The following is a 283228-nucleotide window of genomic DNA, read 5'->3' on the forward strand; positions in this document are numbered from 1 at the left end:
CGGCCCGCACCAGCACCACACCCCAGGGTCGTCCCTCAGCTGCCCCCACAGCGGGTGCCCCTGCTGGGGGCTCTGGAGAAGGCTCCCATGGGGCATCAGTGAGCAGGAACGGAGGACTGGGGTCCCTCCCCACTGCACAGTGTCTCGAGAAGGATGGAGAGAACGAGTCTCCCTTTAGGAACCTTTATGAGTCTATGAAGGAAGAGTTAGATGTGAAGTCAGAGAAAAAGAATCGTAGACGATCAGGGTCACGGGGTCCTCGCGCAGCAGAAGCGGGTCGTGCTGGTGGTTCACAGGGCGAGACACAGCTGTGGGTCTCACCCACGCCTGGGTGCAGATCCGGGTGGGGCAGTCAAACCAAGGCCTCCCCAGCCCCGGGACAGCGAGGGAGCCGCCAGGCGGAGGAAGAGGGAGCAGGAGAGGGACCTGGTCCGATTGCCAAAGCCACCAGGAGTCCCAGCATCCCCCTCACAGAGACGACGAAAGCCAGGACCCCTGCCCAACATCCACACCCAAGTTCCTCCCGGAAACGCCTGAGCGGTGCGCTAAGGGCCATGGGGGGGTGCGAGTCTGTGAGTCCGGGTAAGAGCAAAGGCCTCTGGGCGGACAGAATGGCGCTGACCCCGCAGAAGCCCTTCGCTAGTCCAACGCCCACCAAAGCTGCACATGCTGGCGACTTCGGAAGCACACCAGAAAAAGTCTTTTCCAGAAAGCGGCGGATCAGCCTGCCCCTGAATGTCGACAGTCTTGTTACAGAAGCAGAAGTTCGGAAGCAGTCCATGCTGGCTCCCCTGACTGTCCACCCGGAGAAGAAGGTCAGAGGCGGTGCCCACGGCTCACCGGAGCGGCTGGGCACCTCGGCTGCGGCGCCTGGCCTCCTTTCGGTCGATGTCAGCAACTTCGGTAAGTTTACTGAACTTGATTTTCTCCAGAAGTCCACATGTCCCTCTCGGCATGAGTTCCCGAGACCTCCTTACCGATGTTTCTGTGCGGAGAGCCTGTCCCGCAGACCCGGGACATGGGCGGGGGTGACATCCGCAGGCGCAGGTGGTTCGGAGGGACAGATGTGGTGCAGGCTGAGGCTGCCGACGCCTCGTCCAGCTGCCACCGCCTAGGAAGGGGCACACTCGCACTGCATGGGGGTGCCATCGGAGCGACCAGGCAGCTGTCCCGTGAGTTTGATCCTCTCAGCCAGCGGAAGTCCCTTGGAAATCTGGTATTCCAGGGTGGCCCTCGGGGTCTCCGCCAAGCGGGTTCTCAGGAAACAGCAGGAGCGCCCACAGGAACAGGGAGTGCTATGTCCACTTGGCAAAGAGGGAAGCTGATGACCTCACTTCCCGCAGTGAGTGGCAGAGGTGGGGCCTCTGCGGCCGGCTGGTGGCTCCAGGGCAGCTGCACTTTGCGGGGCTCTCCAGTCCGCTCCTGAGGGGCGCCTAGTGCAGAGGCGTGCAGCTCCCTGACATGAGGTCCGCACTCCTCGGTCATAGTGTCCCTGCCCGTCTCGTGAAGGGCGCGGCACCGGGACAAGGACCGATGGTGACCAGCGCTTTGTAAAGCCATGTCATCGGGGTGGGGTCGCATGACTGACCCGTGAGAATCCCCTGCAGAAGTTTCCCAGGTCATTCTGCTCACCGGGCCGGTCCAGGTGAGACCCAAGTGTGCGTCTTCCGGGGGAAGTTTTCTTAGGTCAAGGTTGAAGCATCCACCTCCTGTCCCCCTCGGTCCCCAGCGCCCCAGGGAGAGCCAGTGCGCCAGGCCGACTCCTTTATGAGTCTGTCCACAGAGGTCTTCCCACATTTTAAAGGACACCTTGGTGCTGTCACGTAGCGACAGACATTTTGGTGGTGTGACCCCAATCCTTCCTGAGCCCCACGAGAGACTTGAAGCTGTGGAGTCGGGGTCAGGGGCTAGTGACTCCAGTACTTTGAGACAAGTCCCAAGTCCTGGAGTGGCTTTCTCATCCCCGTTCCCATCTGTGCTCATTACTTTAGAAGAAGTTGAGGGGGTGCCCATGAAGAGGAGACGCGTGTCCTTTGGGGGCCACCTGAGACCCGAGTTGTTTGACGAAAACTTACCTCCTAACACGCCTCTCAAAAGAGGGGAAACACCGGTGACGGGGCGGTCCCTCGGAACGCACACCCCTACCTCCCTGAAGAGGATCATCAAGGTATGTCCGGCCGCTGGCTCTCCTGCCCGCTGGGGGACCCGCAGCCTGGGTCCACGCCCTTCCCAAGCTCCTCCCACGAGGGGATGACAGTGGAGACCTTTAGCTTTCTAATACAAAGTAAAAACAAGGTCTCGGTGACTTCATCCACCTGGGTGTTGGGAAGCGAACCCCTGGGTTTCTGACCACGGTTGGCAGGTATCCGAGCACATGTGGGCCTTTCCCTGCCATCCGCGCCCAGGGTTACCATGAAAGCTACCCGCTGAACAGAGTCTGAGCATGAAGTGGTTGTTTCTTTTAGAATTACAAGCCGAAAGGGAAATGCTCAGCCCTGAGCCGGCTTAGACTGTGCCGTCCTGGTGCTAGGCCTCTAGACAGGTCTAGCCTCGCAGCTGACCCTCATCAGAGGCGGGGCCATCTTGAATTGCTTTTTATCCCGAAAGGCACAGTAAGGTGCCTCTGAGCCCTGGAAGTAAGCAGCCCACCTTTCATGCAGAGACAGCGGATGTGGTCACACCCCACCACCGTGTTTGCTGGGGCTCGGGTCAGGGCCCACGCCTCTTCTCGTGGCTCCCTGCACCTTTCCTCCCGGAAGACCCCAGCGAAGGCTCGTTTGCTGCCTTTGCTCTCTTTTCCCTTAAATGATGGGGACAGGCCCCTACCTCTGCCTTGCCTTTGACAGACAGGTTGAAATGTTTTGGTGCTTCAAGATTTAAACAGCTACAATTTTTTATGTGTGTTCAACACCAGGCTGATGCAAATTATTTGAGAATTTGGGAGCGGTACAAAGTGGTTCACGGTGACGGTGGGGCACACTGGACATGAGTTTGTGTGTTGTGTTTGGTTGCGGGTTTTTCATACGTTAGAACACCTAGAATTTTTTTTTTTAAGTTTTTTTTTTTTTAAGTTTTTATTTATTCATTTTAGAGAGGAGAGAGAAAGGGAGAGAGAGAGACAGAGAGGGAGAGAGAGAGGAGAGAGAGACAGAGAGAGAAGGTGGGGAGGAGCTGGAAGCATCAACTCCCATATGTGCCTTGAGCAGGCAAGCCCAGGGTTTCGAACCAGCGACCTCAGCATTTCCAGGTCAACGCTTTATCCACTACACCACCACAGGTCAGGCACACCTAGAATTCTTAATGGGGTGGAGCTTCGGGGGTCATTGCAGGGGTGTGCTATCTGGTCAGCTTTCCTGAGAACCTTTCAATCACATCAGAAGCAGCCCCAGCCAGCAGGAAACGAGGATTCTTCAGAAATCCCTTTGGAAGTGACCCCCTGGAATACATTGGCGAGTTCCCCTGCTCGCAAGCCTGTGAAAATGCTTCCAGTTGCCAACGATGGGGGCCGGAGGTCGTCCAAGCCCCCCGCCTCCAGTGGCAGTGGGTCTCCGCCTCAGACAGACGTCCCTAAGCGGACCAGGAGGCGGAGCAGTGGTGGGCCTTCCAGGAGGGCGTCCCTGGGTCGCAGCCCACACGGCCTGCAGATGACTCAGGCCCGGAGGAGGAGCAGGGCCTCGGAAGCCCGTTTAACAGGTGAGTGTCGCACTGAGGAGCGGGCTTCGCCGTGACTCCGCCCCCTGCGGAGGGCGCGGGTTAGGGGAAGCCTTTGTTTACACCGTCTGCTCCTCTTGGCAGTGGCAAAGTCGTGGGCAGACGTTGTGAAGCTGAGTGCCAAACCCGCACCGACCAAAGTCCGGAAGCACGGACCCCCAAGGCCGCCGCTCAAAAGGCCGCGGAGGATGAGCACTCCCAAGGTGCGTGTTCTGCCGCAGCCCGCCGCTGCCCGTCACTGCCCGTCACACCGTTCGGGGTTACCGTAAGCGGGGGTCGGTGCCCTGACCTTCTGTGATCTCCTGCCCTTTTGTCCAGAGCCCTCTGGACAGTGTGCGCAACGAGTTCAGCACGGGCCACGCCAACTCTCCCTGCACCATCGTGATCGGGAAAGCCCACGTCGAAAAGGTCGCCATGCCCGCTCGGCCCTACCGGATGCTCAACAGCTTCGTGCTCAGCAGGAAAATGGACTTCAGTGAAGACCTTTCAGGTAAACACATCGGGCTGGGTTCTTCCCAGCCATGGCCTTTAGACCCGCGACAGTGTGGGCTGCTGTTGACCTGCTCTGAGGGGGACAGGGGACCAGACATCCCAGTCAGTGTCCTGGGGTCCTGACCGTCCAAGAAGGGAAGCAAAGCAACATCAAGGAGCCAGGCTGGACCTGTGGCATTTGGGGACAGTGTGTCCTGTGGGAAGCGGGTGGGAAAGGTAGATGCAACACCTTTGCCTCAGAGAGCCACGCAGGGGGGAGGCTGGAAGCTGCCCCGTGGGACCCTGGCAGACCTGCCCTTAAAACTGCTCCTTCCCTGCCCTTAGATGAGTCGATTGCCCCGAAGCTAGAGGAAAAGGTTGGAGCAATATTTTGCTTCAAGATTTCCTTTCCTTCCATGGAGCAGAAATGTTTCATGAACCCAAGGCTGTGGAGAGGTCTCCTCCGAGCGGTCATAATGTCCAGCCAGTGCTACCGTTCTCATTAGAAGAACACTTAGAGTTGTAGCGGATTGGAACAAGGCAAGACCCAGGGTTAGGGCTTCACGCCACCCAGCTGGACTGGTGGTTCCCACTTTGCACATTTGTGGAGAGAAGGGAGCCTCGAATCTCTTAGGTGGAATCTTGTATTTATTTTGGGGCAGATTTTAACAGGAGAGTTGTTGTATAAGCCATCTAATGTACCCTCCGGTTAGAGTCACGTTGGATCTCAATGCATTTAGCTTAAAAAAAGAAAAGAGAGGCCCTGGCCGGTTGGCTCAGCAGTAGAGCGTCGGCCTGGCGTGCGGGGGACCCAGGTTCGATTCCCGGCCAGGGCACATAGTAGTAAGCGCCCATTTGCTCTTCTCCACCCCCTTCCCCTCCTTCCTCTCTGTCTCTCTCTTCCCCTCCCGCAGCCAAGGCTCCATTGGAGCAAAGATGGCCCGGGCGCTGGGGATGGCTCCTTGGCCTCTGCCCCAGGTGCTAGAGTGGCTCTGGTCGCGGCAGAGCGATGCCCCGGAGGGGCAGAGCATCGCCCCCTGGTGGGCAGAGCGTCGCCCCTGGTGGGCATGCCGGGTGGATCCCGGTCGGGCGCATGCGGGAGTTTGTCTGTCTCTCCCCGTTTCCAGCTTCAGAAAAATACAAAAAAAAAAAAAAAAGAGAAACTCAACAGGGTGGAACAGCGCAAACCAGTCTCCACGGAAGCTCCATGAGTGAAAGTGTGCCGCGCCTGCCCCACCCAGTACACAGGCATGTGTACCTGTGTGTCCTTGTAAACACGAGCACGTGTGTGCGCCGATACATGTCAGGCAGCACTGACGGCAAAGCTTCAAAAAGAATTTTAAGATAAAATAAGTGGGATTAACATACTCAGATACTTCCCTAGAGTCACCAACACCCACCCCCTGGTGTGGGCGACTTCATGGTCAGACACCAGCGTGTGCTGAAGGCTGAAGCCGGGGTGTTTGAGATCAACGCTGGCCGAGGGGTGCTCACCTGAGCTTGCTGGTTAGGGGACTCTGAACTGACACCCAGCACAGTCTGTAGACAGACTGGACAGTGCTCCGATCCACTGATCCAGAAGGAGGACCGTGAGGAGACTGGGCTGGCATGAGTTTCCATAGAGCTAGATTTCCATTTAAAGGTCTGTGTCCTTTTGTTTCCCCTAAGATTATAGTAATACTACTATTTGGTGCTAAAATGAAAAGATGGTGATATTATTACCTGACTACTAAAAATGGGTAGCCCTGTGTCACTTAAAATTTAGGGGTATTTCACTTATACAGAAAATTCAGAGCCGGGTAACCTCAAACTTTTTGACGTCATCCCGAGCTCGCTGGGTCTCTGGGTGCCTGGAGGGCAGGGCAGGCCCTGGGGCCTCGTGTCTTCTGGCCGGGGCGGAGTCTGGGACAGCGTCCTCCGCAGGGCAGGCCCTGGGGCCTTGTGTCTTCCGGCCCGCGGAGTGAGACAGCGTCCTCCGCAGGGCAGGCCCTGGGGCCTCGTGTCTTCCAGCCGGTGGAGTCTGGGACAGCGCCCTCCGTGTTTTCTTCCCCAATAGAAAGGTGGGGGGAGGACCTAAAAGATTGGGACGTCCCATTGCCTGCTTTTAAAACAATGGGTTCATTATCAGTGCCCCCTCTCTCTGGGACCCTCTTCTCCCAGGAGTTCTAGGGGGTGCGCCCTCGGGGGCGTCGGGACCCACAGAGTTGTTTGTGTAAGGAGCAGTGTTCTCATCGCTCTTCTGTTGTCCTCATGGAACAGGGCTCAGAGAAATGTTCAAGACCCCAGCGAAAGAGAAGTCACAGACAGTGAGCGGGTGTCCCACCTCTTCCTCAGATTCAGAGGATTTGCTTGGAAAAAAGTTGCAAGTACCTCGTTCAGAAGAGAAACGCCTGCCAGGCACCCCCAAAACTTCTGGTTGGTTTACTTTTCTTCCCCCCTAACACTTTGATGTGCTGATGGTGGGTTTTGTTTTTGTTTGTTTGTTTTTATAATAGATATTGTATTATTTCTCTACAATAGTTACTCCTGGCAAAATGCTGTTTGCATATTCTCTGTTTTATTATATTTTAGGGAAATTCCTATTGGCAGTTCAGTGATTGGGTTAAAAGAAATCCCTTTAATAATCACGCTACCTGTGTACTTTATTTACTGTAAGAGGGTGATAAGCAGAAAAGTGTAATGATCTCATGTCATACTTATATGCAAAGGACTCAAAGTCAAAATGACTGCAAATTACCAGAGAGAAGGATGACAGTGGACACAGTGGTTACTCTTGCGGCTCCTCTGGAGGGAGCGTGGCGCAGTGTGGGGGGGCGGTGCGAGACGGGGCTGTCTTGCTCTCCCATTTGGTGCTGAGTTTATGCTGTAGAGTGGACACCTCGCTACCCTGAAGATACTTCCTCAAGTTGAAAAGCAGGCGTGTCCAGTGTAACGTGGACACGGAGTTTCCTACCTGTAAGCCATATTGCATGGGTGGTTCAAAAGAAGAAAGAGCTGTTTCTCATGTTTGAAGAAAAAGAATGTCTATGTTCAGGTCCCTAAGACATGGTGTGGTAGCCTTTAGGAGAGCCTTCTCTTTTTCAAAATTATTTATTTGAGAAAGAGAGAGAGAGAGAGAGGGGCATGGGCTTGCTGCTCCACCCGTGTATGCATTCATCAGTTGATTCTTGTGTGTGTGCCCCAACCGGGGAGTGCACCTGCTACCTTGTGGAATCAGGGCAGTGCTCCAAACAAGGGAGCTACTCAGCTGGGTCAGGAGACCCTTGTGGAGGAAGTTTTTCCTTTAATGCCTGTGGATTCTAACCACCAGCTGTGTAGGACCCTACTCTAAAAGACCAAATAACATTCTTCTTGAGTGTGCATAGTTCATATGTCAGACAGATTTATAACCACGTAAGCAAACTTACATTGTTAGTAAGGTGGAGAGGAGGGTGAATTATTGTGTCTTACACAATATTTTATGAGGATAAAATAGCAAATTGACACGATACAGTGAAGGGAATGTACTCACTGTGTGTGTTTTCTTTTCTCATAGGCCAGAGGGTGTTCCCCCGCGCTCAGAATGCACCAGAGGACACATCGGACAAAAGGTCTGCCAGCCCTGCCTCAAGACGACAGTGTGTTCCAGTGAACAGACGTTTGGAGACCCCGCCACCCAGGGCAGAGCCTCCAATGGCAGCGTCCAGGGCAAAGAAGTTCCGGAGGTCCGTGGGGCTCAGAAACACACAGGCACCTGGGCCAGAGCTTGGAAAGGAAGACACAGACGTGGACACTGTTGGGAACGTCTCAGGAAGATGTCTGAGGAGCCCACCCGCACCACACCTAGAGGAGAGAGAGATGTGGGGGAGTGAAGGATCCTTTGAAGCATGTACGAAAAACATCGAATCAAAAGAAAATTCTGCCAAGACGATAGCTGTGAGGAGATCAAAAAGGTCCTCAGAGCTGAAATGTACACCGAGAGCAGACCTGGTCGCCATGCAGAGGTGGCAAGAGGCCGCGTGCAAGGAAGAGCCGCTGGGCTTCCATGGTTTCCTCCAAATCCCGGGTCCTGCCGGGGAAGCAGTGGACGTGCAGAAGAAAGCCATAGTGACGCACTGTGAGGCTCCCAGATCCGGGCCAGTTGGTACGCCAACCACGGTGAACACACGGCTCAAGACGCCACCCCAGGCTGCGAGTGTAGACGCTCTCTCAGCACTCAGGAAGCCCACACACACCCCAGGGGTCACAACACACACACACAGAGAACCAGTGGCTGGTGCCAAAAGCGCTAGCGCACTTCAGAAAACTCCAGAACAGAAAAAGAACTCAGCAGAACCTGTAACTACAAGCAGGAGGAGGTCACGAACTCCCAAGAGGAAGGTCCAACCCATGGAAGACCTGGCTGGCTTCAAAGAGCTCTTCCAAACACCCAGTCACATAAGAGAACCAGCGACTGAGGAGGAAGTCACTAAAATACTGTTCCAGTCTCTGCAACCAGAACCAGTCAGCACACCCACCAGCATGTCCAGACGGCTCAAGAGGCCTCTGGGGAAACTGGACATGAAGGAAGAGCCCTCAGCACTCAGGAAGCCAACACCAACACCCAGGAAAACCATGTGCTCAGCCAGAGAATCAGTAGGTGATGGAGATACCAGAGCGTTTCACGAAACTCCCAAACAGAAACTGGACTCGGCAGAACCTGTAACAGGAAGCAGGAGGAGGTCAAGAACTCCCAAGAGGAAAGTCCAACTCATAGAAGACCTGGCTGGTATCAAAGAGCTCTTCCAAACACCCAATCACGCAGGAGAGCCAATGACTGAGGAGGAAGTCACTAAACTACTGTCCCAGTCTCCACAACCAGAACCCGTCAGCACACGAACCAGCACAAAGAGAGGCATCAGGACACCTCTGGGCAAAGTAGACGTGGAGGAAAAGCTGTCAGCACCAGGGAAGCTCAGACTAGCCCCAGGGGCATCCACCTGCTCACACAGAGAACCAGACATGGCTGATGAAGATGTCAAAGCATTTCAGGAAACTCCCAAACAGAAACTGGACTCCGCAGAACCTGTAACTGCAAGCAGGAGGAGGTCAAGAACTCCTAAGAGGAAGGTCCAACCCATAGAAGACCTGGTTGGCATCAGAGAGCTCTTCCAAACACCCAGTCACATAAGAGAACCAGCGACTGAGGAGGAAGTCACTAAAATACTGTTCCAGTCTCTGCAACCAGAACCAGTCAGCACACCCACCAGCATGTCCAAACGGCTCAAGAGGCCTCTGGGGAAACTGGACATGGAGGAAGAGCCCTCAGCACTCAGGAAGCCAACACCAACACCCAAGAAAACCATGTGCTCAGCCAGAGAATCAGTAGGTGATAGAGATACCAGAGCGTTTCACGAAACTCCCAAACAGAAACTGGACTCGGCAGAACCTGTAACTGCTGTCACTGCAAGCAGGAGGAGGTCGAGAACTCCCAAGAGGAAGCTCCAACCCATGGAAGACCTGGTTGGCATCAAAGAGCTCTTCCAAACACCAACTCACATTGTGGAAACAGTGACTGATGGTGAAACTCAAACACCTTGCAAATCTCCACAAGCAAAACCAATTGTTACGCCAACTAGTATAAAGAACTATCTCAAGACATCTCTGTGGAAAGTGGATATAGAGGAAGAGTTCTCAGCACTGCGGACGCCTACACATTCACCAGGAAAAACACCCCGCTCACTCAGAGAACCAGTAGGGGATGATAAAAGCATTGAATTCTTTCAGGAAACTTCAGCACAGAAACTGGACTCAGCAGAACCTGTAACAGGAAGCAGGAGGAGGTCGAGAACTCCCAAGGGGAAGGTCCAACCCATAGAAGACCTGACTGGCCTCAGAGAGCTCTTCCAAACACCCAATCATACAGGAGAGCCAATGACTTATGAGGAAGTCACTAAAATACTGTCCCAGTCTCCACAGCCAGAACCAGTCAGCACACCCACCAGCACAAAGAGACGCTTCAGGACACCTCTGGGCAAAGTGGACGTGGAGGGAGAGCTCACAGCACTCAGGAAGCTCAGACCAACACCAAGGGAATCCACCTGCTCACACAGAGAACCGGACATGGCTGATGAAGATGTCAAAGCATTTCAGGAAACTCCCAAACAGAAACTGGACTCCGCAGAACCTGTAACAGGAAGCAGGAGGAGGTCAAGAACTCCCAAGAGGAAGGTCCAACCCATAGAAGACCTGGCTAGCCTCAGAGAGCTCTTCCAAACACCAACTCACACAGGAGAGCCAATGACTTATGAGGAAGTCATTAAAATACTGTCCCGGTCTCCACAACCAGAACCAGTCAGCACACCCACCAGCACAAAGAGACGCATCAGGACACCTCTGGGCAAAGTGGACGTGGAGGAAAAGCTGTCAGCACCAGGGAAGCTCAGACCAACACCAGGGGCATCCACCTGCTCACACAGAGAACCAGACATGGCTGATGAAGATGTCAAAGCATTTCAGGAAACTCCCAAACAGAAACTGGACTCAGCAGAACCTGTAACTGCAAGCAGGAGGAGGTCGAGAACTCCCAAGAGGAAGGTCCAACCCATAGAAGACCTGGTTGGCATCAGAGAGCTCTTCCAAACACCCAATCACGCAGGAGAGCCAATGACTGAGGAGGAAGTCACTAAAATACTGTTCCAGTCTCTGCAACCAGAACCAGTCAGCACACCCACCAGCATGTCCAGACGGCTCAAGAGGCCTCTGGGGAAACTGGACATGGAGGAAGAGCCCTCAGCACTCAGGAAGCCAACACCAACACCCAAGAAAACCATGTGCTCAGCCAGAGAATCAGTAGGTGATAGAGATACCAGAGCGTTTCACGAAACTCCCAAACAGAAACTGGACTCAGCAGAACCTGTAACTGCTGTCACTGCAAGCAGGAGGAGGTTGAGAACTCCCAAGGGGAAGGTCCAACCCATGGAAGACCTGGTTGGCATCAAAGAGCTCTTCCAAACACCCAATCACGCAGGAGAGCCAATGACTTATGAGGAAGTCACTAAAATACTGTCCCAACCTCCACAACCAGAACCAGTCAGCACACTAACCAGCAGAAAGAGAAACTTAAGGACATCTCTGGGCAAAGTGGACGTGGAGCAAGAACTCTCAGCACCGAGGAAGCTCAGACCAGCCCCCAGGGCATCCACCTGCTCACACAGAGAACCAGACATGGCTGATGAAGAAGTCAAAGCATTTCAGGAAACTCCCAAACAGAAACTGGACTCAGCAGAACCTGTAACAGGAAGCAGGAGGAGGTCGAGAACTCCCAAGAGGAAGGTCCAACCCATAGAAGACCTGACTGGCCTCAGAGAGCTCTTCCAAACACCAACTCACACAGGAGAATCAGCAACTGATGGCCAAACTGAAATACCCTGGGAATCTACACAAGCAAAACCATTTGCCATGCCTACGGGTAGAAACCGACGTCTCAGGGCGGCTACGAGGAAAGTGGCCGTAGAAGTTGTGCTCTCGGCACCTGGGCAGCCCACACAGACATCAGGGAAAACCACGCGGTCCCACAGACAACGAGAGGGTAGTGATAAAGATGTCAGATTATTTAAGGGAACTCCAGAACAGAAGTCGGACCCTGCAGAAAACCTCTCTGCAAACAGGAGGAGGCCAAGAACGCGTAAGGAAAAGACCCAGCCCCTGGAGGACCCGGCCAACCTCCAAGAGCTCTCCCAAAACCCAAGTCACACAGATGAGCCAGTGACCATCGTCAAAACCACTAAAATTCACTCCAGATCTCTGCAGTCAGAAGCCATGGTCCTTCCAGCACGCACAAGGAGACGACTCAAGGCCCCTCCAGGAGGGGTGGATAAGCAGGAAGAGCCGTCGGCCCTCAGGAAGCCCACCCGGACGTCAGGGAAAACCACGCGGTCCCACAGGCAACCAGTAGACCGTGAGAAAGACATCAAAGTGTGCGAGGGTTCTCCAGCGCAGGAACTGGGGCCTGCGGAGAGCACCATAGGCCGCCACGGTCAGCTAAGGTCACGGAAGGGAAAGGCTCAGCCCCCGGAAGGCCCGGCCCACTGTGAACAGCCCTTCCAAAGCTCAGATCAAGGCCAGGCACCGGGCCGAGGTGCCGCGCGCCTGACAAGAAGTCCACCACGAACACCAGAACAGAGCAAATCCGTGAAACCATCCAGAAGAGTCCTCAGGGCCCTGACCATAAAGCCCATGGGCGACCTGGTGGGCGGCACAGACCCGGTGCAGCCAGAAAGCGAAAGCCACGTGTCCCTGTCCCTCAAGAAGAACCGTGAGGACAGCAGTGTCTCCGGCGCGAGGAGGAGGCTGTGCACCAGGGCCTGTGTAGCGGACCCTGCAGAGGAGAAACTGCCTCAGAAGAGACAGCGGACAGCCCCCTCAGAGAGCCACGAGCCCCCCGAGGTCCCCGTCCTGAGGAAGAGGCAGAGAGCCTTGGCAGAAAGCTTGGAACCTGTGGTGGACCCGCCCCGCAAGACCATGACAGCTAAAGATAAGGGCTGCCCAGTGGAAGCTGTGACCTCTGCAGACAAGGTGAAGGGGGGCCCCGGGGGACGGTGCCCACTCCGAGCTGTGCTGGGGGTAGATTGCTGGGACTCGAGGTGCCTCGCAGGGGTCCTTCCCCCAGGGGCCCGCTGCCCCTGCTGAGGAACTGCGGAGCCCAGAGCAGGGTCCTCGGGAGATTTCGAGAGGGCATTTGGGAGAATACCCAGCCGGAGTTACCACCCCAGATCCTGGCAGGGTTTTTGCAGGAGGTGCATGAGTTGTGCTCATCCTCAAAGATGCAGGGAAAAGGGGGCCATGCAGCCGGGGTGGCGGGTGGGGGTGTGTGTGTACCTGGTTAAACACCGTCAGCAGAGGGACTTCCCGACAGGGACATAACTGTCCACTGTCCAGGCTGCTGGGTAGAGCGGCTACTGCTGTGTGCAGAGAGGTCTGCACACTTCCAGGAACTGATCTTTTCCTGTTTGCTCTAGTGACCGTTCCAGCAGCAGGAGTTCACTTACTGCCCGAACGAGGGGCATGTTTCTAGAATGCCCTCCAATGCCGCTTATGACCAGATGTAACGCCTGTGACACTGACATTTATACCAGATTCCTTGTTTATATGTATACTTTTTTTTTTTAATTTTTAACTGATTCTGTGGCTTTATTTACGGTCTGTCGGCAGAGGAGGCAACCTCTCCACAGGGACAGTGACCGTCTTAGGTTACTCTGGCATCTTAGAAAATGAACCCCATGAAATGTGCCCATGTGTTGTTCCCTCGAGTTGGCTTCTGACTTGGGTGGCCTGCTGGGCTCTCAGATGCACGGTGCTCACTGTCGGTGCTTCCGGGTGTCTTTTGGATATTTTAGGGGCTGTCCCTGCGTTCCAGACGCCCAAGTAAAACAGAGGGGGCGGAGCCACGGCCCGAGATCCCAGTACCAGCAGAAAAGGTGAAGACCCGGAGGAACGGAAGGAAGCCCCTGAACACCTCCCGGGAGGCGCTGACCCCCCGCCCCGGAGGTGAGGCCGCGACGTCTGCGTCGTCCGGGCACGAGGGCCAGGGCAGACAGATGTCCCTGAGGTCCCGTGCGCGGAGGAAGACGCCCCCGCCTAGCGGGGCTGGGGACAAAGCCCGGGCGAGGGGCGCAGAGACCCCCGTGAAGACTCAGGACCAGACGGAAGGAGCCCCGTGTTCAGGCATCACGCGCCTGCGGTCCAGAAAGGCGACGGTCCCTCCGCCAGGCAACACTGCGGAGGAGGAGAGGAGGCCCGAACCGAGAGAACCGAGAGTGACTCGGAACACCAAGAGGTCCACCGGGCCCAGGGAAAAGGCAAGTCGTTGACCGCTCTGCTTTTTAACTGGTCCTGCTCTAAGCGTTTTTGTGGATTTTCTTTTCTTTTTTTAAAATTAGGTATCAATTTAAAAGTAAGTTACAGACTTTTCCATCAGGAGACAAAATAAGTTTAAAAAAACTGAAGAGTCAACACAGTCAGAGGAACAAAAAGTGCCTCTCTCAGGAGGGACAGGGCGGGGCCAATGGAGGTTGACAGCTGTTCGCATGGAAAATAGTACAGTCGTGAATAAATAGTCTTACAAGCATGCACTCTGTTCTGCGCCCTCCCCACTGCAAAGCTGCTTTTGCCCCAGCCTATGTTTTAAAACTTGTCCCCAACCTCAAAATTAATTATCAGAAAGCATTGCCCCTAGGAAGGATTTGGGTGTTTGTAGAGTTGGTTACAAAAATCGCTGTTTTAAATGACTGAGGAGGTGTGCTTTTCTTCCCAAACAGGAGCAGGAGGATGTGGGCATCCAGAGAGCGAGAACCAGAAGTCGGCGTTAGCGACGGAGCTGGGGAGGGAGAGGGAGCAGTGGGTCTGGTTCAGCTTTACGTTCCGGGGTGACATTGGCTGTAAATGTAGGAGTGAATCCTGTAAATAATTCTATTGGAGTGTTTTAAGGGACCAAAGCTTTTAAACATTAGTGGCTCTGCGTGCTCCATTCAGGAGCCCCACACGGAGGTCATGAGGGGGGGTCCGGGGGCTCCCGAAATGATAAGAACTGGGGCTGGGAAGGGGGGTGGCAGTTTGAGCCAGGCCGTGGCCTTCGGCCTCGCCACACACAGTGCTGAGTCAGTCCCGGGGCTCAGCCCCAGGCTCGAGCACTTGCATTGTAAATACGTCTTCGTTTGTCCCTCATCAGGACCCCAAAGGCAGGGGCCGCAGTCCTCAGGAAACGTTAGGGGTAGATGAGTGAGTAGGTTCACGTCTTCCCAGTGGTGGACACGTGTGGCCTGTGCACGAGGGCTCTAGGTGACCTGCACAGGACAGTCCCACTCAGTGTCCTGACCACTGAAGGGAAGAGAAGTGATTTAGAGGGTGGCTTGTGACCCCCTCTTCCGGGACAGGGGTCGCTACACAGGAGGGCTAACTGGCCTTGTGCCTCTTTCAGGCGAAGTGAATTTGCAGCAGCTGGGACGGCTCTCCTCTGAGGAGCCCCCGGCCCGGCCAGAGTGGGCTCGGCTCCGAGCGGAGACACTCCTGCTTGTGCTGTGGTGTTGTTTACACGTGCGTCCAGGCTCTCCTCGGGCCCTGCCCCCACTTGGGCGCTTTCTGTGGGTGCCTGTCAGCCCTCCTGGCACCCAGCGCCCACTGCGCACAGGAAGCAACACCAGGGCCGTTTCTGACGGCCGCACACGGCGGGGCCCTGCCCCCAGAGGCCCACACTCACCGGCAAGCCCGTACCTTCTGGTCTCGCTAAGCCCAGCTTCTTCCTTCTGCATCAGGCTAAGATGCTCCTCCAGCTACAGGGCATCTGTTACAGTCCACTGTGTCCTCCTGTCCCTCTGTGTCCCCTAAGGGCACACGTTTCATCCTGTCTGTCCTCCTCTTGTCTCTGTCTGGCATAAAGCAGGTTCAAATAAAAATAAACATTTTTGTTTATGAATTTAGTTGTCTGTCTCTGCTAGAAGCTGCTGTGGGCGTTCTGACTGCCACTGTGTGGTTCTGGATGGCGTTGTCTAAGCCCTAAGGGTTGGCAGGTTGAGGGAGGTGGATGGGCAGGGCGTCAGGGTCGGTGTCTGGAGCTGGGCTGGTGACCGAGCTGCGGAGAGGAGTGGGACCCCGGTGAGCAGATGGGACAGGGTTTCAGGAAGCGCAGCCTCACCAGAAAGGCACTTCATTGGAAGGTGCATGGCGTGTCCCCAGGGAGGCCAGGTTCAAGGAAAGGAGAAACAAGAACAGGGCTTTTCTCTGAAGGAGTTGCCCGTGATGAAGCCCACAGGCAGAAGCATGTCAGTGAGCCGCCCGCCTGGAGCACGGCAGAGGCCGGTTAGTGAACGACCCCTGACCAAAACCTTGGAACTCGAGGGGCACGTCCCGGCCTGTGCTGCTGCCGACAGCGTTTCCAGAGCAGAGAGCAGACGGGGGTGGTCTGGGGGGAGAACACTCCAGGGCCACCCGAGTAGGAAGCAGCCGCAGGATGCACCCTTCACTGTGCATTTTTGGGGGTGCAGGGGAAAATCAGACCAATGCTAACCAACAGGCTGACTGAGAACAGACTCGCTGTGGGGTCGTGTAAGGGCTCAGAGTCAGACGTTGCTCAGAGGGACTCTGATGGACGGTTCTCAGTAAGCAGAGCCAGTTTCACGTTCAAGCCTTCAGGGTTCTGACTGGCCTGTCTGGTCCAGCCTTTGCTCTAGGTACCAGCCCACTCGCACCTCAAGTAAGACCCACCCCCACCCAACACGCGTGCACATACACTCACACATGTACACAACACAGCCTCCTGAGGCTGTGGCTCGCTCGGGCTGGTTGAGTCCATTGGTCCCTGACTGAACTGATGTCCTCTGTGCCCTTGAGGTCCGCCTCCTCGGGGTGTGGCTATGCCTCCACCTCTGCAGCAGGACGGCCAGGGGGAGGATGTCCACACCTCGAGTAGCAGCGAGGGGCCACTGATCTAAGGGACGTGCAGGCAGACCCCCGAGGGACAACCAATAACTAAGGGCCCACAGGAACAAACGGCATTTCCTTGCAGGTGACTTTTTTTTTTTTAGTCAGAGGAGGGGAGGCAGCGAGATGACCAGCACATGCCCTGACCGGGACCCACCTGGCAAGCCCACTAAGGGGTGATGCTCTGCTGCCCATCTAGGACTCTTGCTCTGTTGCAACTTGAGCCATTTTTTAGAGCTTGAGGTCCATGGAGCCGTCCTCAGTGCCCTGGGCCAACTTGCTCTAATTGAGCCATGGCTGCAGGAGGGGAAGAAAGAGAGAGAGAGAGGAGAGAGAGAGAGAGAGAAGCGAGAGGGGGAGGGGTGGAGAAGCAGATGGGCACTTCTGTGTGCCCTGCTTGGGAATCGAACCCGGGACTCCTGCACGCCAGGCCAATGCTCTACCACTAACCCAACTGACCAGGGCACATATTATTATTATTATTATTATTTTAAAACATAAGAAGGCTCACAAACTTTATTAATCAATGCAGCGAATAATAAAAGCATGTTTCAATCCCACAGTAGGTCTAGGGTACCTGACAAGAAGCTGGTAGGGGGCAAGGAGGGAGGTGGAGGTGGACTGGACCAGGTGGAGAGAGCCGGGCGCTGCTGGAACCACCAGGTGTATGAAGGGCGGCCTGACGCGGCTTCAGCCCTCAGGAGGGAAAGCAACACGCAAGGACGTCCAGCTCCCCCTGGCTGCGGACGGCAAGCGGGGCTGTTGTCCTTACAGATCTGAGACACCACTGCTCAGAGCTCCGATTCCTGCCTGGACGCCGGCAAAACACGGCTCCCTGAATGGCGAGCTGTGGCCCGGGGCTTCCTGTCTGCGCGCTCAGGTCCCTGGACCCGCCGAGCGCTGGGGCCACCGTGCCCTCCCACACCCCGGGGGCGGTTCCTCTGCCAGCTCTGAGCTATCCTGTAGAAGTCCTCAAATGAATTGTCTGTATACATCAATGCCGATGTCCACGTGGTCTTGTCGGAAAGGACTTAAGGCAACAAGAATGACAGGAAGGGGTTTCCTCCAAGAATGAGACACAGGCTAGGAGTCAAAGGAAAGCTTTATCCTTGCATCAGAATGTTTTCGACCTTGCAGCTTGCATTTACACAGGATTCAGCAACATTCATGGGCATGGGCATTGCCATCATCAGAGCAAGATCAAAGGATCAAAGTCGTCCAAGAAAGTGTGACAGCTGGATCTGGAGTGCATACATAGTGAGATTGCACACAAATTAAATGCAACGTAGTTAAACAAAAGTATCAGTAATCAGACATTTAAAAAAACATTAATGTGGTCATGTCTCCAAACGCTGAAACAGGTCAGGCTCATTTTTTAAAAGTTTTCTGTGTTTTTTTTAAACAAAACATAAAAATACTTTTAAAACACTGCTATGCATTCTTCATTAGCACGTGGAGAGAGTAAAAGTGAGTCACACAGTGACTGAGAAAGCACGCTGATCGGAACCGTAGTCTCCTGATCACGATTTGGCATTTGAATTCAACTGCATGCAACATAGAAAAACGCGTGGGGGGGAGGGGAGACTGAGGTCAGCGGGGCGCCGTTTTATGTCCAGTGGACTTTCTCTGACTGAAGGGGAAGCCGAGCTTGGTGTCCGGGCTGCAGAGATAGGCAGCGAATCTCCGCAGTGCTCGCTGGGGCTGGACGGGGACCTAGAGCAGACAGTCCTCCCAGGAAGGCCGGCGCTGCCCTCCTGCCTGGGGGAGGGGTCCTGTGTCCACAGGGCCGTGGCTTCTGCTTGGTTTCTGAAACCGGAAGGGCCCAATGGGGTGCCAGTACGCCGGCCGGCCGTGGACAGCAGCGATGGCCCAAGGGGGACCAGAGAACATGCCGATGGGGCCGCTCCCCTAGGCACCCTGAGCAGTACTCCCTTCCCCCAGGAGATGCCCGGCAGACCCGGAGAGGGCGTGGGGGACTCTGAGGAAGCCTCCAAAATTTGGACCCCAATCCGTGCCCTTCCTTCCTCTTGGACCCCTCAGATAAATGCCTCGTCGCCTTCATGGCCACCAGCCAGCTGTTTCTAGGGTGGGAGCAGGACCACAGCTCTGCTGTCTCCCCTCCTTCTGTCAGAGGAAGGCGCTGGGCTTGGACATGAGCAGCGGAAACCCAAGGGGCTCACAGTCCTGTCTCGCAGAGCGCCCCGCCTTTTCCTTGGGCCGAGGTCCCTCTTGTAGTGGAGAAAGGGGCAGGGATGGCTCGGCCCAGGGCTTCGCTGGCTGGCGGAGGGCGGCCTTCACCAAGTTGTGCTTTTTCTTTCCCGCTGGGGCGGCTGCTGGGGCCCTTGGGTGGGGCTCAGGGGACAGGCAGAAGCCTGGTGACCTGGGAGCCTGTCTAGAGCCCAGCCAGGCCCGGGGAAGGTGAGCGCTCACCGGCAGAGAGCCCAGGAAGAAGAGTGCCCTCTGTCCCGTGGAAATATCCAGTAAGGCCTTTGTATGTCCCTTAAAATCAAGCTGCATGTGTGCCGTCTTCCGTCAGCGAGACCAGGTGCTTTTTATTACATTGTGCTCATCTGCTGGGTACCGCACGGCCATAGAAAGATCACTGTTACTAAATTCAACTTTTCTACATTCATTCTCCCGCCTTATTTTATTTACTTTTTTATTTTTACCCCATCAGCCAACTCTATGTGGCAGTATGACCACTATCATCCAGTGTCCAAGGACTCAGTAGCATTTCCATCCAAAAATAAGTTCATCTTTCGATTAAGGACGTCTCTTTCTTTTCTCTTAATTAAATATCGAGGAGTGGGACTTTTAAAAAAAACAACAACTGTATAAATCTAGATTTTAAGATTTCTTTTTTTTTCTTTCTTTTTTTTTTTTATTATAAACAGTCTTAAGCTCTTTTACAAGGAGGTTCTTGAAGTACCAAAATGCTTCTCGGGAAGTAGAAAAGCATAATTGCCTAGTCGCTACCAAGAGAGAGAGAGAGAGAGAGAGAGTGTGTGTGTGCGTGTGTGTGTGTGTGTGCGCGCGCGCGCTCTCCTGGCTTCTGCGGTGTCGGACTCTGGATGGGAAGTGCTTGGAGGCCACCACCTGCTGGGGTGGGAGGGGGGAGGATACCTCCGGACCCCCCAGCGCTGGCAGCTGTGGCCACTGCAGGGGAGGGGAGTCAGAATGTCAGAGGGTTTCTTCTGAGTCAAACAGGCGGAGGACAGACAGCAGGTGGCGCTGTGGGAGTGCAGCTCCGATGGCTGTTTCGGCTGCAGCCAAAACCAGGGGAGGAAACAGGACCACCTGCCCTGGTCTGCTCCTGTGCCCTAGCCATGGAGGCACGGACACAGCCTTGGATAAGATGCTTATTCTAGTCTCGCTACACAGTCACCCGCTGTGCTGATGTGTTTCATACCCGGATGCGGGTTGTGAAGTCCTCCATCTTTAAAGGGTCAAAGGTAAAAAAACAAACAAACCACGTGGCCTGAGCCGAGGAAGTTGTCACAAAACGCCCTCTTTTCTTTATCTTGCGTCCTCTGGGGCCGCTGGGCTTCCAACACAGGCTGCCGCTCGGGCCATACAACCAGCGTTAGGAAACTGAATTTTCAACTGGTTTCTGCGACCCAGACGGACTGCTTTCTCCTAACTGTTGTGTTTCGGATTTTGCATGAAGCGCACTTGGCATATTAACGGTTTATAACATTTAGAGGTGCTGACTTGTGAGAAATTAAACAACAGGAACCTAATGAGAAATTAAAATATTGACTGATGTTAGCAGAAATATATCTATACATATAGATATAGATCTTTATGGGATATTATTTGACCTTAATACATTATTCCAGTTTTTAGGGGGGGGTGGCGATATTCGAGACATAATAACTTTATAGCAGGCGGCCCTTCAAGCATAACAAAATATATACAAAGAAATTAGAAAGGATATTAAGGTCAACTATGAAATAAATTAACATGGTTTTTACAAAATATACTGACCATTAAATTAAAAAATATTTTAAGGCAGGAGTTTTCATTTGAAATTAGCATAATCAGAAAATATATCAATAAAATCTTGTACCACTTTGTAGCAGAATTCATACTGTTCCTGAAAAAGAAAACCAAGAATACATTAAAAATGGCATGCAAAGAATGGTTTGAATAATGTAATTAGGAGGAGCATTCAAAAAAGAAGACATAAAAAAGTATTTATTAGAATACTACGTTCCCTTCTGCACATCTGCCTCTGTTACATAATTCAGTTTTCAGGCACGTGAGAATTTCCAAATAAATCCCCCACCCCCAGCACCCACGCGCCCGCACGTAGACAATGCCAATGGTTAGTTTTAACTTAGCGTATTTTTCCGGAACCTTCCCTGTCCGGTCTCTTACCAGGGTTTGCACCATGTGTGGCCTCTGCAGCCGCAAGCTCTTCACGGCCTGGAACACATCCAGGAGGCCCTCTGCTTTCACTCTCTCCAGAATGTTGCTGAGCGCTATGAACGTCCCTGTCCGCCCGGCGCCCGCACTGCGGGGAGAGAGTGCTTCATGCAGGTGACCGCAGCCACCACCTACGGCGGTGAAGGTGGGACAAGGCCACCCTGCATACGTCCCCTGCGGAGGCCCCTCGTGAAGGTGGTGGTGGGGCGTGTGGTCCTTCAACGATCATTTATTGATATGCAGCTCAGCTTTTCAACAGCAGCAGCATATCACGGACCTTGTCACATGCCCGTCTGATCACAGCAGACGATACCTCGCGAGTGGGGTCAGGGCCAGTCACAGGAGTTTACGCTGCTGTAACCATGTCCCTCTTCCTGGTTTGGGCGAGGTCCTTGGATCTCCAACAGCATCGCAGGCCCAGGGGGAGGGGCGGGGGGGGGGTGACTTGTTAGAAACGCAAACCTTCCCTGTTGGGGTCCCAGGGGAGGTAAGGGGCGGGCTGACTCAGACTCCTGAGCCCCTGCAGGGACCTGTCCCCGCGGCTGCCCTGTGGACTTCTTCACCTCTGTATCCCTGGTGCCCACCTTGTTCTGAAACTCAGACTGGGCTCTGGGACGCAGCTCACGAAGGAACTCAATCCTAGTTTATTCTATTTAAGAGACGTCTATAGACACCTGGGGTTGAAAACAGAGGCTGTGCTCCCCCTTATGGGCAGGTGGGCAGTGTGCCCAGGTGCTCCCCAGGTGCGAGCCTTCCTGGGGTGGTGAGGTCACGGCCCAGGAGGAAAGCATGCAGACGTGAGCCATCGCCCTGAACCAGAACAATCTTTCAAAATGAAGACAAATGCCTTTAAGTTCAGGACTGTGTCTGTCTGAGTTGTGCTTGGGGACTTTTTCTTTGTTTTTTAGTTTTTGATGGCTTAAAAAGCAGAAGGAAATGTGCGTTTGAATCATTTCCTAACGCCTCCCACTAAATGCATTCCCCACGTAGGATAAGGCGGCATGTATGTACAGTTGGGTGTGGAAGAGGAGGTGGAAACCGTCTAGGGACACTGCTGTCTGCGGTCGCCGGGAGCCAGGCGCGGTGCGCGCCGGCCCCAGCAGGGGGCTCACCTGCAGTGCACGGTGATGGGGTGGTTGCCCGTCTGCTGCTGCTGCTTCTGCACAGCTGCGATGAGGTCGATCATGCCCTTGCCCTCCGCGGGGATCCCGATCTCGGGCCAGCCGTGGAAGTGGAACTGGCGAACCACGCGGGTCTGCTCCTCCTGGCGGGCCAGGGGCTGTAGCAGGACAGGGCATGTCAGGCGTGCTGGGTCACCCGCCCGCCTCTGCCGGTCCTCCTGGGGACTCGGGACAAGACTTGGGGCTCGGAGGGGGCCTTTGGCACCACCTGGCCGGCCTGAGGGTCCTGGTCAGGCTGCTGTAGACAGTGGGCACCCTAAGGAGAGGCAGCAGTGTCTCCCCTGAGCGGGAAGGGTGCCCCAGGAGCCCCCTGTACAATGTATCCCTGGCAGGCCATCTTTCTTAAGAAGCCAGGACCCCATGTGACAAGACTGGACAGGAGTGGTTTGTGAGTCTGGTTTCTGGGTCGTTCTGTGACTGGCGTGGAGGGGACAGGTTTTGGGGTGAGCCGGGTCTCTGCTGTGGTGACCGTCCTGAGCTCTGAACCAAGTCCTCTGGCCGAACCAAGTCCCCTTCCTCACGACTGACCCACAGCAGTTCCCATTCTTGCTCAGGAAGCAGAGCCCAGGACCCAGTGGGGACCGGGACAATCGGGGGCTCCTAGGAGGCCCCTGGCAGAGAGCCCTGGAGAGGCTTGGTGGCTTCGTCTGTCCCCTTTATTCCTCCTGCCCTTGGTCACCATCATGTCTCCTAAGTGGGGAGAGAGGCAGTGGCCTTTCTGCCCCATCATCCTTGTGCCCCAGAAGGAGGCAGGTGACCTCAGAGGTCTGGATAACGCAGCTCCCTAGACCCCACCCTGAGCTCCGGTACCAACATGGGGTCCAGGAAGGGCCGGAGGAACAAAGACAGGCAGGGCCCGAGGGGCGGCCTCAGTGCGCCCTGGCCGCGGTGCGAATCACCATGGCAGCAATACCTGACTGAAAGTGACCAGGAAGTCTCGTATACTGATGGCATCCAGAAGAGTGTCGCTCTTGATTTCAATCTTTATGTCCCCGTGCGTCACTGCGCCCTCTGCTGGCCAATACTGGTAGCATTTATCCTGGGGGGTTGTGGGGGGCAGAATAAAATTTTAAGTCTCGTCATAAGTCATTGGCTGCCCGCTGTTCTAACTCTATGATGCAGAGGTGCTCTCGAACCATTTTGACACATTGTGTCTGACCAAGGAAATGACACGGATACGTGTATCAATGGCCATGAATGCCTGCTGACTGGGGAAATGGAACAGATGTGGGTATTTGGAACTCTGACCAAGGACAGAAGGGAACCTCCCAGGAAGCAGAGATGATACCACACATGAAGCTGGAAGGCTGGGTTTCCATGGATCTGGGTTCTTAACTCACTCACTAGAAGGGCTGGTACGAATGCCCAGCCTCTCCTGGCATCAGGCAGAGTATGACCTGCATGACCCTGTGCGGTTGCCTTAAATTAAAACAAACAAACAAAAAAACCCAAACAGGTTAGGACTTAAAAGTCAAAATCAAAATTGTGAAAGCCTTAGAAGCATTTTCATTTTGGGGAACAGAAGGATTTAAACAATAAGACTCCAAAAGAGTTAGCCAATCACAACAGAAAAGACTGCAACGTCAAATTACAATAAAATTCACGTCACTTTGTCAATAAGCATCATTGAGAGAGTGAAAAGGCCACCAGCCCTGGTAATACATCAAAGCAACCGAGGATTAGGATGAAGACTAGGGAAAGAAAACCCAGAAAACAGGAAAGGGCAGACACTCAACTAGAAAGACGGGCATAAGGCACAAAGGGGCCGCCTTGTGTGGAGGACACGGGCCGTCTCTAACCACGTGAGGTGACGCCTGGCCTCACAGGACACAGAGAAGCACACCAAAGCCACAGAGAGGGAACGTCTCCACCCGCCCGACGATCAGGAATGAGGCTGGCTGACCCCACGGGCACGTGGACGAAGGGAGCCTCCCAGAATCGCCGATGTCGGCTTGGGGAACCGCAGCCACCCAAGAGAGCGAGTGGGAACTACCCTCCAAGCGCACACTCGCTGACACTCTCCAATGTGGCCGGCTGCCCCTTTGGGACACAATGCCTCGTGCAGCATGAATCATGGACATGGATGTCCCCGTAGCCCTGCTTGTAAAACAACGAAACGAACCCACCCTGTGCCCACGACAGGAGAAGGGACAGTGAACGGGCCGGGTGTATGGACTGTGTAGCCGAGCACGGTGAAACGGTGATGAATGAAAGCCGTAGGCGTCGGCACAGAAAAATATCACAGTGCAATTCTGAGCCAGAAAAGCAAGTCCCAGAAGAGCCCATACTGAAAGGATACCCTGTAAATACGGCAAAATAAAACAAGCAGGATTGATCGGTAGTTTCTCTCCACATACACACATACATGGTATAAAAGATACTTTTAAAAGCAAAGAACGCTTCCACTTGGATGGTTTGCGTGTGTGTGCGTGTGCGTGTGTGTGTGTGTGCGTGTGTGTGCATGCATGTTTATTGTCCACTAGGATGTCTTTAACCAAAAAAGACAATAATCAGTGTTGGCGAGGGTAGGGAGATCGGACCCCTTGCACGTCGCTGGTGGGAACATGAAACGAGGCGGCTGCTTTGGACAGCGGCCCGGCAGTCTCCAAACATGGTCAGTAATGGCAATTGCCGTGAATGGAGAGTGAGCATAGGGCCCAGCAACGCCACCCAGGCAGCCAGCCACTCCGGAGACATGAAAACCGGTGCTCAGGTAGAAACCTCTGAACATGAAATGCTCACACCAGGATGCGTAATAGCTCCAGAGCGGGGACAACTCAAGTGTCCATGGGCAGGGGAATGGGCAGGCCGAGTGTGGCCCAGCTGTACCACAGAAGAGGATCTGTCCGTAAAAAACACATCTGAGGGCTCACTCATGCCACCACATGGCAGAACCCTGAACACATCATGCCAAGGCAAAGAACTCAGCCACAAAGACACACCATGTGATTTCATCTGTCTGAAGTGTCCAGAACAGGCCGATGCAGAGACAGAAAGTAGATCAGTGGTGGCCGGGCTCCAGGGGGAATGGGAGCGACTGGCTGCTCATGGGCCCGGGCGGGGTTTCTTTCCAGGGTGACAAGAATGCTGTGGAATCTATTAGAGATTGGTGACGCAGGCACAACTCTGTGAACAGGCTAACAGCCACTGAACTGTGTATCCTTTAGAAAAGATGAGTTGAGGCCCTGGCCAGTTTCTTAGTAGTAGAGCATCAGCCTGGCGTGTGGATGCCCTGGGTTCGATTCCTGGTCAGGGCACACAGGAGAAGCGACCATCTGCTTCTCTACCCCTCCCCCTGTTGCTTCTCTCTCTCCCCTCCTGCAGCCATGGCTGGATTGGAACAAGTTGGCCCCTGGCACTGAAGATGGCTTCATGGCCTCTGCCTCAGGCACTAAGAAGAGCTCGATTGCTGAGCAATGGAGCAATGCCCCAGATGGTCAGAGAATCACCCCCTCCTGGGCTTGCTGGGTAGATCCGGTCAGGGCACATGCAGGAGTCTGTCTCTCTGCCTCCATGCTTCTCACTGAATTAAATATATATATATATTTAAATATACATATATATGTTGAATTAAATTTCAATAAGGCTGTTTCTTTTTAAAGCAAAGAAATCAAAACACTGGTTCAGGGTCACGGTCACAACTCAGGGAAGCACCTAGACAGAAGCGTGTTGCTGGCAACAAGTCTGGGTTGGCAGCTGCATGGTGGGTTCACAAATACTTACTGAGGTGTTAAAGAAACACAGAATACAGGAAGGCTGCAGGTGGAGCTCCAGGAAAGCGAAAGATCTCATTCCCTCCACTTGACTAGGACAATGTCAACTAGGCACATATACCAACACCTATGTCTTTATGTCAAAAAAAGTGAAAATGAGTCTTGTGTGTGTGTGTGTGTGTGTGTCTGTGTGTGTTTGTGTCTGTGGCAAGTGCAAAATAGTGGAATTCCAAGGCAGGTTAAATAAAATCTAGCTGGGTAGTTATCGTGTAAGGAGGGAGGGAGGGAGGTAAAGAAGGAGGGAGGGAGAGAGGGAAGGAGGAAAGAAAGAAGGAAGAAATAAGGAAGGAAGAAGGAAAGAAAAGTGACATGAGACCTTCTGCAGCTCAGACCTCGCTCAGTATTTAATGCTGGACCACCTCACGGGACAGCAGGTGGGACGTTGGCCATGAATCACTTGCCCATCACAGTGGGTGGGCGGGACCTCAGCGCAGACTGACCACCCCTGGAGCCCGGACCGGGCAGCCCCTGACCTGCTCTCTCTCCTGCAGCTCGGTCAGCATCACGACAGTGTGGCACTTCCACTCCCAGATCATCCGCCAGAAGTCCTCCACCGTGTGTGCCAGGGGCCCCTGCGTGGCGATGAAGTAGTCCTTCTGCCGGTAGCCCTGCGGGCAGAGCCGAGGGGACAGGCTCACTTTCTCCATCCGTCCCACCCCCGGCTGGGGCTGCAGGGCCGCTGGGACCACACGAGGGAAAGCACTCTCCCTGGGGACTCGGCCTGGGCTCAGCCCCCGCACGCCGTGCACACATGCACCTGCTCGGGGAACAGGTCAGGACGCCCACGTCCTCTGCCCACGGATGCCTCAACCTCAGCGCCTCTGAAAGGAGACTGGGAACCCCCAGGAGGCCAGGCGTGCCTCTGATTCTAACGCATTTTCTAAGTGTCCCAGCGGAGCTGGCGTCCTGCTTGTGCAAAGGAGCCTGGGTGCAGAGTTAGAAAAAGTGGGTTCAAATCCCAGTCCCTCCGCTCGGGCCCAGGACACCTCCGGCCCAGTTTTCTCTTCCGTAAACTCTAACGGGGACGTGGCTCTGCGCCCGTCACACTGTCCTGCAGGAATGCACTGTGGACACCGCAGGAGGGAAAGCCATATACAACCAGTGGCGACAGAGGCCCAAGAAAAATCACTATCTATGAAAAGCAAAATGAAAACAAAAACAGCAAATTGGCTGGCAGTGTGTCTGTCTCCTCTGTTTCCAAAGTTCATTATTCATTTTTTTTTGTTTTCTTTTTTTTTTTTTTTTTAATTTTTTTTTTTTTTTTTTCATTTTTTTTCTGAAGCTGGAAACGGGGAGAGACAGTCAGACAGACTCCCGCATGCGCCCGACCGGGATCCACCCGGCACGCCCACCAGGGGGCGACGCTCTGCCCACCAGGGGGTGATGCTCTGCCCATCCTGGGCGTCGCCATGTTGCGACCAGAGCCACTCTAGCGCCTGGGGCAGAGGCCACAGAGCCATCCCCAGCGCCCGGGCCATCTTTGCTCCAATGGAGCCTTGGCTGCGGGAGGGGAAGAGAGAGACAGAGAGGAAAGTGCGGCGGAGGGGTGGAGAAGCAAATGGGCGCTTCTCCTATGTGCCCTGGCCGGGAATCGAACCCGGGTCCTCCGCACGCTAGGCCGACGCTCTACCGCTGAGCCAACCGGCCAGGGCCTGTTTTCGTTTTTAAAAGCAAGTCACTCTAACGAAAGCATTAGGATTTCTGGGGGCATGACAAACCGGTCTGAGGGTCACACGGTCACCACGGGCCTGTGAGGCGGGGTCTCCCTCGCACACAGCGCCTCGGGGGCCCCGGACTTACGTCGATGAAGGACGCGTTGATGTAGTCCGTGTACTCCTGGCCCCTCTTCATGGACAGGATCACCCGGTTGAAATCGTCTGCAAGGGCAGTTTGTGCCTGTCGTTAGCGAAGCGCCACCCTGCCCGGCACACTGAACCCGGTGGCCGCCAGCCTCCAGACCACGGCACGTCAAAAAAGTCACTCAGCAAGGCCAACTCCTCGGAAGGCTGACCGCACAGAACAGGCGAAGTCAAGCAGCCAGGGGAGGTTTGTGCTGTTTGTTAGTCAGTTTGTTTTTGCCAGGAAGCTCTGAAAAGAGCCCTGCGATGGTTTTCACATTGTCAGGAAGTGAGATCATTCACACCAACCCGTGAGCTGAGTGTGACAAATACTGTGTTTCAGGGGTAAAAGGAATGTGGTCTGGCAAGCAAGGCAGAGTGGTCAGAGGGGGACCTCGCGGCCCCCGAGGCCGAGGAAGTCTGCACACGGACAGTCCCTGCACACATTGTGTGCCCAGTGTGGCCTCTGGGACAAGTCTGTCTACAACCCTGTGGGCATCACAGGCTGTGTGGGTCCTTCGGGGAGGGGTCTGCTTGAGGCACCCCCTTGTCTCAAGGCCAGCCCCTCCTCCCATGGTTCCTTGGATCCCTGGGGTCCACTCTTTGGCCCTCCCTCACTCGAGACCCCGTGCGGGCCAGTGTGCCCAGCTCCACTCCTGCCCATGTGTTGCTACCCCCAGGCCTTTTCCCAGAAGGTCTCAGCTGAGTTTCTTTGGGTCTTGCCACACAGCCTGGGCCTGGACTTCTGCTCTGTGTAAAGGGGATGCCAGGCGTCCACCCAACCTTGGGGGAGGAGTCAAGAGAATGCAGAATCGGGCAGTCCCCTGAGTCATGCCTGAAGCAACTCTCCGCTTCCAGGAGGTCCTCCCTCTCCACCTCTGAGCCTGTCACAAGCTGCCCGCCGGACACACAGGAGGACAGTCAGGGTCCCTCGTGGCTTCACGGGTGGGCGTTTGCTTCCTGACACTTGACGGAGCCCCCAGGAGCCTGGCCCTTGGCCCTGGTGCAAGGAAGGAAGCAGCCTGCCCTGTCCTCCCCCCTCCCCTGCCCCGCCCGCCGGGGGTTAACCTGAGGCCCAGGGATGCCTTACACGGGATGATCTGGATGACCCGGGCCTTCTTCATGTTTGCCGGCAGGTTGCCTGTCCTCATGTTCTCCTTCATGATCCGGACATTGGTCAGTTTCTGCCGCCGAACAAGGACACCGCCACGCAGTTAGAATCTGGCATTCCCGAGCTCATCCTCAGCTTCCTACCACAGGGAAGCCGCGTCCTCCTCCATCCCACACACTTGCTGGGTCCTGGGATGTTGACACGTATGACGGCACTGTCCCCAGCCCGGCTGGTGGCTGGGCTGCTGGGCTCCAAGAGCCCCGGTCACTCCTCCCTGGACAGTCACACAGGACCAGCTCCCCTGCCGTCTCTGGGCTCAGTCAGCGGGGCAGCGACAGAAAGCAGCTTCATTTTTACATGGTTGCCTCCCGCCTCCGGGGCCGGGGGCCACTCACCCTGAACTCTTCCTCCAGCCCGACCTTGTCGAAGTGGGTGGTGGTCCCCTGCAGCGTCTGCAGGTGCTTCTCCAGGGAGGACACGTCCAGTTCGGTGTCCCCGTAGAGGTAGTACTCCAGTAAGGCTTGGTAGATGAACGTGTACTGCATCTGCGGAGACCACAGCAGGGGGCCCTGGAGTGTGCCTGGCAGCCCCGGGGGACACAGGGAGGTTTGGGGGCAAATCAGTGACCACGTAGAGTGACCTCGAGTCAGGGTCACAGAACAGCCACATCACTGAGGATGGCCTCCTCCAGGGTTTCCCCAGGATGCTGTCCCCCATGCAGCACTGGGGGTGGGGGGGGTAGCCTACATCGGGGCCCCTAAGGCGTCTGGCTTTGCTTTGTGAAGGAGCTCAGACCGGATGGGGGGGGACTCACATCCGTCTGAACCATCTGAGGGCGCTGACTGCGGATTCTCGCTACGAACTCGAAGACGTCCACCTTCTGCTCCGCGTGCATCATGTCCATCATGGCGTCGATGACGATGAAGGTGCCCGTCCGGCCCACGCCCGCGCTTCAGGGACAAAAAAAATGATGCCACGCTGTGAGTGACATCCCCTCCCCCACCCACCCCCACCCGTCACCGCACCCCGGAGCGAACAACAGGGCCTGGGAACAGGCCCGCACTCCAGGACGCAGGGACAAGCCTGCCCTTCCTGGGGAGACTGACACCTCTTCCCTCAGCCCCACCACGTTCGGGTGGTTACAGCGCACGGCTACGGCAAGGCCACCAGAGGGCGCCGCAATCCCAGTAAAGACGATCTAGAAACTATTCAGAAACCTTGCCTGTTCAACTCGGTGCTGTCTTCTCGTTACAACTCATGAAATTCCCTTTTTAAAAACATTGTCACCCTAGAGATGGCTTTTCCAGTCTCTTCATGAGAAAAGAGGCCTCCCAGACCAGGGTCTGCTGGCCCATGAGCCAAGGTCACACCCATGGGGGGTCCCAGCCAGCTCTCTGGCGTCCTCCCCCTCCCCCCGGACCCAGCCTAGGGTGCCCGCTCAGCCGTCTCCTCCCTGGGAAGCCACCCGACTTGATTCTAGGGTTCGGACTCCCCCCCCCCCCCCGCCAGCATCGTGCCTGCTCCCCTGCCCTCCCCTCCCCACCTTGGTCTCATCTGGCTTTCCAGCGGACGGCGTGGACCGGCCACGTTGGCCTCCCCTCACCCAGGCCACGGCGGCGGGCCTTCCGGAAGCTAAGGAACTATCCCAGCAGCAGACGGCGCTTACGGGGGTGAAAGCCCACACCCAGACGCCAGCCCAGGCCCCTCCAAGGCTGTCCTTCCCAATACGGACGAGGGAGCCAGGGAAACTGAGGCTGGGCGGGGGGAAGTCCCACGGCGCGGGCAGCCTGGGTGCAGACCCGGGTCCCAGGTCACTGGCCTGGCCCTCCAGGCTATCAGCTCCCTGTGCCTGGGGCCGCCGCAGCCCCTCTGAAAGACTTGGGGGGCTCCTCGTGGCCGTGTGGCCCCATTTCTGTTCCTGGGGTGACTCGAGGGCCTCATGGACGGGAGGCCAAGGGGACCTGCCAGTCGATCTCCCACCATCAGCCAGCCTCTCGGCTCGTCTGTTCTGGACATCGGGGTCCCCCTCACGGCCACAGAAGACAGGGCTCTGCAACCACGGGACGTGTGAGGCGGGGTTCTCTGGGCTGCTGCCCAGTGACTGCGGGCCGGTGTGTCCCATCACCCGCCCGCCCCTCTGCCCACCCCGCTGTCGGCGCACGGGGCCCGAGTCTGCCCACACAGCGGGCCCGGGGGCTCTGGACGCACCTGCAGTGGACCACGATGGGCCCGGAGTGTGCGAGGTTGAGCGCCTTCACTTTCTTCAGGAACTTGAGCATCCCGATGGGGGTGAACGGCACCCCGAAGTCGGGCCAGCTGGTGAAGTGTAGCTGGGACACGAGGCGGGGGGCTTTGCAGCCGTCGGGGAGCTGCTGCAGGGACACGGAGAGGTGAGTGGGAACAGCTGTCCCTCCCCCTGCTCCCGACACCGTGGCTGTGGCAGCTGTGGGCACACAGGCAGGGAGGCCCCTCAGTGGTGGCAGGACACACGAGCGGGCAAGCCCAATGGTTACCGCCTGCTCCGGACACCCACTGCGGCTGCGTGCGGGCCCCCGGGGGCAGCACACAGGCACCTGCCCCACAACCAGGTAAGCAGGTCCCCAGGGCAGCCAGGTGCAGCCCTAAAGCCGGCGCAGGCATCGGGGACCCCACGGGTAAGCAGGGTGACTGCCCTCTTTGCCTGGGATCCGGCATAGTTACCCACGGTGCACCCGTCCACCCTCACGTGACCTACTCTGGGGGGAAAGATGACGCTGGGGCCCCTCTTATAGGAAAGGCCACTTCAGAGCCCCTCAGACGTTGTTACCCAGAGCCCGTGAGATGGCTCTGGACCACGACGGATCTGTGCGTGCGTGTGCGTGTGTCTAAGTGTGCACGCGAGCGTCTGGGCGCAGGTAAGCAGGGCGCAGCAAGAATGACCAGGCTGTGGCTTCCGGGGACCTCAGACTCAAGGCTGTGCGCTCTGACTACACCAATCCTCCACTTTCCATTCCTGATGACCTTCTGTTTTTGCTGAAGTCTTTTTTTCTTTTCTCCCCTATCTCTCACATCTCTGCTCCATATGCCTTGGAGACACACACGCATCTTTGCGGAAACTGCCTTAAAACCTCCTGGGGGAGAACCAGCCAGCGGGAAATATCAAGTGTGAGCAACAATGAGGAAGTGTCAGGCATAATTCTGAAACTGTAAACAAAGACCCTGACTCATGATGCCAGTGTGTAAAGTGGCAGCTGTCACTAAGGGGAACCCACCCCTACGCCCCTCTGACTGACCCCCTTCCTCCGTCCAGCGTGGTCCGTGGGAGCCAGGAGCATCCCACACTGTCTGGGGCTCGTGGGCACCTGCCTCTGGTCCTCCGCTGTAGATGGCACACTTGGCGCACATTCCCCTGTCCTGTCCCCACCTGGCACCTTGTCCGGCCTCACCCCTGCTCAACGAGAGCCACCACAATGCGGGGAACGGGGAGCAGAGCTGGAGGGAAGCAGGGAGAAGCCCTTTAAGTCACAAGCCGCAGACCCGTTTACTCCCGCCCCCCCCGGGAGAAGTGCCGCTCGAGGACGCGGTACCTTTGCGCGCTTACCGACTGGATGCAGAACTTGCGGACGGTGTAGTCCACCAGGATCACGCAGTCCTCCACGCACACCCGGATGTGTCCGTAGGTCCAGCAGCCCTGGTCCGGCCAGTATTGATAGCACTTCTCCTGCACGGGGCAAGTGAATAGAACAGGGGGCCTGTGGGCGCCTTTCATGGCCCCGGGGCCTGTCCCCTGCCATGTTCACAGGTCGCATGCCCATTAGGCTCCAATCAAACTGTGCTCAGAGCTGGGAGGGAGCGCGAGGAGGTGTCTGCTTACAAATGGGGAAACTGAGGCCACGCGGCTGCCGCGGGGCATCCCCGCGCCTCTACCAGAGGGCCTTTCGGATTCCGACGCCTGATGTCTCATGCATTCATCCGCTCACCCCGCTGAGCCCACCCTGCAGGGCCGGGAACTTGGCCAGAAGGGGTCGGTCCCCAGGCCCCTGGTCTGTGTGTTCCCCGAACACTCCCACTGGGCTTAGCAGGGGGTCCTGTTCAGCTCGGCTTGCTAGGGACCCCTGCCGTCCACTGTGAGGGTGGGGAGCTGTGGCTACTCCACGAGCCTCGTTTCTCCAGCGGGAACAGGGCTGGTACAGCACGCGCAGGGCCTGGCCACGTTACTACGGAGAGGCCACTTACTGTCCCTCCCCTCCCTCCAAACTCCCAAGGGCCCCAACGCAAGCTCCCAGAGGGTGTGACCCGGGCCACCCCAGCACCTAGCCAGCGGTCAGCCCTCTGGAACCTGAGGGCCCACGAAGAGGGGAGAGGGGTGCTCAACTCCAGTCTGGTCGTCCACAAGCCTCCTCAACAGTGAACAGTTCATCCTGAAGTGGTCAAGTCACGAGAGCTAATCATCTCGGGCCCCAGAAGGCCTCTGGGTGTTTCCAAGGGCCCCGTGTTTGTGTTCTGACACCCACGGGACAACTGCCCTCCCTACGCCCTGGCCCTGGGCGTCTCCGAAGTGGCCTCAGGAGAAGCAAACCCCCCGAGGCTTGGTTAGGGGCTGTCTCAGACTCCAAGGGGCCCCTCAAGACCCTCCTGAGCCTCTCGCTTTGTAAGGCCCCCCCGGGCCCCCCACCCACAGGGCTTGGTGTGTAAGGTCTGCACGCTGCGGGCCTCCCGGCCTGCCGATCCCACCAGGGACGCCGCCCCTCCCTCTGCACCCGCGGGCGGTGACAGGGCAGCTGGCAACCTTTCACAATAGGCGGCCAGGAGGCGGAAGCTGTGGGGCAACCGCAGCAGAGGGCGAGCCACGCGGAGAAGGGGCCTGGACTGAGACACGAGTTCACGGGAGCTGTGGGGCAAGCACAGCAGAGGGCGAGCCACGCGGAGAAGGGGCCTGGACTGAGACACTAGTTCGCGGGAATCAGGAAGCGAGCACCCCGCTCTGAGTCACAGATATGGAAAAATCCAGAGGGAGGCTTCCAAGTGACTTCAGAGGGAAAACATCAAGTGACAGTCACGAATGACTGGCGGGGGAGGTGGAGGCGTGCTCCGGGCCCCTGCTTCTGCGCTGGCCTCCGGCCTCCGCCTCTGCGCTCCGTGTTGGGAAACAAGTCCCCCCCCCCCCCAGCAAGGCTGGTCAAAGCCACACGGCTGCTCCCAGGGGGTCCCACGCTTCTACCCCCCTTCTTCCAGGGCTCTGCTCAGAGCGCGGGGCCCCTCTGGTGAATCCCCTCTGGGGATCCCCGGCCTCCTCTTGTCACTCTCCAGGGAGAGAGGACCTGGCCTGGGCAGGACCTCCCCCCGCCCCCGAGAAGGGCAGCTTCCCAGGCCCTGTCCCAACTCCTTCAAACACACAACAGAAAACCTCCCTCTACCCAACAGGAAATGGTGGTTGGAGGCTATTTCCTGCACCTGCAGTGGTGGCAGTAGCTCTGGGGCCTCTTGGTGCCTCTGGGCTGGTCCTGCCTGTGGGCCTGGCCTGCTGCCCCCAAACCCAGCGGAGCTACCCAGCGCCTGTCATTTCCACTTCAAAGCCCCCCCCCCCCTTAGCCAAGCAGCCTGGGCTTGGCTGGGGACAGGCCAGCTTGTCCCATGACAGTGAGGGACAGAGGAGAAGCAGAGGCAGAGATCAGCCCCTCTGAGGTCCCATGTCTGAACCCTGGGACAGATGGCTGGGGCCAAGCTGGGCCTTCCTCTCAGCCTGCTCCTGGGCTCTGACCCTCGGGCTAGAATGTCTAGAACAGTCTCCTAGCCTCTAACAAGTTTGCTTCCAGCTCCCAATGAGCTCACTTCCTAAGAGACAGAGCCCCGGAAGGCCCCCCTGCTCACCCTGTCTCAGCCCACCACTTGAGCCCCAGGCCTGGCTCCTTGCTGCCTTTCTAGCCCCTGCCCTGACGTGGCCCCCTGACATGGCGCCACCGCTCCCTGACGTGGCTCCCGGACGTGGCCCCTGACGTGGCGCCACCGCTCCCTGACATGGCTCCCTGACGTGGCCCCTGACGTGGCGCCACCGCTCCCTGACGTGGCTCCCGGACGTGGCCCCCTGACATGGCGCCACCGCTCCCTGACATGGCTCCCGGACGTGGCCCCCTGACATGGCTCCCTGACGTGGCCCCCTGACGTGGCGCCACCGCTCCCTGACGTGGCTCCCGGACGTGGCCCCCTGACATGGCGCCACCGCTCCCTGACGTGGCTCCCGGATGTGGCCCCCTGACATGGCGCCACCGCTCCCTGACATGGCCCCCTGACGTGGCCCCCTGACATGGCGCCACCACTCCCTGACGTGCCCCTGACGTGGCCCACTGACGTGGCACCACCGCTCCCTGACGTGGCTCCCGGACGTGGCCCCCTGACGTGCCCCCTGACGTGGCCCCCTGACGTGGCGCCACCGCTCCCTGACGTGCCCCCTGACGTGGCCCCCTGACGTGGCGCCACCGCTCCCTGACGTGCCCCCTGACGTGGTCCCCTGACATGGCGCCACCGCTCCCTGACATGGCTCCCTGACGTGGCCCCTGACGTGGCGCCCTGACGTGGTGCCCTGCGGTGGGGGGGAGCCAGGCAGCTGCTCCTGGCTTCGCCAGCACACCGCCCTGCCCCTCCACGCTTCTCTCCAGCTGCAGTTGTTAAAACTCCCTCCAGTCTCTAAGTCCGGTCACCAGCATCACCCCCCTAGGTAAGCATTGGTGCTGGCGTCCGGCCATGACCCCAGTGGGGCTGTCCCGCCCTGACCCGCCCTCCTTCACACCTCAGCGGTTCCATGGCACTGGGTTCCGGGTGACTGCACAGGGTCCCTGTCCCTCGGGCTACAGTGAAGGCTCGCAGCCCCGACCATGCCTCTGTGCCTCTGCCCCAGGGCTGTGTCCGGAGCAGACAGATGCAGCCTCAGCCTGGCCATGTCCTCCCCGTCCCTAACACCCCCACCCCCTTCACTCTCCATTACTGTTAATGTTACCTCCCTCCTGACAGGCGGACAGGCCACGTGTGTTTGCCTCTGCTGGGTGCCAGCCCCTCCCAGTGCAGTGGGCGCTGCCTGGAGCAGGTTTGCGGCTGGGTCATGGCACCCCCGCCCCCGACAGGACACGGGACAGTGCCTGCCCGCGAGGCAGAGGCTGTATGGGTCACAGGCAGGGGACGAATGAGAAACTGCTAAGTACGTGGGAGGATGAGTCAGCATTTGCTCCACGTATTGTTTTTCAAAGGCATTTCTCAGGTCTGGAGAAGAAGCAGGAAGCCGTTTCTATGGATTGTCTGAGGTCCCACCACCTCACAGCCTCAACGTACAGGAACATTCACAATGCTACACCCACTGCCCCCGTCATGGAGTCGGGGCTGCCCAGCCAGCCGGGGTGGTGGGACCCTGGGCTGGACAGAGGGAAACCCCTCCCTCTCGGTCCTGACGTCCAGAACAGTGAGCTGGGTGGACGGAAAGGGGAAAAACGTCCTAACCCTGGCGAGCTCCCGAGAGGCCAGACTGGTGGACCTTACAAACTCAGAGACAAAACTGAATGGCATGGGGTGAACGTGTCAATTCCTAACGAAAAGCGAGGAATGATGGGGCTGTCCCATCCCGGGCCTGTAGCGTCCTGGACGAAGGCCATCTTTCCCGAAAGTGAGCCTGCCTGCTGTCTTCCTGCGTCTAGCACAGCAGCCGAGCTCCCGAAAGTGAGCCTGCCGACTGTCTTCCTGCGTCTAGCACAGCAGCCGGGCTCCCGAAAGTGAGCCTGCCCGCTGTCTTCCTGCGTCTAGCACAGCAGCCGGGCGGAGCGGCAGGGCAAGCCTCTCTTTGCAGACGTCCCCTCGGGGCACCGAGGGACCAGGGAACACCCCCCCCCTTGTGGTCGGGTCCCCTGAGGACCAGCTCTGGGTACTGTCAGTGTTCAGCATGAACTCCCCTGCTTCCCCCGGTGTCAAGAAAGTGTGTGTCTCCCCGCTCCACCTTCTATCTAATTCCAGACACCTGCCCCCTTGTTGACTCCACCGCTGGGTTCACGGCCCGCCCCCGCGGCGCCTCCGTAGATCCTAACGTATGAAATAAGCGGCAACACTGCCCCCTTTCCGAGCGCCTTCTCAGTCTGTCATCTCTCAACCCGGCAATTGCTGTTTGGCTCAAATCAGCTCTTAAACCTTCTCTCCAGGCCTGGGTGTTTCTTAAGTGTACAGCTACTTGGAGCACAGAGAGTGGATTTCAAGGTAAAAACGCTGTGAGCCGGGGGGTGTTCCCCCCCTTCTGCAGCGATAAGGGAGAGAAACAGGGAAAGGAAGTGGTACCCCCCCACACCCCGCCAGCACCCATGCAGAAAGTACTACCTAGTCCAGGGGCGGGCTCACCTCCTTCCTCTCTTTCAGGTTGGTCAGCATGACAATGGTCGAAGACTTCTGCTCCCAGACCATCCTCCAGAAGTCATTGACGGTTTCCTGCTTGGGGCCTGTGCGGAGGGGACCCCAGAGTCAGGCGCAGGGAGAGGTCGCTGCCAGACCCAGCCCAGGCCACCTGGCCCTTGGGGGCCCTGGAGGGCTGCTCCCCCCACTTCTCTGAAGCCAAAAGGACCGGTCAGTCCAGCTCACACCCTATAGAATTCCAGAACCGGTAGGGCATAGCCCCCCACCCCATCCCGCCATGCTCCCTGCGACCCCTGCGGCAGGGAAACACTCAGGGGCCTGAATGACCAGCCCCCAGGGGGCTACAGTCACAGACAGGAACAGGTATTCACGTGAGAGTCGGGTCCGTGACTGTGTGTCCCAGTGGGGTGTGGCCACTCTGTGTTGGCTGGTCCAGGACCAGACCCCGCTTGCGAAGCAGAGTCAGAAAGAATGTGGTGTGTGTGTGTGTGTGTGAGTGAGTGTGTGTGTGCACAGTGAGAAAGTAACAACAACAAGCTTACCTTGAGCTGCAATGAATTTATTCTTCTCCTTGTAACCCTAGAAAAACAAAATCAGATTCATAATTTTTCCAAGATATTCCAGCTAAAGACAGTTGTTAGGAAAGCAATATGTACTCGTCATGAAACATCTGGAACACAGAAAAAAAGTAGAGAGAAAATTTACCAGTGACTGCAGAAGCAACAAATGCTACTTTTGTATCTCCCTCTCTAATCTTTTTCTTTTTTTCTGTGAATACCGAGACGCACACACAGGGGCAGAGACGGAGATGCTGGCTGATGTATTATTTTTTTTTTTTTGTATTTTTCTGAAGCTGGAAACGGGGAGAGACAGTCAGACAGACTCTCGCATGCGCCCGACCAAGACCCACCCGGCACGCCCACCAGGGGCGACGCTCTGCCCACCAGGGGGCGATGCTCTGCCCCTCCGGGGCGTCGCTCCATCACAACCAGAGCCACTCCAGCGCCTGGGGCAGAGGCCAAGGAGCCATCCCCAGCGCCCAGGCCATCTCTGCTCCAATGGAGCCTTGGCTGCGGGAGGGGAAGAGAGAGACAGAGAGGAAGGAAGGGGGGGGGGGTGGAGAAGCAAATGGGCGCTTCTCCTATGTGCCCCGGCCGGGAATCGAACCCGGGTCCCCCCACGCCAGGCCGACGCTCTACCGCTGAGCCAACCGGCCAGGGCCGATGCTGATGTATTTTTAAGTGGCTTGTAGGTACAAATTCTCTCACACTGTACTTTCATGATAATTTTGTAATTTATAGTTAATACTCCTTTAAGGTTCAATTAAAATGGATGCGTGATGATCCACTGTGTGCAGTTTATCCACAATTTATGTAACTGGTCCCCTCCCCTTCTATATTGCCAGTAAGCTAAACAATGCTGTGATGGATATCCCGGGTACTTCTGTGTCTCAAACACAAATCCCAAAACACAGATCCTAATTCCAAAGGTGTGGATCCTCTCTGCTGTCTGTGCTGAGGACCCACCTCCCGGGAAGGCTGTGACCATTTACATTCCTGGACCCAGAGAGGAAAGCCCGCACGGGTCACGATTCACACTCATCCCCCAGAGGGTCCAGATGTGCACATCCCGCTGGGCTGGGGGACGGGATTCACACTCATCCCCCAGAGGGTCCAGATGTGCACATCCCGCTGGGCTGGGGGACGGGACTCACACTCATCCCCCAGAGGGTCCAGATGTGCACATCCCGCTGGGCTGGGGGACGGGATTCACACTCATCCCCCAGAGGGTCCAGATGTGCACATCCCGCTGGGCTGGGGGACGGGAGAAGGATGAGGACTTACATCTATGTATGAAGCATTAATGTAGTCTGAACAGGGGGCTCCATCTATTGGGCTCAAAATCACCCTGGAATGGTCATCTGTTTAAAAAACAAAATGGTATCAGGATAAGGAAGTCATGCCTGCCACCAGTTTCTACTCTCTACAGCATTAACATGTTACAAAGGACATTACAGGGTCTCCCACGGCGATCGGGGGCGAGGTCAGAGGTAAGGCTCTCATCGTCCAGAGTGGGCCTGCCCACCGCCACACGGAACCAGACAGTGGCGCGTGCGGCCCTACTGTGTGCTGGCCGTATTCTCCAAACCCCAACAGGGCCTCGGCATCGACAAGAACAGGTGCGCTCGGGAGAACTTTTGGGGTGCACTCTCCCAGGCTTCCCGGAGGGAGGAATGTATACCTCTGTGGACAAGTGGACATCTGGGTCTGGGGTTTGGGGGCACTGCAGACCCCAATTCTCATATTTCAGGTCTGCCCCAGAGACGAAGGTGAGATTCTGGCCTGGGGGACAAGCAGCTTTTGAGTGGGAGGGCTGGCCAGGAGTGCTCTGTGTGAGTGTGAGTGGGAGGGCTGGCCAGGAGTGCTCTGTGTGAGTGTGAGTGGGAGGGCTGGCCAGGAGTGCTCTGTGTGAGTGTGAGTGGGAGGGCTGGCCAGGAGTGCTCTGTGTGAGTGTGAGTGGGAGGGCTGGCCAGGAGTGCTCTGCGTGAGTGTGAGTGGGAGAGCTGGCCAGGAGTGCTCTGCGTGAGCGTGAGTGTGAGTGGGAGGGCAGGAGTGCTCTGCGTGAGTGTGAGTGTGAGTGGGAGGGCAGGAGTGCTCTGCGTGAGTGTGAGTGTGGGTGGGAGGGCAGGAGTGCTCTGCGTGAGTGTGAGTGTGGGTGGGAGGGCAGGAGTGCTCTGCGTGAGTGTGAGTGTGAGTGGGAGGGCTGGCCAGGAGTGCTCTGCGTGAGCGTGAGTGTGAGTGGGAGGCCAGGAGTGCTCTGCGTGAGCGTGAGTGTGAGTGGGAGGGCAGGAGTGCTCTGCGTGAGTGTGAGTGTGGGTGGGAGGGCAGGAGTGCTCTGCGTGAGTGTGAGTGTGAGTGGGAGGGCTGGCCAGGAGTGCTCTGCGTGAGTGTGAGTGTGAGTGGGAGGGCTGGCCAGGAGTGCTCTGCGTGAGTGTGAGTGTGAGTGGAGGGCTGGCCAGGGGTGCTCTGCGTGAGTGTGAGTGTGAGTGTGAGGGCTGGCCAGGAGTGCTCTGCGTGAGTGTGAGTGTGAGTGGGAGGGCTGGCCAGGAGTGCTCTGCGTGAGTGTGAGTGGGAGTGGGAGGGCTGGCCAGGAGTGCTCTGCGTGAGTGGGAGTGGGAGTGGGAGGGCAGGAGTGCTCTGCGTGAGTGTGAGTGTGAGTGGGAGGGCTGACTGCGTGAGTGTGAGTGGGAGGGCTGGCCAGGAGTGCTCTGCGTGAGTGTGAGTGTGAGTGGAGGGCTGGCCAGGAGTGCTCTGCGTGAGTGTGAGTGGGAGTGGGAGGGCTGGCCAGGAGTGCTCTGCGTGAGTGGGAGTGGGAGTGGGAGGGCAGGAGTGCTCTGCGTGAGTGTGAGTGGGAGGGCTGGCCGGGAGTGCTCTGCGTGAGTGTGAGTGTGAGTGGGAGGGCTGGCCCGGAGTGCTCTGCGTGAGTGTGGCATGTGTGGCTGTGAGCAGTGTGTGTTTCTGGGTTCTGCATGGGTGGACGCACCTGCCGGGGAGTCTCCACCAGCTCTATATGACTTCGGTGGGTCTGTGTGACCTCTCCTGCATGGGCCCCGCCCTTCATGAAGAACACGCAGCACTGACAAGTGGGTCGGCAGCTGCTAGGAAGCTGGCTGTGAGCCAGGCTGCATCCTGATCATGTGTATTTTCTGATTTTACAGGAGTGCAGCTATTGCACGGGCCACTGCCAGTGCTGTGTCCCGCCCTGGGCCTGGGCCAGGGTGCCTGCAGCAGTGCGCCCAGGAGGAGAAAGTGAAGGGTGTCCGGGCCTGGCCCAGCGCCCAGAGCGAGCCGCCCTGAGTGACTCACGCCGCACGGGCACAGAGCTTGGTACCCGCTGGGTACTGCGTATCCATGTACCAGGTTGATTACTGAATGATTCCGTGTCTGTGTCCCCGCTCTATCCCCTCGTCGCCATCACAGGACCGAGACTGACCGAGGGGGGATCAGACACAGAGCCCCCAGGTCCTGGCTGCTGCGGCCCATCCCCCTGAAAGGTGGCTGGTGGCTGGTGGCCTCAGACATCCGTTGTCTGGGCATTGTTGGGCCAGATCAGTCCTGCTGCTTGCCCAGAACGGGCCAGTGCAGCCCTCAGGGACAGTCACAGCCCAGAGTGGTCAGGGTGTGAAACCCCAGACTCACAGCCGCGCGGACTTGGCCGTGAGACCCTCGTGCTCAGGGGCCGGCAGCCCCGAAGCAGAGCGTGGGCACGCAGCCGGTGGAAAATGATGAGAAGCGTCCGCACTTTGAGGACAGCTACGGAAAGCAGAGGTAAAAAATAGACCTCTGGTTAGATTTAGAATCTTGCCGTGCCTAAGCTCTTCCTGTCTCTCTAGTCTCAGAAGTCACACTTCACTTTCCAAACATTATTTCCTGAATCTATCAGCTATAAGCGGCATTTTCCCAGAAAATGCGATGCTTCCAGCACCGGCCAACGAGCCTTTCCGTAGCCCAGCCCCCGGGACACCCCTGGCATTTTGATCTCTGTCCTCAGAGCTTAGGAGAGCCACATCCATGGCTGTACTCCCCCCGCCCCTTTCTGGTGCTGCAAGTCTGGGATTGGGGGATGAGGGCGGAGTCAGGGAAGGTGACCAGAGCTGTGGGAGTGCACCTGGCCCCTCCCCCAGCCTGCTGACCTCACCCCACCCTGATCCAGCCCACTCCAGTCCTGGCCCCCAGCTAGACCTAGGGGGTCTCTGTCCAACTTCAAATACATTGGACAGCCTTTTCACTCAACCTTTGTTGGCACACGTGGGCATCTCTGTAAAAGCAATGTCCCACTAATGTAAAATATGTCATAGGTGGCAGGATCCCCTGGCCCCTGATGACCGCTAGCACCCTCAATTTTCTCTGGGGGCTCCCGGGCTGGGAGGGGCTGAGGCAGGACCCCCACCCTGGGTGGGGAGAGAGAACTGATGGGGGACGTTAGAAATGCCTGCTCTGGACTGTCACACGATACTCCACCGTCAAGGTCAGCCTCCCTCCACAGGGCAAGCTGGGGACACAGCTTGGGGACAACGTGCAGGAGGCAGGCCCCGCCCTTCCCCCTGCTGACCCTCGGGGCAGATGGTGCCCAGCACGTCTGGGCCGAGGAGGGAGTGATAGGCACAGGGCCTCCCCACACCTGGCCGTTCGTTCCTCAGCCATTCAAGTCCGACCGAAAATACCGTTAGCAAAGTGAACATTGCCTTGAAAGGAGAAAGGGTTTAGTGAGGAGAGATGCAGGTCAAGGGCCCAGACAGTCCGCGGCCCCAAGTAGGTCCCCGACACACACGTCTATTCCGCAGACCGAGGTAGGAACTAAACCAATTTAATTGAGCTCATTATACTAATGATAGTGACTAATTTCCAAATATCTCGGTTTTTACGTAACACGATTGCTCCAAAGACCCCAGACCGCCTGCCGGTTGTCCTCTGCTTGAGCTGCTCCGCCCCTCTCACTTCCCCGTTTCCTCCGTGACCCACACCCAGGCGAGCTGCCACTCACACAGTATGTCCAGAAGCTAACCCTGGTCCCCCCCCTCACACACACAGCTCAGCCTAGGGACCACAGCGGCCACCTGCCTCCTGTCCCTGCGGCTCCCCAGCCTCCTCCACAAATCCATGTGGGAAGGAAGACATTTGGCCAACGTCCCTAATTGGAGCTGGAAGGCAGGGTCGGGGGTGGGGGGTGGCTATGCAAAACCATAGATCGAATGCATGCGAAATGGGAAAGAATTCTCTCTACCAAGAGCTGAAAATGCAGCTGCCACACCGATCAGGTGACCACAGAACAGGTGGACTCACTTCTAACCCCCAAAAATGCGACCAAGGGCCCACTGACTGGAGCCCTTACCTGTCTAGTTCCTCAATCCCGCGGAGAGACTGCCCGAGAAGGGAGGGTCCTGCTAGCAGGGGTGAGGGGGAGACCTTGGGTTCAGGGTACAAACTGGAACTCAGTGGGGCCCCGGAGGCTGCTATACTGCTACTTGATGGGCAGAGCCATCAGGGCGGGTCTAGGCTACACGAAGGACATCGCAACCCTCCTGGGCCTGCGTCTGCAAAGGCAGCTGGGGTTTGTCTGGGTGGCGAGGTTGGCAGCGAGGCCCCGGGAAAGGTTCATCTCACCTCCTCGGCCCGCACTCTCCCGCCCATGCCGAACTCTAGCGGCTCCGGTTAAAATCCGGTTTACTGGAAGCCTTCCCGCAATGTTGCCAAAGCCCTATAGGATTCTGATTTCTCATTCCCACCGTTGGTCCCGGGGACCTGCTGCTGGTGGCCAAGAGCACTGAGTCCCAGGGCCAGCAGCTACCCCGGCCGAGGCTCAGGACTGGACCCAGGAGCAGGGCACTGCGGCCAGTGCGGGTGGCCCCTGGGCAGCCCAGGTCAACGTTAAGCACAGGCTTAACAGCCAGACCCTCGCCAACCAAGGTGGCCCGAGTCCGTGTGGCCGACAGGGGCCTAGAGGCCAGGCGCAGACACCGGGTGGCCGTGCCGACATGGGCACTGACCTCCGGGCACCAGGTCCTCATGCCACTCGGACAGGCACCGTCACCGGGAGCTGCAAGGGAATTTGGTGTTTAGTCAAAATGCCACCAACCATGCAAAAAAAAAGTGAAATCTTACTGGGAAGGATGTTGGGGTATCTGTTTTTTTCTCTGTTTTCTTCTTTATTGGCCTGTTCGAAACTTCCTTGTATGTGTCCCGACGGCAACGACTGGAAGAAAGTGCAGAGTTAGCACTACACGTGACCCACCCTCGTGCCGCGTCATGTCCCGGTCCCTTGGAAACAGTCTCTGACCCCACCACCTCCTGTCACCTCCTGCCCACCAGTTCCTCTGTCCTCCTGTCCGTCCCCCCGTCCCCGAGGCTGTGCCAGGCGCTGAGCAAGGACACGAAGGAGTCACAGTCCTGTCTTCCCTCGGGTGCTCTGTCTGGCGTTGAGGGCGACTGAAGAGTGGACAGGAGGATGGCCCCGTAGCTGGACCCTAAGCTGCAGAAAGGCAGGGACTGGCCGTGTATTGCCACCAAATTCCCGGGACCCCCAGCTCCTGACCCAGAGCAGGTGCTGCACAAACGCACGCGGACTGACCACGGCTGAGCTTGGGACCAGGGGAGGGAGGGGCAGAGACACGCGCGCGGAGGGTCAGAAACGGCCCCGACGCTGGGGCTGGGCAGCAGGACGCAGGTGGATGCTGGGGAGAGAGTCCCCTCTAGGCCTCAGCGTGCTTAAGACTCTGGACCAGAGGTGTAGGCTCAGCGGGGCATGTGGAAACAGACCCCTGGCCCCACACAAAGACCCCTGGGGGACCGGTACTGGTGAGGCACCCGGTCCTCCCTTCGTCTTCGATGAGGAAACTGAGACGTGAGCAGGAGGTTCTGCTGGAACCTGGGACCTGGGGTGCAGCAGGTGTGAACCCAGGGTCCTGACTTCTGGCTCCTTCCACCACGTGGAGCCCCTCTGATTCCTGCTGGCTTCAGCTGCCCTGCGTTTGCCGGCTGCTGGACTCCCCTCTGCTCAGGGGAGCTCCTCCCCCCGCACCCAATGGGAAAGAGCTTCTAAACCCCAAATCACATCCTTCAACATTCCACCTGACCGCTGGCTGGACCCGGAGCCCCAGGAACCCCAGTCGTTAACGTTCATGTTTATCAAGCATGTGTGACCTTCCAGGCACAGCGGGAGGGGCTGGGTCACCTGTTCCGGCCTTCGCAGCTCACCTATCATTAGATGACACCTGGAACGAAAGCCCAAGGAAGCTATGGCTTTGTCCAGAGTCAAATGGCAGACACTGGGTGGGGACCTGCAGTCTGGCCACAGCTCTAGTGCCCAGGAGAGGGGGAGGCCTCACAGCACAGCCCCGGCTCCAAGCCTGGGTCCTGAGTTAGACCTGCCCTCTGGGGTACCCGGAATTTCCCTCTCCCAAGTCCACCAGTTTCTCCATCACACACTGTAGGCCAGTGTGCTCTTTCTCCTGTTTCGGGGCCACCAAACCCTGTGTCCAGAGGCAGAGGCACTGCCAGGGCCAGTGTGGGGGGCAGCTCTGCCCCAGACCAGCCCCTCCTCTGCCTGGAGCACCGGGTGCTTCATCAGAGCTGTCTTCACATTGACCTTGACCCAACCTAGACACGAAACTTGTGGTAACATTGCAGAGCCTTCTCTTTCTCTACGCCCCAACACTTTTTTTGAAAATAAACACGAGGCGTGGTCACAGTGATGCGTGATGGCATGTACTTTTCCAAACCCACAGAATGTACAACACTGGAATCCTAACTCCGACATGACATGGGTTAACATCCGCTCATGGATCATAACAAATCCGTATCAGCTCGTCAACTGTAACAAGCCGACGGTAACAAATCCATACTGGCTCATTCATTGTAACAAATGTAGCAATGGGTTACTCATCAGGGGACTGTGGGCAAGAACTTGATACTTTCTGACCAATTTTTCTATAAACCCCAAACTGCTCTAAAAAACAGTCTATTAAAAATAATAAATCAAAGAGAGAGAGAAGAAAAAAACAAAACGGCTCCGCAAAGCCTCCATCCTCCTCAGAACGTGAGGCGGCTGCCGGGGGGTGGGGGGGGGGGGCTGGCCGGAGTGGCCGGGAGGGGCCTGGCCCGGCAGCCCGGCGGCGTGGCCTGGCATCTGCCCCAGATGGAGACGGAGTGACGACACCAGCTCTGTGGGCGGCACAGAGTGTCACTCGAGGTGACAGAAACAATGTGCTCTGGGCTCCTCACATGCATCCGGGTTCCAAGCCCGGGGAGCGACCGGCCCAGAGCAGCCTGGCGCTCTGTCCTGCCGTCCGCCTGCCCAGCCGCCCGTCGCCAGCGCCTCAGCTGTCTAGGACCTGGGGTGCAGCGGGGCACCTGGGGGCCTGGGCTGGGGCTGGGTTGCCTGCAGCGCCAAGCGTGAGCCAAGCACGCAGCAATTAGTCAATAATACCGTGCGATGAATTATCCGATTAGGTGCCTGGCTGAAGGGGTTTGTCTGTTTGTCTGAGGTGGGACTGCACGTCCATGACTGTGCACATAAGCCAGTGTGTGTTTGTCCTGTTGGGCAGATGGCAGCTAACTGAGCCGGGTGTGGGCTGTCCCAGCAAGCCCAGGGGCGGGTCTGGCTTGTGTGCTGTGCTGGGACCTCTCCTGGTGGCACTTCCCCTGTGCCTCTCTACAATATTATGACTGGGCCAGGCTCAGGCACCTGCTGGACAGAGGCTCTCGGAAGAGCCTGTCTGCAGAGGGGCCTTCCCTGGCCCCCAGGTCACTCATCTACAGTGACTTCCTCTGAGGGCCTGCCCGGACTTTGCTAGGACAGTGTTCCACCATTGCGAGGCAGACACCGCAAGACTGGAGGTCACAGAGGTCGCCCTAAAAAGGATGGCAGTCCCACACACCTTGTGGGCACACGGGCAGAGCTGGGCACACAGCTCACCTCCTTAGCAGGTGACGTACGAAAACCCTGCGGGGGCAGGGAGCACCCTCACTCTCACAGTAAGGAAACTGAGGCTGAGGGTCAGTAAGTTGCCCCAGCCTCCAGTCTGGCAAGAGGCAGACCTGGGCAGGTGCTCGAGCAGCTGCCGCCAGCCCCCACACCTCTGTCAGCCCACGGCCATGGCACTGACCCCAGTGCTGGACCCTCGCTGTCCCCCCCTGGCTCCGCTCGGCTCTGGTCAGCAGTACACGAACACCTGAACTCACTGGGATCCGCTCCTTGGAGACCCAGCTGTCTCCCTGTCCCAGCTGTCTCCCTGTCCCAGCTGTCTCCCTGTCCCAGCTGCGGGGAGAGGGAAGGAAGAGGGTGCAAGTCCACGCCAAGCGTGTTTCTCTGCGGAGCCGGGGCAGGGGGGGGAGCAGCTGGCCCTGGAGGACCCAGACCTCTCAGCAGAGGGATGGGGCACAGACGTGGCTTAGGACGCGGCCACCCCTCACTCGAGAGGAGAGCAAACGGGGGTCCGCAGAGTGACGGCCCCTGGAGCCAGGACCAGGTTCCACAGAGCTGGACTCCAGTCTAGCACCCTGTCCCCTCTGTCATGTATCCACCTGCCCTTCGCTGGGACGAGGGACTCCAGTGAGGACAGCAGACCGATGGCGGGAGTGGGGCAGAGGCCTGGAGAGAGAGACACCTGACTGGGGTGAAAAATGGGAAGGGGGACCCCAAAACCTTGAGATTCCACATAAAATAAGATGCCAATGCAAGATTTCAATAAAAAAAAAAAAAAAGAGTCTACATGAATGCAGACAAATTCCATCACAACCAAAATATCAAACTTTGAAGCCAGGACGATCAGTCAAGGGGTGGGGACACACCTCACGGGAACAACAGGAAAAATGAGTCAGAACCATCCAGTCATCCCTGAGGGGTGGGCTCATACCATGCCGCACGGACCCCCACTCACAATCACTTTGATATTTTTAAATGCTGCATTAAAACATTATTTATCCGGCTGGCCGAGCGGTTGTGGTGCCTCCTTCAATTCTGTAGGCGGGGCTCGGGCCTCCCCTGCCTGACCCTCTCCCTGCCCCCCCACGGGATTCAGCAAGCTGCCCCAGCCCCCAGGCAGGTAAGAGGCGGACTTGGGCAGGTGCTCGGGAGGGGTCCACACGGGGCGGGCCGCCCTGGCAGGGAACCGAGACCAGAAGGCAGGGGAAGTCTTGTCCTAGAAACTTGGAGAGTTATTTTAAGAATGTGGAATTCACTTCTCTTATCAGTCTGAGAGATTGCAAAAAACAATATTGCTCAGAGCTGTTTTTCACCATGACCTAATTTCTCCAAAAAAATGAGGGGCGGGGGTGGGGGGAGACACACATTTGAAAACAATGAAAAGGAAGCAAGATAAAGGCAGATGAGACTTGTGCTAAAAAACAGTAAGCCGAGTGCACTGCAGCGCCATGTCCTCCTCCCCGGCCTCACAGCAGACTGGGTGAGGAGTCAGGAGCCCGCGGGCATTCACGCACGCCGCCTCCAGACGCAACTGCGACGGAGGCCCGTCTCAGCCTGGCGCTCGCGCTGGGAGGTCACTAAGGCGGGCCCCTGCTCCACAGGAGACAGAAGCTGGCTTCCCTGATGGGCCAGGGCCCAACCGGCAGAGCCAGGGCGAGTCAGCGCCCGGCTGGGAACCCGTCCTACTCCACGCTCACCCCGCCGCCCGCGGCCACGGATGAAACGTGGATGAGGCAGAACAGAACACACAAGGGACCAACCCAGAGGAGCAAACTCCAAGTCACTTCCCAGTGTCTGTCTGTCTCCCTTCCTCTCGCTCGCTCTCTCTGATTCACAATTCATAGGATATCAAATAAAAAACCAACAGTGCGTGGGGAGGTGTCCCTGGCGTGTTTGTTATTTCTGGTGGAGGGTGAGTGGAATCAGTTTGCTACCACGGGGACCGTACCAGCTGGTTCAATGCAGCGCAGTTAGCAGCCGCCACGGCTAAGTTCACGGAAGTCATTCATCCGAGAAGCAGCCGCAGGACAAAGCGAGCTGAGACTCAGGTCACCCCGACTGGGACGGGCACCACAGAGCGGGCAGGGGTAGAGCTCCTGTCCCGGTAAGGCGGTCCCCACGCCTCAGGGACCTCGTGACGCTAGACCAGGGGGACAGTGCCAGCTCTCATCAGACGCCGCAGTGCCCGGATGCCTGGGGAAGGATGGTGTGGGGGCTCTGGGCTTCCCACGAGAAACCGCCATCCTGGGGCCTCTCAGGCCTACTCATCCCTGTCCTCGAGACCCCAGCATCTCGGCCCCACGTGGTCTCAGGGCACGGCACTCAGAGTGTCTGAGCCGGAAGGAGACTTCATGGATGTCTCCCTCTGCCGTCTCACTGCAACAGCGAGGAAGGGGCGTGTCCCCGAGGGGCGCCGCGGCGGGAACGTGGTTTCCCAGGGCCCCCAACTTGGGACCGTGTCATAATGGACACAGGAGCTCTGAGCCTTTGGGATCTTAACCTAAAGGAGAACACAGTAGTTCCCAAGCCTCCGCTCCCAACCACGTGACGGACTGGAAGTCAGGGGCCGCCCCCACTCACGTTGAACTCCTCCCGGAACTGTTTGCAGTCATCTGCCGAGCGCACGCGGGTCTCCTCCTCCAGGTGGGCCACCGGGATGGGGAAGTACTTCTTGGGCCCAGAGGGGGACCTGCTGAGAAGCATCACTCTCTGCTGCTCTGTGGGGACAAAAGAGACAACAGGGGACACTCAGCCGTACTCCTGGGCGGGTGACTCATAAACCGGAGGGACCTACACCATCCTGGAGAAATGGCGGCTGGAGGGGGTCATCTCCTCTCGGATCCTGTAGCCTGAGCCCAGCGGGGCCCCCAGCACCTAAGGCTGGGCCTAGAACACACCCACATCACTTGTCAGGGGCGGGCGTCCCAATGGCCGGTGTTAGCTGCTCTCACCAACCACAGATGACTTAATTTCCCACCCCCAGCCCCTTCTCCCCCACCTCTCCTCCCCTCCAGGCCTGGCTCCTTCCACCGAGGTTCAGGCAGCCTCCCCCTCTGGCTGGCTTCCAGGGCAGGGAAGAGAGGGATAATCCTAGGTCTCCGGGCGCGAGCGCAGAGCAGACTGGGAACCGGGCCTCTCTGTCCTGTCTTCTTTGTAGCAAACAGCCCTGGTTACTCAAACCCCAGGAGCCCCTACAGAGAACCGTCCTCCTTTCTGGTTTCATGACGTTTTTTGGCGGGAGGTGGCAGACGAGGAGGGAGGCATTGGAACGGAGATGGGCGATGGGCCGTGCCTGGGGCTCCAGGACAAAGTGCGCCCTCAGCTCAGAGCGAGACAGAGAAATGGCTGGGGTGCCCCGTGGCCCCGGGGAGCCATCCTCGACAGGGTCACCCTGACAACTTGCCTGTCCCTACTCGCAGCAGAACTGCTCTGCAGCCCAGACAAGAACTCCCCCCAGGGCTTGCTCTTCCAACGCGGCCTCGGCCTCCCTCGGAATGAGGCTTGCTGCTGCCAGAGCCACACCCTCCTCCCCTGGTTCAGGCTGTGGGGCCCTGCAGGGGCGGGCAGGGCAGGAAGGTGGCACTGGAGGCCACAGCAGCAGCTGCCACTGGCCGGGGCCCCTCGGGGGCACGGCACCTCCTGCACGCAGGCCAGGGCCCTCGCTCTGAGCTTTTCTGTTCCTGCCTCGGGTGGCTTTAGCAATCTCTTCTGAAGCCCAGCAGTGGGCCTGCTCCCCAGACCACAGCACCGTCCACGGCCGGGCGACTGCAGGAAGCTGTCGTCAGGAGGGGAACTGGGCAGTGTAGAGTCTCTGCCTTAGAGTCTTTCTCAGCCACCGTCTGAAGGTGGGAGAAGTAAAGCAATGGGCCTCTACGGAGCCTCTACCAGTAGTAACTGAACTCAGAGCCTAGAGGAGGTTTGGAATGCCCCCCAGCTGACACGCGGGGGAACCTCCCTGGTGAAACCCCTGCGCTCGGTCCTAAACCAGTGTGGTTTCTGGGAGCCCCCTGGGGCACGCGGACTCCCTGAAGGCACAGTCTCACTCAGGAGGATTTCAGAGGACTTAGAAAAACAATGCCTGTTAGAGCCCTATAAAAAAACGACAGGATGTGAGCAGCTTCTCCAAAGAAGCCACAAACCGGCAATTTTCGAGGGTCTGCTTCACACCAGAGAGAGAAACGAGAAAGGTTTGAAACGGTGAAACTCTCGGGTGGGAAGGGCCGGCATTTTCACAAGTAAAAGCAGAAGTGAGGCCTCAGCGTCAGGCAGGTCGCCCGCTGTGCCGGGAGGGCGCCCCAGACGGACGGACAGACGGACGGAGGGCTGGCAGTCCTACCTTGCTCCTCCAGGATCCCATTGGGCATCTTCTTATCGTTGGCGCTGACCGTGGCCTTCCTCTGCTTCCTGAACCTGAGAGACACGTGCGTGAGCGTCCGGCACTGGGCGGTCCCCGGTCCCCAGGTCCCCGGAGCCCGGGCGGAGGGCGACACTCACCAGGTCAGCCTGGAGAAGCTCTTCCTGCTCATGGCTGAGCGCCCGGGGCCCGCCGCCCTCTGCCCCAGCGCCCGCCGCCCTCTGCCGCCCGCCCGGCCCCACACCCTGCGGCCGCCGCCGCCCCGTGGGCGCGCATTTCCTCATCAGAGCAGACGGGGCAAGTCCGCGCGGGACACTCCTACCTGAAGAAGTAGGCGGCCGCCAGCAGGAAGAGGAGGAGCAGCAGCAGGGGGAGCAGCAGCCAGGCCAGCAGGGGCTGGGGGCCGGGGACCGGGGGCTCTGGGGGCGGGAGACAGGGTCCCCATGGTGACCTGAGCCACGGGCAAGGACGGGGTAGGGGGTCTGGGCGAGAAAGGTTCCCAGCACAGGATGGCTCCTACAGTTTGCAAAGTGCAGCCCTCAGCCCTGCTCCCTGGACTTCAGAACCGTGCTTGACAGTTTACAGAGCCAAATGCTTCCCTGAGCATCAGCGCGTCACTGTACAGTGTGCAAGGCAGCCCACGGTCCTTGTCCAGCGGAGCCACAAAGGTCAGCGCTTAACAAGTGGCCGTGTTGACATCGAGAAGAAAACTTCAGCTGAGGAGCCAGTGACTTGACTCTGCCAAGGTCCCCTGAGGCAGGGAAGTGAAGGCACAACCCTGAGTCTCCCCCACCCTCCTGTGGCCTGTTCCTCAGGGGGCCCAGGGGGCCCACCTCTCCCCCTAACAGGGAAGTAGAGGAGAGGGACGGTGCAGACGCCCCACTGCTCTGTCCCAGGTCACGCTGGGAGCTCAGGGCCTCTGGAGGGAGCAGCCTGGCCTTCGGGCTGGTCAGAGGCTACAGCCACACCTCAACCCGACCACCCAGGGCTGTGAGTCTTGACCCCCCTGCCAGAGGAAAGCGGGCCTCCAGGCGTCACCCTCGCTCTTCCTTGTCCATCCTCCACATCTGCCAGGTGGACCCCCTCAACTAGAAGGTCCCCCATCTCCGGACCCAGAGCCCCGTGGCTGCCCATGACCTGCCCCGTACGCCCAAATTCCAAGGGCTGCCGGCTTCAGTCCCCACCCCGCCCCCATGTTCTGGCTCAGCTCCTGCCTTTCCAGCCTGTCATACTGTCCCTTTCCCACCAAAACGTCCTTGCTCCCCAAGGAACACCACAAAGGCCCCCTCCTCCAGGAAGCCCACTGGGTTTTTCTCCTGTGGGTCCCAGGGGGGTTCTGCGTACCTCCAAGCATAGATGCCCCCCCCTGCAATGATCAGATCTGTGGGTGACAGCCTTCACTTGCATTTCAGGGGAAGCCCTCTCAGGTGACACTGGGCAGCTCTCTCCCAGTTCACAGAAGCACCGAGCATACCCCTGAGCCCAGTAGGGGCTTTCCATGCCTACAGTCTCCCCTTGCTTTGCGCCCCTCCCTGCGTATCCTAAAGGTGTGACGTACATGTCACCCCCCAGGCTGTAAGCTCCTGGGAGCAGGGCATCTCACCCTCTATCATCCTGGCACCATGCAAGTACCCAACGCATATATTTCTAATAAAGAACAAAATTGTACTGACTTGAGTGACTACTAGATTGCAGTACACTGGAGACAGCGGTCTGTGCTGAGGAGGTGGCCCCAGCCACCGTAAGCCATAAGCCGGGTCAAGACGTGCCAGTACCTCCCTCCCCCTCCCCTTCAGGCTGGGCATGCTCACAGGCCGTGTGGCAGCTCCAGGCCAGGGTAATGCCAAGATGAGAGCCGCTGCCCGGTCCAATCCCCTCCTGGGGCCTCACCTGCTGCAGAGCTTCCCCGGGAAGCCCACCTGGCCCGAGGCTGCCACACCTGCAGCTCCACGAGCCCCCTCCCCACCTGCCAGGGCCCAGGCTGCCGGGGAGAGGCCTGATGCCCAGGGTCGGAGCTGGGCCCGCCCCGGAGAGGAGAGAACGCGGCTGCCCTGCTCCCATGCCTGGCCCCTCTCTGCCCAGCACTGCGGCCTCAGCGCCGGGAGAATGCCGTCGCCCGTGGCTGCTGTGGAGGCACCTGCTTCCGCACTGCATCGGCTGCCAGCTCAGCCTCCGCCCGACAGGGACTCACTGGCCAGGTCTCGGGCCCAAGGGCCGGGCGGCCCTGGCTGAGGAGACAGGCCTGCCCGGGCACTTCAGTGGGCACCTGGACCCCAGCCCATTGGGGCCACACGGGGGGGGGCAGTGTTCACTTCTTCCAATTTTGCCAAAGAAGGCACCTACATTTTTATGTAAAGTTACCTGATTTTTATTTTTATTTATTTTTTATTTTTATTTATTTACTTTTTTTATTTTCCCGAAGTTAGAAGCAGGGAGGCAGAGAGACAGACTCCCACATGTGCTGGACCAGGATCCACCTGGCACGCCCACCAGGGGGCGATGCTCTGCCCATCTGGACCGTTGCTCCATTGTAATTGGAGCCATTCTAGTGCCTGAGGCAGAGGCCATGGAGCCATCCTCAGGGCCTGGGCCAACTTTGCTCCAATGGAGCCTTGGCTGCGGGAGGGGAAGAGAGAGACAGAGAGGAAGGAGAGGGGGAGAGGTGGAGAAGCAGATGGGCGCTTCTCCTGTGTGCCCTGGCCGGGAATCGAACTCGGGACTCCCACATGCCAGGCCAACACTCTACTGCTGAGCCAACCTGCCAGGACCGAGCTACCTGATTTTTTAATATTGATAAGTAATTCACCCTAAATCCAATGTCAAAACACCACATGGGCCAGAGGAAACAGGCCCTGAAGGCCAGGCTGTGGCTGGGGACGCCCATCTGCTGCAGCGGGGAAGCTGGTGTGCTGCCTAAAAGGGAACCCCAAGTCCCTTTCTGTTTCGTTTCACGTTCCTGTGGCTCAGACTGCAGGCAGAGGTGGCGGGTGGGCACCCAGATGGCCACCCTGGAGCAGCCGTCCGCCCAGCGCTACCCAGCAGATGCTCCCAGTCAAGTGTGTGTGTGATGTTCAGGCAAACGGTATGCATAGGTACACCTGCAAAGTGTGTGAGTGTGTGTGCGCGCGCACGTGTGCGTGTGTGTCTGGCATAGACTGTACGCCTGGAAACTGAACATTATGGGCTTGAGTGTGAGTTGCACACCTAAACGTGAGCTGCGCCCTGGGCTGTGCAGGAAGGCCCTGGGGGAGGGGCTGTGGGCGGAGGGACCACCCTCTGGCTCCCGCCTCGGCTCTGAAGAGCTCCATGTGCAGCCTGGCCGGTGTAAGGGGCTCCATCCCCCGTCTCCTTCTCTGTGCTTGTATCTCTGTGCTCAGGGCAGCCTGGCCGGTGTAAGGGGCTCCATCCCCCGTCTCCTTCTCTGTGCTTGTATCTCTGTGCTCAGGGCAGCCTGGCCGGTGTAAGGGGCTCCATCCTCCGTCTCCTTCTCTGTGCTTGTATCTCTGTGCTTAGTGCAGCCTGGCCGGTGTAAGGGGCTCCATCCTCCGTCTCCTTCTCTGTGCTTGTATCTCTGTGCTCAGGGCAGCCTGGCCGGTGTAAGGGGCTCCATCCTCCGTCTCCTTCTCTGTGCTTGTATCTCTGTGCTTAGTGCAGCCTGGCCGGTGTAAGGGGCTCCATCCTCCGTCTCCTTCTCTGTGCTTGTATCTCTGTGCTCAGGGCAGCCTGGCCGGTGTAAGGGGCTCCATCCTCCGTCTCCTTCTCTGTGCTTGTATCTCTGTGCTTAGTGCAGCCTGGCCGGTGTAAGGGGCTCCATCCTCCATCTCCTTCTCTGTGCTTGTATCTCTGTGCTTAGGGCAGCCTGGCCGGTGTAAGGGGCTCCATCCTCCGTCTCCTTCTCTGTGCTTGTATCTCTGTGCTTAGTGCAGCCTGGCCGGTGTAAGGGGCTCCATCCTCTGTCTCCTTCTCTGTGCTTGTATCTCTGTGCTCAGGGCAGCCTGGCCGGTGTAAGGGGCTCCATCCTCCGTCTCCTTCTCTGTGCTTGTATCTCTGTGCTCAGGGCAGCCTGGCCGGTGTAAGGGGCTCCATCCTCCGTCTCCTTCTCTGTGCTTGTATCTCTGTGCTTAGGGCAGCCTGGCCGGTGTAAGGGGCTCCATCCTCCGTCTCCTTCTCTGTGCTTGTATCTCTGTGCTTAGGGCAGCCTGGCCGGTGTAAGGGGCTCCATCCTCCGTCTCCTTCTCTGTGCTTGTATCTCTGTGCTTAGTGCAGCCTGGCCGGTGTAAGGGGCTCCATCCTCCGTCTCCTTCTCTGTGCTTGTATCTCTGTGCTTAGTGCAGCCTGGCCGGTGTAAGGGGCTCCATCCTCCATCTCCTTCTCTGTGCTTGTATCTCTGTGCTTAGGGCAGCCCGGCCGGTGTAAGGGGCTCCATCCTCCGTCTCCTTCTCTGTGCTTGTATCTCTGTGCTTAGTGCAGCCTGGCCGGTGTAAGGGGCTCCATCCTCTGTCTCCTTCTCTGTGCTTGTATCTCTGTGCTCAGGGCAGCCTGGCCGGTGTAAGGGGCTCCATCCTCCGTCTCCTTCTCTGTGCTTGTATCTCTGTGCTCAGGGCAGCCTGGCCGGTGTAAGGGGCTCCATCCTCCGTCTCCTTCTCTGTGCTTGTATCTCTGTGCTCAGGGCAGCCTGGCCGGTGTAAGGGGCTCCATCCCCCGTCTCCTTCTCTGTGCTTGTATCTCTGTGCTCAGGGCAGCCTGGCCGGTGTAAGGGGCTCCATCCCCCGTCTCCTTCTCTGTGCTTGTATCTCTGTGCTTAGTGCAGCCTGGCCAGTGTAAGGGGCTCCATCCCCCGTCTCCTTCTCTGTGCTTGTATCTCTGTGCTTAGTGCAGCCTGGCCAGTGTAAGGGGCTCCATCCCCCGTCTCCTTCTCTGTGCTTGTATCTCTGTGCTTAGGGCAGCCTGGCCGGTGTAAGGGGCTCCATCCCCCGTCTCCTTCTCTGTGCTTGTATCTCTGTGCTCAGGGCAGCCTGGCCGGTGTAAGGGGCTCCATCCTCCGTCTCCTTCTCTGTGCTTGTATCTCTGTGCTTAGTGCAGCCTGGCCGGTGTAAGGGGCTCCATCCTCCGTCTCCTTCTCTGTGCTTGTATCTCTGTGCTCAGGGCAGCCTGGCCGGTGTAAGGGGCTCCATCCTCCGTCTCCTTCTCTGTGCTTGTATCTCTGTGCTTAGTGCAGCCTGGCCGGTGTAAGGGGCTCCATCCTCCGTCTCCTTCTCTGTGCTTGTATCTCTGTGCTCAGGGCAGCCTGGCCGGTGTAAGGGGCTCCATCCTCCGTCTCCTTCTCTGTGCTTGTATCTCTGTGCTCAGGGCAGCCTGGCCGGTGTAAGGGGCTCCATCCCCCGTCTCCTTCTCTGTGCTTGTATCTCTGTGCTCAGGGCAGCCTGGCCGGTGTAAGGGGCTCCATCCTCCGTCTCCTTCTCTGGGCTTGTATCTCTGTGCTTAGGGCAGCCTGGCCGGTGTAAGGGGCTCCATCCTCCGTCTCCTTCTCTGTGCTTGTATCTCTGTGCTCAGGGCAGCCTGGCCGGTGTAAGGGGCTCCATCCTCCGTCTCCTTCTCTGTGCTTGTATCTCTGTGTTTAGTGCAGCCTGGCCGGTGTAAGGGGCTCCATCCTCCGTCTCCTTCTCTGTGCTTGTATCTCTGTGTTTAGTGCAGCCTGGCCGGTGTAAGGGGCTCCATCCTCCGTCTCCTTCTCTGTGCTTGTATCTCTGTGCTTAGGGCAGCCTGGCCGGTGTAAGGGGCTCCATCCTCCGTCTCCTTCTCTGTGCTTGTATCTCTGTGCTTAGGGCGAGCCAGGTCAGTGTAAGGGGCTCCATCCTCCGTCTCCTTCTCTGTGCTTGTATCTCTGTGCTTAGGGCAGCCTGGCCGGTGTAAGGGGCTCCATCCTCCGTCTCCTTCTCTGTGCTTGTATCTCTGTGCTCAGGGCAGCCTGGCCGGTGTAAGGGGCTCCATCCTCCGTCTCCTTCTCTGTGCTTGTATCTCTGTGCTCAGGGCAGCCTGGCCGGTGTAAGGGGCTCCATCCCCCGTCTCCTTCTCTGTGCTTGTATCTCTGTGCTCAGGGCAGCCTGGCCGGTGCAAGGGGCTCCATCCTCCGTCTCCTTCTCTGTGCTTGTATCTCTGTGCTCAGGGCAGCCTGGCCGGTGCAAGGGGCTCCATCCTCCGTCTCCTTCTCTGTGCTTGTATCTCTGTGCTCAGGGCAGCCTGGCCGGTGTAAGGGGCTCCATCCTCCGTCTCCTTCTCTGTGCTTGTATCTCTGTGTTTAGTGCAGCCTGGCCGGTGTAAGGGGCTCCATCCTCCGTCTCCTTCTCTGTGCTTGTATCTCTGTGTTTAGTGCAGCCTGGCCGGTGTAAGGGGCTCCATCCTCCGTCTCCTTCTCTGTGCTTGTATCTCTGTGCTTAGGGCAGCCTGGCCGGTGTAAGGGGCTCCATCCTCCGTCTCCTTCTCTGTGCTTGTATCTCTGTGCTTAGGGCGAGCCAGGTCAGTGTAAGGGGCTCCATCCTCCGTCTCCTTCTCTGTGCTTGTATCTCTGTGCTTAGGGCAGCCTGGCCGGTGTAAGGGGCTCCATCCTCCGTCTCCTTCTCTGTGCTTGTATCTCTGTGCTCAGGGCAGCCTGGCCGGTGTAAGGGGCTCCATCCTCCGTCTCCTTCTCTGTGCTTGTATCTCTGTGCTCAGGGCAGCCTGGCCGGTGTAAGGGGCTCCATCCCCCGTCTCCTTCTCTGTGCTTGTATCTCTGTGCTCAGGGCAGCCTGGCCGGTGCAAGGGGCTCCATCCTCCGTCTCCTTCTCTGTGCTTGTATCTCTGTGCTCAGGGCAGCCTGGCCGGTGCAAGGGGCTCCATCCTCCGTCTCCTTCTCTGTGCTTGTATCTCTGTGCTTAGGGCAGCCTGGCCGGTGTAAGGGGCTCCATCCTCCGTCTCCTTCTCTGTGCTTGTATCTCTGTGTTTAGTGCAGCCTGGCCGGTGTAAGGGGCTCCATCCTCCGTCTCCTTCTCTGTGCTTGTATCTCTGTGCTCAGGGCAGCCTGGCCGGTGTAAGGGGCTCCATCCTCCGTCTCCTTCTCTGTGCTTGTATCTCTGTGCTCAGGGCAGCCTGGCCGGTGCAAGGGGCTCCATCCTCCGTCTCCTTCTCTGTGCTTGTATCTCTGTGCTCAGGGCAGCCTGGCCGGTGTAAGGGGCTCCATCCTCCGTCTCCTTCTCTGTGCTTGTATCTCTGTGCTCAGGGCAGCCTGGCCGGTGTAAGGGGCTCCATCCCCCGTCTCCTTCTCTGTGCTTGTATCTCTGTGCTCAGGGCAGCCTGGCCGGTGTAAGGGGCTCCATCCCCCGTCTCCTTCTCTGTGCTTGTATCTCTGTGCTCAGGGCAGCCTGGCCGGTGTAAGGGGCTCCATCCTCCGTCTCCTTCTCTGTGCTTGTATCTCTGTGCTCAGGGCGAGCCAGGTCAGTCTTCTCACTGCTGCTGCTAACCTGGAGAGTCCTGACCTGTCAGGGAAGCCTCTGAACTGTACGTTTGCGGGTCTCAGGGGATGGAGGAGAAGAGGATGGAGCGGGCGCAGGGGGGCTGTCCACAGGCCCTGGTGCAGAGCGAGGTGACCCCCCTCACCGCTCACAGGCCCCTGGGAACCCTGCACGGGGAAGAAGCAACCACAGAGGGGCCCCGGGCCCACCCGGGACACACATGCTGCCCGGGAAACCTGAGTCCACTCCCTGGAGAACCCTGAGCTCACCCTGCTGGGCCTCTCTCTGCATCAGGCACGTGTCTCAGAAGGAGATATTTCAAGGGGCACTGAAGAGGCAACTCTCTGGGCCACGAGGGACCAGCCATGACAGACCACCTATGGTGACCTCTCCCACAGACAGAAGTGACGGCTGACGCTGGTGAGCCTTCTGGTTCCCAGCGTCCTGACCTCTCCATTCCCACAGTACTACCAAGGGGCCAGGGCTGTGATGGTCCCCATCTACCAATGGGGGTACTGAGGCACAGAGAGGTTCACCCCCAAGGTCGCTGGGCCAGCGGGCAGTGAAGCCGGAACTGCACACTCACCTTCCTCCTCTCTTCCTTTAACACATGTCTCCGAGAGGTCAGGGTTCTTATTCTTTAAAACAAACCTAACGTCTATACCAACATCTTATCTAAAAGTATTAACAACACTTTCTGAGCTGGTAACAACCAACCGCTCTGTCTGCATTTAAACATTCTGGGTTGGCGGTGAATGCTCGTCCATGGGGAGGGCTGGCTGGGACAGGTTCCCCAGGGGGGCCTCCCGCCCCCACGGCAGCTGACACGGACTCTCAGTACGGGGTGGGGCCTGCCGCCTCCCTCCCAGACTCTGAGCTTTGCTCCAGCCGATGGCCGAGTCCCTGGCTCTTCTCACCGGCCTGCTTTTCACAGGTGTCAGACGGGCAAAGCGCACAGACCACAGAAGCCACACCTCTCTCCTTCTCCTCCTCCCTCAGCCAGGCAGTCACCTTGCGAGGCCCTGGGACCTCGTGGGTGGCGGGAGGGGGAGGGGCGAGGGGCGGCGAGGGCAGCGGGAAGAGGCAGCGAGTCCTCACCTGAGGTCGCGGACGTCCAGTTGCTGTCCACTGGGGTGGTCTCGTTGCCCGTGAAAGCCTGGGCGAGCGGCCAGCTACAACCTGCCAGCAGCAGCGGGCGGAAGGGCTCCATGGTGGCCCTGGAAGAAGCAGGGACAGGCTCAGAGGACTGGCCCTCTTCTCAGGTGGACACACATGGGAGACACAGGCCGGACCGATGGGGTGACCGAGGGGAGCAGTCTGGGAGCGCTGACCTGCCCACCCGAGTCAGGGACAGAGGTCTCTGGGCAGTGGGCACAGCTTGAACCTTCACCTGGGAAATAACATCACCTTAGGGCGAGCCAGGTCAGTAAGCCCAGGAACCTTCCTCAAGGTCTGAAAGCTCCTGGTGCTCTGTGTGTCTGTCTGTGTTTCCTGTTGTGTCTGTGTGTCTGTCTGCTCAGGGCCAGAGGGGCGGCAAATGAGGTGCCCGGGGAGGAGAGATTCCAAAAACACCACGAGACCCTGGGTTCCGCGAGGCAGCGTCTCAGACCCCCAGAGGCCCGGGCCCTCCTCACTTCCGCGTGACAGTCATCTGCTGACAGCTCAGGAGCAGGCTCAGCACAGCAGTGCTCACTGTGACAAGGGGCTAGGGTTTCGGCTCGGCATCACGACAGCCAGGGAAGGGTCAGTCCCCTCGGGAAGAATCACAGGCTCAGGGAGGAGATGGGTCAGTTAGCCTGTGGTCACTAGGCTGGGAGCCGGGTCCTTCTCTGCTGTCCCCCCCCCCCCCCCCGGCCACACCGCAGCCCATGCCACCGGTTCTCATTCCCAGCGCTGGCCTGGCCTCCTTCTCTCCTGAGCTGTGCCAGCAGGCCCCGGACTGTCAGGGCCCCAGGCCCCCACAAGCCTGAGACCAATTCATCATCTGAGAAGCCCAGCCCAGTTCTCTCACAGCATGGAACAAAACTGCTAATGAATGCGGCCACTAGAACGCTTGCTTCTGATGTGTTTGACTCAAGTAACTGATTAGGTAGGAAGTATTCACTGACTTATTACAACTCAGAGATGCGGAATTCCTAGTGGAAACATTTCCCCCGCCCGCCCCCATCACATCATCCCATGCCCTCCATTTGAAAATGCCCCTCTCCAAATGCTGACCAATCTAAGAGGAGGCCGACTCTCTTGAACTTTCAAAGGTCATCTCATCCTGCATCCAAAGCGCCGGGTGACCTGCCCCATTCGACCAGCAGAGGGCACTACACTTTGCAGGATTCAAACCCGTCCCACCACCACCAGAATACCTTGACAGGAGCAATCATGTTAGGAGGCAGTGACAAGGTGCCAGTCCCTGGAGACCCAGCCTCAAAGGGCTGGTACTTGCTCCCTGACAAGTACAGAGAGGAATCAGCACAGAAATACAGCTTGAAGGAGTAATTGGTTCCACGCTGAATTTTTAACGCTTTTATTTACTGGGGTTACTGCGCGCTTTACAAGGCCTGCGTCCTCTGCGGCACAGCCTACGTCGGATCTCTGGGACGGAGGTGCTCAAAATAGATTATTTCCAACAAAGCCGCTTTTCCGTTCATGCCCAGCAAACATCAGCCAGCGACCGTTCTGCCTGGAGTGGTCCCTTGACTCCATCTGAAGCCTTTTCAACACTCCTTGTTGGGCAGCCCCTCTGGGGCCAGCCGGGCGTGTGGCCTGACCCCAGATGGCCCATGGGCCCAGCGAGTCCTCCCATCTCCGGTGCCAATGCTCACGCTGGGCTGGCTGACTGCAGGGGCTCCGTCAATGCTGGTGGACAGTGACGGTCCCCAAGCACCCCAGAGAGAGCATGAGGGATACGATCTTCCCGCTCAGTCCCACCCGCGAGCAGCTGCGGTTGGTCTCGGGTCCTCAGGACGCGGCTCCTGGGCACTCTCCCACAAGGACGCAAAGTCACCTGGTGGCTTGCTTCCACACCGAGCATCTGGCGACAGTTCAGAGCGAGTGCCGCCCAGCCGGCCGTGAGGAGCCCGGGGAACAGGGTCTTATTTCTGCTCCCTCGGAATTTGTCTTCAAGAGGTGGACGGCTCCGAAGGTCAACAGCCACCGGACAGGTCATATAAGACAAAGAGGGGGACGCACATCCCGAGGGGTAATTGTGACCAGGGCGGGGCACCCCCCTCCTGGGGGACAGCGAGGTGACCTGAGGACACGTGATCAGGGAGGGCATCCCAGGAGAGGCCGCAGGGGCAGGGAGGAGAAAAGCTCAGGGGTGGGCAGCGGTCAGGGCCCGGGGTGGGGCGGGAAGGGTGTGAGTGGTGGCAGGCACAGCAGGCCAGGTCAAAGAGGGCTGCCGGGTCTCTTAGGGTGGAGGCTTCTTCCCTATCCCATCTCTCCCCTCCTGGCCTGGGGCTCCGGCTCTGGGAATAAAGGCCCCAGAAGCTGACGGAGCAGCAACCCTGCCTTTCCGGCCCCTGAGCTCTGGCGGGTCACCCAGCCGTGCTGGGAACCAGGCCCCTCCTGGAGCAGAACACGCTGTCCTGTCCCCGCCTCCCAGTGGACTCTGGGGTGTGTGTGTGTGCATGTGTGTGTGTGTGCACGCGCGCGCGTGTGTGTGTCCTCCAGCTGGGCAGCGGCCAGCAGTCTCTGAAACCTGTCCACACGTGGGGGCAGAGGCAGGCCCAGCACATCCTGTCCCTTGTTCCCACAGCCTCTCATGGGAAACGCCGGTCACAGTGACCTTCAGTGGCGGCTGGAGAAACGGCTGAGGGTGAGGGTTTCAATTCCTGTGTGTCCAGAAGACAGGCCACCTGCTGTCACAGAAACACGCACAGTCCTTACTTGCCTGCAGGTGGGGACAGCTCCTCACGGCGGCCCCCGAGTCTGAAACAGTGGCTAAGAACGTCCACTTCTCCTTTCTGGAAGGTTCTGCGATAATGTACGTGACCGCTGGCTAGTGCGCCTCAGCGCTCCCTAGGAGTTCAGGAGTCACCTGCAATGTCCAAGGCCCACTGTCCGCAGTCTCCAGGCCAGGGGGAGTGGCCAGGCCCCGGACACAGGCGGAAGCACCAAGGCCATGGCCTCGGCTGTCCCGACTCTCTCTGCGGGGCCGGGGAAGGCGCTGGGTGCACGCAGCCTCTTGGCCTTTTGGCTTCTGCTGGAAGCGCAGGCTCCTGGGTGGCCTCCCACACGGGTCCCCTGCTGTCCTCGCCGCTTTCTAGGCCACGGTGGAGCACAGACACTGTCCCTGAGCTTCTAGTGTGGGGGCAGAGAGCGGGCCGGAGGTAGAGCCAAGCCCTGTTGACTGCGGACAAGTCCCCCAAACCACAGAATTCCCTTGACACCTGTGGGGTGTGGGTCTGTGAGGAGTGAGCTCTGGGGTACACAGTGTCCCCCCACCCTACAGGCTGCAGAGAATGAACAGTGGTTAGAAGACAGTCATCGTAGGCTCTGACACATGCCTCAAAACAGACGGGGAAGGACGGCACCCGTTCTCTGAAATTGTTACTGAAACACAAGTCCAGCTCCCTCCAGGACTCTCCGGGACCCTCCGGGACTCTCCGGGACCCTCCGGGACTCTCCGGGACCCTCCAGGGCCCTCCGGGACCCTCCAGGACCATTCTCCACTACACTCCTCTCAGCCCCCACCCATATCCTCCCGCCAAACCCTCCAGGCAGAGGGGTGCCGGGGCCTGGCCTGGCTCTCCACGTGCTGACCCCTCACACCACTCGCTGTGATCTTTCCCACGACATCTGGACATGGTCATGCAGAGGGCAGGATGATTTCTTTCTCACGCGTTAGGGAAGACCAGAAACTCAAAGAACCAAGATGCGTTTTCCCTGTGAGGGAGAAACAAACCCAGACCGTGGTCCCTCCACCTTCAGCTGTGAGCACACGTCTACGCGGGTGCGAGATCGAACGGGAACGAACACTCCCGCAGCGCAGCCACGGGCAGAGCCCGCACGCTGCCCGAACGCCCCCGCGGCGCAGCCACGGGCAGAGCCCGCACGCTGCCCGAACGCCCCCGCGGCGCAGCCACGGGCAGAGCCCGCATTCCCGGCGCTCCCACCGCCAGCCCGCCAATCTGGAGACGGCTTCGCGCGTTCAAGGGGAAAAGGTGCCCAGAAGGTGCTTGGGGTCTGGGCTGGTGAAGGTCGGAACTTAGCTGCTCTTGAACAAAGGTAACTGCAACGTCTGATGAAAAACCACGGAGACGCCATTAAAAATGAGGCTGGCAGAGACGTCCCTGTGATAGCAGGGGGGGCAGATGGAGAGAAATGACCGTGTCCTGGCCTGACAGACTGTCACAGGGCAGGGCCTGCCGCGGTCCATGACGTCCTCCAGGGGGCCCTCGTCTGACCTGGAGAAGACAGAGAGGTGACCGTCCACTGCCCCAGGCTGTCAGGGCAGACAGTCTTGGGAGAAGAATGGGGGACAGTCTTTCTGTAGCCGGGGCACCTGGCACCTCCTGGGCTCCGCGGGGGTCAGGCCACAGGGCTGTCCACTGTGCACACACACCGTCCACACGGAGAATCCAGTCTGGGGTTCCTGGACACACAGAACACTCAGGGTTCTGGAAACTGAACTCCGGGCACTCCCTGGATGGTTGTAGCCATGAGAAGTACCAGGGTGTGGGGAGACAGATGCCTCCCCATCTGTACACACCTGTTCCCCACCACCCACACAGGCACAGACCAGGTGTGTCCCGAGATGCCACTGGTCCCTGGAGACTACACAGATGCCCAGGGGACGGGTACCCCAGGGTGGGGGGGGGGAGCTGGGAACGGGTGCCCCAGGGCGGGGGGGGGGAGCTGGGAACGGGTGCCCCAGGGCGGGGGGGGGGGGAGCTGGGAACGGGTGCCCCAGGGTGTGTGTGAGCCCCGGCACTGGTGGGCTGAGCCCCTGGCTCAGGTGGGCTGAGCCCCGGCACTGGTGGGCTGAGCCCCGGCACAGGTGGGCGGAGCCCCCGGCACAGGTGGGCGGAGCCCCCGGCACTGGTGGGCGGAGCCCCGGCACTGGTGGGCTGAGCCCCGGCACTGGTGGGCTGAGCCCTGGGCTGAGCCCCGGCACTGGTGGGCTGAGCCCTGGGCTGAGCCCCGGCACTGGTGGGCTGAGCCCTGGGCTGAGCCCCGGCACTGGTGGGCTGAGCCCCTGGCTCAGGTGGGCTGAGCCCCTGGCACTGGTGGGCTGAGCCCCCGCGCAGGTGGGCTGAGCCCCGGCACAGGTGGGCGGAGCCCCGGCGCAGGTGGGCGGAGCCCTGGCACTGGTGGGCGGAGCCCCGGCACTGGTGGGCTGAGCCCCGGCGCAGGTGGGCGGAGCCCCTGGCACTGGTGGGCTGAGCCCCGGCACAGGTGGGCGGAGCCCCGGCTCAGGTGGGCGGAGCCCCTGGCACAGGTGGGCGGAGCCCCGGCTCAGGTGGGCGGAGCCCCTGGCACAGGTGGGCGGAGCCCCGACACTGGTGGGCTGAGCCCTGGCACAGGTGAGCAGCTCCTCCTCAGGGGACTGCAGGCTCGGTCAGGTCAGTCTAGGTGAGCGGTAGCTCTGTGCCCAGGGCGCTGCTGGCCCAGCAGAGAAAGGCGGAGTCAGGGGGTCTCCTGCATGAGCAGGTAGCTCTGGAAGCGGAATTATTGGGCTCTCCTCTCCAAGTTCATCGTGGACCCGCTGGACCCCCTTCCTGCCATCCTCAAGTGTCCCCAGGACCAGCCGGCCACCTGGAGGACCTTCGGAATGATGGATGAGACAGTATTTAAAAAATAATTCGAGGCCGCCAGTTCTCCGCTCCTTAGGAAAAGCGGCTCCTCGGCAATGCTCATTAACCTTCCTTCTAATTGGGAGGAATTAAACGGAGCAGCACCAGCTCATGACGCAGCACTGACGATGTGTTTCACCAGTTGGACAAGGCGGGCATATTTCAGGATGCTGCCTGCTTCTTGGCGCGGAAGGGGCTCATCTGTCTTCACGAGCAGAGACGGTTCTGGGCTCACCAGGGACCATGGGCCTCCCTCGAGACGTGGCTCTGAGAACCTGGGGGCACACAGCTCAGTCTGGGAGCAAGGGTGCGGGAGTCCAGTCTGCAGGAGGGATCCCTGCTGCTTAGTAAGGTCAGCAGAATCTGACACTGCGACGGAGTCGTTATCCACTCAGGTGTCCCCCCCTCCCCAGCAGGCAGTCTGCCCTCTGTGACAAGGCAGGGCTACATGACGCTCCACCTTACTCTCTCCTGTCCGTGTGTCGCGTGAGTCTTCTCTCTTGTTTGAGGTTTGGGGGGGATAGAAGGAGAGGAGGAGAAGGATGCCGTGTGTAAGCGGTCACGAGGCCGTGTGGAGAAGCGTCTGGGTCTGCAGGCCATGCGTAGGATGGGGGGGGTCTGGCTGCTCCCCCACCCCGTCCACTTCCGTCCCTGACTCATCGCTTTTACTGCCGTGGGCCGAGCTTTCCATGCCTGAGTCCTCTCACGCAAGACCAAGAATGCGTGGCAGAGTAAACCGGCCGCATCTCGGAAGAAGGAGGGCGTGCTCTCTGGGAGACACGAGGCCCGGTGGTCCGCCCGGTGCCAGAGTGTGCCGGGTCCCTTGGAAATGCCAGGTATCCGCCTGGGGAAGAGGAGTGTTTGGCTGTGGGCATCCTGTCCTGGCTCCCTCACACTAAAGTGGGGGTGATCACCTCTTAACGGCACTCCACCCTCCGCTGCCCACCTGGTGCCAGGCTCAGAATCTGGAGACTGCTTCCTGGAGCAAAGGAGAAGGAGGTCCGTCCAAAGGCAGGACGGCGTCCGAGCTGAGCGTTCTCCCCGGAGCGCCGCCGACTCCGGTCCCCGATGCTGACGTGGTCACGGGAGCGGGCACCAGTCTTCAGAGAATCTGGGGAATTCGTTCTGTGCAGGGGGAAAGGTCCCGATGACTAATTTCAGGGCTTTTTACATTCACACTGGTGTAGACCCATGTGCACACCTGTGGCTTATCCTCTGAGACTGATTTCATCAAAGAACTTTTAAAAACACAAGGACGATGTAAAGCTTCAATGCACACCAGCCATCGATGTCCTGGTCCACACGGGGCTTCCCGCCTGCCACCACTGAGCTGACCAGGTGCTTGAGGTCCGGGCCAGCACAGGCAAGGGGTCCTCCCAGGGACAGGGCAACACTCTTCCCGGGCCAGCAGCAAGGACCCGTACGGATACTGGTGGGTCGGTCGGTATGTTAAGGGGTCATTTCCATTACCCAAGGGCCATGCACTAATTTGCACAGTTCCAATTATGCACCTTCCCCTTTTCAAGATGTAGAAAGAGTGAAGAGCTGATTCTGTAAGAGTCCAGTCTTTCTCCATTGCAACAGAGACAGCAGAACCACAGGTCGCTACAGACACAAGGAGGAGGCGTCTCCAAAGCTCATTTTCGGCACCAGAAGCCATAACACAGTCCGTATAATCACCAGCAAGCCCACTGTCTGGTCACCCCTGAGAGAACATGACACGTACCACGTTCCTGGAGCAGGGGCCAAGTAAGACAGAAAGGAATTGTAGCTAGATTTGAATTGGCTACTTTTCCCTCCTGTATCGAAGAAAACCATCCTTCTTACCTCAAAAGCAAAGAAAGCAACACCCTCTACGTGTAACTGTCCGTTCCTGAAAAGGGGGTCGCATAGAACTGAAGATGACGATGAAGGTGGGTGGCCTCATCTCAAATGACTGTGAACAACAGACAACACCTCCGTTCTTCACGGGCTTCCAAAATCACCACTGGATCTCACCGAAACCGAACTATTACCACAGAATAGATTATTTGTGTTCCAGAGGAAAAATAAAAATGCCCGGAGATCACACATTAACCCAGGGGTCCCCAAACTTTTTACACAGGGGGCCAGTTCACTGTCCCTCAGACCATTGGAGGGCCGGACTATAAAAAAAAACTATGAACAAATCCCTACATACACTGCACATATCTTATTTTAAAGTAAAAAAACAAAACAGGAACAAATACAATATTTAAAATAAAGAACAAGTAAATTTAATCAACAAACTGACCAGTATTTCAATGGGAACTATGCTCCTCTCACTGACCACCAATGAAAGAGGTGCCCCTTCCAGAAGTGCAGCGGGGGCCGGATAAATGGCCTCGGGGGGCCGCATGCGGCCTGCGGGCCGTAGTTTGGGGACCCCTGCATTAACCCTTACAGATGACAAGTGAGAGACCCGACGACCTTGATACTTTTAAAAAAGATGTCATTACATAGAGTTAAATGCACAGACACTGAGCCTCTGGTTTGATGAGTTCTGCCAAGTGCAGTTCGCACCTCAACCAAGACGAAAGGCGTCTGACGTGTCTCCAGAGATCTCCTTCTTCTCCCTCTTCCGTCTCGTCTTCCCTGCCCCAAGAAGCACGCACTATTCTGATTTCTGTCCCCGGAGAATGGTTAGCTTTGTGTGCCCTTGACCTTCATAGAAATGAAACCATACGGGCTGGAGTCCTGTATGTTGAGTTTCTTGGCCTCAGCAGGGCTGGAAGCGTACAGCTGTGGCTTCGGCATGGAGTTCACGCCTCTCAGAGCTGAAGAGTGTCCTTCTGTGTAGCCACCACGGTGTGTTCATCCATCCTCTCCTCTTGGTATGCATTTGGGTGATTTCTCTTTTCTTTCCTTCTTTCTCTCTTTTTATATATTTTTCGGCTATTATACGCAACGCTGCCATGAACTTGGGTAATGGTCTTTCTGCGGACAAATGTTTTTCATTTCTTAGAGGTGAATGCCTATTGAGTGTCGTTGCTGGGTTTGAGGAGTAGGTCAGTGTGTGGTTACAATTTAAAAAGGCTTTTAATTAGCCTGAAGTATTTAAAGAGGGGGTGAGGCCACATACAGAGTGGAGGTGTGGCTTCTCTGGGGACAGTCCTGGCCAGCCTGCATTCTTTTTTTTGTTTGTTTTTTTCTGAAGCTGGAAATGGGGAGAGATAGTCAGACAGACTCCGTCCGGCATGCGCCCGACTGGGATCCACCCGGCACGCCCACCAGGGGGCGATGCTCTGCCCCTCCGGGGCATCACTCTGTTGCGACCAGAGCCACTCTAGCGCCTGGGGCAGAGGCCAAGGAGCCATCCCCAGCGCCCAGGCCATCTTTGCTCCAATGGAGCCTTGCTGCGGGAGGGGAAGAGAGAGACAGAGAGGAAGGAGAGTGGGAGGGGTGGAGAAGCAGAGGGGCGCTTCTCCTGTGTGCCCTGGCCGGGAATCGAACCCGGGACTTCTGCATGCCAGGCCGACGCTCTACCACTGAGCCAACCGGCCCGGGCCCGGCCTGCATTCTTGCATGGCTGGGGGGTGGGCCCCTCAGCTGGAACCTGAGATTGCCGAGGGCCACGTGGCCCCTACTCTGCCCATTCCTGGCTGGGTCACCCCTACTGCCTCCTTTGTCACACAGCTGGGGGCTGCCCCTCCAGAAGTGGACAGACACTTGGTCCAGCATCTGGAGGAAGGTGGCTCTCCAGCCCCAGAACCCTCCCTGGGGACTCCAGCAAACAGAATATGAGACTGCAGGGGTAGGGGTGCGGGAGGTCTGATTTTCTTCCCGACTCAGAGCAAGAAGCTTTAGTAATTCCAAGGGAAGCACTTCCCTTTCAGGCCGTGGAGACCCGACCTGCAGTTGGGGGGGGGGGGTAATTTGGTCCCGTCTCCCCGAATATGCTGCAGACACACAGGTTTTAATCTTCTTTTATTAAAAATAGATCCACCCTTCTCGCTCGGGTCTCTGGTGTACATAATCTAATTAGGCCAGCCTATCAGGGGTGTGTCACTGTCCCTCAAGAAGGAAAGAACTGCCCCCGCCTTTGGGAAAAAAAAAAAGGTTAATTGGGACAAACAATGAGCATGAATTATTTACAATTCATGCACCTCTGCTTCTGTGGAAGAACATCTGCCTCCAAACCACAACTGAGGAAAGAAGTCTCCGTAGCCTGTTACCCAAAGGGCTGCTTTCAGAACTTCCCAGACCCCTCAACCACCGGGGGTACACAACCCTATTCCTGCTTAGAGGGGCCACAGAGGAGGGACAGGGTCCCTTCTGAAGCCATGACCCACTTCATGCCTGAAGCAGGGACGCTCTTAGGTCTAAGATATCTAAGTCCATGGAAGACTCATTCATTCAACTACTTACTGGTATTTCCTGCATAACTGTGAACAAAAGTCACCAGAGCCCTGCCCTCGGGCACCTCCCTTCCCGCACCTCTTCTAACCACCCCGGGGCTGTTTGTTTATACAATTGCTCTTCTCAACAGGCTCTACCTTGTAATGCAGTGGTTATCAAAGCGTGTGCCAGGGCCTAGAAGATTTCCAGGTGTGCCCTATGGTATTCCAGAGAAATATGTGCCCATTGGGGACTAAAAAGACCAACAGGATTTTTGGAATTTAGATTTGGGGGGGACAGAGCTGTGGGGAATTGGCTGTAAGCTAACAGTCTGCCCAACCCCCCACCTCACCTGCCTGATTAGGTTGCAAAAGGCTGTTAAGCTGTGGTGCTGGATTGTTTACACTACCCCCCCATGTTTCCTGGAAAGACTGGAGGCAAGTTTCTTCTATCCTTTGTTTGGTGTAAAGTTAGATGATATGTATGGTGGGGGTTTTCTGCACTCAACATAATTAAGAGCAAAAAGAGAGGAATTCTTCAATGTATTGACGAGAAAATGAGAGTTTGCCTTTCAAATATATGCCCAAACTCTGAAGAAATCGCTAGGACACATCAGGCTCATGTTTCTCATAAACACAAGAATGAAAAAACTTAACACATTTGTGCCAGGACCTGCCGAATTTACTAAATCTTACTCAGAATGTATCTATATATATAAAAAGATAACTTTTTGTCTTTTTTTTTAACCCTTTTTTTACGAACTCTAAAAAGCATAACTCAAAAAATGTAACATAAAAATGTTTTTTAATGTCAGAATAAATTTAATGTTGTCGTACTTATTTTGTTTAATTACCATAAAAGCATGCTTGGACTTCATATTTCTTTTTCTTTCATATTTGACTTAATTATTATAACATATTTCTCAGAAATTTGTATATAACACACCTACAATTATTTGTAGGATTTTAAATGTGCCCCGACTTCAAAAAGTCTGAGAACCACTGCAGTTGTGTCTAAGTCTTTTCTCTCACCAGCTCCCGGGGGACACTCAGAAGTGGAATTCTCCCTCCCCTTCCACATTCTCCCCACAGAGACCCGCCCCTCTATTTATTATGACCCCCCCCCCCATGTCATATCAGCAGGGCCACTCCGCGTGTTCTCTACCCACAGTCTCAGGGGGAGGACAGTCCCTTTGCCCCCGCTGACCCAGCTGATCAGTGGGCCCCCATCCGCGACGTGGCACCGGCCTGCGGTTACCGGGTCCTTCTCGATGCCCGCGCGGTAAACTGCACCCACGCCACCTACTGGTGGAAGGTGGTAACATCAGCGCAGCAGTCAACCAAAGACATTGCCTTTTGGGGAGTTATGTATATTAATAAATAGGCGCTCTTTCATAGGAAATTCACACCCAGTGCATAAAACGGTTTGCTCTCACGCTGGGAAACATTATGACACTCACGATTTTTTTTTTAAAGAAAACGCTGATGATGTTCGCAGGACCAGGAGCCAGTCTTGGAGATGTGTTTGTTCATTCATTCGACAAACGTCTGCCCAGTGACTTCTGGACACAGAGCATGACAGGAGGGCTGGCGGAGGCAACAAGGCTTGACACGGATGCGGCTGCCTCCTGTGGATTTCTACATGAACGAGGAGACCAGCTCTCCCCTGTAAAAATGACTTCAATGGGTCAAGGTGTAGAGGGTGCGGTGGGCAGGTGCCAAACCACTTGAAAGTTTGTTCTATGCCTTGCTTTCAACATAGGCTCTGCTGGGTGCGGGAGAGTCCACAGGGCCCAGACCCCACTCGTGCCTTGGGGAAGCACCCACAGGCAGGAAGTGGTGCCTCTCCTGTGTCCAGTACGCAGTGAGCGAGCACGACGACCCCTGAGGTGAGCAGAAACCCAGACGTCAGCCGCGTGGCTGTTGGAGGGAGGCTGACTGCCGGCCTCCTTCCTGAGTGCCAGTCCCCGCTGTGCCCGTCTTGGTGCGGAGGCCTCACAGGGGTATTCGGCCCCACGAGGGTAGAAGTTGTCTGTGCATGTTTAACTGCTTGGGCTCCTGGGTCCCTGAGGGAGCATGACCTCAGAGCTATCCTTGGGGCACTCACTGTCCTGGAATAGCCCTTGTATCTCAAGGGGAGACCCCAGGAAGCAGCCCACCTAGAGACAAGAGCCCTGACAGGAGAGACTGATGGCTCTGGGTGCACACCTGGGCCCCTCCACCTTCCAGGCAAGTGTCTTGCCTCTCAGAGGAGACTCTTTCCTCCTCGGTGACCTGCGGGCACAGTGCCTGCTTATGGGGGTCCGTGGGGACACAGGCAGATTCTCTGGCCCAGGTTCCGCTCTGAGCTGGTGGGAGCCACATCTCTGATGTCCAGGGCATGGCCTGTGCACTGGCACGTCCGTCCGATGCATCCACAGTTACTGAGCCCCTCTTTGGACCGGAAGGCAACGGCGGTACCCTGGGTGGGTGCAGGGAGCCCCCAGGATGCTCAGAGCCCAAAGGAGCAGACGGATACATAATAACAAGCGTGGTGTAAGAAAGAGGACGCCTAGAGGGACAGGATCATCCAAGTAGAGGGGGGTTTAAGTGATAAAAAGCATTATAATTTCATGTTTTGCTTTATGAGCTCTAACTTTCACCCGAATTTGGAAGCATCAAGGATGCAGGCTCTGCCGGGTGAAGAGGGGAGGGGAGGGGAGGGGCGGGGCGGGGCAAGGCGGGCTCCTGTCTCCACGCATGCGCCGTCCTAGCTGGACCTCCGGGTGAGATTACAGAGAAGACCAGCAGGTGGCGCCGTCGGGGAGGCCATGGAACCGTCCGCTAGCACCTGCCTGGGCTCCCAAACCCTAAACCAGAAGGTTCCTAACTCCCACCTCCCACGTCAGGGTCTCACCGCCACCCAGCATCTTTCCAGGGCCCCTGCACTCCCTCCAGGGAACGACCCCTCCCACACCAGGACAAATGGGTCCTGTTGTAGTAATATAAGGTTATAATAATTAAATATCATATATAGAAATATAAAAATATGGAAGATATATAAAAGTAATTAAAATATTAAAAATAATTATTAAAATTAAATAAAGTTATGCCATTTGAATAGGAATTAATATAGTGAGTGCAAGTGTGATAAATAGACTCTGACTTTCAAGCAAGGCCCAGTTAGTATGTGTGTGAAGTTATACATAGATAAGAAACCACATCTTAAAAAGTGGTTTGATGTACACATTTCAGTTGATTAACATAAAAGGGGATTCCCTGCGAGGAATTCCCCAAAAGGTGGTTTGAGGTGATAGTTCTGTAGATTGACACCTGTTAGAAGGCGTTGGCCAGAAAAGGTACTAAAGCTGAGGAGCCCTCTGCTGCAGTAGTCGCCCAGACTCCAACGTTGATGTGAACTGTCTCCACGCCGCTCTGAGCTCTGACCAGAGAAAGCCGAGAGGAGCATGCCGACAGGGCCCCCTTAAGCTGTATCCGGGCACGCCAAAAGGATTTGTGAGTAATAAATTGCCTGTGTGATTATTGCAACTAACTTGTGTGTGGTCGTGTCTTTCCTCTGGTGGCAGTTAGTGTTAGCACTGATTAATAGCATCCTCATAGCTGCCTCAAGAGTAGTCTCGAAGAGGCTGCCAGCCCTGCTGATAAGCATGAGTGTCCCACTGCACAGGGAAGTCGAATTAGGGACCCCTGATGGACCTAGAGCTTGGGCTCTACTGGGACAGGCCCATTATCAGTTACTTAATAAACCAGCTGATGTGCACCACCAGGTTTGACGTTTGCATTGGGGGAGCCTAAGTTGGGGACAAAGAAGGAGAGAGACGAGGCCAGGGGACCAGGGAAGAGCAGAGGGCAGGAACTGGATGGGGTGGGGAGACAGCACAGCCCTTTCCTGCTATGGGGACCACACCTGTCGCCCAGGGAGGGAGAGCAAGTTTTTTTTTTATTCCTCCCAGGGAAAACGTTAGTTCCTCAGACCAAGCTGTGCTTGGGGCTATCCGGGCAGGGTGGGGTGTGCAGCAAGAGCCTGCCTCAGGGTCCCTGGGCTCAGGCGCTTCCTCTGTGTAAGAGCTCTGCAGGTCACCTCGCCTGCAAAATGGGGAGAAATCTCCAGTTTGGGGATGAAATGAGGCCATGGATGGGCAAGGCCAGGTGTGCAGAATGCTATGCACTGCCAGGTCATCCCGGCCAGGACAGGTGGACCTGGTCCACGGCCGGCAGAGAGCTTGGAGTCTGGGGGCTGCCCAGAGAGAGCGCTCCCCAGATGAATGACCAAGTGGATGGAGGACGACTCGCATTCCTGCGCATGTGCTGTGAGCTGAGTGACCACGAGCCCTGGTGGCCCTGGGCAGTCAGTTCATGCCTGCTGCCCAGTGTAATTGTCAATAGCATCCTCTCTCTCTCTCTCTCTCTCTCTTTCTCTCAACACTGTGAGGGATGATCAGCTATATGTCTTCCAGACTAGGAGAGACGGAGGGAGGCGAGGTCATCATTCTTAAACAACAGAGAAGTGCGGTTGTCTTAGTCTGAGACCTCAGCAAACAGACGTGTACTAAATTAAATCCCATTCAACCTAATGAACGGCGTTGAAACAACGAAGATATCAGAGAATCCTGTTTATAACCCCAAATTACTGGATTGTTTCCAGCATCCTTCAGACCACAGCTGCTCTCTGGGCAACACGGACATTGGAAAGAGGCTGGGCCACCAGGACGAGCAGAGCTCTATAGTCCATGGCTGTGTGACCTCGGGCCTGCCTGTTCTTTCCCTCTCTAGTCTGTAAAGTGAACAACAGGGTGACCTCACCCTGCCTCTGGGGCAGATAAGAAGAAAGCCCTTCATACCCTTTCTGGATCGTGACTAAACTCTTCAAACAATGTCCAACTCAAAGGCCAACACACGAGAAGCAATGGAACCAGTTTCATTCTCCTAACTGGTGCTCGGAGTTGGGGAGGAAGCCCCAGGAAGGCCCTCCTTTACAGTCTCGGGGACATGAGGCCCAGAACTACCCGGAACGGTTCTGAGACAGTGAGAGGTCTCAGGTCCGTACACCCAATGGCACGGACAGGAGTCCTGGCTGCGTCCTTGCTCTCCTCTGGCCGCCCGAGAGCCTGCCTGGACACCACACCTCCCGGACGTTAGGAGGGGTGCTTCCATCATCCTGTAATGGGGGTACAGTGTGGGGGCGACACTGTAGCAGGGCCTCCGACAGTGACTTCCAAAGCTGTCCCAGACCTAGAAGGTACTCCCTGGGAAGATCTGCAGAGGACACAGGAAGTGTGCCAGCACCAGCCAGACCAGAGACCTATGTCTCTGTCATCACCTCAGGGGCCAGCGCTGTGCGTGGAACTCCCGTAGGGCTTGCTGGCTGGTTTGCCGGCTGTGCAGGCCCCCAGGGACCTGTGCTTTTGGATGCTTCTGAGAAAGAGCCAGAAATTTCTAGCCCAGGGGTAGTCAACCTTTTTATACTTTTGTATCTCTGTTAGTAGTAAAATTTTCTAACTGCCCATCGGTTCCACAGTCATGGTGATTTATAAAGTAGGGAAGTAACTTGACTTTATAAAATTTATAGAGCAGAGTTACAGCAAGTTAAAGCATATAATAATAATTACTTACCAAGTACTTTATGTCAGATTTTCACTAAGTTAGGCAGAATAAATCTTTATAAAACAGCTTACTATAGTTACATCTATCTTTTTATTTATACTGTGGCTGCTCCACTACCGCCCACCGTGAAAGCTGGAACGCCCCCTCATGGGCGGTAGGGACCAGGTTGACCAGCACTGTTCTAGCCTCTGCTCCCTCGTCTCCTGCTCCCTGTCCTCCCTCATTGCTGGTCCGTGGCAGGTGTGGGAGCAGAAAGCCTGATGAAGATGTGACTTCAGCCTGCACAGGCTGAGAAGGACCAGGCGGACCCATCCCCAAGCCGAGACCACAGGGGAGCCCCTCGCATCCCGTTACCCCTGGCTGGTTGTCCCTGAGGGTCACTACCTCCACCCCCACTCCAGACACCCCAGGCTGCTGGGGAGAAGGACATTGGTCAACTTGATTCAGAGATGGAAGGACTGGGTTTCGAGGCCGTAACATCGTTGACATCATCCCGGGCCCTTGAAACTTTCACTGAGAGTCACTAGCTTTTCTCACTCCTGAAGTGATGCTGTTTCAGGCCCCCAGGCCTTCTGGCCCCACTGGCCCGGCCTTCCAGCAGCTCTAGGGGGACACCAGCGGCTGCGAGGCTCCGAGAGGGGGCGCAGGCACGTAGCAGGAGAGCAGCGGTTTCTGAGTCCCGCCCCTAAGTCAGCTCCAGGAGTCAGGAAAGTTCCTCTAGGGAAGAATGAGGGGCCCAAGGCAGAGCATGCGCCATTTTACTAGAAGCCAGCTGAGCTGTGCCAATGAGTGACAAGAAACAATGCTGATGGCAGGGACACTTACAGGGCACCAGCTTTGGCCAGGGACACGGGCCCACGCACTTGACTCATACACACGCTTGACCCTCGCCTCACGGCAGCCCTCTAAGACTGTCTCAGGCCCTCATCATGCCTGTTCTACAGCGAGGGGGCTCTGAGGATCAGAGAGGCTGAGTCACTTGCCCAACGCCACACAGCTGGTACTAGGGCACAGCCTGAACCCAGACCTGAGCAGCCTGCAAACAACCAGACTTCAGAAAACCGCATCTCCATGGTCCTCATGTGCCCGTCAGACCCGGGAATTATTCTGGAAATTCCGTGTGCTTTTTACCGGGAACATGGGGACTCTATCTAAACTGAAGAACATTTTGTTTCAAAACAAATGGACAGCCTGACCAGGCAGTGGCGCAGTGGATAGAGCGTCGAACTGGGATGTGAAGGACCCAGGTTTGAGACCCCGAGGTTGCCAGCTTGAGCACGGGCTCATCTGGTTTGAGCAAAGCTCACCAGCTTGGACCCAAGGTCGCTGGCTTGAGCAAGGGGTCACTCTGTCTGCTGTAGCCCCATGGTCAAGACACATATGAGAAAGCAATCAATGATCAACTAAGGTGTCGCAACAAAAAACTAATGACTGATGCTTCTCATCTCTCTTCGTTCCTGTCTGTCTGTCCCTATCTATCCCTCTCTCTGACTCTCTGTCTCTGTAAAAAAAAAAAAAGAAAGAAAAAAATGGACTCACACTTCGTAAACTCAAAAAAAATTATTGAAAATATTTACTTTACTCCCCCCTTGCTCTCCCCCACCCCCCAAATTCACGAATTGTTTTTGGCCCTAACAGATGTGAGCATGTTGTGGGTTCGGGACTCCAAATATCTCTCTTCAGAACTTCACTTGAATCGGTTATACCTGAGAGACGCCCCCGCATCATACAATGCATGTTTAATAAATATTTGCTCGGCGTGTGAACGAAATGGCCAGAGAGAGCCTGAGTTGGGCTTTTCCTTTCCCCCAACCATGGAACTCTCTATAAACACCAGCTGCAGCTCCTTAAATATTTACCCATATAGAATCACAGACTCTTATGTCCTTGAATTCCTCGTTCTGTTACAAAAAGAAAAAAAACAGAGAGAGAGAGAGAGAGACAGAGAGAAAGGAAGGAAAGAAATCTCAAAGGAAATGACTGTCACGGTCTGCTAGAACGTCAGGCAATGAGAACACAGGACCTAGGCCGCCGTGAGCACGGGAGTTTATCGATTCTGTTTAGAATGTTCAGGGCAAATAAGGGCTGAGCGCTTTAAGAACAGAGACGCTGCCGCGAGCTGTGTTCGACTTTGAAGTCCCTTTCAGCAAAGAGCCTCCTTTTATGTGAGAGACCTCCACAGTGAGGAGGAGGAGGAGGAGGAGGAGGAAGGAGCAGAGAGCAGAACTCTTCTTCTGGTGAAAGAGTCTTTCATGATCCGCAGCCGAGTCTCAGGGGCTCTGGAAGGTCCCTTCCATTGTCCCCCTGTAGCCGTTCTCCATTCTTTCATCCTCCCCAAATGCCCGTTGACCTCCCCTCTGCTGTATCTCAGATCGGGCGGGGTCAAGCAAACAGAAGGGGCGGGATCCCTGCACCGGGGTCCTCCAGGTCCCCGCAGGGACGTTTCCACTGATGACACAACTCTGTGCTGACACACAAGCATGGCGGACCATAGACCTCTACGTGCCTCAGACAGGAGGGCACAGGCTCGAAGAGAGCAGTGATTTTCATGTCAAAGTGAGTTAAGTCCCCAGGAGGCGCCTAGAAATGAATGATGTGGCAAGTAAGTCCTCGTGCCCTGATCTGTCCTTTAAGTCAGCTTTCTCCTTGGTCTGGGACATCGTGACCAGGGACCCTGGCGACAAAGGATCCCGCTGAGGTCAGGACTCCAGAGAGAAGGTGGATGGTTGAGGTCTAGTCTTAGGAAACCCAATGATATTGTCCTGACCCCTAAGGCCTTCCGTAGAAAAGGACAAACAGAACAAAGGGCCACCCTGCAGCAGATGCTGTGCCGCCCGCCCCAGATGGACGCGCCCCTGCAACCTCAGAGGTGACCTGCCCACACACAGGGTCTTTGCACGTGGAGTTGACATGAGGTCATAATGAGTTCGGGTGTCCTTCTGAGAAGAGGAGACTGCACAGAGACACACAGAGGAGGCCGTACAGGGAGGTGACCTTGACAATCGTCTCAGCGAAGACGCAGAGATGAGTTTTGAAATCCTTGCCAAACACTGGCCGCCGGGCTCAAGCTTGCTCTCTTTCTGTGGCAAAGGCAGGTGAGCAAGTGTCACAGAGATGGCGAGGACACATGAGACCCAAGCGGGCGTCCCTCCTTGAGAGTGAGGAAGACCGGACGAACGGGAGGGAAGAAGGGAGGGCTTTCTCCCTTTGTGATTCAAGTATCTTCCCTGCTTTGCTCAGGTTCCACCGGAAGGACCTACGTGCCTCAAAGGACACCATCAAGAGAGCAAAGAGGTGTCGTGGCGGATGTGTTCTTCCCCTCAGTGGGTTGGGGTCTTCATTTAGCTGTTGGTTTTCTTCGGTGTGCCAAAGCTTTTCAGTTTGATGGAGTTCCGTTTGGTTATTTTTTTTTTCTTCTTGTTTCCCTTGCCTGAGGTGATATGTCAGAAAAAAAAACCACTGTGACGAGAGATGTCTGAGATTTTAACTGCCTACGTTTTTTTCCAGGATTTTTATCGTGTTGTAACTTACATTTAAGTCTTTAATCCATTTTGAGTTTACTCTTGTGTATGGTGTAAGATGATGGTCTAGTTTCATTTTTTTCTTTTGCATGTATCTGTCCAATTTCCCCAACACTATTTACCGAATTGACTGTCTTTACCCCATTGTATGCTCTTGCCTCCTTTGTCAAATATTAAGTGACCATAAAGGTGTGGATTTATTTCTGGGCTCTCTACTGTGTCCCATTGATCAATATGTCTGTTTTTATGCTAATGCCATGCTGTTTTGACTACGATGGCCTTGTAGTATAATTTAATATCAGGTAGCATGATTCCTCCAACCTTGTTCTTCTTACTCAAGAGTGTTGAGGCTATTTGGGGTCTTTCGTGATTTTATAACAATTTTTGAAATATTTGTTTTGGTTCTGTGAAATACACCATTGGTATCTTGATAAGGATTGCACTGAATCTATAGATTGCTTTGGGTAGTATGGAAATTTTAATAATGTTATTTCTTCCTGTCCATGAACATCATGTATGCTTCTACTCATCTGTGTCTTCTTCTGTATCCCATAATTTTCCCAGCATCTGTTTTTTACATCCTTGGTTAAATTTATTCCTACGTACCTTATTTTGTTGTTGTTGTTGTTGTTGTTGCAACTGTAAATGAAATTGTCTTCTTAATTTTTCTTTCTGATAGGTCATTGCTGGTGTATAAAAATGCCGCTGGTTTCTGAATATTAATTTTGTATCCCACTATTTTACTCAATTCATTTACGAGTTTTAGTCGTTATTTGGTAAAGTCTTTAGGATCCTCTACATACAGCATCATGTCATCTGCAAAGAATGACAGTTTTATTTCCTCCTTTCCAATGTGGATGCCTTTTATTTCTTCTTCTTGTCTGACTGCTGTGGCTTGGACTTCCAGTACTCTGTTGAATAAGAGTAGTGATAGTAAATATCACTATTGTTCTTGATCTTAAGGAAAACTCTTAGTTTTTGCCCATTGAGTATGATGTTGGCAGTGAGTATGTCATAGATGGCTTTTATTATGTTGAGGTATATTCTTACCTTCTGGGAGTTTTATTCATAAGTGGTGCTGGATTTTATCAAAAGCTTTTCCTACATCTATCGATATGATCATGTGATTTTTAGCCTTTATGTTGTTTATGTGATGTATCACACCTGTTGATTTGCAAATATTGTACCCCAAACGTCTAAAGAACGTATACAACTCAACACCAAGAAGACAAATAACCCAATTAAAAAATAAATGGGCACAGGACCCAAATAGACGCTTCTCCAAAAAGGACACACAGATGGCCTAACAGACATATAAAAAGATGATCAACGTCACTAATCATCAAAGAAATGCAAATTAAAACCACAATGAGATATCACCTTACTCTTAGGGATAGACCCAAAAGAACTAAGTCAGGCGCATGAAAACTCACACACGGGTGTTCACAGCAGCACAAGTCATAGGAGCCCAAAGGCAGAAAACCGCTGAAATGTCCATCAGCCGATGAATGGATAAACAGTGAAAACGAGGTCTACCCCTACAATGGGATATTGCTCAGCCATGAAAGAGAATGAAGCAGGGACAGGTGCCACAGCAGGGACCACCTGCAGAGGTGACAGAGGCCAGATGCCATGTGCACATTTCGCATGGTCTCACTGATACAGAACACCCAGACTCCGTGAGTCAGCAGAGACAGAAAGCAGGCCAGCGGTCGCCAGGAGCTCGATGGGGACGGGCACTGGGGACTGACTGCTTCGTGGGTACAGGGAGTGAGTTCCTTTGGGGGTGACGAGAATGTCGGCCGAATGGTCTCGCACCGTGGTGAGTGGACTCAAGGCCACTACACGGTCCTCTGTAAACGTGGCTCGTGCTGTGTGCTGTGAATTTCACCTCAATCAAGAGGAAGCCCCTCAGGACCACCGTGTCCTGGGCTTTGGGATAAAAGGCACCATTCCCAGCAGGGCCTTGTCCATGGACAAGAACGCTCATGGAACACAGTGGTTGGGGTTTGCGGGCTCAGCGCTGTGTGCTCAGTGCTAGCGACTCACTTCATCTCCCCAACGAGAGATGGGGACCGTCACCACCCTCACCTCACAGGTTAGGGACCTGTGGCACAGAGACGTGGAGTCCCTTGCCGAAGTCACACAGCTTGGCAGACGACAGCGCGTCCTCTGGTGGACCAGGCAGACACTCTGGCACGGGGGCCAATGCTACAGACAGAATATTCTAGCCGGCATATGGGGGCCCTATGCGGGCATCCGATGTCTACACCCCGCCCCCTTCCTGATTAACTATTTCTCTGATGAAACCCTGGTCCTGCATTCTGTGGGCCCATCGTGCTAAAACTATACAGTGAGTGTGCGTTGCAAATTATGCTCATTATAAGCAGTCACAGGGCAACCTTTAGACCAGGGGTCCCCAAACTACAGCCCAGGGGCCGCATGCGGCCCCCTGAGGCCATTTATCCGGCCCCCGCCTCACTTCTGGAAGGGGCACCTCTTTCATTGATGGTCAGTGAGAGGAGCATAGTTCCCATTGAAATACTGGTCAGTTTGTTGATTTAAATTTACTTGTTCTTTATTTTAAATATTGTATTTGTTCCCGTTTTGTTTTTTTACTTTAAAATAAGATATGTGCAGTGTGCATAGAGATTTGTTCATAGGTTTTTTTATAGTCTGGCCCCTCCAACGGTCTGAGGTTACAGTGAACTGGCCCCCTGTGTAAAAAGTTTGGGGAGCCCTGATTTAGACTAATGAAGGTGTGTCTCATCCCTCTCGCTCTTAGTTTAAAGCCTGGTGGCCCTCCGGCGCCTTCAGCCACCGGTGAATGGAGTACAATGTACACTGAACTTTCTAGCTCTGCAAGATCACTCTACGCCTAAAAGCCACTTACTGACAGACGTGTGCCGCATTCTTGCGGTTTTTTTTCTTCTTTTTTTACACTATCATCCAGATGAATGTAACAGAGGATAGTTTTAAAATACAAACCATGCCTTTAACAACAATAGTGCCAGGATTTTTCAATGCGCTAGAAAATGTCCCGGCAAGTTTGTTATCCCAGAGCATGGCTGACTTTTTGACTTTGTTTCCCAAAGAAACCCAGAATGGCCACTCTCCTGTGGAACCAGGAGGCCACACGGAGAAATAACGAGAACCGCAAAGCCACGCCGTCTGGGCCCCGGGCACAGGGAGGCATGTGTCGAGTGCGTAACAAGAATCGCCTTATCTAGGTGCCTCCGGCACCCCGGAGGGACGTTCTAATTTACAGAGGTCAATCATCTCCTGAAGTCTCAAGGCAAGAAAAGTGCCGGGTCAGCACTGGAACCTGATGTCCACTCCAAAGCCCACGCCGCTTTTCAACACTTAAAACGATACAGCTCTGCACACGCGTTTGCAGAGGGACAGAGCGCCATGCGCGGGGCATGCTGACTACAAGTGCTACAGAGTGAGTTCATGTCATGTTGTTCACTGGTTGGCTTCACTTACTCAGAAGTGACAGCACACACAGTACACGTGGTCTACACACAGCACATGCACAGCACACACGGTACACGTGGTCTACACACAGCACATGCAGTACATGTGGACTACACACAGCACACACAGCACACACAGTACATGCAGTACATGTGGACTACACACAGCACATGCACAGCACACACAGTACACGTGGACTACACACAGCACACACACAGCACAAACAGTACACGTGGTCTATGCAGAGCATACACACAGTACATGTGGTCTATACACAGCACATGCACAGCACACACACAGTACATGTAGTCTACACATAGCACATGCACAGCACACACACAGTACACGTGGTCTACACACAGCACACGCACAGCATACACATAGTACATGTGGACTACACACAGCACACACACAGCACACACACAGCACATACACAGTACACATGGTCTACGCACAGCACACGCACAGCACACACAGTACACGTGGTCTATACACAGCACACACACAGTACCCATGGTCTACACACAGCACACACACAGTACCCATGGTCTACACACAGCACACGCACACTCCCCTTCCACAAAGGACAATGGGAGCCCATAAGCTGACTGGAAGGTGATAGAAGCCCTTTTTCACACTGTAGGTAAAATACAATCAAGTTTTCTCCTGTTGCCTCCCTAACAGGAGCCAACAGGAATGTCGTCTTTTAGTGAAAACACAACAAAGCCAACATTTAAAGTGAACCCCAGATCTTGTTTGGGATGTCATGTGCAGCTCCAATGCACAGGCTTCCCTTCTAGCTGGGTGTGGGTGACGACGAGAGTGCCAGGCCTGGGGTGGCAGCTTCCTGCTCCTGGGCACCGTCTCCGCCTGAGGCATGAGCTGTCTCAACATTGCTGAGCATTCTGGGGGAAGCGACCCAAGTGATCTGGGGGAGTCCTGGGAACACAGGGATGCCTGGCCGTCCCTGAGCAGAGTGTGAGGCTTGTGGGACCCTCCACATCCCAGGGAAAGACGGACACTCTGGGAGAAAGCTGACTTAAATGAGCTATGCATTATGAGCTATGCAGTGAGCTATGCTCACTGTTACCTCTGTGAGCCCTGCTGCCCGGACCAGCAGGTGCAGGTCCTCAGAAGCCGCCACACACACGACAGCTGGCATGCAGCAGGTGAAAGTGTTGGGAGAGACCATTCACCTCTATATAATAATTCGCCTCGAAAGTAAATTTATGCTTCAATCCCTGGCCGGCTAGTTCAGCAGTAGAGCGTCAGCCCAGGGGTGTGGAAGTCTCAGGTTCGATTCCCAGCCAGGGCACACAGGAGAAGTGCCCTTCTGCTCCTCCACCCTTCCCCCTCTCCTTTCTTTCTGTCTCTCTTTCTTCCCCTCCTGCTCCATTGGAGCAAAGATGGCCCGGGAACCGGGGATGGCTCCATGGCCTCTGCCTCAGGTGCTAGAATGGCTCCAGTTGCAATGGAGCAATGCCCCAGATGGGCAGAGCATCACCCCCTGGTGGGCATGCCGGGTGGATCCCGGTTGTGCGCATGCGGGAGTCTGTCTGCCTCCTTACTTCTCACTTCAGAAAAATTAAAAAAAAAATGCTTTGCAAAGGTGGAGTGACATGTATTAGGCTTCAAATAAATCAGTGAGAGAGGAGGCGTAACATCCAGGCTGGCGGCTGGGAACCATACAAGCTGGTGCCCAGCTGCTGCAGTGGGCATCCCGCTGGGGCAGTCAGAGCCCAGGTGCTCTGTGCCTAGGAAGGAGGAGGACAAGAAGGGAGCCTACCCAGCACCCGCAAGGGCAACCCCGACCCCACCTCCCCCACCCTCTGGGTTTCACTTCGAATAGAAGCGACTGCCAGCGTTAGGCTCCTAAAGGGTGCCCTCAGGGCAAAGCCGGATTGAAATGCAACCTAAGTGGAAGGACATGTGCAGGACACCTATTCGTGGTGCCCGTCCCCTAGCTGGGTTTCAGGATGAAGTTCTTTCCGTCTACCGTTTTCCACTCGGCAGAAGGAACAATTCTATTTCTGGCCTGAAGCTGCTTTGAAGAGTGAGCATCTCCCATCAAAAATATCTGTGTGCGCGCGCGTGTATGTGACTGCGCTTCCTAAAATAAAAGGGACACACACCCTCACGTGTTATGCTTGTGCAAGTCTGCCGTCCAAAAACTGAGGCTCTGTCACTGCTGGCTCTTAACCAAGTTCTCCTTCAATTGTGACAAAGAGGAAGATTCTGGACAGCTTCTTTATTTCACATCCTGTGGGTCAAACCACGTCCCGGCTATGTGGCAGTTTTATAAAAAAGTGCCGTTCCGGTGGACATGATTCGCGGGCCCGCGGTCTGGAGTTTCCCAGCAGGAACCCCGGCACCAACGCAGGTCCCAGGACCGGCCCCGGGCTGCGCTCACTCTCATGCTGTCCTGGGAACTGGACGCTCGGTTTTCCCGAGTCCATTCTCGGAGCCCGGGACTGTGTTCGGGACTTGGGGACTCTCTACCATCGCCTTCCCAATGATGTCTGCCTCCGAGGAAGAAAACACCAGTGTCCGTGCCAGAGACGTGTGTTCTGTGCAGCAGGACCGTGGCGACCAGGCGGTGAGCAGCTCCTGGACCCCATGCCCCGAGGCGGCCCTCGGCCCGCTGCTTCTCCAGCCGCTGCTGCCACCCGCCTGCCGTCCCTTCCTGGGCAACTTGGAGGATCCTCACCTCAGCTGTCTGCACATCCATCTGTTTCCTGACCACGCCTCTCCTCATTCACTTCCCGCTGATGAGGCGCTGCTGAAGCAATTGCTGAAAACCATCTCGGCTGCAGACAGCCAATGCGCGGGTGCACCCGCCTGCAGCAGGACCTGAGATCCTCTGATTCCCGAAGGGGGCCCTTAGGTCCGCCGGTCGCCATGGCGACGCTACAGTATTGCTGTGTTCCACGGCAATCCACAGCCGCCCCAGCACCCGCCCGCCAACACCGAAACCATTTCTTTGCGGGGAAACAAACACCTGGCCACGTGAAACTTAAGTTATTGACTCTTTGCTTCATCCCGCCCCCCCCCCCCCGTGGTGACAGTCGGGGACAGCCGGAGACGTGATGCAGGCCAGAGGGAACACACAGAGGGTTTGGGAACAAGAGGCATCTTAAAAGGCCTTCCTTCACTCCCCTTCGTGAATTGAAGGGGAGATTTTCTTACCACCTCCAGTGGCTGGAGGAACGGTGTTAACAAGAGGTAGAAGTAAAACAGGGAAGGAGGAACTCCACGTTTTGATGGTTGGGAGGTTCCTCTAACTGACCCTCGTTTTTGAAGCTCTTATCTCGCTTTTTATTTGTAAGTAACGTCCACAGATGTGCGCGCACGCACACACACCCACACACACGAAGGGGGAATAAATTAATATTTTCAGTAACTCTTTTTGGGATTTATGAAGTGTGTGTCCATTTGTCCTGAAACGAAATGTTCTTCAGTTTAGATAGAGTCCCCATGTTCCCGGTGAAAAGCGCACGGCGTTTCAAAACAATTCCCGGGTCTGGCGGGCGCATGAGGACCATGGAGATGAGGTTCTCTGAAGACTGGTTGTTTGCAGGCTGCTCAGGTCTGGGTTCAGGCTGTGCCCTAGTACCAGCTGTGTGGCGTTGGGCAAGTGACTCAGCCTCTCTGATCCTCAAAGCCCCCTCCTCCCCGCCCCCATGGAGTACACACACATGCTTATATAAATTCCTGAGGTCTCTAACTTGTGAAGCCTAGCTTAAAAAAAAAAAGAGGAAGACCGATAGTGTTTCACTGGGACTCTTCAGTCTTCATCCTCTGGTTTCCTCAGTGATGGATCAGTCAAGTGCTGAGCTCGCCTGGAACTCCAAGCCTCTGAGGTTGGAGTCCTTGAATCCAGGCTGCGGGGACTAGTGTCCATCTCTGAATGGACCCACATCAGAAGAGGGACATGGAAGATTGCCTTGAAGTGGCCTGGGAAGGAGCCTCCTATTGGAGCAGGTGGGCTTCGACCTTCAGAGCAAACACGAGTTGATCTGGACGGGCGGGGCCAGCCTGTCAGCTCTCCTCCCCTCTCACCCCAAACGGTGTTGAGAGCTCCTGGCTTAGACTCCTGATAACATGGTATCAAACAAAAGGGGACTAATCACCCATATTGAACTGCAGAGGCCGCTCTTTGGAAAAATGAGGGTAACTGACTCATGCCAAACTTCAGGGAAAGTGTTAAATCTAAGTTTGGTCCAAATCTGTTCAGTGAACCTGAGTTTGAGGCACGTTAGTTATCTCTACACTCTGGTCTTTTCCTCTGTCCCGTATTTTTTGGGTTTTGCTTTGTTTTTCTTTTTCTTCTTCTTTTTTTTTTTTTTTTTTTTTTTTTTTTTTTTTTTTTTTTTTTTTAGCTACAACACTATGAAGATTGGTCAGGCTCGAAGATGAGAAGGTTTGTTGTTTTAGGAGCAGAGAGAGAACTTGCTCTGAGTAGGAAATAATGCCGTAGGGGCGGGGAGGGGAGGGCTCAGACACAGGGCAGCCACGATGAATAGGCACAGTTCCTGGGACACCACTTCTTAAAGAAAGGAGGCTGCGACGTTTACAGAAACTCCCCGTGGCTGGACGCACCAGCCCCCAGTGTGAGTCTGAGTGCAGAGACTGCTCAGGTGGGCGGGGCGGCCTCTGCTCCTCTCTGCCTCCTCCTTCCCCAGGGGCAGGGATGGGGGTGGGGTGGGGCTGAATGGAACCTGCCTCAGAGTGCAGGCCAGGACCTGTGCAGGGTGGACGGATGGAAATGTGCCGGCACGGGTCCCAGACTCCAGTGCCATGCTTAGAAAAACTGGGGATGCCTCCGGTGGAGGGAGACTCTTATGCTGGAGACTGCACAGTTGAGTCCTGCGCCATCTCATTAACGACGACCCAAAGTTGGTGTATCACGCAGGACAAGTGGGGGCTACCATGGTCTCCTCTCACACTCCACCCACTGGTGTGCCCCAAGAAGCCGCCAATGGCTGCCCAAACCCTCTCTTAGCTGTTGGCTTTCTATTGGGGAAGAAGTTATTTTAACAGGGCAGGTTTTAAGAATGCCCCCTCTCTGTCCTACCACAGGAATGGGAGGTTTCAGCCCGCTGAACTGCCTTCGGTGAAATGTAGGTGAGGTTCTACGTTGCCGAGCAACGGACACTTCCGGCACTGCCTGTCCTTCTTAGAGGACCGTCTCCCTTCCAGACAATCCACCATCATTCACGGCTCCACATCCACACTGGCAAAAACACAGGAGACGCACATCACCCTGAAACAGACGGTGGCCCCGCGGGGTCCCGGTGATGAGATGTCCATGACTGGAGTTGTCCTGGAGACATAAGGCTCTTCAGCACCCGGGCTGGTGGTGGACTGGGGCCCATGGAGTGGGGTGGGCTCGCCGAACTCGCCAAGGAAGCGCCCGTTTTTAGAAATTTTGGAAACCAGAGGTCAAATCCACTCCGTTCAAGGTGGTCGGTCTGGGGTGGTCTTCAGTGTGTGTGGCGGGAGTGTGGACGTGGACTGAATGCCAGACGAGGCCGAGGGAATGACTATGTGCCCCGCCTGACAACTCTGCTTGAACGCTCAGCCAATCCGTCGCGACCCCTTTGGCGACGACGCCTGCCCCAGGCTCCCCGTCATGCCATCCAGGAGAATTAATCAAATATCGCAGTGCTGCTGACAAACAAGGTTTCCACGTAGGTGTCTGTAAGCAGCTATCGCACGCGGCCAGTTATGAAACCACAGGAAGCCTTGGGTTCCGTCCAGTTTCGAACCCCCGCCTGCAGGCTCTGGGCCATCAGCAAAGCGCCAGCTGCGTGATGTTGTGTTGCTACTCCGAGTCCAAGGACCCTGAGAATTTAGAGGTCCTCTGGGACCCATCGATGTCCTTTAAATAGGGGCCTAGCAGGCACATGACTTGTTTTTATTGTCAGGCAGCCCATTAAAAGGCAAAGCAGGTGTTTGACCTTGGTCTCCTGGCTGCCACCCCCACGTTCCAGCAACCCCCTGCTTGCAGCCTGGGTCCTCCTGGTGGTGGCCACCATGGACGGACGCCCTTTCCCGCAGAAGGGAGAAAAACGAATGACCTCCATCCAGTTCCGACAGAGTCCCAAAAGCTAAGGGCTACGCCCACCCACCACCCACCAACTACTTGCATCGAATTTCCGTGTTGAGAGAAGAGGAAGGTCTTGAATCAATCAGGTAAAGACAGAGTACAAGAGGATGACTTGTGACCAACTTGTAGGACTTACGCACCGAAGAGAATGACCAAGGTTCAAGTCCAGCACCTGAGCACGTGAACTCGCTGCGTGGCCCCGGGCACAGCACGAGACTGGACAGTGTGTGCGCGGTGGACAGGGTGGTAAGAGACAGACCAGCCCGCAGGGCGGCCCCAGGACCCACTGAGAGAGGCTGGGGGAGGGCTGGACATGCACCTGGGCCCGGCGAGCTCTCCGCGCCTGGAGCTCCGTCTCACCTTCGTACATCCAGCTGCAGGGACCGCTGCTCTCTTACCCTCCACGTCCTGGGAAACGGGCCTGCGGTGACCGAGGAAGAGACACAAGTGAGGTGGAAGAGACCTGAGTACGCGAAGGAAGCCGGGCTGGCCTGAGCTGACCCTGTGTGGTGGCAGCGTGGGACCTCGGCATTCACACCTGTGATTGTTGTCATCTGTGAGTTGGATCAGAACCCCCTGGATTTCAGCCAGGCAAGCTGCTGACCTTTGGGCAGCCTGTCATTGCAGAAAGCTCCACCTTCAGAAGCTGAGGGTCACCGTGTCACTCACTGGTCTCCCAGCAACACTGAGAGCACCGTCACCCCCACAGCTCACAACTCATTAACCCTGTGTCCCGGATGGCCTTGACTCTGCTCTGCCACCTCTCCGAAGTTTCCAGCGGCAGAGGTTGTTCTAGTGGGAACCGTCCACGCCTCCTCCTCAGTGCCTGGGCTTCAGACAGGTTTCCCAAGAGACAAAGTGCAGTGTGCTCTCCAAAGATGTGACAGAGGAGAAACAAGAGGACCAGGCTGCGTGGTCCAGAGGACGCATGGGCCATCTGTCACCCTCGTTAACCAGGCGTGAACGGGGGTGTGGGGGCAGGCTGGACTTGGCCCTTTCTGTCATTCCCTTATCCTCAGAAGTCACGGCACTGTCAACCGGGAGACAGACTTTGGGCTTCCCTCCCTGGGAAGGTCTCAGAGACAGAACACGGGGAACAGTCACTCTCCCGGGGAAGGGGGTGGAGAGGTCTCCTGCCACTGTCCTTGCTCTGCTCTGATGGAATAAGGGGCCATGGGATTGGGGCTGAGGTCAGATCCTTGGTGAACAGCCCAACAGTGAATAACAGGTCCTCGTCTTGGGCCCCATCTTTAATTGACTTCAAACATACCCCTTTCAGTGCTAGTAGGTGGCTTTAAGTGGTGGGTGGTCCCTTAGCTCTTAGTAACTCTTGGGGGTGGGGAACTGGAAAAAGAACCACCATCAGAAACCCAGACTGAGCTGAGACAGGCAGGTCTGGCCCGGTTTGGGGACCAGTGCTGACCCGGAATGTACTGCTCCCCCTTCTCCCCCAATCCAGGCAGAGAGTGAGTCAGAAGTAGCCACGTGCCATCTGCAGTCTGCCTCTACAGCCACAGAGGGACACAGAACTTGGCCCTATCTGGGAAAGAAATCAGGAAACCCAGTCTGGCGCTGGACGGAGACAGTGCCCGGGGATTTACGGAGACCCCGGGGGTGCTGGCTGACAGTACTGTCCGCACCATCTCGCTCCAAAAGCAGAGCACGCAGTTTCCAGTCAGGACCCCGCCCCCAAACACACGCACCGCCCGCCAGCACTGCGTGCGGGGACAGGAGACCCCTGGCCGCACGAGGGCCTGTTCCCGTGAGTGGGGGTGCGGACACTATGACCACTGTCCGTAAAGAGGACAGAAGACCCCTCTGGAAAGTAATGACGGAATCAGGAGGCACTGAAGCTCTAGCCCACGACAGACCAGGTAGGTTCCCGCAGAAAAGAAACCCCTGGTTGCGAAACCACAGGTTTACCAGTCCGGAGCTCTGACCATCGCTTCTCAGGCTGGGGGTGGCTTCCCACTGAGCCGTGAGCCACCCAGTGCCCCCCCACCCCCACACAAGTGGCTCCGTGCGTGGGGCTAATGCTCGCCAGCCGCCCTCTGGAAGTTCTAAGTCATCTTATCTCCGAGTTTCCGTTTTGTAAACGCCATCTGAGGGGACAACGGCCCGCTATGCCATGGGCTTGGAGCCTTGATTCACACTTAGTGTGCCTCCTGTCACCTCCCCAGGGCAGGGTCTGGGCTGTCCGCCTCCTGGTCCCTGATAGCACACTCCACCTACAGGGTGGGGGTCCTGGCCTCACTGTCTGAGTGTCCCAGACCCCAGGAAGCACAACATTAAATAGGAGGTCAAAAAAAAAAAAAAAAAAGAAAAGAAAAAGGAAAAAACCCACCATGGTAATGACAGGTCTGGCGAGAGACTACAGAAGCAAGGAAAATGCTTTTTTCCTGCTGTTTTGAACCAGAAATCCAGGCTTTTATGCAGCCAGTGCAGTTCGTGCTAAGTGCCGCCCCAGGCGCCACAGACGGCAAAGGCGGAGCGTTCCCCTCCGCGCACTGCCTTCCCCTCCCTCCTCCACGCTCCGCGGTCCATTCACGCGTTCGCTCACTCCCTCATCAGACACAGGCGTCCTGAGGTCGGCTAGGTGCGGGCAGCCCCCCGGGGCTTCAAAGACAACGGGACACTGCTGTCCTCTAAGGAGGTGACAGCCCCCGCAAGTCACAGGCAGGCAGGGAGCCAAACCAAATCGATTGTGCTCCCTCTGCGCGACTCAAACCACGCGTTCACAGCGTTCATTTCAAGTGACGTGCTGCACTTTGTATCAGTCACGGATAAAGTAGCAAAGAGGAATTAAATATATATATATATATATGCCTTTCTACAGCTGAGCAGACAGCTCGAGGTCAGCAGGCCACACTTTGAATTTGCCTTTTCATTTCCCAAGATCAGTGTTTAATTTTCTTTTAACCACATCCCTGAAGAAAGCCGTTCACTGTGGGTTTAAGAGACTCAGACAGAATCACAACCCGGATTGCTGAGGCCCCGTGGAGACCCTGTGGAGACGGGGAGTCCGTCTCCCACAGGACCTGTGATTAGGTCAGGAATTTCTGTGCGTCCCTCTTCCCAGCGGTCGGCTCCTCTAGGGGCATCTGGCCACTAGGTCCTCCGGCTAGGGGCAATTTCATGTCCACCCCCCCCCAAATTTCTCAGAGACACTGTTGTTGCACTTGGACATGTTGTTCTACGTAAAACAGACAAAGTTTTATGAAATGCGTTGTTGCCTCGATGAAATAAAATTTGCTTTTTGTTTTTTAATCTTTAAGATGCATTTAAGAAAAGACGTCCACACTGGTGAACAATGAAGACTCCCCTCTGTGCTATTACTGTACACACCCAGACTTGGGACGTGGGTTTCTGATCAGGTACTGGCCTTTGGACTCGGTCCCTGGTTTCCGGGGGTGGCCCATCAGCAGACAAAGCAGTCCAGGCTGCTGGTCCAGGCTGGTGCTTGGCCCCCTCAGAGCAGCCAGATCGCGCCCACACTCCTTCCCCTAGGCCTGGAGCATGGTGAACAGCGCCCTGGCACAGAGGGTGTCTCAGTGGGGACACCCAGTTCAAGAAAGCCCTGACCCCGGGCCTCAGATGTCATTTAAAGCAGATCATCCTGAAAGAAAAGCATCCCTCCCCCTGCCACCTCCAACACGTCTGCCTCCCGCCCCTGTACTTTCTAGCGTCCTCGCCTTGCACACGGGTGACGTTTTGTGCTGTTCTTCTTGCACTAGAACCCTTCTGTGTCCCCTGAGGTCCCATCTTGGACAGACGTAATTCTAGAGCCTGGCCAGGGTGGGCGACTCAGGAGAGGGGGGACCTTAGGAAGCGGGTGGCTTGATTAAAGCCACACAGCCAAGGAGGATAGAGGTCAGGCCTCCTGACCCTCCCCCTGCTCCCACCCCCGCCCGGGTCCGCCACCCTCCTCCTTTCCTGGTCCCCTTGTTTCCACCACTGACTCTACTAAGCAGTCTGCCTCCCTACCACCCCCCCCAAACTGTCCTCTGTTTTCCTCTGATGCGGACCCTCTCCTGCCCTCTGGCCCTTCTCGGTCTCTGCAGTGACGCCCCTCTTCCCGAGGCAGCACGTGCACGCCCAACACTGGCTCCCTGGTGCGGGGTGGAGGGCACAAGGTGCCATGGCATGTCCCCCCAGCTCACTGGCCTCTGTGCTCAGGCCGGGCAGCATGTGTCACTGAACAGACAGATGGCCACACCCTTCCTTCCTCTGCAGGAATGGGGATGAGGGGAGCAGAAACAGAAGGGAGCCTGAGACAAGCCAACAACTCCGGTAACCAAGACAACCTCCCCCCACCCCACCCCGAGCCACTGTCAAATAAAGTGACGGACCAGAAGGGGTGACCAGGTCCCAGCTGGGCAGACAGAGGCCACTTGGAGTAAACAGAGTGGACAGGCAGGAAGCATGACAAACACTGTGGAAATGGATTATGTCCCTACGTTTCCGTTAGGGAAAACCTACCACGTGGCTTCCCGAGTGGAGTGGGTTTGTCATAACACAGGAAAAAAACAAAACAAAAAAAACCCTGGTTTAAAAAGTTACACAATTCTCAAAAACATCTTTATAGACAGAGACATGCTAGAGTGTTTAATGAGGCGCCATCTCCTCTACGGGAGAACCCCAGGGTCACAGGGTGACATCATCACTGCCATTGACCAAGAGCCTGGGGACGTTACCAGGCTAGTCCCACATGCCCAGAGGACCACAGCGCTCAGGTTAGCATCAAAAACAATATTTTAAAAGGAAACATGACTTAATCCTCAGCTCCAGAGAAGAAAAACACTCAGCTTCTGACTAGTGAATCAGTCATTAAGAATTAAATAAATCCACCCACAACGGGAAACAGCCTGCAGTACGTCAGGGCTGGCTTCGCAGGGGGAGGAAGCCTTGGAAACAGCACTGCACTCACAGGGAATCACAACGCACTGGGGCTGCAGAGACCCCACGGAGACCCCGCGCCTCCCACTGTGCGCCTTCCGGATCTCCCCACATCTCAGCCACACGCACTCCCAGCCTGTCTTTCCCTGAGAGCGCTCGGAAGAGGGGGTGGCGGTGGCCCTGGGGGTTTCCATGGTTTCCGACAAGATGAAGCGATCTTCCTTCCCAGGGAATCACTTCTTCATGTCGAATAAGCCATGACACCCCCCCTCCCCAGAACCACCTGCCCCAGTGGACGTCAGAACAGCGGGCAGAGTCCCGTGTCGTGGTGTGATTCACTGACGTTTCGGCTTGTGTGTCGGGACCGGAGCCCACGGGCCCCCAGCCCTGACTCCCTGCACACCAGCGACACCCTGGAAAGACCAAGGCTGCTTGTGAACCTCGTTTCTCCCCCGTTAGTAAAGTCCCCCCTTTCTGTGCTCCCGCTTCTTCCGGGAGGCAGTGGGGGCGGCTGCCCGAGGGAGAGACGGCAGCAGGAAAGAGGAGAATGCCCAGGGCAGCTTTCAGAGGGGAGCTCGTTACAGCATCACATCCGATGGACAAACTGCGTCCCGATGGGAAGGCGACAGAGGCACATGGCCCCAGACACGCGTGACACGCAGCAATGGCCGCGTCAGGGGCACGGCTGCTGTTAGCTCAACACCCAGAGAGGCGTCGCCCGGGATCACAGACCTTCACGCCCTGAAGAGAACTTTAAAAATATCTCTCCCTATGTAGCCTCTCACTATGTAGACAAAGGAGGCGTGGCTTGGGACCTGTCCAGGTCATTCCGCGTTCGAGAAGGACACTCTCTTGCTGCCTGTTCTTTTTCTAAGCTCCCTGTGCAGAAAGACACAATCAGCACTGGTATCTCCGACCTTGGTTTTTGTTTGTTTGTTTGTTTTTCAAGAGCTCGCACAACCGTGAGCCCGCAGGGGAGGAACGTCAGGTGGGCAAAGGGACCAACCACTGGCCGCATCTGCCGTCGAAAAGGAAGCCTTGCCTGACCAGGCGGTGGCGCAGTAGATAGAGCGTCAGACTGGGATGTGGAGGACCCAGGTTCGAGACCCCGAGGCCGCCAGCTTGAGCACAGGCTCATCTGGTTTGAGCAAAAAACTCACCAGCTTGGACCCAAGGTCACTAGCTCCAGCAAGGGGCTACTCGGTCTGCTGAAGGCCGGTGGTCAAGGCACATATGAGAAAGCAATCAATGAACAACTAAGGTGTCGCAACGCACAATGAAAAACTAATGATTGATGCTTCTCATCTCTCTCTGTTCCTGTCTGTCTGTTCCTGTCTATCCCTCTCTCTGACTCACTCTCTGTCTCTGTAAAAAAAAAAAAAAGAAAGAAAAGAAAAGGAGGCCTGGCGAGTGTGTGGACGGAGATTAGAGACTTGATCTGGTCAGCAGATAATGTGTGGAAATCGTTGGAAACCCTGAGACAAGATCCACTCGAGGGTTTGGGAAATTGTTCCAAACTATCACGATCTCCTGGCAAATTGTGGGCAGAACCGGCGGGAAGGGGGTCTTCTGTAGTCACGTGCTCCGTCCAGTCCTGGAATCACTTGCAACATGATTATTTTTTCATAATGGAAAGCTCTGTTTCCTGTTGGCTGGCGGGTACCTCCCAGTCTGGTGGAGGTGATGAGAGGGCCTGGCACAGCGTGGGGGACACCTGTCCCCTGTGACCGCAGCCGCTGACCTGCGCTCTGCTCCCTCTGCGCCCTTTCTAAGGCGGAGGTGAGAGCGCCCCCTTACACTGCCTCCAGGTGCCCCCGAGCCACAAGGGAGATAACAAACCTGGGCATCTTCCTCTGCCGGCTGCCACCTGCTCTCCCAGCATGGGGGGGGGGGTTACCAGGAACCCAGGGGCTATCAGCAGGAGGCACTCCAGTTATCAGTTATCCGGCAAAACAGGAAATAGATCATCAGGTCCTGTTCTGCTGACTAAAAATCTCCACCAACATGACGTCTTTTTAAAAGAATGAATTTCTCTGCCCGCCACAGGGTACCCACCATGCACGGCAGCTTTTAGGAGGAACTGAGCAGACAGTGGGACCGTATCTGAGAGCAAATCCATCTTGGTGGATGAAGTTGTTTGAAATCAGTGAAGTACCGTCAACATGTTTTGTGTGTTTTTTTTAAAGTTAAGTTCAATCAGGTCTTATCATAAAATAACACAAATGCCTATTTTGTTCTTGTGGGGCTCTTTTTTGTTTGTTTGTTTTTTGGGTTTTTTTTCTTTGCTTATTCTCACTTCCATTGAAAACAAAGGGAAGAAGAGCCACTTAGAGGCTCCGTTCTGTGACCACAGCTTTGCTCAGCAGCTGGGATCTTCCCTTGTCCCACATTTGAAATACTTTACACTGAACTCTGCATCATAATAAGCAGTTTTTTGGAAACCACTTCACAATCGGCAATTTTTTAAGCTGAAGGCATCGAACCCGGTGCGCACGGGGATGTCCCCCAGCAGAAAAGCACAGAGGTGGGGGAGGGGGAGTTCCCATAGCAAATGGGGACTGTCGCTGGCCATGAGAATGGACTCCTGACTCCGAGGCTCGGTGGGTCTGAGAACCCTCCCCGTAACACGCACAGCAAAGGTTCTATCCGCCCTGTCTTCTTCACCCGGCGTGACTGATGCCGTTCCTCGGGCAGACCAGGGGACCTAAGGTGGGCCGCACCATCTGCCCCTACGAGGTGAGGACAGCCTCGCACACAGATCGTCGGCCCCGCCTCGTGGCCATGGACACAAGCTCCTCGAAGGTCAGCTCACTGACCCGGCTGCCCGGGGACCTCCCCCTTTCTCAGCACGTCACTATGGACTGAACTTCCACGTCCTGTCACATCTTGCTGTTCGGGAAAATGAGGAGTGAGGTTTGGATAAAAATAGGAAATGGCCCGCTCAAAATGAGTGGGATTTTAGCACGTCGTCCAGCCAGCCCAGGGCCCCGACAATGGCCGGGGCTGGTTCTTCCTCTGAGGAGGGCCTCACCTTGGGTTCCTGGCAGCCCGACAGCCTGGCAGGCCCAGGGCAGAGGGCAGCTCCCCACCCCACCCTGGGGCCCCGCCTGGCTGAGCCGTGGTGGGCAGGAAGGGCCTCCTGGACGGAGCGCGCCCCGACTTCCTGCTGGGGCTGGACGGGTGAACTGAGCCGGCCTGCCAGATTTTCACTGCACGGCGCTGCCTCACAGCGTTCTGCATTTAAATACCTCAGGCACCTTATTACCACAGCAACCACAACACAATCCCCACGCGGGAGCCTTTCCCTTTACCTGGGGTCCTCCCAGAACGATGCCGGGGAGCCATCCCGGTCGGCGGGGATCCATGCTTTCAACCTCCTGCCTGTCGGCCACCGGGATTTCTAGGAGAACTCCAGCTCGGGACCGGGGTCTCTGCCGGGCGCCCGGGGACAGGACGGGAGTTTATATAGGAGAGCCGAGTTCCCGTCCCTGCCGAGTGGAAACTGTGACCACTCACATCCAGGTCTTTGCGACATGACAAACGGTTCCTCAGTGGACGCCGTGAGGAGGCACTTCCTGGAAGAATGTTGAAATTTTCCTGGCTGGAGGAGGTGGCGGGGGTGGGGGTGGAAATGGAAAATAAGGAGGGATGAATCGGTCATCGTCAGATCTGAAGGCGTTCTTCCACTGGGTCGTCGGCTCCTCGTTCAGTCTCTGGGCGACTAACTTCTCCGTTGGGAGAAACACTTTGTGCTCAGAAAGGAAAGCTGTGGGGATCAGGGGTGCTGAGAAAAAACCCCGTAACACAGCAGAGGAAGGAAACAGGGATTGGGCCTCGCAGGACGTGCTCAAAGGAAGGAAACAGAGATCGGACCTCGCAGGACGTGCTCAAAGGAAGGAAAGAGGGATCGGACCTCGCAGGACGTGCTCAAAGGAAGGAAACAGGGATCGGGCCTCGCAGGACGTGCTCAAAGGAAGGAAACAGAGATCGGACCTCGCAGGACGTGCTCAAAGGAAGGAAACAGGGATCGGACCTCGCAGGACGTGCTCAAAGGAAGGAAAGAGGGATCAGACCTCGCAGGACGTGCTCAAAGGAAGGAAAGAGGGATCGGACCTCGCAGGACGTGCTCAAAGGAAGGAAACAGGGATCGGACCTCGCAGGACGTGCTCAGGGCTTCGGTGCCGTGCGCATCTCCCGCGCGTCTTGCTGCGCGCTCAGAACGGGCGCAGGACACGCAGCGCTGTGCGCGGGCGCGCGCGGAACCCCAGCCGGGGCGGGCGGAGAGCATGACAAGGGCGGCTCGCGGCCCGGGCAGCACACACTTTACTGAAAAGTCCTTCAGGCCCTTTTCTTTTGTCCTGCCACGGTGGCCCTTCAGAACGGCACCAGGGATGATAAATGACGTGGGGGACAAAACACACACAGATCGAAACCGTCGGGGGGAGGAAGCACGAATCGTTCCCAAGGGCAAGGCCGGTAAACGGATATTCTAGGTGAAATTTCAATTTAAATCCACTGTTACTTAATAGCTGTGCTCAGTTTGTTTTTCTTTTATATTCCCTGGCTATTCCCATGAAACCAAAGTGAAACAGTCAAGTTACAAGTATCATTTAATCTTACTTACTGGGGATACCCTTTGGTAGAACAACAGAAGACCTCAAAGGGCCTGAAGAGAAAATATTTAAACCTTAATTCCGTGCCTTCCATAAATTCTTAATTCTGAAATTCCATTGCATTATTTGAGAACTATGCAGTGGAGACCCACAGAGTTGCAAGCATGCTCTACGGGGGGAGACTTTGGTCATATCCAACAAGCGATATGAACTACAGTATTACTTCCCAGGTTTGTTTTTAAATAAGAGAAAATAAAAATATGAAAATGGGTGAATGTGCTAACAAACACTCCTCTTAATCCAGTTTAATCCAGAAAATATTTACTTTTTCTTTTTTTAAAACTCAGGCCCTGGCTAGTGGGCTCAATGGTAGACCGGGTTCGGTTCCCAGTCAAGGCACACAGGAGAAGTGCCCGTCTACTTCTCCTCCTCTCCTCTCTCTTTTTTTCTCTCTCTCTTCTCTTCCCACAGCCATGGCTTGGTTGAAGCGAGTTGGCCCCGGGCACTGAGGATGGCTCCGGGCACTGAGGATGGCTCCATAGCCTCCACCTCAGGAGCAAAGAACTCAGTTGCTGAGCAACAGCACAACACCCCAGACGGGCAGAGTATCGTCCCCTGGTGGGCATGCCGGGTGGATCCCGGATGGGGCGCATGTGGGAGTCTGTCTCTCTGCCTCCTGTCCTTTCATTGAATTAAAAAAAAAAGAATTGAAATGTTAACATAGCATTGGTTTATTGAATGAAAAGTCAGGGATTGTTGCCAGAAAGGAAAAGTTCTCCTGAGAGCTGTGATAGTGCCAGCAGACACACTGCTACCCAGGTAAATTTTCTCTCGAAACATTGAAAATGATTGCCATCCTTGTGTGATGACGTTAATAACAATTTCAAGTGCTTCCTCTGGGTCACCTCACTACAATGTCACGGTCGTCCTAGGGCTCCACCGACTGACGGGGAGGAAGGAGGCATTGTGCCCACTCAGCAGGTTGCTACTGGATTCCTCTGCAGCCAGCTGACCACATGTGGACGGAGGTCTGGGGACAGTCTCCAACCTCAGGACACCTCCTCTCTCCCACACTGCCCAGGGGTGAGCCACTTATGCAGTTCTGACTGACTCAAAAGCCAAGTTTCCAATTCCACACGTTAGAAATAAGTTCTTTTCTGTCGGTGGAAATCCTGACTCTCAGGGACAAGGCACAAATGTTTCACAACGAAATGGCCACGAGCTATAAAGACCAGTCTGAGGTTCTAGCCGGACGCCCAGCTGTGGGTCCCAGCGGTCAGGCAGCCAGGACTGTTAGGGGTTCATGCATCCAACCCCACTGGTTTCCCCACCTCCGAGAGAACGAGTCCCAGAATCAGAAGCCTGTTTACCCCAAGAACACGCACAGCTTCCTAGCACGGAGCTTTGCTTCCCCACTGACGCGGAAGCTAAGGGTGGGTAGGCCGGGCCAAGGACAGGGAGATGCTGCCCAAAGCAGCTCCGGTGGAAACGGAGGAGAGAAGGCAACACCCGGAGGAGTGCTCAGCGACCTCTGGGTGGTGGACGCACTTCTGAGAGTCGGTCACCGGCTCTGAGATCACGCAGGGAGGTGGGGAGCCCCGGAAGCCCAGGCCGCGGGATCGCAGCTGAGAGAGCTGCTGACCACTCACGGTAGCAGGTCACCTAACCAACAGTCCAGGCGCTCCTAAGGCCGGCGGGCGGGCGGCAAGACTGGGTGTGGGGGGGCTGGCGCTGAGCCGAGAGCCGAGGAAGAAGCCATGGTCAGACCCTTTGCACGAATCAGGACCGGCTGCCTACACTGCGGAAGGAGACAAGTCCAGGGGCCCGACCTGAGATACTTCATCCTGGCACCACAGGACCCGCTGCTTCTGCCAAGCAGGTGATGCGTCCATTCACAGCGGCGTGAATGAGCCAGTACTCCTCGCTGAGGGTTCGCTGGCAATGGGGTCTGCTGATCTCTTGTGACTGAATCTCTATCCCATTAACATCATTCCACTAACAACCGTTCTCTGCGATCTCATAGCTGACAGTTGCTGTAGATCAGGGGTAGTCAACCTTTTTATACCTACTGCCCACTTCTGTATCTCTGTTAGCAGTAAACTTCTCTAACCGCCCACTGGTTCCACAGTCATGGTGATTTATAAAGTAGGGCAGTAACTTTACTTTGTAACATTCATAAAGCAGAGTTACAGCAAGTTAAAGCATATAATAATAATTACTGACCAAGGACTTTATTTTGGATTTTTCACTAAGTTTGGCAGAATAAATCTTTATAAAACAACTTACTATAGTTAAATCTATCTTTTTATTTACACTTTGGTTGCTCTGCTACCACCCACCATGAAAGCTGGAACGCCTACTCGTGGGCGGTAGGGACCAGGTTGACCAGCACTGCTCTAGAGTCTAGGACAGCATGGCGTTGAGAAAGGACAGCATCCGATGATGGAGTGACACAGAAGGCGGATGACACAACAGGCTTAGCAGGCAGCAGATGGGGACTGTCCCCTTCCCATCCTGATTAAGTTGCTGCTGATGTTTGGCGTTCCTGCGAGACAGCGGCGTGGCAGGCAACCAGAGCTCACTTACTCCAGGAGCACCCACAGCATTTAGGCCTGGATGAAATAGGGCCACAAAGGGTGCACCTCCCCCCCCACACTACTACCAAAAGAGAAGGCCCACCAGGGCACCAGAATTGGCCTATTGATTTCAGGATAGTTCAGAGCAAAGTCCAAGTATTTCAGACAAGGTGACGCATTTAAGAAATGCAGCTTCCTAGGCGGCCCGCGCCCAGGTCCCCTTCCCGAAAAGGTGAGCCTCCAGACCCACGGCAGGTCAGGGCCAGGTGCTACCTGCCCACAGGTGGCTGCCGCTCCAAAAGCTCTTCGATTTTTCTCCCCTCAGTGTCATTAGGGAACTGACCCCAGGACGTTGGTTGTTAAGTAGTACACAAAAAGGGTATGGTGTTTTCTTTGTCTCAATACTAGGATATCAAGACCAAAGGCAATGGTGGCCTGGATCTCAAAAGGCATAAAATTAGGTGACGACAACACTTTTCTTTCTTCCCCCCCCCCCTTTTAAAACAAAAGGGCCATCCAGAAAAACTCCCCTTCAGTAGCAGATCATTTAAGAAGCAATTACCATCCATGCAGTTTGGTGCCACGGAGCTCCCGAATAGTGATCGGAGGTGCACCGCTGAGATAAGGCAAGGCCCTTTCGAAGGCAGGACAGCTCAGTGAAAGGGAAGGAAGCCCGTGGAAACTGTTCTCAACACGGCACTTCAGGACACTGGGCCGCTGAGCCAGATTTTAAACTCACTCTCCCTCTCTCTCTCTCCCTCTCTCTCTCTCTCCCTCTCTCTCTCTCTCTCTCTCTCCCTCTCTCTCTCTCTCTCTCTCTCTCCCTCTCTCTCTCTCTCTCTCTCTCTCTCTCCCTCTCTCTCTCTCTCTCTCTCTCTCTCTCTCTCACACACACACAGATGAACAAGGGGTGATACAAGCCTGTTCAAGCAAGTTAAGGCATAAAATTCAAATAGAACACGCTGACCACATGGCCTTCTTTCTCAAGAAGATAATGTTTCTCTAACCGTGAAACCCACCCATGGTTTGTTTTTTTTTTTGGGGGGGGGGGGGTCATTGATGACACAGCGGAAATAATTTTTTTTTAAAAAAAAATGTTGTACTCACCCAGGGAAAATGCTGGCTATAGTCTGAAAAAAAGAAAGAGAAAGAGAATGTTAGCCTCCTGGGTCATAGGGTTAGTTGCTAATTCTAGCCACTTCTGTCTCTATGTCACCATTGAAAGGTGTCCACTTTTTCCCTCATTGTTGGGGTCTCCCAGAGAGCCTTTTTTTATCTACAGGACCATAAATGGTTTTTTGCTGAAATCAGCGGTTTTCACAAGTGTCCCACCCCCAACGCTCCTATAATCTCTGGCAGTCAGTTGATGGTGGAGGGTTAGTGGCTGACCTTGATCTAAAATGTGTTCCCCCAAAATGCCCCACCAGTCAGCGGCTCCTCCTTGTAGGCCTCCAATGTCCCCCCCAGGCAGTCCCCTCTGCCCAACTTCTCCAGAGAGAGCTGCTTAAGACACGCTCCATTTAACCTTTATTCACCTTACTCACTCCCCACGAATTTAAACTCTTAACAGTTTTTTTTCCCAAAAGTTTTATTGAGATATAACTCACACATCATAAACCAGTTCACCTGTTTCAAAGTGTATATGATTCAATGGGCTGTAGCCCATTCATCAGTTTTGCAAACATCACCGTAATCTCATTCTAGAACACCGTCATCATTCCGAAAGAAACCCCAGGCCCATGTATCAGCTCATGAACTCCCCAGCCCTGCTCCACGTTCCAGCCTGCCCTCTCTCCACACCCCATGACCCCAGGGGCCACTGACCTACTGGCTGTCTATGGGTTGACCTACTCTGGACACTTCGGATAAACAGGACCCTACAATACATGACACGTGCAGCTGGCTGTTTCCACGTAGTACAATGTTTGCGAGGTTTGTCCACGTTGGCACCAGGACCAGTAATTCGATCCTTTTTATGGACGAGTACGGCTCCCCTGTATGGCTGGGTCACATTTTGTTGTCTATTCACTCCTCAGCGGACCAACCCGGCTCCCCTGTTCTCGTGCAAGTGGCCAGCAGGCAGCCTCACAGGGAGGGCTCTGAGCCAGCACTGACCTCCAGCATGGCTGGAGACAGGCTCAGCGGTCATCTCGCACTTGCACAGCAGAGAACGGACTTGGTCGTCACTATGTGTAAACAGCTAACGCAGAACACAGTGTTTTCCACCCCGATGCACGACCTCTCTCATTAGGCATGGCCGGGCCAGATACCATAAAGCAAAGATGATCAGGACTCTATCTACACTCTGCAATTGTAACAAGTCGTACTAACTATATAAACAGCTGGTTGTGGGGTCGGTTTGGAGGGAAAGAAGCAACAGCAGCAGTTCTGGCTGCTAAGGAATTTTAAATCCACGTGGGGGAATCCACAGCTAACATGAATCTTAATGGTGGAAGATTTCATGTCTAACCCTTCCCCCCCCCACACTGGGAACAGGTAAGGATGTCCACACTCACCACTCACACGTAACATCGTACTGGAAGTCCTAGTCAACGCAAAATAGACAAGAAGAAGAAATAAAACAAAGAAATTGGAAAGAAAAAATATTAATACTTTCTTAATTCTCCAAAGACATGATTGTCTACAAGAAAAATCCCAAAGAATCTACAAAAACAGTAACTGGGGACTCTCTGTGGAATGACGTCAACAATCATAGGGTTTGCAGAGAGCCACGGAGCACAGTGTGGGATAGCAAACAGCGGCAGGTGAGGGGCACCGAGGCGGTCGTGGGAGGATGGGGAACTTGGCGTCTCTGTGGGAATAACTTATTATAAGAGGCTACCCAGGCCAACCCCCAGAAAGTACCTGGGAAGATGTGGGAGAGGACACCTTGTGGTGTCTGCCTGGGACCCAGCACGGGGACAAGCCAGGAGCAATGGCACCCTTGATATTTCAGGGGGGTTGACAGTGAAAACTACCTCCCACGCAATGCTGAGTCATGCTAACGTAAAGTAAGGCCCAGGGACAGGCCGGAGCAGGGCTGCAGGCTCGAGTCAAACCGAGCCACAAACCACCAGGAACATGGCAGCCCCGTGAGAGCCAGGTAGGCACTCTGTCAGCGGCTGCTTCAATAAATGAACAAAGCATGACGACTGCTTCCCAAACCCAAATGATACTTTTAAACTAAGCTCTGAATGAATGCTGTTTTATTTTCATTTTTTTTTAAACAAAGCAAGAACACCCAGGATGGCGGACTCTACAAAACAGATCACACAGTGTCCCGGTTTGGGGCCTCACACTTGTCAGCGTGAAACCACAAGGGGCAGCTTCTCTAATACACAAGTACAGTAAAAACCAAGCAACCAGCATGTCCCCTAAGGCTAACCTTGACCACGTGGACACTTCCTGCAAGTGGGAAGTGGGACTATGGGACCGAGCAAGACGCTGGACAAGGTGAAAGGAGCCCGTTAGGAAACGGGGGAGGGAGGCTGGACCCACGGACACATCTGCTCCACTGGGGGTGCAGGGGGAGGGTGGGCATTGGGGTGCTTGCACAGTGTCCCCTCCACAACTGAAAGGGTCCCCGGTCTCATCTAGAGTATCACTGTCCTCCTAAAAACAGGAAGGAAAGGGGCTGTCAGATTTACGGTCAAGTGCCTCGGCGGGCGGCCGGGGATGCTGTCTCTCCCACAGCCCACAGCTCACGCTAGGAGGCAGGCTGAGCACCATTTCAAGGATGAGAAGATTGAGACTTGACCGCTGTCACACACAGAGCAGGGCCGCGGGCAGCCGGGATCCAGAGACAGGCCACGCAGGGGAACCCAGCCTCCGTGATAGTGACATTCATCTCTCTTGTTTTTCTGTCTCCTTTCCCCTGAGTGAAGCTAGAATTTCTTTTCTTTACATTCTTACTGTCCGGGGCCCAGCCTACCAGTTGAGGGTGTGGGGTGGGCATGAAGGATGTCCTATTCAGGGCGACATGGATCCTGGAGAAGCCCTCACCCTAGAAACGGCTCTGCCGTGGTCTGAGCCCCAGAGAGACCTGGAAAGGCCCCGGCGGCCACACACTTCCTGTGGGGGGCGGTGCGTCTGCAGGCATGGCTCAGCTCACAGAGGTCTGGACCAGCTGACCACGGAGGTCCGTGCGGCCACGCAGGCATAGCCACTCGCTTCCCGAGACCAGGGGCGGGGAGGAAGCCCAGCGAGACCCTGGGGGAGAGGTGGTGTGAGGACACGGAACAGGGGAAGTCCACCCTGGGGGTGGGGGAGGCCAGGTCAGGCTGGCGGCTGGCGGGCAGGCGCTCCCGCAGGAAGTGGGCTCACTGCAGGGTTTGGCCCAGATGGCTCACGAGATAGAGAGAGAGCCAGCCACACGATTGTGCACCCCGACCTTGCAAGACGGAAGATGACAGCATTGAGAATCAACCCATTGGAGCCGTTCCGATCCGAAGGGGAAATTTAAATTATTTCCAATTTGTCAAGTGGTGAGGTGGACAGAACCGGGCATTCTTCCCAGATTCAGACTGAAGAATCCAGCCTCCTCCCTGCCCGCCCCTGGCCTGCGGCACCGTGAACATCGCAGCGAGCGGGACATCTGTGGCTCAGGCTGTATCTACAGCTTCTCCTTTCCAACAGGCAGCAGCATTTAGAACATTTTGCAGAGAACATTTACATCTAAAACAAAAAATGTTTGCACACCTAGTTCTACCTGTGGAGCATATCCAGAATGTAACCTTATAACAGGTTAACATGTTACAGAGCCGAGGGCACCTAGGGAAGAGTCCAGCTAGTGCAATTAAACACCACGGACTGTGGCCTGGAAGGAAACGTCACCGGGATCGGTCAGAACAACGCTGTCCTGACCGCATTCTCCCGGGCTCCCCCGTCACTGCCCAAAAGGCACGGCATTGTCCTGATCCACTGGTCAGGGCACTTGAAATAGTGAGAGGTGTCACTCATTACCAATTATGTCAACAACGGCTGGGATGACTCACTTGGACAGGAAAAGCGGTCAGTACCCGTGAGAACACAGCAGTGACCCTGTCCCAGGCACTCTGTGCCTGGCACGGGGGGCGTGCCACCTCAGGGGGTCACGTTCACTGCCCGCGGGGTGGAAAGTCAGGAGGTGGGCAGGCGGGGGAGTGTGCGCAGGGCGCCCGGACTCACCTGGGCGCAGGTGCGCACTGATGCCGCTCCGCCAAGTCTCGCTGTTTCCTGGTTTACCTTCCAGGCCTCAGCAAAGCTGTTCATTCCTGTCCTTCCCACCGCATGGAAAGGTCTGGAAGGAGCTGCTGAGCCCCGCTGGGGGAGGGAACCCTCCCGAGTGGCCGGAGAGGGCAGGGTCTTCCTCTGCCCACCCTGCAGCCAGCACGCCGCCCTGAGCAGGTCGAAGGGCGGGGGCAGTGGTCCTCACGACAACGTTGCTAACACCGGGGAAAGAGCCCTTTCCTCAAGCAGCCAGCCCGTCAGCCTAAGAGCAACAGGCAGCTTTTCAGAATCCTTCAGGGGCAGCTGCTCCGCAGAGACCTGTGTGCATCCCTCAGAAGCCGGCATGAGGGAAGGTAGACACGGTCGGGATGGTCCTAGAACTGTCCGACACGGGTAATCGCCGCTCTGTGAGTGATGGTCCTATCCACACGGCAATAGCACACAAACGCAAACATCAAACGGGCGAGAAAACCGAGCCCTCTGGCCGGCCTGCAGGGGACTTTCCTGAAGCATGCCACCCCCTGCAGGGCCGCCCCTTCACAAGGGGCCGTCTGTGAGCCTGCCTCCCTCACTTCTTGTTTTTAGTTACACACCTGGGACCAAGCCCGCTCCTTCACTCAGCAACACTCTTCTTCCAAATGGGGTCCCACCCAGAGCCCCACTGATCTGTTCTCTTCCTTCCTGGGTGCTGGCTCTTGTCCACCCCTTCCCAACCTCACCCCTCTGGCCGCAGTAAACTGAGTCAACTCAGCCGAGGCCCGAGACCATGTCGGCCAGTGCCCTCCCAGCCTGGAGGCCCCATGCCCAGGGCGGCCCAGGCTCCTCACGTTGCATCGAGCCTTTCTCCATACCAACTCCACACCTCAACCTCTTTCCCCCAGTTAGCAGAAAAGTGAGACCAGTAGTATCCTGTGACCCCGTGACCTCTTTCCTTTCTCTCCACCACTGCTTGCTGGCCAGGAAGCACAGCCTGGAATAAAAAGACTGGACGACAAACTGCCCACTGATGGAAAACATGGGGACCGGCTGACCACAGATGGTTTCTGAGCCTGTTTCTCTGGACCCCCCTTGTTGGGAGATGTAATTTTATAATCTATACACAGGGCCATGGCTTTCTAGAGAAACCAGAGAGAAATAGCCAAGTACTGAGAAGCATGCGTGGCCTGGGGGGCCGTTCTCAACCCTGTGATGAATAGGTGGATGAATGTCATGTTCTGTGATGGAGTAACAGAAATGTTGTGATCCCAGCCTGCTGTGGCCCAGACACATCCGAGGACTGTTGTCACCTGGCAGGTGATTCTGTAACATTCAGTTACCCTCGAGCTTGGCGCTGGGGGCCAGGTCTGACACCGCCCCAGTATGAAGGGTCCCCCGTGACCACGCCTGAAACTGAACACGCCTACATGTCTCCACTGACCGGTGAGGCGGCAGAGAAGGTGGGGCAGATGGCCAGCTCATGGTGGCAGTGACCTCACCCAAGAACTGCTTCGTCTGCAGGCCCTGGGCCTCCTTGCTGACCTGTGCCAGACCCTTGATCACACTTTACCTGATACTGTCATCTCCTCACCCCAGCGGGGTGAATTGGGCAGAGAGGGGAGCATTTCTGGAGAGCAAGGCCTGCTTTACTCCTCTCACTGGGGTCACGTTGTACAAGGGACTCAGGATGGGCTTGCTGGGTGTGTGGTGCTCATGGTAACTGGCTGCTAACTCTGATGCCAAAGGCGTTTTTCTTTTCCTAGTAATGCGAGTTCACTGAACTGCAGAGAAAATGATTTATCTCTTATACTCAGATGGTAAATGGATGCCTGCAGATGTTATTTAATATAGTGCCAATCTGAAATGCCCCACCGCTCACCAGGAGGCCCTCGGCCCATGACCAGGCTGCTAACTGTGCGTACACAGGGCTATACCAGTGACTGTCCTCACACTCAGCTGGACACAGCAGCAGCTGCAGGGGCCCAGGGCGAAGTGACGGTCCCCAAGGCCACCTAACGGATGAGCCGAGCACTAAGCAATGATCCAGGAGGCGCACCATCCCCGTGGGCTCAGAAGGAAGGGAAAGTTAAGTCGTGCTTCTTAATTTAAAACTAAGCATTGTTGCTGTTAATTAAAATGCTCGTTACCACCAATCCCGTACAAGTGGCAAAGGGACAGGTCAGATGGTCTCCTGCACCCGGGTTAATCGAAGCAACTTTATTAGCCCACAATAGTGACGGCAGTCAGTGAACAAAGGACATGGTGGAGTTGCTGATTGAGTTGGCATGGACAGGCAGAGCAGAGAATGGTGGTGGACGGCTCTCTGGATAGCTTAACAGAGCCTGGCCGTTCAGGGAGAAAGCCTCAGGTGAGGCCACAAGTGACCGACACCAGGTTCACGACCCCCTCTGACTCTGGGGGTCCCCCCTCCTACTTCTAGCACCCACTTCCCTTCCAGTGTCCCTCCGAAACTCGCAGTGTGCTTGTTGACCGTGGTGTCCAGGGAGGGAACTTCCTGGAGTCCCCGGGCCCACACGAATGGTCTTTCGCCGTCTTCCAGACGCACCAGTCTTCCCTGCCTCACGCCTTTGCTCACGCTGTCCCCAATCAAGAGCTACCCAAAGTCACAAGGCGGGCTCAGGCCCACCCTCCTGTCCTGACCCTCCAGGCTTGTCCAAGCCTTGCAGGCTTCCCTGACCGTCCCTCCTGGGGCTCTGGAACCAGAACGCTGGCCTTGCTGCCCTGTCCCCCGCCTGCCTGCTCCCTCCAGCCGCCCCGGCCGAGAGGCACAAGACGGCAGGACTCAGGCGACGACCCGTTTGCCACCGTCTCAGCTGCCCCCTCCCCATGTGGGCGGGTTCAGTCCACATTGGACAGACAGCCAAAGCAAGGTAGACCATCCACCAAGGACACAGGCTCGGAAGCCAGTTTGGTCCTTTCTGGACAGAAGCCCCGTCATCTCCAGGGTTCCTGTCCCCACCATGTGAGCCGTTCTGCGCATGCGCCACACATCAGCAACCACCAACACTGCGTGGATGAGTGAGATGGACACGCCCACCCGGCCGCACGCTCACTGAGGGTCTGCTTCGGGCAGGGCCGTGCCAGGTACGGAGAACTGAGAGATTCCAAAACGAAGGTCATGGACGGGAGTTGGAAGGTATTTCCCCTGAAGGACGTCCACACGGCAGGTGTCTACACAGACCCCTCACACGCAGGGGCGGGCACTCCGGTCAGGGCGAGCCCGGGACAATGACCGACGGAGGCAGCAGAGCCTAACCCTGCGTCCCAGGCCCGCATCAGGGCTCCCGTCTCGAGAATGAGATTCCCAGATAAACGACACCAACAGCGGCGAGGAAGCCAGGGAGTGCGGGGGGTGGGGGTGGGGGTGGGGGGTGGGAGTCTGGAAGTGGCAGAGGATCGGAATCCTGGCTTTGACCTTGGGACACGTCACTTAGCTTTGATGAGCCTCAGCTTAGTTACGGGGGGTTACAGTCCTTACTGGGCTGGGTGAGCAAGTGAGATCACCCTCACCAAAGACTCGGGACCGAGCTCGGGAGTCCGCACGCCCGGACGGAGACCTGGACAGGATGCCTGGAGAGAGGACGGGAGGGGCTGAATGTGGACAGCGCATCTGGGAGCAGTCACGAGGCCGCTCCGACAGTCCAGCTGAGGGCGGGAGGTGCACCCCCCACCCAAGGGTGGGCGCAGCAGGGAAGCAGCTGAGATCGGCGGCTATTTCAAGATCCAGGGGCAGTGCCCACCATATGGGAGGGGGGCGGTGTAAGTGAAGGAGAAGGAAGGGGAGGGAAGAAATCAAGGTGACCTCCAGCCTGACCTGGGGGCCTGGGGAGAAGGCTGGCTACCCACCAAGGTGGGTTCTAGACTCAGAGTGCCCAGGGAGTGGCTCGTGTGGGCATCCGTCACGGACGCCCCGAGCAGGTCCCTGAGAGACTGAGGAAACATACGAGCATCACAAGAAACGGCGAAAAGCTTTCTGGAAAAGGCACAACTCTTTTTCAGGAACGCAGTGCCTGGAGCAGAGACACTGGTTAATGACTTCTAGGAAAGACTCTGAAAAGGAGGAAACCAGATAAGTAAAAGATCTGCCAATTACCAGTTATTTTGTAAAAATAAAATACATTTTTGTTTAATGATTCCCGCCCTCCCTATCCCCCCACCACCTAACTGGCCAACCTGACCCATCAGCTCACTACTAGGGATCTGTGTGGAATGCAGAAAGAAGAGGCTAGCTCTAAAGGGGGCAGGGACAGGGACAGGGGCTGCCCCAAGCATCACCAGTGTCATCTGAAAGAGAAAGAGCCAGGTGCTCCCACTGAACACGGAGCTCACAATGGGAGGTAAGCCCAGGGTGCACACACCACTGAGCTGTGGTCAGAAATGTCCCCAGGCTTGAGGACAAGCACCTATTTTTCCTCCGGCTGCCACTGGTCAAGTTCTGCGGCCTTGTCGTGAGTCCTCCAGAGGGAAGAACACTGAGGCATTCACTGGAAACAAAACCGCATTATCGCTCAAGTAAGCCGCTCCGGGGTAGCCGCGGCAACAGACGTGTAACGTCTGACCGGCGTTCTGTTTGTCCGCCTACGAAGGTCAGCCCTCCTCTTCCCGGGAAGGCCGCACGCCCATCATTCTCAAAGAAAACTGTTTTCCTTCTTTACAACGCGAGGCATCCTCTTAGAATGCGTGGATTTGAGCGGCTTCCACGGTCTGGATAATCCCAGGCGTTCAGGTCAACGTGGAGACGTCAACAGGGGCAGGCACCCCAGGCACGACCGCGGCCAGCCCGTGATCCAAGTCCGAGGGAGGGAGGGAGACGAGTGGGTGCTCCCCCAGCCACAGCCCTGCCCACTGCCCCGGTGGAAGGCTGGGTGACCTCGCCAGCTGGGTGACCTCGCCAGCTGGTGACCTTGGGCAGGTCCAGCGTGGTCTCTAGACTTCAATGGCCTCTACACATGAGGTCATGGGTAGCTTCAGATGTTGGTCCACGGACGCAGTGCTGTGTGAATGAGCTTGTGACCGTGAGGTCCAGGGGCTGTGGGTGGCAGTGAGGTGGAGCCACGTGTCCAGGGGTCAGAGTGCCTTGGATGGTCTGTCCGGCACCATGCTGGGCTCTCTCAGTCCAGGGGCCCATCTAATTCCCACAATAAACTTTTTTTTCCTTTACGGGAATGTATGAGATAACAGAAGCTGAGCCCTGTCACATGCCATCGTGGAAGTCAAGTACAGGACATGCAATTATAGGAGAGTAGAAAGACTATTAGGAAATTATGATACCAAAGAAATCAATCCAGGGACATGCCCACGGCAGCTGTGAAGCAAACTGCAGGTGGTCAGTAAGAGGCAGAGCTGGAAGCCACATCCCACCAGATCCACCTCCCAGCCTCTGGACATCAAGGCCCCTCAAGGCTAGGGGCTCCTTATGCTTCAGTCAAGTACTTCCTGGAAGACAGGCTGCGTATGGAGCAATCCCCAGGGCCATACAAGAGGAGGTGTCAGGACCCAGCATTCAGAGGGAGGACACTGGCAGGGATGCTCTCTCACCCACAATGCTCTGGGGGTCACGAAGCACCATTTCCTGAAGAAGTCAGAAGATTGCCTAACATGTGGTGGCTGGGGACACAAAAGCATCCTCTTCCTGCCTATGCCCAGACTCAGCCCTAAGAGTCATGAGCAAATTCAAAGTGGAAAGGCTCACTGAAATCAGGGCTGGGTCACCGAAAAGAGCCACGCTCCGGAAGCTGAATCTGGGAAAGCCGCGTGGAGCTCAGGGCCACACCTGGACTCGGAGGTCACCAATGAATCTTCTCCAGCTCCCATGGCCGTTCCAGCGGGAACTCCCGCCTGGCCTTGCACGGGCCACCACCCTCCTGGCCTGTATCTCTGGGGAGAATTGGGAGTCTTGATCAAAAGCAGCCAAGTTTCTAACGAACTCCCTTCCATGTAAACTAAACTAGAAGTCACCTGTTCTAGAGAGTTTCCCAAGAACCACCTTGAGAAGCAGCAGCAACCACTACAGGACTGCATGGGAACCTTTTATCAAAGAGCTGAAATGCCCCGTAACCCTGACGACAGCGAGGCCAGGACTGCCATGCACGGGACCTGTGCGTCAAACCTCAGGCAGGTGTCATGTCACCAAACTCCCACCACAGAGTGAAGCGCTGAGAATGACCCCCTCACCTGATGGAGGAGAGAACAGAAGCTCCAAGGATGTGAGTGATGTGTCTATATCTCGTGTCAAACCTCGTCCTGAACTGAAGTCTGCTCCCTCCCGCTGTTGCTGGTCCTTTGTCCTGGGCTGGACATGCTGTGCCCAGGGGGGTCCTTCTGCACAGAGGACCTCTGTGGGATTTGAGTGGGTTGCCAGTGGGTCAACCTCCACCACGATTTTGAAAAACATTCAGCTTGAAGTCACAAACTCATCCAGATTCTGGAGTTCCGGGCAGGGGGAGCGGAGACAGCATGCCCGTCTCACGCAGGCATTCCAGAGGGCTCCTGGCTCTGGGTCCCAGTGCCCACGAGCCCTTGGGCCATGCTCAGGAACCAGAGGACTTTGGGGACACGTGTCCCCAGCTCACTCAGCTCCTGGCCGGCCAGAGCTGACACTCCCTCTGCTTCTGCAGACGTGCAGAGGGGGCACCTCCGCGCCCCATCCTTCCCCCCTTCCTAGAGGCCGACACCAAGAATGCACCCACCACGAGGACATGTTACCTTCCTCATCCTCACAGAGACCCCACGAAGGCACACGAGCATCGCTGCGTCCCTAACACACACGGCAGCATGGAGCGCTGAGGGAGTGAACAGACCCCATCAGATTACTCCAGACCAGGGGTCGGGAACCTACGGCTCGTGAGCCAGATGTAGCTCTTTTGGTGGCTGCATCTGTCTCACAGACAAATCTTTAATAAAGAAAATAATAACGTTAAAAATATAAAACATTCTCATGTATTACAATCCATTCATTTCCTACCGCTCATGTTCATGGTTGCAGGTGGCTGGAGCCAATCACAGCTGTCCTCCGGGACAACACCAAATTTTTACTGGATAATGCTTAACGTACATGGGTTGTAGTATGGCTCTCATGGAATTACATTTTAAAATATGTGGCGTTCATGGCTCTCTCAGCCTAAAAGGCTGCCGACTCCTGCTCCAGACTGTATGCCCCTCCAGTTCAAGATGTGAGGTGTGCGTGCGAATCAGACGGCGAGGCAGAGACAGGGGAACCGAACCCGGACGCCAAGGTGCCAGCTTCCCACGTTCAATTTACCACGACGTCCTCAGGCTGCTGTTTTCTAAGTAAGGGAGCAATGCATGCTGTGGAGAAGGAGAGTTGTCTACGGCCACACCACCCTGAACGCGCCCGATCTCGTCGGATCTCGGAAGCTAAGCAGGGTCAGGCCTGGTTAGTACTTGGAGGGGAGAAAGAGAGATGACTCCTCCATCTTGGGGCACGGGGTGGGGGCGTGAGGGGGGAATAATCATTGTGGCACTCCTCCTGATCAACTGAATAGCTCAGGCTTTTCCAAATAAAGTTGTCCTGCAATCCAGCACCAGGAAAGTGTTTTGATTTCCTGAAAAACTGGGGACATTCTTTTCATCACAATGCGAGCATTGTGTTCTCATTTTCGCCTTGTCAGCCAGGAAGCTGAGGACCGAATTTAAGGAACGATGGCAATCACATCTTATCTCCAGGGAAACGGACTGGCCCTTATCGAGTGCCTACGTGTGTGTGCAAGGTGCTGCCACAACGTAGCTTTCACTGAAGGCTGGCCGTCATCCGGTGGTTATTATTCTTCCACCCTCACAGCGTAGAAAACCAGAGTCCAAGCAGAGGAAGCTGGGAGCTCCCTGACTCAGCGAGCACGGGTGACAGCGGCGCCCAGACCCGAACCCACCTGCATTACCAACCATCCTGATACAGGGCGGCCTCTCCTTCCTCTAACCTGTCCCAGGGGTACAGGGCACAGGCTACCAAGATGTCACTAGGGGCACATCTACCTGCAGGACCGAAATGGTGGACGCTTCCCGCCCGGAGCACTAGTTGTGGCAGGCAGGACTCCTGGATGCTAGGACACATCTGCGAGCATTTTGTTGGGACAGAGCCAGGGGCTGGAAGGGCATGCTGAGACGGCCGTGCCTTCACCCAACGTCAGGTGACCGCTGGTGGCTGCCACAGAAGATGTCGTCTGGGTACCACCTTCCCCTCTGTCCCCCAAACTAAGAGCAGCTTCCTCCGCTCACGGTCCAGAGCGCAGATGACGTCAGCATTCAGGAACCTTCCCGACAACACAGAAACCAAAGTGCCCTGTTGAGTTCATCGTGATAACGGAGTCCAGACGACTGATTTCCACGGGGTGATGCCTTCCCAAACACACAGCGTATGAGCCGGCTCATCGGCTGAGGATGGCCCTTGGGACTGACCACTGAGAAGACTCTGTACAGGGAGCACCGAAAGCCAGGGCAGCGAGGCCCACAGACCACTGGCCACGTCCACAGCGCCTTGCACGTCGTCAGTGGGCAATACACACTCAAAAAGGACTTAACACACTCTGTGATCTTGCTCATTTATATAACTTCAAAAGCAGGCAAGGTGAGTGTGTGATGTCAGGGGAGGAAGAGTGGTTCCCCCCAGGAGGGAGGGTGGCGGGTCTGGGGCAGACCCGCAGAAGGCTTGGCTGTGGGGGTCACGCTGCACTCCCGCACCTGGGAGCTGGTGCCCAGCTCAGTGGGTAAAGACCAGGGTCCCCTGTGCTCATGAACTGTGTGCCGCCAAGCCTGTTCCAATGTGATCACTACTTTGGATCATTGCTGGTACGCCTTCTTAGCCTGTCAAAAATCATCAAAAAAAATTCACTAGCTGCTTCTTCTTCTTCTTCTTCTTCTTTTAAATCAGTTTACAACTGTGGTCACCTGAGAAACGTTCCTGTAGCACCCACACTGCACCCTGTCAGGCGACGCTGACCGCCGGCCCCCCGAGAGAGGTACCGATCGGGGGACTGTGCCCTGGACTGGGACTTTGCCACCCAAAGCCTGGTTTCTCTCAGAGAATAACCTCATTTGCCTTTCGATATAAACTTTATTTGAAAATGATTTTCAGAGTTTTACCTTTTTCTTTTTGCAAAAGGAATGAGGAATCTCCCACTTGTTCATAAACCTGAAGGGTGCTAGTCCTACAGGTGACCCTGAGCCTTCAGTTGCGAGAGGGATGGCACCTCGAGGCCCTGCCTGGGCGGAGGATTACTGTGGTCAGAGCTTGTGGATGTGGGGTCGGACATGCACCGGTCCACCTGCCCCCAGGGAGCCCGGGCAGGTGACCTCACCCCCCAGAGACAGCGTTTCCACCTGCAAAATAAGGAACTCCCACTTACTCTGGGGTGGTAGGTCGGTGGGTGACCGACGTGTCCTGCTTGACCCCAAACTTCCCGGTTTCACACTGGAAGTCCTGTCTGCTGCCATACCCTCATCCCGGGCAGGTTAGTGGCTGGTTCCCTGTGGAGCGGGACGTGCCAGGTAGCGTCCGTGATCATGCACCTGCTGTGGTGTGTCTGGCACACGTCACGTGCTCAGTAATGACTGACCTTGTATCGTCACCAGGAACACAACTTCTCCGAGAAGTATCCTTCTGTGTGCCCTGGCAGTGATGCACATCAACACATCACGCCTGAGATCCCTCCGTCTTCCCTTCTGCTTCCTGTCCCACTTCAGAACATAAAGGACCGGTAACCTTTCAGTAGTTGTCATCAGACACGAGGTCTCCTCACCCCTGCTGAGGCAGGGGACCCCGCTGACCCACGATGCGGTGTCTGTCCGCCTGGGCTCCCACTCCTCAGAAGAAATGCCTGCCCACTTGTGAGGGCAGTGATGCCGGGTGGGGGTGCCCCGTGCCTGAGCTTGCTGCGTTCATGCCCCTGCTCACTGGGGTCACCTGCAGCCCACCCAGGGAACCAGTGACCCAGTGGAGGTGTCCAGGGGTGGCCAAGAAAAGCAGTGCAGAGAAAGGGACCGGTGCAGAAAGAGAGGAGAGCCCAGTGTTCAGGGGTGTGCCCACTGCCAGCGCAGGCAGTGTCCCCTGTCCTGTATGGGACAAGGTGAGAGATGGCCAGACCCTGAGCCTGCCAGGGTCTGAGCGCTCTGCAGGGGCTGCCGGGCAGAGACAGGGTGTCGGGGCTGAGACCCTCTGTACCGGGGGTGGGGTCCATCTCCTTAGCTCCTACCGGGCCAGCTTTATCAGGAATGTGGCCACCAAAGGTCATGTACAGATATGCTTCATATCACTGTAAGAGGGCTACAGCATGAAACCACTTGTGTGTTTGTGTTTTAATATAAACTATAAGCAGAATGCAGCAGGAAGTCGTGACCCCCTCCTGCTGTAAGGATATGTGAACACTCCTGCCGGCCTCAGCACCACTGCAGACACCTGGAAGGGAATCAGAGAACAGGCCCGGAACAGAAAAACCCCACACCCCCCGCGGAGAGAACGGCCCCGGGGTGCGCCTTGTGCACATTTCCATGGGGATGTGAACCAATTTAAGGACTTAAAACAGCCGCAGAAATGGGGGGGGGGAGATTGCACCCTGTTCGTTACCATGAGAATTACTAATTGAAGCACTTCCTCTGTCTTTTAAAGATCTTTGCCACGCGCATGACATTTAGAGTGATAAAATTTAAGGGAGGCAGTGCTTCTTTCCTGCCACTCGATGATTATATAAAATACAAATACCAACGTGGAGGGTCCCATTAAAGAAGCTTCGTAAGAAGGAACACCCGCTTCTTGTGGTAGCGGCATACTTAATATCAACACGTTCCACCGTGGACGCACGTTCAGAAGTCAAGTGCACGATCATCAAAGGGTTCTGGCAAGAGACGCATAAGGACCACCTGTGTTCACAGTATCCCCAGGAGAGAACACACCAGAGGCGGGCTGAACGGTTGCTGTCACCCACCCAGACGCAAGGGGCTCCCTGTGACCCAGAGAACTCGCTCACCTCCCCGGGAAACAGTGAAGAAATCGCCAGGGGAGCCTGCGCTCTGAAAACCGCACGCCAGACGGTGAGAGCTCACGGAGGGGACACTCTGCGGTGTTCACGTGGCAGAGAGGGGACACTCTGCGGTGTTCACGTGGCAGAGAGGGGACACTCTGCGGTGTTCGTGTAGCAGAGAGGGGACACTCTGCGGTGTTCACGTGGCAGAGAGGGGACACTCTGCGGTGTTCGTGTAGCAGAGAGGGGACACTCTGCGGTGTTCACGTGGCAGAGAGGGGACACTCTGCGGTGTTCACGTGGCAGAGAGGGGACACTCTGCGGTGTTCACGTGGCAGAGAGGGGACACTCTGCGGTGTTCAGGTGGCAGAGAGGGGACACTCTGCGGTGTTCACGTGGCAGAGAGGGGACACTCTGCGGTGTTCGTGTAGCAGAGAGGGGACACTCTGCGGTGTTCACGTGGCAGAGAGGGGACACTCTGCGGTGTTCACGTGGCAGAGAGGGGACACTCTGCGGTGTTCACGTGGCAGAGAGGGGACACTGCGGTGTTCAGGTGGCAGAGAGGGGACACTCTGCGGTGTTCACGTGGCAGAGAGGGGACACTCTGCGGTGTTCAGGTGGCAGAGAGGGGACACTCTGCAGTGTTCACGTGGCAGAGAGGGGACACTCTGCGGTGTTCAGGTGGCAGAGAGCTCTTTGTTTCGTGCGTTTGTTTTTATCATGACTTAAACCGAGTCTGCAATCCCCAAAGAACCGGTCTGTACCCGAGAATGCCTTGTTGCGTAAGGCGGGCGCCCTGGGGTAAGAAAGACTGGCGCAGGCATTCGGGTTTGTTAGCAGAGATGTAAGTCTTTCCCTGGAAGTTGAGACTCTCCCACTATTAGCCGAGGGCTGAAGAAATGACATGAAGAACTCCATCAATTCATAGAGACGGCTAGAAACATCATCTACATAAAAAAAAAATAGATTCCCAAACGTTTAACTTGAATGAAGGCAGAGAGTCACCCCTGCTGGCGGGGCGTGGGCAACAGACTGCGATGAGACCAGGATCAAGTGCGTGTACAATGATCTGGGCAAGGTGTGGTCCCCACAGGGCAGAGGCCAGGAGGAAGAGATGAAAACCCAGGGCCAGCACTCCCCTGACCCTTGCTTGCTTTAAGACAGGAGAGCGAGGCAGTTTGCCGAACGATGGAACGTAGAGAGACTGAGGCACGGAGTCTCGCTGCTCCTCCAGGAGGGAGAAACCTGCCTTCTGTCACGGGCACAAGGGCCAGGCGACTCTGCAGACGGACACAGGGGCTCTGCTCGGACCGGCCGGCTGTCCTCGCAGCCACAGCACAGACCTCCTTCCTGTCCCAGGACCCTGGGTCTTCCCAGAAGTGGAGCATGAGCGGTGCTTAGCACCGGGCTGGTGAGCGGGTGACCTCAGGTGCCGGCGACCACCGGCAGCCCACCTGCAGGTAAACACATGCACGCACGTACAGACACACGCACACGCACACGCTGCCTCCTGGGTGAGGCTGGAGGAGGCCCCCCTGGCACGCCTCCTGTCCCCTGCAGGACGGCAAACACTGTCCCTGCCCACTCGGACCTGTCGGCTCAGTTTGGCCACACGAGCTGTGCAAAGAGGACTCTTCCCTAGTTACCAACAACCAAGTATACGCGTCCCTAAAGCGTGTCCTGAACGCCGACCATGTGCCGGGCTCTGAAGATACCATGATGGGCCGTCTCAGAGCCCCCGTGGCTCTCGGGCAGCTCCCAGGATGCCAGGGGAGACACACCAACCCTGCGTCCACACCAGCATGTGTCCACATTGAGAGGATGCAACCCGACCCCCACTGGCAGTCCGGGAGGGCTTCCCACAGGAAGTGGCCTTGGCTGAAAGCCGAAGGAGTGGAAGTGATTAGACGTAGGGCGCTGGCGAGTGTTCCTGACGCTCCTGCCGGCCAGTGTGTGTGCAGCGTGGGGAGGGGCCCAGGCCTCAGGAGGCCTTCTGCTGTGTCTGCCCGCCCACCCCCTTGCACAGGAGGACGCTCCAGCACTGTGGGTCAGCCACACTGTGGTGTGTGTCACCTGGCGCGGTCCACCCAGCCGCCACCTCATGGGCTGTCATCCCCAGACCCCGTTCCCCTGCCGCCCAGCCTCACCCAGTCCTTAGCCCCTGACACCCCCAACTGACGTCCCCAGACACACCTTTTCACTTCCTCATAGGAATCTGAGGACACCCCAATTTATATCCAATGACCCCAACCTCGTTTTGCTCCCGGGCCCTGGTGTCCGTGGACAGCAAGAGCGCTCCTCCCTCCTCGGCGTGACCTCAGCCTGGGGTTCTGGGCTTCAGCGCGTTTGACATTTTGAACCAGAGAACCCTTTGTCATTGGGTGGGGCGGTTTGTCCTGCACTCCTGGCCTCTCCTCACTGAATACCAGTATCTCCGCCTCCCCCCTCCCCCCTGCATGACAATCGAGCCTGTCTCCAGGTTGTGCAAGTGTTATCTGAGGCCAAATGTCCCGGTTCAGCTCTGATTACATCTGCCTGGATTCAATCAAAGGTGTCACCATTTCCTAGTCACCCTTCCAGCCCTCGGAGCGGCCCTGGTGCGTCACCGTGTGTAATAAACGCTTGCCTGCATGATGAGTGGACCCCTGGAGCGCGTCCCAGATAATCTGCAAGCTTCCTCCTGCTGCTGGCCCACAGCTGTCTTCTGAAGAAGCAGATGGGATCAGGCCGCGACCTTGCTCGAGGGCCGGCTGTCTGTGGCTCCCCGGTGACGTCTCAAGTCCTCGCAAACTCCTTCTCCAAGCCACCTCTGACTCAGCCCCACGTTCACCTGGCACTGACCTCACACCAACATGCATGCCAGCTTTCTTCACAAACACATCTGGGCCCTCCCCCACGATAAACGCGTAAGCCCCAGGGAGAGCCCGGCAGTGGTCTGGGACACGTTTACAGAGAGGAGGGACGGCAGGGAGGGAGAGGGGTCTGCGCCAGGGCCCACCCTGGACGACCCGGCGGGGCGGCAGGGAGGGAGAGGGGTCTGCACCAGGGCGCACCCTGGACGACCCGGCGGGGCGGCAGAGGGGGAGAGAGGGGTCTGCGCCAGGGCACAGCCTGGATGACCCGGCGGGGCAGCAGAGAGGGAGAGAGGGGTCTGCGCCAGGGGTCGGCAGGGAGGGAGAGAGGGGTCTGCGCCAGGGGTCGGCAGGGAGGGAGAGAGGGGTCTGCGCCAGGGGTCGGCAGAGAGGGAGAGAGGGGTCTGCGCCAGGGCGCAGCCTGGACGACCCGGCGGGAAGTGAAGATCAGCCTCAGCACGTGAGACAGCCCAGAGACGACACCCGTTCCGAGCAGCCAGGTAAGGAAGCCTTTGTGGACAGCGAGTCCTAGGACTGTCTGGACCTGTGAGGGGCTCCAGCCCAGCCTCTCACAGAGGCCTGACCCCGGAGGCCAGCTCGCAGGGTTCCTCTCTCAGAGTCAGTGACGAGAGCCATCAGAGGCTTCTCGGGAACAGGGCTTTGCTTCCCTGGCCACACCAGAGGAGCCTGCACCCGGGCAGAGCCCCACACCCTACGGGCACTGGGACAGGCGGGGTCCTAGCATGGAGCCTGCTCTGTCGCCTCTAGGGCACCCTGTGCTGCGACATGAGGGGGCCGGGGGCCCTAAAAACACCGAGAGTTGTCGTTTGGCTGAGGCTGGTGGGAAATGCTTGGGTCTAGTTTCTACAGCTGACTGACAAGCTCCCAGGCAGGGCAGGGGAATTGGGGGTGCAGGCCCAGGACTGGGGGCCACCTGGGGCCGCCCCCCGATGCAGGGTGGCCTCTGTCTCACCGGCAGAGGGTCTGTGCCCAGCGCAGGTCCTGAGCCCTAGAGGCAGGAGGGCCACCAGGAAGGAGGTTCTTCACCTTGGTCTGCCCCCTCGCCTGCCTCATGGCGCTGGAGGGTTATCAGAAAGGACACGAGTGACCAGGCAGGGTCCACACCCCACTGCTGTCAGCCGCCCGGCAGGTGCGGGGAGCTGTCCCTGGGGCTTCCTTCCCTTCTACGGCCGGAGCCAAAAGCCCTGGACAGCCAGACTTCTCTCCACCCCGGCCCCGTGCAAGCAGGAAGGACGGCACTTTACTGTGTTTCCCTGTTGGTGCTGAAAGTTTTTTTTAAAAAGGTAATAAATGCTGATTGTTCAATGAAATTAAAACGACCCAGTAACACATGGAGGAGGACTCAGAGTGCCTCTCCCATCCCCAGAACGAGCATCTGCTGTAGCCTTGGCACTGAGCCAGGGCCACTGTGAACCCCCTTCCTCTCTCTCACGCCCTCACTCATTCCACGGGCACCTGCCAAGTACCCACAACTCGCCAGGACCAGCTCCGCCTGGGGGCAGAGTGTGAGCAGGACAGTTCAGGCCCTGCTCAGGATGGTTTACAATGTCAGGAAGACAGGAATGATGCTATCAACACACAGACGTACACGACTAGCCAAGCACAGGGACAGCTCAGAAGGGACAGCCAGATGCTGGGGAGAGAGAGTCACACAGCTGTGCGGCCGCAAGTGTGCCAGCCGGTCCCCGGGGCCGTGCTTTCTCCTGCCGTGCCTGGCGCACGGACGGCACGGGTGTCACGGAGCAGGTGTCACGGAGCAGGTGTCACGGAGCAGGTGTCACGGAGCTGGTGTCACGGAGCAGGTGAAGGGGCGTCTCACCAAGTCAAGACGTCCACCCTGCGTGTGCTGGCCTTGATTCACTCTCAGGTTCCGGGCCACCCCAGAGCCTCCCGGGGGGCCCCACGCCCCCTCCAGGCCACTGTCGTGTTTGCAGAGTCCCCAGTCCTGGGCAGAAGGAGAGGTCCCTTCCTGGAGAGAAACACCAAGCCCCCCCCCCCCCCCCCGCTCCTCGTCACACGCTCCCCCGGCCACGCCGCCCAGAGAGTGGCCTCTAAGGGAGCCGTGTTCTCAGTTCTCCACGCCGGGCGCCTCACACGCAGCTCCTAACAAGCCCGCTGTGTTCTCAACTCACCTCCCACCAAAGGGGGGCTGTCACCGCAGACGCCGCGAAATAATTAGGCTGCAGCTGGGATACTTTGCTGAATGTCTAATCATCCTCGTTTTGTGCGAGCTGAAAAAAGGACTTATGTGCCCCGAAGAAGGCCACATACACGCCGGACACGTGGGGGGTGAGCGAGACCCCCCTTCACACACACAGGCTCCCACAGCTCTGCTTGGGAGAGCCAACGCATTGGCACCGTCTGAATGCACACTCACAGCAAAGACGGGGGGGGGCACGTGTTTCTGTATCAAAAAAAGTCCCCCATTTGGGGCCAATGGAGCGCAATGATCACGAATTCAGGCAAGGTCTGGGCGATGGCAGCTTCACACATTGATTGAACCGACTGTTGCAGGACCAGGTGAAGGAGGGGGTAAGCCCGACCCCAAGGAGTCACGACAGGACGGGGAAGCATGCAGCGGGAACCCTGAGGGGAGCTACCCCAGAGCCCAGTGCCAGGAGGCGCCCACAGAGGACCTTCTAACAGAAGAGACAAGAGACCTTGACCCCTGGGTCACATGGTTGCGGGCTCTTGACTGTCATGCAAAGAAACATGGTCATAACCTGAACGGAGTATGGGGGGGGGGCAGGGCCATGGGGGGACCCCCTAACAGGTTAGAAAATGGAACTGGAAGCGGTAGGACAACAACCTTCAGCTGACTTCCTCCTGGCCACTGCTAGCCTGGTTACAAACATTCAAGACGCAGCGTCAGTCACAGAGAGGGACAAAGAACAAAAGCAAGAAGAAAAAGAAAAGAAAGAAGGGAAGAAAGAAAGAAAGAAAGAAAGAAAGAAAGAAAGAGGGAGAGAGAGAGAGAGAGAGAGAGAGAGAGAAATAAAAATAAATAATCTCAGCAACCGCACACGGTGGCGTATTTTTCACCATTCCCCATCCGGACTGTGGCTTGGGCACTGGCTTGCTAAGAGTCTGCTCACCACGGAGCACACTGTGGGCCTGTGGCCTGCAGGGGTCCCACGGCCACCCCACCCTGCCCTTCACAGTCCACGGCAGGTGCACCATCGACCACCCAGCGGCGGGCACCCTCTGTCCCTGGAGCTGGCGCACCAGCCCGCCTGCCCGAGCAGGGCAATCAGCCTCCGCTCCCACCTGCGCTGCTCCCTCCATTCCCCACCTGCGCTGCTCCCTCCATTCCCCACCTGCGCTGCTCCCTCCATTCTCCACCTGCGCTGCTCCCTCCATTCTCCCACCTGCGCTGCTCCCTCCATTCTCCCACCTGCGCTGCTCCCTCCATTCCCCACCTGCGCTGCTCCCTCCATTCCCCACCTGCGCTGCTCCCTCCATTCCCCACCTGCGCTGCTCCCTCCATTCCCCACCTGCGCTGCTCCCTCCATTCCCCACCTGCGCTGCTCCCTCCATTCCCCACCTGCGCTGCTCCCTCCATTCCCCACCTGCGCTGCTCCCTCCATTCTCCCACCTGCGCTGCTCCCTCCATTCTCCCACCTGCGCTGCTCCCTCCATTCCCCACCTGCGCTGCTCCCTCCATTCTCCCACCTGCGCTGCTCCCTCCATTCCCCACCTGCGCTGCTCCCTCCATTCCCCACCTGCGCTGCTCCCTCCTTTCTCCCACCTGCGCTGCTCCCTCCATTCCCCACCTGCGCTGCTCCCTCCATTCTCCCACCTGCGCTGCTCCCTCCATTCCCCACCTGCGCTGCTCCCTCCTTTCTCCCACCTGCGCTGCTCCCTCCATTCCCCACCTGCGCTGCTCCCTCCTTTCTCCCACCTGCGCTGCTCCCTCCATTCCCCCACCTGCGCTGCTCCCTCCATTCCCCACCTGCGCTGCTCCCTCCATTCTCCCACCTGCGCTGCTCCCTCCATTCCCCACCTGCGCTGCTCCCTCCATTCCCCACCTGCGCTGCTCCCTCCTTTCTCCCACCTGCGCTGCTCCCTCCATTCCCCACCTGCGCTGCTCCCTCCATTCCCCACCTGCGCTGCTCCCTCCTTTCTCCCACCTGCGCTGCTCCCTCCATTCCCCACCTGCGCTGCTCCCTCCATTCCCCACCTGTGCTGCTCCCTCCACTCCCCACCTGCGCTGCTCCCTCCATTCTCCCCACCTTTGATTGCTCTGCCTCTCCTCTAGCAACAGTCGGCAACCTTTCCAGCCTCCCAGGCAGGCTGGATGCTCCCCCGACTTCTGTATCTCCGTGTCCCCTGCAGCACCAAGGGGCTCCCCGCTCATCTCCTTTTGAACCAGTTAGTAAGTGTAAGAGCCACAACTGAGGCCCTGCCCAACCTCAGGCTAGACACATTGTGACATTGTCACATTTAGCCTTAACCTCACAGGCGGTCTCCAAGGTGGGCATCGTTATTTGCCCATCACAAGCGAGAGAGAGAGAGAGAGAGAGAGAAGAACTGAAGAGGCAAGGAGACCAGGATGGCCATCTGCCTTGGGCCACCTGCACCTCAAGGTGAAGCCTCGCCACAGAGCCCGGCCCCTTGCAGACACCTGCCCAGCCCTCTTCAGGGGATATTCACAGAGTCACACTGGGTCTGGGCAGGTGTTCTGCACAGGTGACCGACTTCTTTCTCTTCTTCTACTACAGCGTTGAAGTAGCCAGGAGAGAACCCAACAATGGCGACTATCCTCCCCCCACAGGGATCAGGAAGGGTTACAAACACCGTGGAGAGTGCACGTCTGTGTCTGTTTACCTCGGAGGGGCAGGTGAGGAGGGAGAGGTAGCACACCTGGTGGGAGGAAATGCATCATACAGCCTGGCCCACGCCCTTTGGAGTTTTGAGAAAAAGAAAACTCAATCTTGGGCCAAACACCTCACTCCTGTGGGCCTCAGTGACTGTCCCAGGGATACACGAGCCAGCTCCCTGAGGACGTGCTGTGACAGTGAGTCTTTGGTTTACTGACAAACCCTGTTCCTGTGGAGGAAGGCCAGGCACACTCTGTCCATACCAGTGTCCTTTGCATTCTGTGTTCGTGACACTTGTCCTGGTACAGCGGCCCCTCACACAGGAGCCCCGAGCAGAGAGGGGAGCTCAGGGTGCCCAGGGGCCGGGAGCTGGAAGTCTGCTGGGCACGCTGCCCACAGCCAGGCACGAACAGCTCCCCCCACTGCCCGCGCTCTGGGAGCCCCCCGCCCACATCCACCTCCAGCCCTCGGCCCTGCTCTGCCCCGCCCACGTGTCTGCGGTGGCACAGAGGAGGTTGCCGGAGTCCAGCTCCAACAGCAGCATGTACCAGCACTGAGCTGAGCCCTGGGGACAGGGACGGAGCGGGGGCCACGGGCCCACCCTCAAGGTCCAGCGACAGAGCCGGTTTCCGGGCAGATCCACGCTGCCAAGCGTGACAGGTGCTGCGGCGGTCAGGACAGTCCGCCCCTCTGCACAGTCCACACCCCGAGCCTCCCCTGCCCTGAAGGAAGGGGCTGCCATCCCACCACCTGCTGACTCAGGTGGGGGCCATCCTGACGCGCCCTCCCTTGACCCTGTCAGTGTCATCGAAGTCACCGTTTCCTACAGCAGCGCCTCCTGACAACCTGACAACACACAGAACCAGCCCACTCTCTCCCTCGCCCCGCTCTCTCCCTCGCCCCGCTCTCTCCCTCGCCCCGCTCTCTCCCTCGCCCCGCTCTCCCTCGCCCCGCTCTCTCCCTCGCCCCGCTCTCTCCCTCGCCCCGCTCTCTCCCTCGCCCCGCTCTCTCCCTCGCCCCGCTCTCCCTCGCCCCGCTCTCTCCCTCGCCCCGCTCTCTCCCTCGCCCCGCTCTCTCCCTCGCCCCGCTCTCTCCCTCGCCCTGCTCTCTCCATCTTTTTACTCGCAGAGTTCCAGGGCGATTTCCTCTCACTGAGACAACCTTCCAACTACCCCTTGTTTCCAGTCTTGTGTCTCCACCTGGAGCTGAACGGATCGTGAACACACACAGATGCACTCGTCACTCTCCTGCTTAGATGCCGGATGGCTTTCCACACTCTGTTCACACTCCTCACAAGGTCTCTTCATGGTTGGATCTTTGCCTACTTTTCTAGATCATCAACCTCTCCATCCACAGGGGATCATCCACCTACTTCCATCTACCCATTCCTCCCTCCATCCATCCTCCCATCCATCCATCCATCCATCCATCCATCCATCGTCCATCCATTCATCATCCATCCATCCATCCATCCATCCACCTGTCCATCCATCCATCCATTCATCTATCATATATCCAGCCAGCCAGCCAGCCTCCCACCCATCGTCCATCCATTCATCATCCATCCAACCACCCATCCATCCATTCATCCATTTGGTCAATATTGCATCCCTCCCAGAGCTGCTCCTCTGGCCCCGATCACCATGCTGTCGTTATGACATGGCATCTAAGGTCCTCTGTTACCCCCCCCCCCAGCCCCAGTCCTGCTTTATATGTTAGTCTGGTTTCCGCATCCTCATTAGGTCCTTTGTGCAGAAACCCTGGACCCCATCCCCTGGGGTGGTAGGGGCCTGACTGCTGCCCTCAACCCCGTTCTCCGGCTGACACTCCTCCTTGACGGGAGCCCCTTCACCTGCTCTTGGGTTCCCAGCACTGAGGTCCCCAACTTGTTGGGACAGCACCCCTACTTTTTATTGTACAGTACCAATGAAACCACTTCTTCTTCCTCCCCCAAGGTCTGCAGCCAGATCAACACCCTGACACACACACACACATCCCAGCCAACACTCAGCTCCGGGCATGGTCACTCCAGACCACCTATCAACTGGCAAGTGTGAGGGCCAAGGAAACCTGGGACTAAATGTCAAGGTGGGGTGGGAAGGGAACAGACAAAATCCCTGTGGGAAGTGCTGACCCACCACAGAATAATGTGGTCCCGAGCCCTCCAATTCCATGGGCCTGAGAACGTGAAATCCGGGCACCTGCCACAAGGGCTCCACACCATTCCAGGTGGCACGCCTTTGGGGCCACAGCCTTGGAGGGCGGGTCCCTTCACCTTCACCTTCACCTGTTAGCCTCTAAACTGAGACTCTGAGGCCACAGGAGGCAGCGGGAGGCCGTGGGCTGCTCCCATTCCCCCCCCCCCCCCATCCTCCCAGAAGGGATAAGTTGTGACAAGCTTCAGGAATCACCAGAGTGCGGGAAGCCCTTCAGGCTAGAGGGAGAGACATCAAGATAGGCCCAGCAATGCGTCACTCAAGGTCATTTACAGAGCAGCAGAGCCTGGCGGTCAGACCTGGGCGGGGCCCTCGTACAGACAGGTGAGGGGGAGAAATCAAATCATCGTGCTATCCCTGCTATGGACCAGAGTTTTAGAGATGAGCGCATCCCACTGAGGAATTCAGAGAAACGCAAATCTGTGCAAAGCTGATACAGACAGGCGCCCATGCTGCTCTGAAAGACAGGCATCCGGATGGGTTTCCTTGAATGACCTCTCTGGAGTTGACGAGTTTATGAGAGCTCACTGTTTTCGTTAGGACAGGATGCCGTGGGGCCTGGCAGGTCTACAGGAGGAGGATCATGTTCTGAAAAAGTTGTTGTTGGGTTTCTGTTAGACCGAAGAGAGAAGAAAGTCACGTGGTCCAAGATGCAGCCTTCAAGTGCCTGCGCTGGCAACATTTTCTTGTAATTGGGGTAAAATCCACAGAACATAAAATTGGCCATTTTAACCATTTTTAAGTGTGCAGTTTAGTGGCATTAAATACATTCACATTTTAAAAATAATTAAAATAAATAAATATCTTCCCGTTGTTGTGCAACTATCACCACCATCCTCTCCGGAACTTCTCATCGTCCCCAAACTGAAACTGTCCCCATCACACAGTAACTCCCCTTCCCCTCCCCCACCCCGGCAGACACCACACAAATTTCTGTCTCTCTGAATGTAACTTATTTCTAGGAGCCTCAGATAAGTGGAATCACACAGCATCTGACCGACACTGAACGTCCCCAAGGGTCATCGCCCTCTAGCGTGTGTCAGAACTGCACGCCTTCTCGACTGTGAATCAGTGAATCACACTCCACCATGCGGTTGGTCAGAGCTCACCTGGCTACCCAGCCGTCCGCTGACGGGCGGTGCACGACCCCGCTTTTCGCTCTGAACATCAAGGGTCAAACCGGGTACCCTCAAAGGCGCAGGTCTGCCAGGTGACTTTTATTTTTTTCAAAGTCAAGAATTTTGTCCACCTTAAAGAAACATTTTTATACTTAATGAAACGTCCTTTTAGACAGGTGGCTGGACAGTGCCCACGTCCACACCCGACCTCCTCATTTCCTCGCCAGCCTGCCATCCCCAGTGACAGCTCCAGCCCCCGACGGCCAGCGGTGCAGCGACAGTCCTCAGTTCCCTGGGCCCACGATACCCTCCTGGAACGTCAGGCTCTTTTCACTGTCACCTCCTCACTGCTTCTGACAGGGTGACCTCAAGCTCCCGGGCGCATGGGCACGCCCGCAGACTGCAGCAGAACCGGCCCGCATCGGGTGCGCTGACCTATTTATTTTTTCCCTGCGAGATATAAAAAGACACTCAGCTTTGCTGAGAAGCGTCAACACGGTGCCTGTTTTCTTTGCCTTTTTTTTGTCCCTCCACTGGTGACACAGCCCGGGTGGCGCAGATGAGATCAGAGGGTTCCGCTCTCACTGTGGCTCTGAACTGGGGCCCGCAGGGAGCGCTGGCTGCCCCCCAGCCCCGGCCACCTGGGCTGGATGTAGGTAAGGGCTCCAGGGCCCGTGGCCACAATGAAGGGAGCCTGGACTTCGAGGCGGAGCCTTTGGGAGGCCCGTGGGGATGTAGCTCCTGTAGCTTTAGCGAGACGGAGGGGTGGACGTGGACTGCTCAGCAATGCATAGAGAGGACAGGGGAACGGAAGTGAAGAAATGAACCAGAAGTTCATTAATTAAGCTGACTTCCCAGACAGCCATGCAGCCAGGGAGCCAGGAAACATCCTGCTCGACTCACCTGGTACAAAACATAAACATTAAAATAAAAGTGTGTGTATTGAAAATACACACACACACACACACACACATAATTTTCTACCTTTTAAAACGGTAGCATTTCACAAAAAAAACGGATGTCCAGCTTCTCTAAAAAAATCAGAAGGTACGCCTCCTGGGGCTGCATTCCCTGCGTCCGCCTGGGCTGACCCCGAGCAGGTTGCCCCTTGTGGCCAGGACAGGTGCTGCTCCTCCCTGCTCGGGTCCACCCAGCTCTTCTGGCCCAAGGACCACGCCCGGCCGGCACCTGTGTTTGTGACCTCTCCTGGGCTGCTGCGTGCGGCATGGAACAGACTGGGCACTCAGCAAGGAGGTGCTGCCCTAGGACAGCTGGCTGGCCGTTGTCCGGGAATCCAGGATGGGGACAAGGGCTGCGGAGGGTTTTCCTCGGAAGGAACGTTTCATCAGCAGTTCATCCAAGCAGCCTCCGCTCTAGGGCCAGCTCACGTCTTCAGTGGTACTGGCCTTGACCTCCCAGCCGCAGCTGGGCTTCCTCCCTCCCCAGCCCCTCCCTCCACGTGGCTCGCTCCTGTTCTGCCCCCTCCTGGGCTTTGCTGGCACATGGCTCCCTGTTCCGAGAGCCTCTGCCAGCTCAGCGCTCCCCCGGCCCGACGTTCTCTCTGCTCGGGCTCAGGTGGGAAGCCCTGGGTTTGTCCATTCCCCAAGCATGTGCTGAGCCCCTTCTGAGTGCAGGCTCTGCCTGGCACAGGGGAGAGTGCACAGCCTCTGGGGAACACAGACAAGTGAACTGGGGGTCACACACGGCAGGACAGGCAGGCGCCATGACACACAACACCCTGTGCACTGGGCGCTGGCTTATTCTGTGTCTTCACATGACGTCCATCTGGGCCATGGCCTCGTGCCTATCACCTAGAACCACAGCTGACGCACAGCAGGAGCCACAGCAACACCCAGTGAGGAGGGACGGTCCTGGGTGCAGGGGCAGCAGAAGGCCCCTTCCCCGGGGGAAAGAAGTCCCTGGGTTTCTCAGAGGAAGGCCGCGGCCATCCTTGAGCAGACTCGGCTGAGGGGTGCGTGCAGTGGGGGCATCAGGCTGTGTGAGCACCAATGGTGAGAATGTGCCGTTCACCATAAGGGGCGTGAGCTGCCTGCCTGTGGGTGGGAGGGGGGGTCGGAGGTCAGCAGGGGTCCCAGAGGGACCTTGTTCTCTGGCTGAGCAGACAGGATTCTCCCAGGAAGATGCTGACGGGCGTTTAGTCAAGACAGCACTGGTGTCGGGGCTGGGTTTCCAGAAAGACGTTCTGGGAGTGTGAGTGCAGGACAGACCAGAACTGTCTCCACCTGCCACTCCTTGGGGTCCATCTCTTCCCCGCAGGCCCGGCCACTGGGCTCAGCGTGGGGCTCACCATAGAAGCCGTTTCTGCAGTTGTGGCCCGCCCCGGCCGGCAGGCCGTGTGGACTACGTCTTCCAGGGAACTGCCTGGAACCCGTGAGGTCCCCTCTCTGTGTTCCCCCTGCACATGGAGATACAGGGATCTGCACCCCACTGACCGTTCAAAAATGTGCATGACAGCTGCTACTGATCACAAAGAAGCCTGTGTTGGGGCTGCTGGCTTGTTTTTTGTTGGGGTTTTTTCCTATACTAATGAGATCTAAAATGTCAGACTCTGTGTTCATTGTCCAAAGACAAAGGTTAACAAGTTCCACAGGTCTGCTCTGCAGAATGGAAGTGTTAAAAACAGAGGACGAGGAAGAACCACAAGAAGGGTCCCAAGGCGTTCACTGACGGAAAGATCCCCCTCGGGGTGTGAAAGGGAAAGTTCTGAAGTCCTGTTTTACTGGGAGAGCCACCGTGAGACCGGCACACACGATCTCATCACTTGCTGAGATGCCTGGATGGGCGGTTTCCCTGGACAGCGTGCTCTTTTGGGCTAGCGAATGATGGGTTAGTGTACGGCCTTCGTTCAGAAAGGCATTCATAAAACTTTGTTCCAAAGGGAGGGAACCCTTTCCCAGTGGTAGCAGGCTCTGGCGTGTTGGCTTCCTCAAGTTCTTTGGAGAAGATCTGATAACACAACATCCTCATTCACTCCACCTGGAGCGCCCCGGGGCGGTCAGGTTCGAGCAGGATCAGAGAGCAGGGACTCGGTGTCAAGACAGCTGTACTGCCTCCCAGCAACATCTGCCCTGATAAAAGCAACTGGCTCCACTTCTGTTTCTCCATTTCCAAATCGTTACAGTAGCAACCATACAATTCTATAAGTTGACACAAGTCCCACCAGTAGCAAAAAAAGAGAAGGTAACATCAATGTATCTTCAAAAGTAACATTGTTCCTGCAATTCTACTTCTGGGTAACAATCCAAAGGAAATGAAATCAATACGCCTAAGAGATACCTGCACCCCCACAGGCATTGCTCACAATAGGCAAGATATGGAAACAACCTGAGTGTCCTTCAATGAACATGTGATTACACACACACACACACAATGTTATTAAGTGGCTTATTTTTTAAAAACTTAGGCAAGGAATCCCCCCTCCTTTTTTCCCTACTGAGATATTGACTCTACCCAGATGAGAAATGACCCTGGGACTCCTGTCCCCTCATTTGCAAAACAGCATCCCTGGTTCAAACAATTGCTACAACCTCCTTTCAGCTCGGGAGGGGGGGGGAGCCCCAGATTCCAATTATAAATCACACTGGGTTTAATCTGGGCGAGGGGGTGGAGCTGGGAACCTCCTGGTTTTCAGCATTTATGATCCGAGTGACCTGCATTGGGTGATGGTGGGGAATTTTAATCAAGGGATGGAGGAGGGGGCGCATTGCATTTCCTGGGAGGGCGTAGACTCCTTACAGGGCATCAACATGCATATAAAAACAACTTAGGCCACACGTTTTAAATCCTTAATCCTGTGAATAGAACATTCATTGGCAGCAGCAGGTCAGGTCCCTGGTAGCAGCCCCTTTGGTTTCTGGTTTTGCGGACTGTTCCTGCTCCTGCAGGGCTGAGAACGCCTGAGTCATGTCTGCAGGAGGGTGTGTATGTGTGTGTGTGTAGGTCCAGGCCGGGGAGGAAGGGGCTGGGGGCCTCGATCTCAGTACGCCGCTGGTTCTCAGACAGGCTGGCTTCCTTGGACCAGGGGTCATTACTCATGGCCTTTCAAGGACACAACAGCAGCGAACACTTGGTCATTGTTACACTGAACCGGAATTAGACATTATCAGCGCATTTATTACCAGCAGATCAGCTGCGGGAACAGTGCTAGGCGTCCCGTGAGCTGGGACGAGGGACCCGTGGGGGGTTACGACACCCACGGCCTAGACTTCAGATTGGCTCTCCGGTGGGGTTACTGATCCAGGAAACCGAGGTGTGCGGGCGAGCATGCGCACGTGCACACACACACACACACACACTGGCCACTAGTAATTCAGTACCACAAACATCGACTGTACAGCTCAAGTTATCTTAACAGACAAACCCCAAGCCCATACCCATTTATGAAAACAGTCTTGATACAAACTTCACTACTGCCTCTCCTGTGCTGTGATCGGTGAGGTTTGTCATTTTATTTTATTTTTTTAAGAACAAGGCAGAGAGGCCTGACCTGTGATGGTGCAGTGAATAAAGCATCGACCTGGAGTGGTGAGGTCACCGGTTCAAAACCCTGGGCTTGCCCTGTCAAGGCACATATGGGAGTTGATGCTTCCTGCTCCTCCTCCCTGTTCCCTCTCTCTCTCTCTCTCTCTCTTTCTCTCTCTCTCTCTCTCTCTCTCTCTCACACACACACACACACACACACACACACACACTTCTTTCTGTCTAAAATGAATCAAGTCTTTAAAACATTAAATAAAAAAAAGGAGAACGAGGTAGAGGACAGCGCTGTCACCATTCATCAGATGACACACAGCCCCAGGGAGGTCTTTAGGAACAGAGAGTAATGTGCAGCTTTAGGACAGACACAGGAGGTGTACGTGCTCCGTGGATGGAGAAGGGTCAGCAGCCGGGAGCCTCAGGGGAGCGTGTGCCCCACACAGTGTGTCCTTGCCTCAGGGGGGCGTGTGTGCCCCGCACAGTGTGTCCTTGCCTCAGAGAGAGCGTGTGCCCCGCACAGTGTGTCCTTGCCTCAGGGGGGCGTGTGCCCCGCACAGTGTGTCCTTGCCTCAGAGAGAGCGTGTGCCCCGCACAGTGTGTCCTTGCCTCAGAGAGAGCGTGTGCCCCGCACAGTGTGTCCTTGCCTCAGAGAGAGCGTGTGCCCCGCACAGTGTGTCCTTGCCTCAGAGAGAGCGTGTGCCCCGCACAGTGTGTCCTTGCCTCAGAGAGAGCGTGTGCCCCGCACAGTGTGTCCTTGCCTCAGAGAGAGCGTGTGCCCCGCACAGTGTGTCCTTGCCTCAGAGAGAGCGTGTGCCCCGCACAGTGTGTCCTTGCCTCAGAGAGAGCGTGTGCCCCGCACAGTGTGTCCTTGCCTCAGGGGAGCGTGTGCCCCGCACAGTGTGTCCTTGCCTCAGAGAGAGCGTGTGTCCCGCACAGTGTGTCCTTGCCTCAGGGGAGCGTGTGCCCCGCACAGTGTGTCCTTGCCTCAGAGAGAGCGTGTGTCCCGCACAGTGTGTCCTTGCCTCAGAGAGAGCGTGTGCCCCGCACAGTGTGTCCTTGCCTCAGAGAGAGCGTGTGCCCCGCACAGTGTGTCCTTGCCTCAGGGGAGCGTGTGCCCCGCACAGTGTGTCCTTGCCTCAGAGAGAGCGTGTGCCCCGCACAGTGTGTCCTTGCCTCAGGGGAGCGTGTGCCCCGCACAGTGTGTCCTTGCCTCAGAGAGAGCGTGTGTCCTGCACAGTGTGTCCTTGCCTCAGGGGAGCGTGTGCCCCGCACAGTGTGTCCTTGCCTCAGAGAGAGCGTGTGCCCCGCACAGTGTGTCCTTGCCTCAGGGGAGCGTGTGCCCCGCACAGTGTGTCCTTGCCTCAGAGAGAGCGTGTGCCCCGCACAGTGTGTCCTTGCCTCAGAGAGAGCGTGTGCCCCGCACAGTGTGTCCTTGCCTCAGAGAGAGCGTGTGTCCCGCACAGTGTGTCCTTGCCTCAGGGGAGCGTGTGCCCCGCACAGTGTGTCCTTGCCTCAGAGAGAGCGTGTGTCCCGCACAGTGTGTCCTTGCCTCAGGGGGGCGTGTGCCCCGCACAGTGTGTCCTTGCCTCAGAGAGAGCGTGTGCCCCGCACAGTGTGTCCTTGCCTCAGAGAGAGCGTGTGCCCCGCACAGTGTGTCCTTGCCTCAGAGAGAGCGTGTGTCCCGCACAGTGTGTCCTTGCCTCAGGGGAGCGTGTGTCCCGCACAGTGTGTCCTTGCCTCAGGGGAGCGTGTGCCCCGCACAGTGTGTCCTTGCCTCAGAGAGAGCGTGTGTCCCGCACAGTGTGTCCTTGCCTCAGGGGAGCATGTCCCAGAGTGAGGCCCAGAGGCCCCTGCCACCTGCACAGAGGAAGGTGACCAGGACAGCCCTTGATGTTAGACCAAACAATCTGTATTTATTTGCCTCTGTCATGTGGTTTGGAAGCTCAATTTAAATGAGCAACAGGAGCTCCTTCCAGGCGCTTTGACCTTAGCGGGATCCCCGTGCATGGCCCCTGTGACTGCCTGAGCTCTTAGTAGGGACCTGTGTTGGGCACTGGGGGCGGCCACGGTCTCCCTGACGTGTCCAGCATGACCCTGCAAGGGTGGTGCTGGACGTGTCTCCAAGCCAGGGCGCTCGCAAATCAGGTGAGAAGGGGTGTCCTTGGAGGGAGATGGGGCCCCGCCGGGAAACAGGGGCTCCCAGGGATGGGGTGGGGCGCGTGGAAGGAGCTGCAGGGCCCAGACGCCAGCTCAGGCCAGAAGGGCCACACTGTGTCATTAACAGCTTCCCACAGAGCAGTCGGCTGTGTCTGGACACCGTAGGAAAGGACGAGGAGGAAGGCTGGGATGCCCTGAGATAACCTCACACTCCCCGCCAGACACGGCCTGAGGTGCCCCGGGTTGATTTTTGTCACAAAGCTCTGCTTTACTCAGGGCCAAGCAGCAGCCCGCCTGGTGGCAGGGCCACCTCTCTACTACAGGGACAGGAAACCTCAGCTGCCTGAGCATGGGAGGGGCGGTGAGGAGCCCACACCCAACTGCAGAGGAGGGAGCCGCACCTGCAGTCACGTGGCCCAGCGCCAGCCTCCCCATGGAGACGGGCGGGCGGACACAAAGGTAGGCGGAGCCAGCACTGTGGTGGGCGGGAACACCCTCCCCATGGAGACGGGCGGGCGGACACAGAGGTAGGCGGAGCCAGCACTGTGGTGGGCGGGAACACCCTCCCCATGGAGACGGGCGGGCGGACACAAGGGTAGGCGGAGCCAGCACTGTGGTGGGCGGGAACACCCTCCCCATGGAGACGGGCGGGCGGACACAAGGGTAGGCGGAGCCAGCACTGTGGTGAGCGGGAACACCCTCAGGAGGAACAGTCCGTGCTGCCAGCGACAGGTAGAGAGGTCCCCTTCACCTGGTCTGAAGGAGGGGGCCTCCCAGCCGGTACTGTCCCAGGGACCAGAGCCTTAAGGACCCTTGGCTCCCTCCTGAGTCTGTGTCTTATGGATGGGCCACCATCCCACAGCTGAGCCAACAGTTCCCCCACATGGTGCTGAGCCCCTTGTGCAGCAGGCATGCAGACATCTGCTCCCCAAAACCCCAGAACCTCTGCAGAGCACCGGCTGGGGACTAGGGGTCAGTTCCCCTTCCTTCCCCATAAAGGCAACACGGGACCAAGGACGTCTTGTCCAAGCTGGGTCACATCAGCTCCACTTTCCTGAACCAGGGCTGAGCTCAGGACCTGACGAAAGCCCCGTGTCCATCAATTCCTACCCTGAGGGAAGAACGCAGCATTCTGGGAAACTCGACCCCGCGCCCAGCTATCTACCAAGTAAATGAGGTTTCCCAGTTTGGAGAGATAGCCAAGCTCAATTTGCAGATAGCATCTTCCTTCCTGAAGGGCGGATTTCAAAGGCACACACCAAAAGGCAAATGTGTGTGTGTGGCTCTCTCCCCAGAGCAAATAAGTACTCTTGCACATTCAAGGACAAGAACATCATCTTTTTCTTTCAATCGAAGTTATTGGGGTGACACTGGCAAACATAATTATATGGGTTTCAGGTGCCCCATTCTACAGCACGTCTCCGTCCACTGTTGTGGTTCACCACCCCAAGTCAAGTCCTCGTCCACTGCCATTTATCCTTCCCACACCCTCCCCCACTTCCCACCCCGCAATCTCCGCACTGTCATCTGTGCCCATGAGTTTTTTCTTTTGTCCTTGTTTGGTTCATCTCTCCACCCTGAGAACAGTCAGCCTGCTCTCTAGGCAGGAGTTGGTCTCTATTTTGCTACGGTCACTGCAGCATTATTTACAATAGCCAAGGATTGGAAGCAGCCCATGTGCCCATCGGTAGTTGAGTGGATTAAAAAAAGCTGTGGTATATTGACACAATAAAATAGTACGCAGCCATAAAAAAGGAAGGAAATCTTGCCCTTTAGATGGACCTGCAGAGCATTAAGTACAGTGGAATAAGCCTGTTAGAGAAAGACAAGGACCACAGGATGCCACTCATAGGTGGACTCGAGTGAACAAGAACATCTTAACAATATTCACACTCGGGCTTTCAACAGTGAAGCTACTGTCTGCAGATGTGTCTGCAGGGCCGCCGGCCCTCAGTGGCCTGCTCATGGTGCTGAGGAAAAGGGGGAGTCGGACCTCACCTTTTCTGCTTTGGTTCTGAGATTATCTTCTGCAAAGAGCTTTTGTCGTAGAGACCTTGTCTATCACAGTCCCAGACTTCTTCAGAACAAGCGTCAGGAACGCAGCTGAGTGAGTGACAATCACTGAAACCTCTCTCTCTCTCTCTCTCTCTCCCTGGCTGTTTAAGTAGCAGGTGTCTAGCTCATCCTCAATTACAAATCTCGTTCTTAGACATTACTTCATTAACTCCTGCACGCGAGATCATCTTTCACAGGCCGGGAACACTGAGGCTGTCACAGGACTTGCTCAAGGCAGCCCACCCTGGAGGAGTGGGGGACTTGGGATAGAAGGCGGAACCCCGACTCTCTGACCCCAAGCCCTGTGCCCCACCCCACGGGGCAGATCTGTCTTCCCAGCTGAGAGAGGTGGCCCCGGGCAACCCCAGGGAGGATCCACGGTGTGCGTTCTGGATGACGTTCTCCGATCAATGCCAGCCAACCTTAGACACACTCTCCATAGAATAATTAAATGGCTTCTTAAAAATTAATTTGGGATTAAGCTTGCAAGGAACCTCCTAGGAAACCTAAAAGATCCCACACATTTGAGCAGGTTTTTATCCGCTCCCAGAATTCTCCCAGCATTTAATCCAGCCTCCACTGTATAAACAATTCCTCATTTTCATCCGAAACATGTGGTATGTGGCTGTGTTTTCAGGAAAGAGGGGGAAAAATCATCTTAATTTATGTAAAAGAGGATTCCTAAAGATAGGCCTAACGGAGTCCGAGGTGTAACCCCCTAACAGTAACTAGCACAAGAACAACCCTGCATGACGGAAACAGCCCTGTGATGCCAACAGGCGCTCGGGAGACCCCGAGCCGAGCCGCCCTGCTGTGAATGTGTGGCGCAGAGTTCCACACGTGTCCCCCTCGAGTCCCACCCCTCGTCTCTGCCCGTGGGACACTGAGCTCAGCGCCGCGGGGAAGGGACTTTGCAGATACACTTTCGTGTGCTAACCTAACCAGCTGATGTCACAGCAGGGAGGCGGTCCTGGATGATCCAGTCACAGCAGAGAGGGGGCTGTGGCAGGAGGGGTGGGCACGGCTATTCCAAGTATGAGAGGGACCCCGCCCACCACTGCTGGCTGTGAACAAGGGGGCGGGGAGGGGGCCAGGAGCCTGGAACTGGGGGCGTCTAAAGCGTGAGCACCAACCCAGCCGACAGCCAGCACAGAAACGGGGACCTCACCTGCAGGACCTTGGAAACGGACTTGTCCCAGCACCTCCTGCAAGGAGCATGGCCTTCGGACACACGGACTTTGTGCTGTGAGGCTCTCAGCAGAGAACCAGAGGGGCTGGCACAGGCCCATGACCGGGTTCTGATGCGGTCTAAGGTTGATGCGGAAGCCACAGGGTGAGAAACGGGGCATTGCTTGAAGCGGCTATGTGTTTACCGTGATTTTCGCTCCATAAGACGCACCTGACCATAAGACACGCCTAGGATTTTGAGGAGGAAAATAAAAAAAAAGAAAATATTCTGAACCAAATGGTGAGTTAAAATATTTAATAAAATACCGTATTTTTCGCTCCATAAGACGCACGGGCATTTTCCTCTCCACTTTTGGGGGGGAAAATAGTGCGTCTTATGGAGTGAAAAATATGGTAGGTAGTTTGCCATAGCATCAACAGGAAGCTGACCTATCTGAGTGACAGGGGCCGTGAGCACTCATGAGTGCAAATGAGCAAAGGCTCCCCCTACCCCATCCTTTCTCTGCAGCCTAAGGGACAGACAGGAGGGGACTCTAAGAAAGTGACAGGCCCACATGACATTCACAAGATGGACGAGGACCACACTGACCCTCCATTTTTTCAGAGGGACAATCGAGAGCTAGAAGATAAGCCGTTTTCTTAGTGTCTTATTCCCCAGACCATAAGCACGAACCACACATTTGCATATGCTTGGCCCAGGGTGCCAAGTATAAAATTCGGGGCACCTGATTGTACCTAACGCTCATTCTAAAGCAATGATTAACACATGGCAGAGTGCCTCACTGTGGCACAATTTTTTTGTGCCAAAATTCATTTGCAATATGTACACTCCAGGTACTTCTCTTTCATCCCTACCTCCATGCCCTTTTCTGATGGAAAGAACAGAATCCTGGGTAAGGGCTTTCACTGAATTAAAATGAAATGTCATAGCACAACATTTCTCTACCTTCTAGTCTTCCCTATATCCCTAAACTGGAAAGCCGCAAAACAAAAAACTCACGCATTTTATCATAAATAAGCATTAGCATGCCCGCCTGACTGGTGGTGGCGCAGTGGATAGAGCATCGGCCTGGGACACTGAGGGCTCAAGTTTGAAACCCCAAGGTCGCCGGCTTGAATGTGGGATCATCAACATGACCCCATGGCCACTGGTATGAGCCCAAAAGTCGCTGGCTTGAAGCCTAAGGTCGCTGGCTTGAGCAAGGGGTCACTGGCTTGGCTGGAGCCCCCCCCCCCATCAAGGCACATATAAGAAAGCAATCAATGAACAACTAAGGTGCTGCAACTACGAGTTGATGCTTCTCATCTCTCTCCCTTCCTGTCTCTCTCTGTCTACCTCTCTCTCTCTCTAAAAATACATAAATAAGCATTATCATTCCTAAAAAATGTTAACCTTTGAAACCTGACTCACAGATTTGTTTATGACTATGTCAAAATTTAGCGGCCCATTTAAAAGGGTTGACAAGAGATGTTAAAAAAAAAATAAAACACACACACACACATCTCGACTAGATAAATCCGGCAAACTGTGATAACAAGTCAGAGATCAGGACAGGAAAGCCCACGGTGCTGATAACCACAGACAACGATCAGACATCAGCCATGCCCTCGTGGTTTCACGCCGCGTTAAGAAGGCGCTCCTGATTCTAAAGGCGGAGGCGCTGGCTCTCCTAGAACAGGCTGGTTCAGAGATTTCCCTGCCATGTCGGATTCCTCCTGTTTGGGCGAAGAACCAAAGACAGCCAAAGAATTTCCTAAACATAAATAGAAGAAATGCCTTGGCACCCACGGAGGAGGAGGGAGGCATACGGAATCCCGCCCCCACTCGAGGGCGATGCTTTGAAATCCCATTTCCATGAAGGGGGTGGCGGCACACTCCCTCGCGGGCAAGCCGCTACCTCCGCAGGGCTCTCTGAGCGAGGCGGACCTGCCGCAGGAAATGCACGCACGTGGGGAATAAAGATACCCTGCGGCTCGTGTGTCTCCCAAGGGTGCTCAGCCCGTTTGGTGACAGGAATGCCTTTGGCCTGGCTGCCTCACAAAGCTCAGTCTCAGAAGCATGATTTCATTGCATAAAATGAAACAGAGTAGAACTAACAACTTGATTTTTTTTTAAATGGGCAAAGAGATCAGAACAGACTCTACCAAAGAAGACAGATACACAGTTGGCAAATTAACACAGGACAAGATGCTCCAGCCCATCAGTCATCAGAGAAAAGCAAATTCAAACTGCAGTGAGATGCCAGCCGCCGCCTACACACATGGTTACCATCAGCAAGGGAGAACACTGACAGCATCAAATGTCGGCAAGGACACAGAGCGACTGGCCTGCTCACCGGCTGCTGTGGGACAGCCAATGGCACACACCCCCTGGAGAGTGGTTTGGGAGTTTCTTAGGAAGTAAAACATACGTCACATGTGATTACAAATTCCATCCTACTTACTTATCCCAGGGAGATGAAAACCCAGGTTCACACAAACACCTCTAGATGCACATGACGACAGCCATTTTGATTTGTCAGTGCCCCAAGCTGGAAGCAACCCAAATGACCCCAGCAGGGGACAGCGAAACACAACGCACACTGTGGTCCGGCCATACAATGAACTTTGCAGGGAAGGGCGAGGAATTAGTGATCCACGCCAAACAAGAACAGTTCTCAGATCTACATGCTAAGAGAAAGAAGCCAGAAGGCTACGTGGTCTATGATTTCATTTACAGGACATTCTTTTTTCTTTATTATTAAGTGAGAGGTCGGGAGGCAGGGAGGCAGAGAGATAGACTCCCACGTGTGCCTTGACCAGGATCCACCTGGCAAGCCCCCTATAGGGCGATACTCTGCCCATGTGGGTCCGCTGCTCTGTTGCTCAACAACCACACTATTTCAGTGCTTGAGGCGAGACCATGGAGCCATCCTCAGTGCCCGGGGCCAACTTGCTTGAACCATTTGAGCCATGGCTGCAGGAGAGGAAGAAAGAGAGAGAGAGAGAGAAGAAAGAGAGAAAAAGAGGGAAGGGAGGGGTGTAGAAGCAGATGGTTGCTTCTCCTGTGTGCCCTGATTGGGAATTGAACCTGGGACTTTGACAAACCAGGTCGACACTTTACCACTGAGCCAACCGGCCAGGGCCAGAGCCAGAACATCCTTGAAAAGGCAAAATTATAGGAATGGAGAACAGATCAGTGGTCACCAGGGGCTGTTAACATTGGAGCTGGAGGGTTTGATTGCAAAGTCGCAGCATAAGTGAGGTTTCCTTTGGGAAAGGGACGAAAATCACGTTGTCTCGATGATGGAGGTGGTGGCACAGCTCTGTGCCTTTGTCAAAACTCATGGAGCTATATACAGGAGTGAATTTTCCTGTGAATACATTTTAAAAGTGAATTCCAATTTTGTTTTCTTTAAATTGTTCCCACTGTAAAAAAAATTTTTTAAGGCATGAGGGACATATTAGAATGATAAAGGAAGCCAATTATTTGGAAATAAAGGTGCAGATTTTTTCACGCCTATGTATAGAGACCCTTGGATTCTCTCCACAAACTCCCAAGGGACCCCAAGTTAAGAATCTTAAGACCAAGAAGCTCAGCAACGTGATGGAGAACGGAGTCCCTGAAGCCAACACAGTTTGAAAGGCTGGTTGTCCCTGCGCATCTCTGGGGCACCTGCTGCACGCGGCTCACCTCACCACACCTGGCACAGCATCCGAGGGCACAGTGTCCCAGTGACCCCTCTGGAAATCTCATGCCAGATTTGCAGATTCGCTAGAAGGCCGTGACCATGACTCTCAGACCTGTGTGTCCCTAGCCATCTGGCCAGGTGAAGACTTGACAAACACCTGTCTCTGTTAAATGTGTAAATAAAATGTCCACCTTCACGGGTTTCTTAAGAAAACAGGCCCTGGCCGGTTGGCTCAGTGGTAGAGCGTCGGCCTGGCGTGCAGAAGTCCTGGGTTCAATTCCCGGCCAGGGCACACAGGAGAAGCGGCCATCTGCTTCTCTACCCCTCCCCCTCTCCTTTCTCTCTGTCTCTCTCTTCCCCTCCCGCAGCTGAGGCTCCATTGGAGCAAAGATGGCCCGGGCGCTGGGGATGGCTCCTTGGCCTCTGCCCCAGGCACTAGAATGGCTCTGGTCGCGGCAGAGCGACGCCCCGGAGGGGCAGAGCATCGCCCCCTGGTGGGCAGAGCATCACCCCCTGGTGGGCGTGCCGGGTGGAGGGTGGATCCCGGTCGGGCGCAAGTCTGTCTGACTGTCTCTCCCCGTTTCTAGCTTCAGAAAAATACAAAAAAAAAAAAAAAAAGTAATAAAGTCCATTTTTATCATAATACCATCAAAGCAATAATAAAATGTACTTGCCTTACAACTCAGACTCCCAAGTAATTTACTTAAAATGTTCTATAAATCCTTACATAGAATCACTTACACCTATAAAAGGATTTATAACTTTACTATTTACACAGCACACATCATGGAAGAAATGAACCTGAAAAATTACAAGTGGACAGATCCTAATTACAGAAGCCACCATGAATGCAAAGGCTCTCTTAATTTTGTTTTATAATGCATATTAAATAGGGCTTCATCCCAAATACAATGGTTTAGTGTTGCAGCTGAAAGTGCTCACCCATCCAAGGTTTAATTTTGCTTTTAAGATTAAGTAGAGGCCCTGGCCGGGTGGGTCAGTGGATAGAGCACTGTTCCAGGTGCACTGATGCCTCAGGTTTGATACCCGGTCGGGGCACATACAAGACGCAATCAATGAGTGCAAAACTAAATGGAAAAACTAAGTGGAACGAATTGATGCCTCTTTCTCTCAAATCAATGAAAAAATTAAAAACAAAAACAAAAACGATTAAGATCTGTCATTTCAAAGTGATTTGAAACAACAGGCAGTGTCACTGAGCTGACAATTAATGAGGTTTTCACTGCCAACAAATTGAATGCGTTCAATTTATTCACAACCACCTCCGCCGTTAACAGACACGCCACTTGGCGTGGCCAGTCAGTGGGCTCGATAGTGACCCTGACCTCTGACCCAGCTCTCTGTTCTTTGTTCCACTATAAAGATGGGGCTAGCAGAAGGACCGCAGGGAACCAAAGGCTCTCATGATCTTCTTTTCTGCTGCAATATCATCAGTGCCGCAGTCATCTAACACCAAATACTGCGCTCGCCAAAATGCCACCGCACGGGTACGTGCAGCATTCCCCATACCCAGGCTGCGCTCGCCGCTACCCAGGATGGCACGCTTGCTGTTCATGCAGCCAGCCCTGCAGACGGGGAGCCAGCATCCGACAAGCATGCTGATCTAACCCAGCGCGGCGGACCTGTCACACGCCAGAAGAAACGGCTCCCTCCGGAGAGGCGCACGGAGGGAAACCGTTCAAGACACGGAGAGAGGAAATGGACAAGCACTGGAAAACCACAGAGGAAGGTCGGACCGAACCAGTAATATTTATACAAACCAACGATCCCGGGCGCGTTTACGGACCCGGTAAGAAGCTGCCTTATCAGCAGGACGTTTCCCACGGTTTCCTTCCTGCTCAGAAATCCCAGGCTCTGGGGGAACACAGGGGCCTGTCACTGGCAAACACGATTTATACCGACCAGGGAGCAAGCCAGGAAACAGCCAGGTAAACAAGACAAGCGTAGGCCACGGCTTCTTCGTGAAATTAAAGGGGTTTTTAAGTTCCTTCCGAGGCCGCCGGAGACAGGTTGGACAGACGCATGACAGATGTGGCGGTCTGAAGGCGTGTGAACCTTCCAAGCACAGCTGCTTTGAAGTTGGGCTTTAACCACAAACCGGAGTTGCTAATGCAATTCACAGATCTTGAGTTAAAAGTTCAGTTCAGGAGAGCTGTATGGAGGAGATCAATACTCTTTCTAATGGTTTGGGTAGAGCGCATCCGTTTTTCTTAGGCAAAAACGTGATGATGCTTTGTTCGCCTTACACCTACATACAATATATAATAAAATATGGGAAAGTGATTTAGAAGGAACAAGGCTGTGGTTCTTTAAATAACAGCGATTTAAGGATAATAAACACACCAAAATGCTCCTGGTAAGCAGGAATTACTCTTCTCTCTTCACAGTAAAACCTAATCAGAAGTCTGATTCATGACCCCTTGACATCGAACCGTGGACTCTGACTCACCTGTGCGCCGATCTAAATGACCACTAACATGCCCTGCTCAAAATTTTATTTACTGTGTTTTCTTTAGCCACATATTTAAATCAAAGCTGTGACCACCTGACCAGGCAGTGGTGCAGTGGACAGAGCATCGGCCTGGGATGCGGAGGACCCAGGCTCAAAAAACCAAGGTCATTAGCTTGAGCGTTGGCTCATCTGGCTTGAGCGTGGGATCGTAGACATGCCCCTATGGTCACTGGCTTGAGCAAGGGGTCACTGGCTCGGCGATAGTCCCTGGTCAAGGCACATATGAGAAAGTAATCAATGAATAGCTAAGGTGCAACAACGAAGAATTGATTCTTCTCATCTCTCTCCCTTCCTGTCTGTCTGTCTGTCTCTCTATCTATCTCTTGCTATAAATAACTAAAACAAACAAATAAATAAATCGAAGCTGCGACCACAACCATCTCAGAACCCTGATCTGGAAGGCAGGAGGCACAAACCAAGCTGCCCAGCTGCCCAGGCGGACCCTCCAAGCCCTGCCGTCCGCCTCACGCCGCCCGGTCTCCAGGTCCGCCCAGACAGCCTGCGTTGGGACTAAGATGCTCCTACTCTGCAGGCCTCCCACGCTCCACCTCCCTGAAGGTGTGTGAGAGCCTGCCCCATGGCGAGGCCGCTCCGGCCCACCTGCCTGCTGTGTTTACTCTGTGGGTACCAAGAGGCGAGAGCTCTGAACATGTCTGGCACACGGAAGCACCTGAAGAGCCACTGTTCTTAGCCTGTCTCTCTGACCCTCTGTCTCCCTGTCTCCCTCCCTGGCCCTCTGTCTTGCTCTCTGTCTCTTTCAATCTCTACCGATTAGAACAGCAGCTTCTGGACCGGTGTCCTTGCCTGCTTCTGATCCCGCATCTACCGATCCTCCTCGCTCCCATGGCCACCAGACTGTCACAGGCACCCGGGGGCCATCAGACTGTGCAGCGGAGAAGCGGAGTCCCCTGGGCCTGCTCACTCCGCCCACCTGTCTGGCTCTGGCTGCTGGCCTGGGCGCTCCACCCTCAGCTATCCCAGAAACAGGAAAGCAGCTCTAGGAAATAAAACAAAATGTTTCCACTGCCAGGTAATAAAGCCCTCTTCCAGAAGGAAAACAACAATGTTACTGGTGAATTTTCCAAATGGGACCGACCAAGTGTAACAACTCAGAATGTTTGATTCTCTACTCCCTCAACTGCTCAAGGTGCTCAGATGAAAACAGCCTCGCAGGTAAGAATATAATCAATACAAGCTCTTAACAACCTTTCATAGTCTGCACTTCTTTCCAGCCATCAATTTCGGTGGAGAAAGGAAAAACAAACAAACAAACAAAAAAGAAACTCTTGCCCTGGCCAGCTGGCTCAGTGGTAGAGCATCTGCCCAGCATGCGGAAGTCCCGGGTTCAATTCCCGGCCAGGGCACACAGGAGAAGCGCCCATCTGCTTCTCCACTCCTTCCCCTCTCCTTCCTCTCTGTCTCTCTCTTCCTCTCCTGCAGCCAAGGCTCCATTGGAGCAAAGTTGGCCCGGGCGCTGAGGATGGCTCTATGACCTCTGCCTCAGGTGCTAGAATGGCTCCGACAGCAATGGGGCAACGCCCCAGATGGGCAGAGCATCGCTCCCTGGTAGGCATGCCGGGTGGATCCTGGTCACGTGCTTGTGGGAGTCTGTCTGACTACCTCCCCACTTCTAACTTCAGAAAAATACAAATAATAATAAAATAAAAGAAACTCCCATTTTCATACACCATTGGATGTGGCGATCAGGGGTCTAGAAAGCGAGACATTTCCCCTTAAGAGCAGCAGGGGAACCCTAAGGCTGGACACTCCTCTTTGAGAAAACATAATCCACAGTCTTGATCTTAAAAAAAAGAAAAAAAGATTGGTTAAGAAGTGATTCTTTGTTCTCCCAAAGAATTAGCTGCTTCGCTAGAGGATTATCTACAGATTTCTGAAGGTACCAGGTATTAAGCTCAGCCCGTGTACATAAACCAGGAGTCAAATTCACATGATTTTTCAGGGGTATATTAATATTGTGGAGCTGTGAATAACGTAGAGGCAGAAATAACCTTGAGCTCAGGACAAAGCAGGGAGCGCGAAGGTCTGCAGTTTGAGGGCTTCCCTCAGGGGCACCCCCACACACACATGAACCATTGGTGGTTCAGAGAGCTGTACCTTCCTCCAGGGGGGTTCCACCTGCCATCCCCCCCCCCCTTCACGCACCTGCAAGTCTGGCAGGGAGGTGACACAGGTTTGTCATCCTACCGAGACGTTGACTCTTTGGGCCAAGCTGCAGATCCAGGATGCTTGGGAACTCCTGGCAGAGGCCACGGCCACAGCGAGGGCCTAGTGGCCACTGCAGCCAGCAGCACCAGCAGCCACGGGCCGCAGGCCACATCCTTGCTCTATTGAGTGTTTCCTGGGGCCCGGCCAGGACGGTGGTTCAAGCCGTGAGCCCCTTGGGTGCCTGTCCTTTTCTGAACCTGGTTCTCCAGCCTTCCGGTTGATTCTGAGAAGTAACTACCCACGAATCTGTCCCGTTCCTTTTCCTGGCCAGTTAGCCAGAGTCCGAGTCGGAGGGGGACAGCTAAAAGCCACAACTAATACTCCCAGGATGACGAAAGAACGAGGGTCCCTCACCAACACCTGCTCTTCGGAAAGGGCTGGTCGTTCTTCTCGGCAGGAGCAGGGCTCACCTCTGTGGCCAACAGGCATCACGGAAAGGACCGTGTGGCCGTCCTGAAGGAGGTTGTGGTGTCCGCCTTGCTCTCTCTGGGATCGCTCTCCCAGGGGTGGGGGGCTGCTGCCGAGTCGTGAGGACGCTGAGTCGTCCTGTGGATGAGTCCACGCGCAGAGGAACTGGAGCCTCCTGCCCACAGCCACCGTCAGCCATGGAGACCAGCCTCCCCCACCCCAGCCAAGTCTTCAGGCGGGCCAGCTCCAGACAGGTGGGGTGGGGCATCTGTCCACTGTGTTCAGGACCTCAGAACACTGCGGTCCGGGCTGAAGGCAGCGCCGGCGCAGTTCACAGGAGCGGCCTCCGCCCTGAGAGCCGGTGAGCGCTTCCGGTCACCCGTGGGCCCCCCCGCAGCCTCTGCTGCAGACAGAGTCGGTCCCCACGGCTAGCCAGCTCGGCTGTGCTTGTCCCCGTTCTTCACAACGTCTATATTTAAAGTGTATGCTAAGAAGAGATTTCAGCAAAGACAAAAGCGCCAACCCGTGCGGGCCCGTGCCCCCCGAGGGGACCCTCCTGGGCACCAGCCGAGGCTGCCCTGGCTGACCAGGCAGATCTGACTGCTCTGGTCAGTCACCACTTCCCAGCCAGCTCAGGAGTCAAGGTGGGCGGAGAGGGACGCCCACGGGAGGCTGATGAATTCCTGCGACAGACTACCTCTGCATGACCCTGTGTCCTAAGAGCACCTTCCCCACCTCCCCCCAAGCCGTTCCTGGTGCAGAGGGTCCGGCCTGTGACCCTCTTCCTTGTCCCCAGGGGGAGCACAAACTCTTTCTCCATGAAAACACGTGACAGCTTCTCACTGGGTGTCCCTTGAATTCCAGACACCCAGTTTCCCTGAGACATCGCCCACCTTGCACCGTGGTTAATTTTATTTTTCACGCATCTTGACACAGTGCTCACACCTCCGCCCCCACGCACCCTGGGCTTGCCACGGGCATCGCGGGGATCGCGGCCCCTGCAGTCAGACAGGATGGCACAGTGTTCCCACAATTTCACTCGGATCTGTGCTGCTAGTTCCAGGGGCGAGCAGGAGAGTGCCCCTTCTGAATGTCCCCCCAATCCCAGGTTCATGCAGATCGGCACCGAGAAGTACAGGAGCTGAGGTCTGGACACTACACGAGAGAGAGAGTGTGGCCCCCAACACTTGTATCTTGACAGAATTCTTCTCAAAGCAGAAACTCTCCGTAGAGCCCTTAAAATAACTCTAAATGATTTTCACATCAGGAGCAATGGGCAATCATTCTGTCATCTGCATCCACCCAAACTTGTCATACTCAGCCCTGGGCACTCAGGTCCCTAGGGCCTACATCAGGGTCCCCCCCCGAGGGACCCCTGCGGCAACGCCCGGTCCCAGAAAGGCTGCCCCCTCTGGGCCTCCTCTCATGATGGGACAATCAACCATCCCTCTGAGACGAGGCAACACCAGGGAGAAAACACTGAACATTTCTTGGACCAGCTTTGCCATTACTCATTCTGGAAGAATGGCCTGCCAGCAGCTCTGGCCGGGGCAGCAGCACAGGGTGAGGAAGTGGCCAGGGACACGAGGTGGCCACCGGGGCCGGTGTCTGGGGTCAGAGCCCTCACCCCACCCACTCCAGTGTCCCCAGCGGAGGCGAAGGGCCTGCCGGAGAGGAAAGTGAGCTCAGTGGGTCCGGGGTTCTGGATGAAAAAGTCCGAGCAGTGACTCTGAAGAGTGGCAGAGGAGGGAGGGGCGGAGCTGGGAGCCAGGAGAGGGCAGGGGAGAGCCCGGGAGGGAGCAGGCTGCCCTGCCACCCAGCCCTTCTGTGTGTCCGAGTTAGGAGCAGCATGGCAGGAACCCACAGCAGCAAGATAGACGAGACTCGAACGGGAAGCCTGGCAGAGCGCCACCTCACTCCTGAGGGTTATCACGGGCAGTGGCTGTGGTTCCGGGGGGCAGCTGCTCAGCCATTAATACCCCCTAACGACGACCCACTGCTCCGGGTCCACAAGGAAGAGGAGAGGAGGCACGGTGCCCGGCATGCAAGGCCACCTCAGGCCACGTCGGTGACATGAGGACCTCAGGGAGGCCCACCATGAGTGTCCCAGGCCTGCTCACCACACAGGGCCTCCAGGGCCAAGCACCTTGGGGACAACTAGCCCCATGCTGGGTTCACACTGTTCAAACCCCAGCCCTGCTCTGCCCTCCCAGGGTGACTGTCTGAACCATGGGCTTTGCGTCCCCAGATCTCGTAGCTGGCAGGCCCCAATTTTTAAAATGGTATCAGGTCACAGAAAAGGGGACACAGGTGCGTATGCTGACCGCCTCAGTCTCGCCACCCGCGCAGACTGAGGGAAGGGACCCCTGTGGGGGCCAAACAGCTGGCCCTCTCGGCGTCTTCCTGCTGCCCCCAGGCTCAGCCTCGACGCCGACCCCACGGGGCCTGGCGCGCTTCCCTGCTCAGACCACTCTCCTCACTTGGAGAAGCACATGGGTCCTCCCAGGTCACCTGACTCCCTCTTTCTCCTATCATGTGTTGTGGAGGTTGCTGTCCCCCCGGAGTGGGGGAGGACATGGTGCCCAGCCTGGACTCACAGAACAGGGCCAGTCCCGGCCACAGCGCACGCTTTGGGGCCGGCATGTCGCCCACTCCTGCCAAATCAGTGCCATGGCGACTCGGCCCTGGGTCCGCGGTGGCACCTGCGGGAAGCCTCTCCTCTGCTGGGGTCACCGCAGGAGCAAAGGGCGAGGGGGGGGGGAGGGCCGCGATGGCACATCGGAGCTCTGAGTCCAGCTGCCCCTGAACTTCCAGCGACATGAATCAACAGAGTCCTGGGTGACCCGGGAAGGAATGGAGCTGTTTCCGCCTCTGACATCCCTAAGATCCCCGAAACCATGGAGCAGAACCCCTCCTAGTATCTGTGGCGACCTCGCAACCTTCCCATGCACTAAGGTCCCCTCGGGAGACCAGGGAAGTCGGTGGAAGCAGAGGTTAGTTCTAGACTCAGGTATAGACTCTTTAGTGGACGCTCCAGAGACGGCACCCCGGGGGGCTACAGCTGAGTCTGTAATGAGGTTGCTTCCCTCTGCCCGGACGCTGGGGACCCCCATCTACCAGCACTGGTGACCGAAGGAAAGGGCAGTAGACCCACGAGGAGGTGCACACCCATCAGCTCCCTAGAGGTCTGAGCCCTGGCTGAGGGTGGGGAGCTCAGTGGGCCCCATACCAGACTCGGGGGAGAGAGGCAGCAAGGAGCTCATCCCAGATATCAGGCCCCCCAGGTTCCTGTCCCCTTCCCAGGGGGACCCGGGGACCCTTCTTTCACAAGTGGGCTTAACCAACTGGTGGCGGGGTCAAGGCTCAGGTCACCAGATAGCAATTGCTGCATGAGTGTCAACGCACATTCTGACCGTCAGTTAAGTCCAGGTCATTCCCGCAGTCACAGCACAGCCACCGCCATCAGTGTAGCCATGAGCCCAGGGGAGTCACCCTGAGAAGCAGGGCCACCTCCCTGCTGGCCAAGGCTAAGAATGGACCCAGCATGCTGTGCCTGGCCGGTCCAGTGCCCAAGACGCCAACCCACTGATGAGAGCGCAGTCTCTTTCAGGCGCCATAAATCACCGCTGTGCTGAGAGGAAGAAACTCCACCGCACGGTAAAATAACCAGCACGCTGCCATTGATTTCTGCCTGGCCCTGCCCATCCATTCAGGACATGCACGTTCCTATAATAAATCACAAATCGTCTGCTAACAAAAGCAGGCAGGACACACACACACACACACACACACACACACACACACACACACACACACACACACACGGCTGTCTTCTGAAATACCCCCTGGTTGCCATTGGCCAGGCAGGAGGCACACTCTGAAAACGGGGCGGGGCTCGCCTGACCAAGGCCACCCTGGCCAAAGATGGATGCTCGGAGGGAGGGAGATCTAACGTCTCACTCACCCCGTGGGCCCTGCTCACGTTGGAGCACGCTCCCTCTAAACACGGGGAGACCCGTTGTGCTCACTATGGAAGCAGAGGGGGCAGGGTGGCTCCCACAACCCCCCCCCCCCGAACAGGGGAGCGAGGGCAAAGGGGCCTGTCCACCCGGGGCGGCGAGAGCAAGAGGCCGGGTCCAGGTCAGGACAGTGTGACCCGGGAGCGGGCAGTAGGACCCAGGCGAGTCTCTCCAGCTCCTGGTGACCCCTGGCAACAAGCGCCTCCATTCCAAACAGAGAGATCAGATGTTTCGCCAGACTTCCCGGAGCGATACCCTGGAACGTGCAAAGGTGGCGTGTGGCCGCGGCCACTGGCAGACAGAACAACCCGTGCAGAAGCGGCAGGTCCCGTCTGCTGCCGCGCGACAGACGAGGAAGGCGACTGAGGAAACTGGAGGGAGCAGCGGCAGCTCTCCTCTCTGTTTCTGGTCCATAAAACAGACGCTGGGTGTGCGGGGAACGCAGTTTCCTGAGCACACACAAATCTGAGGGACCTGAGCCAGAAGGGGACCTCAAAGGGGAACCATGATCTCACACAGGGGATGGGGTGCCCGTCCCTCGGACCAGACTGGACTCTCACGAGTGTCGGCAGGACCCCGAGCCTTTCCGTCTCTGAGGTGCACTCCTCTGCGCCCCGAGCTCCCCTCCACGCAGTCACCCACTGTTCCCCAGATGGGGAGTGCTACTCCTCCCTGCCAGCAAGCACACGGAAGTGCCCTGTCTGGGGTGTTCCAGCCCCACAGCTGCCGAGAAACATCCTGTAAAACCAAGCCCGCTCTGTTAGTGAAGCCCTTCCAGCCCCCCCCAACACCCCAACACTCTGGGCCCCTGCCCCCCCCTCTGTGGGGCATTGCACTGAACACGCCCTGACCATGACGGGGTCTGCCCCCACCCCCGTGGACGCGGGGCACTCCTAGGACAGCATGGGGACTTGCTTTGGTAACTCCAGTGCTGCACACAGTGCGTGTATAGCACAGGGACTGAGGAACTGAAGAGCATGTCCACCTCCTTCTAAGCCATCTCACAGACGCTATCTGAAACACTGCCCACATTTGATGAAAACCAAGAAATATCCTTTGAAAGAACATTGTTGGCGAGCTACAGACAGGCCTAGCTTGGCACAACGTAATGCAAAATGATCACATTTCAGGCTCCTGCATCTTTGTATTACCCTGCCTGGGCCAAAATCAGGACTTGGCTCAAAGGAATGTCAGTGAGGCAGATGGTTCACGTCTCCCGTAGACGAGCAAACATCGGCTAATGTTCACAAACCCCGGCAAAAATAATAATAATTAATAACGATTTATGGAATTACTGATGCACTTTATTAAGTGCTGTCCCAAGCTGAGGACTAGAGGGAGCTGAGCCACCCACCCGCCCTTCAAAATGAAGGATGGGGTCACGGCTGTCAAGTATTTTCACGTCTAGTCCTTAGACGCGCAGCCGTTGAAGAAGCGGACGCCCGCTCTTGCGAGCCCGAGAACGCAGATGCTGGCAAAAGGGCGTCGATAAGAAGCAATGACTTCACGTAGTGACGACGCCGGCTGTGAGACGGCCTGGAATCATGTGGCTGCAAAGGAAAGTTTCTTTTTAATCAAAAAAAAACTTGAGGGTGCTCATGGTCAAGACAGTGGGAGGGTTTTACTTTACGGGTGTAAGCAGCTCAAGAATTTCCTTGTCTTCGGAAGACCGCGCAGTGTTTTCTGGCCATTAAAGCGACCACGCTCAGGCGACCTTTTGTTACCCCAAGATTCAGGGACTGTAAGTCTTTGGATGTGACCAAAGGGCACGATATTCTGGCATGTTGTTCCCTTCACGCTGACCTTAACCCTACCCTGCCCCCATAATTACCATAATTACGAGCCAGCTTGTTTCTGAGACTCAGAGTGTCCGGTTCAGAGGACCAGTCCATGCACTTGACCTAAGTAAGCAAACGCCACCCCTTGGCTCTCTGAAATTGCCCCTGGCCGCACCCTGATCCTGAACTCTTGCCTACAAGGGCCTGGGGTCCAGAAACCCCATTCTGGGCTGAAAGGGAATTTGGAGGTGCTCAGGATGACCTTGAACTTGGAGTAAAGTTGACCAGCCAGGAGGGCCTCCAGGAGGAGGTGGGGCTCAGGGAAGTTTTCACACTCTTACACAATCGCGAGGACCCTACAGGGAGCACACCACGTTTATAATAATGCCCTCTGGTTATAAGTCCCCTGGCCCTCACCTTCTTGGTCCCCCTGCATACACGCAGGCCAGGGGTGCATGTGGCCGCACGCGCTGGGTGGCAAGCCTTCCTGTTACCCAAATCCTTTTTGATGATGAAATACCTGGTCCATCTTATTTTCTATAAACAGAGGCCTCCTCAGATGACAAATATTGGGGGGGTCAAACCTCAGCATCCATGAGTCTTGGTCGGTCTTTCTCTGTCTCCCTGTCTGCCTGTCCCCTTGCCCCTGGTCTGTCTGTCTGTCTCTCTGTGTGTGGTCTCTGTCTCTCACCCCCCCCCACACACACACACACATTCTCTGACTCCCTTTTCCGTGTGTAGAGTGGCGGGAATGGGCTGAAGACAGGAAAGACCCGGAGAGCAGCACGAACATCTGTAGGAAGAATCCCGTGCCCAGAAAACCGTCTCTCTCAACTCCTTCTTCCTTTGCTGGCGGGTGGGTCTTTCTGGAATCCAGACAGTGGGCCGAGCATTCTGCAGGGAGGGTCTGTGTGGACTCCTCAGGGGAGGCGGGACGCCCATCACCTCTAGAGACCCACTCTGTCTCCTCCCAGAAATTCCCAGCCTTTCAGTGAGAGCGCTCTCTGTTAACACGTGGGTCGGCACCGCGTGGCTGAGAGCAGGTCAGTCCTGGGGAAAACTCTGATGAGAAAACCCGACTGCTGGCGTCCCCCAAAACCTCCCAAGCCTTGTCTCTTTTCTCTGCCTCCTGTCCCTCTCACCCCCAAGCTCCCAACAGGAAGTGAGTCAACACTGGACTCAAATGTGAGCGGCCCAGGAGACAGCCCTTGTTACAGATGTCTACCGATGCTATGTTGCAAACAGCAACATGAAAAAGCTTCATCCCATGCCTAGAATCCAGACAAACAGACTGGTAGGAGGTGAGGTGGCGGGGAAGCCCCAGGCCTGTGACTTCAAATCATGCAGGTGCACGTCCCCACTTTGAGGCTGGCCTTTTTGAACCGGAGAAGAAAGGAAGGCCAGACAGAGCTCGTGGGGTTTAACGAGGAGCCTGCCCGGACAGGGGCTTCCACGAGCCCGGGCCTGGCTCCAGTGGGTGCACCCCGCCCTCTCCAAGGGCACTCGTGCGCGTTGGCAGAGGAGTCAAGGCCAAGTCTGCAGAAAGACAGGCGAAGCCTGCCGCGCAGAGACAGCCTGGAAAACATAAACTTCTGTTGGCATGAGAGTCAAAACACAAAGGGTTAGGACAAAGGTCGCTTAGAATAATATGTTGCAATCAAGTCGCTATGAGATGGGGCCTCTCAGACTTCGTGGCTGAGAAGAAAAATGGAACTGATTTGCTCCCTCATACTAAACCTGGTGACTAACATCCAGCTGGAAGCTTCCAAATGTATCAAAGGACATTCACAACCCAAAGTGATGTCTGTGTGCATAGCATGGGAACTCGGGGACCGGCCCAGAGGACAGAGCCAGGGTGAGAGAGGGCAGGTCAGCGCTTGGATCACCCGAGCTTCCGACCCAAGTCCTGTGACCCAAGTCCTGCTCCCTTTGGCTCCTGGTGGTGACAGCCAGTGGTCCAGCCCGCCACGTGATGAGCACCGGGCCCGGGTCCCCAGGCATCACTTCAACCCTGTTCAGGAAGTGTCCTTGTCCCCGTTAGAATGACAAGGGACGGCGTCTGCTTATCTGATACACTCTCCAGGCCTTCCTCCCCTCTGACAGCTGACAGCCTGCCCTCTGTGTAGGAGCCTGGCTCTGCTTGGCTCATTTTGTCCATTAGATGCCACACGTGAGCACCTCGAGGTCACATGGGACTTGTCTTTCTCTGACCGGCTCATTTCACGTAGCACAATGCTCTCCAGGTCCATCCATCCACGCTGTCACAAAAGGTAAGAGCTCCTTCTTTTGACAGCTGAGTAATATTCCATCGTGTCAACGTAACCACAGCTTTTTCATCCCCTCGTCCACTGGAGGGCACTTGGGCTGCTTCCAAACCTTGGCTGTTGTAAGTAATGCTGCAGTGAACATAGGGGTGCGTAAATTCTTTCACGGTAGTGTTTCTGGTTTCTTCAGATATATTCCCAGAAGTGGAATCTCTGGGTCATAAGGTAGTTCTATTTATAATTTTTTGAGGAATCTCCATACTGCTTTCCACAGTGGCTGCACGAGTCTTCACACCCACCAGCAGTGCAGGAGGGTTCCCTTTTCCCACATTCTCACCAACATTTGTTTGTTGATTTACTGATGAGTCATTCTGACAGGTGTGAGGTGATATCTCATTATGGTTTTAATTTGTATCTGTCTGATGATGAGTGACAGTGAGCATCTTTTCACTTGTCTAGTGGCCATCTTTACGTCTTCTTTGGAGAAGTGCCTATCCAGGTCCTTTACTCATTTTTTAATTGGATTGCTTATTCCTTTGGTGTTGAGTTTTACAAGTTCTTCATAAATGTTGGATATTAACCCCTTAGCTGATGTACCATTGGCGACGATGTTCTCCCATTCAGTCAGCCGACTTTATGTTTTGTGGACGGTTTCCTTTGCTGTGCAAAAAACTTTTTAGTTTGGTAGATAGAGTCTCATCTGTTTACTTTTTCTTTGCTTCCCTTGTCTGAGGCGATATATCAGAAAACAGATTGTGATGAGAGATGTCTGAGATCTCACTGCCTGTGTTTTTTCTAGGATTTTTATGGTACTGTAACTTACGTTTAAGTCTTTAATCCAGGTTGACTTTATTCTTGTACAAGGCATAAGAAGGTGATCCAGTTTTGATTTTTCACGTCTGTCCCATTTTCCCAGCACCCTTTACGGAACAGACCGTCTTCACCCTGTTGTATGTTCTTGCCTCCTTTGTCAAATATTAAGTAACCATAAAGACGTGGGTTTATTTCTGGGCTCTCTATTCAGTGGCATTGATATAGAAATTTGTTTTTATGCCAATGCCATGCTGTTTTGATGACTAGGGCTTTGTAGTTCCTTTTGATGTCAGGTCACATGATCCCTCCAACTTTGTTATCTAAAAAAATTGCATTAATTTGAGAGAGAGGGACAGAGAAAGGAAGGGGGAAAGAGAGAGAGAGAGGAAAGGCGAGAGACTCAGCAACTTGTTTAACTTATTTGTTCCATTCGTTGTATAATCATTGGTTGCTCTTGTATGCATCCTGACCAGGGGTTGAACTCATTACCTCTGGTGTGCTGGGTCAACACTTTATCCACTGGGCCACCTGGTCAGAGCTCCAACTTTGTTCTTCTTACCTAAGATTGCTGAGGCTGTTTGGGGGCTTTTGTGGTTCCATATGAATTTTTGGAATATTTGTTCTAGTTCTGTGAAATATGCCATTGTTATCTTGACAAGAATTGCATTGAATCTATAGATTGCTTTGGGTAGTATGGACATTTTAATAATGTTAATTCTTCCTGTCCATGAACATGGTATATGGTTCCACTTGTTTGTATCTTCTTTAGTTTCTTTCTTCAGTGCCTTATTATTTTCCAGGGACAATTTTTTTGCATCCTCGGGTTAAATTTATTCCTAGGTATCTTTTTATGCAACTGTAAATGAGATTGTTTTCTTAGTTTCCCTTTCTGATAGTTCATTATTGGTATACAAAGATGCAACTGATTTCTGAATATTTATTTTGTATCCTGCTACTTTACGAAATTCATTTATGAGCTCTAGTAGTTTTTTGGTGGAATCTTCTGGGTTCGCTACATAAAGTATCATGTCAACTGCAAATAACGATAGTTTTACTTCTTCCTTTTTAATCTGGATGCCTTTTATTTTTTCTTCCTGTCTGACTGCTGTGGCTAGGACTTCCAGAACTATGTTGAACAAGAGTGGTAAAAGGGGGAACCCCTGCCTTGTTCCTGATCTAACGGGAAATGCATGTAGTTTTGCCTATTGAGTATGATGCTGGCCTTGTGTTTGGTGATTATAGACCCTGGCTAGCTGGCTGACTGAATAGAGTGTCAGCCCAGTGTGTGGGAGTCCTGGGTTTGATCCCTGGTCAGGGCACGCATGAAAAGCAAACATCTGCTTCTCTTCCCCTCTCTCCCCCCCTTTTCTCTCTCTTCCCTTCTTGCAGCCAGTGGTTTGACTGGGTTGAGTGTTGATCCTAGGCGTAGAGGATAGCTCAATTGAAGCACATCAGCTTCAGGCACTAAAAATAGCTCGGCTGATTTGAGCATCCACCACAGAAAGGGGTTGCTGAGTGGATCCGGTCGGGGCACATGTGGGAGAGTCTGTCTCTCTATATCCCCTCCTCTCACTTAAAAAAAAAAAAAAAAGACATCCTTTAAAAATATTTATCTTTGTCCCTGTTTCACTGGGAATCAACAGGCAAGGATATGTGTATTGTTTTCATGAAACACACTGTGAACAGTTCTCATTTCGCAAGCATGATCAGCCCCTTTGAAGTGTTTGTGGAGTTGAAAGAAAGGCGTGAGGCCCAGAGTTCTGGCTCCAAGCCCGCCGCCGCCGCTGTGGAGTTCAAAGGGGGCGTGAACCACATCAAAACTCCCGGGCGCAGCACCTGGACAGGGCGGGCCAGGCGGATGAGGGCTGGGGAACAGCAGACCCAGGCAAGAAAGGGGAGCTGGCTTGGTAACCCCTCAGGGCAGGGGTCTCCCCTCCCACTTCCGGCAGGAGCCTGGTCCCCGCACCATGCACCTGCGCCAGCCGGACGCCTCCTGCAGTTCAGTGAAAACCCCTCACCTTGGGGCAGCGGGCCTGAAACCCCAATGCTCTGGAATAGTACCCAGGACTCTGGCTTTGGAGGAGAACGCAAATGACAACACAAGAAGTGAGCCCTCTAACGTAAACGTCAGTATGTCTGGGGTCAGGACACACTGACCCCAGACATAAAATTACAGGCATGCTCAAAGTACCCACGAGCCTAATCGCACGCTGGGTGATTCAGTCGGTACCCTGGGCAGAGAGAGGGAGAGGGGGCCCACGGGGTGAGCCCCGGATGGGTGCCACGGGTTTGGCCGTGCACACGGGCTCAGCATCGCGTGGACGAGCCATGGAGTGGGTGGCATTGGTAAGCACACCGGAGCTGCTACAGGTTCAGAGGTGACGTGGTGCCACCCTCTCTCTTGTCAGCCCTAAGTTTTGAGGACTTCAGGGGCAAGGCATAGCTTCATAGCTTTTATGTGCCCATCTAGAAGCTTCTCCGTTGACCCTGGGTTTGCACACCTGGTTGGCGTCCACTCACACGGCTTCCTGGCGCTGGGTTTGGCTATTTACTTCAATGTTTTCTGGCAAACGACCTGGTTGAATTTCGTCCACGAGCCCCAGATGAAGTGCATGAAAACTTGCATTTCCGCCTCATAAAGAGCTCTAACACCAAACAGTCAACGGTGTGTGTTCAAGAATGGATTTGTTCATGGGGCACACAGTAACCTTATGAGGTTAAAATACTTAATCATGCAAAATTTGCATGATCATCCAAATTATGCTGCAATAAATAAATAAATAAAGTCACCTAGCACATCACACCATGTTGACGTGACCTAGAACTTTGGATGGCTTGTAAAAGGCAGCTCACCTATTCATACGAATTTTGACTTGGTTCATGTATTTGTTCAGAGGTCACTGGGCTCTTAATTTATGCCATTCACAGCCTTAGGCGTTTCAGGGGTGTAATCATCACAACTGACTATCAGGCATGTGCCTTGCACGTGACATGTATCACCTGCCACGCTCACCTGCAGTCACGTGGAGTACAGGTTACCCCTCCCACTGCAGAGAAGAAAACACGGAGGCGAGGGTTCTGAATAGCTGAGCTGAGGTCACACAGAGCCAGGATGTATGTGAAGCCATCACACCTGCACCGAAAGTCCAAACCCTCAGACACACGCCTTCCATCCTAAAAAAAGCACTGACTCCCGGGGTAGAGGAGATCTGCCCTGTGAACAAGTCAACTGGAAATCAAACTAGAGTCTGGCCAGTCTGGCTCTGAGGCAGGCCCTACAAAGAACTAACTAAAGCAAGAGAGATTTTCTTAGGCGGAGGGGTCAGGAAGGCTTTGTGGAGACTGAGGCATTTGCCGTGGGCTTTGAGGTATGAGTAGGAGTCCTTTGGCGGGAGATAAAAGGGAAGGAGATGCAGAGCAGGGGTCTGAGCAGGCTCCGCCTCCAAGGATCTGGACAGCACCCAGGGTGGGCCAAGCTGTTGGTTCACTAAGAGACAGCACACCAAAGGGGGAGATGGTCTTGGAACACACAGTTAGTTCTCTCCTGGTGATAACCGCACATTAGAAGGCCACTCTCTATCCTAACAGATACATTCATTCCTGTTTTGACTGCAGAACCTCTGTAAGTGTCACTGAAACGTTATAAATGAAGAAGACGCACCCAGGGAAGGAACGAGGGGCCATTTTCACAGCGTCCCCTCCTGGCTCCCAAACCTGCCTCCTTGGGGACTCACTGGTCCCGCTCAGTCCTGGTAGCACATGCGTGGGGCTCCTCCAGAAGAATTGGCAACGTTGCCCCGAGACAGACCTCACTCGTGTCTCCACGATCCAGCTCAATCTCGATCAACAAAAATGTGTGGCTGCCTCCCAACCACACTGACAGCCACTAAAAATACCCCAGCTTGTCTCCTCCAGCAGAGGCGCACCTAAAATGTTTCCCTTCCTCACGCGATCTTCTGCCCCATGGCAGTTAGCCCGAACCTACTGCCGGGTCCTTGGCTGGGAGCTTGAGGATACCACTTGTGCCTAGAGGAACTGCACGCCGGCTCAGCTCTGCACAGCGGGCCGGAAGCCGGTGCCTCAGATGGATAAAGAAAATACCCGGAAGCGTGGGGCTGAGCTGGGGAAGGTCACATATTTGATTTGGGGCACATTTGCCATCCCAGGAGAACTGTCACGGGGACAGCTGGGCATGAGGATTGCAGAGGAGTGGTCTGGGCCAGAAATGAACCTCTCTGACTGGGAAGGAGTTCATTTGGATAACAGGGGGTGCCTTAGGTGGAGATGATGGCGGTACAAATAGAATCAAGAGGACCAGCGGGGAGCGCGGTGTGGAGGAGACGTGCATTTTGACCAACTGGAATTTGCATTTCAGCTCTGTGACTAACCAGTCGTCAATTACTGTTGATTCCTCACACATCCATCTTCATTACGCCCCCCTGCCACCCCTCCCCACCCCCATGCTCCCCGCAGCCCCTCTCTGGGGTTGATGGACTTTCATATGGATCCCTAAAAGAAAGGGGTCACTCGGTAGAGCAGGGGGCTCCAGGCCCTCCTGCAGGCTTCCGTGGAGGCACTGACCAGCAGTTTGTCCACCCAAGTGAGAAGTGGCCTCCGTGGGTATGGTTTTAGAACTAAAAACACCCAGATTTGTCCAACAACCTCGCCTTCTCAAGATACAAATCTAGTTCCTCGCTCACGTGGACACAAGGGAAGTCTGGGGTTTGGGGGAGTCAGGATGCTGATTCAGGGCCCCGCTAACACGAATAACAAAGACCTCTGCCCCCCCATCACGACCAAAGGCAGTGCCATGTCTGGGAAGAGCAGAGTGCCACTCTAGTCCCTTCTCACGGACAGCGTAGCCCCCACCTCTTGGGCCTGTATGTCGCCACACAGCCTTTTGCTCCCAGAAGGCTCAGAGCCTGTGCTCAGGAAGCCCAGAACACACCCCAATTCTCACGCAGGGCTCAGCACCCTCCCAGCCTGTGCCACCCTGTACGCACCCTACCTTATACATCCTCCTTTGACTTAGTGATTTTGGAAAGATGCGTCCCCTTTCTCCAACACACATAATTTAAATGGTCATAAGTCTTTATTTTGCAGAGGTAGGAGTTCACCAACCTTTGGGACATAACAACCCCCAGGCACTCTGGGTCAGGGAGCACCAGAGGTCAAGAGCAGCCTGGACATGAACACAGTGACTCTAAAGCACGTGACCACCCTTTGCTGGTTTTTAACCATTCTAAAATACAAGCACAGAGCCACATTCTCCTTCCCGCGAGTTTCCTGGATAGGACCTCTCACGGAGTGGTCCTCATCCAAGGCAAGTCAGCGTCAGAACACTCCAAGTGGAACTGTTCAACCTTTCTAGAAAGGCTGGCCAGGCCAGGAAGGAATTTAGGTCAGTCCAGCAGGTCACGCAGGGCTTGGCTTTGCCTCTGCATCCTGTGGGCTGGAGCTGGGCTTCCCCAGATGGTCCCAAGGAGCCCGCAGGCTTGGCACCGCACGGACTTTTCAGCCACAGGTCACCCCATCGACACCGCAGACCGTGGCAGTCCGCCAGAGCCAGCCCGGGGCCTGCCCCCTCCCCGAGCCGACCAGCGTCACCCACTAGGCTCCAGTCCTGGGAAGGCACGGACGCGGGACCGCCGAGCAGCCTCCCGGCAGCAGCTCCCGCCCCTCCGGAGTTGGCGCAACTCCGAGTCACTTTCTCAAAAGGCTCCTGTGTGAGTCCTGGCGAACGCGTAGCCCCCAACACACCCGCTGGCACCCCCTCTCGGTCTGGCCCGCTTCCACACACGTCCCTGTCGCCGTCCCGCTGGCGCTGGCGCTGCTGCCACCGGCAGGCACAGGCTCCGCCGGTCCGTTTACCGAGAGCGAGCGCGAGAGCTGCCTGTGGGTCGCCAAGTTGGGCTGGGGACCCCGGGGGGCCGATGCCCGGGGTCGCGCGCGCCCCGGCCGCCGGCACCCGGCTCGCGGACCCGGCACCCCGGCGCGGCCCCTCCCTCCTGCGGCGGCGGCCAAGGCGGCGTCCCCGGCCTGCTCCGCTCGCCCTGGGCGCACGTCCCCCGGAGAGGCGCACCTGCTCAGCCCGCAGCCCGCAGCCCGCGCCCCGCACCCGCGCCCGCGCGCGCGCTCACCTCACGGGGGCCGGTCCGCTGGTGCCGATCCCGCCGCGGTGGCGACTCCGCATCTCCCGGGCGCTCGCCTTCCGCCCTCCCGGGCGCCCCTCTGGCCCCGCCGGGCGCAAAGGAGGATCGTGAGGACGCGCGGAGGCCGCGGGTTCGGGGCGCCGCCCGCGCAGCCCGCCGCCCGCAGCGGAGCAGGAAATTTGTCCGGCCGGGTCCCGCCGCCTCCTCAGCTCGGGCTCGGGCTCGGGCTCGGACTCCGCGGCGGGGGCGGGGGCGCGGCGCTGCGAGGAGCGGGGGCGACGCCTGGTGTCCATCGCCGGGAGCGCACCCCGGGCGCCCGCCCCACCTGGGGCCGCGGCCCCGCCCGGCAGGGACAGCCAGAGGCCCGGGGCGCCTAGCCACCCTGAAGGTCCCTTTAGCCAGGCTGCTGCACCCTCTGGGGAGACCTTGGCTGGGCCCCCGCTGCCTGGACCCAGGCGCTCATGGAGGGCGTCAGGGTGTAACAGACGCTCTCACAAGCAGGGAAAGGCCCTTTCTACCCAGCCTTGGCCTGGGCACCAGGAAGTGGCCTGGCTGGGGGTCACGCAGTCCGTACAGGCCATCCGGTACCACTACTGGTTCAGAGACGTAGGGAGAGTCGTGAACTCTGCTGAGCCTGGATCCTCTTCCGAATAAGGGTGCCCACTTGGGGGAGTGGAAAGGAGGCCTGTTTGTCATTAAGGCGATTTCTGGCAAAGGTACACACCTCTGCGTTACAGGGCTCTCCTGGAGCTATTTGAGGAGGTTTTGGAGGAAGGGAAACTCCAATCGAAGGGCAGGAAGGATACCTGTTGTCTCGCTGTGGCTCGTAACCTCTGGGCGGTGCCCTGCGGGTTGCTCCAAGGCCTGGCTCTCACAAGGAATGTTATTACATCCCTGTTGTAGAGACCTCACTCATTAGGGCTTGTGAATGGCAGTTAGGTTGTTAGCACAACCTGAGTCAGTAGCCAGCAGACAACTGCCGGGGCTCTTGGGGACAGAGCAGCACACCCCAAACACTGAAGAGTGACGGGCACCTACTGGCTGAGACCATCGTAGAGGACCTGTCCATAGGGCTGTGTCCCTTCCACAGGGGGTAAAGGGCTGTGGAACCAGTGGAGAACTTGAACTCAACTTTCCTTCCCGGCCCCGAGCGCACTGTCTCTGGAGGCTCCTGTCCTGCGCCAGGTCTCTGAAGACCACCCATGCACAGGGAACTCAAAAAGGCACAGCCCCTGGGGACGCCTCTCCAAGTGCTGGCCCTGCTGGCTTCTCCGCCGTCCCAGACCCGGCTCCTGCCCTTCCCCACAGCCCTTCCACAGGCACCCTGTCTCCACCCAGGTCTACCTCTGCCTCGCCTCCGACTCCACTCTGTCTAGCTTCCAAATGCCCCTGGCATGCTTCCCCTTCTCTCCTCTGCCCTCCCTCCATCTCTCTGATCACAGAAATGGTCCCCCCACGTCAGACTCGCTCTTTCCCAAGCAATCCCTGCTTTCCACACCATGTGGGGGCCCTCTTAGAAATGAAACCGGGTCATGCCAATCTCCTGCCACAGAGGCTTCATTAAGGACAGAACCCAGATTTCCTGAGAGGCTCCGCCTGACGTCTTAGCTGCTCCGGAGCCTCTGGCCCCTGTTCGTGGCACTCCAGCCCTTAGCGCCTCTTCTCAGTGACGGAGACCAGCATGTCCCAGTGGGGGTGGGGAAGTGGGTTTTCCCCCTCTGTACCTGCCCCCCCCACACACACACACCACCTCACAACGCTCTCCTCTGCTACCATCTTGATGTGCAGTCACTTGTTTGGGGCCAATCTGTCCTGGTCTTCTGCCCCCTCCCCAGGGCTGTGCGCTCCCAGACCCTTTCCCTCTCTCTCTAGAGCTCAGGACACAGCTCCCCTAGCCGGGAGGTGCTTAGGAGAAGACTGTGGGTTGACAGAAGCGAGGAGGTGGGGCCCCGGCAGGCAGCAGCAGCAGGCAGCACTAACTCCCTGGAGCTCAGCAGGGTGGGCGGCTCCCTCCTGAGCATGCCCCCAAGGATTGCCCAGGTTGGGGCGATGGGGACGTCACCCAGCTTTCAGTTCTCCCACGGTGACGGCCCACAGAGCCAGGCTTCTGTCCGTGAAGGCCGACATTTGGAAGCTCTGATGAGCACAGCTGTGCTTGTTAGCACCGCAGGGCTGCGGAGGCAGAGCCTGGGACACAAGAGGAGAGAGACAAGTGCCTTTGTCAGACATCTGCTGTTGGAAAGTCAGCAGTCCAGTGACAGGAGGAGGGGCAGATGGCTCTTCTGTCCTGGTAATATCTTCTCTGCAGGACCCCGAAGATTCTTCCAGGAATTAGCAATATCCCTCAACATTTTCTAACGTCTAAAGACATTCCTCATGGACACACGGAAGCAGAACTGTGTTGATTTCCATACGGGACCCTTGAGCCTTCCTAACCATATTCCTTCAGCCTCTCTTAGACTCAAGGCCTTTCCTGACACGAGCCTCAGTTTTCCTTCTTTTTATCCCTAGCCTTGAGGACCTCCCCCAGCTTTCTGCCACTCCAAACACCTGGCCATCTTCCTCTTTTAGGACCCCAGGACTCAGCCCTTGTTCCATCCACAGTGTCCTCATTAGCCCCTTCCACAGCCGTCAAACTCCCCCCTTCCGTGTACCCCCCACCCCCGGACTGCTCACCAGGCCCTGCGCCCCTGCCCTTGGAAGCCCAGCTGGGGGCGGTTCCCCTCTGGCTGTTAGCACTGACTGGAGTCCTGCTGTCTAGTTCCTCATCTCACTGGAGGCCCAGCCATTTGGATTTCAGCGGGGTCACCCAGGTAACACTCTTCACGCTGCAAGGGCTCAGTAGATGTCCATTCAAATGAAAGCACTCAGGCCAGAAACGCTCTCTGGGAGGCTAAGCCAGAAAGGCAAAATCGGTTTGTTGAAAGCAAATCGGAGTTCCTTTGAAGCACTGCACGGGAACACCAACATAAAATGACTTTAGGACAGTGGTCCCCAACCTTTTTTGGGCCACGGACAGGTTTAATGTCAGAAAATATTTTCACGGACCAGCCTTTAGGGTGGGACGGATAAATGTATCACGTGACCGAGACAAGCGTCAAGAGTGAGTCTTAGACGGATGTTACAGAGGGAATCTGGTCAATTTTTTAAAATAAAACATCGTTCAGTCTTAAATATAAATAGAACAGAAATAATGTAAGTTACTTATTCTTTCTCTGCGGACTGGTACCAAACGGTACTGGTCTGCGACCCAGGGGTTGGGGACCACTGCTTTAGGAGACTCTATCCCTAAACCTGATACAGGAACTGTCCCCACAAGGACGGAACTCAGGACCGCTGTTTCCGTCTGTAGAATGTGCCAGAACAAATGCCCCTAATGAGTCCAGAACTTTCTACTTTACCCTTACTCAGTTATTTCTCCCCTGCCCCCACCCCCGCATTTCTAAGTCACACCCAGGTGTGAACAGTCGTTAACCGGTGACATCAAGAGGACTGTTCCCTTTTTTAAAAAATTTATTGTGTTTATAGATTCTAGTGTCCCCCAGAATGCATCTCCCCCTCCCCCGTGCTCCCCTCAACATCCCCCTTGTCCCCCTCCCCGCAAAGCCCTCCCCCCTTCCCTCCAGGATGATCCCATCCTCTCATCCCCTTTCCCTCTGACCTCTTCCCTCTGGTCCCTGTGATCCTGCCTCTGCCTCTATTCCGTTCCTCAGTTCACATTGTTCATTGGATTCCTCAAATGAATGAGGTCATATGATATTTTTCTTTCTCTGCCTGGCTTATTTCACTTAACATAATAGTTTCCATGTCCATCCATGTTGTCGCAAAAGGTAAAATTTCCTTCTTTTTCATGGCCCCATAGTATTCCATTGTGTATATGTACCACTACTTTTTAATCCACTCGTCCACTGACGGACACGTGGGCTGTTTCCAGAACTTGGTTACTGTAAACAATGCTGCCATAAACAAGGGGGGTTCATTTCTTCTTTTGAATCAGTGATGTGGTGTTCTTGGGATATATTCCTAAAAGTGGGATAGCTGGGTCAAAAGGCAGTTCCATTTTTAATTTCTTGAGGAATCTCCACTGTTTTCCACAGTGGCTGCACCAGTCTGCATTCCCACCAGCAGTGCAGGAGGGTTCCCTTTTCTCCACATCCTCATCAGCACTTATTATAGGTTGTTTTGTTAATGAGTGTCATTCTGACAGGTGTGAGGTGGTATCTCATTGTGGTTTTAATTTGCATTTCTCTAATGATTAGTGATGTTGAGCACTTTTTCATATGCCTATTGTCCATCTGTATGTCCTCTTTGGAGAAGTGTCTATTCATTTCTTTTGCCCATTTTTTGATTGGATTGTTTATCTTCCTGGTATTGAGTTTTACAAGTTCTTTATACATTTTGGTTATTAATCCCTTATCAGACGTATTATCGAATGTTCTCCCATTGTGTGGTTTGTCTTTTTATTTTGTTCTTATTGTCTTTAGCTGTGCAAAACCTTTTTAGTTTTATATAGTTCCATTTGTTCATCCTGTCCTTTATTTCACTTGCCCATGGAGTTAAGTCAGCAAATATATTGCTGCAAGAGATGTTGGAGAGCTTACTGCCTATGTTTTCCTCTAGGATGCTTATGGTTTCACGACTTACATTTAAGTCTTTTATCCATTTTGAGTTTATTTTTGTGAATGTAAGTTGGTGATCTAGTTTCATTTTTTTGCAGGTAGATGTCCAATTTTCCCAACAACATTTATTACAGAGGCTTTCTTTACTCCACTGTATGCTCTTACCTCCTTTGTCAAATATCAATTGTCCATAAAGGTGTGGGTTTATTTCTGGCCCTTTGACAGGTGATTCCTCCGCTGTGGCAGGAGGAACACAGCTGTTTTCTCCACCAGGTGCTTACGGCATGTGACTCCTGTTTGCTCCTTCTCGGGTTACTCTCCATTGTGGATGACACACATGTATGACACACATGTATGACACAGACCCTGAGAGTACCATTTCATGGGTAAGTAAATGCGTAACCGGTGAACTGCACATCCTTATCAGGATACTAAGCATTTCCACCGCTCGGGAGAGTTCCCCCATGTCCCTTCCCAGGAAGTCCCTCACTCCTGCCAAAGGCAGCCGCCGTCCTGAGCTCGGTCACACCTGGTCTGTATCACCTTGTAAATGGCACAGTGCAGTATGAAGGCTTTTATTTCTAGTTTCTTGTGTACGGCAAAATCTTTTTAGCAATGCGTGGCTTATTACCTATACCGATGTTTAGGCAATGTATCTTTTTTTTTCTCTAGTTGTTTTTTAAGATTTTCCCTCCATTTTTCTTTTTATAGAAATTTGATTAAAATGTGTTTTTCTTTAGTTTCCCTTGTGTCTACCATACTTGGGATTCATTGTGCTTCTTGCTTTATAAGTTTATACTTTTCATCAGATGTGGCCATTGTTCAGCCATTGTTTCTTCGCAAACGCATCCCACCCTCTCCCATTTCTGGAACTCCCTGATGTCGCCTGATAATTGGCATCCAGGTCACTAAAGCTTGTTAGACCTGTAAGCCTCTTTTATTCTCTGTTTCAGTTTCGATCATTTGTATTACCGCTGTACAGTTAAGTTCACGGATCTTTTCTCTGCAGTGCTTAATCTTCTGTTACATCCACCCAGTGAAAATGATCGTTATAAGAGGGAAGGCCCTGGCCGGTTGGCCCAGTGGTAGAGCGTCGGCCTGGCGTGTGGGAGTCCTGGGTTCGATTCCTGGCCAGGTCACACAAGAGAAGCACACATCTGCTTCTCCACCCTTCCTTCTCTCCTTTCTCTCTGTCTCTCCCTTCCCCTCCCGCAGCCAAGGCTCCATTGGAGCAAACTTGGCCTGGGCGCTGAGGATGGCTCTATGGCCTTTGCCTCAGGCACTAGAATGGCTCTGGATGCAACAGAGCAATGCCCCAGATGGGCAGAGCATCGCCCCCTGGTGGGCATGCCGGGTGGATCCCGGTCGGGCACATGCGGGAGTCCGACTGCCTCCCTGTTTTCAACTTCAGAAAAATACAATAAAAAAAAGAGAAAGGATTTTATGCATTTAAAAGGGTGCGTCCTTACAGGAAAGTTTGGGCCACCTTGAGGTAGCCTTTCTATGAAAACAGTCCCCATGGATGGATGATGCACGTACGTCTTATGACAAGAATGTAAGAGACATGGATTAATTGTAAAAAGAGGAAAATAAACACTATTATCACTCTAGAGCTCGGGGTGCCAACAGGTGCATATTGGTGGGTGTTTTTTTTTAAAACCCTCTGATGTTTCATAACCCACATGATAAACAGAAGAAGAAATAAATCAGCAGTGACAAATGATGGCAGAAAAGGAAAAAAAGGGATGACAGCTTGTCCCCGTGCTTTCTGGCACCGCAGAGAGCATTTTCTCTCCCCGCATCGCTAGACGAGCCTCTTCCAGAGCACGCTTCCGCGAGCCACGGTGTGTGGGGAGGAGGTCAGCGGTGAGTGCAGGGAGTCCAGGGTTCAAGGATGACCCCTTGTTATTGCGTATACCGGTTACCTATTTATTTTCATGTCCCACAAAAATACCAGGTGCATTGGGGTTGCTTTTTTTTGTAATTTTTGATTACCACCGAGCTAATGCAGAAAATGTCATAGTCAATGAACTTAGAAAAAACCAGGAGGAAGGAAACAGAGACGTGAGCACAGATGTAAACACGGCTGCAGGCAGTGATGACCTAAACACGGAAGTCCTGAGCCAGAGGCACCTCCCGGCGGCTGTCACCTCCCTCTCACCCGGGGTTTTGTCTTGCTGTCTCCTTGCCTCTGACGGCTTCATGTCCCAGGCTGTGTTCCGTCTGCGGTGGCCTCGTCACCATGGGCTCTGACGTCGCTTCCTCACGCACGTCCGGCCTCGGTCTGCCCCGGCCCGTCCTTCCTGCGGTCCCTGTTCCTGGAGGAGGCCCTGCTCTCCTTTTGCTCCTGACAGAGGGGCTCGTCCCCGGCGCCGTGCCCTGGGACAGTCCCAATCCTAGGGGCCACGGGTTCTGCACTTGAAGCATGATCATTGACTCTGCCTCCCCAAACTCCAAGGGAATCCCCCCAAATTTCAACAAGACTCTGTATGCCCAACGCTAGGGGGTTAAGACGTGTGACAGCATTAGCTCTGGACAAGGGTACAAGCTGTGACCTCAGGGGCAGGACCGTGAGCAACACAACAGATAAAAGGAGACAAGACAAGGTGGGTCCCATTTGAGACCCTGCTCCAGGCTGGATGCAGGCCTTGGTACCCCGAACTCCAAACTCGTGTCAGCCAAGGCAACTTGACTCGGGAGTTTTGTCAAAGCTCCTTACCTTCTCCCCTGCAGGATGCGTTCCGGGGGGAAATCGTGATAAAAAGGCAGCCAGCCCCAAACTGGCATTTGGAGCAGATGAGGCACCGTCAGGGTAGCTGAGGTGAGACAGGTGTCGGGGGCAGTCACTCACAACGCCTGAGGACAGAGCGGTGGTCGGACGGAACCGCCCACCTGAAGCACAGGCGGGAAATGACAAGGGAGCGAAAGAAACATCAGGAAAGAAGAAAAGAAAGTCCACGCTCATGAGGCTGGGACAGCGGCCCCTGCAGTGAAGAGCAGTTCTCTCTGCATGGACGACGCCACACAAGAATCTGTACTAAGAATTCCGTGCGACAGGGGATTCCCAGTGAGGTAATCGAGTAACAGAGACGACGGGAGGGAGAGGGAACCGGAGTGAAGGAAACAAATGGGAACTCCGAACCACATAATGTCAGGTTTAATATGAAAGTAGTTTCTGTTTTTGTTTTTTTTTAAAAAAGGAGGGACTGAACCGAAAGACAAGTTATAACGGAGGGATGTCACAGTGAGCACAGCGGGAGAAGGAATGAGGGAGAAAATGATGGGTACAGAGGAGAAAGACACCCCAGTGCAAGGTGTGCCCGGAAAGGGAAAGATTTCAACAAGTGGAGTGCAGGACTCGGAAATACGGTACAGAAATCCCTCTGCAATGAACGGAACGTGCTGATTGAAAAGGCAACCTATGACTGGGGGGGGGGGGGGGGCAGGGATATAAGTACAGCACAATTTATACAGAGTGTATCTCTGTTAAGTTTCATTTCAGATAAAGATTTAAAAAAGAATAACTTCGCCAAAGAAAGTGTATGGTCAGCAAAAAGATGTGCAACGTCACTGAGGCAGCGAAATGCAAATCAGAATCATAGTGAGCTCCCACGAAGCCCTCAGCTTTTAAGGGACCGGGCAGAGTAAGTGCTGGGGGGGGGGGGACAGGGGGCAACTAGAACTATTACCTTCTGCTGGGGGGAGGGGCGGGGCACCCCGGTACAGCGACTTTGCAAAAACACCTGGTTAGTTCCTTCTAAGTTTAAATACATTTACCACATGTCCCAGCAATTTCTCTCCTAGACGTTTAGGAGGAAAGAAAGCATGGATCCGTTTGAACTCAAACGTTCGTAACAACTTCATTCATCATAACCAATAAACAAGCTCGCATCGACTCAAATATCCTTTGACAGCCGAATGAGTCAACAAATTCTGGTGTATCCTGGTGAACCTCAAAATAAGCCAGACACAAAAGACTCTACTGCAGGGGTCCCCAAACTTTTTACACAGGGGGCCAGTTCACTGTCCCTCAGACCGTTGGAGGGCCAGACTATAAAAAAAGCTATGAACAAATCCCTATGCACACTGCACATATCTTATTTTAAAATAAAAAAACAAAACGGGAACAAATACAAGTTTTAAAATAAAGAACAAGTAAATTTAAATCAACAAACTGACCAGTATTTCAATGGGAACTATGCTCCTCTCACTGACCACCAATGAAAGAGGTGCCCCTTCCGGAAGTGCAGCGGGGGCTGGATAAATGGCCTCGGGCCGCATGCGGCCCACGGGCCATAGTTTGGGGACCCCTGCTCTACTCTATACTGTAATGTACCATTGTTATGAAATTTGAGAAAAGGCAGAACTAGAGCGACAGTGCCCTGGCCAGGTGACTCGGTTGGATTGCCGTCCCCACAGACCTAGGTCGTGGGTTCCATCCCCCATCAGGGCATGTGAGGGAATCAACCAATGAACACACAGAAGGATGAAATAGCAAGCTGACGTTTCTCTCTCTCTCAAATCAATTTTTAAAAAAAATTTTAAAAATTAAAAGGATATTGGCCCTGGCCGGTTGGCTCAGTGGTAGAGCGTCGGCCTGGCGTGCAGAGGTGCCGGGTTTGATTCCCGGCCAGGGCACACAGGAGAGGCGCCCATCTGCTTCTCCACCCCTCCCCCTCTCCTTCCTCTCTGTCTCTCTCTTCCCTTCCCGCAGCCGAGGCTCCATTGGAGCAGAGATGGCCCGGGCACTGGGGATGGCTCCTCGGCCTCTGCCCCAGGCGCTGGAGTGGCTCTGGTCACAACAGAGTGACGCCCCGGAGGGGCAGAGCATCGTTCCCTGGTGGGCAGAGCGTCGCCCCTGGTGGGCGTGCCGGGTGGATCCCGGTCGGGCGCATGCGGGAGTCTGTCTGACTGTCTCTCCTCGTTTCCAGCTTCAGAAAAATACAAAAAAAAAATAAATAAATAAAATAAAAATTAAAAGGATATTGACAGAAAAGCAGATCATAGAATTGTAACATAATGCAATATTACCTATAACATTGTCCACAATTTTAAAACTTAGTAGCCAGAATTTTACAGCACTAGAAAATAAAAAGAGAGAGAGAGAGCACTTTCTTACATGTTGCTAGTAGAATTATGTATCAGAGGCCAAGCTTCTCTTGATATCAAAAGTCCCAAGCTGTCTGCCCCAACCAGCCACTCTTCTCTGGGAATTTACGTAAGGCTATAATTAACAGTTCGTATCTAAGCAAGTTGATGTGAGCAAAAAATTTCATAATAGCTGAAATGTCCCAAACAGAATATTGTTTACATGAATGATAGTGAACCCATAAAACTGAACAGTATCCAGTGATATAAAACGTTGCAAACATTTATCAAAACGGCGTACCAATTGTTCCCAAAAAAATCAATAGAAATCCAAATGAATATTGTAAGACCACATTCTTTGATCAAAAGCATTGGAAAGTAAAAATAAATAATACAAATAGAAACAACACTACCATATCATTATTTTTGCAAACTTACTCCTCAGGAAGAAAAAGATTAAAAAAATGGCAATTTCAAGATATGAAGTGACAGTTTAAAAAAGAACACTCTAGGACACCTTTAGCAAAGGCTTACTCTCCATAGGGTTTCCTTCTGGAAAATGTGTTAGGGTCCAGTCCTTCACCCAGTAAAGCAGTTTGTGAAGGGGCTGAGAGTCTGTGTGGTTGTCTGCTAGCATCAGCAACATTTGGGAGGTCTAGGTATCCCACTCTCTCGCTGTTCTAGGAATACTAGTCCCTTCCTGACACAGTAAGCGAACTTGCTTCCAGGGCCCTCGACGAAGAGTTATAGATTAATCACGCGGTTGAGGAAGCCTTGGGAAGATCACGCCTATCCCTTGTTCCTGCTGGTTGGCTGTAACCATAGCAACCCCCTGCCTCTAGACCAGAGTCCAGTTATTGTAAATCTTTACGGCCATGTTCATAGTCCAGTCCTCGTTAGTTCCATGACAAGCAAGCTGTTTTATTTCACAAGAAAGTATTAGACTCCGTTTCTACATGCTGGGCTCTACATAATAAGATCCACAAATAGAATAGAAAGATCTCTCCCTCTCTCTCTCTCTCTCTCTTATTTTCCGGGGGAAAAAATGCCTACAACAGAGAAGACATTGATGTTCTTATCGAGTTTCTTTACAAGCTTCGGGGCTTTCGTGGTAATTTGTGCAATTCTGGGGACCCATGAATGGATCAGTAGCACCATGGCGATTAGTGATTATTTCTCAAACGGTAGCATTATCATCACCTATGGACTCTTTCGTGGACAGAGCGTCCAAGAGCTGTACCATGGACTTGCGGAGCCAGACAAACATTTTGAAGGTAAATGAGAAACGGATTTGAATGGGGGTCGTGTGATTGGATGGACTGGGTAAGACTCATGTCATCCAGTATTTTTAGCCCCTGCTCCTGCTTCATATGTAACATCTTTAATATCTATTCTGACCTATAGCCACTGTATCATAATGTCAGCTTACTCTTTTCTGGTTGTATCTACTAGCACATGGTCTGAATTATTGTAGCAGAGGCTCTGTTTCAGAGATACTACTGAGTTTACTGACAAGTAAAGAAATGATCCAGGGGAAACTATGTTGCAGCAATATGGTGTCCATCAGCCGGGGGAACCTATTTCTTTACTCTTTCGACTTGGATTTTTGGTTAGAGGAACAGTTTCTGTTCAGAATGTTACTGAGTGGCACCCTTCCAAGGAAAAGATCAAGTGGAGAATGTGGCCCGTGTCTCAGTCCTGTACCTCGAGTTCATTTCTTGAACTAGTTTGAGTTTGCATTTTTTGCCTCCAAAAATATCCATGGCTGCCAGACAAGATATTAATTTCCCATTCGTTTTATTAATGCTGTATTTGACAGGCAATGCCTAAATTTTCCCTCTGATTTCTTACATAATCGTGCCCTGCGCTCCACGGGTGGGAAATAACAATGCAGTAGAACTCACTCCTTCTTTGACTTTCTGACGTTTGAATGCATACCATTATGTTTTCTACATTTGAAAGCCACCTTTGTAAATTATTCAGTGGCTTAAATGGATTTTGCTCTGTACCATGTCGCTGACGGGCATTGCACATCGGGAACTGTGCCTTCATTTCTTCCTGACTCATAAACGAGCGTCATTTTCCACCAGATACAAAGTTGCATCTGAGTCCTTCCCAAACGCACAATGTGGTAGGAGTTTGAGCCTTGGGCACTCGCTCTGGGTAAAGCTCCAGTTTGTGACTTTGTTAATGAAACGATCTCCTTACATCCAGAGAAGCATGCTGACAGTTCCAAGCTAGAAATCCGTCCTTTAGAGGCTAGCACAAGCAGAGGTGCCCCTGCAGTTACAGCGGGGTCACACGCCTCCTCAGCCACCAGCCTCACCCGCTCTGGGAAATGAGAGAAACCCAGATTGTCAAAGACGCAGTCACACGCTCGGTTCTGCGAATAGCATCTTCAAAACCAAAGAAGAGTACTAGGTTCTGAATCTCCAGACACATTTAGGAATTTTTTGTTTGTTTGTTTGTATTTTTCTAAGGTTGGAAACGGGGAGGCAGTCAGACAGACTCCTGCATGCGCCTGACTGGGATCCACCCGGCACGCCCACGATGCTCTGCCCATCTGGGGCGTCGCTCTGTTGCAACCAGAGCCATTCTAGCGCCTGAGGCAGAAGCCACAGAGCCATCCCCAGTGCCCGGGCCAACTTTGCTCCAGTGGAGCCTTGGCTGCGGGAGGGGAAGAGAGACAGAGAGAAAGGAGAGGGGGAGGGGTGGAGAAGCAGATGGGTGCTTCTCCTGTGTGCCGTGGCCGGGAATCAAACCGGGACTCCTGCACGCCAGGCCAACGCTCTACCACTGAGCTAACCAGCCAGGGCCACATTTAGGAATTTTGAAATAGGCGATCACGCCCTGTGAATGCTTTGATTTTCACAGCGTCTCTTTGGAAGCAGTGGTTCCAGTTTGCAAGATACGGTTTCACTGGGCGGAGCCCTGCCCACCTACATGCTGAGAGGCTCCGAGGAGGCTGGGGCTGGTCAGAGCCAAGCTCGACAAGCTTGTGTGTGATGGAACCGAGCTCCGTGGGGTTGGGATGGCAGGACAGTGTGGTGAGGGACAGCCCTGATGTGTCAGGACCAGGTGGGCACCCACCGCAATGCAGGGGGGGCTTGAAGGAGACGGGACATTCGCACTCGCTTTGCCTGGTTCTCTCTCTCCTTTTCATCTGTGTTCCCGAGAGCCACGTCCCCAACTCCCCGGGTCACTGCCAGCCTCCAGGTGCCAGAGAAGATAGGCCCTGTCCCCATCAGTGATGGTAATGCACTGCTACTCCGGTTGATGATATCGGAGCCTTGGAAGGCTTCACTGCTGGCAACCTTGGCCGCCATTGAACATGTCTGCCGTTCTCTGGAGACGATGAGAAAAAGGCGTGTAACTAGCACGTATATTGTGACGTCCGGCTGCGGCAGACCCGTGGATGGTCCCCAGGAGAGCTGGACTTCCACGTCACAGCAAGATGTGGCTGCTCTCCGGCTAGTGTCCCATGACCACACGGGGCTTGTTTCGAGTCAGAAACCAATCACTGGCAGCACAGTGACATCTGCATAAAGGCCACTTTCCCTCCCGGCTGTGATAAATGGATTTTTTTTCCCCATCTGTGAAGTTAAACCATGCCGGCGTGGCTGGGATAAGGTCACACTGAACATCTCCGAAGCACAGTGAATGTGCAAAGCTCAGCTCTGTTTCTGCGTAGGCTGTGCCACGCTGTGCCAATCTGGGCTGTGGATTCTGACATGAAAAAAAGCAGAACGGAGTGATGAGGCTGATTTCAGAGTGCAGAAGGAATTCGGTCAACAACGGGTCAATTGGTGGGGAAAAGAGCAAGCCCGGCCTGTGTCACCAGATTACTTGGGCAGTTCAGGCTGACCAGGAGATCGACAAGCCTCATCCAGAAGCATCCAGGTTGTCCAACATCCAGATGAAAACTGAAACATTCTCTGTGTCCACCAGCCAGCTTGTTGCCTTGGCTACTCCGAAAGTCCTAAGTATTTCATTTCATTTTCAAAAACAGCTCCCTGCGCAGCTGCCATGTGACCGAGGAGCTTGGATACTGAGAAGCATTGCACACAGCTCCTGGTCTTGGTGGCACACCATCGACGCTTTCTAGAGAAAGACCCACGCCTGTCAAATCCAACACTCCACAGGAACCGCCAGGCAGAGGTGTGTGCGGGTGACCGTGACACTAAGGGGGCGTTTCACCCCAACCTGGGTCCCCCTGCTTACCAGTCTCTCTTCCGCCCACCGGGGTAGGTCCTTGGGGAGCTCAGAATCGTACTATCAGCCCAAGCGGAAAATAATTCGGACAGAGAATCTGCTGCAAAATCAATTAATTACGATCAATTAATCACTTCTCCAGAATCTACCAGAAAGCCCGCCCCGTCCGTCTGCCACATGTTTCTGGGGAGGAGAAATGTATCATTTGCCCCCAGAGACAGGACCACGCAGGGAATCAGAGCCCACGGGGACAGAAAAGGCATCACTGTGCTCTTCTCCCCAGGAGAACCCTGGTACACTTCCAAGAGGTTGGGGACACCAGCTGGGATGTCCCACGCTCTGGAATCTGTGGACCTAACAAGCTCCTACCAGGGTACAACGTGGTCCACGGAGGGAGAAGCCCACCAAGCCCAGCTCCTTCGTGACAGGTGCCGGGGGAGGGGTAGAGGCCGTTCCCACACCCGCCCCACCCACAAAGCCATGGACCCTCCCTCCATTTCTGAGAACTTACAGAAAACCAGGGCCAGGAAGGCCAGAGGGCTAGTGGGTCCTGAGGGTTAAACTCTCATTCACGGGGAGCCCCTATACCCCGACAACCCCATTTCTGCACGCTGCCCACCCCTTGGCTGCAGGGTCCTGGCCTCTCTCCTGGGGCCGCCTAAATCCAGACAATTCATTCCAATAGGGAGGTGGTTTTCCTGGTTCCAAAGCAGTCCCCCCCCCCCCCCCCCCGCCCCGAAAGGGAGAGAAAAGAACGGAACGTACTTGCTCACGTTGGAGGCAGAGAGCAGCTGTCAGGTGCTGGGCGGCTGATTGTTATTTCAGTATTGCTAACTTTCTCTGAATTTCCAGCTTTCATTGTCTGAGTTCTGAGGCAGGATGGGGCGGGGAGACGCAGCTGTCACACCTGCATGGCAGGGAATTCAGAACGCTGAAGTAGACTCTCAAAATGTGGCAGCTGACATTGAGATACATTGTCACCTTCATACATAGGAAAGCATGAGTCATCAGGTTCCGCGCTGACTCCCTTCTGACAAATCGTGTCTCTCTAGTGGGTCTCACCAACGGCCACAAGCAAAGCTAACCCTGGCTGTCACTTTCTAATGGACTTGGGAAAAGTGGACCGTTCACCACTTGTGCGTGAGCATCCGTTTACAGCTTTTCGTAAGTGTGCGGCAGAGCGGCTCTCCGGGCTGCCTGGGACGGTTTCCACACGGGAAGTTCTGTTTCCCAGTTAGCTACCCACATCGTTTCCTCTTGGCTAAGGAGGGGTCCTTTGGCCCCCAGCAAACTTGTGACGCCCAAGGAGCAACGGGGCGAGTGTGGACCAGAGGGTAGCTCTGACACACCTGTAGCACTGACCCTCTGAACAGGTGTGTCCTGCTGCTTCCCGTGACACTACCCGGTGTCACCTTCCCCTGGTTCCAAACAGGCGTGGCAAAGTTATGGCCGTATGAGTCCCCTGAAAGTGAGCCAGACAGAGAGGCAAGAGGCTCCGCCTGAGGTCAGGGCCCAGTCCCAGCCAAGCGGCCCACCGCCCAGAGGGCAGGCATCCCTCGGACCCCACCCATCCCCACCTGGGCAACAGGTAGTGACAGGCAGGACTACATTTTTAGTTTAACCAATGATCCCTCACAAGGAGGGCTGTGCAGACAATTTACAGAAACTGTGGGACAGCTGAGACCCCCCCCCCAGGTGCCAGTGGACTGGACCCAGGGGGTGAACTTGGCTCCCGGGTGCCTCTCACCAAGAGAAGCAAAGCTTCCTTGGCTCCAGAAGCATCCCTTTCCAGGTGATGAGCTGGTAATTGCCAGTCTCAGTCCTCTCTGTCTCCCCTGGGGTTCAAGGGACCTGTGACCTACCCACTTCTCTTTCCGGCACACATGATGTCACACCCTCCTCCACCCCCCTAGCATCCCTTTGGCCCTGTGCCCGCTGCCTGCTGCCTGTGGGGCCCCTCCCTCCATGCTCTGGGTTCTATCTAGGGATGCTGGTAGCTCCTGGCCTTCAAAGGGTGCCTTCTCTCTGGGCATGAGGGTCTTTACCATGAGATTCCCACATTGAGGGCTGACAGATGGCAGACCTGCTGCCAATCTCTTTCATGCCCGCTGTCCATCCGGTGACAGTCTTCTGCTACAATTCTATTGATTTACAAGAAATCTGAACTCATAGAACGTGGCTGTTAAGCATGGGGAGAGGGCAGATCTGTGCACAGGGAGCGTCGGACCTCAGCGGGGTAGCTGTGCCCGCTCTGGCCTGTGCTCCCTGAGAGGTGGCAGTGCACTAACACGCGGAGACGGGCTGGCGCTCACACTGGAGTTCACATCCCTCTTCAGGCGCTGGGCAAGGCTGCCAGGCAGGGAGGACCTGGCGGATTCTGTGTTGCTCCAAGGGGGATGTGAGGACCCTGGAGAAAAGTCGTAGAGATGCCCATTTGGGCACAACACAAAGAAGAACTTTTAAATGACGAAGGCCACGCAGGGTTGGGAAGGAAAGGACTCCTGGCTATCAAGTGGGCATGCCGTGCCCTGGGGTCTCTTCCCGGCTCCCAGGACCCTGTTCTTAGGAAGACTGCGGTTTCCCAGGCAGAGCTGAAGGAGCACCAGCCCCTACGCCCCTACGAAGGAGAAGAGCCCAGTCCTTCCTGGTTTCTGCTCTCTGAGGCTGCTCTGCCCGCAGGGTGTGAGAGAGTCCCGCTCTCTCCCTGGAGCCCGGGAAGCGAGAATGGAAAGAGAGGCTTGGACCTTGCCTTACCCACCCCCATCAGGGTTTGTCTGCCTGGCTGTTCCCGAGGGTCCCATTAGTGTGTTACCAGTTTCCCCGAATTCTTCAGTCCTGTGTCAGTGTGATGTTCGCAGCACATCTCCGTAAACACCTTGTGGGATGTGATGGCATCTCCCAAGGGCCTAAAGCATGTGGGTGGGCTCGGAGAGGTCTGTAAAGGCAGGCTGGAGGTCCAGGTCAGTGTGGGGGCGGCATACCTCCCTGCTGATCATTTGTGTTGTGAACAAAGGAGTGAGCAGGGCAAACAGTCATCAGAAGGGTGGAGGACGCTTAGAAACAGGAGGGCAGAGTGGACCCTGTGGCCCACGGCCCGGGGCATCCTGGCTTCCATTCGACAGGAAGTGCCTGGTCATGTCCCGAGCTCCTCTGCACCCAAGAAAGATGCAAAGTTTATAAAATTCTGTCAGGATGCTGAGACATTTAGCTCAGGAAGAAATAGGATGGTTCACCCAAGGGCCACCTTCCTCAGTCAAGCCACATGGGCTCTGGGTTCTCTCTGGCTTCAGGGAAGTCAAGTTGTCCTCGGGGAAGTAGGGATGTCATCTCAGTTTGCCCACACACAAGTCACTTACTTCCCTCCCGCCAGGGCCAGCCTTCAGCTCCCCCCTCCCCGGTCACTTTTGTTAGCTTCTCTCCTCCTGGTCTTCTCTGTAAGGTTCGCCCCAAGCTTCTGAGTGCAGTTTGGGGATCTGAGGGTGTATTGGATCCTCACGGTCACAGGTTTTCAGGGTGGCCCACCCTGTATCCTATGCGTGTCTCCAAGTAGAAGCAGTCAGTGCCCCGATTAATCTGTGATAACGTCCACCGGTCAGGGTCTGAGGCCAGCATGGACTAAGGGAAGGCTGTCCCCTGCAGCAGTTTATCGAGGAGACGTGGGCTTCCCCGGGGGACTTTAAAACGGGGAAGGACCCCATAACCTGAAGCACTGCAGTGCCCCTCTCCAGCCTGAGGTGCCAGCACTGGCCTGAGGGGCAGGCGTGGGGATCCCCCGCTCCTTCCTGTCTGGCAGGCCAGGGGGAAGCCGCCTGGGCATCATCTGGGGTACCTCCCTGGGCATTCCGCTCAGGGACGCCGGACGTGTGCGGAGTAGCCTCCCGACCGGAGTTGGTATCTGCACACTGAATGACGTTCTCACCCAACTTTGTTTTAGTTCTAGGGGTCCTGAGCAATTCTCCCCGTAAGACTCTGCATTTGGTGGTCATCCTGTTCCTGTCCCTCAGCTTGTCCATGTCGCTGCTGAGTTCTGGCTTCACCTTCTACAACAGCATCAGCAACCCCTACCAGACGTTCCTGGGGCCGATGGGGGTGCACACCTGGAGCGGGCTCAGCGGTGAGTACGGCCTGCGCACCCAGCGGCTCCTGGCTCGTCATCGTCCCTGTCCCCGCTTCTCACTTGCTCACGGTCACGTCGAGCCCCACCCACGAAGGCCCTGCTGTGGGCTGGGCGCTGGAGTGCATCTCTATATATTCACAGCACTTATTAAACATCGCCGGAAATAAGAGTCAATGTTAGAGGCATTAGTGAGAGGCAAGGAGAAGGTGTGCTAGGTGTTAAAATATGTGACACACACCAGCCTTTGCTTTTGAGTATCAGACGTGAGAGATGAAACAAGACACACATACAAATCATTAAACATGCACTGGGCTCCTGATGTGTGTTCGCCTCCACATCAGTCTCCATGGGTTGTGCAGAAGCACACACACATGCAAATACACACATTCACGCACGCACATGCATGCACACACACATATATACTTCTCATCCCCGTCTAACAACAGTCAAGTTGGGCTAGAATCCATGACGGGTCTGTACGATTGACGATTGTGCCCCCGAGAACCACAAAGAACGCTGTGCGGGAGAATCTGGTGCCCACACCCTTTCTGTGGGCGACTTGTGTGGTGTTGCCAGGCTTTTGATCAGTTTATCGGGCAAGGTGCTGGGGTGGGGTGGGGGGGCTGTTGCCCAGATGGGAAGTGGTTCCCAGCTTGAGTCACAGTAGGTCCGACTCTCACTGTGGCTCCACGTGACAGTGGCTACCACATCTACCCGGAGGCGTGGTTGAGTGTGAGAGCCTCTTGGCCCCTGGCTGGTGGCCTGGTGTCTCCTGCTCTCTCCCTCTCTCCCCCACGGAATCTTGATCTCGAGAAAGACCCGGAAGGGGCCCATCCTACTAACGTGGAAATCCCAGGGGGTGCATCATAACCTAGCTGGAACCTTTCCAGCACGGGCCGGGGGCTTGGAGGTGAAGGTGTCGGGAAGTCCCGTGCAGGCCCTCGGGCAGCTTCCTCCATCCTGAGGGGAAGGGCCATCCTTACCCGAGCCCAGCGCAGGTGGCTGGGGGACCCGTATCTTATGCAGTGGCTGTGACAGGGATGTGTGCTGGACGCTGTGCTCCTGATGGAAGGGCCCTGACCTTAGCCCTGGCCTGTTCGAGTCCTGTCCGAATAGCCACTGTGGCGGTTTTCCGGCTGATGCTAGTCGGGGACACCTGTGATCCAGCCTTGTCCCGCAAAGCACGGGTATGAGCGGGAGCCACGCAATTCACTGACCAAACGGGGAGGTTTTTAAAAGAGCAGCCCGGGATCATTAACCTAGGACACCAGGTGGACCTGGGACTGCCCCCGGCAAGCCCGCGTGGGTGGCCGAATCGTATTCTCACTATTCCCACACTCGCCGGTCCAGCCACGTTCGTGCACGACCAGCCCTTTCCTTCTTTTCTCTGCTCTCGTTGCCTGGTGCTGAGAGCCGAGGACCCCCAGACTCAGTGGGTGCCACAAGGTCCCTGCCCCGTGAGTTCTCCGGCTGCCAGTCACACCGTGACGCTGTGTCGGAGGCTGAGGGACTTGGGCACAAACTCCCATGTCCTCACCCACGTGCCAGGGGTTCCCAAGCTGTTTCTCTAATTAGCCTTGACCTTCCTTCAACCAAACCAAAGGCAAGACTTTTGGCTCTCATTACCAGGGTATAAATAAATAAATAAAAAGATTGTTTTAGTTTTTCTGCTCACGTAATTAAGACATCAAGAGAAGCTGGGGCTCCAGGTACAGAGGAGTCAGGGTCCAAGCTCACAGGATCAGAACTGGTCTCCCCCCTCCAGCGTGCTGTCTCCAGATGTTTCCCAGGGTCCCCTTTGTTATTAAGCAGCCAGGCTGGTCCTCCTAATTGCAACATGGCTGCCAGCCCTTCTTGGCTCATCTTCTGTTGAACCAATCACAGAAGAAAAGACTTCCTTCCCCCGCCCCTCAAATCTGACCCTCACTGGAGCAGCGCCCTCCCCATTCCCTGGAGCAATCCCCATGGCCTGCGAGGTGGAATTCACAGACTGACTTATCCGTATGAATTGGCCAAGGGCACCTGTCCACCTTGGAGCCGCCGCTGGGGGCGGAGTCTGAGCCGCTGGGGGCGGGGTCTGAGAGGGAAATGAGGTTGCAGCAGCTGAGGGGAGGACCCACAGTGGGTCTGCAGCCTTTGGGGTTCAAAGCCCAACCCTCAAGTCTGCAAGAGGGAAGCCCACCTTCCTCAGGGCTGGCTTACTGACCTCCATGGTTGGGTCCAAGGAGACTTGGCCTGCGGCAGAGGCCAGATGCATGCTTGCGGAGGAAAACATGCAGATAGGAAGCGTGGACCTGGAACGCTGGGGTCGCCAGTTCAAAACCCTGGGCTTGCCCAGTCAAGGCACATATGGGAGTTGATGCTTCCTGCTCCTCCCCCTTCTCTCTCTGTCTCTCTCTCTGTCTCTCTCTCTCTCTATATATATATATACATATATATACCTCTCTCTCTGTCTCTCTTCTCTAAAATGAATAAATAAATTTAAAAATAATTAAAGAAAAGAGAAAGACTGAATAACCTTTCAAAACCACTTATAAAAAGAACATGCAAATAGGGGTTATAGATTTCTCCTCACTCCCCACCTACTCCTCACAACAAAGAACCGCTTGACCCAGAGAGAATTCAGGCCACATTCCTCTCCCTGCTTGGGGCAAGTGCTATCACAGCGGAGGCTGCTGGTGGGCGGTGGGCGGGGAACAGCCTGGGACAGTGATGTAAGGGAGGGAGGAGGTTTGCATCCCACTGACCTGGAGCTGAGGAAGACCCTGGAGTCAGGAGCTCAGACAAGCTGGACTGTCCCTCAAGACCCCAGTCTCTGGGGACTCTGTCTTTTCTTCATATGGGCGTCCAGGGTTGGAGAGCTCAGTGAGACCTCTTAGTTCACCCATGTGCCTGCTGCAGAAAGGTTTTGTGCACCAAGATGCCTTGGGTCGTTGTGGCCAGAGGGAAGGGGTCCCCTGCCCATAGGGAGCCAGACGGAAATGCAGCAAACCTCTGGGGGGTGGGGGGATGCACAAACTCCCTGTGGCCCAGGGAGGAAGAGGAAACGGGTTCTTTCATTGTTTTCTCAGAGAGCAGAGTGGATTCTGCCTGCAGGAGAAGCGCAGGAGAATCACCATCACCCCCCTTGACCCAGGCACCTGTGCCCTCTGACCCTAGCTTGACCTTGCACCACACCTGCTGGCGTGGTCAGACTCTGACCTCAGGGGACGGACACAACTGTAGGGGCTGAGAGTATGAGGGAGCCAGGGACAACTGTCCGCTCCAACCCTCTTGTTTCTTAGCCAAGGATGCCCAAGAGCACAGCGTGAGGGGCGATGGGGACGGGGCAGGACGGGAGGCCAGCGTCCCGAGCCTTCTGTCCCGGGACACCGAGCGGCAGGCACCGAGCAGTGTCTCCTGCCCCCGGGGCTGAGGTCAGCGTAAGTGTCTGCGTGCTCACCCCTCCCCTCCCAACTCAAATCAAAGCCACGTGCGTCCCCTCCAGCAAGAAAGTGATTAACCCTGTGTTCACGCTGCCCCTTTGTGACTAAGCTTTTATTAGAAGCTTCACGAGGGCGTGATGAAGGGAAATGGAAGGGTGTGAGCCCGTCGGGCATCGGAGGAGGGGCCTTCGTATGCCGGACAAACCACTGCATGGAGGACACTCCGAGCGCCTCCTCACACGGAGCCCTGGCATTGGGGCTTTCCGGAGGGCCGGTGGGAAATTCTCTGGTGTCAGTGATGGCCAGGACATGTTTGATGCCAAAATGTCCGCCTAGTTCTGGGTACACGTCAGCAGAGGGAGATTCACGTGGCATGTGTCCCTGAGCACGACTGTCTGGGGCACTCCCGAGAGCCGCCTGGTGTGGTCAGACCCCGACGCCAGCAGACGCGATGTCCAAGTCCTCACCCTGCCCTCCTCCTTACCCAGTTGGACTGTGATGTGATTCTCATACAACTCACCCACTTAGAGTGCACGTCCACTTCACTCCGCGTGTTCACAGACGGGTGCAGCCACCCCCACCGTCCAGCGGAGAACATGTGCGTCACCTCAGAGAGGTGCCCCGTGCCCGTCAGCTGACACCCCTCCTCGCTCGCAGCCCCCGCCCCCAGCTCTAAGCAGCCCCGTGTCTCCTTCCTGCCTCCAGCACCTCCCCCTTGGAAGACGAGGGCTGAGGTTCAGAGACGCTGGAAAGTCTCCGAGGCCCCACGCGGCAGCCCCGGCCCCAGCTCTAAGCAGCCCCGTGTCTCCTTCCTGCCTCCAGCATCTTCCCCTTGGAAGACGAGGGCTGAGGTTCAGAGACGCTAGAAAGTCTCCGAGGCCCCACGCGGCAGCCCCGGCCCCAGCTCTAAGCAGCCCCGTGTCTCCTTCCTGCCTCCAGCATCTTCCCCTTGGAAGACGAGGGCTGAGGTTCAGAGACGCTAGAAAGTCTCCGAGGCCCCACGCGGCAGCCCCGCCGGCTCCCCTGACCCCACGCGGCAGCCCCGCCGGCTCCCCTGACTCCTCAGCCACGCTCTCTCGCCAGGGCACCTCCTCCCGTAGAGGACGTGTGGAGGCTCAAAAGGGGGAGGCAGAAAATTTAAACATTCTCTTCTGAAGTGCACGTGGTAGGTAAGCAGATCCTTCCTGGGTAAACGCCCTACTCCCTTGCGTAGAATGAAATTCCAGCTCCCCCACCGGCGTGCCAGGCTCTCCAGGTGGTCTCATCGTCTGTATCCAGTGTGCTCAGGACCCTCAGACCCTCAGCCCCCCACTCCCAGTCAGCTGGGCTTGTCTCTGACCACCTGCGTGCTCCGAGCTCACGCCCACCACGGGTCTTTGCTTGGGCTGCCCGTTCTCGCTGGGACGCTCTGGTCCTTCATGAACCGTCCAATCTTTTTTCTTCCATCCAGTCCTCTCTGGACACCCGCCCTCATTCAGCACGCCTACTGTGTGCACTGCCCCGGGAAGGGCTACGGGATACGTCTGTTGCATAGCAACTCCAATGTACAGGGTCTGAGCCCGAATGGCTGCTCTTGGTCACACAGCAGCCTGCACACACATTGGATCTCGTGCCCGGAACCAAGCCTGTGTGTCATATTTCTTACGTGTTTCCCCTTCATGCTGAAAGGTATAAACCACAGAGTTGATTCAGGAAACGCTCACAGAGCACAGGCTCCTTAAAGAGCAAAAGCGAGTCTGAACCAAAGCGGTGTCCCCATAGCGTTTACGACCTCTCTCGTTCCAGCGTCCTTCACCTTCCTGACCCTGGTCCTGTTCCTGGGGAACGTCCTGGCCAATCACCTCTCGGAAGAGCTGACCCTGACGCTCTACCCACAGTACCCGTCGTCCACCCACAGAGGGGCAGCCCACACTTACGGGTACTCCTTCTGGCTCCTGCTGCTTGTCATTCTCCTGAACATCGTCACCGTGGTCATCGTCGCCTTCTACCAGCGGGCCAGGACCAAGCGGAAGCAGGAGCAGAGAAAGCCGATGGAGGACGCCCCGAGGGACGGCATTCTCTTCTGAGTCCTGTTTCCCGTCGCCCGGCCAGTTAGGTCCAGTCGGCTGCCGGCCTGCTCCCCGAGTGGTCACTGGATAACCTCTCCGGACAATCAGCACGGTCAAGGGCAGCCCTGGGCCGCTGTCACTTTGGGATGGTTCCGTACCTCATGACACCATGGTCTGCACAGACAACGTCTCCTTGGAGATGGCCCTTCCGCGAGGGTGGGGGAGAGGGCGGGGAGAGCTCTCCTCGGCCTGTGCACTGTTCAAAGCCGCAGGGCAGCAATGAGCCCGCGGGCCCTTCCAACCCCGGCTCACTCTCCGGGATAATAAAGGTTTGTGTTACGCACCGTTTGATAGGGAGGCTAAAATATATTTTTGGTTTAAAAGAACTGTGATAAGTTCAGTTGAAACTGAAGTGTAACATTGCAACAAGTTCTAGCAATGCCCCTCCACCCCCGCCATCAACTGACCCTCTGCTTAGTCACTGTGGTGTCCATACAGATGTAGAAGGTCAGACAGGAGTGGCCCTGCCCAGCCAGAGGCTGAGGGAGAGGTGGGTCAGAGCACGCTGGCTCGCTCACAGTCCCTGAGTCGGGAGCTTCATCCTGTCACTCTGTGAATTGGGATGACAAGGTCCACTCTCGGGGTCGTGAGGGTGAGCCATGGCCAGGTGTGTATGAAGATCCTTGTCCTTCAGAACTGTGAAGGTCAAGGTGAGAAGGTGTCTCCACCCTGGCTGGCTACCAAACTCTTTTGCTTTGTAAATGAGCGGCAATTACCCGGCAGGAGAGTGATAGCTCCGCCCCACCATCCAAAGCGGACAAGTGGTCAGACAAGGTCTCAGGACCTTGTTCCTTTTTACGGACATGTGACTCAGTTCCACAAGTATTTATTTGCATCAGGCAGATCGTAAAGGCTGGAGGGTGGGGGTGGGGGGACACAGGACCCAAGGATGAATGGTCCCTGCTCTCTGAGCTCTGTGTCCGACAGGGAGGGTGTCCTCCCTGGCGTGTCCTCCGTGACTCAGGCCCCTTCCGCTGCCTCTGTGGTTCTCACAGGGGATCCCATTTGCTCAGAATAAAGACACCCAGCTTGTTTCTAATAGAGCATCAGGCAGCCTGACTGGCAGCCAGAGCTGGACAGGGTGGAGTCTCCCCTGCCCCCCGCGTGACCCGCCCACCCCCACCCAGAGGAGGCAGGAGGTTTAGGGACCAAACAGAACGTGAGGCCAGGGTTACTCACGGTGACCGGGGTCACCAGTTTGCTGAAACGGCACTCAAGGAAGAACCGAAAATCCCGTGGGAAGTCTGTGACACCCTGAACACCCCGGGCAAGACTGCGCCACGCCGAAGGACACTTAGCTTCTGTTCTCATTCCTCACAATCTTCCTGCTGCGTGTCCTCACGCCGCCTGCCCAGAGACTCCGGAAAATAACCGCAGCACCCATGAGATTTTCAGACCGCATCCTCATGGAGGCTGGCTTCACACAGACCATACAAGTTTCGTTTTCAATGACTTGAAGCGTTGCGTCAAAAAAGAACACTTGAGCTAGAAATACATTGTATTGCATCACTATTCGTTTTCAACACACTATATATTTTTTTAATTCTTTCCATTTATTTTTAGATGCTGGTTGACAACATACAGTAAGTAGTACCCTAGCTCCAGGTGTGTGGCATAGGGATTCGACATCCATGCCTTCCTTGTGAGTGATCACTACCTGTCCCCACCTGCGGCTGTCTGCACGTTCCTGGGTCGTCTCCCATGACTTATTTTGTAACTGGAGGTTTGAGCTCCTCACTTTGCTCGCGCTCCGCCTCTCCCAATCTCCTCCTTGGGCAACTTCCAACTGGTTCTCTGGGTTGCCAGTCTGTTTCTGTTTCGTTTTGAGCAAAGTGCTTTCATCGCGAAGCTCGTCTGGTCTCCGCCCTTCCAGCCCTCCCCGTCAGGGTCAGGCTATGAATTTTGACCTTGACCCTCTGCAGAACGCTCTGCCCAGCTCGTTATCTGGAAACACGGGCACTGCCACGAAGTGTTAGACGGGTAAGTCACTCGTCGGAGGGGAGTGTCTGCTTTTTCTCATTCGGTGCGCAGGGGTGGTGGAGAGCTCGGAGGGTCTCCCGGAGTCCGGGGTGGCTGGGGTGGGGTCCCCTGGTTCTGTCCCCCGGTGACTACAGCCAATGTTCGCTCTGCCAGCGAGACATCAGCAACTCCACACAGGAAAGGGCCTGCGTTGGTTTATCATTAACCCCATTTTATGGGTGAGTCACTGAGGCTTCCTTGGCTAAGGGGTGTGTCCAGGCGCTGCCGCAAGGGGACGGGCTGAGATGACATTCCGAGGCAAGCTTGCCCGTGTCTCCGGAGAGGCACGTGGTGGGGGCACCAGGCGTGTACAGAGGAGGGCCGTACAAAGTCTCAGGGGCATATCCCAACAATGCGCTCTGGACTCCATCCCCCGGGCACATGGCGTCTGCAGTTAGCAGGGTGTGCTGGATTGCTCGAGTGTTTAATCGATTCACTCTGGATTAGAAATGTAACCATGTTCACCAGACAATCCACACACACTGCATGTCGTCCTGATGCATGGAAGACAGATGGCCCCCAGCACCACTGCAGCCGGGACGAAGAGCACGGTGGCCGTTGGGTCGCGGGCCGCAGAAGGCACGTGCATGCGTGGTCGGAGGCTTCGGTGTCTGCAGATGGGCAGCCAGCAGACATTTACGGAGCACTCAGTCTGCGTGTGACACGAGGTGGGGGCTGGGGAGCTGGCCACAGGCATGACAGGCATGGAGCTCGTGGAGCAGCAGGACAGACGGACATCCAGTCGACGGCAACAAGGAGCTCTGGAGGCAGAATGACCGGCTGCTCTGGGGCACCCCAGCGGAGACCCGGAACTAAAAGTTGGGAAGGCGTGAGAAAGCGACAGCCTTTATTCCCCTCTGTGACCCCGAGCAAGGACTGCAATAAACCCCAGAGAGGCTCGAGTCCCACCCGGCCGGCCACACGGGGGCAGTTAGGGACACTCAGATACAGTGAGCATCTTGTGCAAAAAATAAAATTAATAATAGGGTCAAAGAAATGTTAGTTCTTTTTTTTTTCCTCTTCTTAATTGCATAGAGCTTGTTTATTTTATTTTATTTATTTATTTATTTAGTATTTTTCTGAAGTTGGAAATGGGGAGGCAGTCAGACAAGACTCCCACATGCTCCCAACTGGGATCCACCTGGCACGCCCACCAGGGGGCGATGCTCTGCCCATCTGGGGCGTTACTCTGTTACAACCAGAGCCATTCTAGCGCCTGAGGCAGAGGCCACAGAGCCATCCTCAGCGCCCGGGCCAACTTTGCTCCAGTGGAGCCTTGGCTGCGGGAGGGGAAGTGCGAGACAGAGAGGAAGGAGGGGGAGGGGTGGAGAAGCAGATGGGCACTTCTCCCGTGTGCCCTGGCCGGGAATCGAACCCAGAACTCCTGCACACCGGGCCGACGCTCTACCACTGAGCCAACCGGCCAGGGCCTTTATTATTATTTTTTAAAGAAACATTTCCATGATAAGCACCACCAGTTCTGACCTTGTCAAAGCACCAAGTATGCAGGATGCATATAAGTCTATGAAATGAACCCGTACTTTGGGGATGTCACTTTGCTGTGTGGTATTGCTGAAACATCCCCTTCACTATTTACCTAACTGACGCCCACCAGAGAGTCATGACCCTCAGGTATACTCGATAGGGTGTGAAAATTCACCTTGTGTTCCAGAAGGAGACTCTGAACACACCCTGCTGTTTGCAGACCTCCCCCCACTGCTCCTATGCTGAGCGCCACAAAGCCCCTGTTGTGCTGCTGAGATGCCCCCAGGTCTCCCACCTGGGCGCCCCGTGGCTTTCTGCTGAGCGCCCCCCTGTGGTGGGTGGGTTGGGGGGCTTGGCTTTGCTCCTACTTGGTCAGGATCTCATGTCCTTAGCCTGGGCCCCTTTCTGCTCACCCCAACCTCCTTTTCGTATCTGTGAGCTGCAGGGGATGCCCCTGACCAGGGGTCAGCAAACTATGTCCTGTGGGCCAAACCCAGCCAAGTCCCTGTGTGCATGCACAGCCGGCCGGAACATGGCCATGCCATGTGTCCACACTCTGCCTGTGACTGGCTGCTGCTGGGTCACCTGGCAGAGCATACTACAGCTGTCCTTGGGACAGCCTGAGGCTCATATAGCCAGCTATGCATACCTCACACCTGGCCCCGGCTCCTGGCCCCCCTCTCCCCCAGCTCCTGAGCCTTCTCCATGAGAGCAGCACTGCCTCCTAGTGGGCAATTTGGAAATCGTGTTCCCTGTGAGCCACAGAAATAATCATTGTCTTACATCTATCTTTTTTTTTTTTTTTTTTTTTTTTACAGAGACAGAGAGAGAGTCAGATAGAGGGATAGATAGGGACAGACAGACAGGAACGGAGAGAGATGAGAAGCATCAATCATCAGTTTTTCGTTGCGACACCTTAGTTGTTCATTGATTGCTTTCTCATATGTGCCTTGACCGTGGGGCTACAGCAGACCGAGTGACCCCTTGCTCAAGCCAGCGACCTTGGGTCCAAGCTGGTGAGCTTTGCTCAAACCAGATGAGCCTGCACTCAAGCTGGTGACCTCAGGGTCTCGAACCTGGGTCCTCCGCATCCCAGTCTGACGCTCTATCCACTGTACCACCATCGCCTGGTCAGACCATGTATCTTTCCTTTTAGTTCCTGTGGCTATGCTTTATGGTAGAGCTACGGCATGACCTTTACCTTTTTGAAATTTGGAGCATGGTTTGCACTTTGCTTTGGGGGAATTAGAGAATGTTTCTTACAACAGCCAGGCTTCCTTTCTGAGGCGGCGGGGACAAGGTCTTAAAGAGGAGTCCGCCAGACCCAGGACTCGGCCCATGGGCCCCTTCCATGGGCCACCTCTAGAGGGCAGTGTAAGCTCGTGGACCAGCATAAGACTCGGGACCGTTCTCCCATAGGAGCCAAACTGGGGAGCAGGAGCCCCCCTGCCTCTATTGGGATGTTCCTCTGGGGATGCCCTGTGCTCAGAGATGCTCCTTCAGACTAGGCTCTGCTGCCCCACCCCCCACCTCCCACAAAGATCCCATCGGATGGCATTTGCATACAAACTGTTCTGAGCAGGCAGTGAGGAGATCTTGCCTATTCAGCTAAATCGACCCTTTCTCCGGTTTGACATTAGGGTCTTTTGTGGGAGCCTGGATGGTTAACACTGACCTGCAAGTAAAGCAGTCACTTATGAACGCTGAGTTAGCGTTTTGGGGGAGGCTTGAAATTATTATTTTTTTAGGTTGGATTCTTGCCCATTTTTGAGCTGTTTTGCGAGTAACCTGGGGTGTGCCCCCCAGAGCAGGACAGGGCACCTGTGGCCAGGCAGCTGCCTCCCCAGCCCTGTGGGACCAGAGGGAGCTGGTGGCCCCTCAGTTTCGGGGTGAAGGGATCCGTGCCGGGAGGGGGATCGGGGTGTTCTGGGACCTGCCCGTCACACCTGTGGGCCAGCGAGCTCTTCCTGGTCCCCAGGTCTCCCCTCAGGCCCCTCTTGTGTGGAGAGACCTCGAGTGATGGACAACACCTGCTGGAATGTTGACAACTCAGGAGGGCGCGTTACTTAGAGCCACTTTGAATGAGCAGTTCTAAATCCTGACCAGGACTTAGCATAGACGCACAGGGCTCTCTCTCTCTCTCCCCTTTCCTGCCCCCCACCCCCGGGCCAGCCCTCCCCGGGATGGGTCCCTTTTCTGTGCCCACAGACCCTCCCCCTGCCCGGCCATCTCCTCTCCTCCCTTTGGGCAGCTCTTTCCTCCTGGTCTTGGACTCACACTCAGCTTAAAATGTCCACTCACCAGTCCCATCTCAGACACTGACATTTGTAACAGCTTCCTCTCAGTCCTGAAGCAGGGTCACCACAGGGGACCCTGCCTGCCTGCCTTCTGAGAAGCCCATTCAGGCCAGCAAAGCCCGAGTCCCCGCCCAGTGACAGCTGCTCCCTGGGGCTGCCTGTCCCTCTCCCTGCAGGAGTCCGGGGTCCTTTCTCCCTGCACACAGCCCCGCCTCGGCCCAGGGCCCTGCTGTGAGACAGCTCTCCGGCAGTGGGAATTGAGATGTAAACCTCATTGTTTTATTGAGTTTTAAAGAGAAGAACAACAAGCAGCCGACAGCAATGGCTTACAAGTTATTTTCTAATTTATTTTTATAACGAGTTCTCCCTGAGTATTGATTGTGGCGGACTCTGGGGGTTCTGAGCACTGGCCCCTCTCCGGGGCTGGGGGCACGAGAGGCCTCTGCTGGGTAATTAATTTGTGTTTGTAAAGGCAGCTGTCGGGAGGCAGCTCCGACGGGGTGGGGGGGGTGCCCTGGGGTGGGGTGGGGGGTGTCCCTGCACAGAGCCTTCGGGGGGGGGGGGGGGGAGGGTGGTCCCTGCACAGAACTTCCCTCCACGGGGGGGGGGGGAGGGTGGTCCCTGCACAGAGCCTTCCTCCACGGGGTGGGGGGTGTCCCTACACAGAGCCTTCCTCCACGGGGTGGGGGGGGTGTCCCTGCACAGAACCTCCCTCCACGGGGGGGGGTGTCCCTACACAGAGCCTTCCTCCACGGGGGGGGGGGTGTCCCTACACAGAACCTCCCTCCACGGGGGGGGGGTGTCCCTGCACAGAACCTCCCTCCACGGGGGGGGGTGTCCCTACACAGAGCCTTCCTCCACGGGGGGGGTGTCCCTGCACAGAACCTCCCTCCACGGGGGGGGTGTCCCTGCACAGAGCCTTCCTCCACGGGGGGGGGTGTCCCTACACAGAGCCTTCCTCCACGGGGGGGGGGTGTCCCTGCACAGAACCTCCCTCCACGGGGGGGGGGTGTCCCTGCACAGAGCCTTCCTCCACGGGGGGGGGTGTCCCTACACAGAGCCTTCCTCCACGGGGGGGGGGGTGTCCCTGCACAGAACCTCCCTCCACGGGGGGGGTGTCCCTGCACAGAGCCTTCCTCCACGGGGGGGGGGGTGTCCCTGCACAGAGCCTTCCTCCACGGGGGGGGGTGTCCCTGCACAGAGCCTTCCTCCACGGGGTGGGGGGGGGTGTCCCTGCACAGAACCTCCCTCCACGGGGGGGGGTGTCCCTGCACAGAACCTCCCTCCACGGGGGGGGTGTCCCTACACAGAACCTTCCTCCACGGGGGGGGGGTGTCCCTGCACAGAACCTTCCTCCACGGGGGGGGTGTCCCTGCACAGAACCTCCCTCCACGGGGGGGGTGTCCCTGCACAGAACCTCCCTCCACGGGGGGGGTGTCCCTGCACAGAACCTCCCTCCACGGGGGGGGGTGTCCCTGCACAGAACCTCCCTCCACGGGGGGGGGTGTCCCTACACAGAGCCTTCCTCCACGGGGGGGGGGGGGAGGGTGGTCCCTGCACAGAACTTCCCTCCACGGGGGGGGGGGTGTCCCTACACAGAGCCTTCCTCCACGGGGGGAGGGTCGTCCCTGCACAGAGTGGGGGGAAGGGGTCCTTGCACAGAGCCTTCCTTGGCAGGGGCGTGGGGGATCCCTGCACAGAGCACTCTCCGACAATGACAGCCTTTCCAGAGTGATGGGAGCAGCTGCTCACCTCACTGGGAGTGTGAGGTTCCGGTTCCTATTGGCTGGATAATCCTTCCTGGCACTTGTGTGAATTCTGAGGAAACAACTTCCTTCCAGGGCATTGGGGGGGGGGGAGTCAGTCTCAGCAGCCCCATCCCACCCGCTCCCCTTTGATGGGAGGCAGCCTTCCCACCTGCTCCCCTTTGATGGGATTACAGGGGGCAGGCAGGCTGGTGTGGGGAGGATTCATTTCATCTATCAGGCTCTGACCGGTGACCTTTGGTGGGTCAACCCAGAAACATTCCATGGCCCGAGGGGCACGCATTTTTTTCTTCTTCAAAAATAATTTCTCACAGCCTCCTTCTAAATTCTCTCTGGACAAGAGTCTCCAGAAATGCGTACATGTATCACCATTGTCTAAATACGATCCCTCATTCTCTCGAGTAGATCTCTAGGAAGGAAGTCGTTCTGCTCTGTTCTGTTTTGGTGTCCTATCCTTTGGACATTAAATGCCCATATTTGGTTTATCTGAATTAACCCAGGGGGGTTAATTCTCCAAAGGCCCAAAGGAGCCCGTGTTGCTATAACTTGGTGGAACCTTCCTGCAAGGTGGGCCGGGGGGAGGGCCATGGTTTGTGTGCTTTAAGGATATGCAGAAGGCAGCGAGTCACATGAGGCTGCCATTGGGAGGTCCCGGGTCTCTGGGCTGGGTGAGGAGTGACCCCACAGGGGCTGTGCTCGCTTCTCTGTGTCTGTCACTGTCCCCCCGGGTGTCCTCATCCCTCAGGCCTCGGAGCAGGGACCCCCACCCCACGCACCCCTCTACCCACCTTCCCGCCTGGAAGAACCTTTCCGTTCATCGTATCTCTATCACTTGATTTAATGGTTTGCCTGATTAAACACATCCGTTCCCTAAACTCGGAGCTCCGTCAGGGCAGGCCCCGGAGTGCGAGGCTCCTGACTCAGAGTTGGTGCCCATGTGCCCGTGGGGAGAGGGAGTGGCGGGAGGTGGTGAAAGAAGACCCCGATGTCCTCGGAATCCTGAGCAAAGACATAGCTAAGCATCAGTGTCCTGCAGGTAGAGGGGATTGTCTGCCAGGATGGCTCTGGGGCCCCCTCCTGTCCCCAGTGCACCAACAGGAGGGTGGCGGGTGGCTTCTTCCTGGGGCTTTATGTGGTTGTGGGACAGGCAGGCCAAGGTGACAGGTGTGGTCTGCACAATGATGGGCCAGAGCAGGCAGAGTGAGTTCCTGCAGAAGGGCGTCCACGGCCACGTGGGCCAGCAGCGCGGGCCAGGGTTTGACCCGGGGGTGATGTGGGATGCAGGGAGGACCGTGAGTTAGCCAAGGTGGGAAACGGGACGATGGCTGTGGGGGTGGGAAGGCAGGACCAGGGTGCCCTCCAGGTTTCTGTGGTGGGAGGCGGGGTGGAGAGCGGGAAGGTCCTATCCTTGGCGGGGGCCACTGGAGGCAGGGCAGGACTGGTCAGTGGGGAGAGTTCGGGTGCCTCTGGGACGTGGGAGGGAGGCTGACCGGGAGCCAGTTGGCCAGGCCTGCTGGGAGCCCTCAGAGTGCCCCTGATGAAGCTTTGGGTGTCATTAGTCCGGGGGAGGGGCCGCAGAGGGAGATGAGGGAGGGGCGGGGGGTGGGGAAGCGCGCAGGGTGAGGAGGGCGGAGGGCTGAGCCTTCCCTGGGAACACGCTCTCTCCCAGCTCTGGGAGAAGCCCTGACGCACAGCCCCCACGCCGGGCGAGAGGCCTCCCCGGAGGGGTATCTCCACCCCCAACGGACTGCACTGAAGAGATAAAGCCCCAAAATGCCCCAGATCAGTTTCAAACCTGAGACCTGAGTCAGGATGGGTGAGTGACAGGCGTGATAGAAATCTCCCTCCGTTTACCTGTAAACAGAAGCCCCCAGGGACCAGATTCCCGCTAATCCCTTCCTCTCTCAGCTGGCCCCTTCGTTTCAACAGAGGATGACAAGGATTAAAAGACCCCTAGCGAGGGAGAGGCCCTGGTCTTTGTCTTTTCCTGAGGGAGACTTGGTGCCTGGACACCGCCTGCCCCTACACACACACACACACACACACACACACACACACACGCGCGCGCGCGCGCGGCCTCGGTTTCCCTCTCTGCCCTCCACATTGACAGCGCCAGCCCGGGTAGAATGCTGGACCTAGGCGGTGACGAGTGGAACCAGCACACAGACGGTAATGTTTCCCAGAGGACAATAAAAACATCAGCCCCTGAGCACTCATGGGATCCTGCTGCACGTGGGGAATGGTCAACCGGTTGGCGAATGAGTGGACTTGTAAATGACACCAGTGGAGCAGCTGGTGTTCTCCAGCACCTTGCAGGACATGCTCTGGGTGGAGCTCCCTCTGCCCTGGCAGGGTCCCCAGGGTCCCATGGTCTGTCTGCCGGGGTTGTCCCTGTGCCCCCACAGTCTAGGGTGGCCTGTGACCCACCTTCTTCTCTACCTTCAGAGAAGGGAGAGCACCTTACACACAGAGCTGGCAGTACCCTGGGGTGTCTTGGGCATCGTTGTCCCCAAGCTTACACACTCACCTGCTGTCCAGGTGTACAGAGGAAACCAGACGTGCAGGATAAGTCTTACCTAAAAGACATCCTAAGGAACCAGAGCTTTCCACGATAAACGGAGGCAGACAGACACACACCCAGACACAGAGACACCCACCCACAGACACGAACAGACACACATACACACACACGCACGCTGTTTTGCAAATCGCTTCAGGGTCCCTCTGAAACCCTCAGTCATGAAGGCTGTACCTGTGGGAAGAAAGATGTCCAGACGTCACATCCACGTTAGTCTCGGGAGCCTGGTCTCCGGTTTTCTTCTACTTCCAAAGCACATATTCATAAAACAGAAAGAGGACAGTCCCCTGTCAGAGGGAGAACGTGACTCAATGTTTAAGTAGCCCAGGACTGAAGCCAGCGAAGCCCTGCCAGCCCTCAGGGGAGGGAGACTCTGGGCTTCTCGAGGGCTTCCCAGTCCTACAGAAACACGAAGCCCTGGGGGGTGGCCTGTCGAGCTGGATAGGGCGCTCCTGTGCCAGCACCCCTGAGTGGACGCCGCTGTCAGCATCCTCTGTTTCCATGGTGGCTTCTCTGGACAGGCGGCTCACCAGGGAGTCCCTACCCTGTGGAACACTGACTCTCAGGATCGACAGTGCAGCCCTTCCTGAGAGTAGGCTTTTTTAAAAAAGGAAAAGTCACCTTGAATGTGAGATCATCTTTACCATCGGGCTCCCTTCCATGTCGCCTGCAAGTGAATTCAGCGGACGGAAGCTCTAGGTCTTCAAAGTTGGTGCTTGACTTTGAATTCATCCTGGAAAAAAAAGTCATTTCTGATGGAAACTCGGGGGAAGGCACAGTCCTACGTCCACCAGTGCCATGTGCCCGGAGCTGTTGCCGGCTAGCCACCAGCTTCCTGTGGGCAGAAAGGCCACAGACTGAGTTTCCAACGTGGAGGAGGAAAACCGTGCTGGGAAGGTCGCTGGGATGTGAGTCAGCTGTCACTGTGGCTGTGGGTCAACTGCTTACCAGTCCTGGGACCCAGGGCAAGTCACCTGGGTTCCATCACAGTCTGTAATCAAGGCTCAGTCCCATGAATGCCGTTTTTTTTGTTGTTGTTTTTTTAATTTGGCTGATGCAATAAATTAAGATAATGATGATCAGCACTAATTATATAGCACTTGCGAGGCGCGAGGACCGTTCTCAGCATTTTGTATCTACTATTAATCCTCTCACTAACTATGAAGCAGATACTGTGACTACCCCGATTCACAGCTGGGTGCACTGAGACCCAGAGAGGCACAAAGACATACGACTGGCCAGCTGCCGAGCTGAGGGTGGTGTGGAGAAGCACCCAGGCATCTGGAGAGGTTGGCAGCAGCCAGAATGAAGATGGGGACAGAGGCATGGAGGGGCCAGGGTGTACCGGGGAAGGGGGGGCCTACAGCCGTTTTCGTATTTGCGTCCTGTGCACCGCTTTCCAGCTCGCCTCGCCGCTCACGCAGGTGCCCGTCGTTAGTGTGCGTCCACTGCCCAGGCTGCGGTGGCCCCGCCCTCTACCCCAGAGACCCCCCTCTTGGCTTGAAATCCATGCATCTACGCCGGCTTCATTGCCCCAGGATCGAGTCTGCACTGTGCCTTCAGCAACGCACATCAAGCCAACTTACTACCTTTTCTTTCCTCCCTGCCGAGGGCCAGCCACGGAGCTGGCTGACTCCTCCAAGCCCTGCCCAACCCCAGGTGTGTGGCCCTAGTGGGCAGGGTGTGTAACTCGTAGCCACTGATGCCATGTGACACCTTCCAGGGAAAATCTTTGCTGGCGGAGAATGCCCCGATCAGCTCAAGACAAGGGTTTTGGTCAGATCCATCCTGGAGAGGTTAAGAGCTGCCCCAGAGAAAGCTCACTGGTCCCCAGCTGTGTGCATGGCTTTGCCAGCGACAATGTGACCCCTGGAGAGTCACCTGTTAGCCCAGAGGAAGCACTCTCACCAGAGGCTGGCCCACTCACCAATGCGTGGCCCCCATCTGGGGCCTGTGATGTGAACACATTCCTTTTCTTCTTTTCTTTCTTTTTTTTTTTTTTTTTTGTCTTTTTCTGAAGTTGGAAACGAGGAGGCAGTCAGACAGACTACCGCATGCGCCCGTCCGGGATCCACCCAGCATGCCCACCAGGGGGCGATGCTCTGCCCATCTGGGGTGTTGCTCTGTTGCAACCAGAGCCGTTCTAGCGCCTGAGGCAGAGGCCATGGAGCCATCCCCAGCGCCCAGGCCAACTTTGCTCCAGTGGAGCCTTGGCTGTGGGAGGGGAAGAGAGAGACAGAGAGAAAGGAGAGGGGGAGGGATGGAGAAGCAGATGAGTGCTTCTCCTGTGTGCCCTGGCCAGGAATCGAACCTGGGACTCCTGCACTCCAGGCCGATGCTCTACCACTGAGCCAACCGGCTAGGGCTAACACATTCCTTTTCTATGGCTTCCGGAATCTCTTCTCTCTTGTGAAGACTTCCGGGCTGCATCTCACCATGCAGGCACCAGGGTTGGGTGTGGGGGCGGGCAGTACTGACTGGAGAAGGCCCTCCGAGCCCCAGGCTTGTCTCTTGGCTTTGCGTCTGGGAAGGACTCCTCTCTCCTTCCTCTGGTCACTTCGTTGAGTCAGCCTCAAGCTCCAGATCTGGACGCTGGCTTCCTAATTGTTTAGGGACAATTTCTTAGCAACGCAAGCTCTCTCCACCTCAGAAACCATCGATAGCCAATCTGCTGGCCTCAGCTCTTAAAGATTTATGGACATAGCCACCAGCCGAGTCCCCCAGGGAATGAAGCTTTATTCATATAATAAGGTTTAGAAAATCAACCCAATTTAAAGCTGTGGAAACCAATAAGACCACATGCCCCCCCCCCCATGACAGATGGTGGCTGTGGGACCAGCTGCTCGGGTGAGGGCGGCAGCGGTGGCGTGGAGGGGGGGACCAGGGGACCCCTCCAATGACCTCACTGACCTGGGCTCTTGATTTACCTGGCCACCTGGTGAAAGGCCACATCATGGCACCTTAAATCAACCTGACAGGGGGACCTGCCAGCACCACCTCATCCGTCTTCATCTGTCTTTCCCGATGGAAAGAGGAGCCCTCAGCCAGGAGGGTCCCCCGCTCTGCCTGCCCACCTGTAGCAAGAGACTTTTAGAAGCTCCCAAACAAAGCAGACCTTTTGATGGTACTCGCCCCCTCCCCGCCGTGTAACTTCTGAGCTCAGTGCTCTCCTGATGTCCAGAACCATGCTAGCTAACCTGAACACGGGGATCATTATCCACAGTCCTGCAGCGGCACGGCCAGGATCCCTCCGGCTCCAGCAACTTCTTGTCGTTCTCTGTTTTCCCTCTTTAGGAAATGAATGGCCACTCTCATGACAAACTGAGAGGCTGAGGAAAGGCTTAAAAAAACGCCTAAGTCTACATTTAAGACCATCCTGGCTATTACGTCCTAAGAGGAAGGTCCAGGACGCTCACGTCGACCACTGCACGCTCTCCGGAGCAAGGATCACTTGGCTGAGATGTCTCGCTCACAGAACTTTTCTTCGTGGAGTGCAGTGAGGCCCTTCCCTTCTGAGGAACGAGATAAGGATGCTGAGCACTGTGATGTGAACACAGACACCCCGGGAGCCGAAAACTTGTGGAAGGAGCCTGGGACTGAAGGGGGGGGGGCGGCTGTTGCAGGTGGAGGTGGAGAAGTGAGGGTCTGATGCAGACCCTGCCAGCTGGCCGTGCAACTGGGGAGACTGCTTTTGTTCCTCTTGCAGGTCAAAGTGTGACAAGCCTGCTCGTAAGAGTCCTCGTAGGGGCACTTGCTGTTGAGGCACCATGTGGCCCCAGCAGCGGGGGCGTCTGGGAAGTGCTGGGCGCTCTGTGACCCTGCAATCTCGTGCTGAGCCCAGACAGCCAGAACGCTGCCACCCAAAGGCAAGCATCATGCCCCGACAGGGAGGTTGATGAACGGACAGGGCGTGACAACGGCCTGATGTTACCTTTTTACTTAGAAATGCCTTGTTCTTTCTGGTGGTCCACAGGACGACCCACGGTATGGTTTTGATATCCACCCCCTCTAAGAAGGGGGACCCCGTCCTGGGAGGGGTATGGATTGTGTCTGGCCCGCCACACGGGCGGGAGCAGCTACGGTGGCTGTGGAGGCATCCATTTCTCCTAGTAACGCTCTTATGAATTTGGATAGGCTTTACGGGTCCGTCCTTGGGAATCAACCCTGAAGTTAGAATTTGGGGGCGTTCCCCCCAACAGTCCTGTGCTTTCCTCAATGGAGATCCAGACGGCTCCCTCACACGAGGCTGCAGCTCTGGGGACTGGAGACCAGTTTTCCCCTAGCGTTGAAGTCATTCCGTCCTCTGTCTGTCTGGTCCCAACCCTCCCACTCACCCCGGTCCGGTGGTTAATTCGCCTCTTCCAGTCAAAGAAGGTACTGGAAGAGTTGCGTCCGATGGCCGCTTGCGACACCTGTCCTCCCAGAACACCACCGAGTGAAGGAGCAGTTGTCTTCCTTCAAAGGCTCCTGCAGGCGGATGTCCAAGGGCCCATCTGCTGTCTAATGCCAGCCATTCTCGATGGCTGCCTTGAGAATTCGGACAGCTTGTCCGCAAAGGACACACAGAGGGGTTGGGGAAGTGTGGAGGCTCCTGGCATGACTCTTTAAACAGAGAACCAGTCGCCCCCCCACCCCCCGAGTCTGTACGACGGTCCTCCTGTCCCCAATAAGAATTCATACCATCTTCCCACAGAGAGGGAGACACATTGAATTTCTCCTCCAAGCTCTTCTATTGATAAATCAAACAATGAGTTTCTCTGAGTTTTGAACCTGTCACTGGAGTGAAGAAAGCTGTACACCCCTTTCATCTTTGTTTCCCCCTCGGGTTTCCAGAAGTGTGCAAATGAGGACATCCCCTAATGGAGGAGGCTGAACACTTCCCGGGGCACAAAAAGCGGTGGGTGTCCTTTGTTGGCAGGAGAGCTGGGGGACCCCAGAGTGAGTCCCCCAAACAGTGGCGTGGAACCGCAGTGGGCAATCGTTCCACATTCGGGAAAAGGCAGGTTTTGCCATCTGTCAGATGACGTCTCCGTTGCCTTTGCATTCTCTTCCATTTTTTAACATTTGTATCAGTTCGAAGAAAAGACAGCAAACAAGCAAGCAAACCAAAGAATGGACACAGACTCGTGTTTTCCTTTTGCATGGGAGGAGGGCTGAAAGAACGACACCCTCACGCATGTGTCCCGTGCTTGTTCCCGGTTTCCTCAGTGACCAGTCGTTTTGAGGTGTTCTGAGCGTGCCTCTGCAGTCACCCTCTGCACTGCCGAGACGAACGGTGACTTAGGGTTGCAGTGAGGGGGGAAATGGGCTGTGCATTATCTACAGACTGTGTGTGTGTGTGTGTGTGTGTGTGTGTGTGTGTGTGTGTGTGTGTGTTACTGGTGACAGAAATTAAATGGCCACACGTAGACCAGAGAGCCCTAGTGGGGTGGACTCCAAGTCATCTGGCTTTTCTCGGTTTCAGTGGTTTTCTGCACAGGGCTCCCCTCTATCTTGTTGACCGTACAGGACGGGTGGGTGACTGGCTGGCATGTTTAGGAAGAGAGATACAACACTTTTTGAAGAAGCTGTTCTTCCCTATGCCTGTAGGGTCCCGCCTTCTGCCTGACCCAGTTTCTGTCCTCGGCCCCCACCACGTCCTCAGGACTCTTTGGGACAGTGGTGACAGGGAGTATTGATGTCGAAAGATGCATGAGCTCAGGGGGCTCCAAGGGCCATTCCCAGGACTGTGTCTCTGCCCACGGCCATGGCCTGGACCCATCCAGCCAGTTTCCTGAAGCTGCTGCTGTCACTTTCCTGATCAATGAGGGGAAACTTGCCCTGGGGACATGACTCCTTCATTCACAGTCATTAGAGGCGGAGTGAACTCTAATGCTATACTCTTCAGGGACCTGGCACACTGGCCCTATCTGCAGACCCCCTGAAGATGGCTCTGGGCTGCGGGGCTAGCCTCCTGGCCCAGGAGCTTGTGTGCTCTGGGTCCTGATGGGGGTGATGGAGTCTGTGCTCTCAGAACGCCCGAGACCGACCATCCTGGATGGCGCAGGAAACAGAGTCAGGGATTCACTCTAAACCACACAGCCAGGGTGCCGAGCGTGGTGGCGGCCTGCTCTAAGGCGCTCCTTGGCCTCCACAAAGCCAGAAACTGGTGGCATCTTCAGGCAACAAAAGGCCCCACCGACAAGGTCTGTCAACTTCCTCTGGTGCGTCCTTACTTTGAGGACCAGACCCGGAGATGGAGACTTGGGGACTCAGAGACTCGGAGGGAATGGACCAACACCTCCGGTGTACAGACGGGGGCAGGGGGTGGGGAGGCAGTATGCAGGCATGGACATCTCTCTAAGAACTTTCCCACTGATCCAGCCACCACCGGGCGATCAATCAATCACAGGCCACCTGCTCTGCCCGGCACGGTGCCTCTGGCTGGGTCTCAACGACTCAGAGAAGATGGCCCCTTCCCTCCAGGGGCTCACGGTCACAAGCGTGGACCGCCAGCACCACTGTGGCCGGTGTTGGACCCCTCTGGAGGTGGGGAGGCAGATGCCACTGGCTTTCTCTCTCTAAGGAGCCCTCCCAGAGGTGGACAGTCTGGAAAGTGGCTCATGGACAGCTCAGGGCCATGTCAGCCCTGTGAGGTGGGGGGCAGGGGTCAAGTGCTCGTCCCCCCCTCGCAGGGAATGCCAGCCCCAAAAGGGTCTCAGAAACCCCCGGGTCAGGGGCTGCCTAACAGAAACCCTAGCGATGATGGAAACGTCTTGTTGTTTGCGTTGTACAATGCAGCAGCCGCCGGCCACGTGTGACTGTTGAGCACTTGAATGTGGCCAGTGTCACTGAGGAGCTGAATTTTCACTTTCACTTCATTTAATTTAAATGGAAATTTAAACAGCCCCATGCGGCTAGTGGCCACCCCTGGAGACTCCTCGGGTGTTGGTGGCCCGGTCCTTTCCTCAGAGCCACAGAAATGGTGGGGACGCAGGGAGAGGCAGCGGACAGCTGGGAACCAGGGTTCTGCTCTCGGGCCACTGAGCCCTTCCTCCGGCACGAGAGGCAGGCTCCCCACTGACGAGAGGCCGGGGTCTGCCTGGCTGAGCAGCAGGGACACGTCCCGGCAAGCAGGTGGTGGCTGGTCCGGGCGGGCGCTGGGCAGCTGCCAGAGAAACAGAATCAAGACCCCTGACCTTGGAAAAGCAGAGGAGGGTTAAGTGCTCGGGCCTCACAGTGCGGAGCCCCTGGGGGCCGGCCACGAGGTCCAGGCTTCCTCGTGGGGCCGGCAGCACTGTGGCAAATATTTCCTCCCAGGTGACTTCCTCAGACACCCCGGAAGCCTGGCTGACTGTGCTGGCCTCTCCGAGGACGGGGGAGCCTCTGAATGCCATGCTAAGCAGTGTGTCTGAGGGGTCTTATTTTGTCACCGAAGGGTGCCAGCTCTCTCACTGAAAAAGTATACATTGCGTGGGGGGCACATTGCACGGGGCTCACATTGCATGGGGTGCACATTGCGTGGTGCACGTTGCATGGGGCACATTGGTGGGGTGCACATTGTGTGGGGTGCACATTACACAGGGGCACATTGTGTGGGGGGCACATTACACAGGGGCACATTGCGTGGGGCACGTTGTATGGGGCACATTGTGTGGGGCGCACATTGCACGGGGGCACATTGTGTGGGGGGCACATTGCGTGGGGCACACATTGCATGGGGCACGTTGCGTGGGGCACGTTGCGTGGGGCGCACATTGCGTGGGGGGCACATTGCGTGGGGCACATTGCGTGGGGTACATTGCGTGGGGCACATTGCGTGGGGGGCACATTGCACGGGGGGCACATTGCACGGGGGCACGTTGCGGGGGGCACGTTGCGTGGGGCACATTGCGTGGGGCGCACATTGCACGGGGGCACATTGTGTGGCGGGCACATTGCGTGGGGGGCACATTGCGTGGTGGGCTCGTTGCGTGGGGTGCACGTTGCATGGGGGGCACGTTGCGTGGGGCGCACGTTGCGTGGGGCGCACGTTGCGTGGGGGGCACGTTGCGTGGGGGGCACATTGGTGGGGCGCACGTTGCACGGGGCACACGTTGCGTGGGGGGCACGTTGCGTGGGGCGCACGTTACGTGGGGGGCACGTTGCGTGGGGGGCACATTGGTGGGGCGCACATTGCGTGAGGGGCACTTGCCTGGGGTGCACATTGCGTGGGGGCACATTGTGTGGCAGGCACATTATGTCGCGGGCACATTGCATGAGGGGCACATTGTGTGGGGTGCACATTGCGTGGGGGGCACATTGGTGGGGTGCACATTGGTGAGGTGCACATTGCGTGGCGGGCACATTGCATGGCGGGCACATTGCGTGGGGGGCACGTTGCGTGGCGGGCACGTTGCGTGGGGGGCACGTTGCGTGGGGCGCACGTTGCGTGGGGGGCACGTTGCGTGGGGCGCACGTTGCGTGGGGGGCACGTTGCGTGGGGCGCACGTTGCGTGGCGGGCACGTTGCATGGGGGGCACGTTGCGTGGGGCGCACGTTGCGTGGCGGGCACGTTGCGTGGGGCGCACGTTGCATGGGGCGCACGTTGCGTGGCGGGCACGTTGCGTGGGGGGCACATTGCGTGGGGCGCACATTGCGTGGGGGGCACATTGCGTGGGGCACATTGCGTGGGGTGCACGTTGAGATGGGCGCAGGTTGTGTGCAGTACATACACTGAGCCAGAGGTCTGGGCAGCAGGGACAGACCTGCTTCCCTCCACCCGTCTGTAACATCCAGACCTGCCTGTCAGGTATGATTTTTTTTTAAGTGGATTTGGGATCAGGGTGAGGAAAAGACCAATCTAGGCTGAATTGATAAAATGCCTATAATTTACAAAATTATGCAGAAATCAAAGCCTTCACTTTCCTCTCCATCGAGCATATCCTGCCAGGAAAATTGAACCCCCGCGTCTGCACTGGTGCTGCTGGGTGCAGGGGCGCCTGGGTGGGTGTTCGGTAGAACTCCCAGCAGCCCCCTGCGGGCGGGTCCCCGAGCCCCCGGTGCCGCCCAGGCCGTGAGCTTCTACGGACTGTGAGTCTCTCTTCCCCTGAGGGCCGTGGCTCGGGCCACCCTCTCCCTGCCCCTCCCTCCCAAGTGTCTGCTCCACTTTCCTTTGGAAATTTGCTCCACTTTCCTTTGAATAAAAATGTGTTCTCACGCTGTCCTAAATCGAGAAAAGACAGAGTGAGCTGTGCAAGGTCTGAGGATCGTCCCTGAGGCCAATGGCGAGCACCTTGTCATCACTATTCTGTGTGTCACCCCCACGCTCCCACCCATTCCCACCCCCTCTATCCTGCTCTGTGCCTCGGGAGGCCACCTCCCCTCTGAGGAGAGAGAGGACAGGCTAGCTCTGCTCCCCCTCCTCCTGTCTGGGGCTGCTCTGGAGGGGGCATGTGGCTCTGTGACACCACCCCTTTGAAATGGGCCCTGTACCAACTCAAGGGAAGGCAGGACAACCGCTCAAGCTCCCCCATGTGTGTCCCAATCACAAACATGCTTCAAAGGATTAGGGACTAAACATGGCCTCTGTCACTTGTGAAGGAACATGCCGCCCCAAATACAGGGGAACTTGTCACTTTAAATCCTGCCACAGGCCACCTCCAGAAATGACTCTTTGGCAGAGGGATTATTTTGAGCTAAAGGCAGATGCAAAAAAAGAAAGAAAAAAAAAGGAGAGGAAAGAAAAAAAGCTTTTGATTACTCATCACTGCCTAAACCGAGAGGCTACATTTCCCCTTTGGTACAGAAATGCACACTGAAAGGACGTTTTCCTTTTGTAGAGATTCTCTGTACCAGGAAGAGAGCTGTTCCTGGAGACAGCGGTCCCCACGTGAGAGGCTCCCACCTGCCTAACCAGCAGCCCTCGCCTACCACGCGCTTCCTCCCCGCCCATTCCCAGAACGTGCCCCCCAGCCCCTTGCCCTAAGACCCTGCAGGAGCCTCAGTCAGCCTCCTCGAGCCAGTTTTCTTTGTGACCTCCCATCTTCCTCTTGTTCACCTGTCTTTATCAGCTTGCCTGCTGGGCCCCAGCCTAGGAAGCTAGAGGAGAAAGTTTCCCTCCTCAACCCTTGTATCCCCAGTCATCCTCTGTCCCAGAACTAATGCCCCCCAGCCCCAGGGGGCCTGTCTCCACACCCCTCCCCCGTGTCCTCAGAGTACAGCCGTTCAGAGATTCCGGCCTAAGGGAGCCCCCCCCCATCCCGGACCCCGGGGCCCCTTTTTCTCCACTCCTCCTGCTCTGATTTCTGGTTCTGGTGGGGTCCACACAGCAGGCATGGACACAGCTGTTACCAGGACCCATGGCCTCAGCTCTGCCAAAGCCACGCTGTGCTCTGTCATCATGCAAAGGTCACAGGCGTTGTCTTCTGCCCCTCCCCACGGCGGAACGTTTTGATAAGACACGTATCAAACCCCACGTGGCGACTACTTCAGACAGGCGGCGGGATGAACAACGTGGCCCTCGGTTTAATTTGGGCACAATGAGAGCACAGGAGAGGGCAGAGCAGTCGCAACAAATCTCCCTGAATCAACAATGAGCCCTGCCTGGTCTGTCGTGAAAAATCCAATTAATTTGATACCCACAGTTAAATGATGCCCACAGTGACTTTCTACACACCGTTGCTTGCTGTTAATGGTGTTAGCGCAATCAAACCCAAGAAGTCAAGTAGGTCATCGTTTGGCTATTTTAAATTTAAAAAAAAATTTTTAAATGTATCTTTTCTTTTAAATTTTGTTGATTCTTAAAGAGATGGGGAGGGAGAGAGAGAGTAAGAGAGAGAGAGAGAGAAGCATCAATTTGTCATTCCATTGATGGATGCATTCACTGGTTGATTCTTGCATGTGCCCTGGCTGGGGATCGAACCTGGAACATTGGTGTATTGAGACAATGCTCTAACCAATGGAACTACCTGGCCAGGGCCTTTAAATATTTGAAGGGAAAAAAAAAAACACCCAAAAAAACTAAAGTGAAAGAAAAAGTACATATGAAACAGGCAGCTGAAGGGACATCCCAAAAAAAGCACCTCAGAAAATGAGAACAAAAATGAATAAATAATAAATAAAGATGCCTGAGTATGAAGAAGTCACTATAAAATAATTCTGAAACTAACCACTGTTCCAAAAGCTACGGTCCCAAATAGAGAGCCAAACAGGCTGAATCCCACACGGCTGTGTTCAGTTTCCTTGGCAAAATTCCAGCTCTGAAAAATTTCAGAGGGAGAGGAGAAATTAATATTGCATGAATCTAGATATTGCTTTCAGAGACACCGAAATTCCTACTAAATGAGAATGATTTATAGGATAAGCTTAATATATTTTGAGGGTTTTGGGGGTTTTTTTTGTCAGTAAACACAATTTATCAAGAGACCCCCATTACATTTTTTTTTGGAAAATATGTGTAAAATACATGGTTCACTTGTGAATTTAAGTATTGCTTAAAATATGATTGCTGATTCCAACTGCTACAGCCTTTCAGGGCAAACTCCCTCCACATTGAATTTAAGAAAGGACATAACTAAGTCAGAACTGCAGTCAATCCAGAAATGCTGCTCATTGGCATCAGTGTCAACAGCACACAAATCGTGTAAAAAAAAAAAAAAATCTTGAACACAGAACTTAATTTCTGTATTTTCCTGCAATGAAGGCAGGGAACATACATTTGGTGGATTAAGTATATACAAAATGTATAGGTTATGTAAGCATTTCAGTTTGTCCAAAGGTTGCTAGCCTATCAACAGACGACCCAGTGAGGGGTTGTAATGCTGACACTCGTGACCGGCGGCTTTCAGACACACACAACGATAGCTTGACCTGCCTCTTCCATGTCGTCATCACGAAGGAATATTTATCAGGGTGGGAGGACAGAAGGCATTTTATTTAACAAGTCGTTAGCTCGGTCCATCACTTAACCTGCATGGGCCTGCCTCGCCCCCCCCACCCCCCACTTACGTCCCCGCCCCCACCTTCAGGCCCAGGAACATCTGGCTGCCCACTCCTGCTACTAGCTGGGGCCACCGCCTCCCCGGTCCCTTAGCCCAGTCCACAGCCTTCCTTATACGGTTTGCAGGTCGGTCTCTTTGAGCGCTCTGCCTACCTCACTCCAGAGCACTGACCAATGCTCCCCTATGTCAGGATGTGTGACAATACTGTCCTCCTCTGGTCCTTCTGCCTCCACCCTGACCCTGACGTGACAGAGCCACCGGGCTGCTCGCCTGTCCCTGCCCTGGACGGGGAGTTCCCCGGGGTCTCTGACTCACTCTCTGCCAGAGTCCAGGACTGACAACAGTGCCCGGCCCATAGCAGGTGCTCAGTAAATACTGGTTACGCAAATGGCTGAATAAATACAGAGAGGAGAGGGGTGCGGGAAGGCCAACAAGAGCAGTCAGTGCTCCAAGCACAGGCCCAGGGCACCTTCTCCACGATGGGGAAATGTGACGGGAAGCCACCGGAAACAGTGTTTCAAAAAGAGCCAGACAGTCACCTACCACAGTGTGCAGCTGAGGAGGCTGTGACGAGAGGCATGTGGTGGGCAGCCCGCCCACACGCGTCCCCCACACCCCCTCCCTCAGCTGTCCACACGTGTCCCCTGAACGCCCCTCCCTCAGCCCACAGGGGTGCTGCTGGAGGCTCCGCCCCACCGGGGTCACTCTTAGATCAGCTGCTCTGAAAGGGAGGTGGGACCAGGCAATCAGCGAGTACAGGGATTTGTGGGCTGAGCGAGTGGAGAATGATCCACTTCATTTGAAGAAGACACAGTCTGGGGAGCAGGAAGGTTCCATGTGTCCACTAAAAATAAGATCTTGTATTAAAATAAGGCTCGGCTCACCTAGGTCCTGAGAGGTTCCTCTCCTTCTCGTATGGCACCGCTGAGGACTGCGCTGTCCACCCACCCAGCGATGGCTGCAGACACAGCGATCACTGGTTACAGGGATTGCTGCAAAAAAAAAAAAAGTTAGATTGTGGGAGGGTCAGGCTGCCCGACTGAGGAGTGCACGGCCTGGTCTCTGTCACTCAGAAGATGGCAGGGTCAGCCGCCCCAACGGAGAAATGGCTCCTTGGCAACGTGGGGTGACAGCCACGCACTTTATGGCTGTCAGGGTCTGCGTGGGGGACACATCAGGAGGTAGTTAGTAGCCTGTGGGCCGTCTCCGGAAACACACATTTTAACACGTGCCCCAAGGAGGAGAGGGAGTGGGACCTCATCCCTCGTTGGTCTGGTGGGCAGAGCAGGCACCATGCCAGCTCCCCAGGGGTGAGGGTCTTCATCTTGTGCCTCACTCACTCTTTTTACGACAGATCACCCCCCTCTGCCAGTTCTTAGGTCAGGGCCATTTTGGGTTTTCTTTCTTTCTTTGTTTCTAGAGTCCATCAAAAAGACCCCAAACATCACTGAGAAGCAGCTGCAGAGAAGCATAACTGAGTGCCGCGAGCCTTTATTGAGCACCTGCTGTATACTGCGCTCGCAGTCCTGGGTCAGGATGGGGAAGACAAGCTGGGTTATGACACGGCGTCCCCCCCTCAGGGAGCCGAGCTTGGAGCGGGGAAGCTGGTCATAGCAAACATGGGATGCTAAGATTCACTTCAGAAGAGAGTTTTATTTCCCACCTCCCTAACTAAATCCAGACGCCCATTTCTTATATTTTTAACACCAATTGAACAACATACGTGAGACTCTGTGTAAGACACAACAGTTCATGAAAACCCCTGGACTTGGCAAACGGTGTATGGCCAAAAGTGCTGTTGCCCCACTGGTGTTCCCCAAACCCTATTTCGTAGCTACGGCTACTGCCCCCGTTTCATAAAAGAGGAGCCTCAGGCTGGGTGGGGGAGACCAGGCAACTTGCTAAAGTTACTCAAACCCTGGTTGGCCTGATTCTGGGGGCCAAACCCCCTCTGGATACGAGGTGAACAGTAGGTACGAATGCTCTCGCGCCCTTATCACGGAAATGGGGAGGGTCGTGTGCGTGGACATAATCTACGCCGAGGAGTGAACAGGGTGGGTGGCCCGCGTGTGGCAATCCCTGGCCCACGGAACCCAGGGCAGGGTGTATTTGGGGTTGGCCCCAATATTTTTGCCTCCATTTGAACTTTTCAGAAACCCTCCTCGAAGGCCCACCTCCAGCGGACCCCGCCTCAGGCGGAGACCCTCGTTGCAGGGAACAGAAACTCACTCAAGTGAGCTCAATTTAGAGGAGACCGTCTCGCTGCTGAGGGTGCTGTTGATGGCGTCGATGGTCATCGATGCCGGCAACGCCGATAAGGGTGACTGCAGTGAGGAAGAGAGGCTTGGGATAGGAGTGGTGGGTGGCTTTGCCGGTGAGGGGGCGGCGATGGTGGTTGGGATGGTGAACGTGGTGACCGTGATGGGGGTGACAGTGGTGGCAATGGTGATGACAGAGGGGAGGGTATAGGGATGGTGGTCGTGGCTATGGTGTCATGATGGCGGTGATGATGGTTTTGGTGATGCTATTGATGATGGTGATGGTGGTGAAAATAACGATGGGGTGAGGGTGGTGGTAGTGGAGGTGATGGTGGAGAAAGGGATGGTGGCGATGATGATGTTGCTGATGAAGATGATGGTCACCATGGTGGTGCCTCCGATGGCAATGGAGGTGGTGATGGTGTCTGGGTTCTCACGGCAGAAAAGAGGGTCAGAGGTTACCAGGGGCTAGACCTGGGCCACGGGAGGTCAAGACGTCTTCTTTCCCGGTCTCCCTGGCAGCACATGGTTTCTTGTCTCTTCTTCTGCCTGGGCCTCTGCTGCACTACCGTGTGTCAAACGGTGACCACTAGCCACCCCAGCCCTAGCTGCACAGCACCTTCCAGTTTACAGCTCTTACCGCCTGACTCGCTGAGGGCCTCTTCAGGTTTGCCAGAGAAAATAAACCGGATAGGCTCAGAGCAATGACGGCATTTCTCCGCAGTCAGCTGTGGCCATCCCGCTGGTCGTTTGATATGAACAGCGTTCCCAGGACAGTGAAGGGTAGCTCCTCCCAGAAAACTGTGGGCCAGGGAAGGAAATGACAGGCCTCTCTGAAACCGGGGTACCGAAACAGAAAGAGTCATGGGGGACAGATTTGCTGAAATCCAGGGAGGAAGGGTATCAGGTGAACACCTGCCTTTCCATGTTCATATCATTGTCTACAACTCTTTATTTCTTTTTTAAGATTTTTATTCATTGATTTTTTGGGGGGAGGAAGGACAAGAAAAGTTGCTTCACTCTAGCTGTTCATTGGTTGACATATGTGCCCTAACCCCAATAATGTCAATTAAAGGGAAGAAGGCAAAGTGAGTGTCTATATGATAGATAACATTCAAAAACAGTAGAGACTAGTTAAGATTAGCTCACAGAAGTTTTGCTCTGAGGGTGATTGAGGATGATTTCAGCTTTGGGAAGCAGACCAGGGTCATCACGAGCAAACAGTCATGCAGCCAATCAGAGAGGAGCCTGCATTTCACGGAAGGAAGGGGCTCTGTGTTGAGGTGCAGAGTCTCCCTCCCTCCCTCCCTCCCTCCCTCCCTCCCTTCCTTTCCTCCCTCCCTCCCTCCCTCCCTCCCTTCCTTTCCTCCCTCCCTTCCTTTCCTCCCTCCCTCCCTTCCTCCCTCCCTCCCTCCCTTCCTCCCTCCCTCCCTCCCTTCCTCCCTCCCTCCCTTCCTTTCCTCCCTTCCTCCCTCCCTCCCTCCCTCCCTTCCTTTCCTCCCTCCCTCCCTCCCTTCCTTCCTCCCTCCCTCCCTCCCTCCCTCCCTCCCTCCCTCCCTTCTTCCCTCCCTCCCTCCCTCCCTCCTTCCCTCCCTCCCTTCCTTTCCTCCCTCCCTCCCTTCCTTCCTTCCTTCCTTCCTTCCTTCCTTCCTTCCTTCCTTCCTTTTTTCCTTCCTCTTTCCCTCCTTCCCTCCTTCCCTCCTTCCTTCCTTCCTTCCTTCCTTCCTTCCTTCCTTCCTTCCTTCCTTTTTTCCTTCCTCCTTCCCTCCTTCCTTCCTTCCCTCCTTCCCTCCTTCCTTCCTCCTTCCTTCCTGGTAATGGTCAGTGCCAAGGATATTCCAGCAGGGGTCACACTTTCCTTTGAGATAATGCATTTTTTGAGAGAACAGCCAAAATGATTGTCCTGGGCTGTAAATTTCCACAGTGTTTGGAGAGATTCCACAATGACACAAGGCTATTGGCAAGGTGGGGGACACCGTCTCAGAAACCTAAAGCCATCAGTCAGCTGCGCATCATACTTCAGTAGATAACAGCACCCACACTGGCCACGTCCAGATGCCCAACAGTGGCCTTCCCTGTGGCCATTTGCATTTGTCCCTTTCAGATGTGTTGGCTGAGCTAGTGATGGGCACTCCTGACATTAGCCTTTGCCCTAGGACAGCGATTTCCAACCTTTTTCATCTCAGGGCATACATAAAGCAATCAGTAGAAACTCTGCAGCACACCAAAAAATATATTAAGTTTTTGCCAATCTGCAAAAAATAAAAAGGTAGGTATAATTTTGATTCATTCACATCAGACAGCTATTGTTGTGTTGGCTGTGGTCATTTATTTTTTATTTGACAATCTAAAGCAGGGGTCCCCAAACTACAGCCTGTGGGCCACATGTGGCCCCCTGAGGCCATTTATCCGGCCCCGCCGCACTTCTGGAAGGGGCACCTCTTTCACTGGTGGTCAGTGAGAGGAGCACAGGATGCTGACGCAAAGCACGGCATTGCTCACGTACAGTACTACTTCCGGTGACGCGGGATGCAGGTGTCATGGCTCTGGAAGCGTGTCTTATCACTTGTTACGGCTAGCAGTGACAAATATGGAACCGGACATTGACCATCTCATTAGCCAAAAGCAGGCCCATAGTTCACATTGAAATACTGGTCAGTTTGTTGATTTAAATTTACTTGTTCTTTATTTTAAATATTGTATTCTCATTTTGTTTTTTTTTTACTTTAAAATAAGATATGTGCAGTGTGCATAGGGATTTGTTCATAGTTTTTTTATAGTCCAGCCCTCCATTGGTCTGAGGGACAGTGAACTGGCCCCCTGTGTAAAAAGTCTGGGGACCCCTAATCTAAAGGAAAAGGGGCCAGAGCCCCTGGCTAGAGAATCAGGTATTTGCACGTTTTAAAAATTCTTGCAGCATACCAGCTGAAAGCCACTGCCTTAGGGGATAGTAGCACTGGGGCGTCCGTCTCAAAACCATGCTGGTCAGCAGAGGACAGGACCTGAGGAACCCTCAGGACTGTGGCTGCCCAGTCTCGGCAGGATTCTGCACTGGGGTCTGGACCTACCACTGGCTGCCCGGGGCTTCCGGTTGGCTGAGCTGTGACCCCATCGTTCCTGAGGTCAGCGAGGGAAGGCTCCACGGAGGAGGCCTGAGAGGTGAGCAGGGCCCAGGAGATGTGTGGAAATCGGACTGGCAGAGAGGAAGGGAAAGAGGCTGTATCTCAGGAAGAGTCTGAGCCATTTGCGTGGGAAGTCATGCAGGACATTGTTTTTTTGTTGTGTTTTTTTTTTAGGTGAGTGTCCATTCAGCTTCCAGCACTAAACGCCACATAACGAGCTACGATTCACTGAACACGTAAATCTTCTCTGAGCTCAGCTCTCCCCCTGCAGTATCTCCTCCGGGTCCTACCGTTGGGAAAGCCACGGTCAAGCGGTCTGCCCCCGCTTGTGCAGATGCTACACAGGGGGCCTGCAGTCAGACTCCAGAGCCTCCTGAGAGGGCCTGACTCTGAGCTACCTGTCACAGCACAACTCAGCTCACAACAGCCTTTCAGCTTTACTTTGGCCAGTGAAGTACTGCTGGGGAACTGGTGTGTAATATGTTACATTTAAAATGCAACACTTTTAGCACATGGTCAACCCCCCATTCCTCCCTAGGTCCTTCCCACGTCCTTATACTACACACACACACACACACACACACACACACACTACCAATGATAACAATGTAAAATCCCTCATGTGAGTTTTTGTCCTTCACGGGGCTTATGTGTGTCTGGGACACCGGATAGACACGGTGTATACAACTGAGCGGGTGTTTTTAACCTAGGTTTTGTGTGCATTGCACACTTTTTATGGCCCAGTTCAGTTTCTGACTTAGAGAAAAGAGGCTAAGTAGGCAAAATTGTTGAAAAGAGTATGTGACTAGGAATGTCAGAAATATTAGGGTCTCGGCCAGCCAAGGTCGGAGGGAGAGCGCGCTGAGGAGGAAACACCAGCTCTTCGCAAATCTCCAACCCATGGTAGGCGCTCTGTGTCTGCCGAATAAATAAATGAGCGGAAGTTACACTTGAATCCCACCGCTGGGGATCTCCTGGTCAGTACATAGCCTCCATTAGCGGTTCTATCCAAACAGATTCTTCAGAAATACAGGAAATCAGAGCAATGCCTGAAACACCACCGACAAGGAAAGCCCGGAACGGCGGAGAACCTACCGGCAGACACTCTTCAGGGTTCCCCTTCGCGTGAACCGAGCATCAGATCCAAAGTGCTTGGGGCCCGTGAAGTGGACAGAGGCGTCCCTACCCCCACCAAGCAGAGAAGGGGGTCGGGAGAGCCACGGAGCTTCCCTGAGGTGGCATGTGACTTTCAGTGACAGATGTCTCCATCATCGTCACGTCAAGGCTCCTGATGGTGGGACCCGGGGAACTTGAAGTTTGGATTTGGCCCAGATGCAGGTCTGGGGTCTACAATCAGCGAAAGGCGAGAGCTGCAAATCACAAACCTCAGAATCACGAACCTGGACCTCTGCCCTGGGCTGGTCCCGACATCTAGATGTGCCCACTGCTTGCTGGGTCCACAGTGTCTTGTTTGTCCACGCCAGAGCAGAGGATTCACCACGGTTCTGGAATGGGGCGGGTCAGAGCTTTCTTTTCCGTCCTCTGCGTGTGCGCACCCACCCTTCCACACGCTGACTGGCTGGCTCCGCCTTGCTAATGGCCGGGATGTGGGAGGGGTTCAGTCCTGGGATCAGATCCACCCTGTGGCAGGGGAGGCCTGCTCAGCCAGCGCCCGGGTCTCCACACCGTCCTCGGCCGTGTCGCCGGTGGACAGTGTTACCTGGGAGCTGGCAGCGGTCTCAGGTGTGCTGACTCCAGACAGCGCTGGGTCACTGCAGCAATTTCATGCGGGCGCGAAAGGGCAGTTTGGGGTGGTTGTCCTCTTCCTCTGTTAAATTGTGGAGCTGTTTAAATTCACCTTGGGGGAAGCAGCAGGAAGTGATAAGGCCTCGATGTGGCCTTCTTCCTGGGCAGCTGTCTGGACTGGGGGCAGGGAACCACATGTTCTCTGTCCCTCTGCTCCTTCCTCATGATTCTATCCTGTGGTGGGACACCGCAGAGAAGCACCCGTGCGCTGGTTTCTTCCTAGGGAACCCCAGGGAAGGCACACAGAGCGCCCCTTAGGGTAATCCTAACTGCAAGGCACAAAGCTTATAATAAATCAATGCTATTCACACGACTCCTAGAGCGCTGGCTCCATGGCTGTCAACGAAAGGACAAGGGTTTTATTAAAGACTCAGGCTCCATGAGGAAGACACCAAGATGAACCACCCCACACACGCCGACCCCAAATCGAAAGGCTGCTCAGCTGGAAGTGGTGTGAATGGGGGAGGTGGTGCTAAAATGCAGGTGGAAGGGACTGAGTGTGAGCAGCAACAGAGGTGACCCCCCCCCACACATTGTCAGTCAGCTCCAGAAGACTTCCCAATGGCCAAATATGGCGTCCTTTTGCTGAGGATTAAGATAAAGAGAGAAGACAGTATCCCTAACCAGTGGGGGGACGTGAGCTTTCCTAGAGTAACATTTCCACCCAGCTCAAACAATACATCCTGTCCACATACTGTGTGGAGTGACGCAGCAGGCAGTGTCCAGAAGAGGGTGCTCTATGGTCATTATTCTCTAAATGGACTGGGAAAAAAATAGTCCCTAACCCTCAGACAGGATGACTCCGGAGACCTAGTATTCTGCACTTGCTGGGAGATTAGCAGGGATTGGAGGTAAGGGAACACACAGGTGCAGAGGACAGGAGCAGGGCTCCAAAGCCCCGTGTAGATGCAGAAGGAAAGGTGAGTCTGGCCACGGGGGGCCACGGGGCCAATAATGTGCAGAAGTCATCACAGAGAGAGAAGGCCGGAGGTCTCGGGGGCGGGGCGGGGGGCGCAGGATGGAGACAGGAGGTTTGTGCTCGCATGTCCTTTCCTGTTTGCTGGACTCTTGAATAAATGGGCCCCCAGCCCTCAGAAAAGCCAGCAACAACTTTGCTCCCATCCCATTAACCGTGGCTTTGTTACTCGCTCCAGCCCCGCCCCATCCATTCCAGAGGTTCATTCCCTCAAATCTCTGGGCAGGAACACCACCGGAGTTTCTAGACCAGCGGTTCTCAACCTGTGGGTCGTGACCCCGGCGGGGGTCAAATGACCAAAACACAGGGGTCACCTAAAGCCATCCAAAAATACATATTTATTATACAATACATATTTATTATACAATACATTTTTAAATAAAATATGTATTTCCGATGGCTTTAGGCGACCCCTGTGTTTTGGTCGTTCAACCCCCGCTGGGGTCGCGACCCACAGGTTGAGGACCGCTGTTCTAGAATGTAAAATCATCTCTCTCTCTCTCTCTCTCTCTAATTCTTTTTAGCTCAGCCAGTGGTCTGAGCACAACCTCTGGGAGCTGACATGCTGACTATACCCACTGAGGTGACCTTGGGGAGACACCCTTGTGTTTTCCCCCTCGGTATTGACAGTCAACAGCAAAGAGAGTGGCCCCAGCTGTTTAGAGTGTCAGTGAAGGCAGGTGTCGTGATGTTATTCTGACCGGCATAGAAATGATATTTACTGTAAAGCACGGGGGTTGCTTCCTATCTCCCAAACATATTTGAAAAGGAAACCAGTTCCCTGTTCAATGACAAGAATGATGTCCCAGATAAGCTGTGTGTGTGTGTGTGTGTGTGTGTGTGCGCGCACGTGTGTGCATGTGAAGCTCTTCTCTGTCCCGGGCGCTCTTGGCATAGGGCTGGAAGAAAGGGCTCTACAAACACTCCGACTCCAGAGTCATAGGAGGGAATGCCAGTTGGCACGCAGCCCGCCTCTTCAGTTTGCAGGGAAACACTCTCGTGAAGAAAGGAGCCACACTGACCCGCCTCTTCATCTTATCAGAGTTCTCCACACTCCGCGAGGGAGGGAGGATTTCGGAAAGCTGCCTTGTGCCCCCCACCCCACAACGCACACACTGGAAATGAGACAGCGTATCGGTGTTTACCAGGCTGCAGTCCATGTCAGAAGCTCAATTGCGGTTGCCAGGGCAACCAGAGGCTCCGGCACCTCTCCGCAACATCACCTTGGCTTTGCCTGAGTCATCTCCCCGAGTGTCTGGAGGGTCATTATCCAGTGGACATTGCGACCTGATGTTGTACCTATAGGATGTACAAAGAGCTCGGGCGGAGCAGGGACATGACCTGCAGGGATGATTAAACTTGAGCATGCTGAAAAAAAGGAAGAAGGAGAAGGAGAAGGAGGAGGAGAAGGAGAAGAAAAGAAGAAGAGGAAGAGGAAGAGGAAAAAGAAGAAGAGGAGGAGGAGGGGGAGGAGGAGGGAGAAAAAACAGCAGCAATGGTCAGTCAAAAGCCCGTGTGAAGGCTAGCTTATGCAGGTCAGGACATTCTCCACCGAAGAGGCGTGAATTTGGTCCAAGAAAACAAAGCCATGTGTCATGCATCTCTGATGAAGTCAACCTTAAGAAAAAGACAGATCCCAACACAAGGGCCAGAAGCCTCTGCCGGAGACGGGGAAGCCAGAGGACGCCAGGAGCAGCTAGAGGGAAGAAGAGGGAGTGTCTAGGGAGAGAGAGGCACAGGTGCCCTGAGAGCTCGTTCAGCCCTTCCCTGGAGGCTGTGGTCTTCAGCATGACGCGGCCTAGGCTCCCTCCAGGTGCTGCTATTAGTTCTGTGACCGTGAGGATGTTACTTCCCCTCTCTCAGCCTCAGTTTCCTTGTAGGATGAGTGTGGTTTGTACTTTTCACTGCTGCGGGCTTTCCGGAGTATTAAATATCACTCTGTGTGTGAGCACACTGTGTCGGAACATGGTGAGGGCTCAGAGACCTCCCTGGCTTTCTCCTTTGGTTTATTGGGCATTGCCAGGTGATGTGGTCACTCAGATGAACATATTTCACTCCCTACCTACAAGGAGCTGAAAGGCTAATGGATGGGGACAAGGAGGATAGGTATGACTCTCATGGCAACACAGGTGTCCAGTCTGAGAGCCAAGGAACAGACAGGTGGCTAACCCTACTGTATGGGTTGGATGAGGCTCTGGGGGTGGGGACCCCCAATTATGCCTTACAGGAAGCACTGGAGTTCACCAGGTGGAGATGTGGCTGGAGGGCATTTTTGGCTAGGCTGGCACTGTGCCGAGGGACTTCTTGGTGCGTAGAGAAGCTACAAGTGCTCCAATGAGGCTGCTGCATTGGTCAGTCACCCCTTGTCCTTCAGCACCAATGCCTCTGGGACAGTTTTCTGGTCATTGTGTGTGTCGTGGGGGGGGGTTCGGGGGGGGGGTGAACACACTGCTTTAAAACTAAGAGTTCAAGGCCCTGGCCGGTTGGCTTAGTGATAGAGTGTCAGCCCAGCATGTGGAAGTCCCGGGTTCAATTCCTGGCTGGGGCACACAGGAGAAGTGCCCATCTGCTTCTCCACCCCTCCCCCTCTCCTCTCTCTCTGTCTCTCTCTTCCTCTCCTGCAGCCAAGGCTCCATTGGAGCAAAGTTGGCCCAGGCACTGAGGATGGCTCCATGGCCTCTGCCTCAGGCCCTAGAGTGGCTCTGGTTGCAGTGGAGCAATGGCCCCAGATGGGCAGAGCATCGCCCCCTGGTGGGCATGCCGGGTGGATCCCAGTCGAGTGCATGCAGGAGTCTGTCCGCCTCCTCCCTCTTCTCACTTCAGAAAAATACAAAAAACACCCCAACAAAAAACAAAACAAAAAAACTAAGAGTTCAAGTTGTCAAGAAAAATACCCAACTTCTTTTTACTTGCTTATTTTTATAAACAATAGTTTGATTGAGATATAACTCACATATTCAATTCACCATGTAAAGTGTGCTGTTCCGTGGTCTGTAGTTTATTCACAGAACTGTGCAACCATCATGACAGTCAATTTTAGGGCATGTTCCTCCCCTCAAAGGAACCCCCTGTGCCCAGGACTCACTCCCATGTCCTTCCAAACCTCCTCCCCCCCAGCCCCAGACAACTACTAATCCACTTTCCTTCTCTACAGATTTTCTAATTCTAGACATTTCATATAAGTGGAACCCTATAATTACGCTCCTTTGTGACTGCCTTTTTTACTTAGCATAAGGTTTTCAAGGTCCAACTCTGTGGTAGCGTGTTTTAATTTTCTTTCTTTCTTTCTTTCTTTCTTTCTTTCTTTCTTTCTTTCTTTCTTTCTTTCTTTCTTTCCTTCTTTCTTTCAGCCAAATAATATCCCATTGTATGGATAGACCACATTTATTTATCTATTACCTGGTACTTGGCTGTTTGCAGCTTTTGACTATGATGAATAATACTGCTGTAACCGTTTATTTTTTGCGCGGACATATGGTTTAATTTCTCCTGGGTATGTGCCTAGGACAGAATTGCTGAGTCACAGGGTCATCTCTGCTTAATCATTTGAGAAACTGGCAGTTTTCCAAGGAGATGGTGCAGTTCGCGGTCCCTGCGTACATGGTCCTGTTTCCTCCCATGCTTACCGATATTTGGGATTGTTTGGCTTGTTAACATTGCACTCTCCTGGTGCACGTTAAGGGGTATCTCAGCGCTGTTTCTATTTACGTTTCTCTGAGAGAAACAATGATTTTGATCATCTTTTCATGGTCTTATTGGCCATTTGTAGATCTTGCTTTTATGGGCCATTTGGAGAAATGTCTAGTCAGACCCTTTGCCTGTTTTACATTGGGTTGTTATTTTATTACTGAGTCATGAGTTTTCTTTACATAATCTAGACTCAAGGCCTTTATCGGATGACAAAGTTCTCCCATTGTGTGGGTCATTTTTTCACCCTTTCATGGTTAGTGTCCTTTGAAGCACAAGTCTTTAGTTTTGATGATGTCCGATGTATCTATTTATTTATTTTTTATTGTTGCTTGCTCATGTTTTTGAAACCTAATGACACATGGTTCTAAAATGCTGGATAGTGGTCAGCCTTCTGCACATTTGTGCTGGTGTGCATAGATAAGAATTGACCATAATACCTGGGAGAAAAAAGTGCTCAAGGAATGTTGGCTATAATAATGGAAACAACAATAAGTAAATCACAATAATTATTATACAGCATGTACTAGGCAAGTCACCTAACCTTTGAAACAGTTGTTTTCCTACCTAGAAGTGGTTAGGAAATAGAAGGAACTTCTAGTTTGAGCGCCTGTTGTATGCCAGGTACTATGCTAGGTATTTAAATAGGTGAATGAGAACCCCGAGGCTCAGAGAGGTTTAGTGATGTCCTCAAGGTCACACAGTAAATTGTGAACTGGAATAGACTGGAACCCAGAAGAGACTGACTTTAATATCTGTGCTTTTTCTGCCATTAATGTCATACCTCATCATAACGTACAAAACGTCTTCAGGACAGTATTGTATAACCCTTTGCTCTGGACAGCTCTCCAAGTGTCAAATTGTCTGACGCAAACTCAGAGATAAAACATCAAAGATATGCTCTGAAAATGTGAGGTGACAGGGTTTTCTTTTTGTTCTTTGCAAGCTGAGGCTCGCCTGGATGACATTTAATTAAGGGTAAAAAATATTTGCTTCTAATTTAAATTCCAGAAAGGAGCTGTCTAGAGCAAGAGGGAGGTCAGCCAAGGTAGTGGGAGGGCGCAGGGAGGGTCAGAAGTGAAAATCCCCCAACGTGCATGATGTTTCCTGCACCTCAGGTTGCAGTAGACCTGGGGGGGGGCACCTCGGTGGAACCTCCCGTGCACGGCTCCTTGTCTCTGGTGTCAGCTTGGTGATGTCCTTGATGCCTGAGCAGCCGCTGACATGCCCAAGAATCAGAAGCAGGTTACAGGTTGTCCCTGCCTTTCAAACAGTCGCTTTACGCCACCTGACTTTTACAAATACACACAATGGGACCTGTCTCTGACAACGGAAAAAGTTCGAAGAAGATTTTTCCTTTTTGTGAAAATAGGCAAAAAGCGAAAATAGCTTTCAATGGTTTTGTGGCACCGTGAGCCATTAGAGAGGTAGTGGGCACCCCCAGCAGTGAGAGAGTTCCCACCCAGCTCCTTCCCGGGACCACAGTCAGCATCTCAGCCTCCAGCCCGGGGCGTAGCGCTGTGTCTGAGTATCTAGCTTTGCCTCCATTGATTCTGTGCATTGGGTAGTGAGATGCGTCCTGAGGGAATTGCTTCTTGGCTTTACGCCCTTTGGACTCACGGAAGGTTTAAACCTCTGCTTTTGGATAGCGGGGCAAACCTGCTCTTGCTGAGCTGGTTTAAGTTGAACACTGGCAGTGGGTGAATGATGGAAGACCATGAAGTTAACTGATTCTGAGAGATCCTCTCTTTTGGAGTTGATGCCATCCTGTGACATTTCTCCAACTTGTCCCCCAGGTGTGGTAGAAAGGCTAAGCCAGGTAAGAAAGCCAAGAACTGACTTTGAAAAAGAAGAGCTGGAGTCCTTCAAAGACAAACATACACCCCACTTTTGGCAGGGGTGCCTGTGGGCATCGAGTTTCAGGTGAAAAGTATCAGTAAATAATACGTGCTTTGCAGGTAAATACTGGATTTGGCGGCTGAGGGGCAACCCTAGCCTGCTCTGGTTGTATGCAAATCGCTCACCAATGTGCAAGCCAAGGGCTCCCGGGTGGTCAAACCTGGCCAGTATCACAGGACTGGGCAACCCCGGAGAGAGGAGAGAGAGGAGAGAGAGGAGGGAGGGAGGGAGGGAGAGGGGGGGGGAGGGGGGAGAAAGGGAGAGAGAGAGAGGAGAGAGGAGGGAGGGAGGGAGAGAGAGGGGGAGAGGGGGAGGAAGAGAGAGCGGAAGAGATAGAGAGAGAGAGAGGAGAGAAAGGGGGAGAAAGGAAGGGAGAGAGGGAGGGGAAGAGAGAGAGTAGTTGGGAGGGGGGAGGAGAATTCCAAAGTTACGATTTCCTGAATGACAGGACATGAGAAGGACTTTCTTCATCTGCTCCCTCTCCGTCTCTCCTTTCTTCCTCCCCACATGCTTTCATCACACACTATGCCAGGCACCAGATAACGACTTCACCATCTTCCCTTGTTCAACACAGCATTTAAGCCCCAGGGACCAGACAGCAGGACTGGGACATCACTGCTCACCAGTGATCCTCTGGACACGTGCACGGTGCGGAGTCTGCACACGAGACACTCCACTCACGTCTGAGGGAGGAAGGATGGACTTGTTGGGTCCATCATTACTTTCTCGGTGAAACGGAGGTGGGACTTGGCACGCTCCTTGGACCCAGCATCAGGGCGTGGGTGAAGCTGAGTTTGAATGCGAATTGAGCGTGCCCTCGCCGCCTGTCCCTGTCCCCACAGCCCAAGCTACCAGAACGTCACCTCAGACACGGATGCCGCACATTGGCTCGTTCTCCCGGAAAGCCGTGGTGAAGAGGCGCTGAGAGTTTGCACACACTAGCAGACGCCTCCGAGGCTCCACCTGTCTCTGCGGGGTGGTGGCCCCACAAAACCTCAGGGTCCCAGCTCCTCCCACCTTTCTGCTCTTCTGTTCCCACGACCTTCCCTCCTCCTCACACCTTCAGAATGTCGCCCGGAGATCCAGCCATCCCGACTGCATTTCATGCAGAAGAAAGAGGAAGAACCCAGAGCGAACAGGGGTCACAGGGCAGCACCCCATCTGAATAGACCCCTTCCTCACCCGATTTTAAGATTTCACTCCTTTAAGGTTTTACTTGTTCATTTTTTTTTTCACTTACATCTCTGATAATAAGCATTTAAAAAATAAAATAACCGTTAATTTTTTTTTTTTTTTTTTTTTGGCCTCAAAATACAAGATAAAAGGCCTTGATCCCGTGTAACCGAATCCAGCAGACACGAGATCACCAAGAACGGCTGTGTTTTCCCTTGCATATCCCTGCGCCCTTGAATGGTAAACGATCTGCGTGAATGTTTGGAATGTGGAGGCAAAAGCAACACTCGGGAGATAAGTTCTCCTTTCATGATCAAAGGGGAAGGAAACTTCACAAGCACGAAATAGCTCGGGCTCCTCCCAGCCTTCTTGTGGGGTAACTTGAATGTCCAGCGGGAAGCTGCGCATGGTTTGCGGATGGATATTCCTGCGCAAGGCAGGGCCGTGATTGGGGATCCTGGCAGGTTGACGGTCATCGCGTATTCTTTATTAGGGGTTTTGGGAGCGTCTCTCCTAACTGTCCAGCCAGGGGGGACGTGTGGCTCTGTGCTGAGCCCAGCCCATCAATACAGTACGAAGACAGGTCAGGGCATACAACAGTCACGAGACAGGCAGACGCCACTGGGTGTGAGGACTCTCCGAGCTGGTGCTTGATTCCAAGGGGTTTCCACGTTTGGCTTTGCAGACTATAATTTATTGATGGCATCAGTGGGGTCCTGGTTAAGTTCCTCATTTTATTAAAAAAATTATATATATATATACTCAAACAGTTAATATTTTCATCTCCTCAGACAGCATAGTTTCCAGTATCAGAATACACACGTATATTTATGGGCACACCCCTATTATATCTATCTCCGATCTTTTCTGGCTCTGACATCAATGTCTACTGCTCTGTTGTTTTTTTAGAAAACCAAGCCGATCTGGCTATCCACAGCTATTATCAAATAATGTGTACGTCTGTACGTACAATCTATGTACACAGTAAAATGACGTGCATCAGTCACAGCTCCGGGGTCTGGGGTCTGGGAGGGTCTCGCAGTCAATGGCACTAATTGAAGTGGATTCACTGTGTCACAGGCCCCAAACTCGGAGGGAGACCGACGTCGGGGGACAGCCTTCAGCTTCCCGGGGGGGCGTTGGCAGGCCAGCAAACAGAGGTGCACTTCCCAGGACGTAAGTCGGAACCTGCTCCCCACTCCTCCTCGGGAGGCGGGTCTCCCAGGGGGTGTGTGGGGAAGGCCCCCGGGTTGAACCCTTCCGGCTTAATTCACAGTCCTGGCGTGGCCTGTTTGAGGCTCACTGGTCAGGTACGGACCCGCCCCTCCGTCAGCCTCCACGACTCCCTGTGGAAGGGCATGGCAACAAGAATCTAGCGACTGTGTTTGTGGGCATCGGGGGCAATTACTGCAGAATAGGCACATGGGTTTTGTAGTTGTGGGAAGACTCAGGCCACACGATTCGGGTCCACGTAGGGCCGGCTGTCCACGTAGTGGCTGTGTCATTTCGCACACGTGACTACACCTCCTCTGTGGCTGTTGCTCACTGATGAAGAGAAGATGGCCTAAGTCCTACGTCACAGAGTGGGAGGGTCCCATGAGTTAATTTTTTGTAAAATTAGAATAAAGTCTGGTACATCGAATGTTTACTATTACAATTATAAACAGACTTTTAGAAACATCCTGGACCTGAAGCATAAACAATAACATGCATTGTGCCCCGACCCAGTGCCAGGCATTTTCTGGGCACCGAGGGTGTAGTTTCTCATTCAGTTTTGACAGAAAGTGTGAGAGACGGTGTGTCTTCCACCATGGGGGGGGGGGTGGTGGGAAGCCTAGGAGTGAGTTCTATAAACACCCCTCCACAGTTGTGCCGATGGTAAAGTGGAGCCAGTGTGTCAGAGTGTGAAGTCACTACTCAAGTCCTTTGTACTCTATCACAATCATTTCTAAGAGCAAGTGGCACAGCCACTCGGAGCCCCCCCCCGCCCTGGCCAGCCCCTCTTGGCACCATGAGCATCCACCCCTTTGCTGGTCTGCCCTAGGCATCAAGCCTCCACTGCCCAGACAACCATCCCCGGCTCAGCCTCCCCCCTCAGTGCCTGCCACCCCATGCTGGGACCGTGCCACCCTGAGCTGGCATTCCCCTACGACACGCTCTTTCTCACCACTAAGCCTCTGCAGGTTCCTGCAGCCGGGAAGACCCTTATATTCTCGTGTGGAGTTTTATTTAAACAAAATCATGGGTCACGATAAAACACAGGCCAAATGGCTTGGAAACCAATCTCAAGGCCATAAATGTCCTTTGTTTGTTAGTGGGCTGTGGGAAAAGCGGTCTCTCTCTGTGAGAGAAAACAGACCAGGAAACTGATGATGTATTTACTTGGCGGGCTGAACTCAGAAAGCTGTTTATCTAACTGAGTAAGAATCAACTTGACGGTCCCTTGTTCTTTATTGTTAATTAGAGGCTCTCCTCGGTGTTCCCTGACATTCAGCGCAAGGGGAATGCGCCTCCCTGAAATGTCAAGACAATTTTACAACAGAGCCTGTTTTAATTTCTCAAAGGCTTACATGCACTCTAAAGTTGGTAAGACAGGTTTGAGAAGAATGGCATGGAATCATAAAAAGGTCCACTACCCGGTGCGTGGCGGTGGTTCATAAAAGATGCCCGTGTTTCACGGATTACACGGGAACTGAACACGCAGAACCTTTCACCCTCTCCCTTCTTTGTTCCTCTACAATGTGACTGCAGCCTGGGGACTTGCAGGAGAGAGGAGCACCGCCCTGGCTACTGACATTCACAATGCTTCTGGGCCCTGGCCGGGTAGCTCAGTTGGTTAGAGCATCATCTCCCTACACCAAGGTTGCAGGTTTGATCCCCGATCAGGGTACATACAAGAATCAACCAATGATGCATAAATAAGTGGAACAACAATTCAATCTCTCTCGCTCTTTTTCATTTCTCTCTCTAAAATCAATCAATAAAAAAAATGCCTCTGGCAGTTTGGGCTGTGAACATATTAGAAGGCTGTCTTTCTTCCACTCCTTAAATACTCTCTTTTGCCGGGGACAGTCGTCACCCAAAAGCTGAAATCCCACTGGTGCCAGACTGGTAACAGGACGGGATGACAGAACTCTTCTCCCAGACAGCAGCCCCCCACCCCTGCCCCCGGGGCGACTCCAGCAGGTTAAGTGAATGTTTGCGGAGCACCTACTAGACAGCAGGAAGTGTTCTCTAACTGAGGTCAGCATGCTGGCCAGCCACACACCACACTGTCTCTGTCCCCAAGTCTTCTCTGTTTTTGCTTTGTTTGTTATTTTTGTTTCCAACCTTCTAGAAAGCCTAAGAGCCATTCTTAGCCCAGGGCCGTACCAAAATCCAAACATGGCCCCCACCCTCAGAGGGGATGGGGGAGGGAGGGTGGGGGTGGGAGATGGGGGTGGGGAGTGGGCTTAGCACCAAAAGAGGAGCGAAGGGCACAGCGAAGGTGAAGGACAGGCCACACCCAGAAGGCTCCCTGCAGGATGTGCGGGGGTGGTGACGATGGCTCCCTGCAGGACGTGCGGGGGTGGTGATGATGGCTCCCTGCAGGACGTGCGGGGGTGGTGAGGATGGCTCCCTGCAGGACGTGCAGAGGTGGTGACGATGGCTCCCTGCAGGACGTGCAGGGGTGGTGACGATGGCTCCCTGCAGGACGTGCAGGGGTGGTGACGATGGCTCCCTGCAGGACGTGCAGGGGTGGTGACGATGGCTCCCTGCAGGACGTGCAGGGGTGGTGACGATGGCTCCCTGCAGGACGTGCAGGGGTGGTGACGATGACCGCAGGGGGCGCCCTGGGAGGGGGATTTGAGCAGAACAGCTGCAGGTGCAGAGCCTGAGAGGCCAGAGAGGCAAGGAAGGAGTGAGGCTGGAGCCGCCGCACCCACTGGGCAGCTGGTGGGAGTGTGGCCCTGGGGAGGGCAGGGCCGCAGAGCCCGGCAGGCTGTGCCCCGGTTTGGGCTTCAGAGGAGGAAGGGGAACTTCCAGAAGGTGCTAAGTCAGGATGCCATTAGGCTGAGTCTGCAGAGGGAGGTGGGCTGGAGGGAGCGACAGGCAGGGGGGGCTGGTGGGCAGGTGGGCAGGTGCTGGCCGAGAAAGAAACAGGGGAAGCATGCAGGAGAAACACCCGGAGCTTGGACCTCTCCAGGGACCAAGAAGTTAGCCAGCCCCTCTGGGACAAATGATACGTCAGACAGCATGTCTCAGATCATAGGGAGGTGACTGATTAGGGAGAGGGGCAGAGGGCATCCAGACCAGCCTGGGCTGCTCCTACCCTTCCCACAGTGCTTGGGACCTTTCAAAGACAAACTAAGTCCCCTCTGTCCCCTATCGAGTTAGAAACGGCAAGCAAGCTTCTGCCAACATGGACAATGGGCGGGTCCAGGGCCTCCTCTGGTGTCCAGGTGCTCTTATCCCAAACACTCCGCGGTGTGACCCTGTCCACCCGTGTCCTCGTCCTGTATTTACTGAGAGCTCGTCAACGTGCCCCACAACTGGGGTCTTGGGAATAAGACAAGTTATCGGCCTGCTTTGTCCACAGGGAGTTGGCAATCTAGTTGGGGAGGCAGGCAGACGATGTAGTCAGAACACAGGAAAGAAGAAAACGAGGTTAACAGTCGCTGGCAGGAAGAACGTGCAGTGGGAAGACAGGGAGCGATGCGCTCACGGGGGGGCGGCTTCGCAGAGGCCACAGGAGGGGCAGAGGAGCTGCCCACGCTCTTGACCGCCCCTGCTCAGCGAATGTGAATTCCAGGCGAAGTTCCACCGTTCTCCAGAGACCCTGAGCATTGCCAGAGGTGAATGAGGTGGCCTCTGTCTTGGGAAACCGACCTTAGCCACCGTATGAATCGCGAGCTGGGAAGAGTAGGGACTGGCGAAGCAGGGGACCCAATTCCGGTTGGCATCGTGTCGTCCTGACTGATTGAGCTGCCGGTCTGCCGCCTGTGCCCGCAGTCAGGCCACCGGGTGGGTGCACAAGTCTTCCCTTTCGCGTCCTCCATGCCAACGCCGCCTCTGTCCTGAACGCTGGAGAGAGTCGTTAACCGATCCCCAGGCTGGAGAGACAGGAGCCATTGGATGATAACGACCCCCATTCATTACTGAGTGATTGCAACAAGTTGAGCGAAACTAATGACAAATGTTTCTTGCCCTCCAACAAGGAACTTTGTGCCAAACTGGCTTTTAACGATGCTTTTAGGATAGTAAGAGGTCACTGTAAAACTTCCCCCAATGTCATATTCCTGCCATACAAGAATCAGTGAGATTTATTTATTTTTTTTAATTTTTAAAATTTTATTTAGAAAATTAACTTTCACACGGTGACATGGTTCAATAAGAAATCAGTGAGATGTACGGTGACTTCAGGCATACAGATTTCTCCATCTTGCTGGGCTCAGTTCTACCTTGGTGGATGAGATGTGCAACGAGTCGGCTGACCACTGCTTTGACAACGTGTGGCCCAAATGTGTTCTCTCCAAAGCCAGAGGACCGTCAGGGCGATGCGGATGGAAACACGACAAACTCAGCGCCGCTCCGCAGGCTACACGCTCACATCCAGGGCCCGGGTGGAGGAGGACCGCTCGCTACCTTCCCGGAAAACAGAGACCCTAGACCAGGGGTCGGGAACCTTTTTGGCTGAGAGAGCCATGAACGCCACATATTTTAAAATGTAATTCTGTGAGAGCCATACAACAACCCATGTACATAATGCATTATCCAATAAAAATTTGGTGTTGTCCCGGAGGACAGCTGTGATTGGCTCCAGCCACCCGCAACCATGAACATGAGCGGTAGGAAATGAATGGATTGTAATCCATGAGAATGTTTTATATTTTTAACGTTATTTTTTTTTTTTATTAAAGATTTGTCTGCGAGCCAGATGCAGCCATCAAAAGAGCCACATCTGGCTCGCGAGCCATAGGTTCCCAAACCCTGCCCTAGACAGAGAGGCCCATGTGATGTATGACCAGCTCATACAAGCAGATGCAATGGGACCTTCTTGTCATTTCACCCCGTGACCCCTATGGTGGGCAACCCGGGCTCTTATAGGAAGCTCCGTTTCCATTTCCACAGTTAAGATGAAATACTCTGCTTGGTCAGCAATAGACAGGGAGAAGCAGCCCATCACTGACATAGTGTTCAGCTGGGGAGAGACAGACACACTCCAAAACAAGCTTTTTGGAGGCTTATCGGATGCAGGACATTTGAATTACAGGAAAGAGAGAAGCCCCTTCAGCCTGACCCCTTCCCCTCACAACCCCGCCCCCTCCCCAGCACAGGGCATCAACAAGGATGGTCTGGGAGGGTACATGTGACCACCACTTGCCCAAGCAGCAGGACCAGGAAAGTTGGCTTTCAGCCAGTAGAGCTGGATAGAGCTATCCTATGTCTTTCCTACAAATGCAGTTAAAAAGAGATTTTGGTAGCAACAGACTTTTTATTGCCACTGTTCATCAACCTATCTGTAAGTAAAAACTGAGGCTGTTCTTCGGAGAAGGACATTGGGAGGAATCGTTTCTGAAAATATTTTCATTTTTATTACATTTCATCCCTTCCCATTCCAAGAGAACAATAAAACTTGATGACATGTGTAATTGGATCAGAATTTTTACTGCAAACTTGTAGACGCGTTCAGTTCAATATTGAGATGATGTCTCAGTGAAATACCTGAAGCCAGCAGGGTACATTCAGGGAAGGCGTGTTGTCTATGGAATGTCACCTGCAGGGGCGGGGTTGCTCCTCCAGCTCTGAACTGCTTCTGCGGGATACTCAAAGCTGTGTTTGGGCCGCTCACTGACCCTCTCTGAGCCCTGCTTCTTCTCTGCGGGAAAGCTGAGTTTGTCGTCTCTTTCTTGCGGTTAGAGTCCAGCAGACATCCTGTCTATAAAGTCCCCTCTTGCTCCCAGCTGGCACTGGGCGGCAGGTCTTCATCAGGATTGTTATACAGGCCAGCCTGGTGCGTGGGAGCTGGGTTCCTTCCCTCCTTCCTTCTCCTTTCTTCCTTCCTTCCTTCCTTCCTTCCTTCCTTCCTTCCTTCCTTCCTTCCTTCCTTCCTTCCCTTTCTCTCCTTCCTTCCTTCCTTCCTTCCTTCCTTCCTTCCTTCCTTCCTTCCCTTTCTCTCCTTCCTTCCTCCCTCCTTCCTTCCTTCCTTCCTTCTTTCCTTCCTTCCCTTTCTCTCCTTCCTTCCTCCTTCCTTCCTTCCCTTTCTCTCCTTCCTTCCTTCCTTCCTTCCTTCCTTCCTTCCTTCCCTTTCTCTCCTTCCTTCCTTCCTTCCTTTTCTCTCCTTCCTTCCTTCCTTCCTTTCTTCCTTCCCTTTCTCTCCTTCCTTCCTTCCTTCCTTCCCTTTCTCTCCTTCCTTCCTTCCTTCCTTCCTTTTCTCTCCTTCCTTCCTTCCCTTTCTCTCCCTCCTTCCTTCCTTCCCTTTCTCTCCTTCCTTCCTTCCTTCCCTTTCTCTCCCTCCTTCCTTCCTTCCCTTTCTCTCCTTCCTTCCTTCCTTCCTTCCTTCCTTCCTTCCTTCCTTCCTTCCTTCCTTCCCTCCCTCCCTCCCTCTCTCCCTGCTTTCCAGAATCACATAGTCTTTATTTCTCCTTCTTTTTAGGGCATAAAAATATTCAGAAGTATATTCTTTAAAATGTTCACCCACGAGCTGTGTTCCTCTCAACCCAAGGGCCCTGCACCCCTACATTCAAGATCCCCACTCTGCCTTGAAGACCTTCCTGGGCCTCTTGCACGAGAGCATTTACGAAGCATTTGATTTGATCACCTCTAGGGTGAGCGTGTCCTTTGAAAACGCCCGCAGAACCATGTCTGAACTGGTCCAGTGGATTTTGAGACATGGTGTGTCAGCAGCGGCTAGTCATTGTACACTCAGTTATGCTAAGAGTCTTTTTTTTTTTTTACTGTGGACGCCCCACTAGGCTGTTGAGGGAGCTTTGAGGTTACCATGTGATGGGAGCTCCTGTGAAACCTGAGAGGTCAGAAACGTCTGGGAACATCCGTCATACTAGGTACTTGAAAACGCATAACTTTTTCCGTGTTATAAGCCTCGCTTTAATCCTGTGCCCGCAATGAATGCACGCATGTGCTGGGTGCACTCACAGACCTGCACACGCAAACCCTGAAAAGGAAGAGCCGTCCCTGCCATTGACGGGAAAAGTGTCATTGATAGAGCATTACTGTCGTAGAGCCTTATATTTCTTTTGTTTCTTCCATATCTTTCATGTATTATGTATACTAACCAGGGCATTGTAGAAAAAAATCAAAGCAAATGTGAATACACACACACAGTTTAGGGGCAGTGAATCTCAAGAATTAGATAACAGGGTGAAAAAGTACAAAGTTCCAGCTCTAAGTTAAGTAAGTTCCAGGACAGACGTGATGTATAACATGGCAACGGCAGATCATAATACTGTGTGTGTCTTTGGAAGTTGCTAAGAGAGTAGATCTTAAAAGTTCTCAACCCAGGCACACAAAAAAAGAAACAATTTTGTAATGCTGCGTGATGATGGGTGTTAGCCAGACATATTGTGGTCATCATTTCATAGGGTATACATTATCAAACCATTATGTTGCACACCTGAACCTAATAGGATGTTAGTGGTTAATTATGTCAATAAAAAAAGAACTGCGTAACAAAAGATTCTTTCAATGTTTTTTTTTCCTTCCTTTACAATTTCTTTTCCAGTGTTGCATTCAGTAACATGACAAAGTACGTTCGGTTTCCCCTAATTAAAATATATGATGTGATTCATTTATTTATTTATTTTTTTAGCAGAAATTAAAACGTTTCAGACTCAAAGAAGGCGACGTAAACAAAGCAACAGGGCAGACCCATTCCACTCGGGACTCCAAAGGGGCGCGGGGAATTAACCGCCAGATCTTCAAGACTCCTGAAATAGAAACCTTTCATTAGAGTCGTAATTGTACTCACCCCAGAAGTCCACCTTCCCCTCCGCGACCTGCCCTTAGGCTCTCTGGGGGTAGAGCGCACACCGCGGAGTGAGGTCCGGTCACAGGGAGCGGAGCTGTTCGGCTCAGGTGCAGAAGTTAATGTTCGCCCTGGGCGGCTGGACCACTGGTGCGTGGAGGGGAGAGGGCGGGCCTTGGGTGATAGATTAGGGGGACGCATTAGGGGCCTGGAGACAGGCAGCCCCCTGGCCAGGGCTACAGGAAGGCAGGAAAAAATGTCTGTCACACACACGTTCTTTGCCTCTCCTCATCTTTGAGTCTCTTGTTCAGCTGAGCTGGGCCCCCCACCCCTGCCCATGGAAACAGCCCAGAACCCTGATTCGATTTCTGTTCTCGAAATCCTCCTGCCAGCTGGAGAGTTAAGCCTTGTTCTGGAGGACGGAGTGTAGACTGGGGGTGAGGCGGGGCACAGAGGGGACAGGGAAGGCTGGCCTGGAATATGCCCGGGCACCATCATTGGCAAATCCGGAATCTTCCCTCAGATCAGAGGATGTGTAGTTGACCTTCCACCAAGGTGTGGCCGGGAAGGTGTCAGCCTAGATTCCCTGTGACATCACTGGTATCAGTACAATCGCGTTCATGTTCCGAGTAAGGCGCTTAACGCGGACTAACCACACTACACGGGCCTCACGTCCCCCTGCCCCTCTGAACGTCCTGTCCCCCAGCGCCCTGTGGCCTCTGCACACAGCCCTCGTGCACGGGGGGGGGGGGGGCTCTGCACATGGACAGTGGCTCCCGGGGCTCTGTCCCATTCATTTCTGTGTCTGGAGGGTCCAGCAGAGGACCTGGCCCTCTGTGAGGGGCATTCAGGCCCACCACAGGCGTGGGGGGCGGGCTTATGACCGGAGGAGCGCCTCTGATGAGAGGGAGGGTGTGTGGCCAGGTCAGGGTTCAACTCGACTCACTCATTTGCTCATTCGTTCCTTCATTCACTCATCGGCTCCTGCCTGGGTGTCTACACTGCGGATCTTACTGTGAAAGAAAGCAGGCAGGATCCTCCCCACATAAACCACAACTTGGGGGGGGGGTGATACAGTCTATCAGGGCCTGCGGGAGCAGAGTGGAGGGCACCTGACTCCGACCGGGGTTGTCAGGGATAGGTTCCCGAAACGTGAGGCCTCTCTAACACCTGTAAGAGGGTATGGGAGGCAGGGAGTCGAGGCCAGGGGTAGGGACGCTCCTGTCCCCCAGCTCAGGGGTCTCTGCGACCTCTGGGAAATGCATCGATCACTTGGTCAGAGCCTCAGTGTCTCCACCTGTGACGTGGAGTTAGTAATACTCGCCTCACTGGGTGGCGAATGAGATAACGTCTATTAAACATCTAACAGACTCCTTGTCACTTTGTTTTCCGATCAATGTCCGATGGATGAACGTATGATTCTTGGTGGCAAAGAAACAGTAGCGTAGCGAGGGGGGGCAACGGGGTCTATCATGTCCTGGGCGCCACTCGCAGAGGAGCGCCAATGTCTCCAAGACAAACAAGAAAAGCCTAGCAGAAGGGGAGGGGGCGCCAATAAAGTGTCGTGCCCCAGGCACCAGTTCTGTTCCCTACACTGCTGTAAAAAAAGGTTTAATGATTCATCCGTTCAATTTGCTTGATATTGAAGCAGGGGTACAAGTCTTTTTTTTGGGGGGGGGGTGAAATTCCAACTTACCGTACTATATGCATTTACCCTTCACGAACTGAGTAGAACCAGAAAGATTTCACATTCTCTGTGCACAGCCGCGGATGATTGCTAATCAAAGAGTTAATTTATTGCAGGTGCCAAGCCATTAGCCTTGAATCATCGTGTGGTTTAGCACATCTTACATTAGATTAAGAGAGAAAAAGTTTCCAAAACTTCCACTTGTGGGCGGATGCCGGGACATGCCAAGGGCGTCCGTACCCAGGACCTCTGAAGGGGGGATAGCTCTGCTCACACTTGCCTTCACCTGTCCCCCTCAGATGACAGCTCTTCTAAGAGGACAGGTGTTGTGTTAAGGTTCTTAAATGGGGCCATGAGGAGGGAAGGGAGCAAAGTGGACTTGCCCCAGCTCTGGGCAGCGGTCAGCTCCTGGCCCAAATCCCCGTGAAGTCATAAACCCCAGAAGTTCAACAGCTCCTGAGTCAGCGGAAGGCGGGGGACTCAGTGAGGTGTATTTAAAGACCCAGCACCGTGATTGCGTGTTTACAAATGAGATGGCTTATTGGTTTGACCGTAAGGTCATCATTTTGAAGCCCAATAGTCACCACAGTCCGGGTTGACGTTGCCCTCCTCTGGCTTGTCCCCCGAAGGCTGCTCACAAGGGCAGCAATGGGCACGGGCCACCCACTGCAGGCTGAGCGCAGAGCCTGGCACATAGCTGGCGCCAGCAAAGACTTAGGGAATACATGACGTTTTATTACCACACATGGGGCTCAACTCCTCTCGTATCTGGGATGTTTGCGTGTTCCTCTTCATGGGAAGTCAAATCCTGGATGCAAATGTGCGATTCTCACAGGACCGCCTGAAAGCAGTATGCCTTGGGGTACGCAGGCCAGGTGTTGTGATCACCTCTCCCTTGAACCTTTTGGCCAAGACAGGAGTCTGTGATGTGTGCGTTTATTTGTGCGTACGTGTGTGGGTCAGTGCGTATGCAGGGGCATGGCTGGGCGTGCGCCGTGGGAAGGCTGCCTGTTGGCAGGGGTCCTTTCCAGCTCTTGCTCGATGAATTCTGGAGCTCACTTAGTCCTTAGACTCAGCTTTCCCATTGGCAGGAATGACAATGGACTACAGTGTCCTGTTCCGCTGAAGATTCACAATAATGACCGTAACCTTCTTTCCCTGAATGGAACATACCACGCGGGTGGGACGGACACACTCAGGAAATGAAAGACGGGAGGTAGCACATGAACATCCCCAGGAAGCACTGATCAAGTGCAGAACGTATGTTCCTCACAAATAAACACACTCGGTGTTTTCGACACGCGAACCACAAACGCCCCTCTTGGAAATCCAGTGCTCACCTTTTAAAAGACAAGTTACTAGGTTTTAAAGATTACTTTGAACCGATCTTTGAGACTTTATCACCAATGTTTCTTCTTTGCAGGGGGTTCCTCTTCTGCCAATGACTAGTTAAGGTTCCAGGGGAGACTACAACGCATTCTATTGTAACGTTGTTTGGTTTTCCGTCACCTGAAAATCTGCACTACATTGTGGCCATGGAAAGAATTCCTAAAAACCTGGTATTCGGGCTCCTGTTCTGGTCCTTCCCCTCTGACGATGGAAACACCGTGTGCGTAAATTTCAGCCCCCCTGCCATGTTTATGCAGACTCACAATGCCACACCACCACAACATCATTCAGAGGCACCTCTTCGCAAAAGCTTATGCTTATTTTTACAAACAACCTGGAATTTTCTGTAGCTTTGCTGTTTCAGAGACAACAAGGGGACGGACAAGTAGAGAAGCTAGAATCTGAGCACCATGTTGGGGCTCCGAGCCCCAGGCTGAGGGTGCTCCCGGTCTTGGGGCAGCCGTGCCCCGGGCTGACCAGCAGGACTTGGTCCTCCACCTGCCCGTGGACCTGCTTTCTGGACTACGGTCAAGTTTGCCGAGTCCCTGCCAGAAGAGAGGATTTAACAAAAAACTGGTTACAGCCTGCTTTGCTCTGTTTATTATTTTGATTTTAGTACAGTTTCTTTTCTCTGGGACACAGAGACATGGCTCTGATGGCAGCCACGTCAGGGTCCACACACATGGCACCCTGGCTTGTCACCCCCTACTCCCATGTGAAATACACACAGACTCATAGACTGCCACAGGGAGGGGTGGATTCGGAGCTCCAAGTACCCTGCCTGGCTAGAACTGTGTTAAACTGTGCATTTCCCGTAAAGATTCTATTTGATTACCCCATTCCCTATCATCAATAGTGTGAAACTTGAATGGACGAACAATTTTTAAACCATAAAAATTGATTTTTAGTCAAAGAAACCAAAACTTGGAAAGTTTCTTTAAAAAAGTTGCTTTCCCCGATTTTAACAGAAAACCCATCGTTGGAACAACAAAACCTGTGACCCAGTTTCCAGCGGTCACGCAGCCACGATACAACATGCTCACATACATATTTGTCAGCCAATTTTCTGAAAGTTCCGTTGTCAAATTGTACACTGTATTTTTCCAATATTGTCAAACTAATTTTTTTTTAAAAAATTATTTCTCTTCAAGTTTTCAGCAAATGCAGCATCTAAACTGGAGACGTTGGAAATAGTGGTAGAATTTTCAAATGTTTGAAACAGGCATGTACATTCAAGTCTCATGTGCTGGTGTTTGCTTTTAGCACTGTAGTTTATTAACATGGGCTCCAGGGAACATTTGTTTTTACTTATAAGGTAAGGATTTTCTTTCCATGTTCTGGCCTTTTTTTTTTTTTTTTTTTTTTTTTTTTTTTTTACAGAGACAGAGAAGGGGAGAGACAGACAGGAAGGGAGAGAGATGAGAAGCATCAATTCTTCGTTGCAGCTCCTTAGTTCTGTTCATTGATTGCTTTCTCATATGTGCCTTGACCGGGTGGCTACAATAGAGCAAGTGACCCCTTGCTCAAGCCAGCGACCTTGGACTCAAGCTGGCAACCTCGGGGTTTCGAACCTGGGTCCTCTGCATCCCCCTCCAACGCTCTACCCACTGTGCCACCACCTGGTCAGGCTGGCCTTCTTTAACTCTGTTACATCTGGTCAGTGTTTCCCCAGAAGGGAACTGGGGTGGATGTCCGCTTGGCTGGCACTGTGCCATCACTGACGGGAGAGGCAGGAGGTGAGACGCTGAGGGGTGGGCAGCAATCTGGCTGCCCCGGGACTCTGGGAAACGCGACCAGGGCCAAGCGCACCCCAGTTCTCTACTTGCTTTCTGCAGGCCTCAACCTCCTCTCTCTCTCTCCTTCTTTCAGCCCCCCCCACACCCATTGTCCATCAGCCCAGACTCCTAAACCCGCTGCCCTCCTCTAAGTTCACGGGGTCCTCTCCCTTCTCTCTCCCAGCAGAGGCCCCCTCCCCAGGGCAGGGAAGGTGAATAACAGCCTGCCAAGGGCCCAAGCTCTGGGAGATACCATCATGACCAGGGGAGTTGGTGGGAGGGGGTCTCAGCTGCCAGAAGTGTGAAGAGTACCAAAGTCAAGCTGTCACCTCCTACATGCTCCAAGATCAGCTTCCTGAGTAAATGCCAGTGGGGAGAGGGGAGCTGCAGTCCACACAGGAGGTGGTGGGCTGCTCTGCTCTGGTGCACGGGCAGCTTGCACGGATTGGGGGCTGGGGGCCAGAGAGGGGAGAGGAGAGGGGAACACAAGGTGGACCCTGGGCCACCTCCCCTGAGCACCTGTGAGTGCAGGTGGGCTGGGGGGCGGGCAAACCTGAGCCCACCCTGGGACTCCTGGGAGCTGGGTGCTTCTCCTGTGGTCCTCAGAAGCGCCTGGTCTGAGGCCAGGGTCACTGAGACGGGTGCTGAGTGACAGGGAAGGAGCTGGAACCCCAGGGTGTGCCCCCCGCAGCCCCTCTCCCCTCCACCAGGGCAGCCCCAGCCATTAGCAAGTCCCTCCTAAGTGTGCCAGTCCCAACAATGCCAGACCCCTCCCTGCACACCCCCGGGAGGGTAGAGAGGTGGCTCCAGGGCCCTGTGGGCCCCCTGGAGTGAGGGGAGATGGTCCTGAGTCCAGACGGGAGGCGGGATCCCTGCCGAGGGCTCGGGCCGGCCTCCCACTGGTGCCAAGAAGAAGGTTCTTCGGGATGAAGCAGGCTCCCGGGGAAAGGCTAGGGCCCACCACCAGGTCATGTCCGTTATGGCTGACCCCCTGGGGGAGCATGGGTCCCAGGCCCTCCGACAGTAAAGGCCGGGGAGCAGGGAGAGCCCAGGTGAGGGGCCTGCCCAGGAGGAGTGCCCAGCGGGCTGGGGCACCACCCAGCTCAGTGGCGACCTGGGCTCTGCTGTCCGGTCTGTCCCACCTGTCACCAGGCGGGAACAGGTGCTTCAGCCCCGGCGCCTCTGGATAGGGCACTCAGGACAACCCCCGGCTCCCTTCACACTTCGGTCCCTTCCCGACTGTAGACGAAATGACCCACAGGGAAGCCGGTGTCCACTGTCTGATGCCCGGCGGGGAAGCGTGGCGAGGGGCCCGGGGGCTGGGGGCTGTCAGCAGCGACCCTAGTCGATCTCCCGAAAGAAAAGTCTCCTGCCAAACCCCCCGAGAAGGTGCCCAGCCCGCCAGCCAGGGCGCCCATGGCTGAGGCGAAGCTGGAGAAGCAGGCTGCGGCCTCGGGCTCGGGCGGGGACGGCGGGGCTTGCAGGGCCGGGGACGCTGTGTCCACGGGCTCCGGCTCGGGCGCCTTGGCTCCGCCCGGGGTCCGGGCTCCCGAGGGTGCGGCCGCGCCGGCCTCTCCTCTCCTCTTCCTCTTCCTTCGGAAGTTCCCGTTGTCGAACATCTTCTCGCAGTTTGGGTCCAGGGTCCAGTAGTTGCCTTTGCCTGCGGAGGAAGGACGAGCCCAGCTCAGAAAACGCGGGATTTGAGGGTCCAAGGTAGGAACGTGAGAAACGGAAATCAGCTTTAGCAAAATCGCCCACCGTGAGCCTTCCCTCTCCCAGACCTGGGGGGGCACTTCGTGCCTGAAGTGGGGGGAACTAAAGGGCCTCCCGTCACGCTGGGAAGAATTTAGACTTCGCAGGAAGCCTGGGGCAGGGGACCCCGGGAATCCCGAGCCCCGCCCTCGCCCCCGAGGTCAAGGGCAGAGAGAAAGCCGGGGTGCAGAACCTCCGGACTCGGGCAGTTGCTGCCCTCCCCAGAGCTTCCGAAAGCGGCACCTCCTTTGTCCTCCCTGTCCTTGGGGCAGGCGTTGTCTCCCCGCTTTTACAGCGAGGACTCCGAGGCCCAGAGGAATAACTCCGAAAGTCCCCCAGCTGCCTAGCTCAGGAGAGCGCGCAGAGACTGGGGACTCACAGAGAAGTGGACCGAAGTCAGGGCCGCGGTTCTGTTGCCTTCGCGAGCCTGTCCGCGGCCAAGAAAGAGCGTCTCCTCCTCCCGCCTCTCCCTGCCTCGGAACCCCCAGCTGCGCCCCGAGGACTGGCCGGTCCAAGAACGTCCCCATCTCTCGAGGGACAGCAGCCGGGCTGCAGACGTCCTCGGAGTCCCGACGGGGCGGCCCGCGCGGCCCGGTTACCTGGGTCGTGCTCGTCGCGGGGCACTTTCTTGAAGCAGTCGTTGAGCGACAGGTTGTGGCGGATGGAGTTCTGCCAGCCGGCCTTGCTGCGCTTGTAGAAGGGGAAGTTGCCGGCCACGTACTGGTAGATCTGGCTGAGCGTCAGTTTCCGCAGCGGTGCGCTCTGGATGGCCATAGCGATGAGTGCCGAGTACGAGTAGGGCGGCCGCACCAGCCTCAGCAGTTCCTGCTGGCCCGAGAGGCCCAACCACGCGAGCTCTGCGCCCGCCAGGCCACTCGGAGCGCCGAGGAGTGGGCCCTGGGCCGCGTAGCCCGGGGGCGCATAGGGGGGCAAAGGCCGGGAGCCCGGCGCATAGGGCGCGGGGCTGAGAGCCGGCCCGTTCAGCCACAGGCGTGGGCCACCGCCGGTTGCGCCCAGGTCGCCGCGCCCGTAGCCCGTGGGCTGTGAGGCTGCCCGGGCTTGGCTGGGCTGGGCTGAGCAGACACCTGGGCCGTCGCAGTATGTGGCCATGTCCAGCCACGTCCGGGCCTGGCCTGGCGGGTCTTCCCCGAAGCTCATCGGCCCCCCATGCAGCGCGGCCGCCCTGAGCTCCCAGTGCAGCGGGCAGCCCTTTAAATAGGGTCGGGGTCCGAGCCCCAGGTGAGTGCCGTTGTCGACCCTCCTCCCACACCAGCGTTGGAAGAGTATGTCTCCGTCCCCGCCCCGGGGTCAGCTTTCTGCCCCGCCCTGGTCCCGACGTGATCCCAGCGAGCCTTGCCAATAACTCCTCCATTCTGCGCCTCCTGCGCCGTAAGCCAAGTATGGTAGTTCTCGACCTTTGTCAGGGGCGCCGTGGGTCCCCTGGGACCCCACCGACCCCGGCTCTTCAGCCCGCAGCCCCGGCTGCTCTGGACGCTGGGGCAGGTACCACGTCTCCCGCAGCCCCTCCCCCATCCCCGAGATTGAGGCGTGGTCTCCTGTGAGTGCGCCCCGTGCTCTCCCACCCGGGACCCTGCCCCAGCGCAATCTCGCGTCACGCCCCAGGGGAGGGCCGCAGTGCAGGGCCAGGAGTCGCGAGGACGTCCACGTGTGTCGCGGGGCTGGACCCACGAGGAGCAGCGGCCGAGGGAGGACGCGAGGGCCCACGGCCTAGCCTGGCTGAGCACAGAGGCACTGGAGTCACATGGAGTCCCCGCGTGATTAACGCGTGAAGGCGAATCAGACCTCTGTGAGCATTGAGACGTTGGAAGCTCGGGAAGCCCCAACCGTCCAGACAAACTGCTTCCTGGAAACCCAGGGAGCCAGGACCCCCAGGCTCTGCGCGGTCGCCTTGGGCACCACCGAGCGCCAGGGTTGCCAACACCCTCCCCTGCACTCCCCCGACTGGGCTCTGCGAGATCCAATGTCTCTGCAGCGCGCGCCGACTGCATCCACCGCGGGCTCGCTGTCCGGCTGCCCCAGCTCCCCAGTCACCCCCACAGCCTCTACGGACCCTGAACACCTCCCTCCGGCTCCCCGCGTTGCCTGGCAACCCGCTTCTCCGCCGCCGGCTCTCGGCAAACATTCTCAGCCAAGCAGATACTCTGTGCGCCCCTGCCTTCCTTCCGGCTGGCTGTGAGCGGGGATCCCCTACCCTCCTGTGGAGAATCGGAAATTCTCACTGGAGGATCAAAGTTCAGAGATGAGAAGGTCCCCCGCCACTGGGAAATGCATAGCCCGCAGCCTGAGGGCACCTCTTGTTGAAATCAGTCTCGGCCCTGTGGTCCTCCTCAGTATTTCATGAGGCCGTGGATCCTCAAAGATAATAAATGTCAATTATTTAAAAAATACAAGTCCTCATTCTCCTGCCGCGCACCCTCACTGCCTTTGGCGTTAGGGGGAAGAGGAGGAGGCCGGTGGGTTGGGGCTAAGGATTGATGACCTGAAAGACTTGGGCTCTGGAATGAGGGGCCACGGACTGGACTGTCCATGTGGTCCTAGACCTCTCAGATTGTAATGTCAGATGTGTAAAACGACCAACTCCAGGAACAAGTTAACGAAAGGGCAAGTCCCTCTTGCGACAATGGCCCCTCCTCAAGGAAATCAGGGCTCTTTAGGAAGTGAGGGGCTTCCCCAGGCTGGAAAGCAGGGAGCAGGTCCCTCACCAGCACTGGGAAGGAAAGGCCCCCTCCAGCAGGCCTGCACCCACCTCTCCTCCCCCTTCCCCAAAGGGGACTTCTAATGGTTGTCAAGAGTTAGTGCTCATTGAGACCTCAGTATCTTTCATGATTTCCCCTGACACTGTCACTGCAGGGACAATGGGGAGGGGGGTGATGGGACTACTCAGGTGAGAAACTTTTCCCTGCCTTGCTTTTCTACCCTTCTCCCTTCCCCCTCCCTCCCTCCCTTCCCCCTCCCTTCCCTCCCCTCTCCTCCCCTCCCCTCCCCTCCCTTCTTTCCCCTCCCCTCCCTTCTTTCCCCTCCCCTCCCCTCCCCTCCCCTCCCTTCTTTCCCCTCCCCTCCTCCCCTCCCTTCTTTCCCCTCCCCTCCCCTCTCCTCCCTTCCTTCCCCTCCCCTCCCCTCCCCTCCCTTCTTTCCCCTCCCCTCCCCTCCCCTCCCCTCCCTTCCTTCCCTTCCCCTCCCCTCCCCTCCCCTCCCCTCCCCTCCCTCCCTCCCTTCCTTCCTTCCTTTCCCTTCTCTGTGTTTTCTATCAGAAACAGCAGCCAGAACTATCTGCCTCTCAGTGATTTTCAGCATGTCCTCACAATTTTAAACACATGGTGTCTCTGTAGGTGTGACAAGACTTTCGGCAATGGCATCCTCAAGAGAGTGTCTTCCATCAGCAAATGTGGTTGCAGGCTTGGCTCAGAGGCAGGCGTTCATTGTGGGGCAGGCCAGGTACCAGAGCAGATAGGTGCACATTCACCTCTTCTCCGTGGCACCCAGTTTCCTGAGGGTGGAGGCAGGCTCCGCACCTGACATGCTGAAGTGACTGTGGGTTAGCTGGCAGCTTTCCAGGACCCCCACGTCAGGAGGACAGGACGTCACAGAAGCCACACAGCTCTGCCTTGACCCAGATGGTGGGGAGAAGGGGGACAGAGAGTGAAGGCGGGCCGTGCAGCAGGTGCCTGTCAGATCCACAAGCACCAGCTTCTTTCCTGCTGCAGGTATGTACCTGCCGGGACGTACCAGGAGAACCCTGCTGCTCCGAGGCTTTGAAGGTAGAAGGTTCTGGTGGAGTGACACAGTGATTTGGGGAGTTCACTTTATCTGCACTATACTTACTATGTTAATAAAATCAGAGCTGTTACATTTTAAAGAACAGTGTGGGTCATCTCACACCAAAAGGATAAAAAAAAAAAAAAAGACGGTAGTTCCTTCCAAATTCTTTTTCATGTTAATCACTCTTCTTTCTGTTTGTATTGTAACACCAGTAAGGTTCAGAACCTCTAAGAAAGCCAGATGGATCTTCATCTAATCTCCCTCAATTTCACATCCCAGAAGTCACTGCAATTTATGCTGTGCAGGAATGTCCAGGCTTTACCCAGCCTTCTTTGCTTTCTGAGCCCAAGGTCCATCTTTCATCTCGGCCGTAATAACCTCCTTATCTTTCAACAGATTGGACTCAGGAAGTGCGTACCCGTGGATAGAGAGCACAGTCATTGTGGGGAGAGTGATTTAACACCTGAGTCAGTCTTGGATGGCACTCTGATGAGAATTTTCTAAGAGAGGGAAAAAAAAAGTGAGGGGGGAGAAATAGCCAGGGAAACAATCTATGCCTTTTGTGTATCCAGCTTCCCCGGCCCCCTGGGCTCTGGCCAGCTTTCTGCTGGGTTTCCCTGAACAGAGAGGACACCCTTCCTCAAACTGTCTCTGGCTCCCTCATTCTCAAAAGTGACCCAGCACGTTTCCTGGCACAATTTGCATCGGCTAATGTTACGATAGGGCGATGAAATGTAAGGCAGCGTGTTTTCTTTTTCTTAGTCTGTTTTTATTTTTCAAAAAGCAGGTCTTACTGTAGCAAATAAAAGGAAGACTCCAGGAAGCTGGGGGGGGGGGGGGCAGTGTTAGGATACCTTCTCTCCTTAGGATCACGTGGTGGGTTAGTGTCTTTATTGATCAAGCTGCTTTCTAGTCCCTGTCCTTAATTCTGTGACTGTGATGCCATCTAGTGGAAGACGGTAGTTTATCCTCGGGTAGCCCTGTCTGGTGAGAAAAATTTCCATGTTTGTGTTACATAACAACAGGTGGGTTAAGTTGTAGTAACCTCCTTGTTAAGAAGGCAATGACATAGAAAGGAGGGAAGGGATATTCACGTTCTATAGCATTGAGAACAGTACTTTTGAATAAAAGAATCGAAAAGATATAATCTTTGTAACGGAAACATCTGCTACAGAGAGGGTCCATTTGCTTTATTATAAAGATTTGTGTGTGTGTGTGTGTGTGTGTGTGAATGACATCCTTTTAATTAAAATCCAAACGCACAGAAAAAAAAACATATAAGATTTACTACTTCAATAAAAGTCTTTAGACGATAAAAGATACTTTCAAAAAGTCTGAAGTGACGAAAAATGTTTAAAGTTCAGGTGTTGGGCACACAGTGTAATACACAGGTTTCAAAATATATTTTTGTATTTGTATTAAAAATTCTGATGTCAATTTTATGATAATGCTATTGAGTGTCTTTTGAACATAATGCTAGTAAACGCACGGAACTTTATAATACACATCAACATTTTGTTTAAGAGAAAGACACACTGCCGCCCAAGACCGTGAATATTGCCTTGATTTTAAAAAGGAAGAATAATGTATCTGGAATGAATATAAAGTTGCATTGATGACGAAGCAAAGCCCATGCCGTTTAGCGGCAGCTGCAGAGAGCCCCCGGCGCCTCCAAACCAGCGTTGAGTCTGGGCTGTTCCTTCCCTGTACTGTGTGACCTTCGGGTGTGAACATCCCGGTGGGATGAGAAGGTCTCTCTCCCTGTCCATCTTGCTGGATGGGAAAGTGAGACCTGCTCTTTACAACTTGAACCTACCAATTGTGGAAGCATTCAAGTTCCCTCTCCACTGTGAAATGTATATGGTAAAGCAGTGGTCCCCAACATTTTTTGGGCCACAGACCGGTTTAATGTCAGAAAATATTTTCATGGGCCGGCCTTTAGGGTGGGACGGATACATGTATCACGTGACCAAGACAAGCGTCAAGAGTGAGTCTTAGACGGATGTAACAGAGGGAATCTGCTCATTTTTTAAAAATAAAACATCGTTCAGACTTAAATATAAATAAAACAGAAATTATGTAAGTTATTTATTCTTTCTCTGCGGACCAGTACCAAATGGCCCAAGGACCGGTACTGGTCCGCGGCCCGGGGGTTGGGGACCTCTGCGGTAAAGTACATATGGTCGATCGGGATGGAGACAGGTGCTCACGGCTGCTGGCCTCTCTGCTCCTTTCTTGCTGCTGGTCCGGCTGCTGCTGTACCCCTGGCTACATCTCACAACAATTAAACATCAGACAATCATTTTCTTTCTGAAGCATAATGTCCCCTGGTTCCTGACTCCTTTGGCTCAGTATTGAATCGGACAAGCACACACACAAGGGCTGAAGAAGGTGGACTCCTGGCTTCTCCTTGCCCAAGACACAGATGGAGACGGCAAAACACATGGAAAGGAAGGATGCCGTTCCTCCTGTGTCACCTGGTGCTCTGTGTAGATGCCCCCAAGAGGACGTGGCCGACCCTCCAGAGACAAGGGAGCCCGAGTCTGGTGGCAGATCTTGCCGCCAGCCTGCCTCCAGCTGTTCCCTGTCCCGACACAGAGGCAGGAGCCGAGAATCCTGTGGCAGAATCAGAAGCACAGGAGAGTCCACGTCCTGCCCAAGTGGCAGGAGATTAGCGTTGAAGAGCATGAACACTGGGGTTGGGCGGTCCTGGCTTTGAATCCATTTCTTCGCCTGGTGCCTTTGCCTTGGCTACCAAACCTGCCTCTCATTCTTCCCGGGTGAAACGCATGTGTGATATTAGTGTCTGCTTCAGCTGGTCCAGTGAGGAGGGTCAATGCAGTAATGCCTGCTGAGCACCTAGTTAGCGCTTAATGCACTGTTACTAAAAAGTAAGAGTAGCTGCTATATGTATCAAATTAAACCTAGATCCATAATAGAGTAACTGTATTGTCTATCTTATCATATACATTGTTTTAAGTTATTATGTCTTATATAATATGTAGTCACACTAGATTTATTATATACTATATCACTTAATAATATAGGAAATTAGATTATAATAGTGAATGGATGCATGTCAAATTTTGTGTATTTGTCTTCGCATTTACTTGGTTTTCTGGAAGACACGGCAGAAGGAAATGAGGCCCCTCTTTCCACATAATGATGCCGTTCAAGTGGTTCGTAGCTTCTGTCATTGCTACATGTCAGTTACATCCATCTGGCTCTCCTTCCTCTTGTTGCCCTTTCCAGAACTGGAGCGGTTTTCAGGGGTTACCTCTTGGAGTTTGCTGCTCATGATATTTTTTAAACCTCTGGATTTCCGCAGTCCTGTCGATTTCGTATGTAAACTGGAGATAGTTTCTGGAAGGCATGGATACCACCATCTCACACCTTCTGACCTCCAAGGACTTCACTGGAAGGTCCCCTGTGCCTGTAGCAGCTCGAATGTATCTACGATGACCCAGAATTGAAACAAAGGCCCCACTCGTGTTGGCAGATGTGCCCTGAAGTCGCCACGCCGGGCACTTCCTCCGGCCTGTAGCTGAGGGTTCGCTGTGGTTACAGGAGCTGGTGGGAAAAAGTTCATTTGCTGTGCATTTTAGAAACATCCCGTGCCCTTCGTGATCGTTAGAGGGCTCCTCACAGACCGGCCACTCCACAGACACGAAGCCAGAGTAAATGAGTGGGAAAAGAATCCCTCTCGTGCTCTGGGGAAGGACTGCTTGCCCCCCTCAGTGGCGGGGCCCAGCGGGGGTGCAGGTGAGGCAACACCTTGTTTGGAGGAAGCAGCTGATGCCACCTCCCAAGCACTTAACCGCCCAGTTGGGTCACTTTCAGAGAGCCATTCCACATTTGTCCTTAATGGGGATTGCATGCATCAAAGGCGAGCCAGCCCAGGTAACTTAATCCTGAAGACACCTTAATTGCTGATGCAGGAGACCAGGGAGTGGGGGCTTAGACAGGGACACGGTGTGTCTGCTCACACGGAGACACTGCTGGCGGCCCGGCGGCCCAGGTTGTCAACCATTCATCACTCACGGGGGACAAGTAGACAGGACATGGAGTCAGAGCAAGGTGAATACAAGAATAATCTTTCAAGAAGTTACCTGGGGTCCAGAATCTGCCTCGAAGGAATCACGGTTTTATTTTCCAAGTACCTTCCTTTAAGAGCAGAGCTGATCAAAATGACTAATTGCAGAAAACAGTTCCAGCCCAGAATGAAGCACCCGACCCGCCTTTGAACCGTTTGGTACAGGATTCACTACCCCCATCATGGACACCACGGACACATGGTGAGGAGCTACCGCCAGCTGAACCCCCCCAACAGAGGTGCAGCCCCTGGAGGAAGCCTGGGCAGGACTGTAGTCAGAGGGTCCCTGCAGAAAGGGAGGTCAGGGCCAGTGGGATGCGCCTTCCCCAGCTCTTCACAAAACCTCTGCTTTCTGGAAGTGGAGAACAGCCACATCGTGAGTCCCGCACGGTGACTGTTTAATAACCGGTGGAGGCCAGGCTGACGACGCCTTCCGGGTCTGATTTAATCGGAGGCAGAGCTGAGAAGCACCCATGTCACCAGGCTGAGCATCACCACCCTGCCACTCTGGGTCCTTTCAGGAAGCAGAACTGGTCCTTCTTGTCCCCCATGGCTTTGCAGGAGATACAGCCAAACAAAGTGATCTTTTCTAAAGCTCTTTTTAAAAAAAAAAAAAAAATGTTTATTTATTGATTATAGTGAGAGAGAGAGAGAGAGAGAGAGAGAGAGAGAGAGAGAGAAACACCAACCTGTTCCTGTATGTGCCTGACTGGGGATCGAACCGGCCACCTCTGTGCTTTGGGACGATGCTCTAACCAACCAAGCTATCCAGTCAAGGCAGCTCTTTCTTTGTTTACAGTGTTATTTCTGCACACTGCATCTCAAAGAAAGGTCCATAAATATTGTACAATTTATTGTAAATAGCAGATCTTTTTCTTAAGCCAAGAAAGAGACTTTAAAAAGTGTGTCTTGGCCCTGGCTGGTTGGCTCAGTGGTAGAGCGTCGGCCTGGTGTGCAGGAGTCCCGGGTTCAATTCCCAGCCAGGGCACACAGGAGAAGCGCCCATCTGCTTCTCCACCCCTCCCCCTCTCCTTCCTCGCTGTCTTTCTCTTCCTCTCCTGCAACCAAGGCTCCAGTGGAGCAAAGTTGGCCTGGGCACCGAGGATGGTTCCATGGCCTCCACCTCCATGGCCTCCACCTCAGGTGCTAGAATGGCTCTGGTTGTAGTGGAGCAACAGCCCCAGATGGACAGAGCACCACCCCTTGGTGGGCATGCCAGGTGGATCCTAGTTGGGCACATGAGGGAGTCTGTCTGACTGCCTCCTCACTTCTCACTTCATAAAAATACAAAAAAAAATAAATAAAGTGTGTCTTATAGGAATTTTCCTGGTTGAATATCTATGTAAAATGGCTATGGAAAATGATGCAATCAGAATGCAATTTTTGAGTTTAAAGGTGTTAAAATTTGGGTTTTTCTTTTTCCATGGATGAGTCACACTAGATAAAATGATTGTTTTTAAAATTTATTTTTCAATTACTGTGGACAAAAAATATTGTATTAGTTTCACATGTAGAACACAGCAATGAGACATTATATACCTTGTAAAGTGACCCCTGTTGCCCCCCGATAAGTCTGGGACCCACCTGGCACCATGCACAGTTATTACATTAGTATTGACCATATTTGCTATGCTTCACTTCACAGTTGCATGACTGTTTTTCAAAAGTGTGTCTTAGAGTAATTTTCCTGGTGAATACGTACGTGAAGTCACTGTGAAGGAAGCTAATCCGAGCACTTTATGAGTTTAAAGGTAAGCATTAAACTAGGCTTCCCCCTCTCCCCCAATTAGTCATACTAGATAAAATCATTAAAAAAATATATAATACTTCTTAGTATAGAACTTTGTTGCTATTTTTTTCTTGGACTGAGTCATTGGAGGGCAATTTAAACTGAATCAGTAACAATGTACTTATTAAAAATTGTCATTAAAAAAAAAATGTCCTGGCCCTGGCCGGTTGGCTCAGCGGTAGAGCGTCGGCCTGGCATGCGGGGGACCCGGGTTTGATTCCTGGCCAGGGCACACAGGAGAAGCACCCATTTGCTTCTCCGCACCCGCCCTTCCTCTCTGTCTCTCTCTTCCTCTCCCACAGCCAAGGCTCCATTGGAGCAAAGATGGCCCGGGCGCTGGGGATGGCTCTGTGGCCTATGCCTCAGGCGCTAGAGTGGCTCTGGTCGCAACATGGCGACGCCCAGGATGGGCAGAGCATCGCCCCCTGGTGGGCAGAGTGTCACCCCATGGTGGGCGTTCTGGGTGGATCCCGGTCGGGCCCATGCGGGAGTCTGTCTGACTGTCTCTCCCTGTTTCCAGCTTCAGAAAAGTGCAAAAAAAAAAAAAATTAAAAAAAAAATACAAACATATTATTTAGAAGAGAAAGGGAGAGGAGAGACAGAGGAAAGAAAGCTGGCCTGTACCAAATGAACCCAACATTCTCTCTAATATTATTCTTAGAAACTCACAGGACCAGGTCAAACTGGAGAAAGCAAAGCCTGGGTGATTTGCCCACACTTCACACTTTCAGAAAGTTTTGTTGTATGGAACCTTTCTTTGGGGGCACAGAATGAACGCTCACTCTGTCAAAAAAAAAAAAAAGTCGCACTTTTGGCTCAGGGTATTTTATTTATGACACATGGAACTGCTTGCTTGTGTTAAATGCTTAGGGGACTATATTTTAGGGCCACTTGAAGACATTTAAATAACCCCCTGGTTCAGGTCCTTTCCTTTTGGAGTGCCTTTCTGGAATGCATATGAACTGTGAGGTTGAGGACTTTTGCTGGGGAAGTAAAGGCCTGTCCCACATGGGAGCTCTCTGCCTAGAAGCAGATGTCGCCCGGGGCTGTGGTTTCCTGGGGACAGCTGACGGCGGGCACTGACTGACGGCAGGTGTGCTGACATGCTCTGCTCTGTAGGGACCTCACCCCTGCACTGACTGAGGGCAGGTGTGCTGACATGCTCTGCTCTGTAGGGACCTCACCCCTGCACTGACTGACGGCAGGTGTGCTGACATGCTCTGCTCTGTAGGGACCTCACCCCTGCACTGACTGACGGCAGGTGTGCTGACATGCTCTGCTCTGTAGGGACCTCACCCCTGCACTGACTGACGGCAGGTGTGCTGACATGCTCTGCTCTGTAGGGACCTCACCCCTGCACTGACTGACGGCAGGTGTGCTGACATGCTCTGCTCTGTAGGGACCTCACCCCTGCACTGACTGACGGCAGGTGTGCTGACATGCTCTGCTCTGTAGGGACCTCACCCCTGCACTGACTGACAGCAGGTGTGCTGACATGCTCTGCTCTGTAGGGACCTCACCCCTGCACTGACTGACGGCAGGTGTGCTGACATGCTCTGCTCTGTAGGGACCTCACCCCTGCACTGACTGACGGCAGGTGTGCTGACATGCTCTGCTCTGTAGGGGCCTCACCCCTGCAGGGCATGCTCTGCTCTTTGTGATGGGACTGTCCACATACGTGACCACGTAGGAGCACCTACTGGAGTTTATTCTGATGATTTAATCCAATGTGCTTACCAAGAGAGTTTGCCCTACTCATTTTTGTTAAAAAAAAAAAAAAAAAAAGAAGAATTATTTTCCCTGACAAGATATATTAATTACAAACATATGAAATGAGCAGGTTTGAAATGTTAGTGAATAAAATTTAATTCACAGTCAAAATGCAAATTTAAAGTTTGATGAACGACTTATTCTTCAGCTGAATCTGAAAAATACCCAATTATAAAGCTACAGCTATAAACTCAAAATATTACGTATTTATAGAGAGAAAGATGCATTACAGACTAATAGGTGTTCCTTGTGAAAGAATGTCGTGTTTCTCTAGATAGAAATCTACCTCATAGTGGCTTCAGCCAGAAGGCATTTGTAACGGGGCCTGTGATCACAAGAAATTGTTTTTAATTTAAATTAAATGTGAGTGTATGTGTGTGTGTGTGTGTGTGTGTGTGTGTGTGTTTTCAAGGAAGCGTTAAAGGGTGATCAACAGAGGACTTTCAATCTTAAAATATATTAGGTTGTAAAGTAAGTTGTGTTTCAAAAGCCGAACAAAATCGCAAGTTCAAATAGAAAAAAATATTAATAAAACTGTAACATTCCTGACGGTTAAAGGATAGTTTGTGCATCTCTTGAATTCATGGTGATGCATATCCAATTACCATGGTACTAAATTCCACCAGATCTGTTAAATAGAATGATAGACTGTTTTATTTGTCAAGGTAAAGACTTACAATGCTCCTTGACCTCTGCCCCAGGCGCTAGAGTGGCTCTGGTCGTGGCAGAGCAATGCCCCGGAGGGGCAGAGCATCGCCCCTGGTCAGGCGCATGTGGGAGTCTGTCTGACTGTCTTTCCCGTTTCCAGCCTCAGAAAAATACAAAAAAAAAAAAAAAAATGTCCTGTATACATTTGTAAAGGGGAACGTCTTATGATTTTACATGCTTTTAATGATGCCTCCTGAGGGGAAAAAAAAAAACAAAACCCAATATTTGTAAGAAAAAAAAATATCCCAAATGGTTGGTAAACTTCCTTCTCTGTCACTGAAGGTTCGGAGAGAAACAAGAAGGAGCGACATCTATATTTCCGTGTACTCTGGGAATGAAGACACAAATCTAATTTTAGGCCTATCAGCCTTGGCAACTCCGTCTTAAGCATTTGGACTTGAGCAGATATGCAAATACAGGAATCAGAAGTAAACGTCCTCACGGACGTGGTGCTAAAATTGCTCGAGAGGTACAGAGATTTGTAATTGGCTTGTTATTATGCTCTGAGTCCAGAAACCTGTGGTTCTAGGAAAAAGGGAAACCAGAAACTTTCTATACTGGGCAAAGCCACACGAATGGTGTGCTTATCTGTAAACATCCAGAGTGAGAAGCCACAGAAGTTCCCTCCAGAGACATTCCCAGGCTTGCTCCCGTGAGTGGAGCACCACAGGCCTGTTGGCTCCCGGGGAGAAAGGCCAAGGGAGATGAAGGCAGCTAGCCCCACCGACACACAGTCTTGGGGTGGGGTGGGGTGGGACTTTTAGAAACTCCATCACCGGGTTCTTAACATTCGAACTTGTACCATCTCTCTCATTCCCAGGTCAAAATTGGTCGTGTACTTTTATACCTATTCAGCAACAATGCAGGGGTGAGCACGAGTCGGTTCATAGTTGTGGGGACAGCTACATCATACAAGAAGGTATCCATGTGTTGCCTGCTCACAACTGGACGCCTCCTTCGGCCCCACCCTCTACCGTTTGACCTTGTTGCAAACGGGGACCTCGGATGTCTCCCCCGTGAACCTCCTAGGAATCGAACGAGGCTCAGGGTTCTACAGTCTTGGTCAGTTGGCCCCCTCACCCCACACCCTGTATCTGTGGTTTCATTTTCCACAGTTTCAGGTGCCTACAGTCAACCATGTTCCAAAAATATTAAATGGAAAATTCTAGAAATAAACAAGTCATCCATAGCCAACTGTGGGTTGTTCTGAGTCGCGTGATGAAAGCTCTCGCTCGCCTGGGGCCGGATGCCCTTTGTCCGGCGCCATGGAGATGCTCCCCGCCTGTCCGTGGCTTGGCAGCCTTCTCCGTGGTCAGACCCTCGGTCATGGTATCGCGGTGCTTGAGCTCAGGTTGCCTGTGCAGCCGTCTCGTGCGATGTCGCCATGCCCACGGCCCTCCCCTCCTTCATCTCGGTGGCACTGAGAAGTACCACCTCACGTCATTACGAGAAGGGAGGAGTCCAGCATAATAGGACATTTTGAGAGAGACCAAAATGCATTAGGGCCACAGTCACCTAACTCTTATGATAGTCTATCGTTATATTGTTCTATTTTTGTTATTGTTGTTGTTGTTCATCTCTTACTGGCTCTAATTGAGAAATTAAAAGTTATCATAGGTAAGTATGTATATGGAAGGAGAAACATAGTATATATGTGGTTCAGGACCACCCACAGTTTCAGGCATTCCCTGGAGTCTTGGACGACCCCCCCCCCCCCCAGCCCATGGATAACAGGGGAATGACTGTATAATACCAAATCGAAAATAACAAAGCAATTAGTCAGGTAAGCCCCGTGTTTCATTTTCTAGATGGAGCAGGACATGGCATGGCCGGCGGGAGGTCACAGATGATTTTGTTAAATCGCGGCCTTCCTCTGAGCTGTGGAGCCCAGGACCCAGTGCCACCACCAGCCACTCACGTTCCCAGCCAGTAAGCCACGTGTGATCACTTCCTCTGCAAAGACGGTCATCACAATTTTTCAGAGGTGACGGCTGAATGCTCATTTCAGGAAACATCACCCCATGATCCGTTATGATCAACGTTTAACCAGAGACAGGACTTAAAACACGCAGCAGCGCACGTCCCCATGGGAGGGTCACTCCTGCAGGGCCCCTGGCAGGCAGGCACTAAGCAGGTCCAGCTGGGTTGTTTGTGGTCCCCGCTGTCTTCACCCAGCGGCTGCTCTGCTGTGGGATTCCTGGAGGCTGCACTGGGCACAGCCTCCCCCAGGCTCCGCCCCGCCCCGGGGGCCCAGGTCCTGTGGAGACATCACATCCGCACTGACTGCTGTCTCAGCTGGGCTCTCGGGCCATCAGGCAGGCGGGGCGCCCACCCGGGAGCAGGAGCAGGAGCAGAAGAGACCGCGTGTGCCTCAGAGACAGCGCCCCGGAGGGAGGATGCTCGGCGTGGGCCCCAGGTCCCAGGTCAAAGCGGGGGCTTTCCCCCCTCTGCCACTTCTAGGAACAGGAGAGGTGTCGGGGCGCAGGGTGGTCCCTCGGGCAGCGCCTTCCCCTTCTGGGGGACCTCAGCCTCGTCAGAGAGAACCCAGAGAGCGTGAGGACGTTTTCCTGTTGGAGTGTCCCCGCAGGGGTGGCACACCCGTCACTCTGTGGAGTGCCAGTTTTCCCTGTGTTTTATGAGCAGCGTGGGGGAGGTGGAAACGAGGGTGCAGCAAATATTCTGACTGGGAGAGGGTTTGGGGGAGGGGAGTCTGGCTTTGAAGGCCAGTACCCGAGAGCGCCCAGGGCAGGATGCTGACAACCCCGCCGGTGGCCGGTGAGAGGATTCCTCCGGTGTCCCTGGTGCCGTTTTGCGGAAGGCCCTGGATGAGGGCTGTAGCTGCCTGTCCCTGGGGGCTAGGCTTGGCTCTCCCGCTCCCACGCTCCAGCGTCAGCCAGAGTAGGTAACACTGTCCGAGAGGGTCATTTCTGGGTGCCAGGAGGCTAGCAGTCCCCTTTGTCACATTCAGCTAACACTCAGTGTCTCTTTTCTTTTCCCTCTCCTTCCTCCCTCCTGCGAGTGGTACCTGCACACGAAGCTGGACTTGTGCCGGGGTCCTGAGATGCGACATCTTCATTTTAGCCCCCAGTCCCAGCCCCGGCTTCATCTCCTGTTGACTCAGCAGGTGCCTCTCAGCCTCTGTGACGTGTTTCTTTGTGGGGAGCAGCTGTTGCTGCTGCCCTGACACCTTGCAGGGACGCTGGATTCCTCTTCGTGAAGAGAAACAACCGTGTGTGTGGACAGTTGCCTTAATTACTATTTAGGGTCGGTGTGTGCTCGTCTATTGTTTCAGAAAATGACCAAAAAAAGCATTCTCTACTGATATTAGTGTTTCAACATTGACGAATCAACAATTCCAATTTCATTGTTGAGGGAAGCTTTTTATTTTTTTTAAAGGAAAGAAATCTACACACTTAAGCATCACCTGCTCTGTCAAGTGTTTTCCTGCGCCCGGGAGTCGCATCTCAGTCGCATTAGCATGTGGATAAAATTATGGTAAGTGGTATTTTTAAAAGCTGGATAACATGCCTTTAGGTGAGAAATAAAACGTAAAGAGCCATTTAAAAAGCAATTGCAGCTAAACATAAAAATCTATGCCCATCTATTTATAAATACACACACATACACATATATATATAGACATATGCATATTCATAGACATACATTTGAATAGGCATAAATGTGTATATGTGATGTGCACACGCAGTTCTAGGAAAAATTATGTTTATTACTTGGCATTTCGGTGTCTTTTTTCTTTTTTCTTTTTTTTTTTTTGTATTTTTCTGAAGCTGGAAACAGGGAGGCAGTCAGACAGACTCCCGCATGCGCCTAACCGGGATCCACCCAGCACGCCCACCAGGGGGCGATGCTCTGCCCATCCGGGGTGTCGCTCTGTTGCGACCAGACCCACTCTAGCACCTGGGGCAGAGGCCATGGAGCCATCCCCAGTGCCCGGGCCATCTTTTGCTCCAATGGAGCCTTGGCTGCTGGAGGGGAAGAGAGAGACAGAGAGGAAGTAGAGGGGGAGGGGTGGAGAAGCAGATGGGTGCCTCTCCTGTGTGCCCTGGCTGGGAATTGAACCCGGGACTTCCGCACACCAGGCTGACGCTCTACCACTGAGTCAACCAGCCAGGGCCGGCATTTCGGTGTCTTGATTTCCTAGACTTTCAGTCACCTGTCCTCACCTTTGCAGGAGTGAACTGTTTTCTTCCTGACAGGGCCTTTGGGTTTATTACATTGTATTTGCTGGTACTAAAACCCTTGACTTACTTCTTATGTGGGGTAGCTAAATTTGGTTATAAAATAAATACTAAATAGCAACAGGAAGAATGGCTACTATGCCCCCTCAGACTCCAGAATCTGATTTTATTCAATATGTTACTTTGCTCAGGCACTAATTCCTTTTAGCTGTCAGGTTTGCACTCAGCCTAACAAGGAGCAGGTGCCATTTCAGAATAACATCCCTGTGAATGCTAATAACTCATTGAGCTGCGTTTTTGCTGCCTCCCCCCCCCCCCCCCTGCAGCAGAAGTTGCTTCTGCGCTGGAATAAATGTCAGCCAGTCAACAACCCTCTCGTGCTGGCAGGACACATGACACAGGTCCCCTGAACACGGACGGGACTCAGCACTCGATTTTTAAGTCTGAAATCATTTGGCAATACTTTTTTTTTTTTAACTCCACGATTCTAATGTCTAGTCCCTGTTTGGTGGATTGACGGGTTTGGAGAGCATTTGTCTTTCATGTTTGTTTACTGAGCAAATGAATTTAGAGTCGTAACATTGTTTCCAATTGAATGTGAATGTTCAGTTATAATTATTCCATAGTCCGTAGACCTTTGAATTGTACAATGTTAGAATGGGTTTTTTTTGTTGTTATTACGCTTAAAATATGGACTTGGGAAATGCTGTTGTTATTTGCCCGGGCATGGGGTAGAGGGGGGGCGACAATTGCCTAGATACTCTAAAACAGTGATCTTCTGTCTGAAAACGTCACAGTCTTTTCCTGTGCAGAGGGCGCGGAGAGGAATACCTTGAGCCCAAGGCGTGAGAGGGGCTGGGGACAACCTGTGAACTCTGGCCGCAGGAAGCTGGCCAACGCTGCAGCCAGACCACCTTACCACCCATAACTAAGGAAATATGCTCACGAAAGTGGACTATTAAAGTGTCATATCTTTAAAGCAAGTACTCCTTGAGACGAATCAGAATAGATGTTAACATGTTAAATGAAGCCTCAATAATCCATGGTGCTAAAAAGAAGATGGAGGTCATATTGGGACAGAGCAGGGGATTAATAAAAGGACCATACGCAAATGGCAATTCATAATATAACACTTGTAAGCACGTCAGATAAATGGGAGAGGAAGGATTATTTATTTTAAAAAATGTATAACCCAACTCTAGGCTTGCCTAGAGAAAGAAAGAAAGGGAGAGGGGGTGAGATTTCTAAGTACCTTTTACCTCACAATCAATTCTAAATAGATTGAGAACAGAGCATGAACAAAACTAAAAGACAGAAAGAAAACTACAATGAAAATTTTCTATACCCTTGAACCACATGGAGACTTTTTAAGAATCACATGAAAACCAAAAGCCATGAAAGGAAACTGAGAGGTTTTATTACTTATGAAATTAAAATGTCGGTATGATTAAAATATATTAAGAAAAGTCAAAACACAAATGACAACCCTAGGAAGGAATACAGATGCTCTTTGACTGACAGTGGGGTTCTTGTCCAAGTCAGCCCATTGTGAGCTGAAAATATCATTGGTCCAAAGTGCGTGTAAGACATCTAACCCAGAAAGCATCATAGCTCTGCCCACCTTAACTGTGTTCAGAGCACTTACATTAGCCGACAGTTGGGCAGAACCATCTAACCCAAAGCTTATTTTCTAATAGAGTGTTGATGATTTCAAGTCATTTATAATGTGTATCACTTTCACACCATTGTAACATCCAAAAATCATTACGTTGAATATCAGGGACTGTCTGACCTTGTAACCTGTATGGGAAATTAAGGGATAATTTCATTAATTAAAAAAGAATACCCTCCAAAATAAAAGAAAAATAGAGAACTCAACAGAAATCAGAGGAAATAAACATGGAGTTCATGGCAAAGAGAGTCTATGGATTCATTAACCTAAGAAAACCTTATGCATGATTAAACACAAATAAATATAATGACGTGGTATTTTAAAATCTTTCTGATAATCAAAAATTTCATAGTGCCCAGTACTAGGCTCAGTGTGAAACCTGAGACTTTAGTTATGTTGGTCAGAATATAAATTAGAACAATGACTTTTAGAGGGTTATGTTCTAATATTTTTAAATTAAAAATGTATATATATATACCAAGAGTTGTGCTTTCCATAATGATGGGGTAGGTAGCCTGTCTCAGACTAGTCTACAGATAACAATTTTAAAATACATTTAAACAACTATTAGAATGTACTAGAAAATGACCGTAAGAAGGCAGAAAATGGAGAAGGGTGAACCTTGCCATAAAGGACATGCACTGGGTAGGATTTGCCTGTAGGCAGCTCTCTGCCGGATGTCGCCCGCCAGTCTTCACAGGTGGGACAGTGGGAGATGAAACAGAAACCCACAGATGCACTGCCTCCAACAGTCAAAGACACGGAAGAAAAGGGACGTCCTGAATTAGAAGCGGCTACAGAGGGAGAGAACCCAGAACCATAACACGAACTCCTCTCACTCACATCCTGGGCCCGCATGGGCTCGCGGAAGGCTCCAGAAGACCTTACACAAAGCAGAAGATGAAAGGTTGAAAGAAGTGAGTGAGGACCGGCTCCAGCCTCTGCCTGCCCCCAAGGGGGTCCAGATCTGGAGTGTAATTTAGCCAAGTGGATTGCAGGCTGGGAAGAATATCAACAATCTTCAAAGACGCATAACAAAGGGGAGGCTGTGAGCTCTGCCCTGGGGCCGGGACCAGGATGCTTCTGTGTTTTTTCACCGTATTCCCAACACTTAGAGCAGGGGTCCCCAAACTTTTTTGCACAGGGGGCCAGTTCACTGTCCCTCAGACCGTTGGAGAGCCGGACTATAAAAAAAACCATGAACAAATCCCTATGCATACTGCACATATCTTATTTTAAAGAAAAAAAACAAAACGGAAACAAATACAATATTTAAAATAAAGAACAAGTAAATTTTTTTTTTTTTTTTTTTTTTTTTTGTCATTTTTCTGAAGCTGGAAACGGGGAGAGACAGTCAGACAGACTCCCGCATGCGCCCGACCGGGATCCACCCGGCACGCCCACCAGGGGCGACGCTCTGCCCACCAGGGGGCGACGCTCTGCCCACCAGGGGGCGATGCTCTGCCCATCCTGGGCGTCGCCATATTGCGACCAGAGCCACTCTAGCGCCTGGGGCAGAGGCCACAGAGCCATCCCCAGCGCCCGGGCCATCTTTGCTCCAATGGAACCTTGGCTGCGGGAGGGGAAGAGAGAGACAGAGAGGAAAGTGCGGCGGAGGGGTGGAGAAGCAAATGGGCGCTTCTCCTGTGTGCCCTGGCCGGGAATCGAACCCGGGTCCTCCGCACGCTAGGCCGACGCTCTACCGCTGAGCCAACCGGCCAGGGCAAGAACAAGTAAATTTAAATCAACAAACTGACCAGTATTTCAATGGGAACTATGCTCCTCTCACTGACCACCAATGAAAGAGGTGCCCCTTCTGGAAGTGCCGTGGGGGCTGGATAAATGGCCTCAGGGGGCTGCATGCGGCCCACGGGCCATAGTTTGGGGACCCCTGACTTGAAGAATAGGTTGCAGCATGTGGTGAGAGACCCGTACAGTCCTGAGTGAATTAATAAGCAAGCAACTGAATGCACAAGTGAGTGGACAGATAAATGCGTGAGGCAGATGTAGACCTCTCCGGAGAATCTACACGGGGCCCATCTGCCCAGACCTTCCAGGACTGACCAAGATTCAGTGTCCCATGAGGGCAGGTGGAGTGTGGACAGAAATGGAGCTCCCGGCCTAACTCCCCACCTCCATCAGCTCCAAACACACACCTTCGTTCTCTGTGGGTTTGGCAGTTCCTGGCTCTGGGTTCCTCCCAGCAAGGCGACGCGATTCACGCCATGGCCTTGATGTGCCCTCTCTGAGAGCACCAGCAATCAGTGTGCTGCTTCCTGATTAAATTTCTCCGCCACGAATAATTACTCATATTATTATTAGACCGAAGATGTGACTGATAAACAGCCCTCTCGAAAGGCCTCTTCACGTTATACATAAAGGTCCTCAAGGTGCTGTTGACATTCGGTCGATGAGGCTGTGAGCTCTTGACGGGCTTTTCTTCGGGATTGAAGAGGGCACTTGGAACTTCCAGGTGGTTCCTACGCGACCTTGACAAGGTCACTCAGAGGTACGTGCTGGTATCTGACATAACCAGCCACGTGCCCGGCATTTTCCACACGATTCCTCATCCTATCTGTACAATAACCCAACGGGATGGAGGCGAGACGATTACCGCCGTGTGGAGAGAGAGAACACCCGTTCCTGGGCACCTGGGGAGGAGTTGCCCCGCCAGACGGGTCTAGCATGATCTAGAACGCGCCCTCTCTCCAAAAGCAACCTTGCTTGCTGGGGCTTCAGAAAGCATTCTATTCCCTGACACTGTGGACACCCAGACAGAAGTCAGACATGATCTTCTGAAGGCTCAGCAAGGCCGCATGCGTGACTTCTCTGTGATCACTTCTCTTCCGTCTGTCCTGGGCTGTTGATGCTTCAAGAATTCACCTGCACTTCTTGTAAGTAAAGCAATCCACATTCTCCCGTGAGGTTCACACACGAGACCTCCCCTTTTGGCCCGATATGCCATTTTCATCTGTAATATTCCTCACAAAGTAGTTAGATGATAGCCTATTAAAAATACAATTTTTGCCTGACCAGGCGGTGGTGCAGTGGATCGAGCATCAGACTGGGATGCAGAGGACCCAGGTTCAAGACCCCAAAGTCGACAGCTTAAGCGCGGGCTCATCTGGTTTGAGCAAAAGCTCGCCAGCTTGGACCCAAGGTCGCTGGCTCCAGCAAGGGGTTACTTGGTTTGCTGAAGGCCCACGGTCAAGGCACATATGAGGAAGCAATCAATAAACAACTAAGGTGTCACAACAAAAAACTAATGATTGATGCTTCTCATCTCTCAGTTCCTGTCTGTCTGTCCCTGTCTGTCCCTCTCTCTGTCTCTGTAAAATAAATAAATATACACACATATATATACACACACAATTTTTTTTTTAAAAAAATGGGTTTTATAAATCAAATCCTCTAGGAGACCATGAGACCTCCATCAAACCGGGTCATTGCTTAAAAGGGGGAAGGGGGAGGTCAAGTGCATTACATATAAGACTTCTTCAATTGGAGGGGCAGGAACATTGGTGTGGTGCAATTAGCGAAATGCCCAGGAAGCGGATTTCAGTATGGGAGGAGGCAGATACATTCTTTTCCAACTGAGAGGACGTTAGGGAAACAGCCAGAGAGGGAAGGACCCTCAGCGCTTGAAGTGAGATCCAGAGACTCTTGCCCAGTACGCTCACAGGACTGACGGAGAAGCCAAGGGGGTCCTTCCCTTCAGCCGCCCCGCTGTCTCCTTCACATGCAGGCGCTCTGCAGAGAGAAGGCTCTCAGATCCATCCCCTAACAATGGAATAAACACGGCAGGGGGGGACCCACCTGGATTCAATTTCCTTTACCTCATCATCACCTGTGCTCCATTCTGCTTTGTCTTGAAACAGAAAAGACCCTGGGAGAGTGGCCCTGGCCAGTTGGCTCAGTGGTAGAGCATCGGCCTGGCATGCAGGAGTCCCGGGTTCGATTCCCAGCCAGGGCACACAGGAGAAGCGCCCATCTGCTTCTCCACCCCTCCCCCTCTCCTTCCTCTCTGTCTCTCTCTTCCCCTCCCGCAGCCAAGGCTCCATTGGAGCAAAGTTGGCCCGGGTGCTGAGGATGGCTCTGTGGCCTCTGCCCCAGGCGCTAGAATGGCTCTGGTTGCAGCAGAGCCATGCCCCAAGATGGGCAGAGCGTCGCCCCCTGGTGGGCGTGCCGGGTGGATCCCGGTTGGGCACATGCGGGAGTCTGTCTGACTGCCTCCCCGTTTCCAGCTTTGGAAGAAAAAAAAATTTTTTTTTAAATAAATAAATTAATAAAGGTGACCAAAGTGCCAGGCTCGGTGTTTGAACTCTTTGTGGGAGCATTCTCTGCAGAGGCACCGTGTACCCCTTCTCCTGACGGCTGGAGCCCGGGGCGCAAGACAGGTATCAGAGAAACGCAAACGCAGCAGGCAGGACTGAAGGGGCGCGAGAGAAATGAATCATTTTTTGCCCAAACGGCACTGATAACTCAGTCGATAAAATTTATACTGCAAGGATTTTTATCTGCAAGGGAGCCACAAACTAACTTAGACACTCCCCCCCCCCCCCCCCCCAAAGAAAAGATACCTTCAAGAACAGTGTTGGTCTAATAAATATCGCAGGAGGTGAAGTCGATACTGGGAACCTTTCTGTTGTCTGTACTTAAAACCCACTGCCTCGTCTACTATTATTACTTGGAGTGATTCTTGGGCACAGATAAACAAATTAAGATTGTTTTTTATTTTTTATTTTTTTCTGGCTAGGATAGCAATCAACACTCAAGAGTGCAGAACTAAGGATAACGGACATTCCAAAGCGAGGTCGCCACCCTTCGCCTCGGATTTCTTGGTGCTAAAAACAGACCCGTTTTGATGCGAAGCACTCGCCGCTTCCTTTCTACGTCGTGTCAGAACTGTGCGTCACAGCGTCGTTTGGACCGGGCGGAGCCGGGCGAGGACCGCACCAACCCACATTCCAGAAGAGAGCAGAGCGATTCCTCCGCACAGGCAGGACGCACACCTTTCAGCTCATGTTCCCTGGGGAGCCGGCCGCAAGATGAACGGTGCTCTCGGGCCTCTTTTGGAAAGGAAGGAAGTCAAGGACATGACTTGCCAGAGAGATATTTCTGCATGAAGCCGAATAGATTTGCCGTGTTCCATGCACCTCCTCCTCCCCGTGAGCAGCCGCCTCCTCCAAAAGCCCTTTGCAAGAGGGATAACTTCCATCCCTCTCCTGGCTGGAGCCGGAAGGAGCCTGTGTGGGCGGGCTGGCTGCCTGGCGACGGACTAATGGGGGAGCCCACAGGGGAGGGTGCAAGAGTCCATTTCTCCAGCATCAAGCTGCCTCCAACCTGCAAACAGCAAATGAATTCCAAGGGGAGAGAAGGAAGCTCAATTTTCAGGCCCGTGGGATCTCTGGCCTCTTTCTGGACAGGAGCACGTCTAGACAGGCTGGGGAGGTGATTTTCAGTGCATGGGGCAACCTCCCCACCGACCGTGAGCCGTGCTCTGTCACTGACAACTCGGGCCAGCTTTCCAGCAATTAAAAGATTTCTGCGAATGCCAAACCCAGCAGGAAGGAGAGGATATCCAATTTGAAATGAGCTTGGATTTCAGCAGGGTTGACGCGCAGGAGGGACAAGGTGGTTTCGCCCCTTGCATGTTGGAGTCAGAGTAGGAATCGGGAGGTCTTCGGAGTGTCTAGGGTCCCCACTGCCCCGCAGGGATGAGACTTGGAGGTCCTCATGAGAAAGTGACTTGAAGGGGACATAGCGTTTGCCTTGTGGGTCTGATACTCACCTCATTCAACACTGACTGTAAAGTCTCCGCCCTTTCACAAGGTGAAGGGACTGGATGTTGCAAGGAGTCCTGGAGGCACAGGGGAAGGTTGTGAGCTGCAAGGCCTGAGGGAACCTGGTCCAGAAAGTGAAGGAATGCATTGGACCAAGAGGAGGCGCTGTGATCTCAACTCCGGGAGGCATTAGGGAGTGGTGAGGATTTGAGCAAACTGAAATACTCAACTTTTATCCAGAGGGGAGAGCTCTCACCTGGATCCAGCCCATGGCTGCCCCAGGACAGAAAAGGCCCAGGGTTGGTCAACCCTTTCTCCTTTTCAAAAGAAGCCAGAAGACCATCAAGTTCTAACTTTGATAACGTCAATAACCAATTTGATTTTGAAATTTGGTGAAGGTCAGACAGAACCCCCTCAGCAGGCTCAGACTAGCTCGGGGCCTGTGGTCTGAGACGTCTGGTTTGGAGGGTGAACTGAACCTGCGTCCCAGAAGCTCTGTCTCTGCCAGGCCCGCCGGCCCGTGGAACGAGGACCTTCCTGGGCATGGAGATCTTCATCTTCTTTGGTTCACTGGCTGCTGTGAGTCCCGACTCAAGAGATGAGTCACAGCCTCTCAGCACTGAGAAGGGCGCTGGTCTGCTGTCCTTTCTTCCAGCTCAGACAGTCTGAACTGTGCCCCAGGCCTCTAGAAAAATGTCCTTATCACCTTGGCATTGCTTAGTCCAGAGAGGCCTCCATCCACTCACGCTGCTTGCTGGGGGCTGGATTTGGCCTCCAGGACTGGATGCCGAGCAGGGGAGCAGGAGGAGTTATTGCTCGGTTGACCAGGTGTTTCCTGGATCTCTGGATCCTTACACTTTACATTAAAATATTCCTGCTTTTATGTCCAGGACAAATGTAGGATGAGAGCCTGCTTCCAACCAAGGATAGAAGGAACATTCCGTCTTTTTTTTTTTTCCACTTTGACTCCTGAATAAGAAAATGCTGGAGGGGTGTTTAGATTATAAAGTATGTTTACTATCGCAGGGATTTGCAATAATTTCCCTACCCTCCAGACAAGAACCGAAACAATCAATGTAAAAGCAGTCACACCCAGTTGTTATCATCAACCCACGGGGCTCAGTTCTTGCTCCTTCTTGCCTTTTTCTCTTGTGCTTTTCTTTTCCTTTTCCCTCCTCCTACATGCATTTGTCCTCATGAGCTATTTTATCCTCCAGCCGTTCCCCCCCCCCAAGTGACTTGCAATGATGTTCAACTGCCCCTCCCACTGGGAACTTCATGTCTTTTCTGACCTAAGAACTCGCTTTCGTGGCTTTTAAGCCTTTGTTCACTTTTTTCAAAGCGGGGTTGAGAATGTGCCGAGAGCCCGAGGACTTAATTCCACGAAATCCATCGCGTGCTGTCAGGAAATCCCTGACCCCTCTCCTGGGATCTGTGCCCTCCGTGCAGGATGGGCGGTGGGCGGGCGGGCGTGTGCCCAGCGGGTGAGCTGACATGGGGGTGCTGGGCTGGAACCCGGAAGGGCATCAGCGCCTCGGCCCGGCCGGGTGGGCACTTGCAACCCACATTAACCCCGAAATAAATTAGAAAAGCGAGTGGCTGGGTGGGAGCGTGTGCTGAGGGCCGAGGAGCACCGTCTCCTATGTGAGAGTCAGAAGAGTCTATCAAGTATTTTATGAATATAACAACTAAATTATAGCCCAGTGCCCCGGTTCATTTTCCTGTTCATGTCGTCATCTTGATGACTTTCTTTTGGGACCTGCCTCAGATTCTCTGAATTTCCCTCATCAGTTCTACTCAAAACAATTTACATCGTCTTTAAATGAAACCTCAAATAGATAAGAATTTCACGCACGGTCCCACGATTCAGAAAACCATCGTTTTATTTTTCTACTGACTAATATTTAGGCGTGTATAAAAACTTCACAGAGAGACATCGTCACGGTAAATGTTTTACGTTTAGTGGGTCATTATCTCGCAAACAAAATACCTCTCTGCTCGCTCTTCACTTCTATGGTCTGTATTTTTTTAAGCTGCCACAGTGGGGAGGGAATCTGGTCGGGTTCCTTTTTTCCCCAGAGAGGGTGCATGTTTTTTTTTTTTTATTAAGTGAGAGGAGGGGAGGCAGAGACAGACTCCCCGCATGCACCCCTGACTGGGATCCACCTGGCAAGCCTCATCTGGGGCTGATGTTCTGCCCATCTGAGGCTACTGCTCTGTTGCTCGGCAACTGAGCTATTTTAGCACCTGAATCAAGACCATGGAGCCACCCTCAGTGCCTGGGGCCAACTTGCTCATTTGAGCCATAGCTGAAGGAGGGGATGAGTGTGTGTGTGTGTGTGTGTGTGTGTGTATGTGTTTGAGAGGGGGAGAGAGAGAGAGAGAGAGAGAGAGAGAGAGAGAGAAGGAGAGGGGGAAGGGCAGAGAAGCAGATGGGTGCTTCTCCTGTGTGCCCTGCCTGGGAATCGAAACCAGGACATCCACACACCAGGCTGACACTCTACCTTTGAGCCAACCGGTCACAGCCTTTTATAACATTTAATGTCCGCAAAATATATTAGACGTTATTTCCTTGGGAGTTAATACACCGTAAGTCCTAAAACACAGCCTTGCCCCCCGCTGGTGGGTACCAAGGTCCTTCCCACATTTTCACCTCTTGTGCCCGATTATGAACTCGGGGGGGGGGGGGGCGAGGCCGGTCTGCGTCACTGTCAGGGTTCAGTGCAGGGAAACCGAAGCCCTGTGGGTGCTCCGACCTGGACAGGCGTTAGTGCAGGGAAGGGGGAGCCCCCAGGGTTGTTCCAGGAGGGCTGACACTTGACAGAGGAGGAGTGCGAGGCCGTCACAGGAACCCCTGTTTTCAAGACGACGGCACCACAAGGCGCTGGGATCGGAAAGTGAACCCTCTGCACCCATCTCCTAAGATCCGTGTCCCTACATCTTGGCCCAGCAACAGGAGTGACCAGGAAGTGGCTCCATGATGACCTCCACCCTCCTTCTGCTTTTCCTGTCTTCACACGACTGCACCTAACTGCTGGGCCCTAGTTTGCACCCCAATTCCTAGCAGCCAGGGCGTCTGGAAGACGCCAGTTCTGCAGTGAGGGAAGGCACACTGGGGAGAGGTGGGTAAGGACGCTGAAGGCCCACTGACTGCCTCGTCACCCAGGAATGACACATGCTGCACGTAGGAGCTTCGTTATTCTGTTTCGCACGGATCTATACTGCTCACAATGAGGGGATATTTCAACATGAATATGAAGCAATTAAAAAAAGAAGAAGCATTTGATTTTTCTTTTTTATTAAACAAGAACATCAGAAAACCAAACGACAAGTCAAAGGATGTTGTTGGATTATGCAAATGAGATGCAAAACCAACTTTTATCTCATTGGTGAAAACGCACCAGACAAAAGGCTGAAAGGACTGCGTTCCCTGATCCCCTCATTCCTGTGAGCAGTGTATTAGTAGCAGGGGCTCCTCTTTGAAGGTGTTGGAGGCCTCGTGGGAGGCAGGTGTGAAACGATTTACAATGTAACACCAATTGGACAATTTCTCGAGGCTGTACAGCAGGAGTAGCAAGGCTCCGATTAGGGAGACAGAGAAGGACTTTATTAAGGGTCACTGCTAATTAGAAGGAATAGGAAAAGATACTTAGAAGTGAATTTAAAACAGGTGTTTGACTACTCAGGCCGGCTCGCTTGCCCCTCCCCTGTGTGACATTGAAGCTGCGTGCTGGCAGAAGGCCAGATGTCCGTCGATGGGTTTCTGTTTTCTCCATTGCCCTAACTAATGTGTGTGGAATCCCACCACATGGAGCTCAGAGTCTTCTCATAGGATTTGGTCCCACCAATGTGCACAGCACGGGTGACTTGGGGTCATCAGGACATTGTGCAGAATTTGCTGCTGCCGTTACATCCTTTAGACTTGCAGAGAGTGAAATGGGACCACTGGACAACCCCAGGTCCCCAAGCTTTCCTTCTGTTCCCCTGGTTGTGTGGCGACTGCCTAGGAGGTGGAGGAGAGGCGATGTAGGGAAAGCTGAGAGAAATGTTTTATCCTCCGAGCTTGTGGCACGTGTGTGAACGCTTCTCTCTGGAAGCCTGTCCCTGGGCGGGACGCGGCTGGGCCTCACTCCCACAGCGTGGCCCGGCGGGCCTGTTTCCCATGCAGGTGCACATGGAGCCAGAGATTCAGGCTCGGAGACTGACGACCGTGCACTCCAGCCCCACCCGCAGCATTCTGAGAACCAGCGGGCTGACACTCGATGCTCCGTGACAATCGGACCTTTCGTGCTGTGCCCCCCTCAGGACAGGGAAAGGCCTCATTCATGGCCAAATGGAGAGGTAACCCTCCACCACCTGGAGAACTCACCTCTCCCACCGGAGTGGTGATGGCCACAGAGAATAATTCCTGAGGTAGACCTTTCCACGTCCCGAGATGCTGCTGGTTTCCACCAAGTGCAGCGATGATGATGTAAGTGGCTAGGTTTTCATTCATTTCTAGCTCTCTGTTAATCCAACTGGCAGCCATTTTCACCTGAGCGCGATGAGTGGCGGTCAGCTGATGAGGTGTGCGTGCGCTGACTGACGGCCACCCCACCCCCGTGACAACTAAAACACTGACCAGGACTCTTCTGCTTTGTAGTAACATAAAACATTTTGAAGGAAGGAAAGCAGGGAGGGAAATATGTCTCTTTTTATAGAGCAGGGGAAGCCACGAAACACCACGTAAGAAAGCCAAGGATGTGTTCAATAAGATTGCCACCCTAGGCAACATCACGCATTCCAAACTAACGGAAAGAGCTGGCAGGCATTCCACACCTCAGCTTCCCTGAGAAAGAGACACGCAGAAGAGTGTCCAGTGACCTCCGGACTCAGAAATTCCCAGGAACAAAACTCCACCTTCCTCACCACTGACCAAGAGGGTGCCTGCGAATTTGAAGTAACCACCACACCGAGGTCAAATGAGGCTGCTGATTTATTACCAGGATAACTGGAGGTTTAATTGAAAGTCAGTCTTTCTCTACGCTCCTAGGAAAGGACCTTTCGCCGTGTGGTGCTCGCTGGCCGAGTTTAGAGTCGGTGGGAGCCTTCTGGTCGCCTTCCTCATTAGAGGGGCCATCTTTTTTTTTTTTTTTTTTGTATTTTTCTGAAGTTGGAAACTGGGAGGCAGTCAGACTCCCGCATGTACCTGACTGGGATCCACCCGGCATGCCCACCAGGGGGCAATGCTCTGCCCATCTGGGCCGTTGCTCTGTTGCAACCAGAGCCATTCTAGCGCCTGAGGCAGAGGCCACAGAGCCATCCTCAGCACCCGGGCCAACTTTGCTCCAATGGAGCCTTGGCTGCGGGAGGGGAAGAGAGAGACAGAGAGGAAGGAGAGGGGGAGGAGTGGAGAAGCAGATGGGCACTTCTCCTGTGTGCCCTGGCCGGGAATCAAACCCAGGACTCCTGCACGCCAGGCCGACGCTCTACCACTGAGCCAACCGGCCAGGGCAGTGGGGCCATCTTTTGAGTCCTACATCATCGGGGTGTCCTGTGCAGATTATTACACTAATATATCATTAGAGCAACAACATGCTTGGGTGACAGATGGCATCCTAGACCCCAGGAGGTGCAATTCACTCAGTGATGAACTGTTTTTTGTTCTGACACTGTGCCGTGGGCCCTTGGGGAAGGGAAAAAGATGGACTTATGAGTGGGTGCTGTTCAGAGAAGCCCCGACGAAGCCCTTGACGGCAAAGCGCACCCTGTAGATCATCTCAGGGTGTGGTTTTTATCCTGACTGCCGAGCGACAGAAGGACGAACGTGTATAAATCCAGGCTTCAGCTGGAGTCTAAAAAACGCAGGGTCTTGGGTCAATTGTACTAGATGTTGCAGAGGGAGTGAGCTCTTTGGGGCCAGCAGCCTGAACTGTCAGGACCACCGCGGATTGTCCTCGATTCTTGATGAATGCGCCACCTTTGGTGTCTTGTAGGAACGTTTTGAAGGGAGAGCTACAGTGGCCTTATTCTGGGGGAGATCAGGCAGGAGGACGTTCTGAAGAGCCAGACCCTCTCCATTTCCAGTAGGGTGGATGTCAGCTCTGCTCGGCTGTGGGCAGGAAGAGGGGCCCCCTCTCCATATGCAGGGGTACTCACACCCAGTCAACTCTTCTGCTATGTATGACCCTCAGGCTTGTCCCGCAATAAGACATCAGCTAATGAGATAATGAGATTCCCCCAAATCTCTACAGGTTTCTTTCAAAAGAGGTTCTCGGGCACCTTTCTTGCAGTTTTTGGGATTGTTCTATAGCGTTAGTTTCAGATTATTTCCGTGAGTAGGTCTAACGAAATATGTCACTCTATTGGCCTGTGATGTTGCATCATCACTGAAATGATTAAGGACGTCTGTCACCTCGTATTATTACAGGGTTTTAAATACCAAAAGGTGTGGTCACATCACTGTCCACTTTTGAAAGTTCTCTTCACATCGACATCGACCCATCACATAGAGTGGGCAGCTATTACGGTCCCCTTTACAGAAAGCGAAACAGATATGCTCAGGGTCAAAGGCTTTGCCCAAGATGTTCATGTCTCTCTAGATCAGAGCCAAGCTTGACACGTGCCTGCCTGGCCACTAGTCCCATTGGACCATGGGTCTTTCATCTTTACCCAGGAATCAGGCCAATACCCCCACTTCCTGAAAAAATCAGCAGCCCTGTAACATAAACTCACGTGTCGAGGTATTTCGCTGCAGTTATTTTAGCCAAAACTAATAGTTCTCAAGTGAGGTAACCAGAAACCTTCACGAACCTGAATGACCTCAAAGTTACCGAAACCCAGAGTCAGAGTGAAATACAGGCCGTTTTAAAATCCATGGTGGATCCAAGTGGAAAACAATACTCTTTTTTTCACCTAACACCCGACCAGCTAACACCACCAACCTATTCTCTGCCCCTTACGGATAAGCCGTGTCCGACTCTCAGACTGGGACGGGCTCTGCTTCTGCTCAGTTACTGGCTGGTCTCCGCGGGCTGACTCCTCTGGGCGTGCTCCTGGGGCTGTCCTCCCCACTAGGCATCAACCCAGGTGCGGGCTCGGCGGGCTTAGCACTGGCATCCCAGCGTGCTTGAGGATGTCCTCACACTGGAGGGGAGACTTCCCCCGCCCCAGAGCGTGATGCTTTAAAGTCACTCCGGCTACCCCGGTCCCCACGTGGATGTTAGAGAGCGGAAGGCTTGTCCCGCCTTCTCCCTGCACACTGGTGGTCAAGAGCAGGATTCAGCGATGACACTGCCCAGGCAGCCAGAGGTCCCGGATCATGGGACGTCCTGCAGAATCCAGTGGTTTCTGGTCTAGCTTTTTCTAGTTACCTGCGTGTCGTTTGTTTGTTTGTTAAGTTGCTGAGTGTTCTACAACTTTGGGCCGTATGTATGTAACACTTTGATCAAAGTGTAAGATTGTGTTCAAAAGATTGGGCTTGGATTGTCGGCTAAATGAGCCCCTTTTTCCCATCATCACCGGTCTCCAAAGTCTCTTCCTTCCTTGCTGTCCCTTTCCCTTCAGACACACGGCTTTCCAAGCTGCCTGTTTAAGACCCGCGCCCGCCTTCCAGGCTGTCCCCTCCAGTCAGTGCATGTGGCCACAAGGGTTCTCTCTGGGTCACCCACAGGCACCACGGCCTTGCTGTGTCTGAGGGACATCCACTTCGGCACCTGCTGCGGGCTGCGGCCCCTTCTCAACCCACGCCTCGTGGGAGACACCTGAGTCCACTGGGCCTTGATGTTTACTTCTCACATTAACTTAAAGTCTTTCTTTCTTTCTTTCTTTCTTTCTTTCTTTCTTTCTTTCTTTCTTTCTTTCTTTCTTTCTTTCTTTCTTTCTTTCTTTTCTTTCTTTCAACATGGGATTTACGGGGTTTCGTTTGTTCTGAACATTAACGGGTCAAGTCTACAGTGGATGCGTGGGGGTTTCTTTATTTACTACCAGGCACTTCTTCTCTCTTCAGGTGTTAGTTCTTCGTGCAAGTTCACAGTAGGAGGGGCCGGGTTTGACTTGTAGAGTAAGCGGAGACACGTTCCTTTTTTCAAAATCGGGTTGACGCGGACCAGTAACACGCTTGATCGTGAGACACAAAATCTGTTTGGTCAACCTCACTTAACATATCATATAAATTCACTAGTTAGTAAAATTGGACTAACAATCAGTATTGAGGGTCCTATTGAAAAACTCACGATCACCCCTTTAGTTAAAATTTCTGAGCTTCGTGATGAAGTGCGGGACCATAGGGGTGCCCTCTTTACGTACAAGACTCTTCAAACAGCATTCTCAGCGCGCTTTCCAGAGGTAGGTAGCAGCGACAGGACCAGAGAGGATTAAATAGGATTAAACTATGAAATCTGCAGGATTAACCTTGTTGAGTTTTTTTTTTTTTTTCGGTGTTACATGTTCATAATTTCTTAACAGTGATGAGAAGTTTGTTTATACAGTATAATTACATTGCATAACGAGTCTTCCTGTTATGCAGGTAATGAAGACAACCGCGGTGTGCTTTGGAGAAAAGCGCTGAAGTTTATTAAAGACATAAATTACGGATCCAACAAGTGCAAAATGAGAAGTTTGAACCGGATTGTTTATGTGAGCAAGTAGTCATTCTCTTGTTTTCTTCTAATATACTGTTATTAGAAATGTTGTGCCCTATTAAATCTCTGATGACGTTACTATGAAATCTCTGAACATTACTATTAACCCTATCTACATGTGCAAACGCATGGACATTCACACACGGGTACATTATAAAAACAGTGACGAGCACTGGTAGTGAGTGTGGTCAAACTGAAACATGAGAGGTAACGATCCTATCTTTCTAGCCATAGATTGATCTGTTTCCTAAGCTTTACTCCAAAAAAAAAGTGAACTAAGAAAATTTAAACTTGGAGAAAATCCTTACATGTGTAAAATATATGCATAGAAGCTGGAGTAATTTTTTTTGTGTGTGTGTGTGTGTAAATCCTTTAGCTTGGCAGGAGTTCAGGCAAAAGTGATTTTGAACCACATCTGGCAGTCGGAGGGTTTTGGAGGTGTTTTTTGTTTTTTTTTTCCACAGCCACAGAGAAATCTCGATTAAACAAATCTTCCTTCTGGAACTTCATAATTCCTTGAGAGCGGCACAATGCAAATTGGTTTAATGCCGCCTGAGGAAGAAGGTCAAACTCAGTGACTGGAAATCAGTGTGTACGTGTGACATTTATTCCCGAACCAGGCGTCAAGTGTGGACGACAGGGTCAATTCGCTTTACATTAAATCATCCCTTTTTCTGTTACACAAATCAGAGTTTGTATAACGGGTGGGGGCGGGGTGGAAAGGACACATTTAATTGCCAAAACTTTTCTGGGACACTCTCAATTTTTCCAAGTGCATTTAGGTGCATTGCAAGCAAGTCGGCTGAGCCTGTGAATCACATAGATGGGGTTCTGTCATCCTTTGCTGGACGGGGGACGTGAAGCTTGAGAGATCTACTCACCTCACCTGCAATAACTGGGGTTGGGACAGAAGTGCTCGGTCTCCTCATTCAGGGTCCCCCCAGCGATGTCCTTGCACTTACCTCACTGCCTGCACATCGGCCCGGCGGTCCCTAGTTAGAACGGATTTAGGAAGCTAGTTCCGAAGCTCTCCTCCCAGTCCAGATCCTTCTCTTGCCCTCAGTTCGGAATTGGTTCCACTTCTCAGAGAGGCTCAGAAAGAGAGGGTGACCAGGAGTGAAGAAGTGGTGACGGTTATTGATTGCCCAGTCCTGGGTCAGACCCACACCTTCGCGCATGCCCAGAAGGACAGGTGGGAGTCTTCCCCGTTTTCTAATGAAGCTGAGATTTGGAAGCTCATCACAGAACCCCAAGTCTTTGACCCCCTGGGCCCCGCACCTGCGCTGACTGACCACGTTTGGTCAGTGGACGGATGACCATTTCCGAGAGAGCCTTCACCGTGAAGTCACCGGGTGCCTTTCGCTCCAAGCTGTTTTCTGGGCCAAATTTCACCTCAGCTTATAGGTCTCGATCAGATCAGTATGGACCCAGCACTCACACTTTCTGACACATTCATCTAAATCATTTCTTTTCTTTTCTTTCCACTATGGAAAATCCATCTTCAAGACAGGGTAGAGTCTATTTTCTCTCATTAAAATGGCACACAGAGGAAGTCATGTTCTTCTTCTTTTTTTCTTTTTTTAGTCCTGGGTAACAGACACTTATTATTTTCACCCACAGAAGAGTCAGACTTGATTTCTACAAGGGAAGGGTCAGTAATAAGAGTTTATGAGTTTCAAACCCCTCGTCAGACTCCTTGAAGCAAGGTCAGTGGTAAAGATCTGGTCCTGTGATCTGAACCCCAGCGAGTGTGGACACAAACACACACACACACACAAAGAGAGGACGGGAAGGTTCTCATGGCATAATATAAACTCAGTTAGTTATTCATAGCATTTTTATGCTGACTCACACCATAATTTGGGTTGTAAAGTCAGTTTTTCAGAGAAAGTATTCTGAGTGGTAAAGTAATATGTTGCTATTACTTTTGTTTGTGTGTGTGTGTGTGTGTGTGTACAGACAAACTAAGGGCTGTGCACTGGAAGTTAAAACCCCAATTTTAGACACAGAGGAATTCAGGAGTCCCCAGACTTTCTACACAGGGGGCCAGTTCACTGTCCCTCAGACCATTGGAGGGCCGCCACATAGTGCTCCTCTCACTGACCACCAATGAAAGAGGTGCCCCTTCCGGAAGTGCGGCGGGGGCCGGATAAATGGCCTCAGGGGGCCGCATATGGCCCACGGGCCATAGTTTGGGGACGCCTGATAGATATTGGACACATGGTATGACCCTTGATTTATTAGAATCCATTTGATGCATTTTTTTTGGGGGGGGTAGCAATTTGGTATTTGAAAATTCAGGGCCAAATACATTAGTTAGGTCACATGACGCTTGCTGTGGGGTCATGGCAGCTCTAATGACTATTTTTAAGTGGGTCTCTCGGGATGTCTTTAAATCATGTTTTGCTCTAAGTTTGTAGGTATACAACGTCTGTGTTTGTCCTGCTCCAACCGTGAGGGTAAGTCAGGGGCCGAGGCATCTCCTGTCTGCGGCACCCTGCTCGTCACTCGGAAGATTGACACGCTTCTTGCTACGCGTTAAGTTCAATTTTCAGAATAGGAAAGCTTTCCATTTACACCCAGGCCATAAAATAGCTTTGCCAGCATTCTAAGTGGTTGTGCGGGCTAAAACTGAATTACTGAAATTTTGAAATTCTGGCTGAAATTCTTCTAATCAAGAAAATTCATTTCCTGGGTGTTAGGCCTTGGCTTGCTGATGAAATATGTGATCAGCTAAAATTGGTTTTAAGAAAGTGATAGAAATACATCCGCTTGCATCCCAGTGACACCCTTTCCGCAGGCTGCAGAATTTAGGCGTCTCAGTGACATCCTTTCTCTACAACCCAATGAAACTGCGTGGGCAGATGCATTTAATTGTGGTAACTCTAACACTACATTATGCTAATTCTCTTTCTGCCATATGATGTCCCAATATGCCTTTTCCTTCAGCCTCCTTGAAACGCTATTATACATTCTGTTGGGATGTTTCTAACTTTAAATTTTTATATTCGCTGTAACTCAATTTATATCACTGCTCTCCCCGAGTTAGAGGGTTCACACTAGCATTTGCTGAGATCATTTTTCATCTTTTCCGAATTCATCATTCAACTGAGTTCAGAGAGCAGGCCTCCAGTGAAATTCATCTTCTCAAGGCTGGAGGAGCCTGCTTTTTACATCCACAGCCCCTCCCCGCTGTGCCCCAAGCCACACCCCCGCCCCTCCCCGCTGTGCCCCAAGCCACACACCCCTGGGCAGTCAGTGTGACGCCCATACTTTGACCTCCATGGGCTCTGGGGCAGCGGTCTGCAACTGACTTGGCTCATTTACCCTCCCAAACAATTTATACAACAAGCTACCACCCGAAGTACTTTTGATTCCGCATCCAAATGCTTTTGTCTTGTGTCTGAAAGGTACAAACAGAGGTAATATCCGGAACATTGTAAGTCTTTACCTTGACAAATAAAACAGTCTATCATTCTATTTAACAGATCTGGTGGAATTTAGTACCATGGTAATTGGATATGCATCACCATGAATTCAAGAGATGCACAAACTATCCTTTAACCGTCAGGAATGTTACAGTTTTATTAATATTTTTTTCTATTTGAACTTGCGATTTTGTTCGGCTTTTGAAACACAATTTACTTTACAACCTAATATATTTTAAGATTGAAAGTCCTCTGTTGATCACCCTTTAACGCTTCCTTGAAAACACACACACACACACACACACACACACACCTACACTCACATTTAATTTAAATTAAAAACAATTTCTTGTGATCACAGGCCCCGTTACAAATGCCTTCTGGCTGAAGCCACTATGAGGTAGATTTCTATCTAGAGAAACACGACATTCTTTCACAAGGAACACCTATTAGTCTGTAATGCATCTTTCTCTCTATAAATACGTAATATTTTGAGTTTATAGCTGTAGCTTTATAATCGGGTATTTTTCAGATTCAGCTGAAGAATAAGTCGTTCATCAAACTTTAAATTTGCATTTTGACTGTGAATTAAATTTTATTCACTAACATTTCAAACCTGCTCATTTCATATGTTTGTAATTAATATATCTTGTCAGGGAAAATAATTCTTTTTTTTTTTTTTTTTTTTAACAAAAATGAGTAGGGCAAACTCTCTTGGTAAGCACATTGGATTAAATCATCAGAATAAACTCCAGTAGGTGCTCCTACGTGGTCACGTATGTGGACAGTCCCATCACAAAGAGCAGAGCATGCCCTGCAGTGGTGAGGCCCCTACAGAGCAGAGCATGTCAGCACACCTGCCGTCAGTCAGTGCAGGGGTGAGGTCCCTACAGAGCAGAGCATGTCAGCACACCTGCCGTCAGTCAGTGCAGTGGTGAGGTCCCTACAGAGCAGAGCATGTCAGCACACCTGCCGTCAGTCAGTGCAGGGGTGAGGTCCCTACAGAGCAGAGCATGTCAGCACACCTGCCGTCAGTCAGTGCAGGGGTGAGGTCCCTACAGAGCAGAGCATTTCAGCACACCTGCCGTCAGTCAGTGCCCGCCGTCAGCTGTCCCCAGGAAACCACAGCCCCGGGCGACATCTGCTTCTAGGCAGAGAGCTCCCATGTGGGACAGGCCTTTACTTCCCCAGCAAAAGTCCTCAACCTCGCAGTTCATATGCATTCCAGAAAGGCACTCCAAAAGGAAAGGACCTGAACCAGGGGGTTATTTAAATGTCTTCAAGTGGCCCTAAAATATAGTCCCCTAAGCATTTAACACAAGCAAGCAGTTCCATGTGTCATAAATAAAATACCCTGAGCCAAAAGTGGGACTTTTTTTTTTTTTGACAGAGTGAGCGTTCATTCTGTGCCCCCAAAGAAAGGTTCCATACAACAAAACTTTCTGAAAGCGTGAAGTGTGGGCAAATCACCCAGGCTTTGCTTTCTCCAGTTTGACCTGGTCCTGTGAGTTTCTAAGAATAATATTAGAGAGAATGTTGGGTTCATTTGGTACAGGCCAGCTTTCTTTCCTCTGTCTCTCCTCTCCCTTTCTCTTCTAAATAATATGTTTGTATTTTTTTTTTTTTGCACTTTTCTGAAGATGGAAACAGGGAGAGACAGTCAGACAGACTCCCGCATGGGCCCGACCAGGATCCACCCGGAACGCCCACCATGGGGCGACACTCTGCCCACCAGGGGGCGATGCTCTGCCCATCCTGGGCGTCGCCATGTTGCGACCAGAGCCACTCTAGCACCTGAGGCATAGGCCACAGAGCCATCCCCAGCGCCCGGGCCATCTTTGCTCCAATGGAGCCTTGGCTGCGGGAGGGGAAGAGAGAGACAGAGAGGAAGGCGTGGCGGAGGGGTGGAGAAGCAAATGGGCGCTTCTCCTGTGTGCCCTGGCCGGGAATCGAACCCGGGTCCTCCGCACGCTAGGCCGACGCTCTACCGCTGAGCCAACCGGCCAGGGCTGTTTGTATTTTTAATAAAAGTATTACCAGTCATGACCCTGGCCAGTTGGCTCAGTGGTAGAGCATCGGCTCGGCGTGTGGAAGTCCTGGGTTCGATTCCCGGCCAGGGCACACAGGAGAGGCACCCATCTGCTTCTCCACCCCTCCCCCTCTCTTCTCTTTCTCTATCTCTCTCTTCCCTTCCTGCAGCCAAGGCTCCACTGGAGCAAAGTTGGCCCAGGCGCTGAGGATGGCTCCGTGGCCTCTGCCTCAGGTGCTAGAATGGCTCTGGTTGTGGCAAAGCATCACCCCCTGGTGGGCATGCCAGGTGGATTCCGGTCGGGTGCACATGGGAGTATGTCTCTCCACTTCTAACTTCAGAAAAATACACACACACACACACACACAAAAGGATCACCAGTCACTTTGAACTGAAAATTGAAAGTAAAGAAACCCATGCACATCCTATTACCCAAACTGAATAATCGAATCCCTCCTTGGAATATTTCTGTCACTCCGTTCCTTTGCTGCCTAGATCACACACACACATCTCCAGAGTTGCTTTGGTATCTCCGTAAAAAAATCTTCTGACCACATCTGTGAGGGTTCGCTTCTGGACCCTATCCCGTCCCATTGATCTCTGCATCTCTCCTTTTATCTCTATCACACGGTCCTCACTGCCGCAGCGACGTCGTGAATCTTCCATCAGGTGACCCGAGTTCATTCTTTTAAAAACTGTGTTGGCTATTACAGCTTAGTCACATTTCCATATACATTTTATGAACAGCTTTTCAGTTTCCACACACACAACAAAAGTCAGCTAGAATTCTGCTCGGGGTCACCCTGAATCTATGTATCACCTCTTAGAGAAGCGACATCCCAATACCATTAAATCCAAATGAAGCATATCTCTCCATTGCTTTAGGTCTTTTTCAATTTCTCTCAGCAATGTTTTGTTGTTTTCTGTGCGGAGGTCAGACATGTGTTTTGTTACATTTATTCCTAAGGATATTAGGTTTTTGAGTCTATCATAAATAGGAGGGTGTTTTAAAGTTTCTTTTTCCAGTTCTTTGGACATCTCCCTCCCCACGAATGGTTGAATGCTATTTGGTTGTCTGACACAGTAAAGACAGACTTTTCCTGCCCAGGCCTGGGGATTCTGGTGTTCTGCTAGCAAAAACTAGCATTTTCTTTTATTTTTTTAATAAGTGAGAGACAGGGAGGCAGAGAGACAGACTCTTGCATGTACCCTGACTAGGATCCACCTGGTAAGCCCCCTACTGGGCAATGCTCTGCTCATCTGGAGTCACTGCTCTGTTGCTTGGCAACCAAGCTATTTTAGTGCCTGACGCAAGGCCATGGAGCCATCCTCAGCACCCAGAGCCAACTTACTCAAACCAGTTGAGCCATGGCTGCAGGAGAGGAAGAGAAAGAGATAAAAAGAGAGAGAGAAAGAAGTGGGGAAGGGGGGAAGAAGCAGATGGTTGCTTCTCCTGTGTACTCTGACAGGGAATTGAACCTAGGACTTCCACACACTGGGCTGATGCCATACTGCTGAACCAACCGGCCAGGGTTGAGACTGGTATTTTCTCATTAGAATGCATCCCACTAATGATGTACAAGTAATGTACTGAGTTCAAAAGTCACTTGAAGTAATATCTTATATAATTCATGTGATGTACTACTGTTGAGTTTATCCCATCTACTTCCAACTTTAGGTTTGCTTTTCAAAATTACCTTGATTTCCATTTCTGAATATGTATACTATTCAGTTGGCTCAAAAGCCCACACTGAATGGTCCAAAGAAACTCAAGTCCCTGGTTCCCGCCATGGTTTCTCATACAGTGATCATGGTCACCGTCAGCTCTGTCCTGCTGAATGAGAGTGTTGCTGTTGGCATTGATGGGCTCTTCTTCCCCTTCTTACTTTCCCAGGTTTAGCCTGACTCAGACACTGCTTTCATCACCCAATACATCATGAAGACCATTCATGCAGGACGTAGATGCCTTTCTCACTCATTTGTATGGATGCTTCTTACAGAGGGACACCTGGGCTGCTTCATGTCTGTTGCCATGACTAATAATGCCCTGCCTGACCAGGTGATGGTGCAGTGGATAGAGCGTCAGACTGGGACATGGAGGACCCAGGTTTGAAACCCCGAGGTTGCTGGCTGGAGCGCGGGCTCACCAGCTTGAGCACGGGGTCGCTGGCTTGAGTGTGGGATCATAGACATGACCCCATGGTCACCAGCTTCAGCCCAAATGTCACTGGCTTGAGCCCATGGTCACTGGCTTAAGCAATGGGTCACTCGCTCTGCTGTAGCCCCTCAGTCAAGGCACGTATGAGAGAGCAATCAATGAACAACTAAGGAGCCACAATGAAGAATTGATGTTTCTCATCTCTCTCCCTTCCTGTCTGTCTGTCCGTGCTCTGTCCAATATATATATATTGGACAGAGCACTAATTAACAACCTAGCCATGTGCTACTTCTTATTTGTGAAGGTGTATCTTCCAGGTAGACTCCTAGAAGAGGGGTATTTCTGGGTCAAAGGTAAGTGCAGGTATAATATTTGTGAGATATTGCGTATTTTGTTACCCCCATTAGCAAGATGTGGGAATGCCTGTTTCCCCCACGCGGCCTCCGCAGCAGAAGCACTGACTGTGCTGGGTATAACCAGGATGTTTATCGGGACTGCCACATTTTTACGGGACGTAAGATAAATTCCACAATTAAAATGTGGGATTGTTAAGAACGTGTGTGTTATTATTTAATAAGGTAGTTAAGATCTATTCTCATCAAGTGATGTAAAATCAAGGGTTTTATTTTATTTTTTTTAACATAAATTCTCAGTGCAGCTCAAGAAATGTTTCATATTTTCAACCTCTTGGTAACAAAACATAAAATACTCTAGGTGCTGGACAGATTGGGTTTAGGCAATCTGTCATTTTCTTTTAAATTAAATATGTAGGAAAAGTTTAATTTTGAAGTATATTGAAATTAATGGCTTTACTGCTGACTTTATCTCTAATTTATTTAATTATGTTCCACAGCCGAACACCAGCGTTTGACACTTGAGCCTATAAACACATCACAGAAGGATGCCGGGCCTTCTGTTCACCTCTTTAAATCTGACCTGTCATTAGCCACATGTTAGTTAATTAGCATGTATAATTACTTATAACTTCAGCTGCCCATTACTGTGTTCATGCAATGTAAGTAATGAGACATAACATGTTGACTTCTCCTGTTTTAGAAATTAAAACGGGTCCACTGCCCATTTTTCAGTCAGGTTATTATTATTAATTATTTTTGCTACTGAGTTGCATGGCTTGCTTACATATTGTGGCTACTCACTGCTGTTCCGATCTAGGGTTCGCAAAGATGTTCTCCCATTGTGTGGGTCGTCTTTTTGCTTTGTGGTTGTTCCGACTCATTCTTCCTGACTCTGTCTCCCTTCCTGCCCGCTGAGACGGAAGGTGACAGGTGGGACAGGTGAGAGCTGTCGAGGGTTTTTCTGCAATTCTGGCCAAGGGCCAGGGTTGGGGAGTGTTGATGCCTAACTAGCAGTTCTGTCAGCGGGCTGTTTCTGTGGGAAAAAAACTTCGCATCATGGGAGCAGGAAAAGAAAAGCCCTAGAACTAGCGATGTGTCTAATGAACAAACCAGAATGCTTGGGGAGGGTTATGATGAAAGATAAGCCTCACAAGAGAAATCATTTCCTCAGTCAAAAAAAGATCTGATTATATGCAGATTAAAAATGGCTGCCATGTTCCCGATTGTATCCAAATTAATTAGAAAATAATCACTTTGAATAACGTAATTAAGAAAGAAAAGTCCTAGAAGCACCTTAGATAGATAAGACATGTTGTGTATAAGAACAGAAAAAACACAATTGGGCTCAGATTCCTTTGAAAATTGCAGTCCAGGAAACAGATTTCTGGGGGAGAAGCGTTGTAAAGTCAAATTTTACACACCACCCAGTTTTGATCATGTGTAGAAATAATAAGGCAATGATCCTCATCTGTGCCAGGCATGAGATATGGCCTTTAAAACTGATGTTGGCATCTACCTCCTGCTAACGAAGAGGTGTGGTCTCATTAAATGCTCCAGGTTGGGTAAGTTGTTAAAAGAACAGCTTGTGAGAGGAAAGCCAATTATACAGACAGCTGAACGGGAATACTCTTCACGATGGCTCTAGAAAGACTATAAATATATATAAACATCCTCGACACCAGAGAGTACACACCATACGCAATGCATATGTTGATAGTAATAATTATGTCCTCAAACCAAGAATATGCTAAATTCATCCTTTTTACCTGGGGCAAAGAGGAAGGAGAAGAAAATTAATTCTTGAGTGTGTAATTAAAGAAATGCAGGCTTCACTCTTTCTGGGAATACTTAAAGTTACATCTCATTAGTATTAAAAAAAAAAACAGATGGAGAAGCTCTAACCAAATATCGTTAGCCCCTGTAGAAAAAGGAAAGAGAGTAAACAAGCATAAAATGACACCGTGTAGGAGACAGGATGACAGCAGTGAGTGAGAGTCACCAGTCGTGGCATGCAGGGAAGCGCTTCAGCTCATGATCACTAAGCAGTGTCCTGTGGATGGGACACTTCAGAGAGCTGTGCTTCACGTCTCTGTACAGGCTCTTGGGCCCTGCGCTGACCGCAGAGGCGGAGGAGAGCACTGGTGGTTGAACTGATTCCCCCGGACGTTCTGTTTGAGAACCTCGGTTTATATAACCCTAAGAGTTTGGATTAGGTTTAAGAAAATCCTGTGCTGCCCAGAGAGACATCTGAATAACAGGGAAACGGAGTGTTAGAGATACAAGAAGGAGTAAAACATTTATTGCCAACTACCGTCATGGGAAGGGAACAGCAGAGCTTAAGGCCAAAACCGTCAGATGGAAAAGTGCAGTTTGCTACTGATAAACTATAGGACAACTAATGAACCATGTTAAAATAAAAGGCTACATCAAAGCAAATATTCAACAATTACGACAGCCCTTAACTTTTTCTCCCTTCCCCTCTCTTCCTTTCTCCAGAATTCTTGGTAACCTAAAACCAGTAAACACAAAAATTGGAAGTCTATAATATAGAATAAAAATAAACAAATGGTCAATTCAATCCATTCTAAGACAGCCAATTATATTCTACATCAGTGGTCCCCAACCTTTTTTGGGCCACAGACCGGTTTAATGTCAGAAAATATTTTCACGGACTGGCCTTTAGGGTGGGACGGATAAATGTATCACGTGACCGAGACAAGCGTCAAGAGTGAGTCTTAGATGGATGTAACAGAGGGAATCTGGTCATTTTTTAAAAATAAAACATCGTTCAGACTTAAATATAAATAAAACAAAAATAATGTAAGTTATTTATTCTTTCTCTGCGGACTGGTACCAAATGGCCCATGGACACGTACTGGTTCGTGGCCCAGAGGTTGGAGACCACTGTTCTACATCATCTGACCCTGTCCTCTTTGGAAGGGAAATTAGGATAGAGATGTTGTTAGCTAGCACCTATTGCATTTCAACAATGTAGCCAGGCAATAGGGTATCTGCATGACATTGTTTCCATTCTTGCCTTCAATGTTCCAGGAAAGAAGACTGTTTTAACTTAATAGATTAAAAAGAAAAACAAAAAAAAACCCTGTAAATCAGAAATGTTACAAGAAAAGCCCAAAGTTGCTAAGAACAAGAGTGAGGACTTAAAGCCCATTGGCCTGACATGCTGCTTTTAGGACTAGCTCATCCATTCATTGACTGAACCCTTATTTCTCGCACACCTGCAATGTCTCCGCCATAGTCTGGGTGCCGCAGCTGAGTGATAAATAAAATCACGTGGCCTGGCCGAATAGCTCTTACATAGTAGTGAGGAGAACAAACATAAAAAAATATATTATATATAATTAAAATGTGTGCTACAAGCTAGGAGCAAAAATAACTTCTTTGTGCCCAGTGAACAAGGGAGACCTCTCTGAGGAGGTGACCTCCAAGGGCAATGCGGAAGGGGAGAAGAAGTCAACTGTGAAAACAGCTGGGCAAGAGCATTCCTGCAGGGTGGGGGTGCAGTGGGAGCCAGCGATGGGTCACGAGGGAGGGCGGTAACCGCTGAGCTGGGAGAATGGGCAGGGTCTCAGTGTTGAGAGACTCTACGACTGTCGGAAGTGCAAAAAAAAAAAAAAAAAAAAAAACAGATGAAGAAGCTCTAACCAAATATCGTTAGGTTTAGGTTTTTCTTTTCTTTCTTTCTTTTTTATTTTTTATTTTTCCAAAGTTAGAAGCAGGGAGGCAGTCAGATAGATCCTCTAGGCATGCCCACCAGGGAGCGATGCTCTACCCATCTGGGCCATTCCTCTATTGCAACCAGAGCCGTTCTAGCACCCGAGGTAGAGGCCATGGAGCCATCCTCAGCGCCTGGGCCAACTTTGCTCCAATGGAATGTTGGCTGTGGGAGGAAAAGAGAGAGACAGAGAGGAAGGAGAGGAGGAAGGGGGAGAAACAGATGGGCGCTTCTCCTGTGTGCCCTGGTCGGGAATCGAACCCAGGACTTCCATATGCTGGGCCAACGCTCTACTGCTGAGCCAACCGGCCAGGGCCGGAAGTGGTTTAGATTGTATTCCGAGCAATTAGGAAGATCTTACACAAGCAAGCGTTCAGCATTGTCCAGTTCTGTCTCTAGCTGCTGCACGGCGGCTGAGTGGAGGTGAAGTGGGGAGAACAATGGACCAGAAATCCCCTGAAGTGGCCTCGTGGAGAGGTGATGGTTGTGCAGATGGGGGGGTAGGAGTAGGTATGGAGGAAAACCAGTGCACTCAGGATCTTCGTTGGGATGGAATCTGCAGGAACTTGGTGATGAACTGAATATTAGGAAAAATGAAGAAACTGCTATAACAGCTCTCAGCCTTCTGGTGAGATGGATGGAGGGACCGTGTTTTGAAATAAGGAGATATTTTTAATGTTTTTCTCTGATGCATGCACATATGTCTATCCCAGTCCAGAGAAAGAAATAAATACTTGAGTTGTTTTGTTTTTTTTTAAGTGCAGAGCAATAAATGGATATGAGCTAATAAACCACAATAAGACATGGCTGAATCCTAAATGCATTTTGCTTAGTGAAAGAAGCTGGTGCAAAAAAGCTAGTGTATGTTGCCAACTCCATGACATTCTGGAAAAGACAAAATGGGCAATAATAAAAAAGATCAGTGATTTATAGGGAAGGCCGGAGGGTTGAATGGGCAAAGCTCAGAAGATATTTTTAGGGTGCTGAAACAATTCTGCATGATACTGTAAGGCATTTGTCATGATATTATGCATTTGTCATAACTCCTGGAACTTACCCTGGCTGGATAGCTCGGTTGGTTACGAGCCTTGCCCCGAAGTGCAGAGGTTGCCGGTTCGATCCCCGGTCAGGGTACATACAGAAACAGATGGATGTTTTTCTCTCTCTCTCTCTCTTTTCCTCCCTCCCTTCCTCTCTCACTAAAAATCAATAAATAAGCAAAACAAAATAAAAAACAAACCAAAACTCCTAGGACTTCATAGCACAAAGACTGAGTATTAATTAGTGTATGAAACAAATTTTTTAAATTAGTTAGAATGTTAGAGGATCCCAGGATGGAATTAGGAATATGATACATTTAATTGTATTAGAAAGAGTCAAAGGGGGCTGGGGTGCAGGT

The 283228-nt window shown here is 54.1% G+C and overlaps 4 protein-coding genes across 18 annotated transcripts in view; 2 read left to right on the forward strand and 2 right to left on the reverse strand.

The window, feature by feature from the left end:
• The window catches only part of MKI67 (marker of proliferation Ki-67), a 25194-nt gene extending 9581 nt beyond the window's left edge, over positions 1–15613 (forward strand). For 2 of the 3 annotated variants that reach the window (XM_066354536.1, XM_066354537.1), the window contains exons 7-15: positions 1–903; positions 1992–2167; positions 3378–3693; positions 3796–3914; positions 4030–4201; positions 6442–6597; positions 7718–12717; positions 13539–14000; positions 14460–15613. The exon at positions 1–903 is cut by the window's left edge and continues 90 nt beyond it. In XM_066354536.1, coding sequence (XP_066210633.1) covers positions 1–903; positions 1992–2167; positions 3378–3693; positions 3796–3914; positions 4030–4201; positions 6442–6597; positions 7718–12717; positions 13539–14000; positions 14460–14510 — 7355 coding nt within the window. In that variant the 3' untranslated portion in view covers positions 14511–15613. The remainder of the gene's footprint in view (positions 904–1991; positions 2168–3377; positions 3694–3795; positions 3915–4029; positions 4202–6441; positions 6598–7717; positions 12718–13538; positions 14001–14459) is intronic. The other variant, XM_066354538.1, reaches the window with a different exon arrangement.
• Positions 15614–19634: 4021 nt separating this feature from the next.
• Positions 19635–161778, reverse strand: PTPRE (protein tyrosine phosphatase receptor type E). Of its 5 annotated transcripts, none has more exons than XM_066354966.1 (22): positions 161533–161642; positions 101686–101708; positions 59732–59850; positions 51469–51565; positions 51129–51202; positions 49373–49509; positions 43972–44062; positions 39154–39230; positions 37852–37888; positions 37298–37395; positions 32529–32648; positions 31157–31320; positions 29763–29898; positions 29344–29493; positions 28928–29021; positions 27800–27876; positions 26473–26607; positions 23140–23265; positions 22158–22324; positions 20998–21133; positions 20605–20713; positions 19636–20053 (listed from the first exon to the last, which is right to left on the reverse strand). In XM_066354966.1, exons 3-21 carry the CDS (start codon positions 59841–59843, stop codon positions 20639–20641), a joined length of 2103 nt encoding a protein of 700 aa, XP_066211063.1. In that variant the 5' UTR covers positions 59844–59850; positions 101686–101708; positions 161533–161642; the 3' UTR covers positions 19636–20053; positions 20605–20638. The 5 variants fall into 5 exon arrangements, with proteins under 5 accessions (XP_066211067.1, XP_066211064.1, XP_066211063.1 ...); XM_066354965.1 differs by having other exon boundaries at positions 19636–20353; XM_066354970.1 differs by having other exon boundaries at positions 19635–20713; positions 161533–161778.
• Positions 161779–172143: 10365 nt separating this feature from the next.
• Positions 172144–188129, forward strand: CLRN3 (clarin 3). 9 transcript variants are annotated; one of them, XM_066354843.1, is made up of 6 exons: positions 172144–172525; positions 179398–179577; positions 184791–185382; positions 186677–186755; positions 186947–187093; positions 187247–188129. In XM_066354843.1, the coding sequence occupies exons 1-3, from the start codon at positions 172297–172299 to the stop codon at positions 185069–185071; spliced, it is 690 nt and encodes a 229-aa protein (XP_066210940.1). In that variant the 5' UTR covers positions 172144–172296; the 3' UTR covers positions 185072–185382; positions 186677–186755; positions 186947–187093; positions 187247–188129. The 9 variants fall into 9 exon arrangements, with proteins under 9 accessions (XP_066210940.1, XP_066210943.1, XP_066210938.1 ...); XM_066354846.1 differs by having other exon boundaries at positions 186677–186718; positions 186987–187093; XM_066354841.1 differs by having other exon boundaries at positions 184791–187093; positions 187247–187311; positions 187580–188129.
• A 49043-nt stretch (positions 188130–237172) lies between these two features.
• On the reverse strand, positions 237173–238894 carry FOXI2 (forkhead box I2). The gene is made up of 2 exons (XM_066355559.1): positions 238307–238894; positions 237173–237615 (listed from the first exon to the last, which is right to left on the reverse strand). The coding sequence occupies exons 1-2, from the start codon at positions 238863–238865 to the stop codon at positions 237173–237175; spliced, it is 1002 nt and encodes a 333-aa protein (XP_066211656.1). The 5' UTR covers positions 238866–238894.
• Positions 238895–283228: the final 44334 nt, after the last annotated feature.

This window comes from Saccopteryx leptura, chromosome 13 (genome assembly GCF_036850995.1).
Source record: "Saccopteryx leptura isolate mSacLep1 chromosome 13, mSacLep1_pri_phased_curated, whole genome shotgun sequence".
In the NCBI taxonomy this organism is placed as follows: domain Eukaryota; kingdom Metazoa; phylum Chordata; class Mammalia; order Chiroptera; family Emballonuridae; genus Saccopteryx; species Saccopteryx leptura.

Coding starts and splice junctions, on each gene's coding strand:
- PTPRE (XM_066354970.1), bottom strand. CDS start 59,843: ATGGAGCCCTTCCGCCCGCTGCTGCTGGCAGGTTGTAGCTGGCCGCTC. Junction 29,899..31,156: donor CCCATCGTGGTCCACTGCAG/GTGCGTCCAGAG, acceptor TTGTCCCTGAAG/CGCGGGCGTGGGCCGGACGG. Junction 27,877..28,927: donor GGTCATCCAGATCATCCCGT/GTAAGGCATCCC, acceptor CTGCCCTTGCAG/ACGATTTCAACCGGGTGATC.
- CLRN3 (XM_066354838.1), top strand. CDS start 172,297: ATGCCTACAACAGAGAAGACATTGATGTTCTTATCGAGTTTCTTTACA. Junction 172,526..179,397: donor GCCAGACAAACATTTTGAAG/GTAAATGAGAAA, acceptor ACTTTGTTTTAG/TTCTAGGGGTCCTGAGCAAT. Junction 179,578..184,790: donor CACCTGGAGCGGGCTCAGCG/GTGAGTACGGCC, acceptor CTCTCGTTCCAG/CGTCCTTCACCTTCCTGACC.
- FOXI2 (XM_066355559.1), bottom strand. CDS start 238,865: ATGAGCTTCGGGGAAGACCCGCCAGGCCAGGCCCGGACGTGGCTGGAC. Junction 237,616..238,306: donor CCGCGACGAGCACGACCCAG/GTAACCGGGCCG, acceptor CTTCCTCCGCAG/GCAAAGGCAACTACTGGACC.